The sequence below is a fragment of the Homalodisca vitripennis genome, chromosome 4 (genome assembly GCF_021130785.1).
Source record: "Homalodisca vitripennis isolate AUS2020 chromosome 4, UT_GWSS_2.1, whole genome shotgun sequence".
Taxonomy (NCBI): Eukaryota; Metazoa; Arthropoda; class Insecta; order Hemiptera; family Cicadellidae; genus Homalodisca; species Homalodisca vitripennis.
The window spans coordinates 88615858-88904215 of record NC_060210.1 but is presented as its reverse complement, the minus strand read 5'-3'; the positions used below and the strand labels follow the sequence as shown (position 1 = coordinate 88904215).

The window sequence follows — 288358 nt, the reverse complement described above, 5'->3', positions numbered from 1 at the left end:
AAAGGTAACTCACAAATTACCCACTGTGTATTTGTAGTACAATTTTACTCAAACTTAACCCTTTCCGCTCGGAGCGGTAATGTTAGAATGTCCACAGAGATCGGATGGGCAGCAGTGTTGGCCACCGCCATTTCCTCTAGCGCGCGCGTATATTTTTAGAGTTGCCGTCCTCAGAGATCGGATGGTCAGCTGTGCTGTCCGTTGAATAATCCTACTAGCGCTCGGATGGACAGCAGCGTTGACCACAAGTTATAAACTCTTTTTTTTTATTCTGACGTATTTTTTTATAATACAACACATTAAGATCAATCAGCTGTTTCATTATAAAGCTTGGAAATTGATCATCTGGTCAATATTGCATTCTAGGCTTTCGTTTTAGCGCGCTTTTAACCACATTGTCACTAGTGAGTTAATCTACACGCATTATTAGAACGGATTGTTTATTATTCTTAGTATTGTGCAATTTTATTAAATATTAGTGTAAATGAAGTTTTGTAGATATCAGTGTAAATATAACTACAAATAATGGTGTAAATATATCAGTATTAATACCTGGTTTTACTGGTATTATTATTAATTACTGGTATTAGAGCTTGTTGGCGATGTAAGGAACACAAATAAAAAAGGAAGACCATCCCAATTGCAAGACATTTCCCGACTAAATGGGAAACTTCATCTACCATATCCTCTTGAAGGCAGAAAAGTGAAGAATTTCGTCGTGTGTAGCAGCAGAGCACAAGGCGGCACCAGGAAAAGAGTGAAGTTTTATTGCAAAACTTGTGAAAATGAGCCCGGTCTTCACATTGGTGTTTGTTTTGAAAAGTACCATTCATCTCAGATATTTCAACAAGATGACAACTAGCCTGCAGTTAAATTTGTATTCGGAACAATAATAAGCAGTTAAATTTTATTTTTTATCATGTTATAATTATTTACTGTCACATTATTAATACTCATTGTAACTCATGTTAGTTTATAGAAATATAACATTTCCATTGTAATACTTTTCGACTACATTATTATTTACCTTTGGACCTTTAAATCCATTTAACTTTTTAAAAGGCACAGTATCAATGACGCGGCGAAAATAAATCCGAGCTGGTGGGGACGCAACAATGACGTGGCTGCTGTGTGCACGCAGGCGCCATAGTGGACAGCACCGCTGCCCATCCGATCTGAGTGGACAGTACGCGCTAAAATAATACGAGCCTACGAGAAGCCATATTTGGTCAGCACTGCTGCCCATCCGAGCGGAAAGGGTTAAGGAAACATATCATATTTCATTATATGCATTGCAATACAAAGTTGTATTGTGTTAGATGAAGTAATTAAGGACATTTAATGGAACTGTTTTCTGTGTTGGCAATATTAAAGAATACTACACAGTTGTAATCTGCATTGGTTTCAAACTATAAGAAATGGTCCCTATCCATGTACAAGCCAACTTGTTTTCGTTGTGCATGAATGCTTGGGTAGGTTTAATCTTGAACTTGGGAAGATTAGGAATGATCCCATCTGAACCCTATATATTACGTGAATAATGAATAAACTAGAATGTTTTCTTTATGGTTAAATCCAACATTAAACTGGTTTAGTGATGTTCAGTAATAATCATTAATAAACACATATTGAAGTTATTTTTACAGGGTATTAATTTTAAAATTTGTTTAACTGGATCCTTGCAATAGGTTTAAATGTATGAAATGTAATGTATTATTTAAATAGTAAGATTGTTAAAATATAACATACACTTACATTTGTTATTGAAATATTATAATTTTAGACAAGATGACTGCAATTTTTGTTCAAACTACTTGTTATAATTGTTTTTATGTTTTAGATAATAAATAATTTTGCTTTGAACTGAGTCTCACATTAAAGAGTAGCTTTGTTTATAAAGTAATTATTTTGTATTGAAAATAAAGCCTTGATAATATATTTCTTAGTTTTGTTGTTGTTAACCCTCTCCATGTTAAATTACCGCAATGCAGTACTGCCACTATAGGGGCTGGAATACAGACCGAAAAGTGGAAGTGGTCAACGGTTGCAGGTTAATGGTCAGAATAGAAGCAACAGAATGGAAAACTGTTAAAACAAAGCAAAGGCGGAAAAACGTAGCCATGAATCAGTCTAGAATACATTGTAAAAATAGATATGATATATGTACTAAGCACAGTTGAAACCGATGAAATAATTTTTAAGAATGTATCTGGTACATGGAAACAAAAACCTGTTCACTGTACTAAAAAAATCTCACCATCAAAACGTGTTAATTGTAGGCTTGCTGTAAATAAATCATCTAATTGTGTAAAAATAAAGTGTAAAAATAAGAACAAGATCGTATCTAGTAGTGCCATATTGGAATCAGAGATGTCAAATAATAAGGATACCCTCACTGAAGCTACTGTTGGGTTGACTTTCAGGTGTGCAGGCTCTGGTGTTGCTGGAGGGTTGGAGTCAGGAGGTGTTAGCCCTCTGGGGGGCGTATTGCTGATTGGAGACTCTATGTTGAAGTACTCGGGTCGGGGATGCGCTCTTGCGGGTGCTGAAGTGGATGTGAATCCAGGCGCGAGAATCCATAACATTAAAGAAAAATTGATCCGTACATATGTAAATAATCAGCCAAAAGTGGTTTTTATTCATGTGGGAACTAACGACCTGTGCAAAAATTACAATGGTGGTGAAGGTTATAATGGCGGCTGGGGCAAGCGAGCGGTATTTTACACCATGGCCGATCTGTTTAATGTGGCGAGGCACAGTTTTCCAAATTCATTGATAATGTTAAGTGGGGTCCTTCTTCGTAATGATATCAGTGCACTGGCGATAGCTAACTTTAATGAGCAGCTGGCATTGATGTGCAACAATTTTGGTGTGTTGTTTGTGGATGCTAATCTTTGGTTGTTGAGGCGTCATCTTGCTCGTGATGGCAGACACCTGAACAGGATTGGCAATGGTCACTTTGATGTGTTTATATTGAATAGGGTGCGTGAAGTCCTTGACGTCTGTGAGATGCCTGGAGGCGATGGATTCCACGAGAGTGTTGTTGTTGCTGAGTCTCCGGTGGAGCCTACTGTCTCGCCTTCAAGGTCAGAGGGATCGGCTAAGCGGCCGGAAAACTGGGGCGATGGCGATCGACGCTCACACGGTTAGCACAAGTCAATATCCGTTCTATAAACACAGGCTTTGAAGAGCTGTGTTCAGTTGTCGAGGATTTTGCTTTTGATTTTCTGGGTGTCACTGAGACATGGCTTACACCTGCAGTTTCTTCTGATTGCTTCAGGATTCCAGGGTATGGCTTGTTGCGCAGTGATAGACTGCTGGAGATTGGTGACCGTGGTGGTGGTGTTGCTCTCTATGCAAAAAATGAGTTGAGTTTAAAGCAAATAATTCTTGACAATGTCGATGATAGAGTTGAGTATGTTTGTGGATCGGTTTTGTTGAGAAGTTTCAAGCTTTGTGTATGTGTTGTATATAAACCACCAACTTGTTAGTTATTGTTTGAGGTCGATCTTCCACTCATTGTTTGTAGATGAAATGCCAAGCTTTGACGGTGTGGTTCTATTAGGAGATCTGAATATTAATCTTCTTGAGTCTGATAAATCTGATAGTAAGTTTTTATTGAATATTCTCAGTTCTCTGAACCTTCGGCAGCTCGTAGAAAGTCCTACACGGATAACAACAACTTCTTCAGCCTTAATAGATCACATAATTTTAAATAATGAGATGGATGTCTCAAATATTGGCATTGTTGACACCTTGTCTATAGTAGATCATAGGGGAAAACCTATGACCGATCACAAACTAACTTATTGCGATATCCACAAAAAACGAAGCAAAAAAAAGAAAGATATATTTCTTATAGAAACTTTAAAAAATTTGATACCTCAAGGTTTCTGAAATTGGCGGCTGAAGCCGATTGGGACAGCATTCTCTTGAAGGATGATATTAATGATATTGTCGGCTGCCTGTCCGAAAACGTTATAAGAATATTTGATATATGCGCACCAATGGTCAAAAAGAAAGTAACAAAAAAGAGAGCTCCATGGAGATGTGATGCAATTAGGGAACTGACTAGGCAAAAAAATAAGTGTATCATAGATAATAGCGTGGAAGCAAGAAGACGATACTGCGAGGCAAGAAATAAACTGAATGCATCTATAAGGAAGGCCAAAAAGAAATATTACAATGATAATCTGAACTTAAAAAACTCGAAAGCTTTTTGGGCAACTCTTCGATCCTCGGGTGCATGGGAATCCAAACAGGCAGGTGATGTTTGTGGTTTTTCACCTGATGATTTGAATGACTATTTTTCTCGAATGGGTTGTGAAAAAAGAATCAGTGAGGAACAGCTGGAGTGTTATGAGAACAGTCAGTGTGATAGAATTAAAAACAGTTTTTCATTTAAGACCATTACTGAACAAGACATAAAAAGAGTGATGAACAGCATCTCCTCTACGGCCTGTGGAGCGGACGGTATAAATATTGTGATGGTGAAGAGTCTCAGTCCTTTTTGTGTTGGTGTTATCACTCACCTAGTAAATAGATGCCTGGTGACTGGCTGCTTTCCTGATTCTTGGAAGCGAAGTATTGTCTTGCCTCTGCCAAAGTCTAACAATCCTTCATTACCCTCTCACTTCAGACCTATCTCGATTCTTCCAGTGGTCTCCAAAATATTAGAAAAGATAGTAGTTGAACAAGTTTCATCCTTTATAGAACAAGAACATGTCTTGCCTGAACATCAATCTGGTTTCAGAAAGGATTTCAGCACTTCCTCTGCTCTTGTGGATATTCTTGATGACATGTATTCTGCAGTTGATAGGAATCTCTGCTGTACCTTGGCGTCTTTAGATTATTCACAGGCGTTTGACTCTGTCAATCACCGAATGCTCATCGCAAAACTAAAATTTTATGGGTTTGATGATGCCTCTGTAAGATTCTTTGCATCCTATTTAAGTAGAAGATCTCAAATCACCAAAATTGGTAACGATTCCTCTAACATACTGCACAGATCTGGTGGAGTTCCACAGGGCAGCTGCCTCGGTCCTGTTTTGTTTTCCATCTATACGTCTGATCTTGCCGACACGATAAGGTTTTGTTCCCTGCACTCAAATGCTGACGATTGCCAGCTATTGCTTCCTTACCCATCCTCAGAAGCAAAAACGGCACTAACAAAAATTAACAATGATTTGTCAAAAGTGCTAATGTGGTCGGAAAGAAATGGGTTGGAATTGAACCCAGATAAATGTACAATTTTAAATCTGAGATTTAATAATACCGGCCAGTCTCTTCCCGGTGACGTCATGTTGAACAACTCGCCCCTGTCTCTCAGTGAAACTGTTAAGATTCTGGGTGTTAAAATAGACTCACAACTGAAGTTTACAAGTCATGTAAAATATATATATATATATCAGAAGGTCATTTGTAGATTGAGGATTGTTTGCAGGCTGAGGTCGTTCCTGCCGGTGTCAGCTAAGCTCCAGATTGTCAAGTCATTGATATTACCTTTAATATATTATGTAAGCTCTCCCCGCATTTGGAAATAGCTTGACTAAAGAAAAATTATTAATTCTAACAAAGTTAGAAAACAGAGCCATAAGATTTGTGTATGGTTTGAGGAAATATGAACATATCAGTTCTTATCGTAAATTGGCTCAAATTCCATCAATACAGGACACTTGCAAAATTCAAACTGTGTCTCTTGTCCACAAGGTATTGACAACCAGTAGGCCAACATATCTAAAAAATAAATTAGTTGCCCGGTCAATAATCAGGGAGCGTAAGACGAGACAGGATGCCCTGCTGGCGGCGCCTTGAAAGAGGGAAAAAGGGCTTTTCTCACTTCGGTCCCCAGCGGTACAACGGCCTGCCACCTGAAATGAAATATTTAAGTATGAGGGCATTTAAAGACAAATTAAAAAAAAAATGTTAGCTTAAGGAATATTGTGAAGTTATTTTTATTGTTTGGTTGTATATTGTATGTTTAGTTTATACATGAACTGAGTTATTTTGTAAAACAACATCAATGTTGAAAATCGCTCATGAATAAAGGCCTTTTTATTTATTTATTTAACAGTGTACGTCAGAGATGTGTTACAGTTTAAAATGTTTTATATTTATTGCATTAACAGCTTCACTGGTGATAACTTGGTTCAAATCTTGTATCCACAAAATAAAGTACCCCTGCACTATGGGGCGGTATTACCTCAATGATACGTTCCCCCAAAGGTGGATTGGGAGGAGAGGTGCAATTGAATGGTTCGTTCGTTCCTCCGACCGATCCCCTATGGACTTCTTTTTCTGGAGTTATCTGGTATATAGGGTGTATAGAAGAAAACCACAGGATCTTGGAGAAAGTACTTGTTTGGAATGTGACGGTACAGGACTACATGCTATAGAGGTCTTTTATCACCAATGAGCTCATTGTCTTACAGAAGGTGGAGCATCTGTTATGAAAAAGCTTTCTGTTATTAATAATCTGCTAATCCTTGAATCATTGCCATTTAATTCTTAAATGATGACATTGTAACAGTATGGAGCAATCATCAGTTATTACTCTAGTTTAGTCTGTAAATAAGTTAATCAATTTACCATGAACTTGATTACATTTACTTAATAATAATAAATTCAAGCCATCTTTAAACTGCTGCCATTTCCAGCTTGGTTGTCTGTTTTAGGTTGGGGTTGTGGCATTTTACTCTACTAATAAAGACTTTAATTTGATGTGCATATCAACTTATGCTTACATTTATGATTTTATTCTGATTCCTTGTGAAGCATCCCTCTGAGGAAGTAGCGGGCCACTGAATATGCAAGTTTTGTGGCTCTATCATATATCTTTTCAAAAATATTTATTATGCCCGGGATTTTTTTGGACACTCAGTATATATACATGGTGTTCACAAAACAGAGTCACAAACTTCTTTGGGTGATAGTACTCATCATTTGAAACAAAAATGACACAAACATAGGTCAAGAAATGTCGTGTTTAGCTGCTAGCCGCCATTTTGTATTTTTATAATAATATTATCTTTCATACTAATAAAGCTAAGGAAACCAAGTTTGATTTTAATACAGAAAAGGAAAATTTAAAAAATAATTGGATTATTTTCTATAGTATTAACAAAATGGGACCTGTTGAACATTTTGAAGTCAAATAACAAAAAATCCAGTATAGTTATAAAACATTTACTAGAATCAAACTATTTACACATTAATATTACAATTCCAAAAGTACTTTTTTCAAAGAAATCCATCAATGCATAAGCAAGAAAGACCATTTTATAGGTACACTTGCACAAACCAGCAGCACCAAACATGTCACAGTTGAGAGGTATCAGTAGTTTGTTGCTCCTGGATTGTGCAAGGGTATCTTTAAAGTGGTCGTGTTCCCTTATGCGTTGACGGATTTTGTTGAGGCAATTACCGTTGGAATTGTATTAAAAATGTTAAAATAGTTGGTATCTAGTAAATTTTGAATAACTAGTTTTTTTTTTTTTATCTAAAAACAGATGCCACTCTGTTAATATTAAAGAAAATAACATAATTATTTTATTTTTATTTTCCTCTTATCTATTCAAACCAAACTTGGTTTTTTTAGCCTAACTAGTTTTAAAAATGATATTATTTTTGTACAAAATGGAGGCTAGCAGCTAGTTTTATATGAAATTTTACCTTGGTTCTTTTATTTTATTATTCAATGAAGTCCAATGTAGATTTTCATGAAAATAAAAATTGAAAATGTTTCCCAGAATATTTTTTAATTTTGGAAATTAATGATAATCTAGTTGTTGACACTTTCAGCTGAAATTAACAAAAGAGGCTGAAACATTGCACTTTATCAATGTGTAGTGTTAATAGCAAATAGAGGTACCTATCTAATGTACTGTTGTACATGTAATGTTGTATAGATTACACAAGTGATAAATTTAAACCTTTTAATGCATTTGAAAAACTATTTGAACACTGTTATAAAACCCACCGTAATGAACAAAGCTGTGATTGTTTGCACTAAAGTACTCAAAGTGGTTGGTTGGCTCCTTAACATCGTGATATGGTGTTTTTACAAGTGGCCTATGGGAAAATCAGAGGAATCAACACTAACTTACCTTAATAAGCAATTCGTTCCTATACTATTGTCCGGAATAGAGATTTCTTACAAAACGTATTATAAACAATTATTTTGGAATTGTGCATGAACTTGTAAGGATTTTCCACTCTTCGCCTTATACCACAAGTAGATTACAAGCGTCAGACGTAGATGACTTGACTGAAGTTCTATAACACCATAAATAACTTTGGCTGACATAATATGCATGTATTTTTTTAATCGTGGCAATAAAGCAAACTCAACTGTGGCACTGTAAATACATCAGACCAGAAGTGAATTTAAACGGCCAGAATAGTCCTTTTTAACCGTAGGAGGCTTCTCAGTCCTACAAGTGTATATTGGGTGCCACCTTGTTATGTGCTGTTGGCAAACTAATGTCATTATTAATCTTGTAATTATGTTTTTCGGCTGCCATTTTTAAACAGTAAGAGAAAAAAAAAGTGTAAATAGACCTTTAAACTAATGAGTTACACAACCCATGAAATTGAAAATTTCTCAAAAAGAACCCTTACCCTCCAAATTGGACCCTTTTGGGGCATTTTACAAAGTTTGAAATAATTTCATTGGATTCTGAGGAATAGAATTAGGAGGAAAAGAGAAAAAAGTATTACAGTTAGTTAGTACAACAGCTATACCTCATGGCGATTTGCCTCACTCGCAAAATCTGCAAAATAGAACTGTTTGTGTAAATGTAATATTTGTTTTATACATACTTGAACAATAAACACTTAGACACAAATTTTATCCATAAACAAGTAAACTTTCATGGAAACAAAAAAACACATGTTTTGTTATACAAATATATTTATTAAAAGACTATTTATTTACAAAATATCCGTGATCACAATATTCTCTTTTCACACTCTACATTCGCTTTATTTACAAAATATCATTGATCACAATATTCTTATTCTAGACTAAATCAGCTTAACTTTACTGTGCATAGCTTAAAAGTTCTATAAGAATGTACATTCAAAAAAGTAATCTAATTACTTTTAAAAATTAATATTTTTAAATTTTAAGGTAGAAATGGTTTGTATAAGACTTAGGTACAACTGTTGATGTGATTTAATTAATTACAGGACAATTATCATCATACCTCTGTTACAATCACTTAGTTCAGTAGATTCAACTAGTGTGAAATCAGACATATGTGGCACATATTTTACCATGACACATTTATGATTTGATTATTATCCATCTAAACACATTTTATTACAACAGAGTTCAGTTAATATTTATAACTTGAATTTTTCCATTGCAAAAGTTTCTGATATCAATTTAATTAGGACTGTTAAAATTCGCCTAATTGGTGTGATAAATTTGACAGTGAATTTCATTCATTCTGTTACTGAAATAAACATTCATTTTAGTTCATTTAGTATTTGTTCTTTACTAATAAACATTCCTAAAGAACACAAAATTACCTTTCGTAAACTTCTTGTAACAATTAGTGCAGTTTTCATAAAAGGTACCTTATTAAAAGATTATTTTCGGTTAACACTTCAACTATGCAAATGGTTTTTCTTCTTGAGGCAAAAAAATACATACTTATAAGAAATACATTCTTATCACAAATGTTATGAGGAAATTTTGAATGGTAAAAGCTCAATAAGCCAAATTTATTGGGAAAAGCAATGAATGTTACAAGAAAAAGTCCACATTTGCATTCTGTTTGTGAATGACTTATCTCAATAGCACAAACTTTCCACGTTTAAACTGAGTAACAAGTACCTTTCTTGTCTTAAATTTTAAATAACATACATACTGTATCACAGAATACTTTTTTTAATTAAGCTGATTTCGTAGTTCACTAGTCACATTAAAACTAAACATTAGAAAAATATATTGATTTATCTTACATATATTTTAAAATTTGAAGCACTATATACAATACACGAATACTTTTGATCAAGTTGCCACACGCAATCTTGGATTTATTTTAGTACAATTATTTTGATTTGTGATGCTGATGCTGATAGGCTGCCTCCACACAAAATATTAAAAGAATCCCTAAGTGGATATTCTAAATATGTACAGTCTATTTAAAATCTGTATAAATAATACCTGGCACATTGTTTAGTTATCTGATTAGAAGTGCTTCTTAATCAATTCACAGCCAAAAATAGTATTAGTTGGTCTCAACTGGAAATTAGTCTAACAAAATTTGTTAATGGTTAAATTTTAAATAAACACTTTTTGACTAGAAGGTTTAACTATACAAAGCACAGAAAATAACTTTATTTTGCTTTTGCTAAATTAAAAAAAATAAATGAAGGTTGTACCCAAAAGATGTTTGTTTTACTTTTATTTACATAAGTTTAAATGTTAATATATTTTACATATTAAGTTTATAAACACTTTGAGTACTCACCAATTTGAGTAACATGTAATAAATAATATGCATCTATGACTTAACCAAAGAACAGAGTACTATTAAAATTCCACTCTTATATATAGTAATGGTGGTTATTTTCCACCACTTAGCAGTACCTGAACTTCTTCAACGGTCTTTCCTTTTGTTTCTGGCACAAGGAAATAAACAAAGGCTGTGCCGATCCCGGAAATTATAGTGAACAGCCAGAATGATGCATAGGTTCCGATTGCAGCATTTATATCAGAGAAAAACTTCGTAACGAGGAATACCCCGAGCCAGTTGACCATGCAGCACAATGAGCAAGCGTAGCCAGCTATTTTACGGGGAAACACTTCACTGACGAACATCCACGGTATTGGACCAAATCCTATAGAGAACATGACCAGGTACACGCACACGGATAGGATGGGCAACCAGCTAATGGTGGTGACATCGAAGCTGGTATTCGTCTGCAAGAAGAAGTAGAGGCCGAGGAAGAACGTGCAGATGGCCATGAAGAAATCGGATATGAGAAGCAGTGGACGACGCCCCATGCGGTCTATAATGAGGGTGGAGATATAGGTGACGACAACGGCCACAATACCCACGATGATGGTTTGTATGCTGGGGTTCAATGAAGCACCAGCACTCTGGAAATTGTAAATTCATCATCAATACACTTCTTGGCAAATTGTACAAAGATTAATCTGTCTTATCATACCCAAAATTTGTGTGGAATGAATGAGAAACAGACAAAAAGAGCATAAAGGTTCCTTTTTTTCTTTATCACATGATATTTTCACCTAGGATCACAACGCATTACCTACCCCTCATAGCTCTGAGGATCTTGATCTTGGAAGCCTTTACTCAGAGGTTGTTCAATTTTACATTACATAAATTTAATTACAGTTAACAATCATTGTAATGCTCTCAACAATACATTTTGTTAATAATCTCATTATAAAATATTGGTTGGCTTTTCATCTGGCTAGGTAAAAAATTATTTAAAATTATTTGAGAATCAAATGTGTTAGTGTACGATACCTCTTTCAAAGATAAAATTGAGTTCTTGTTGTATATAACAAAACAACAGACTCCATGCTCTGCCACATTACGCTTCAGAGAATTAGATATTAAAACCAAATATTTTAAAAAACAACAACTGGGTTTATCTATATTTAAATCATAACTTCAAAATTTTGTTCTACTTTCATTTATTAAATATTAAAAAACTCCAGTTGAGTTAACACATAAGTTCTTATTCCATGGTAAAAATTGTGCATGGTTTGATTTAAAATCTGAGCTTACAGCTCTGAAAAACTGGTTTGAGTAGATTCAGATTAGTGTTACTAAATCCAAAGTAGTATGCAAAAATGTGTACTTGCAATCTAAATAAATGTGGTAAATTCAGTGACAACATTTTACGGAATTACATAGATATTTTGTTTGAGGGCAAAAGCTAAGTAAAGTAATTTTGGGGTAATGTTGGAGGTTTATACCACCCCACAATGGTTTTAATAAGGGAAATAATTGAAATACTTTGAATCATTGAACTATTTTCTTAAATATTGTACAATGTATTTATAACTTGGTTCTTAGTAATTATAGCTTAACAAACAAAATTATAACCTACTTCATGAAGTACATTAACCCTTAACAGCATAGTGGTTCCATATGGACACATCTGTACATACAGTATTTACACCCTAACATGGTACACTCACTTTGTTATCTCATCTGATAAAATCACATTTTGTTAGAGCATTACTTAGAACAATTTTCTTTTACTGTAATATGGTTTTTAACCTACAAATGGATACTTATAAGTTTTAAACCAATGCTTCTAAACTCTCCCCAGCTACAATTTAATGCTGAATGGTCGAAACCAATACAGCAGTTTGGTAACTGCTGATACATTTCTGTAAACACATATATGGTGATTATAGACATTTCTGAGAATTCCATTTTTTACCTGAATGGTCAAGGAATCTTTTTACTAAAACTATTTGATTGTTTTCTTTTACCATTATAGCACTTTTCCCTGATGCAAGAAGAAAAAATTTGATGCATTTGTCAAAAATATTAATTAATAATAATTGTATTGTATACTTTTTAAATATGCATCTTAAGTTATATTTAAATTTAACAAGTTTCATATTTATAGTGATGGCTTTAAATCAATAATATTTTTTGTTATAAGTGTTAATTTCTTGATTGTGTGAGTCTTTCTCACCAAGTATTCAATCTATTTTCTATATTTTGAGTACATAATAGAAAATAATAGTAATATAGTTACTATTAATCTATTGTTTTCTAATCCATCATTTTAGTTTAATAAAATTTTGTAACCTCAAGCAAAAAATACTATATTTTTGAAATATGATGTTAAAACTATATGGATTTTAAAACTATCCAGAGACTATTACCTTAAATTTCTTTCAATAATACTTTTTGTACTTTAAAAGTATTTGTATTGCTATTTTTATTCTCATTCTTCATAATAAAGAGTATTATTTTTTTTACCAGCCCATTTTAATACTGTAAGCTTTACAGTATTATGACAATTGAAAAACTTTATTTTTATTCAAATTTTAGTTATAATCTTCAATTTTTGAAATGATTATCAGTTCAAAATATTATTACGAAAATGTTCACATTCTCCCCGAATGACACTCTCTTATTTATACAATGCATTAAAAAATTAGAGAATTTAAAAATATTCCAAAGCAAAGTAACGGAGAATTGCCACATACAAGATCCATTCAAAAAGTATCCAGATTGGTATCATATCTCCGATGGCAAACATCACAGAATCAAACAGTCATTAAGGAATACTATCATGAAGTGTTACATCAGTTACAGAATGCCTCTCTTTGAAGGAGGCCATAAATGCATCAAAGTGTGAATTGGCAACTCCATCAGAATAACGCTCCAGCTCACGAATTGCAACTTGTCAAGCAGATTTAGGCTAAGTATCAAAATACACAGGCTTGATAACTCTCCTACTCAATTCTTATATTGCTCCTTGTAACTTTATTGGCCCCAAAATCGTACATTAGCTGAAAGAACAGTGTTTTCAAGTTTTAGCAGGGGTATGACAAAATGTAATGCAGCAACTTTTTGAGGTTCCACTAAGTGACTCCAACAAGTGTTCTAACCAGTTGAATATAGCTCGTATTCCTACCCTGTCCCAATCTACAACAGTTATATTTCAGCCTTACTTTATTTTATTCTTGCTTTCTTAAACATACTTACAGTAAATATTGATGTTGTGTAGAAGATAACACTATTAATTCCACTCAACTGCTGGAAAACCATCACTCCAATACCGATTACTAGAGCTTTCTTGGCAGCTGTTGTCGAGAAACCCTCCAAGATTGTTACCTTCTCACTCTCCATCTGCAAAGTTGTACAACATTAAGATATTTAAAGAAACAATATCATAAATGACGGACCAGCAACACATCTAAAATATAAACTCGTATTTTAGGAGTTATCTTGATAATGGATTAAAACTTTATCAGTAATTTGATCCTCAGAATAAAGGCTACAAAACGAAATTCCTGTAAATATGATCGCTCATTTTTTATTCAGATCTGAGATAGCAAATTTTGCTCAACCTGATTAATATGTAGCGAGATGTAAGGAGTTTATTTGCCCATAACTTTTGCTAGGGACGTGGTAGAGATATTTTCTTCATATCATTGTGTTTCTATTGAATAGACCTTTAAAACGACAAGATAGGGATTGCAATTTAAAATTTAAAGTTACCCCATTCTATCCACTTTGTAAAGGGGATACAAATTTTGTAATCCTTAAAAAAATCCAAAAAAGTATTTTAATAAGTATGGTGAAGATTGTATATTGATATCTCAATCCATTTGGAATAAATCCAGGCGTATCTGGACTTAATTTACACCCCATATATTTTGTATATTGTATATTCTCATCAGAATTAACCAACTTCAACTTTAAAACCTGTTAATAATCTTGTAATTTTCATTAACATTGTAAGAGTTATCTATATTTTTGAATTAAAAATGTACATTAGCGGGACTGTAGTGCAAATACTCGTATACCATTCAAGACTGATTTGCTAGTCAAAATAATATGCTACTTTTGCAAGTAATGTTTGTTCGAGTTGAGTTTTTCATTATTTTTAACATGCATATGACGTCTCAAAAATAAGATTAATTTTAAATCACATTGATTACTCAATTCTTGGCCTTAATTTATTGTCATCTTGTATGTATTTTTTTTTAATTCAGACAAAATCACAATGTAATATCAAAACTAATCAATAGCAAAACCCTTTAAAATCTTAAAAACTTATAACTCATATTTTAACATGATCATGCATAAATATTAAATATAATCAATTACACAGTGCAAACAGTTTATTAACACTTAGGATGACAATTAATAGTTATCTGCTGATAAAACACAAATTAAGGTTGGCGATTGGTGAATAATCATCAATTTGTCTTGTCGGGACACTGTTTCTTTTTATACAGTACACAAAATCATGTAATCGAGTGATCAAAGCCCTATTTTAAACACAAGTTTCAGTCCTTTCCATAGAAACTCTTCTTTGCAATATGTAAAATGTAAATATGGCTAAATCAGCCATTTATATGGCAGCAATTACTTAAAACTTGATGCCCCAGTCCAATTCAGTTGTATGGTTGCTATCCGTGATTATTTGTTGCACTAAAGAGGACACTTGAAATTTATTTAAAGTATGTGTTTCATTCATTGATATACTATGAGAACTGTTGTGTGTGAAACACACCAGTAAGCAATAAAAATAATTATCTGAACTTCCCAAAATGCTCATTTTTGGATATTGTGTACTTTTTAATGATTTTAAAACATAAATTTAGTTGCTTTTCATACATTTCTACAAACCCCATAAATAAATGAACCCCTATAATAAAATAAATAAATAAATATAAATATATATACCGTATTTAAATTTATTTATTTATTTTATTATAGGGGGGCAGCTTTTGACTGTCTCAGTATTTTACAATTCTAAGAAGAAAATATTTCAAAACTAAAATAAAAATTTTCCTTTATGTAACATGAAATTTTCAATAAATTCAGGTAAGACATAATTTTGCATATAAACAATATTTAGCCAATCTAACTAAAAAAACTATTCTCCTTCCTTTTCCCCAAAAAGTAATGTATAACACATTACAACTGGTGTACTATGTATGATATAATATGTTTAAAATAACTTAAGTTACATCCACAAATAGGCTGTCATTTAAAGTCAAATGACTGCCACTTCAAGGTTAATACGCCAAAGCTAATTAAAACCAAAAACATCTTGTTTAAAATTAGGAAACACTCCTAAATATATATTTATAATTTTCAAATGTTAAAAGAGAATAAGTATGACTTCACCTATATATCTGTCACTAAGAATTGATTAAGAGAAAAATGAATATTTTTGAAGAAAATTTATAAAACTTTCTTTTTATTCATTATATTTTTTATTAATTTTATAGTCAGTAATCAAAATAAAGCAATACAGTACTGATGCAAAGTTCTGTCTATCCGTAGGAAAAAAGGAAGAAATTGAAATGATAACTGTTTTCTTACAATTTCAATGTTCTTCTGCATGATGGCAAGTTCAGGCTCGACATCGTAGCCTCTGCCCCGGAACCATTGTAGGGATTGGCGAGCCTCCTCCACTCGCTTGGTCTTGAGGTAGTAGATGGGTGACTCTGGTAGGAACAACATTGCTGCACCATAGACGATCGGAACAATGGCACATAGAACCGTTAGCCAGAACACGTTCACCTGCAGCACAAAAATAACAAGTGTGAGTAATCTGTTAAGTATTTATAACTTTACCATAGTGTAGCTGCAGCCAATGTCACAGGTTTGATTCCCGAGAGGTTAATAAACATTTGCAAATGTGTTTGGACGGTTTTCTCTTAAAAACATTTAGTACATGTAATAAAAACGTTGCTGACATAAAAAGAATCCATTAAAAAATATTGGTAGTTTCCAGAAAAAACATTTTTTCTTGAAATACTTCTAAAAATAGATAAATCCTGTTAGCTTTAGAGGATTAAAATCATCAAACAATAATTTTGCCTAAGTTCAGATGTTTTAGCTTGACATACTTACAGTGTACCATCAAGACATGTAAATAAAAGTTGAATCAATATCAGCCATTTTAAAGAACAACTACTTAGTTGAAAATGGTGAATTTTTGTTTTTTAGGCTGACATATACTACTAGGCTGTGATATCAATATATATGTAAATATCTGAGGGTGATTTTATAAATGTATCAAGCTAAAAAAAATTAACAAGTAGGATTAACAATTGATTAAAAGTGGAAGAATTAAGAAGCCAAATTTAAAATAAAATAAACATTATATTTAGTCTTGGAATATCCTATAATTACATAGATATTAATGAAGATTTGGAATTATAAATGATTTCAATGATTCAAAATCAACACTGTGATGCATTTTTATTACTGTATTTGTCTTTGTGGTCTTATTTCTGTTCTTACAAGTGCATGTTTTTTCAGGTTTTGCTGTTGAGTTCTTTTGGCTGTTTCCATCTCAGCCTCCTCGTGTTTGGGCTGTACAGCCATGTCAGTGTTTTCAGTTACACAAGCCGTTGATAAATTAATCTCTGTCCAGTGACAAGGTTATATTTCAATACTTATCAGGTTATGGAAACAATACTCATTTATTGCCCCTAGCCAACACAATTTTCTGTATTTAATTAGTTTACTAAATGAAATGTGATATCTCAGCCATCTCACTGCTGTTAAACACTACACCACCTGACAGACAGCAAGAGGAAATGTGTCAAACAGCTGAGAGCAGTAATACACCAGCTGACAGTGCATCTGCTGATAACTGACCCAGACATCTGTTCACTATTCATGGTAGTCATAGAACCACTTTCACTATTTACTACTACAACATAATAAATTGCTTTCACTTATAATAGCCAATTAACTACAAAATGCACATTAACTACCAATGTGGAAACTGTAATATTGTAGTCAGGCATTTCAAGGTATTAGTGTACAGGTTGGTGCCAAGAGTGGTATCATCAGAGGCATTCTAGAAGTAATCAGCATTCTAGAATTTCACACCAGCCTCTGGCATAATGTTAACAATGTGTAACAATGTAATTGTGTAAACAGACTTGTTCGGTCATCCAAATTGGGTCTAATTAGTAAAACTTTTTGTTGCATTTAACAATATTCATGTATATCTATATATATAAAAATGAATGTTTGTATGTTTGTCCTTTATGGAATCGTGAACTATTGGACCGATCATGATGAAAATTTGTACGTATATGTATTTTTCCACGGAGAAGGTTTATAAGCTATGCCCATCCCTTTCCCAATTCAGGATTCCGCCCCACTGGTTACAGAAATACCCATAAGAAATGCATTGCAGCAAACATATGTTAACGTTTTTTCAAATTTTTAATCAGCTGTTCTTTGTAAACATATATTACACTTATAGTTTTAAAGCATAGAGTAAGCTTAAGAGAAACGACAAATTTTGTTTAAACTGTTTTTGCAATCACTGTTAAACATAGACTTTACTATCCAGATAATACAATTCAAATTTGACGTAAAAATTCACCTTTAACTGCAATATTTATTTAATATAAACCATGCTCATGCTTGATCAGAAGAGTAATGCAGATATCATAATTACTATCTTACGTTGGCTACAAATATAAAGAATGTTATAAAATCAACCTTAGTTGTTTTTTTTGACAGAAGTATGGTTCTCAAAACTCCGTGTGTACATATTCTCTCGATCGAGACAACAAAGCAAGCTCAATCGTGGCATCGGAGATATAACTAATTTAATCTAAAATTTATTATAGTAAAAAAAAAAAAATTTACTAAGTAATATAAGGACTTCGGTTCTTAAGATTTGCGTGCGAAGCCGTTGGGTAACAGCTAGATAGAGGCAGGAATATGGTACATACCTTCATAATACGCCCAAGAGGCTCACGATGGAACGACTATCAATTATCTCAGCAATGTTTAGAATGTGATAGAAAAAGAATAAGTGAATATAGTGTACTGTTTTCAACGGGAAATTGCGTGCGAAGCCGCGGGCAACTTTTGCAAAAAATTATTGAAATGCGCAGCAAAGCGCGCCGGGCCCGCTAGTTATGAATAAAATGTATTAATAAGAAGACGCTTATTTTTACTTAAATAGCATGTCAAAATGTGCCAGAAAAGAACCTGAAAAATCGACTCATTAAATTGAAGTGTGGAAATGATACGATGTAGATAAGACAGGTGTCCGTAGGTATCAAACCAAGAAATATCGATTCATCCTATAGCTCTGATACCATTTAAGAACTTACAAAGGCCCAATTGATGATAATTTTCCAGAAAACTTACAGAGTAACAATACAGAAGATAAATTGGAATAGGTACAAAAATATGGTCAGTGTTACTTTGTGTGTTACTAAGCATAGTTTCTAAAACAAATACATAAAAGATGAAAGACTCAAAATAATAACCAAATTAAGCTTTATATGGAAGAAGATACATTTGAATAAATGGAAAACATAGACAAGAGATATACATATAAAATAGAAAACCTGTTGTTCCTAAATGTTTACAGTAATTCATGCTATCAAGTATATACTCACAATGGAGCCAAAGACGTAGGTGAACAGAATGCCCCCATTAAGCATGAGCTGGAAGTAGGTTCCTAGAGTTCCTCTGATTTTGGTCTCTGAGTATTCGTTGGTGTACAAGGGAACGACTATTGTATAGCCGCCTCCTGCCAGCCCAGAGACAAATCTGCCAATGCAGAACATGGACACCTGAAATCACATTACCAATATCATTATAAATTTAATACAGGCATTTTAAACATTAATATGTTCAAGTTTGAATATGCTACACATATAATACCTATTTTTAGAAATCTATGTACCAAGTTTCAAGTCTCTATGACTTTTCTATCAAAAGTTAATACATAGATAGATGGATTGACAGATGAATGAACTTCCCTTTGACCTATGATCCAAAAATCAATAGTGTTCTTCCTGAGACCAAGAGAAATCTACATACCAAGTTTTAAGTTTATGAGACCTTTCTATCTATAGTTATCACACGAACGGACAACAAAAATGTAAGAAGGACTGGTCAGGTTCTTAGTAATTAATTATTTAAATGCAGATATATGCTGCTGTAAATTCAGCATAAAACCAACACTTTTGAGGCTCAAGCATACAAAAATTTCTAGTTTAGCGTACTAAAACTCTTGAGCCTAGATTAATTTCAAATAAAATATTTATTATTTTATTTCAATAGGGTGTTACTCAAATATTCCTAGTTAATTGTAATTTTTAAATCACTAAACATTGCTTAACTCAAATTTGACTGTAGATTATTTGAGACCATGGTGAGTAAAGATAGTTAATGAACATTACCAGGGTATCCTATATAGGTATCAGTAGAGTAATGTGGGTTATTGATTTTTAGGACAGTAACAGTGCAGTAACAGTGATTTTTAGGATAGTGGATGGGGCATGTGAAGAGGATGGGAGATAATAGAATGCCTAGAATAGCACTGGAGAAGGAGGAAGAAGACCAAGAGGAAGACCGAGAGGAAGATGGGAGGACCAAGTGTGGAAACACATAGAGAGAAGGGGACTACAGAAAATACAGGTGGAGGAAGAGGAGACCTGGAATGATAGACAAAAGTGGAGGAGGCTGTGTACGACGACCCGTGATAACGGAAACGTCTGATGATGATGATGATGATGAGGACAGTAACAATCAAATAATACATCACTTTATAATCAAATTTAGAACTAAAATGTTTTTAACTATAAATAATAATATTGAAAACAAATTTTGACATCAGCCATCTTATTTTATGAAGGCTAAATAATAAAATTTAATTAATTTATATTATTTTTTAAACTTTTTTAATAAAAAATTTATATTTTTTTAATATAAAGAGATGTTTTTAACTTATTTCTTGCTAAAATGCATCATAAAAATAGCATTGCTAATGAAAAACACATATATAATTAGATAATCGTATGAAAATATAGCTGATTAGATTGTCAGATTAGCAAAAAATCAAAACCTTCAACTTGCCCATGCCCATGCTATCTGTCCATAAAATTGGTATTAACACTAGAAATGAGATGGTAAGAATAACTATCTCAGAGGTACTCACCGATTCAGCCCATACCATGAAGGCCCATCCTATGACAGCAGGGAATACCAGTATAAGCATGGTATTCTTGCGCCCCACTTTGTCCACGAGCCAACCCACCATAGGGCCCGACACCAGAGCCCCCACCGCCATGATAGAGCTGATCCATGAGAATTCATCATCATTGATTGGGAACCCGTATTCTTTGTCCTTGATCAATGGCCCGTTTGTTGGCGAAGTCCATCCCAGGCAGTTCCCACTGATAAATCCTCCGAGTGTCGCTATAACAATAGTGTTAGTTCAGTGATAGTTTAAATAAATAACTGCTATTAAAAGCCCACACCTGAAGGTAACTAAAAATTTGCAGCTTTATATTAAGTTTGTAAAAACATTTTTTTCCTCAGATCAGTCAATTTGAAGCCAAAGGTTGACGGTAAGTAATCTGTGAGACGTGGAGGAGAAAGGAGCAGTTAACCCTGAATGGGAGAATGGAAAATTATCTCTGTCACTTGCCTTAACTCTCTCTTTTATCATTGACCTAGCAAGGATATTTTCCTCCACATTGGACTAAGAAAAAATGATCATTGTTCAGGTACGAGAAAATGATGTAATTTTGCTAAATGTTTAATTGCATGTGGAACACTACTTGTTATAAATACAAATATACTAATCTTGAAGATAGAGCTTTAATTGGTAATTATTTAATTTGTAATATCATTCAATTTAAAATCACAAAAACCAATATGGTACATAAATTTTTGTTTCGTGAAGCTTTTAATTAAAATATAATATAAATTCCATAAGGTATTTACCAACCATTCAAATTAAAACCATTTTAAATTTATTTCTTACCAACCTCCATCAAAAGTAACATAGTTGACTATCAATTTCATTCTTATAGGAAATTATTACATCAATTTCACGGAATAATTGAATTGTATGTATTTGTACAGTGTAAATTAGTTCACCGTATTTGACTATATTAGAAATTAATAACTATATAAACTCATATGTACCATAAAATTAACGTACTTAATAAGCTTCCTGAATAAGCTTAGATATAAATTTAAGTCAGTTTGGAAAAAAAGCTTAATGAAAAATCTTTTTATTACATTGATGATTGCTTGTTTTTTTATATTAGTTATTTAAGTTTTCAAATTACCGATTACTATATTACTATGGCTCGACTCATATATAGTTACTATTTTATTATAGAGTATCGATTTATTTAGCCAAAAGATGAACATAGAATTGCTTATATAGTATAGGCTACTATATGTTTCAAACGATGCTATAACTTTATCTATTGTATATTGTGTTTAAAGGCTGAACTTTTTTAATTCTTGTTAGAACAATAGACTACATGTAATCTTAACAATTCCAATCTTGCATGGACCGTTATGGAAAATTTGTTTATGTATAAATCAAAAGTTTTCACTGGATTATAATAGTAACACCTCTACTCATATATAGCAGACATGAAAGTAGAGGGGGAAGGGGTGAAACAGAAATTATCAGAATTATGGTATGTGAGATATTACAGAAAAAGTTTTTATGAGCATTTTAATTTTCACTGGTTACTTTTTGGCTACACAAATTGTTAAAGGTTGGTGAGGGTTAAAACCTAACGGAGTTAGGAATAGTTACAGTTTTCAAATATTTTAGTTTGTAAGAGTTATTGTGAAAACCTTAGCTAGGATATTGGAAATTTGTTCAGTTACCCATCTAATAACACCCACCATATATTGCCAGCAAGGTAGAAGTGAAGGGTAAAATTTAAAGTTTCATAATCATGACATACGTGGTACTGTTGGGGAAATCTTAATGGGCTCTACATCTTCATTGAGAAGTTTCTACAATACAAACTCAAGACTGGCACCAGTCTGTTCAGAAGGACTGAATCAAATTTATTAATTTGGTACCTCTAATAGAAAGATAACCTATCAAACACGAATAACAAATCAAAATATACTTCAGGAAGTAGGCAATGCCGTAAAAGGAATTAATGTCTAGTTTCTCTTTTTTGTAACTACTGTATTTTACGATTAGGTCAACTAGAAGAAGGGCTTCTAAAAAATTACACAACAATCCCAGGCAAGTTGGAAATGTAAGTCTATAAAAAATAACTTTTAGTTTACAATATTGGACCTGCACACACTACTCCTTTTTGTTTTTATGAAGTAGAACACAGTTTAATTTCCAGTGTTTAGCTATTTACTTTTAATATTTTTCCTTTAACGCATAATCTGTTCCAAGCATAATCTGTTCCAACACGAATATTTGTTGATTTATGACACATCGTGGTATCAGAGTTTAAAAGGTCCCCTCCTATCATATCAGTATTATCTTGAATTACAGCGACAGTCCAGATGGGCCTGGAGGATTACAAGAAATGTAATGTAGCTGAATGGATCTATTAGATGTTTGGACTTGTTGGCACTTTACAAACAAAATCACTTATGTAACACTGTTTTCAACTAGTTCAGCTTTTGAAACTTTAGTTATTTCATCAAAAACTAAATTGAGAGTGCTTTTTATCTAAACCAAATTCATTTATGCTAACTTCACACCAACATTGAGAGGTAAAGCAAGTTTTAATATAGACAGCATTATTGTTGTGCAGATATTGAATATGGTGGTTGCTGTGTTACGAAAAGTAAAGAAACCTTACAAAATCCAATGAACTATTTAATTTAATTACATTTCACATTAATAGTACACAAATATCAGTATAAAGTTCAACCGAAATTCTTAAAGCCAAATTTGAATGTTTCTTGGGCTATGTACTGTATTGATTAAAATTTTGAAGTATGTTGCATGCTTTCCTTAGTCAATCGAAAAAGGAGAGGGAATTCCATCCTAGACAAGGATGAAATCCCTTTCATTTTATATGAAAGATAGCATTTTGATGAAACTAATTTTATTCATGAATACAAAGTGCCATATTAGACAAATAAAATTTTACCCTATCACACAATCCAAAACTGGAGACGTACCCACAAGAGCAGCGAAATACTGGGGAAACTTAGCAGCTTCGGCAACATTAGAGACCAGCGTCTGATGACTTATCCCTATCTTTGATTCCTCCATTTCACGGAGAAGAGGCTCACGTTCGTCTCCTTTGAATTCCTGGAATAAAACATAGAGAGGATTAGTTTGGAGTTTACATATTTCTGTGTATTTTTGGTGTTTTCTATTTTACAAAATTTTGTTGGAACATGTGTATCAACCTTATTAGCCAAGTGGAAGTCTGCGAAGGGAGTTAACTCTCCTATCTGAGCCTTGACACACTTAAGTGCTGAGCCTTGAGCCTGAGTATCAAACTGCTAACCCTTTGGTTATTGATTCAATATGCTGACCACTAGAAGGCAATTCAGCATGAAATTTTGCACAGATATTCATATTACAGTATCTCAGAGACACAAACTCTTTCGCTATTTGCCTTTAGTGTCCTGCCCCACTAGGCTTTATCTTTTCAATAGGCCTACAAACCATGTAGCCAAATACAATTCAAAACAGTTACTTTCCCCAATTTCAAAGTTTCACCCTTTGCTTAAGTTAGAAACTTATATATTCATAGATAATACTGCAAAAGTTAAATGCCATGATATCTTCCATCTGAACATTCATGTTATCTCATACTTCTCACAAACTGATAAGGTCTGAAACCTTCTGACCTTCAACAATTCTGAAATAGTTCTGGAACAAATATCTTCCAATTACTATTATATGTTACCTCAAAAACGCTTTTAAAAAAGAGGTCGCCTTTAATACACCTGTTAAAGTAGAAAATTTTGCATGAATTTGCAGGTAACATCAGGTATGTTCATGTATAAAATCAATGCAGATCTTATATTTTGACAATGTTGTATACCAATTTGTCAAATTTATAAACATACAGATATATAATCTATTATTCATTTAATACAGATATCCCGATAGCTCTATTTACAATACTGATATAATTTATTGAGAAGCTTGTGGTCAAACACAATTATTCATTCTAATTAGAGAACTCAACTACTTTTTCAAACAAAGTAATAGCTAAAAAAAAACAACATAAAACAGCACATCACCGTCTGTATACTTACAACAGTACAAGACTGGAAACTGTTAATGCATTTTATCAATTGAAATAAAATATCCAACATATTTTTTTGGGGAACCCGTTGGAAGGGGTGAAACGATCATTGAGGTGAGGGAAAGCATGCTTAAACCTCCATATCCAAAACACAGAACTTCTCCAACCCTTATGTTTTGTATCAAACCCAATTGGTGATACCATTAAGCTGTTTTTTTCATTTAATTTGTTCTGCTGTACATAAATTATGATAAATTCTTGTAATAACCCAATATGATTTAATTGTTTCAATTTGTATGAACAATGTAAACTTACAATTATTTTTCTTTGTAAAATAAAATGAAAAACAATTTTTATCTAAATGGAATCAGTTTTTAGAATGTTTTTTTTTACAGTAGAAAAATATTAAAAAACTTATTTGAAGCTGGATTTTACTATACATATGTGTAGTGTGTGTGTGTAGTAGTTTATATATTTTAAAAAAAAACAAACAGGTGCTATTTTTTTAGGGCAAGCATTTATACAGTACATATACAGAGCTGAATGAATGAGTTTTTTTTTTTTTGTTACAGAGGGCCAGGTTTCCCAGGCCTGGTAGTTGCCTCTCAGCCATCCGGCTTATTGTACACCCTCTCCCAGGTTTAAGCTGTATCAAATCCCAGCCTTTACAAAACCATGAGATCTTCTGAACAATGCTTTCCTGTTCCAACCCCTCTTCCGTATGCATAAGAACACCTAGGGATATTGAGCGTTTGCTCTGTAATCCCAGACATTCAAATATGACGTGCTTGGCTGTTTCGTCAGCCTCGCCACATTTCCTGCACAGTGTTTCCTGAACTGGAATGCCTATTCTGTTCAGGTGACTTCGGAATATCTAATGACCTGTTATAAAACCAGTCACCTTTCGGATCTCCGTTCTCTCCAATGAATGAGTTTATTTTAATCACAAAACTTTATATATGCCCAATTTTTTACTAAATAGAGGCTAAACATGCTCTTAACTGGTGAAGGCGACCGTTTCCAACAAAAACAGTAGCCACAAAAAAGTTACATTTTTTTATTATTTCCTGCAGTTTAATTCATTACAATGAACTGTAAAGATAAACTGGAAAGATTTCTTTACATTCAGGTTTTGGTTCTAGATGTGCATTTTCTAGACACAGACCCAAGGTGGCATTTTTTGTACCTAACAAACATTCTTTACTTCAAACTTTTACAGAGATAAAGGACACATTTCTTTACTACATCTTACATTTTCTTCATACACTCTCATTATATTTTTCATGTTTGTTCACGTTAAGACCATGCATTCAGTTACATATTACCCACAAAAGTCTGCTTTACAATCAACTTGAGCTGCTCAATGATCTGATTATAATAGTATAGTACATGGGTTAATTCATCTGCATATGTAAGCAAGAAGGTGAATAGGTATAATAATGCAAAATTCTCTTTGATTGTAGAATACAAACATTAGGCCTATAGGTTTAAAGTTATATATAATAAATAACAAAGACAATTTGTTATTGGTCTGGATTCCAGACATTTCACCAATTACCATTTTCTGAACACATTCTGAAATCTACAATAATTTTTTCATTTAGTTCAATAATAATTTAAATTATTAAACACGACCAACAATAACATTCCCCAGATTCATATCATGATAAACAATCTAAACAGCTGAGCAACATTCACTGATAAGAGCAACGGACTAGTCAAACTGACCACTGAAAACGTAACGGACAAAATATATTTGCGAGATAATTATTTACATAATATATATTCTGCAATGATTTTAGAAGAGTGACTTACTTGGCTTGGGCCTGCACCATAGTTAACAGCCAGTTCATCGTTTTCCACCAAAATATCTCTCTCACTCATTTTACTAGTTAATAGCTGCACAAAAACTTAAAACTTATAGGTTTGTAGATAGGTATTTAATGAGAAATGGTTATATCTATAACGAACCACGCAATAGTAAAACTATCTGTTGGGCTAGTTCACCCAAACCTATTAATAAATAGTGTTACTTTCAGATGACAGTAAAGTTCTAATTCATTCCTACACAAATATACACAGCCTTGCTTGGATTGCAGCAACTTTTGACCAACGGAGTGAATCTGAATCAGTGAAAGCAAAGCGAACAGTGGTGAACACTGCTGCCAACACAACATAAGACACAATAGAACAATTAAATTTACAAATCAAACGAAGAATCTTAAACTATAACGAATACACAAATGGTTGCAGGTCTTCCAAATTTGGTAATTTAAATTTACTGTTAAAAAAACTGCTTAGAAAAAAAAAATCGCCGTTTAGTTTATACATACATTTTTTTATATCTAACGTTTTTTCTTTATTCCAATTTCTAATTTCAGCATCTCCTGCAATATTTTTGCCGCAATATTTTACATTTGCTGTACGACTTGCTGTATTTAAGCAGAACAGAAGGATTTGTAGACATGAAAAACGTAAATAATTGTAAAACTTGAAGATAAGGTAAAAAAACTGTAGCTTGTTTCAAGGAAATAAAAGTGATTATGTTACTAATTAAAAATACTTTAATTCTTCCTTAAATATTATTATTAAATAATATTTCCTTACAAATTCCTCCAAAGATATTTTTACCTTAGTATTATACTTACACAGTATATTACGTTTTCCAATCTACTAAGTTAATGCATATTATTATTTAAAGAATTTTTGTCAAGTTAGACCTTTGATGGGTGGTAAATAGAATCCTCCTAAATATACGAGCAAGTCAAAGTTACGTGCCGCGGTGGTTGGGTCACTCATTGGCCAGACAGTCGACAACGACATTCACCCATACAGTATATCGCAAATGCAATCGATGCAGATCATTTTATTCTCTCAACCGTAAAATAAGACATTCTACAGACTATAAAACATTCCGAGCTTGGAAGTTAAAAAAAATTTTTAAAATATATTACAAAGTTTTATTTACTTTTAATTAATTCCGTAATGCATTACTGATTATGGATAATTTGAAGGGACAACAGTAGGCCTACATATTACTGACATTTTCAGTAGTTAAATGTTACAATAAAAGATACACGACGTTTCGAGGATTGCTATTTTTTTCTTTTTCAGGTGTAAAATGCTATAACACAAGTTTAAGCATACAAACAAGTTAATTAAACCACACATGCCGATAAACAAGTCATCCTGTCTGCTCGGCTATTTAAGCGGCACATCTGTGATGATTTTGGTTTGTGCTCACTAACAAAAGATAAGGTACGTGCTTGATTTAGGTATTTTTTGACGTAACACTTTTTGCTGACTTTAACATTGGTGAAATTATCACCATGTGTCTAATTGATTACTTTTTGCATATTTAAACTGATGTTTTAGTTCTTAACACCTGAAGAAGCAGACAATTAATACCAGTCCTTATATCGTCGTGTTAAGTGCCGTAACTAAGAGGGGATGGGGGGGAATAAAACTCCCCCTCCCCAAAAAAGTCCTAACATTTTTAAATAAATATATAACAGCAATCTAACGTGTAAGAGAGGGGGGAATGCGCCCTCCGCCTGCCAGGGCTCTCTGTCAATCACTTTTCATACATTTCTAAAAACATTGCGCTTGCTAGACCATAAATATTTATGTAAGTTTTTGAATAAAATAACATTATGTATTTAGTTTGAAATTACTATAAATAATTTGACTATATATTTTCTTTAATTAGAAAAAATATGTTCGCATTAATCATATTGTTACGGTCGTTTTTCTCGTTTTATTTTTATCTATTCGATTATTTTCATTCGTTAGCAATGCTAATGTTTGTAATTATTTTAATATTATTGTAGCATTTATTTTTATTATTATTAATTGTATTACTGCTTTTTTAGTAACCAATTTATTTCATACGTTTATACCATATGAATTAAATAATTATTGATTAACACAAATACAAAACAGTTGGCCACCTTGTAATAGTTACCATAAATTAGGAAATTCAGTTGAATAATAAGTATATATTTAAATAGACACTATACATGTTAAAAGTACGGTACTTCCGATTCAAAACGCAATAAATCGTGAAACGACTCCTGCCGAAACGATTCATGCTATTGTAGAAGGACAGCAAGAGCACTCTAGCCACCAAAATAGGAAACTATACGTGTAGTGCATAATTACAGACCGTTGTCAATGCCGCACGGATAATGTGAACATTGACCTGGATGTTGCAAACTAAGGGGCATAGCTAAGGGGAGAAATGAAGGACACAGAACTGCCCCAAAAGCCTTACAGATTTAAAAAAATATACTTATAAAAACAACTCAACTCGTTTGAAATACTCAGTAAAATGTTTTATTTGGAATTAAGCTTATCTGATTGATTTAAATTTGGATTTCTTCAGATGCCTGGTGTGCTCCTCAACAAGATTCACCCTCTACCCTAAATCCAAGCCCTAGTTACGCCACTGGTATTAATGCAAATAGCAATAACATTTTTTTCAAAACTGCATAAAGGTGTTATTTTAAGAGTGTGATAACTTCTCAAAAGAACGTGATCTTATATAAAATTGTGGATTAATATAACTACTCGTATGTTATTATGGTTTTGGTCAAAGTTATAGGGTCAATTATAAGAAAACCAGGGGTTACCAAGTGAAGTGAATAAAGTAGCGGAATCTCTAATAAATATGTCAAGAATGTGGATTTCACTCAAATTTAAATTTATAATAAATAATTTATTAGATAAAGATACAAATTAAAAACAATAAACAAGTTATTTGTGGTTTATAAGAATTGTTTAAAGGGCTGTATTTAACACACGTGGTAATAATACAGCAATTCCTCAAACACTACAATTTACGTGGCAAGTGTAGATTATTTGTGAAATATGATACAGAATTTTGATTGATTGCCACCGTTTTTTGAACGATATCGCTCTTGAAGAAGGCCGCACAAACTTTGCGAAACTGCATCGATAAGAAATCACTTCACAAATGTGATATTGCACACGAAACAGTCAACAATGACTGAAATATAAGATCAAAAATAAGCATCAGATCAAAATAATTATATTCTAAAATTATACCTTACAAATATTTGTTTTACATTAATATTGAAAATCACTCACTAAATTTTCTTTATACATTATGTTAGGGAAAATTTTGAAAACTCTATGGTTTAAAATGGCAATAAATGAATGACTATAGTAGATAACGTAATTAACAAGTTGAACTCTTTTCCGACTCTATTAATGGTGACTGGTAAGTTAAGAAATGGTCATTAAATTTTAACATTGTAGACTCATCGCAATAAGTATATTCAAAGATTTTGTACATGTATTATCTTACTTTTAATTTAATTTTAGAAGTCAACCGGAGAAACGATTATAAATTTGTCATGTACAAAATATGTTGAAATAATTTGTATAACATATGAATTTTGTAAATAATTACTTGAATTTATTAATTACTTAAATAATTACGTGTTTGGGTTTATCATAACAAACAAAGTCGTTTTACAAAATTTTTCCATTTATAGGTTTACAATCTATTCTAATAGTACTTTTTTCAATGGTAAAATTACTTAGCCTAAGGCAATAACGTTGATTAAAACTGTGTAGAACACATACTAAGATACTACTGTAAATACATTTTGTAATTTTTAGGTTACCAAATTAATCAAGTACATCTTAAATATATTTAGGTCTGTTTATATAAATTAATCTTAAGTAATAGAGATAAAAAGTAGGCATTAGAAATGAGAAAAATGGAGAAGTGAAAGAATTTATTATTCACGGAACGAATTTTAATACATATTACAGTATTTTGTTTCTAACCATTAACATTTCTGAAGTAATTGGCCATTCAATTTGGTATCAGCATACTGGAGGAGTAATATATTCCTATTCCAGCGAAATATTGCACATCTGTGTTAGCCTACCTGTAATGTGCAAGTTCTAGGTGCCAAGGCAGCTCTTGTGATAATTGTAACGCTAATTGTAACGTTAATTGTGATAACAGTAATAGTGAATCATTTAAGTAATTGTCCAATGGGCTGCAAACGGTTTACTTCCTGTAATTAACGCTTTAAAACGTATGATTTTAAAATTTCCTGAACCTATTTTACAAATAAAATGTAAAATTAGATTTGACATAATATAAATTTCACATAGAAAATAGTTAATGGGACAAGTCGAATTAGACTTGACAAGAATTAGATCTCATAAATAATAATGAAAATGGGAACGTGCGGGTTAGGCATGAGTTGGTCAAGGGAACATTTGGAATTAGACTTGTGAGAATTATATCTCACACTTCAATCGTGATATGGGAACGTATGGAACTAAGCTTGATAAGAAGTAGGTCTCATAATCTTGCCACGAATCTTGGCTTGAGAAGAAACAAATCACATAACTGATGTAAGGGAACTTGTAGAATTAGACTTTCTCACAGATAAAAGTTTTATGGAAATATGTAGGATCTCATAGATAATCATACTATGGCAATATGTGAACAGTCAACAAGAACTAAATCTCAAAAAGTTGTGGAATGCAACTTAGCATAGACTGATTTAGGTCCCATTCTAAGTAAATTAAATAAAACATTTGAGTGTTGGGACAGAAATAACACCAAAGTATCGCCAATTAACATATGGATCCTGAGCAAGTCCAAACGATCTATGGTCTATTCTAAAACTTAACATACATGAAAATAATATACATGAAGGAAGAAATATGCATGTATGGCGAGAAAGTGATCACTGAGAGAAAACAAGTGACGAAAGAATGTCATTTATCACTTTATTGACATAATCCGAGGAGATATCGAAGCTTCTGAATATTACAGAGACCAATAAAACGATTCATTTGTCTTATCTGCTTATGATGTTTACCAAACGTCTTTCAACGACCCTACTATAACGTTTAATGTTTTGTTATTTTAACTTAGCTGTTGCCAGCGTCTTTGCTTGTCGTTTTCCTTAACAGGGACGTTGTAGGTTATTTTTTAAACTACATTCCAAATATTTCTGAGATGTTATTTTCATCAGAAGATTTGACCTACCCTGGAACTTACTTCTAAATTTGAATGATAATTTAAAATCAGTATGCCAAAACCAAAGTCCTGAAGTCTGACAACAAACTCTTCCTTAATGTGCACTTAACGTAATTCTTCGTAACAAGATAACTATGCAAAATTTCACGGTATTAGTTTTGCGTCCTTGAGATTTCAGTAGTATCTACTGAACGTTTACATTTATAACACTACTCTTTGTTGGAAGTCATGAATATCAGTGCAATTCTTCACGGTATTTGTTTCAGTACATTCCGAAATTGAATTATGTTCTAAAATTATTGCTAGTAAGAGGAGGCTTGAGATTGGAGTGTACTTTCTAGGTTAGTAAGAAATATAAAGTACCGCGAATTACATCAACATTTCAAAGATTTAATTTTATATAACTTTTGTCTTTACTTATGAAAATTAAAAGATTATTATCGAGGAGTTTTGAGAGAGAACCGTTTTCACGGGGAGCAACTATAAGGTAACGTGAATTTCTATGTAGAACTTCGAGATATTTGGTTAAGTAGTTGTATTGACACCTCTGAGAACAGTAGGGCGGAGCCCTGGCTAATCCGTTGAGTACATCTATGAGATAACATTTCATGGAATTAGGTTCAGTAATTTCAATACTTAATGTATTATAGCTCGTAAGTTCATGCACACATTATTCGCGCATTATAGACATTGGTCATGAAAGCGTGTATATCATAATTCTGTAAACCCAGACCGATATGCAATTCCAATTCTAATGTTGTGTGTTGTAAAACACGCAAATGTAATTAAATCTGTGAAGCAGTGTAGGGGGAACTCCCTGTGAGGGTTGGAGTTCCTAGTTGTGGAAAGTCGAACACTGCGTATTCCGGCCACAATCAGAAGCCTACAAGTGGCCGGCCAGGGCCGGAGGTGGGCGACATCATTAAATGAGGCATGATTGTCTCAGAAAAACAAAATGTCATCATATAACGAAAATCCTTACGTCAAGTTTCCTTTTTTACTGTACAATGAATGAAGCTCAAATTAAACTCAATCAATGGCTTAGCGAAGCCTGTCAATCGCGAGTCATCAAATTTCATTCGTGTCTGTCTGTCCGCACATTATCTCGTGAGCAAACTGACCTATTGGTTTGATGAATTTCCAAATTTGTACATTAACAACATCGAGATCAATGATGGTGCTTGTCGCTCATTCAGTTTGATTTGGCTGAGCTTTAGCGAACAGTTTTGCATTGTGTGGGTAACCATAATGGCAACAAGGAAATCGGAGGATGAATACATTTGTGAATAATCGTGTACAATCATAAAATGACCGTTTAACATGTGGAATAGAAACTATATATTTGACATTTTGCAAACAACAAGCGAAGCCTGTTATGCGACACAGGCTATGCGTACTTCTATCATGTAGTGTCGGGATTCGACTACTGCTCGAAATTTTTAACCACAACGCGACCGGAGTTGGCAAAAATATTCACAATGCAGCATAAACGATCCGGTCTGCTCTTCATATGTAATAGTTCTAGGTCCCTGACCCTAAACATTTTAGCGAGTAAAATAACGGAAACTTGTTTTACAAAATAGTTCTAGCTTTCTAATCAGTTATTCTAAGTTTAAGTCTAATACAAGATGGTGATACCAGTAGTATTTTAATTAACATTAATATACTGTCAAGAGAAATAACTCAAGGGGAAAGAATAGAAAGGTGTGAGAAAAAGAAAATGAGTACCTGCTGGTAAATGACGCTTATCCCTTATTTTTTATTTGCCTTCTACTTTGTAAATGAAGCTTATATTTTCTGTAGACATGATTTACTTTTCACGAAACACCTGAATACATGACAATTGAAAAACTTGGTTTACATGTAAATTAATAAGCTGTTCTCTCTACATAACCTACTTGACCTTGGACTTCATATGCCAAATATCGTTTTATATATTGGATTACATAGACTTCAGCTGTTGTACCAGCTAATAACAGCTAAGTCTGCTGTTGTTATTTTTTGGGTAATTATCGAAATCAATAAAGCTTACGTGAGTGGTCTATTCAATTAGGTTAATTATCTCCCTAAACTTGAATTCATTAGTATTTACCAAAGATTGTTTTACATATGTTTACATGTCGGGAAGAAAGGTTCAAAATATGAAATTATTCAGTAATTTCGATAACAAAAATTATAAAATTCTTTTAGATCCCACTAACACTTCCAGAAATATATAAAAGACTTATTAGTTTCAATGTTTTATACACATAAAACTTAACACTTTGCAATTATACACACATGAACATTTTGCACAGAATTATATTTTTGTGTGAACATAGTAGTAAAATACGTACTCGATATCACTCCATAACTGCGTGTGCTTATTGTGCTTATTCGTTAAATTTGATTTGTACAATCCGTATATTACAGTTTGGAACAATTTGAACTGTACAATGAATGAGATTTTAAGATAATAGATTTCGTGACAAGTGTTTCAAGATAAGAGTGAAGAATCTGTTGATAATGTCGATGCTTCTGTAATGGCGCCCTCCCAGAGCTGAGGAGTAGCCATGGATTATATTTTGGTACATTATCGTTCTAATCCCGCTTTAAATTGAACAACACTTCTCCTTGATAAGCTACTTGTGTTCCCGTATTTATCTCGCCCAATGTTTATCAGCAGTTGGTGTCATCAATATAATAAATTTACACACACCGCACGAACATAAACACTTGAGCACGTACTCGTATCATGTTTCAAATAGAGTAATGCATTATTACGTACAAATCTTTAAATATTACCTCTTTGTTTCAGCTGCAGTGGCGCTGAGAATTCCACAACACCACGGCTCCACACTGGTCTCAGTACTGACTCAAGTAATGGAAAACGGACGCGGAAGCAAACCAATAATAGACGTAGTAGTGATAAGGAGTACCGAGATAAAGCTGTGGCCATAAACTACCAGGAAACTACGTGAAACGGTTTAAAAACCGACAAAATATATACTAGCTCTTTTTACAGGCGAGGGCACAGCGAAGTCCACTGCAATCACCAGTTTTACCGCCACTTTATATCTTTTTAAAGGTTACCTGCGCTGTAGCGAACTTACTATTTTCCTGGAATGTTCGACACTTCTTTGCTTGTCTAATGTCACTTGGGTGAACATTGGTTTTAATCAAATGATTTGCTGCATTACATGGTAACTCAGGCACGAGTGAAATTGGACTGCAGTACTTTGCTAGCTGTCTGTTGAATGCTGGTCTCATAATTTGTATCTGCTCATGCGCGTTTCATAATGTTGCAGTGAACTGACTAACTAAATGAGTAGTATTGTGAAATGGGGAATTACAGCATACACATCATAACGTCTGTTTCAGTGGATAGGGAACCATTATGACGTATTCACATACGTGCAAAATGCTATATTTTATAAAACTCACTATAATCGTAAATAACTGTAACATCGTGTATTTATCCCACCTATGTGAACCAGGCAGCATAAAAAAGAATCATTATTATGCTACCTTCATCCTCCATAACATGATTTTTCTATGCTGTTTCTACCGTACTGTCCCTTCCATTTTCAATTTTTTATTTTCAAACTAACAATTTCTGTATAAGTCTTTACATTGCATATACTTGATTAACTTTTAAATTTAATATGAAATGTTTTTTAAGTAAGATACTTGCATCCCATGTTGCATTATTCTTTATCATTGTTCTTTTCATTGAGTACTGTACATAATCGAAAATAAAGACAATAATAACGTAAGAGAACAAATAAAATGACAATAGCTTTGAAAATTGTCATTGTCAAGTCCAAGGTGAAAATGGTATTTTCGGGGTTCACTTGAGCTCTCGCTCGATAAATCAAATGTACTGATTTGCGATATTCATACGCAAATTGTAAGAAACGATATACCGCAACTGGTGAGTTTGTTGGGTTCTCTCCTCAAGATCGCCCGAGACTGACCTGCGCAGTATTGTTACAGTCTACCTGCGCAGTGCCGCTTGTTCCGGCTGACCTGCGCAAAGCTCGACTTCGCGTTCTGCGCTGTGCTAGACCGGTCCTTAGCTTCAGTTACTGCGGAATGTCTTCACGTTTTCTTCGAACAGCAATAAACCAGTTGCTTTCTCGCGCGGTCGGTCGTTCACCTACAGCACGGCCAACATTGTGCCCCCCTCTCTATATTGCTATTTTGGCGATCTACTTTTACAAAAGTGGTAGCTATATATAATAATTATAATATTGCAAAATAAACAAAAGTCTGAGTACCTTGGTGGGAATATATATGTTAATTCTGAATATTATGTATATAGAATACCAAATTTGGAGTTTAAACTGAAATAGTTATTTTCATAGTTTTAATTTTTTTGATTAAACTCAATAAAACCACTTTTTTATTTTAATCATGAACCCAAATTAAAACCGAATTAAATTAGTTTTGTAATGCAGTGAAAATACACCCCTTTCCATTTCAAGATTGTGTGAAATTTAAATTTACTATGGTCAGATCTATTGTTGTATAATTATTCTGACTTTTGAAATCATCTAAGCCATATTATATTTACTAAGAAAAGGACAGTACCCCAATTAAACATTTGTTTTAAGTTTCGATACAAACCAAGGCAAATTATCACAGTACCTAATTATTTCAGGTGAACAGGTATATAACTTTGGTTTAAGATCCTGGATAAACTTTTAGGACATTCGATCGGAACGTAGTGATTGTAAAGTTATTGTTGCGCCTCACTTTAAATCCGTGGGTGAAGACTGAGAAACTAAAATACGTGCACGCAAAACAGAATATTTAAAAATTGAAGGGAGAGTCAACAGCCCCTCCGCAGAGAAAACTTCTAAGTAGCTTTTTCGACCTTCTAGACCACACACACATTTTCGAATTACCATTTTCTGTAAATTTAAATCAAAAGAAGATTTCTGAAGCAGTATCCCAGAATCTGTAGGATATGAACAGTATTAATAAAAGGTTCTCCCGTTCCAGCGAGGATTTGGACCTATACTATCTTGAAGGTAGTTGTGTTTTCGGTTATTTTTTGAATTCATAGCCACAGCCCTTTATATATACCTTCCTTGAATGTAAGATAAACTGATACTTTTTTGTTCGTTTTAGAGTTATAGACATTAGAAATAGTAATAGTAACTAACTGTAATTGAAGCCTACAGAAAAGAGCTGTAGGTATAATCTAGTTTACCCTGTGTATATAATATATGAAATGCCACGCATTTATTTAAAGTTTTTAAGTATTGTATTTAAAAGATGAATTAGAAAAGATTTTGTGGTAAATTCTCCAATTGTAAATGATCTAAGTCTCATAAGTAAAACCATATTGATGTTTACATTAAACCTTCTAAATGCTACTAAATTAACTGCGACTTAAAAACGTTTCCGACATATTGTAAATCAAAGTTAATTTAATACTTAAATAGTGTTTTATAAATAATAATAAACCTGTTTTAACAGGGTATTTAAGTAATACAAGTATTTTTATATTTAACTTTGTCGATAGAAGAGGTATTTTCATGCTTTTTTCAGTATTTATAAAAAATCTTAAAGAAAATAAAAGTACATTTCGATTGTGATGTAATTTTATGCATACCATATAAATACGATAGTCAATACTATTCTGAATTTGTTTATAATGTCACTGTTAACTCAAATAGTTATGGAGTTCATTTAACAATGTAGGCAAAAATGTATAACTGATGATAATTTTGTTTCAATTGCAATAGACACTTTCAAAAGGTGGTGTTATTGCAAACCAAAACATGACATTTATTCAATAATAAAATGTGTAAATTGGTGTAAATCAAGCTTAGAGCTTACTCACACAAAAATGCTATAAAACGCCTTTTTAATTTATCATATAAAAAGCTACAGTAAATTTTAAAAAAGGTCAATTTTTATAGATTTTTTAGAAATGTGTCTTAGCCGTGTGGTGATTAACAGGAGGTTCAGCGCTGGCTGGTTTGTTCCTGTCAGTAGAATCTGTACTGGGAACAGCAACATGCTCTGTCCATGGATCACTTAAATCTGGGCTTCTCAATGGATGTCCACATCATTAACAGCAAATGTCTTGTAAAATAGGCTGGTCGACAAGCCTAGAGCCTAGTTGAATGCGGAGGATGATTATTTACAGGTTTTAAAGTCTTTAAAAGTAGGGGAGTACGGCTGAAACTTTGACTGATACAAGTTGGAACAGAGCAGGCCTCCCACTACTTCACCTACCAAGGTGACTTCACTGAGATAGTGTACGAGTCCTCACCAGATCTCGACAGTGGACTGTCTCTACCTCTAACCTTACCTATCCTGAATATCCCGGCCCACCGGAAGCAGAGCAAAGGTCCTTCTAGAACTAACTATAATGAGGGGTTTCTTGACCTAAGTCAAGAAACCCTAGTGAAGAGAACTATGAGATAAGGTGATTTCTAGACTTTTACTAAAAACCAAGGAACCAACAATGTTGTTTTCTAACCGTGAATGCGACTTTTCCAGCAACATTTCCAAAGCGCTCGTCTATATTTTCTAAATATTCATAAAAATAGTCGAATCCTTGGGGAATACTAATTGTCTGATAGTATTTATTGCTAAACAGATTGAAATTCACGAGGAGACATCCAAAAAAAATTTGGCTGCCCTTCTGTTCAGAACCATAGGCAGAAAAAACTTAGTGATATAGCAAGGAGAATGTTAACTTTGCGTATTTTATACCAAGGAAAATGTAAAATATTCTATATTTGATAGTGGGTTCAAAATAATTGAATTTAACTTTTCTTGTTCAATAATATTTAATGTAGACACACCATTTACGCTAATTCAAACAGTAAATTTGAAGTCTTTTAATATATTTTAAACAATTTGTAGTAAATAGCGAATTATAGTTTAATTTTCAACCCATTCCTATAATTTTGACATACCAACAAACAAGTCGGAATCGCAATTTTTTCAATGTTCTTTTATATTTTACAAAGATACACACACAAAATAAATCTATTAATGCTTTAAAATCTCTTACAAATTATAAAAAAAAGAATTATTGTCGATGAAATATTATCGTATAAAACCTGCACACGTGCAGTTGTGTTATCACTGCAGGAACACGCCTTATAGTGATAAGGTGGCAAGGCCAAGTCAATTGTCCTTTTGTTATCAGTAACTGTGAAAGAGACTACCGCCTTTGATATGCATAACAAGCTGCGACGCCTTGTACAAGCTTTGTAACAAGCTGGTACCACAATAATTGTCAATGTTGTTATTTTCCTGGGCGACGAGAGGATATAACATTCTTAATCTTAATACAAGTGTTTGTATTTTGTGTACCAAGTGTAGTTAATAGTACAATAGATTCTTTCACTTTATATTGGTTCCATTAAAAATGGAATGACGATTCAATGACCAAATGAAGATAATTATCATATATATTTAATATGACTAATGTGGAGAAAATAGTCAATTATATAGTGTGGCTTGTTTATGTATATGGACATGAGTTGCAATTGTCTGTATTTTATGCAAATGTTTGTTTTTAATTAAAATTAGGATAAAATATAAAAATTTCAGTTTAGTATCCTACTGTATGTAAATAGAAGTGTTTATATTACAACAGCTTTCATATAAAACCTCGTTAAAAATGCAACAAGATAACTTCAATTTATTTACTTTACCAGAGGGCTTTTATAATTTCATAAAATTGAAAATTACAACTTTCGTAGTCTACTTTAGTCATAATTTTGCTACAGCAAAAACTTGATACCAATACTATAATAATTATACTAAGCATCCTAAATATCATCCTGAGGAAAAATGTAATCTAGATAAAAGTTCATTGTCTTTTATTTATTAATTGTGCTACATATAAAACATCTGTGTAAAACATGTGTGATAATTTGGAAACAGTATTGCATTATTTGAAATAGTAGTTTAACCTGAAAGAGTAATTATTTTTAAACAATACGTTTTATCACATTGATATAAAAATGTTCTCCAAAATAGACTCTTGCTGAATAAATTGAGATAAAATACCAAATTGGTATGGATCTCAATTTCAAATAAATTTAAATCCAAAACTCACTTTGATGTCAAACTATAACTTTTAGGTAGGACTCTCCTCCAAAGCTGTTCAGTACGACTATTGTTAAATAAATGAACAAAGTTAAAGAAATATTATTTTACACCTGTAAAAATCAGGTTCTGTAAGGGAATGTTGGGGAAGAGATATCAGTTAGAGCTGGAGACGTAGTCCTGTTATTCTGATCCTTAGAGCCCGAGCTTTTGAGACTAGGTAAATTGGAACCGGCCTACCTGTACCAAATTACATCCTTAAGAACCCCTATGATGACATCGAGCCTTGTAAAGGTGTCTACGCATCCGCTGGCTAGGAAAAGGTGGATTTTTACATTGGGACTTGACTCGACAGCCTACTAATATAACCAACTCAGAACTCCTGCGGTTTTGACTCCAGGCAAATTCAGCGTAGAATTAAATCGAATTTTATTGTTTGTGTACGTAATAATACATCAAGTAATTAATGAGATTAGTAAAAATGTATATCTTAGCTACACGAGGTTGGAGTACATCACACAGTTATCGCGTAATAGGCTTCGCTGAAGTTTTAGAAACATTTCGAGTTATCGCTCATTTCATTCTCGAGATGTTCTACATTCGACAGAAAAGACATTTTTACAACCTCCAAGCAGACGAAGATATAGTTTGTCCGCGTACTGAGTAAAAAGCTTCATTGACGCTCAGCCAAATCCCATCTTAGACGGGATCATCGAACTCCATCTCCCTTGTCTTTGTAGTAATTAACGTTCCAAGCAAAATTTTAAGTCTAAAGATAAAATCTTTCTCGAGATATCCTGTGGAAGCTAAGTAAAGACAGTCAAATTCGATAGAGAACATGCTCATAACCAATCAGACACATAATATGAAACTAATTTACCTGTACAATTTGCAGCTAAATTCGTTCCTGAGATATCTATCAAAAACATGCACACAGGCAGATGGACGGAGATACAGAACATGAATTTTACTATAACCATTTAACAATTGCAAAATATACAAAATTTCGTTATGGCTAAATCCATTCATGAGATATCTTCGTGAGTTATAAGTTATTATAAAGCTAATAATATCTCGTAAAGGAACATGAGTAATGGAGCTAACGCTCATTAAAAAAAGTGTACACTCTATTATTACAGAACGCCTATAACTTTGTCTTCTACGTACTAGATATAATACTCAATTTGCATGTCATAAATTGACCTCAATATGGGAATTGTTGATTTAAAGGAAAAGTTCAAATAAAGAACCACTTCGTATTTTTTTTAGAATGACTCAGAAATGTTTTTAACAATTTACTTTGGCGAGTGGAAAGTTTATTTACAATAAAGTATATTCCAGTTCCTGAGGAGGAAACATTGATAATATTAATAATGTAAGTATTTACCTCTACAATTCAGATATATTATGGAATTTGCACATTTTGGCAGTTCAAATGCTATTTATGTTTCACTGAGTGTTTGGTTTGCACGATTGTTCAAATAAACTACGCAGAAAATGAGTCATCCATTGTTTTGTTCAGCTAAATCTGTCACCGCGTTGTTATCAACGCAAACGTATTGTTATAGGATTTCTGCAGCAAACGTGACTGTTGATAATTGCGAGTCCCGTACGTCACATCGGATACAATTGTGCAGCAGTTGAAAAAAGTGTTTGGACAGGGATTTTCCATTTCGTTATTGTCAAACAAGAGATCAAAGAAAAGAAAAGAATGCCATAAACAAGTGTGCCTGTTTAATGCCAATAACTGGCTCAAGACTTTAACTGGTGTGTTTTCCCGGTCGTTTCCAATAACCTGGAACAATAAATTGTGAAATGCTATTACGCGGTAGAAGTAAAACTATTTTGTTATATTTTAATTTTATTTAATTATAAACGTTATACAATTATTTTGTTAGTAAAAATGTCTCTCGTTGACCCACCTTTGCCTGTGTGCCGTGTCATCAGTGCAAGAACGCCATTCACTCGTGTGTGACTCGTAGTGACGATCACATTTCAAAAATAAGTAAAAATTTCACAATAATTTCTAGTACAATCAAATTTAAATTTCTTTAATGTTTGCAAAAAAAATTTATAGAGTTAATTTACGATTGTTGAAACATTACACAGTACAAACAATCAGTAACTAATCTGTTATTATATAGCGTATAAATGTTTCAAAATATACTATATAACATTACATTAACGTTTTTAGCACGAATAGTTTTTAAATGTTATAAGAATATAACAAAATTATTGAAACCACATTTGCCTGCATTAAAAATGAGAACAAATTCTGCTCATTAAGAGGTAAAACTAGATTTAGATCATATTTCAAATAAGCAATAAAAACTTAAACTTTAAGTTATACGTGTAGTAGTGTAATATGTTTCAGTTTAAAAACAATTCCGATTTTCACATTTCTTCGTTTTTCACAAAATAAAGTCAATTATCTAAATTATTTCACTATGGGGACCTGTTGGTAAAGTGGGTTTCAACAGTTTTGAAAAATATGTAAAAATCACGTGGTGTGAGCAAATAAAAAAATGAATGAGCAGGACAAAATTTAGTCAGCATGTGTAATGTTATAGTCCGTTTTCATAAAACAACAAAATCTTTCACAAAATTCATTGCTCTTTGTGAAAAAGTATAAAACTTTCATAACCCATAAATATTGCACTCGTAAAAAAAGAAATTTTGAGCACTGTAAATTTACATGTAATAAATATATTATTAAAATGCCTTAGTGATGAAGAACGGTGACACAGCCTACCTGATGACAATGTCGAGCAACAGATGCGAGTGGACTGAACGGCGCGGCACTCTAGGAGGCACTGACACTACCGACACTGACCACCTGACTGTTGTAACCTACCGCAGGCTGTGCGCCTCAGAACATCGATTGGCATGGGATATTACCACCCCCTTCCACTCTATATCTAATCTCCACTTTCCCTGTCTGGGGTCCCAGTGATAACACCAAGGACGATACTTCTCACAGAACGGTTGTTACGTAATGCAAGATACCAAGGGTTAGGTCATCATTATCTAGCAACATTGATGATATAGGGGTCTTTATAACGATAGGGTGTGCTTTTGTGACAGTATACGTACTATGTTATATTTATACATTTTATAATGTTATAGTAATACACACTAAAAAAAACTAGACTATTCACAGTTACTAAGAAGTTACTAGAAGTGCATTTTTCGTTAAAATCAGTGATGATGATAGATGATTGAATAAATTACACTATTAGTTGATAAGTAGTAATTCAGTATCTCACAAGGATTTTAAATTGACAGATATGTGGAATTTCAAATAACTTTATTTCATTTTAAAATGTGTCTAAACCGTGAATTATTGTTTGTCTCAAACACCAAAATTAAAATAGCAAACGTTGGTGTAATACAGTCTTTATTATTTTTTTGCTAATGTTTGAGAAACGGCAACCACTTAGAAGGGCCACAAGCTAGGGCAGTAATACCGTAATTCAATCTTTTCTTTCCCCAGCACCGGTTGTTTTGTATATTATACTACTAACCATTTTGTACCGAACACACTCACAAAATGCTCTCTCTCAAATAATGTAAATTTCAACGAGGACATGATTTTACACGGGTTTTGTCTTAGTGAAATTAGATTATGGGGTTCGGAAGTGAGCTTCTAAAAGAGAAACCTGCAGGAAGACAGATCACCTGTATTCACCCATTCAAATTATTTAAATTTCGAACACCTATTATGGAAATTGTACTGTTCAAAATTCATAATATTGTTTGATACTAATCTGAAAATTAACATCTGCAGCAATGATAATAGCTTTAAGATATAGAAAGCTGTGTCTGTATCAGATTTCTGAAGCTACATAGTCAAACTCGCTCAAATGATAAAATGTATTTCACCTAAAAAATTAACAATTTTGTGTTGGCTAGTAGCATGGATTTATCAATTGTGTTGTTACGAAATAGGATCCAAATTACAAAATCTGCGGATGTATAATTTGCTTAGAACTCCACATATTGAAAGACGACATTTCTCACTTTCAAAAATACCATAATGTTGAATTAGTGCTCGAAGAAACAAATTTAAATTTGTGCTGCAATGGAATACATCCCAAAATAGATATTCAGTTACTTTGAAGTTGACTTCAGTTAATAATAGAATGTAAATATGAAAATTTATGATAATTAAAAAAATAACAATTTAATCTATGGCTGTATGTTAGCACTTGGTACCCAAAAGTCGTTAACGACAGATTGGTAGATGAACCCTAAAAGTGTGATTCAAAATTATAATAAAGTTTAGCTGGACGGAATTGTTGGCTACACTGGTAACTTGAGTAAAACTGAACATTTTAATTGCTAGGTACGTAGTTGGAGACAAATGTTGACCAGCGACAAGCGTACGTGAGTAAGCCACAGTTTTGCCTTAATTGCCTATTGTTCCGATATCACACACCCACACACGACTTAAGCATTACTTTCAAATTAATATCCAGATTATCTCATGAGTAAGCAATGAAATTATTGTCGTATATGCTGCACGTGGGAGTGAATCATACACCGACTACGTGTGAATCCCAGGATCGCGAATGGCGGAATTCCCTTAGCACACAAGATTCATCTGATACGCATTTGTTTATCTCGGCGTATTTTAATTCAACCTGGAAATACTCTAGGTGAAGAGAATTCTCAACATCTGGACAATAAGAACAAGTCAAAATCACGTCCATTTGTAAGTTTGTGTTATCTTGTGGACTTACTTGTGTCCCCAGATACCTTCAATTACAATAACTCTTGATAGAAAAATCACAGAGACTTGAAACTTGGTACAAAGATTCCTCTTTGTCTAAGTAAGTTTTCTATTGATTTGCGGGGAAGGGGGGTGAGGTGAAATGAGAGCACATTTGCCCTTAAGTTAGTTCGGTAAAGACTTTCGTTATGTTCCTCAGATCCTTCGGTATTAAATTTGGTAGTTTTATTTTTTAGATCAAAATTATGATTTCTTGAGGTTATAGAGTTAATTGATAACGAAATATTAAGAGTTGTAGTATAAATATTTATGTCAAACATAGAGAGGTAAATCATATTTATCCTGAGCAAAACTGTTTGCAGTCTCTACAACTAATTTTTCTCTAGGTTACCTAGCAATAGGTTCAATTTTCTTGTTGCTTGTTCAAGGGTCTAACACCCCACGCTCTAAGCTGACTCCTGGAATCCATTTTATCAGCCAATCTGGGCCACATTGTAGGAGAAAGGGTCCAGACTTTCTCCGCCTCTCCTCTGCTCAACCATGAGAAGTGACTTTGCTCCCGCAGATTCTCGTCTTTGTCCGAGATCTCGTTAATAACGATGTCCTGTGAGAGATGTGGATTGGAAGCTCGTTACGCCTACTGAAGATGCGACCGGCTCGGCAAGAAAGCGGGAAAAGGCGGGAGACTTTCTTGCCACCAGGAGAGAAGTGAAACGGCCGCTAAAGTTGTGCGGTCGTCGTGGATACGGTTTAGCGAGGAAGTAGTTTTTCCTGTATTGATAACTGTAAATAAATATTGTCCTAGAAATCGTACCAAACAGTAATGGCATTAATTATGTAAAGGTAATGCACATAGAGCCGGTTCGTCTCTCTTACAGCCCTAGAAGAACAAAGTTAAACCTCAAACTTTTACGACCTTATTTTTAGCCATAGCAATATGGGAGATGTCTCATTGTAAAGGTATAATTAATATGCATCCTAACGCTTTTTAACTTTTTCGATATTTTTAAAGGTTTCTAGAAAATATCTTTTTGAAAAAAACTTCTTAGTTGGTTATCAGTTAAATAATAAAAACTATACAATTTACAATAAAATAAAATGCATTTCATGACTTTTAATAATATCCTTAAAATGAGCCATCTTCCGGGACAACGTTACATTAACAAATAAGAGCATAAAAGTACGTAAGATGTAACATTCTTCTTATGGTCTAACATTGACTCAAGGTCGTTTCACTACAGGTAATTAATTAACTTAATTGAAATATAATTCTGAACAACGAAGAATCATGATTATTTTAAATAAACAATTTGTGTAATATTTTCATTTCTCCCCTATTCACAGATAGCATAGACAGAAGTGTTTTAGTAGCAATATATTTTTATTTCAGTGAAATAAATCTTTTCGAAGGCCTCGACTTAAAAGGAGGTTTTGATGAACGAAAAATGTTTTGACAATAAAAATCGTTCGTTAGTGAAGTAATTTATGCACAATTGTACATTTAAGCATTGGTCATGCGAATAGGATTTGTTATTAACTCAGACACATTAAAATGCCTTTTTATTAAAGTTTGTTACGCTTAAAAACATACCTAATTTTTCTGGTCGAAAAGATTTATATAAAAATCACAATACCAATTTTTATAAAATTTGTACTATTTATTGTTCATTGAACGCAACAATTTCGTTGGTTCAACAGTACTCGAATTCCTTCAATTGTTTCTATTTACTTCTAACACGAGGTCAAAAAGCAACGTAAATTTTCAAAAAAAATGTAATCTAAATCACCAAGAGTTGCCTGATACGAGTGGCCAGTAGTACTCCAGTATTAGTCATGCATAGCACACCTACTAGACTCATGCGTTTAGCAATTTAAATGAGCTATCATGTGTTTACAACGTAGAGGAGCGCATGGGTCTTGCACCATTACACACGAATTCTACAAAAGGTCCATGAACATGAAAGTAATCGATCAAATTGCTACTCGCAAAATTAAACATGCGTGGTACCTACTGTGATCCTTCCTTTAACATGCGAGGAGTGAGTGTTTTGACTACGTTTTCCGGAAATTTACCAGATGAGTGAATGGCTCGCGTCAGATTGCATCTCACGTGATCTCTGCATGCACGCTCGCACGTCTTGGCACCCCACCTCACGCCAGATTGCACACAATGTCTACGTGAAACTCACAATTGTATCCACAAGTGGTTTGTTGTTATCCGACCACTTCTACACTGAGTTACGGATCATCTGTTCTACCGCTATCGCTCATCTAACTGGCCGGATATTTATTGCGATTGTAAATGTTACAGCATTACGTCAATGTGGGAATTTGATAGTGAGAATAGAAGAACGGAACACGTGTAGAAATATTAGGAAAAATACTCCTAACAGGAAGTATCGAACTGGTAGGAATTTTATATATGACTTGGTGTACATACATTATTAGAAAAATTAGTACAGATGTAAGTTTGTGTCATGATTTATTTTTAAATTTTTTTATACTTGCCTTAAAGTAAATTTTGTATTTAATCAATTGGATTCCTTGTATTTATGTTGTTAAGTATAAAATTAAGGGAGTATCGTAACATATCGTCCAATACTTTACTCAGGTCGAAAGAAACTCATGAATTGAACTATTTTTCAAATAAAGGAAAAAAAGGAATTCCCGATCTTTTGGATTCATTGTATTTATGACCAATACAATGTTTCAAGTTGTTAAGTATAAAATTAAGGGAATGTCGTAACATGACTTATAGTCCAATACTTTACTCAGGTCGAAACTCATGAATTTAATTATTTTCCAAATAAAGGATAAAAAATGAATTCTCGATCTTTTGCATTCCTTGTATTTAAGTTGTTAAGTATAAAATTAAGGGAATGTCGTAACATGACTTATAGTCCAATACTTTACTCAGGTCGAAACTCATGAATTTAATTATTTTCCAAATAAAGGAAAAAAATTCCCGATATTTTGCATTCATTGTATTTAAGTTGTTAAGTATAAAATTAAGGGAATGTCGTAACAGTCACTTTTAATCCAATACCTTACTCAGGTCGAAAGAAACTCATGAATTGAATTATTTTCCAAATAAAGGATAAAAAATGAATTCTCGATCTTTTGGATTCATTGTATTTAAGTTGTTAAGTATAAAATTAAGGGAATGTCGTAACAGTCACTTTTAATCCAATACCTTACTCAGGTCGAAAGAAACTCATGAATTGAATTATTTTCCAAATAAAGGAAAAAAATTCCCGATATTTTGGATTCATTGTATTTAAGTTGTTAAGTATAAAATTAAGGGAATGTCGTAACAGTGACTTTTAATCCAATACCTTACTCAGGTCGAAAGAAACTCATGAATTGAATTATTTTCCAAACGAAGAAGAAATACAAGGAATTCCCGATCTTACTACGTAATTGTTATGGTTTTGTCACTTATAGGTAATAAATAAACCTCCTTAGAAGTCCTGTAAATTTGTAATAGTCATTGTCCTGTATGATAATATAATATAATTATTTTTATAAATTCTTCAAAATAGTTTTTACAAAAACAAAACTAAAGGTCAAATACTACGCAATAGTTATTATTGCCCTTCATAGTTAAACTCCCATAATGCCATTAGGAGTTCGTACAATAACTAATAACAAGTGTGCATGTTCACTTAAGCTCCAATTCACTTTCCTCTTAGTTCAGCGTCTCAAATCAGACGTTAGAGACACTTAGACTACAAAATAGAGTGTAATATAGGTGAAGAGATATTCTAATTTTCTCATCAAATGCACAGTTGTACCTGATGTCCTAACAATATAAATGGTTTATTTTGAGTTTCTTCGTAGCCAACATTTTTTGGATCTCTTCAGATGAACATGACTCCAGATAGTCAAGTCAAATCTGTGACAGCGCCAGATTCCAGACAGTAATAGGAAGGTGAACTAGAGCTAAACTCAACCTTCACACTGAATGAACCCTTCCCACCACAGCTACGATATGTGCACTAACGAGTGTTCACATGAACAGGTCAAAACAACCTTCGAAAACAACATATTTAAGTAAATTATCTGAACATTCTGGGATCTTCCGTCATCAAAGCCTCTTCTCCTACTACGTAACAGTGTTAACGTTTGAAGATTATCTCCAGAGTAGGGCAGTGCTACAACTGTTACGTGACTGAATGGACGTAAACAGTAACACATTGCGTTTGGAAATAACGAAACGCACTTTGTAACAAACTGTTGTCACTTCGGTGGAACTGCTGTTTATCTCGATTTTTTGACATTTTGACTCTGAGGCCTGGTGTAAAATTAACTAACGTGCTGAAGATTGGCCTTCACAGTTATAAATTCCAAGAAAATTGTAACTTTGCTTTATTTTATATTGGTTTTCCAGGAAGATACTTAATAAAAATGTTCTGTATTCCTTCTTATAGCAGTTTATTTTAAACTTCTAGGAAACTGATTAGTTATTCCTTGAAAAGATACGAGATACTTGTGTACGCTCTTGTCGCACTGGGCAGCTTCTACCGGCTCACCCTAGTTTTCTGACGATCTGAAATATTAAGTCAGCAAGTTTGAGGGCAGTTAAGAAGTTATAAAACTTAACATGGAATTATGATGTCAGGAACAAAATAAATAAATAAAAATGTGTGTGTAATTTAAGTAAAACTTACTACGACAGACAATTTGTAATACATTTCTCTTACTTTGTCTGTGTTTTCTCAGCTCATGAACATTAGACTTAGGCGTTAAAAATGGAATAATTACATAAACTATGTTCAAGGAGTAAACCGTCGTAGTAAATATAGAACAAACTAATTACAAAGCAGAATTTAGCGTTGAAAAATGTTTTAATTAAAGTATAATATATTAATGATCGGTATTTATCTAAAAAAAATTCAGAACATTTTTAGAAAATTCTTTTCCACGAAAAGCACTTATGTTAAGGCAGGATTTGTGGATTTGGACTTGTAGTAGTAAATAAATCGGTATTATATCCATTAATTTAATAAATAGCACTTAATAGTCTTTATTTAATATTTACTGCAATAGTAAATTCCAAAATAATTTAAAATTTAATCGACGCTTAAAATAGTAACAATGCTAATAAATGTATAAATATAATATGTTTGTTTGGTAATGTAACAAGTGTCTTTCATGTCGCCAAATGGCAGTGAAATTAATATAGAATATAATAATAATGCAAGATATGCAATATAATTAATTCTGTAATAAAATATATATAATCTGTATGTACAGAATTCTTAGTAAACACCTCCATTGTAACACGAGATATGTACTGACGTTTAGAATTGCCGGATTAGTCAAGACCATCAACCTCATTTAATGTGTTGAACATATATCCTACTCTAGCTACAGGATGTATACGAGTAGTTAACGCCTTCATTGTGACAAGAATTATGTACCGACAGTAGGGCAGTCGAGGTACGCAAAAGGAGTGTGTTAAGGAAATTCAACAAAACTTTATCGAGAAATACCAAAGAATGTGATTTTTGTCCTTATTTAAAGAACATGATCTCAACCTGTACTGATAAGCGTACACACACACACACACACACACACACACACACACCACACACACACACACACACACACACACACACACACACACACACACACCACACACACACACACACACACACACACACACACACACACACACACACCACACACACACACACACACACACACACACACACACACACACCACACACACACACACAACACACACACACACACACACCACACACACACACACACACACACACACACACACACACACACACACACACACACACACCACACACACACACACACACACACACACACCACACACACACACACACACACACACACACACACACACACACACACACACACACACACACACACACACACACACACACACACACACACACACACACACACACACACACACACACACACACACACACACACACACACACACACACACCACACATATATAAGATAAGATAATTAATACTAAACGCTTCTTTCTGTCACTAGCCTATATATATATAGGCTAGTGACAGAAAGAAGCGTTTAGTATTAATTATCTTCATTTAAATACAGATGACTAAAGTTAATTGACTTATTATGCTTACCTTTCGACACAATTCTAACTATAGTGCACAATGTTACAATGTTAACAATTCCACATTCAAGAGGCAATCCTCAGTGATGGGTTGTACAACAGACTCAGTTGTGTATGCTCTAGGAATAAACGTCTTAAAAGGACCTCATTCATGCGAAATCACATCACTTAACCTCTTAAGTCCACTGTTGACAACTTAATTGAAACTGAATTTGACTCTAGACTAAACTAACGATGTAGGATATTCAATTTTTTCTGCTTAATCGAGGACTTATGTGCAACCGAAGATCTGAGTTTAGTCAATAACAATCTCAATGGAATTGTAATACAATAATGGTATCGAGTTATAACAAATTTGCTGAGAATACCCGTACTTTAAATTTGTATCATCGTACCTATATTGACGACTAAGAAAGTGGGATTTTCTATTATGGACATCCTTACATAAATCCGAGATAAATAATATTACCCACCATACTTTTATAATTTTATTAGAAGTACTCGAAACGTAATAAGTAATGGCCAAAATTAAAAAGAAACATGGCGCCGTAATAAAATAATAAATGTACACTTTTTTCTTGGCAATGAGCTTTATCTTGAAATTCTTCACAAAGAAACTTTAAATGTATTTATAATTATATGAACCATTTCTATGCAAACAATTATTACACTCATAGCAATTCAAATTAAAATTTAAATAATTCTTTTTCTAAACGCGAATTTTTCTTTGTTTAAAAAGTGTAAACACACAAGCTTTATCTCCAAAAATATATTAAAAGACTATACTCGAGCTAGGTATTTAGTCAATATTTTACTGACGACAGGAAGTATCTTTCTGTTGAAATTGTTGTTACAATTTCCATATTCGTCTAATACCACCTATAGTAAAACGGCACGTTAAACGGCATTTAAATATACACAACAATAGTTAACGATTTAGAATAAAGAACGAAAGAAGTGACGAAGGAGCGACTTAACTGCTTTCTGTATTCTTAGGTCTAACAAACCTATAATCAAAATAAGTCAGTAGGCTATATCCATGAATTATCTAGCAATAAGTTACTTCGGTTGCGACAAGCGTATACATCAAATCCAGTTAAATATACTAAAATTAAATGAGCCAAGCGACAATGGTCTGAGAATTCGTTTTGATGTTTTGAATGAGGAAAGACGAGACAGCGAGGAATGAGAGATAATGGTGGGAAACTTGATAAATATGGATGTCAGAGACTCGACTGCGACGTTAAACTTGGCCTTGGAAGGTCTGCGGTCAGTGTTCGTAACCTGCACAAGTTCTACAGCACGTGTTTGTGCTGCCAGTTTCAGAGAATTTCAACTTAGTCCTTTTCGAAGGAACTTACTTGGTAAAATGGGATATTATAAAAAATAGCAATTTAACAGTATCTTAATATTCAGGCAATTCATGGAACTTCAAGGTTTAGGGTTATTCTTAGGGGGCCTTATTTTTATTTTTGAAGCCTTTCCTTGTTTTCAAACTCTCCTATATAACATGAAACTTATCTTGATATTAATGATCTGGTAAGGATTATGTTTTGTAATGAAACAATACAGATGTAATTATTAGAAGGATATATGTTACACAGTTGGTTGCATTTATTTATTTTTAATTCAGCTAAATAAAAACCTTTTATTCAAGAGTAACAAGATAAAATTGGTTTACAATGCAGTTTTTTATCCCCTGTAGCTAAATATTTTGGAGAGGAACATCTAAGAAAAACTTATAATTACATATTGCAACTATTATTTAAAAGTACAAACGTGAAGCTGAAATTTTTTTAACATCTTAAATTTAAACTCCAAATAAATTCTATCATTATACATTAATAATTTGCTAAATAATATATATATAATATACTCGTATATCAATAAATACTTTACATGTAAAAAGACAAAATTTAGTTTCTACTATGTGGTATATCATATAAGAAGAAAAACAGAAAAAACGATGCATCAAACATCCAATATTATATTATAGGCCCCTAATTGGGAAGTTGGCTAAATGCTGGGATAAGCGGAAATTCTGAGACAGGTTAAGTCCGAGCATCAGATTAGGGATCTGGAAGTTTTAAATTAGACCTATTTTTATTGATTCTTTCCGGATTCAACCAGACTTTTGTCTTTGAGGGCGTTTTGTAGCCTAACCATTAGAGATACGAGAAAAAGTGACTGAACCTTTCTTGTCGGAAATTTAATTTTATCTTCGATTCTGGCCTCTGATTTTAGCTCTGATTTCTGGTTTTCTCGATATGGAGCTTGGGAGAAAAGTCTGCACTGGGCAGCTAGTGTGAATTGTTGAGTGTAAATATAATAAAAAAACCAACATTAAGTTAGTATTTTTAACTTGTTTAGGGGGTTTAATTTGATCAGGAGTTTATCTAGTCATACCAGGAAATTCCAGGGGGGAGGTTAATGTTACCGGGTGTTAAGAAACATGTAGGCCTCTTTTTGAGTGTGGTGTGTCTGTGAACATAGTTAAAATCGGGGGGGGGGGCGGTGGTAATGTTACCGGGGGTTAAGACACACGTGGGCCTATTTTGGAGGGTTTTATGTTTGTGAGCATAAAATAAAATTCACTCTGTCCCTAATTACTATTGACCTTCGCTAACGCTCAGCCAATTCGCGATGTGCTCTAGTAGACGTATTATAGTCAGTCGTATACGCAGTAATACAAACTCAATCTCAACTGTTATAAATTGCACAATTTTTAGTCGTAAAAATCAAAAAATCCCAAAAATTGCAAATTCACAAAAAAGATTTTGCCATTGAAAGCGTAAACAAGTTTTCGGAAAGATGTACAACAAAAAGCTACCGAACCTATTTTGTTAGATCGTATCAATATCTATTTATAAACGTTTTGAGATTCAAGCTAGTACAATCGGGTCAACCCCTATCGTCTCCAATAACAAAATATTTACGTACAAATTACAAAATATTAAAATTTATTAGCCAAACCGATGGAGATAGGGCAAAAAGTCACTAGACCTTTTTTGTAGATCGCATTATTTAGTACTTACAGATTATTAAGTTGATCAGGGGGTTTAACTTAATCAGGAGTTCATCTACCGAGAGGGGGATGTATGTTGTCGGGGGATTATAAGTACGCGAGGTACTTTGGGGGAAATGTGTGTCTGTGCTACGAGAATATGTGTACAGTAATTTTTATCAAAGTAAAAAGTTGATCAGAGGGTTTAAATTACTTAGGAAAATTATCATTTCCATACCAGAGTGTTGACAATGAATCACTATTTCATTAAATTAATTAAAAAGTATCTGTCCCTATCTATTATTGACGATGTGGGGTTGTTGTAGTCACCTCGTTAACGTAGTGACACAAGTTAAGTCCGGAACTAGAACGCATAGCACAAAAATTATAGTCAAATCATATTTACAACTGATATTGCTAATTCCGACCAAGATTTTCCATTTAAGAGAGATTTTAGGGGATTACGTAAGGATATACGACAAAAGCAAAGCTGACCTTTTTTTAGATCTATAATTGTCTAGTTATTGAAAATGTAGGATTTAGGTTATGAGCAATGGTTTGGCTACTACCGCCTCCAGAAACATAATTCTTACGTAAAAATTATAAAATATTTCCATTTAAACAGGTTTTTTCGGCCAGACCATTTAGGATAGGGCAAAAAGTTATAAGACTTGTTTTTAGAACACGTCATTTACTAAAACTTATCAAATGACGTGTTTTGAGCTACGACCAACCGTTTAGCCGCTATCAAGCCCGGGAATGTAAATTTTTAGGCGAAAACTTTCCAAATATTTTCACTTAATCGCGTTTTTGCGGTCAAAACTAATGGAGATAGAGTAAAAAGTTTACTAGAACTGTTTTGTAGATCACTTCGTTTCCTAAATCCAGCGTTTGTTTTATTTTGACCTCCGACCAATGATTTCACCGCTATCTACCCCAAAAAACAAAATTTTCACGTAAAAATTACACAAAAATTGCACGTAATTACGTTTTTCGGCCAAACCAATGGAGATAGGGCAAAAAGTTACTGAACCTTTTCTGTAGATCGCGCAATTTGCTAATTGGATGGGTCAATCAGATTTGAGCTACGACCTACCGTTCGGCCGTTATCGGGCTCGAAAAATTATTTTAAGCGAAAAAAATATCTGGAATGTCAAACATTCCCGCGTTTTGTCGCTTAACCATGGAAGATAGAGCAAAAAGTTACTGGACCTGGCCTGCAAGAGTAAAAATGGTGCGTTTTTTTTGATAATTTTTTTGAGGGGTTTAAAAGTAAAAAATGTCCGGTTTTCAGACTTTTCCTGTAGGTCATATTGCAAAAGGTACATGCATGCCAAATTTCAAGTTTCTAGCACTTCTACAACTATGTTAGAATTTGTATCTATATATCAGTCAGTGAGTCAGTTACACATGCGGCTGTATAGTATATTAGATATAACTTATATATTATACAAATTATATATATAACTTATATATATATATATATAAATTAAATATATAACTTGGATTTAAAATTAAAACATTTATTTAACCATTCGGCCTTCTTAAATCATATCAAGTATAGATTGAGTATTTATTATAAGTAAGCGCTGGAGTCAGATACTTACTAAATGCGCCGTATCTTTATACATACTTCAACGGTACCCTCAGCTACAATTATACACAATTCTGTATAGTGTATATCTTTTTATTTTATTATTGTAAATAAAACATAAATTTAATAAAGCCAATTAAAACAGAAAAATACTCATTTTTCATAACCATAAGTACCAAATTGAATTAAACAAGATAAATAACTATTTCTTTCTATAAATAAGTGTTTGTACATAAAGATTTTGTTATGCCTGAAAGTTAGATACTTAAATTTAGCGTTAAACAGTATGTGAAGCAAAAATCTTTATTATTGTAATAGAAAATAAATAATTTTTTTTCCGTACTGAAATTTTGATTTGATATATATCAAAAATCAAATATATACAAAATGAAAAACCAGGAAAAACAAGTATAAGTGAAAATTAATGGGATACTAAAAATTTCCCTAAACTGGAATGTCAATATCCCAGATCATTTTAATCTGCAGATTGTTGCGGGAACCTATGAATTTGTGTTTAGGTCTCTAACTTGAATTTATAACAACATTTATACAAAATAAGCAATAAGGAAAGAGTTGAAGTTAGATCCTTAGCCGTTTACATTATTTTACCTCTAAATTACACAATCATGTTGATGAATTACCTAAAACCAATATTAAAGGCGATGATACTATTGTTTAGAGCCACTATAATATTTTTTGTTTTTCTCATCATGCACAAAGTTGTATGACAATCTTTCTTAAAATATATTTCTAATTTCATCTTAGATGTATCAATAATTTATAATTCGGATTTAATTAGCCTCCGAACATAGTTTTTGATAAGATAAACACTTGATCTCATATTTTACTGATGCTACAATAAAAATAAATGTAATATAATAAATTGCGGAGTATTTTTTTTAAATGATTTAGCAATTGACTCAGTAATGTTATTCGTTGTCTACATATTATTTATACTAGTAAATATCAAATAGATGATTTAAAATCGAGGCCGTTGCATAAAGCAAGTTACTGAAACAAGCTCAATGACACAAGAAACGAGATCCAATTTGCATTGTATGACCAGACAACATGGATTTTCTTGAAATTCGTAGAGAAAATACCGCTAAGATATAAATCGATTGTCAGCCGCTCTAGTTGTTGTGGCGGTCTAAATGGGCGGGTATAAAAAGGGTTAACAATATCAAACTATTTATTTTACAATAATGCAAAAAAATCGTTCAGACACAAAAATAAAACAAATAACTAAGCGGAAGGTGAAACAGAGAAGAACTAAACATAAAAATAAAAGTTGAACAGCATCATCCAACCACATGAAGACTGATTAGACTGTTTGGAACTTTCAATATCTTTACCAAGCTGACCGACGCGACGTTGACCTAATTAATATTTACATTTCTGATGATTTGTAAATATTGTCAAGCTTAAAAAATATTAGATGAGAAAAATATATTGTCTGATGTTTTTAACCGTTTAGATTCTTTCCTAGTTCAACCTAAACTTGGAGGGCTGATAATCCAATCTTCTTCAGGAAAAATTTCTTAAATCCAAAAATCAAGGATGCGCGATTTTACAACGCGAATTGACTCTCGGATCCTAGTCTATAATGTACTCTCTGGTATTACAGAAAATGTGCCGCAGTGACAAATGTAGATCTTGAATACAATACAGCAAAATAACGAAAATTGTATTTACCTTCTCAGCAATGTCTCTAAGTTAAAAACAACGCATTATTTGAAACTGTTATTTGGTTATTTTAAAGCAACACAGTAAAAATGTGTAGTATTCTATAGAAACACTTTTATACAATATGTTGGTGCAATGCATCATTTTTATTGTACTGATCATTTATAAAACTTGAAAAAAATCACTTAAACTTGATCGATAATGTTTTATTATATGACCAATTAACTTTGAACCGATATATTGCAAAGCGAAAGCCTTGGTCGGTTGCTGTTCTCTGTAGTGGAACATTTGTAGGCAGATACTCTTCTATTTTAGTGGAATATAGTGCACTCCAGAAAAAGAATTAATGACCAATAAAATTATTCATAATTATTTACTTCTGGATCTACATTGGAATATTACATAAAATTCTGTTTGTCAAGTCCCTGAGGTCGGAGAACACGGCATATTCCATGAGTACCAATAACTAAAGATTTATAAAAAATTCAATACTATATTTGGTTGAGTAGCTAAGACTTGAATAGTTACTTTTAAATTAGTATATTTAAAGTTATATCTATAATCTTACGTTTTAAATGTAAAATAAAATAGAGCAATGTCTTACTTTACCAGGGGAAGGGGGCTAAGAAGCCCTCTGTAACACTTAACTTGGCGACCAACGGCTTAAAGGTGACTTCCGAACCTCCACCAATGGCCGAGCAGGTGATTGCTTGCAAGCAGCAGACACGCTCGACGTTGCTTGTTTTAAATGTAAAGTAAAATAGAGCAATGCCTTACTTTACCAGGGGGGGGGGCGCTAAGAAGCCCTCTCTAACACTTAACTTGGCGACCAACGGCTTGAAGGTGACTTCCAAACCTCCACCAATAGCCGAGCAGGTGGTTGCTTATAAGCAGAAGACACGCTCGACGTTGCTTGATTTGGTTATTTCGCAATAACCGCCGTACCCGCTACACTGTGCCAGGTGCAAAAATACATATTTAACGTATGTTAAAATGGTCATTAGTTCACGCAAAATCCTTATGAATATTTTTGGAGGTAGAAATAAAAACACATCTAACGTTTACATTTAAAATATTTAAGAACAGAACATTTCTCTACCAAAAAGCACCTCTGACCGCTTTGCGAGGATAATATAAGCTATGCTCGCTCTAATTGTTCGTTTAAAAAAGTCTACTTGCATTCTAAAATCCTCTGTAAACGTTATGTATGCAAATTACTTTGATGTACATTTATAATCGTTGTTCTATCCCAATGTAGGGATGTAGGGGACAAAATTCCCTCATGTTTATGATAGCAACAGTGATTAATATTATGAGCGCTCCACCCACTCCAACAGTCATATTACGCGTTTAGTGATGTGCCGCTCCTGGACATCTAATCTATAGGGTTGCCCAGAAGTGGGTGGGACACGAGTCCACTGTGTCCAGTGTACAAGGTGTAGGTCCTTCTGAAAGGTATAAACCAGCCTAAAGTAATATTTCCCGCGTTTTAAACTTTGCTTTAGTTTGCGTTTTAATCTTAGAGAGTTAAAATTTTGAACTTTCATATATATTAAAATGTAAAGTAGGATGGAAACTAATATATTTATTTACTGAATTGAAAGAAATAGTTTTGTATGCAATACGGCATATTACAAATAAATTTGCAAATCCTCGTGTACACTGTACAATCCATTCCTTCTCATTCACAATCATTCCAAGCTGCGTCACCTCTGCTCAATTTATAGTTTCCCTCTTAGTCGTGCCGGAGAAACTCTCCCACAGAGTAAAAGGACTTTGGTAAGATATTGGTATATCCTTGTTCGATCATTTCAAGACATGTTCGCTGGAAACTGAACTTGATATATTACAGACACTAATAGTAATTGAAATTCCACAGCCGTTAGTCAACGATGTACTAATACATTTCACAACACACATTGTCTTCTCAAACATGGTGCAATAGGCCTTAGTGGAGTAAAGCAAACACCATGTACAGGACATTTCAACATTGTATATGCGGTTTATGATTAACTAGAGTGACGTTTTTATTTTGCAGGAAGTAAACAAAAATAATAATTAGCTAACCTAAGCGCGGCTCAACATTATTAGTGTAGTATTATGAGACGAATGCAAATGGAGTGTAAATAAAATGGGTTAGTGAGGAACTTAGAACCTTAGCATCCTTATTAGTAACTAGTTCAATCACCAATGACAACAAAAGGACACTTTCAGTTCCGTTACTGAGTCCGTACCACAGTGATTCTTGTTATTTCTATTTCGATAGACTGCACAATCAAAGCTTCCAGTAATAAATGCAATAAAAAATAACTGTCAGGTCCACAGTTATGTATTATATGAGGAAACAGATGATATCATAGACAAGTGACGGACCGATTCCAAACCATAACTTTCTGTTGTCACCTCCCAGTTCCTTTCTGTTAATTTTGTTTTTTTTCTTTAACTCTTTTCCTGAAATACGAAGATATCACAAATTGCACTGTATCTAACATATTTCCTCCCAGATAGATGGTAATAGCCAAAGTGGCACTGTATCCAATATTCTCTCCAACCCAGGTGTACGACTAGAGCACAAGTTGCACTGTATCCAGTACTCTCTCCAGCCCAGGTATACGACTAGAGCACAAGTTACACTGTATCCAATACTCTCCTCTCTCCGGCCCAGATATACGAATAGTGCACAAGTTGCACTGTACCCAATACTCTCTCTCCTGAGCAGATATACGAATAGTGCACAAGTTGCACTGTACCCAATACTCTCTCCTGCCCAGATATACGAATAGTGCACAAGTTGCACTGTATCCAATACTCTCTCCTGCCCAGATATACGAATAGTGCACAAGTTGCACTGTATCCAATACTCTCTCCTGCCCAGATATACGAATAGTGCACAAGTTGCACTGTACCCAATACTCTCTCCTGCCCAGCAGATATACGAATAGTGCACAAGTTGCACTGTATCCAATACTCTCTCCTGCCCAGATATACGAATAGTGCACAAGTTGCACTGTATCCAATACTCTCTCCTGCCCAGCAGATATACGAATAGTGCACAAGTTGCACTGTATCCAATACTCTCTCCTGCCCAGATATACGAATAGTGCACAAGTTGCACTGTATCCAATACTCTCTCCTGCCCAGCAGATATACGAATAGTGCACAAGTTGCACTGTATCCAATACTCTCTCCTGCCCAGATATACGAATAGTGCACAAGTTGCACTGTACCCAATACTCTCTCCTGCCCAGATATACGAATAGTGCACAAGTTGCACTGTATCCAATACTCTCTCCTGCCCAGCAGATATACGAATAGTGCACAAGTTGCACTGTATCCAATACTCTCTCCTGCCCAGATATACGAATAGTGCACAAGTTGCACTGTACCCAATACTCTCTCCTGCCCAGATATACGAATAGTGCACAAGTTGCACTGTATCCAATACTCTCTCCTGCCCAGATATACGAATAGTGCACAAGTTGCACTGTATCCAATACTCTCTCCTGCCCAGCAGATATACGAATAGTGCACAAGTCGCACTGTATCCAATACTCTCTCCTGCCCAGATATACGAATAGTGCACAAGTTGCACTGTATCCAATACTCTCTCCTGCCCAGCAGATATACGAATAGTGCACAAGTCGCACTGTATCCAATACTCTCTCCTGCCCAGATATACGAATAGTGCACAAGTTGCACTGTACCCAATACTCTCTCCTGCCCAGATATACGAATAGTGCACAAGTTGCACTGTATCCAATACTCTCTCCTGCCCAGCAGATATACGAATAGTGCACAAGTTGCACTGTATCCAATACTCTCTCCTGCCCAGATATATACGAATAGTGCACAAGTTGCACTGTATCCAATACTCTCTCCTGCCCAGCAGATATACGAATAGTGCACAAGTTGCACTGTATCCAATACTCTCTCCTGCCCAGATATACGAATAGTGCACAAGTTGCACTGTACCCAATACTCTCTCCTGCCCAGCAGATATACGAATAGTGCACAAGTTGCACTGTATCCAATACTCTCTCCTGCCCAGATATACGAATAGTGCACAAGTTGCACTGTACCCAATACTCTCTCCTGCCCAGCAGATATACGAATAGTGCACAAGTTGCACTGTATCCAAATACTCTCTCCTGCCCAGATATACGAATAGTGCACAAGTTGCACTGTATCCAATACTCTCTCCTGCCCAGCAGATATACGAATAGTGCACAAGTCGCACTGTATCCAATACTCTCTCCTGCCCAGATATACGAATAGTGCACAAGTTGCACTGTATCCAATACTCTCTCCTGCCCAGATATACGAATAGTGCACAAGTTGCACTGTATCCAATACTCTTTCCTGCCCAGATATACGAATAGTGCACAAGTTGCACTGTACCCAATACTCTCTCCTGCCCAGATATACGAATAGTGCACAAGTTGCACTGTATCTAACACTCTTCTTCCGAAATAGACAGTGATAGCACAAGTTTCACTATCTCCAACGCTCTCTCCAGTCCAGATAGACAGACTATAGACATTGCTATAGACTTGAAATTTTGCATGCAACCAACCCTAGCGAAGCCTGTTACGTAACACGCAGGGTTGTGCACTCCCAACTTGTATCCTTGTATTAAAGTAATAGTTTATCTAATAAATAAATAATATAAAATATAGTTTAAAATATAAAAACCATTAAACTTTTAAATTAAATGTTGTACAAACCCAGATTTTAAGAATTGTTGATATACTAATGATGAATTTTAAAATTCTTATAAAAGTTATTTACTATGGCTCAAAATTTATGTTACAATTATTCTACAAAGATTATTAGGCCTACTAAAAAGAAATTTTCCTTATATTAATTTAAATTAATAATAATGTTTTAATTATGAAAAAATATTACCCCCTGGTGTAATAATTTATTAAATAATTTTTTTACAAAATTAAAATTAGGGCCCCTGGTGGCTTTTGTTGAATATCACGGTAAATGAGACCACAATATTATTACAACGGATCTGATATAAATTAAAATTTAATATTGTAAGTTGACATAGAGAAAGTGGGCAATTTCTTACGAGTATCCTTATACAGTATATAGGTGAGGTTTTTAATTAAATTAATAATAATACAATCTTGTAAAACAAAGAGGTGATTATATTGTATTGAAAAATTTGTAGGTCTATACTTTCTAAAATGTTTATTTCTTACCACTATGTCTTCTGTTCAAACCCAACAAGATCATGGCGAATAGTGAGTATGTATTAGAATTTCACTATTCACCTAAAAATTAAAGTTTTCACTTTAGATAGGATTAGCTAATATTAGTACCCCAAATTTATAATATGAAACTCGATTTTTAACGGTGTTTTACTTTGTATGTGCCAAACGTGGTGCAACTCTAATATAAAACGTGTTTATTCTAAAGACAATTTTCTACGTAGTTTGCCGATTGTGATGCAATTAAATTTCAGATCTTAAAATCGGTGTATATTGAGTCTCGTAAAGTACATCTAAAGTACTGTAAGTAATAGATTATCAAGCTATCGGGACTGGAGCTTTAACACACTTTCCGTAAATCCGTCTTCAATCACTGTCGAGTAGTGTCGACTGTACTCTGTACAGTAGTTGCAACATAAAGTTACACAAACTGTCAACATATTAAATGTACTTTATCACTCTGTATGATTTATATTAAAATATCAGGATCATAAAGTACAGAATACTGAGAAAACAGGTAGTTTCTAAGTATCTCTGTGTTAAGTTTGTACCATTTTTAGCAACGAGTACCGAAAGTATCACGGAATCATGTTTGAAGCAACATACCAAACTGCCCACAGTAAAGTTACCGAAGTTAGTATCATATTTGTGTCTAAGGGGGATATTCCGTTCTAGCGTGGATCAAAGTTAATGTATCAGCAAGACTTAGTGTTTATTATCCATTTCTACCTGACATTCCTTAGGAATTGAACACACCTCACCTTCCGCAGCACTGCCTGCACACTTCTGAACATTGGTACCTTGCAAGACAGGTCGTACATGGAAATGAACGAGTACAAAAAGTTACTTTTTTCGTAATTTTGTCTGCTCTTTTGTTACCAAGTAGTATACTTGTTTAATTTAAATCAAATATATTAGATCCGTTTCAAGTATTCAACTTTTTCCCAAAAAATATTACTTACCCAATGAAAGATACATTTTTCTTCACGACAAAATATGCATGGCAAATGATTTCAGCGAGACACTTTAAAAGATTTTCTTTGCGAAATACAAATACCATAATATATGTTCACTTGTATAAAAACTCCGCATTAAGAGTAGATTTTTGACTGAGGAGCAAGAGAAATTACCCAAAACATGGAAAAGTACAGCACATCTATTAAACTTGTAAAATCTTCCAATTGTTGTAGAATGTATAAAACAACAGAAACTATGACAATAACAACAATAATTACTTAAGTCCCGAGCACTGAATTTTTGTATAACTCTAAACTGACTATTACTTTTTACTTTTACTATCATTGTATAAACACTAGTTTTATACTGTATTGGCATCTTTATAGAATGTATATCTTTAACGCTGTAACAAACAACATTGCACACGTTATGCCACGAGTAATGGTCAATCCAATTTCTAGTGAGCGTGACCGTACCCAATTACCTCACTTCCGGTATGCAGTCCACCCATACAGTCCTACCTGACTCGTGATAACTAGTAGCGTAGTGTTAATATTTGGCACCATATATTCATAACATAAAAACAAACAATATAACAATTCTTCAGCATCACAATAAAACTACGTAACTGTATTTCATTGTTATACAATAAGCCCATATTGCTAGCGCGCCCATATATTTACGAGAGCATGTGTGTGCTATGATTTGGTACTATTATTGATGGATGTTACCATACAACATCCGAATTCTCTATTAAAAAAAAGAATTCAATAACGACAAAGGCTGACTAAAAAAGAGATTCAGAGAGTTGCCAGTTAAATCGAACAAATAACTTTCACATTCATTTAGCATGGGAGCGTAGGATTTAGCTGAGGGTTACAAAACATTTTTATATTGGTCTTATGGGTAACTAAGATAGCAAAGAAATATACAGAATTAACAAATTTGTAAACAATCAGCGTCAAATAATGTACAATTTAAATATCTAACATAGTAACTCATGTAGTCTAAGTGAGGTACAGACTTAAACATTTCTTGTAATCTAAGATAAACCCGTTGCGCGTCGTGTGGCGTACTCCCGCGTAGTATATAAAAATAACTAAATATGAGTGTGTGTTGTCATACTGAGCACGATTGGTCTAGCCCCACTCATTGTAACTGGACATTAACACTCCACAGCCGTACATGATTATAACTACCTACAGGCAGACGAGGTAGTAACAAGACACGGTAGTCTATGTGTATTCTCATACTGAGTACGATTGGTCTAGCCCCACTATTGTAACTGGACATTAACACTCCACAGCCGTACATGATTATAACTACCTACAGGCAGACGAGGTAGTAACAAGACACGGTAGTCTATTTGTATTCTCATACTGAGCACGATTGGTCTAGCCCCACTCATTGTAACTGGACATTAACACTCCACAGCCGTACATGATTATAACTACCTACAGGCAGACGAGGGTAGTAACAAGACACGGTAGTCTATGTGTATTCTCATACTGAGCACGATTGGTCTAGCCCCACTCATTGTAACTGGACATTAACACTCCACAGCCGTACCTGATTATAACTACCTACAGGCAGACGAGGTAGTAACTAGACACGGTAGTTTATGTGTATTCTCATACTGAGCACGATTGGTCTAGCCCCACTCATTGTAACTGGACATTAACACTCCACAGCCGTACCTAACTATAAGGACCTACAGGCAGACGAGGTAGTAACTAGACACGGTAGTTTATGTGTATTCTCATATTGAGCACGATTAGTCTAGCCCCACTTATTGTAACTGGACATTAACACTCCACAGCTGTACCTGACTATAACGACCTACAGGCAGACGAGGTAGTAACTAGACACGGTAGTTTATGTGTATTCTCATACTGAGCACGATTGGTCTAGCCCCACTCATTGTAACTGGACATTGACACTCCACAGCCGTACCTAACTATAAGGATTTACAGGCAGACGAGGTAGTAACTAGACACGGTCGGTAGTTTATGTGTATTCTCATATTGAGCACGATTAGTCTAGCCCCACTTATTGTAACTGGACATTAACACTTCACAGCTGTACCTGATTATAACTACCTACAGGCAGACGAGGTAGTAACTAGACACGGTAGTTTATGTGTATTCTCATACTGAGCACGATTGGTCTAGCCCCACTCATTGTAACTGGACATTGACACTCCACAGCCGTACCTAACTATAAGGATTTACAGGCAGACGAGGTAGTAACTAGACACGGTAGTTTATGTGTATTCTCATATTGAGCACGATTAGTCTAGCCCCACTTATTGTAACTGGACATTAACACTTCACAGCTGTACCTGACTATAACGACCTACAGGCAGACGAGGTAGTAACTAGACACGGTAGTTTATGTGTACTCTCATATTGAGCACGATTGTTCTAACCCCACTTATTGTAACTGGACATTAACACTTCACAGCCGTACCTGATTATAACTACCTACAGGCAGACGAGGTAGTAACAAGACACGATAGTGTGTACATATTAAAATTATGTATGTTAAAGCAATTAACTACATAAATGGTTTATTCTACTATCACTAGTATAAACGATGTACAATGGCACTCAAGCCCAGTAAGTTAAACAGACTAATAATTTGTGAAGTGCCTGTTGATGGATTCTTTGATTCAGAAAGGCCTTGCACAAAATAAAAATTATATTGGAAAATGTTGTATTCGTTTATACTAGTGATAGTACAATAAAACTTTTTTCCAATGCTCCAAGATTCTACATACATAAATGGTGTTTGTAAAAATTATTAGAAATGCGTATGAGTATTTTAAAAGCTAACAAATATTTGTAAAGTATAATTTTTTTCAGCTTTATCTTACGATGAAGAAGAGGTCTCTTCCCTTTAGTATAGATCATTTTTTTACGTTGTTGTGGTTTTTTCTATCAGACAAGCAACTGAGGAAAGATGATACTGTGGGGTATTCAGTTCTTGTTGGGTGCCTAATGATGTAGTAATTCCAGGAGATCATAACCTTTCGTATCATCATTTTCACCGTAGATGGAATGTAATAAATTTTGCAAGTCAACAACGGGTGCAATAAATGCTGATAATAAATCAGGATCTCATTTGGTGAGAAACGTGAGGGGTAAAAGAGTACCTACAAATCCAGAGTAAGGCTTCATCAACCGCACCAGCGATGTTTTTAGCATTCCAAAGAAATGCTGTATACAATTTCAAAAATTAAATAAACACGCGCTCCTTTTATGCAAAGGAAGACTGTAAAGGAGCTGCGACATCGCCTTTGTTAATGCGGTTCCATTGTGGTGGCTTTTTCTCAATAAAAAACCGATTGACTTCTTTGTGGGGCTTCAGGGGCAGGGCAGGATATTTCCGGTTGCTCTGACGTTACGTTGTGAGGAAGTGTTTAGTGTGTGGAAATTGTTTGCGTCTTGTTTTCGTCCTATCAATAACGTGACTGAGTCTAGACAATTATTGTTGGAGATTACGCGCCAAACCTATACGAGGGCGAAACATACGTCAAAAATAAAACACTTCAAAGTAGAACATGAATTGAATATTTTATTTTTACAACCGGATAGAAAATAGCAGAGAAAATATGTTTTTCCTGCACGAATAAACAAATTATGTGTAAATTAAATGCAATGTAGTTACCCAAAAACAGTACAAACTTTATTTTGTATCAGATCCAAACAAATTTAAAATGATATTTTTTTTATCCGTGCAACGTTCTCGGGACATTTGCCATCAAATGGTCACTTTTGCGCAATTTTGAAACAAATAAGTAACAATAATTTATACTTTTCGTACAAAGTTGGGTCAAAATGAGAAATATGCATAATTTCAACATCGAAAAGGGTACTTTTTATTGGTTAGTTTCTTATATAAAATGGCGAGGATACACATGTGGTGAAAGAAGTGATATATGTAATACAGTCTACCTTGTATTTTTTCCAATTAAATTCGTTAAATTACCACAAAACCACGTAGACAACCTCACAGAAGTCAAGGATCAGTTGCATGACTCCCTGAATTATTAATGTATAATAAACTCAAATATAGATTTAGGCGTGGAAACTCAACTTTTATGTACCTAGTTACAAATTTATTAAACAACGTTTCATTGAAGATAATCTCATTTTTTAATGTAAGACATATTCTTACATTATTAATACCTTACACACAAGGATTTATCTTTTAAATGGCTATTTGGTGTTACAAAACCATATTGTAATTGTGTGTTTTTTTTTTTTTTTTTTTTTAATTTGTTACAACTGTTGACTTTATTACGATTGATGGATTAGATTAAGATTGTGTTTGCAAAGTATTTTCAGGAACGTTAGAACTTTCTTACATTAAAACATTTACAAATGGTTTGGTTCTATTGGTCATAAACGTTTGAACAATCGATATAAATGTCATAGTTGTAGATAGATAGAACCTCCATCAAATGAAGCTAAATTAATTTTAAATAGATGGAAATAAAATATATAAAAAAGAAGGATAACAGTTTTATGAAACAACAAAAATTAACTTTACGGCGAATAATAATATTTATAATAAATTAAAAAGTAAATAACAATTATAATATAGAGGAATTATTCGTTAGGCTTATATTAGTTATATATTTTGATCGTTATCATATATACAATTTGTGTTATGAAAGTAATGCACATGATTTTTGTGAAGCGACTATTTATCTCAGCGCGTTCGTACCGATGGGGTGTGTGATTTCGGCTCTGCCCTTCCATACGCGCCCAGTCTCAGCTCCCTCCAAGCTGTAAGAGTGGTAGGACGTGTCTTTGCACAAAGTCTGTTTTTCGACTGTGTCAAAGAGCAATGGAGCGCTCGATGGAACAGCGGTACGCAATCAAATTTTGTGTGGGTCTTGGGAAGAATGCAATGGAAACTTATCAAATGCTTCAAGAAGCGTTTGAGGAGGTATGCATTTTGAGATCTCAATGCGGAAGGTGGCACACACAATCCTCTCCCAAACCCAAAAAAGCGCGAATGAGTAAATCTCGCGTCAAAACAATGCAAATTGTCTTCTAGGGCGTGCTGAGGAATCGTCCATTTTGAGTTTCTACCGCCAGAACAAACTGTCAATGCAGCATTTTACTTGGAGTTATTCAAGAGAATGAATCACCGGGTCGTGTGTATCAGTTCTGAAAAAATGTCTTAAAGCTCCACCACGACAATGCCCCGAACCACTCAGCCTTCGTCACTATCCACTACTCGACCCATCTAAAAAAATTACCATTAAAAAGACTCCTGAGGTTCCCTAGGCTCCTTACAGCCCTGAATTGGCTCCGTGTGAATTGCTTTTCTTCCTCCAACTGAAGAAAAAGTTGCAAGGGATGCACTGGGAGTCAATGGAGAACATACAAGCTCACGTCACAAGGTTCCTGAGAGGCATTCTAGTCGAGGAGTTCCAGGGTACTTTCCAGGCATGGCAGAATCATGTATATAGGTGTAATGATACAGGAGGAAACTATTTTGAAGAAATTATAACATTTTGTAACAATCGAATGAATTAATCTATTTTCCCTAAGAGATGCCCAATGCACCCTTTTATTAATAAGTTTTGTTGAGTTTAAATTATAACTGTGAGCCTTTTGATTTAGAGCCGTATTTATTTTAATCTTATAACCTTCAATAATTTTACAAATTAATGCATTCAGCGCTTCTCTTGCTTTTCACTAATAAGAGTAATTAATTATTACAACACTGTATTTCACTAAAGGAACCACAGTGTTTTTAATACCTTGAACCGAGTGGCTAACCAAGAAAATACAACTTTATCACAGTAAATAATTTTTCCTTAAAATATTATAATTAAATTGTCTATAACAGGATAGAATATTGGTACATTCAATGAAATGCTTAAGTACTGTTTGGAAATAATATAGTTTATAAACACAAATTTTAATTTTAACGTTATTGAACGTGATCATAAAACGAATACGGGACTTTTATTATCACCGTTATAACTAACGTGTACGGTAAATTAAGATAATTTTAACTACGTACGACCTCATGATAGAGTTGGAGTAAAAGAACCCCATTAGAGTTATTTATAAATGGACTATATTGTTAAAACTGATCATCAAGCATTACCGTGTGGAAGGAAACAATTACCAATGGTAAGTTATTATCACCATTGTTCTAGAATATATCACTCATAAATTGTAAGCGTGAAGTAAAAACTAATGAACCTATACTACTTCTGATTATTTTATACATAATAATTTGAAATTTTTACGTAAGGTTTAATTGGTTGTTAGTCGTGCTGTACTTTTGTTATTTACAAATAGCACCACGTTACAATACGTAGCTATGGTGGGGAGGGTTGATACGATATGAATGTTGAGTTTAGCTCCAGTTCACTTTCATCTAGGTGCAGCGTCTGGAATCTGGTTACACTATATTTTGAATTCTGGGTGTCTCTGATGTCTGTACCAAACCACATTGTCGTTTGCTTTTTTTAAACGTGGTTCGAGTATACAAACATACAGCTATACAAGTTTAATCCATTTTATTAAAGAACATATTTTAAGATGTGTTATATTTTGGCGTTGGTTTGAAGTAGGCTCGTGTCTGGGTATTACAATTTATAGTTCATAATAACTCCATGTACTTAAGAAACCATTACATAATTAAAGAGACGGGTAGTTTATACTATTAAGGTGTTAGTAACAGAATTTGCGTTGAAGAGGGTAACAAACATATCTTCTCAATATTTCGTGTTGAAGGGGGGTAGATCGGCCTCACATTTTATACATTTTGTATTTTAAGATGTTTGGAAATTGTAAATGAGAAAATGGTTAAACAAAACACTTTTATCATTGTATATTCCCATCACTAGGCCTACGTAACAACGGTCATGGAATTTGGCCCTATCTATTATGTTGAAACATATAAAATAAACGTACTCGGAAAAAATTAACTAAAGAAATTACTTTCCTTAATTTTATACGAGCAGTGGTCGATTTTGGGAAGTCCTCCAATACGGGTTGTAGGAAGCTTTAACTTATTTTATAATTTTATCTCAACAGATTTTCCTCAACATTTTGTTATTCGTAAAAATGTTTTTAGTAAAAAAATGAGTATATAATAATGAAATATAAGAGTCTATATTTAGGATGCTTTAAAGTATGTATTGCTTCCAAGTAACACATTTCGATGTGCCAGTCCAAAATCAAGAAACATTAATGAAACATGCAATTTTTTTTACTTGCTACTCAGATTGTTTGGAGGACGGTGGCTATGTTACTCTCCCCAACCCCACATATAATTCGTCATTTTTTGCAATTTCAAGAAATATATTGTTTAATCAATGAAATTATATTGTTACCACTCGAATCTGTTTTATTTATTAGTTGGGCAGCAGACCTAACAACATGTAAAGTGTAGAAAGTATTGGCCAACCTGTATATTTGGCAATTTCCACATAAGTTTAATAATTTCACATTCATTCATGATGAATCTTAGGTCGCTTCAAATGCAGCGAAGAGCTAAATTTAATTATTATTGTCTACTTCTTCAGTCCTCGGTAGTATAGTGGTCAGTATCCCCGCCTGTCACGCGGGAGACCGGGGTTCGATTCCCCGCCGGGGAGTATCTTTTTGCCAACATATTTCGATTTGTATAACAATATAAAGAATTTATAATATTATATATTTTTTTCAATTTAGTACCCTAAGAAAAATTTACTTGCAACCAAATTATTTCTGAATCTAGAAAATTGATTCTATATCCGGTGAAAATAGTATAATATTGAAACATACTAAAATAATTGTTTCTGAAAAGTACTAACCAATAATTGTGAATAAAGAAATGTAAAAGGTACTTATATGCTCTCAGACTAAAATACCATGTCTTTCATTAAACTTGTTGTTATGAAATGTCTGTAAATACTGATTTTTAAATTCCGATATAATTACAAATTTGGATGTTCACTGTGGAACCAATGAAATTTTCCTAAGCACTTTCTTAAATTAGTTAAATAACATGTATTGTATTGTATTTTGTGATGTTACAATAAATTTACAAGTTACAAACGAAAATGGCATTTGCAGTTGTAAATAGCTGACTGTTATTCAGCAACAAATCAGTTATTATAACACAAGGGTACATATTATATTAATTTGAGTTTTAAAACTAAATATAAATTATAAAATGTATAAGATAGTTCACAAATATGAATGATCTAGTTAATGCTTGTACGTCGTGCAGCTAAAAAATTGTATAGATTGTTTATAAATGTATTTATTGTGATATGTTCTCGCTGCCATCATGACTAGGTACTCATAAGACCAATTAAAAAATATTTGCTAACACTTAGCCAAATCCCATGGAGTGACATATACCACATTCCTCATATATAAATGCAGACTCATGCTCAATTTCAAGTCTATAGGTAAATTCGTTTTTGTGATATCCTGCGGGTAGTAGACAGAGAGACAGAAGTGGAATTTTCCACACCTACGAAAGATAGACTTCGCTAAAGCTCAGCAACTAGCAACAATTTGTAGTTTTAGAGATGCTACACACGTATTAAATATAGCTAGTTTTTACGGAGGACGATAAAAACAACATTCTACTAGTCGTTTAAGCCAAGCGCTTACTAAAACCATTACGCAACTCGTTCGACCTTACAAATACTGTGGCGAGCACGTGAGAAGGGACAGGGCGGGCGAGCGATGTTTGAGTTTCTAACTAGAAATCTTTACGATAAAACATTAATAAATTAGCCCATTAAAATAAGCGGTGAATCAATCCCGCTCCCAATATCTTCAGCTCGCCACAGTAGTAGTGTATTATTTTATCATACATATTATGTAATTGAGACAATTTTATTTGACAATTGCCAAATCTTTATAACTAAACTCTTTAGACGTATCATTGCTAACAACAAAGAAAAAAGCAGCAAGGAAAAGCGTTAGAAGGGAAAGAGGAAAGGGATTGTGAAAGGATGTACACACCATATTGAAAACGTTTTCTTTACATTCTTAATCTTGAATGTAAGCTTAGTCGTAAAGTTGATTACTTATATTATAGGTTTATTTAAGAGAGAATAAAACGACCAACTGTAAAAATAACGTTAAGAGTCAGTGGCACTAGTCCTCATGAGTATTACATTGTGTAAGGAGACAAGGGTGTGCTCATACGGTGAACGAAACTGTGTCGGCGGCGCGCATGACGTCACTCAGTCCGCAACGACGCGCTGGCTTCCGGCTCTATACCGTGCTCCGCAGTGTTTCTCACAGCTGTCAGTTTAATACAAGATTGTATTCTTTTGTTATATTGAAATTTGTTTTTAATATTAAAGTTTTTGTTGAAGTTTAGTCTTACATAGAAAAGTTAGGACTATAATATAATGAGACAAGCTACAATATAATGTTTAAACAATCCGATTCTTTAAAGGCCCCAAATAGTTCTTTATTTTAAATGTTTTGGTTACTATCCACTTAATTATATAATAATTATGTCCTCAAATTATCGTTATTTATTATTATTTCATAGCACAAATATTCGTATTATTACTAAAAAATAGTTTGCTGCGCAAGTGAAAACGTTAAATACAGCTATGACAAAAAATGTGTAAATAATTTGTGTATAAAATTATTTAACATACTTAAGATTCTTAACATGTCAAGCTTTATTTTCTTTATTCCTAATAAAAATGTTCACAATATCCGTGGTCAAAAGCTGTTACACTTACGCCTATTTTCTATGAACTCAGATATTAAATCTTAAAGTTTCAAATCAATGATGAAAATTTCGCTTTATATTGTTCTGATATCTGACAGGTCTTTGAATGAAACAATCCTTTTTACAGATATATAAATGTAATTGTTTTATTTTTATAAATTACATACTGCATATCAAAATACTTATGAAAAATAAGTGTTTATTGCAATTGAAAAACATATGATACAAAACAGAAATATAACTGTCTAAAATGGTAAAATAGTAAATAATCTTCATGTCAAAAAAGGGATAAGAACACTGTGATAACACAAATTAAACATAGTAAAAATTAATTTAAAAAAAGTAACTTTTTTACTTAAAAAAGTCACACACACACAGTAAAAATTAAGTTTTATACTTTTTAACTTGTTTTGAAAATTTTCTTCTGGACCTCTTCTTTTTTATTAAGAACATATTTGTTTACGTGGCGCAGTCTTATATTAATATGTTCTAACTAAAATCAAACGACTTACAGCTTCATCAGGGATTTTAAGGTAGCTTATGTTTTGCTCAGTAAGATTTTTAACTTTTTGTATTACATTGCATTCCTTACGCAAGTTTTTTTAACCCATGAAACTTATTTAAAATTTTCTTCCACAATTTTTGAACACTCAAAATATTCATTGCTTGGGATATTTAGCCATCGTTTGGACATTGTTTTCTAATCCACGAAAATTCTTCTGTAACTTGACTTCTTCTTTGACACTGACATCAACATTGTTGGATTTTTGAACATCCTTTAGTTGACAGTAGACTTTTCGACTTCAAGCTCCTCGGTTTTTAGTTTTTAATTTTAGAATTTCATCTTTAAGTTTACAGTTTTCTTCTGCAAGGATTTTTAATTTTTTTCAATATCAATACAGTTATGTGTGATCTCAAGGGGGGACTATCAGGATCCACATCGACAGAAGTACTAAACGACTTTTTACTGCTTTCGCATGGAGACTGAGCATTTACATTAGAAAACATTTTCCAAAATTTCTTTGATTATTTGTTTTTTCTCTTTAACCTTGTATCGCTGTTGCCGAGTGGAAGTATCCTGAATTGTGTCAGTACTCTCGGCAGATGTAGTGTTGATATTGCATCACTTCTCAAATTTCTAAAGTTTTTTAGGATAATATGTGCAACAACTTGTGTTGCAATGGTTGAAAAAAACAGTCACCTTTAAAATGAACTGAACAAATTCATTTCGTACCACGTGGAACGGAGTAGGCCGGCGCGTGGCGGCTAGTAAGATCTGCGGACTGGCTGACGTCACCACGTCGCCCGTGACTCCGCCCACATGCACATGAGCACACCCTTGTCTCCTTACACCATGGAGTATTAAACCTCAAACACTTTTAGGATCTTATCTTTGGTCTTTACATTATGGGGATTTCCACGTTTTATAGATATAATCAATACCCATCCAAAAGCTTGATTCGATTTTTTAAATATTTTTATTGATTGTTTATAAAAAATGTAAAAATTACTTAAAATGTACTCAGAAAGTATAAATTTAAAAGATAGACACTGTTACAGAAGCATCAAACAAGCGATACCTTTCTACTGTAACATATTTAGTGGTCGCTTATGCGATTTTTTTGAAAAAAGTACCGTTAGAATTTTTATAAAAAATTAAAAAAATATTGGTATATTGTAAATTTTTTATAACTTATGTAAAACAGCTGATCCATATCAAAAGACAAAGTGCTTGCTGCTTCCAGCTTGTGCAAGCCTAACTTTAAAGCGATCGTGCTCGCTCATTCATTGATGGATTTCGTTGCAACAAGTACCGTTAGAATCGTAATTAAATTATTAAAATAGTGATGACTAATCCATTTTTTATAACTCTACTGGTGTTTTGTTATTTGACTTTAAAATTTTTTAACAGAAGCCGTTTTGTTAATATTCAAGATAATAACACAATTATTATTTTTATTTTCCTCTGATCTATTGAAATCTATATTCTAAATTTGGTTTCTTTAGCCTAACGAGTTAGATAACAGTTTTTTATTAAAATAAATATGATGGCGGCTAGTGGCTAAACGGGACATTTCATGACCAATGTTTATATGACATTAAAAAATGATGATTACTATCAGCCGCAGAAGTATGTAAATTATTTTTTTGAAAACACTGTGTATAAATTATATTTTGTCAAATTGTTTCCTACTATTACTTATCCTTACATTGTTGTATATTGTTATTAATATTTGTATTATTGGTATTGCGTTTTTGGCTTGTTATTACATATTTATTGTAACATAACAATTCTGTTCTATACTCAAATTTTTATTATATAACTATTAGACACATTTGATATAATATGTGCTGGATGTTTATGTTGGCATGCCTTCTTATTTTGTAAGTTTTTGCGTACAGTGAGTTTACAGTTGGAATAAATGAACCATGGTTCTTACTACGACCAGTAAAAATGACGTAAAAGTGTTTCAGATTAACCCATATGACTTATTGGACACAATTCAAGGTCATTTCTCTACAGCCGACTCTTAAGTCAGTCTGTTTTCCCAGACCCACACAGAGGAAGGAAAGAGGAAACTTCTGAACACAAGAAACTACCTTGAGATGGAAAGTGGACACGGCACGCACAAGGAAATACCTCACATATGACGAGCCCCTCGACCTATTAGACGTAGTGCGGGGCTTGGCAAGTTTCAACACGACCGGATCATTGGTACTTCCCAGGAATAAAAATGGGATAGGAGGCAGTAAATTGTGATGTGGTGAAATTCGCAAACATTTGTCACGAAGTGAACAAGAATATCTTAGACATACCGTGATAACTGCGGTTGCCATAGCCATAGTTAATTAACGGTCTCAACGACGGACAGTGTTATAGGGTGATATTCTATAATATAGCCATGGTTAATCGCCTTGGAGAGCGAATTTTTTGGATTGTTTTAGCTACAATATGTTACAGACAAGAGCGTACACCCAATGTTTCCTTTCTTGTTGTATTCTAGTATGAATCATTCGAAAGATTTCATTGTGTTTAACCATTGTGGACCGAAATAAAAGGTATAACTTACAATAATTTGCTTTGATGAACTCTCAGACTACGTTGATGACTTCGACATAGTTTTGTCTTATTTTTTTAGCTCTTTTAAAAAAGTAGTACTTTTTATATTTACATTTATTTTACACAAAATAAGCAAAAAATAGCGTGTTGATTGAGTCAATTCGACATTGTTGTTTTTTTTTTTTTTAATTAATATATTGCTTTTGGTTATGCGTGTAGCAAAATTATTGTTATTCTTGTACATATAGTCCTATACATTAAGTCAATTTTATGATATGAACCATGAAATTGCCTTTATTTACACTTCAAAGTATTCTTAAAGAAAAAAATATCTGTAAACACTTAAGCGTTAAAAACATTCATTAACGGAAAACACAAATAAGGAAATCTTTTTTTATTTTGTCTTGGTGTAGGTGAATCACGTATTCGTTAAATAATACACGGTCATTCGTTCGAAGGTATTCACGGACACTTATTAGTTGAAAATAGTTAAAACTAATCGTTAAAGTTTTCGAATTATTGTTCAGAGTATACGAATGTAGAATGAACCTATTCGAATAAGTTTATACAACTTACACACAACAACATTTACATTCGAATATCGCATTACGAATTTCTTTCCGTGCATTTTCCGTTTAGTTCTTGACGGTGTGAAAACAAAAAACCACCACTCTGATTTTTTTTAAAGTGTAGGACACCTTTGAATTGTAAAGTGGCGAGAATTGGCACTAGACGCTGGGTTTCAATAGCATACTAATTATTTACTCCCGAATATCTTGTATCTCGAATTTCGTGTAGAGCTACACCTTTTTAGAATATTCTTAATTGTCATTTCAATAGTAAACGATGAAATAATCAAACAGTTAAGCTTTCATTGACGGCAGCAAGGTTATGTTTAAATTATTCAGTACCATCGTCAATCTACCATATTTATCGTTTAAATATTATTGAAGCGGAAGTGTTATTTTTTCTAATTGTTTATTTTTGGAAACAAACTGTCACACAGCTGCACCTTTCTGTAAACGCTACGGCGCAATCATTTTTCATAATAGTTTGTTAAAATGCGTATTCAGTTGTTAAAAAAATGCTATTTCGACGATCATATCGTTAATACGATAAATGTTTTCGTATAGTTTGAGACTGTACTTTCCGTTCTAGAAATTCTTGACAGACGATAATGTATTACCGTTAATAGTACAAATACTTACTAGAGTTCATTACATAGAGTGTAATGTTGGAAATTTGTAAATTGTGTGAAATCTTGATACAGGATTTAAATACTTTGATGGGTTAGGGCTTTTTATATTTTGAACCATTTTATATGCATGAATAAAGAGATAGAGTAATTAAATTTGGAAACGATAATTATACTCGTATAATACAAGTAATAGTGTCAGACATTGGGCTTATGAGGCAGGCAACCCTGCAAGTTTTACGAATTTTTCACTTTTGTTCAACTTTTCCCATCATAGCTAAGTTATATGTAGAAAACCCGATTGTTCCACTGTGCTTAGAGATCGTGCCTAAAACATCGTAATGAACTCAACTGAGTATCTGATGAAATGAGAATACCTCTTGACCTAGATTACACTATATAGAATCTCTTCGGAAGAACATGATTCCAGGGATTCCAGGAGTCAAGTCAGTGACCGCGCCAGATTTCAGAGGACGAAGATGAACAGGAGCTAAAACTTAACATTCACAATTACATTGTAGAAACATTCCAAGCTCACTCTCGGCAAGGAAATCTGTTGGAAACTAATTGTGTTATCAAAGTTTCAGTGCGTTGAGAATAGAAAGTTTTAAATGATAGTGGCGATTAAAAATGTTGCATCATTTTTTATTGGCAGGAAAGGTAGCTGAAGACAAAGTTCTAAAAAGAATGTTTAGCGATAACTAATTCTTACGTATTTATTGGTCTAATGCAAATTATTTAAACTGAAAATATATATTAAACACAAATTTAAAAATTAGATATATTAAAGTTACCATTGAAAGAATGTTTAAATTAATTTTTAACATATCCCACTCAGAGAATGTTTTCACTGCCATGTGCCTTTTTTACGGAAACAATTATATTAAAAAGGGTGAACGGTGAAAGGGAGACCTAATCACGGCCCCTGTGATACTGTACTAGCGAACAGTGTTGCCCATGTCCGTTCGCTATTTATTTGGATTCACCTCACTAGAACCCCTCATCGGCAAACAATGGAACACTCAATCGAGAATAGAATAGAGATCGGTTCGCTCTTGTTCGTAACCACGGCAGTGTTTGTGGAATTTACAACCACAGTTCCTAATTCTGTAGTGCGTAATATTGGCACGATCTATCTTCTTCTCTTGTTCCGTATTCCGTCATTCCATTTATCAAAACTGATTTGTTTTAATTTTTCCGCATAACATAACTATCAGTATTGTAACTTTTAAAAGTGCCTGAGCATATTTAAAAGAACTAAATCGTTCTTTAATGACGATCATTAAAGAGACGAAATCGTTCTTTAATGACGTAGTGTACGATTATTGGACGTCATAATGCCACTTCTCGGTCCGATAATACAACCTTAATAGCAGCGCTGTTACTTATCAGTGCAAGATTGTCTACTAAATCAAGGCACAATGCGAGGTTCAGCATAGTAAGTATTGTCAATAGCGTATTAAAATTTATTTCCTTGAGTGAACCAATGGCGTAAAGTATACATGAATCAGTTCGAAGTTGATTACCCATTACCATGAAGAGGTGATACCAGTAAAGTAATGTATTCTGTGTACACCTCATTGTAATATGAGTTTAGACAATGACGTATACTTTCAGCGCATTCTATATGTGTGTTCACTGTGAATATCCTATGTGGTGGGAAAACGTAGGTTACATTACTTATAAAAACTGTTAGTGGCAATGTTATGAGAATTAAATGTACAATTCATGGTACTGGTATATTTTAAAACCGATTAAACAAGCAATGAACTGCTGCCACAAAATAAAAGTTAAAATTTTCTTGTACTTTTGATGTCTAACGGATTGGTGGTGCAATCGATTTTTAAGTGGAAAAATATATTTTCATTTTACGCTCATAGCCCTTTAGGATGACTTCCCTGAAAAATTCTAAATTTTAATTGCTTTACGAATTTTAGCAATTTTTACCTTAGGAAATTTTAATAAAATTCCATCATATAAAATATGAAATTTTAACAGTATATACATGAGTTATAAATTCAGGAAGTAACACGTTTTAATTCATTTATGACTAAGGATGATAAATACTTTTTATATGATCAGGGGTTTCAATCATTTTCCTTTAAGAAAATACACTTTTTTATAAATAAAACACATGCCAGTCCTTGAAATTATAACTCATCTACATACTGCAAAAGCTCAAATTATAAAGATTCGTATTATATATTTCATTCATATTATAATATTTTGCTTCAAATCCCTACCCTCCCTTTTAGCATGGTCAAAATGTTTTTTATTTGCTTTTTTTATTTACAATCCTGTATTATATTGTATCTGAAAGGATTGTTAACAAAAATGTTATTTAAAATTCAACGGAAGACCGATTGGACCCAGTCCTATAAACTGGAAGTTTTAATATATCTCATAGATAAAATTAATTGTCTTAAATCAGAATGTGATTATTTCGTGTAAAAATTTACAAAGATATTAGTGAAGGCTTTTGCGATAAATTTTGGCAACATCAATAAAATGGTTATAAACACCATATTATATTGGCCTGAATTCAAATAAGTTTCATTAATTATTTAATCTATAATAAAGTTACTGAATCATACAGCGCTAAGCTAGGCTTACCTGGAATGACCGACCACACTGACCACTGTCACTCAAGTAGGCAGTAGGCCTCTTGCTGCAACTGTAACTGTCTGCGAACTCAAGTCCTTGTCCCCTCCCCATTCCTCCTCACACAACTTGGAAGTCTTTGACAAATTTTGTACCAGGTATCTCGTATAAATAAGTCTTAATCATGAAGTAAAACTATGAATTAAATTTGTTTTTGCATAAAAAGAATTTCATAATAGTTCATTATTTAAAATTTGATTTGATGATGGATGATTTGAAAGGGTAGTATGATTTCAGAAATTGTTCACCGTCACATGCCATGAAATATATTTCAGAGTAAATATAAAATGATTTAATTTTGATTCATACAAAACCAGTCACTGTTCATTATGGATGAGTACGAGCAGTTCTACTACTATATAGAATACTGACGAATATTGAAAAAGTGAATTTATACGCTTAGTATTAAAATTCATAAATATTAAAATGACAATATTATAATTTTAGCCAAATTATTGACGCAGCGGTTCCGCAAACATTGATTTACGGCGCGGCCAACAGCGTGATTGTAGTAATTACAAAGCACATTTGTGTCATCTCGCGCTTGTTACTGTCAATGCTTATTGTGTAATATGACAATACTCCATACTATGTTTGTATTGCTCTTGAACAATAAAAATGATTTGATTGGGTCACTTCAATTGTTCACTAAATGTGCTGTAATTCATATGATTCATAGTAAAACCATTCCTGTTCGGAAGTAAAACCATTCATATAAAACTGTAAAGTTGGAGCATACAATTATTCCTTTAAAAATAGTTTTCATTTTTTATATTATCTTGTATTTTCTGTATTTTTCAATAAAGTTTTGTTTGTTTACGTTTTTATAGAGATTTTGATTGTTTACATGGGTTTTTCATGGCGACCTTAATGATTTTTACTTGGGTACCTTTTTTCTGGCTTTCTTAACGAGCTTATGCTTTTATACTTGTTTTCCCTAACATATCTATAGAGTATTCGCTTGAATTGCTTTTTTTTCTGACGTCCTTCATGAGTTTTTGTTTGTATACCTAATTTTTCCTGGCATTCTTAACCAGCTTTTGCTTGTGTATTTTGATTTTTCCCGACGTTCTTAATAAGGTTTTGCTTGTATGTCTTGCTTTTTCTTGGTGTTCTCAAAGGCAAGCTTTAATTATATAAACTGCGGAGTAGCTCCAGAATCGGATAGAGAAGGGTCTGCTGAAAGAAAACCAGTCAACGCAATTTAAATTGGTCCAGTTCCTAACGCAAAATAACCGACGGTAGTATAATCCTATCGTGTGATAAATCAAGATGAATTCCTTGGCTTGAGAAAATTCAAAGGATTTAACGGGTTCCTATAAACCGATCTCTGTTGTACCATTTTTTTTTAAATTCTGGCATCCATTACGAATAATCATCTTGGTAAGTACTTTGGAACTTTAAATCTTTTTTCAACATTTTCAATCATATTCTTGCTACTGTTTGAGCAAACCCAGAGGCCTCTACACTCCTTGGCCCGGGTCGGAACAACAGTGATTGAGAGTTTGTTCCCACAGCAACAATTAAGCAGAAACCCAAAACAACGCAAGGACAGGAAGTGAGCAACAGCTACGGTACTCGTATTTGACACTACAGCAGTGACTACGCCAAACTCACTCTCAGCTAGTTATGGTTGGCGGAGAAATATTAACACATCTGCTCTAATGTGTAACCAAACACAAGGAGATAGTTCGTTCCAAGAGGCTGAAGCATAGTTCCCCATCGTTAAAAAAGCCACTATTTACTTCATATGGTGGACAATGTGGGGTCGTTTTTTTCGATATCAATGCTGTTGTGCTGATGTATAAAAAGAAAATGTGTTATTAGGACCATACTGAATCTTCTTGAAATCGTGTTGTTATCCACTCGCTTGTTCATCTGTGACAACTCTTGATAGGCAGTTAATAGAGACTCGAAAATTTGGCAAATAAGTTCCTCTTGTTCCAAAGAGGAACCCTGTTGGTTTAGGGGTCTAACTCTTAAGAAGACGTCACTCCGTCAGTCTGTTTGTCCGTCTAGCCATCCGTCTGTTGTTACATCCTTCAATACTCCGTTGTATCGTTTATGTTTGTACTTCTCATCCCTTAAAATCCAGATACTATCGATTTTTGCTTCATTTGAGCTATTTTTAAAAAGAACTTTTATGTATTTCGAGTGTAAAAATAAATTTTCCCTTACACTTTACAATTTCACTTTGAAGTGCGTAAACTCAATAAACGAAAGCCTTGAAGTCTGCAGAAATATGTCAAAGGCTGGCCAGTTGCTTTGTTAACAGCAAAGGTGAAACGTTTGAAGCGATCAAAAATGAAATTTCATTTATTATTTCTTTTCAGACTACTCTCTGGTGATGTTCACTCAGTGGAAAAACGGGAGGCGGAAATACAAGAGCAATCTCGAACTTGAACGTACTCGAGGTCCTCACTCTGATCGTCACCACGTTTCTCCTACTCTTAAGTGTAAAAGTCCCCAAAGCCCATACTTGTAATTTCTTGTATATCACATTAAACACATTCAGTGAACACAGAATCTGGCCTATAAACGAGCCATGCTTTAAGCCACAAAGCACCAATATGTTGAGTATTATAAGCGTTTATTGTGTTGTGTTTATGAATGTAATATACTTCGGGTTTAATTTTAAATTCGAATGAAACCCAAAAAATTGAATTGTTTTTTTCAATTCTAATTGGAGCCATAGTTGAAAAAACGCAGAAGTTTTATTGAAATATTTAAAACACATATATAGCGAGATGTGATTTAGACTTGAAACCATTAACCAGATATGTAGATTTTATCATACTGTGCTCAGTATCTCAAATTTACTTATAAAATATGTCTTATATCAGCTTATTATATTGAGCATATAGAAACTACAAATAAATTATGTTTGTTCATGTAAACCATGCGCATAAGGTATAGGTAGGATGCATGTTTAGCGATCAATGCAACTGAAAATGATATATAATAAACACACCACAAACAAGAACGACCGTACACATCAGTGACGTATTGATTAAAAAAGAAAATTGCTTGTAGTGGGTTCATCCAGGTTTCACTAGACATCGCTCCAGTTGTAATACGTAATACGATATAGTAGCATACCCTTGTTTGCTTTAAAAATACACATTTGAAAATTGAAAACTTTATATTTATTATAATAAAGTATGTTACAGTATGACCAGTTATATTTCTTAATAGAGATATTATTTTGGCGTTGTGTTGGGAGCCAGAGGCTAAACGTTACCGTAAGGGAATTCTTTGATAAGCCATCTGCGAAATAGCCGGTTTTAAAATTAAGCATATAAATAATTTACTGTAATTTACCTAATCCAAAAGTAAATCACATCTTTAAAAATAAACAAGTAAAAATTGCCATAAAATATTGAATTTCAATTTCGCATTAAGAGTTTATTTCCAATTAATTAATAATAACTTTTTATAGACCATTTTAATGGATTAATAATTAACATAGAGAAAAAATACCGTTGGGAGCACACTTATTTAAAGACAAAATATCTGAACTTGTCTTAGTCATGTAATATCTTTAAAAGCTAAGTGGAATTTGAATGATCTAGTCTTGCCTACGTCAAAAACTGCCTTTTAGGACACACTAATTGTTGGGAATCTCAACTTCTAGGTTCTATTCACAACGGAGTAGGAAGAGTTTAATGGTACAAGAAAATTATTTTTTCGCCTCAGTTATACTGTTGGTGGCCTAGCAATCACTCAGGCCAACGTTTGAAGCTGAAAAAGGAAATACAACAATCACTGGTTTACTCGTTACTATTTTAATTAAACCTATCAAACCGGTGGTGACCTTTTAGGTTTCTGGCCATAAGATTCAGGTAGATTAACATTGTTCATTGTAAAATTATTTTAAACTGGTATATTGAAAGTAATGTACACTTAAGTATTTGATTCTTGAAAGCCTCAAGAATGTAAATTAAACACAGAAACCTTACCAGTTTCCGACAGGTAGCCTGTCTTTGAGACCTTCCGAACGTTAAGAGCTCTCAACGTCCAGGAACCCTTAGCCTCTAGCAAGTATCATGTCTTTGGGAGTTCCCAGACTCTAAGAGCTCTCAACGTCTAGGAACTTTTAGCCTCTAGCAAGTATCCTGTCTTTGGAGTTCCCAGACTCTAAGAGCTCTCAACGTTAGGAACCCCAGCCTCTAGCAACCTGTCTTTGGGAGTTCCCAGACCCTAAAGCTTCTCAACGTCTAGGAACTCTTAGCCTCTAGCAGGTATCATGTCTTTGGGAGATTTCCCACACTCTAATGAGCTCTCAACGTCTAGGAACTCTTAGCCTCTAGCAAGTTATCCTGTCTTTAGGAGTTCCCAGACTCTAAGAGCACCTCATCGTCCCAGGAAACTCTTAGCCTCTAGCAAGGTAATCCTGTCTTTGGGAGTTCCCAGACACTCAAGATCTCAACGTCTAGGAAACTCTTAGCCTCTAGCAAGTTATCCGTATCTTTGGGGAGTTTCCCCAGACTCTAAGATCACTCAACGCCAGGAACTCTTAGCCTCCTAGGCAAGTATCGTATCTTTGGGAGTTTCCCCAGACGCTAAAGATCTCTCAACGTCTAGGAACTCTTAGCCTCTAGCAAGTATCGTATCTTTGGTGGAGTTCCCAGACCTCAAAGATCTCTCAACGTCTATGCAAACTCTTAGCCTCTAGCAAGTATCGTATCTTTGGTAGTTCCCAGACCATTAAGATCACTCTCAACGTCTAGGAACTCTTAGCCTTCTAGCATGTAATCGTATCTTTGTGGAGTTACCAGACTCTAAGGAAACTCACTCAACGTCCAAGGAACTCTTAGCCTCTAGCAAGTATCGTTATCTTTGGGAGTTCCCAGACTCTAAGAGTCTCTCAACGATCCTAGAACTCTTAGCCTCTAGCAAGTATCGTAATCTTTGGGAGTCTCCCACAGACTCTAAGAACTCTCACGTACCAGGAACTCTTAGCCTTCTAGCAAGTATCGTCATCTTTGGGAGTTCCCATACCTTCTAAGATCTCTCAACGTCCAGGAACTCTTAGCCTCTAGCAAGTATCGTATCTTATGGGAGTTCCCAGACTCTAAGATGCTCTAACGTCTAGGGAACTCTTAGCCTCGTAGCAAGTAATCTGTATCTTTGGGAGTTCCCAGATCTCTAAGATCTCTCAACGTCCAGGAATCTTTTAGCCTCTAGCAAGTATCGAATCTTTGGGAGTTCCCAGACTCTACGATCTCTATCAACGGTGCTAGGAACTCTTAGCCTCTACGCAAGTATCGTAAATCTTTGGGAGTTCCCCAGACTCTAAGATCTCTCAAACGTCTAGGGAACTCTTAGGCCCTCTAGCAAGTATCGTATCTTTGGAGTATTCCCAGACTTCTAAAGATCTCTCAACGTCTATGGAACTCTTAGCCCTCTAGCAATATCGTAATCTTTTGGGAGTTCCCAGACTCTAAGAATCTCTCAACCTCTAGGAACTTATCATAAGCCTCTAGCAAGGTATCGATATCTTTATTAAGAGGAGTTCCCAGACTCTAAGAACTCTCAACGTCTAAGGAACTCTATAGCCTCTAGCAAGTATCGTAACTTTGGGAGTTCCCAGACTCTAAGATCTCTCAACGTCTAGGAACTCTTAGCCTCTAGCAAGTATCGTATCTTTCTGGAGTTCCCCAGACTCTAAGAGAACTCTCTCAACGTCTAGGAACTCTTTAGCCTCTAGCAAGTATCGTATCTTTGGGAGTTCCCAGACTCTAAGATCTCTCAACGTCCAGAACTCTTAGCCTCTAGCAAGTATCGTATCTTTGGGGAGTTCCCAGACTCTAAGAACTCACGCAACGTTCCAGAACTCTTAAGCCTCTTATCAAGTATCCGTATCTTTGGGATTCCCAGACTCGATAAGATCTCTCATCGTCTAGGAACTCTTAGCCTCTAGCAAGTATCTCGTATCTTTGGGATTTCCCAGACTCTAAGATCTTCCAAACACACCCCCCCCCCTTTCCCACGTCCAGGAACTCTTAGCCTCTAGCAAGTATCGTATCTTTGGGAGTTTCCCAGACTCTAAGATCTCTCAACGTCTAGGAACTCTTAGCCTCTAGCAAGTATCGTATCTTTGGGAGTTCCCAGACTCTAAGATCTCTCAACGTCTAGAACTCTTAGCCTCTAGCAAGTATCGTATCTTTGGGAGTTCCCAGACTCTAAGATCTCTCACGTCTAGGAACTCTTAGCCTCTAGCAAGTATCGTATCTTTGGGAGTTCCCAGACTCTAAGATCTCTCAACGTCCAGGAACTCTTAGCCTCTAGCAAGTATCGTATCTTTGGAGTTCCCAGACTCTAAGATCTCATCAACGTCCAGGAACTCTTAGCCTCTAGTCAAGTATCGTATCTTTGGGAGTTCCCAGACTCTAAGATACTCTCAACGTCCAGGAACTCTTAGCCTCTAGCAAGTTAATCGTATCTTTGGAGAGTTCCCAGACTCTAAGAGTCTCTCAACGTCCAGGAAACTCTTAGCCTCTAGCAAGTATCGTATCATTTGGGAGTTCCCAGACCTCTAAGATCTCTCAACGTCTTGGAAACTCTTAGCTCTAGCAAGTATCGTATCTTTGGGAGTTCCCAGACTCTAAGATCTCTCAACGTCTAGGAACTCTTAGCCTCTAGCAAGTATCGTATCTTTGGGAGTTCCCAGACTCTAAGATCTCTCAACGTCTAGGAACTCATAGCCTCTAGCAAGTATCGTATCTTTGGGAGTTCCCAGACTCTAAGATCTCTCAACGTCCTAGGAACTCTTAGCCTCTAGCAAGTATCGTATCTTTGGGAGTTCCCAGACTCCTAAGATCTTCTCAACGCTAGGAACTCTTAGGCCTCTAGCAAGTATCGTATCTTTGGGAGATCCCAGACTCTAAGATCTCTCAACGTCCAGGAACTCTTAGCCTCTAGAAGGTATCATGTCTTTGGGAGCTCTTCTTAGTGCTCTTAAATTGAGGGATCTTCCACTCTCTGGTAAGTGTCTAGTTTTGGGAACAGTTCCAAGGACTACATACAAAGTGGAGAGCGAAGAACTTGAAGACTTAATGTGTATTATGAAGATAATGCCATCAAACGGGCGATGACACAGTCCGACCTTAAGGTATTTAGGTGTCCCTGCTTGCTCTCAAGGTAAAATCTAGGTGTGGTGTAACAGTGACGATAAACAAAACGTAAAACAAACTATCAAACAATTTTATGGCCATATTTATTACTACCCGGACCACAAGTTATAGACAACATTTTCCTTGGCCTCTTTAAAGCAACTCAGTCATTTACATTTTCTAGGCTAATAATATTTTCAGCAACACTAGATTGTCAAATTTTTAGGTTTTCTGGGTCACTGAGTCTAGCTACGTAATAAATGTACGTAAAACATTCGATATGAAAGTAAAAGTGTGAATGTCCAATAAAAACTATTTGTGATGCATTAGACAGAAGCAAGATGTATTAGGAGTTAAGAACGTTTTTATAGCAAATATATAATTTTAGGTACCTACCATAGAAAATCGATTTTATTCTTAAAATCTTAGTGAATGTCCAATGTTAAAACACGGGTGGTTCAGGCTGAAAATTGGCAAAGTAAAACCATTAATGAAACTATTACAGTATAAGGGAGACATTTTCGGCAGTCTCAAAATATCAGATTGATTCATGTTCTGATAGAAAAGAAGTCCGACTGGATGGAGATTTGGAAGGTTAAATACTGTTAAGTTAAGGAAAATTGTTACTCATTTATACTAACCGATAACAAAATTCAAAAATGAGCAATGTTTCATTAGTGTATATTGCTGATTGAATCAGAGAAATTTATTTTGCATTTTAATTATTTGTAGCAATTTTTTAACCTTGAGAGAAAATTTAGGTGATTTGCTGTTATACGGAGGCCACTATTTAAGGAAGAGTTTTTCTACCGGAGACCTAAAAAACTGTATTATTTGAAAGAACATATTTTATTTTACTTACTATGAAAATTGCATGTCGTTATAACGATTGGTTGTTGTTTCATGCTTCCCAAAAAGTAACGATGACGGTGAGAAGGAGGCCACTCTGTCCCTATCTATTATTGGTTATTAGGCTATATAGGTAGGTACGTAAGTACGTAGTATTATAAATATAAAAGTTTAAGTGAGCACTCACGTAGTTTGAGCTTGAATTTGGATATCTCCAGGGATGTCTTTTTTTTCTTGTCAGAATTGCGTCAAACGTTTTCATAGGATGATCTGCTACTTGATCGTAGGTCGGGAAAATACCGATCAGAAATGCCCCTGGTCATCAGTGCGGGCTTTGGTGGCGTTCCACCCTGCACTGTCGAAAATCATACCCCGAGGTAGTACTCAAAGTCAAGTTCACATCACGTGAGCACTCGTAAAGGTTATCTTTAACTTTTGTACTACTAGTAATATATTTATTATGACATAATCTAAACCTACTTATATCGCGTAATAAAAGTAGAAAGAGAGCCAGAGTGGCCTTATTCTTGCCGACATCACAGGCAGAAAGCAAGAACTGGCCATCATAATGACATGTAATTTTCACATTAAGTGAAATAAAGCCTGTTTTTTTTTTTTTCAATAATGCTGGTTTTAGGTCCCCGGTTCGAAAAACTCTACCAAACATGTGTAATACCAAAATACCAACATGTGTGTCAATGGTAGCAAGGAAAAACATTATCGATGTGTAGATAGTGAACAACTATTCTCTTATTCAGCTATGTGAGCGGTACTCCAGTAATTGTTGGTATGGAATAATTATACCTCGCCTGTCTTGCGAATCCTCCTCCAGTGTTAATCCCCACGTGCTGTGAAAGAATAAATGCGCATATTTATCTCCCAAGGGCGTTCAAGGGCGAAAATAAGCATTCGACGACACAAAACTGGTTTCTTTACATATAATGAAAGAGAGTTTTTTGGCTCATCAGCAACTCTACTGAAACGTACGTTTTTTAAGGAAAATCGATAAACTTCAGAAAATGCTGTAAATGCTTGCATGTTTTGTACTGCGTTCAATGTAAAATTTCTGTCACTTCAAGGTTAACGCGCAGCACACCTCTTCTCAGTACTTTATCAAGTGAGAAGAATATATGAATAGAATATATACAGATCTAACTTTAGAAACTTTCCAACTACAGTGTGCTTACATTTTCAGCTCTAGTACTGTATAGTACATTATTATTTTTGGACAATTTAATTTCTAGATTAAAGTTTACTAAATTATATTGTGAAAATAGCATTCAATTCTGCTACGAAAGATCCACCTAGTAAAACACTTGCGGATAGGTTACCTATAGAGGCAAGATTTGATTAATTCCAAAAAGAATCTTTAAAGCACACGCAAGAAGATATTATTCACAATTTTAAAATCTCCCACATTAGTCTCTGAATGGTAGTGGTGTGTGGTCATCGACACGTTCACCATATGTTTCCATACAGTCTTCCAATTTAATAATAACTGTCTAAAAAGATTCAGATTCAATCCTTTCTTCCATTATCACTGTCTACCATCAACGCATTGACCACACGTTTTGGTAGTCACCCAATTCAACAATTCCTCATTTACCGTCTAAATTTAATGGGTGTAGACATATTACTTCTCATTATATGGTTCCCACTTGTGCTTCACTTTCCAGGTCAATTCTGTGTAGGCTACGCTTTTGAAGGACTATTCTAAACCATTTGTTGTCAAAAAAACCAAACACTTGCGCGTCAGGTTAGGTGAGGTCTAACTACAACCGGCGACCAACCTTTTTACAAGTCATCCTAGTCAGTATTATCCAGTGAAATAGATGCGTGCAATTAGCCTTTTGGCCTGCTAGCCTCCATATGTATTATTAAATAAACTATATTTACAAAATAGCTTCTATCACATGTTGAAGACCGAGTGTTGGCAAATCATTAAAATGTTATATAAATAACGTGGTTTGTTAAGCATGGTTGAATATAAACTCAATTTTTAAGTATTAAAATTTTCTTTTTATACGGAATTAAAACATGAATTTTTCTCCGATTAAGGAGCCCGTTATTATATTTCTTTCTCCCTCAATTTAATAGTAAATGCAAAACCTTCCCGTTGGCTTTATAAATCCATTTTGAAAAATTAGCTTTTGGTTCTTTATCAGTGCATTTCAAAATTAAATCTTAATGAACACAAAAAAGTTTGCTACATTTAACACAAAATATATAGTTTAAATAGTTGCGTTGTTTTTGGTACAATTAAAAAATTTTTGGACCAATACCTCTGTTAATAATGTATTTATAGACGATATTTACGTGACGAAGATAATTAACATTTGAAGAACTTGTCAAAGGTAATTTTGAAATTAAATCAATGTTGGAACAAGTATTCAAGTTTTGAAAGAAGTTAAGAGCTGCGTTGACCATCAACATGTGTAAGTCATAATCTAAAGTATTCAAGGGACAGTAGTGTATTGATATAGTAACACTTATAACCAATACATTTTGTACTAAATTTAACAGTGCTAAAATTCATGTATCATTAAAAGAAATTGACTCTCAAACATTGAAAAAACCATTAGGTTTATAACCGTGTTGATGACGTGATTCTCGTACTGGTTAAGAATCAGGAGGTCAGAATTTTAGTATAGTTTAGGATGTAGCAATCCTATGTAACTTAAAGCAGAAAACCCACCTGAGTTACAGAAATGAAGACAACACTGTCTCAATGAACCACAGCTCACAGCGCGATCATGTGGCCAGAATATGAACTACCTTTGACTGGACAAGCACAACACTACGTCATTGTTACTTCAGCTGACTTAACCGCTACTGTGTAGTGGAAAATCTGTTTACATATAAAACAATGGATCAGCAAAATAGTAATAGATTTAATATTTTCAAAGCTTTGATTGATAATAGTGATGACATAGATGAAGACAAGAACTATTCACCCTCAGAATGTTCAGAGAGTTCAGACTCAGAAGATCAAAGAAGATTAAAAATCAAGAAAAACAAGAGCCCACATAAAGTTTACATGAATAAAGGACTAATGACTGGTCAAGCATCCACCTCGACTTTTAGGGTTGATTCTTCTGAAAAAGAGGCCCGGATTGCGGCTCCTGCTACCCCAGCGACCTCCCACGGCCTGATGGAGACCTCCGATGGCCCATTGGAGACCATCCACGGCCTGCCGACTACATCTCGACCCAGCAACGCCGTGTCACCCGGGACAGGAGAACAGGGCCCGGGTGAAGTCGGGATTACCCCCGAGAGCTGCCAGGGTGCGGCGACCAAGTGGCAGGGGAACCCACGCCGGTCGGAATCCCAAAAATGCCTTTCCAAAGGCCACCTGACACCACCGAGGACTTCTGCTCCAGTTGCCCAGCTGATGGATCCAGCTACTTCTGAGGCCAACTCTGGAACTTCAGGCCGTCCCGCCGCGGGTCTGCGGAAACGACAAGCGGCTCCAGCTCCGACTCTTCCGCCGAAAAGCCGACGGACGGACACCAACGCAGGCGAAGACATGGACGTCGAGCGAGGGCCACGCATTCCTCCCATCATCCTGGACGTCCCCAAAGGATGGGCCAGCCGTGCTGTTACCATCAAACAGCTGGTTGGGAACGACCTGGAGGCAATCTGCACTGCTCGGACGCTACGGCTGAAGACGAGCACCGTGGCCCACTTTCGGCAACTACAAAGGTACTTACAGGAACAGGGGCTGAAGTTCCACACTTTCGCCATGACCACTGAGCCCCTCCTCAAGGTGGTGATCAAAGGTCTCCCAGCCACCCTATCACCGGAAGAGGTGGTCAAGGCTTTCCAAGGAGATGGCTATGGCATCGTGGAGGCCAAGCTCCTGAAGACAAGACGTGGACAACCGACCAGCCTGTGGCTCATCACCCTCCGTGGAGGAGATGGGCTCCGGCCCCCTACTGATGTCTACACCGCCCGGACTCTGTTCTTCTTCCTGACCGCCGGCTGGAGGTCAGGAAGTACACCGGGCCTAGTGGACCAGTCCAGTGCCACGGATGCCAGGGGTTTGGGCATGGCTCCAGCCACTGCCACCGTGAGCTCCGCTGCGTACAATGCGGTGATAATCATCCGTCCAGCCTCTGCCCGAAGGAAGCTTCAACCCCGGCCAGATGCTGCAATTGTGGAGAGGCCCACTCTGCCAACTACCGTGGGTGTGTCACCTTCAAAAACGAGAAGCAGCTCTCGTATGCTGCCGTTGCCAGGAGGGTTCAGAGGCCTGTACCTTCCAGGATTGAGCCTCCTAAGCCTCGAAAAGCTCCTGCTCCTGCCCCTCCTGCCACCGCAGATGACAACGCGGAGCCCTCCACTGAAAACCGGGAGGAAGACGACTTCGAGATGGTAAGGCGTCGCCGTCATCGCCCAGCTCGGAAGCCGGAAAATCGGGGGGCTCGTTCTCGTTCAACTCCGAAGACCTCAACCTCCGAGACACGTCAACCCCCTGCCTCTCATCAACTAGAGAACCCAACAATCGTGGACACTCCTGTCCCTGCCAGACCAGCACTACCCAGGCCCACACCGAGATCTCGTGCTGAGCCACCTAAGCCTGCTTCCAGCCCTGAACTACAAGCCCAGCCGCCCACACAAAACATTACGCCGACTTCTCACCCAGCTTCCCTCCTGCCTCAGGATCTCAAGGTAAGACTAAATCAGATTCTTTCTCAGCTGACCAACATAGTGGCGTTGATGTCACGCCTCATGGACATGTTGTCCGCCACCGCCCATGGGTAAGCTGAGAGTTGTCAGCTGGAACGCCGACGGGTGGAAAACAAGCGGCTGGAACTCGGTCAGCTACTAACTGAAATGGATGTGGACGTCGCTCTTCTACAGGAGACTCACTTCAGGGCGACAGATCGCTTCAATATCCCCAATTACCAGATATACCGCACCGATAGGCAGCTGCAGAACAACCGACCCGGCGGAGGCTCGGCGATCATGGTGCATCGGCGAGTGACCCATCGTCTCCTGGCAGCAATCCCTGCCCCAGGAGCTGAGATCACCCGGATTGCCATCCACTACAGCGGAGCCGAACTGGAGATTGCCTCCGTCTACAATCCACCTAGAAACACTCTGCAAACTCGCTGCCTTGATGCCCTGCTGCGTTCTGGCTCCCCTGCACTTGTTGCTGGGGACCTCAATGCAAAGCATCTGGACTGGGGATGCTGGAACACCAACTCCGACGGCAGAAGTCTCCACCGTCTCCTGGACAACCGACTCCACATCCAACTACTGACACCTGAGGAGCCCTGAGGAGCCCGCACTACAATCACAATGGATGGCACCTCCCGGACATACTGGACATCGGTCTAGCTGGCTCGCTGGACGGACACATCAAGGTGTTTGCAGTGTCTGATCTCTCGTCAGACCACATGCCAGTTGTCTTCGACCTCTCGGACGACGGAGCGCCATCATATCCTCCTACTCGTCCCACCAAGATCAACTGGCACCACTTTGCAAACCACCTCCCTGACAGACATCGGCCACCACCAACTCCTGCCGAGTCACCGAACCAGCTAGACCGACAAGTATACGACTTGACTTCCATCCTCCAAGAAGCTATGACGGCCTCGTCATCTCCTCTCTCCCGGAATGACGTCACTCCACCTCTACCCGAGGAGTTGAGAGATTCGCCTTCGTCGCAGACTGCGAAGGGAGTGTCAGCATCCCGATGTCCCCACGCCAAGCAGACCTTCAACCGCCAGGCCAGGAAGTGCTCTCGTCTCCTGGCTGAACACAGAGCGGCTGCGTGGGATGACTTTGTGGAACATCAAGCTCATCCGGTGGTGTCGGCGGCATCTGGAAAATCTCCAGGGCACTTCGAGGGGAGAAGAAGACCAATCGACCACTTCATGGACAGCGTGGTATTGTCTACTCCCCTGGAGATCGAGCAGAGGCCTTCGCCGACACCATGGAAGACCAATTCTCCCCACACGCGGATGTCTACGACGAGGACACGTGCGAAATGATTGAAAACTTCCTGGAGGAATACCAACCTGACGAAGACGACCTACTGCCCACTGTGACTACACTTGAAGTGCAAGACCACATTCGCCGCCTTCGCCCGAAGAAGGCCCCTGGCCCGGACTCCTTAGGAACTCCAGCATTGAAGAACCTGCCGGCTTGGGTGATCGTCACAATCACCTGCATCTTCAACTCATGCCTACGCCTGGCTCACTTCCCGACCACCTGGAAGGATGCCAAGGTGATCATGATACCCAAGCCCGGCAAGGACCCTCTCTTCCCGGAGAACCACAGGCCGATCTCCCTCCTGCCTGTGCTCTCCAAGATTCTGGAGAAGATCGTCTTGGCGAGATTCCCTGAGGAGTTCTTCACGTCTATCAGGACACAACAATTCGGCTTCCGCACCGACCACTCCACCACCCTTCAGCTCCGCAGAGTCCTGAACAACATCACCGGAGCTGTAGGAAGGAAGCACCACTCCACTTCGGTCCTGATAGACGTGAGCAAAGCCTTCGACAAGGTGTGGCACGTGGGACTGCTCTTCAAGCTGTCACCGTCTCCATTGCCTGGCAGGATCTCCACCTCCGGACATTCTCCGTCAGCGTTGCCCGATCCACCTACACGAACCGCCCAGTGACATCTGGTGTGCCACAGGGATTAGTCCTCGGCCCGATCCTGTACCTGTGGTACACAAACGACTTTCCGGTCGCTCCGAGAGTGCAGCTCTCCCTGTACGCGGACGATGCGCTCCTCACGGCCACTTCTGCCAACCTGAGGATGGCTGGGTTACATCCAGCGGCAGCTGCACCTACTGGAGCCCTGGTTGACCAAGTGGAGGATCAAGGTCAACGTTGACAAATGTGATGCCATAAACTTCACAAGGACAAGGAGACAAGCGGACGGCCGTCACCTGTCACTCAATGGCGACGACATACCGTGGAAGACTTCAGTCAAGTACCTGGGGGTACTCCTGGACTCCAAGCTGACCTTCACACCCCACGTCAAGAGTATCTGTGGCCAAGCGAGGAAGGGCTTCGGCAGCATCGGCCCCCTGCTCAACTCCACGAAGCTACCGACCAGGACGATGGTCCTGCTCTACACGGCTCTGATACGACCAGTGCTCACATATGCGGCCCCAGCATGGTACCACCTCACCTGCAAGACCGCAAGGAGGCAGTTGCTCGCTGTCCAGAGCGTGTGTCTCCGGCGGGCCACTGGGTCGCCCTGGTTCGTGAGGAACACCGTAGTCAGGGCTTCGTCCAACGTCCCTACCATCAGGAGCTTCGTAGAAGGCCTGACATCGAGCCTTGAGGAAGCTGCAGAGTCCTCACCGTGGGATCACATCCGTGAGCTTCGCGCCCAGGAGGTCCCCCAACTGCGTCTTCCCATGAATGACTGATGATATCGACTACAACTTCGACTGCACCACGACACTTCACCCCACTGACAGGTAGCGAAAGCTACTAGGGCTTTGACCCTCGAGACACAAGGCAAAAGCCTAACCGGCAGAGGCCTTTGAAAGATGTGGGGGATCCACCCCCCCCCCCCACAGTCACAGCGACTTGGACTTGGACTTGGCACAACACTAGCGAAGTCTAATGGCTGTTTCTAGTTATCAATCTAGTGATGCGTCTGGTCTATAGTCTTTGGAATGAATACTTCAACTCGGAGTTGGAAACTTTATTACGGCAACCTATCAATGTTTGGTATTTATAACCAAACCCAAATAATCTCTGGATGAGAATACACATAAAACCTTAGATGACATAAATATTAATTAATAACACTTGCTAAATACTAGTCGACCTTAGCTTTGACTTACTAAAGAATAGGGCTTGCATACTTGAGGATTGTGTGGCAGAAATTTGGTTCGGTAAAGATAGTTCTGTTCGTTAAAGCATAGATAATTTACAAAATTTACTGCTCATAGGTTTAGTCTATATTAATCTGATATAATTACCTAATTTTTATATTTAAATTCAAAACGTTGAGAACTTTCTATTATTGTCAAAGTTTACTCAATATAACTTGTGTGTAATATTTTTCTGCAATATATTTAAATCGCTGCCTCCTTCGTTTATCGTTAGATAGTGTTTCGTTTACCACAACGTTTCAAGTTGTATCAGATTTTACCTAGTCTAGTTACACTGATTTTTAAGTTTTTCCTCTGAACGGTTATTAACAAAAAATACATGAGAAGGGTAGTGTTACAGTGACGCATCGCTTGTTATTTTATTGCTCCTAACGAGTCAGTACGAGCCAGACTACTCACTAATGACGGTAGATGTTTAATAGCCTGTCATCCTTGTTCTTAAAGTAGTAGTAGTTAAGTTAACAAAGCCACTAGTCGGTCGTGTTTTTTCGGGGGTGGGAAGGGGGAGCTCTAACTCTCATGTTTGTTATGGTTACACTATGTGTTTTTAACTCTTTAAAGCTAGAACACAATGAAGCAAGATCAAATGGTTCTTTGTTTGTTTTCGGACGCGATATTTTTTGCATCATTCGTGAACTCATAATAATCATAACACGCATCAAAACAAAGTTCTATAGTGTAGCCTGTAGTAATAACCATAATTTCTGAACAGAATTAGAGTGTTTATAAACACTATTTTCATTTCTTAGTGTATTCAATAATTTTACACGAATTTTAAGGTTTTTAAATTATTCTAACAAGTAGTGTTTAAAATAATGGTTCCTGAATAAATCATTCATTTTACTATGTGTAGCCTATTATTAATATTTATGTTACTGATATTTGTTGAACATCGTTATTGTTATGTTACAAAGAAATGATTGTCATAAAATATGTACGATAAATAGTAATGTAGTTGTATTTATCTTTATTGAAGGATTCTATCGCTGGCTAAACTACGAAAAGCTATTGCTTTTACAGTTTAAACAACATTCGTTCCTATCTCTACAAAACGTATGCTATATAACGTCTTTAGCATGTAATGTGAGTCATCCGATAACCTAGAATTTGATTCAGGGATCTCTATATGAATTTGATATAACAAATCAAGCCTCCCATATAAATACTCTAGAAGGTTAAAATTGATCTTTTTGAAACAATACATGACTTAACCGCTGAATACATCATCACAACATCTACATTGTTTACTAAGTTAGTTGTCAGAAATAAAGCTTAGAACACGTTTACATCAAATTTATAGATAAATTACAGTAAAATAAAAGTTATTGTTGTGTTATATTATAATTACTTCCATTTTTACGTTATTTTGTAAAAAGATTACACATTTGTAAAAATAGTGTAAACAAATTTGTAGAAGGGCATATATATTATTTATGCATGTTTACTAGAATGCATTTCGTAAATTTATAAATTTTAATGAATGCTATTCCTAATTACTTCATTCATTTTGTATTCTTCAAATCGAAGTTAAATCGAATTTTATTTTGCAGCTACAATATATTAAACGGTTCAGTACACGTAATATGAATTTGGATCTCTCAATAAATTCACGTTAGTTACCAGATCATATATCCCTACTTTTACATTTGAATCAATAAGTTATAGCATGGATGTGTCGTGCAGAAGGGGATCCTTGTCCACAGTTACAGGACAAGAATAAATTAAAGGTAATCACGTGATTAACCTTTCCGGAGTGCCATGACGCGATTATTAACTATGATTCTTACGTGTTTCAATTCAAATTCACCATATTGTTTATATATTTTAAATTCACTTCATGTGTATTTGCTGTAATATATTGTGAATATTTTGCAAATGTGAAGAAGAGCAAAAAGTATTTCAAAAAGTACTATTAAGAGATAGCAGCCCTACCTTAGCTGCCTCAAATATTACACAGTTTGGTTTAATCTGAGGCACCACAGACTACAAGGATCTTGAAACTAATACAGTAATTTTCATGAAAATACAAAATTAATATTGCCGACAACTCTGCAAAAAAGGAGGAGGATTCACCATTGTGTAAAAAACTTTTAACTTTTTCCCCTTTTTCATTCATTAAAACTCTCAAAACAGTTTTTAAAGTAGCCAGGATAAAACGCAATTCAAACGAATTAAAAACTATCGACATCGGAATCTACAGGCCTCACTATAAGGCCAATGTATTTTCAAATTTTTAAACTCTATTGACGGATTTAATTAGTCATCAACAGGATTATGTCCTAATTGGTGATTTCAACATCAATGGAATGGACAGTAATAATCCCTTTACCAATCAATTTGTCGACTTGTTAAGGTCATTAATTTGACCTTTATTTGTTAGTCAAACCGGTAACGCGCGTGACAGTCAACCCAGTCGACTATCGAAAACATCATCTTCAACTTCCCAAGTGTCACAGTGTCAGTGGTCAATACAGCCATATCGGACCACTACGGCCACGATACTAGAATTAGTGGAGTATCCTACAATTGAGAGAGAGTAAAAAATCACATAAACAATAAGAGACTTAAGGCCAGGAAACATCGCTATCCTCAACATTCCCTTTCCAAAGAATATTGGAAATTCTAAAAGCCATTTCATTCAGTAGAACAGCATTATAAAATTTTTAGTGATGGACAAAACTTTGATGTCAACATGTGCTGTCCTTGAAAACAGTCAAATTTTGTCCCAAAGAGGCAAACAAAAAATGGATCACTGAAGGAATTTTAGTTTTTCTCAGATATTCAGAAAACATTCCCCAATGAAGAATCCAAGTTGTTTCTTTTTCGAAATTAAAATCAAACGTACAGAAAAGTGATCCAAGTGGCGAAAGCATATGATATTTCATAATGAATTATATGTTTAAAAAATACTTGAAAAACTGGTTGTGCATCATCAACAATAAAAACAAATCATACAACAAAGAAATCAAATTTTAATTGGTTACAATTTGTGGAGGACGCGGTTGAGGTTGCGTAGAAGCTAACGGGTTCTTCGGATATTTGCTTGTGATCAAGGCCTTTCCAATCACAAGGAATCCCAAGACGGAGGCAGTGTCCAGTAGCCTCACTAGCACTTGGCTCCTGTCGCTGAGAAGAGCCTGAAAAAATAATTCAGCAGCTCACAGCCAAAATAAGAAATTACCAGATTTCAAAATAACACGTTTGCTCTAAATTGGTTTTGATGTGGTGAGATCCCTAGACATAATATGGATTATAACATTATTAATGTGTATTTAAAAAATGTGTAGTGAGAACATTTGACATCTACCCAATTCAAAATGGTGCCCATTTATTTAAACTTAAAACACACAAGCATTTTACAATTAGTTTAAAGAAACTTTTTTATGAAATTTATTACATCCAATCCAATGGCACTTCGTTTAAGTTAATGGAGTAAAAAAAATTGAAATGTAGCAACATTAGTGAAGATAGCGCGTGCTTCGTATTTACTCGAGTCAGTTCTCAGCCTAACAATTAAAGTTATTTAGGTGACAGAATATTTATGAGCTAGCAAAATAATAATAAGTAAAGTTTTAGTGCAAACCTTTATTGCACATGTCTAAAGAACATGACTTGATGCAATAAAATTATCCAAAAGTCCACATAAAATCCATCGTTGTTGAGATTAAAGATGCAGTTACAAAACCACACAGAGAACTTTTGGTGTTATTTCTTCATGTTCAATATGAAAGTAACGTTTTTCACTGAAATTATAAAAGAAAATAATTTAAGGGCGATGACAAATCTTGTCAGGGAAACATGGATTTTCCTCATTCCCAGTAACAGTGGTAAATGACGTTAGAGTATAAGCACTTTACACCACACAAGAGACTGGTCGTGCCGCTGTAATTATGGGTTTACTCAAGAGGACACGTGACTCAGTTCCGTATTCACATGAAAGAGAAATTATATAATACTACCAATGAAACCAATACATCCGACTCTTTCATCATCACAATATAGTTGTGTTCTACACATGACCATTACCTTCACTTTAAACGTTAATAATCATATTGGAAATGTATGTACACAACATTTTTCTGGTACGTTAATTTTAAAACTACTAGCACAATATTTTCGTAATTCATGTTTCCACTATTTATCATACACAAGGACATGTGAACTTAAAACAAATAAAAAAAATTAGAATTAACTCATAAAAGGAAATATAAACTTACGATACATATTAATATATATATATATATATATATATATATATTTTACACACTGTGATTTTGATAAGAACCAAAACCTGTTTTAAAAACTAACAAAACTAAATAATCCAAATAATATTATAAAATAGAAAGTGTCTTTGTTTGTTTGTTTTGTTTTCCCGCATAAACTATTCAACCTATTTATTGCACTGAAAGTTTACATGGAGATTCCTAGGATGGAGATATGCCTATTCATATATCTTAAATCCTTCCGGGCTACGCCCCACCGGTCTTTAAAGCAGCAATAAATACAATTTAGGTCTTTAAAGTTGTGTAATGTGAATTCAGAGTCAGTTAAATGTGTTCAAGTGTTATGTGTTAACATTGTATTATGACAGCACGACCATATATTTAATTATTTTGACCAATATTTTCAATTTGTTTACATTTATAGAGTGAAAGCAGAAAAAAGTAACAACACTGCTTATTTGAAAATCGTGGCAACAAGGGAAACCAATTTACTTATTCTGGGTCACAAAACAATACACGAGAGACTAAATGTCACAACAAAGTACACATGGCACGAGAATAATTCAGTAAATTCACTAAAACTATTACACGTTGCTTTATGCATAAGTGCTCCTACCGTCCAAAACCGGAAATAATTTGTCTAGGAGCTAAACTTCGCGATGCTTGTTACGGAAAATTGAGGATGTATGAGAATATGTACTCAACTATGTAATAGATAGTCTCAATATGTCACATTTAAACTTTTTAATGTAAATACAATCGTGAAATCCTTAACAAAACGTTTGTTAGTAAACCCAACGTTTTTACAATTTCGGTGTAGCCAATGTCGGCAGCTTCTATAAAGAATAACTTCTTTGGTTAGTTACAAAATGTTAAGTAGGAGTGTATATTTTACAATAAAAACATGCGATTTGGATTGTGTGGATAAGTGTTTTTATGGCTAACACAGCTTAGTTATTTATATTAAAACAAGGAACAATAAAGATATGTGTGTATTGAGTTATTGGAGTTAACGTACTCACTACATTCATAGCAATCTTATTACATAACGTGTTTTCATCTGATAAGTATATTTTTTTCGTTTTTTGTAATTGATTAATGCAATAGTAGTTGAAGGACCTCTATGTTTGACAATCATTCAAGACATAATTATGTTGTTTTGAAAAAATTAGCGACAATTCTCAACCATTTTAATGATACCTAATGAAATTTCCTACCCACTACTATAAATTATGGACTCTAAAACAGGAATGACCAATACGTTGATAGTTTAGTAGAACCTCGATATATCGAATTTCAAGGACAAACAAAAATTTAATATAGTCAAAGGTTTAATATATCAAAGCTGTTTAGGCAGACTTCGATATATTTGCCTTCGATATAAAAAGGTCTTAAATTAATTGTTACACAGTTATGGCTGGGAAGGGATAATTCAATGTGAATGTTGAATTTAGCTCCGGTTCACCTCCCTCTTATTTGCAGCATCTGAAATCTGATTTCAGATCACTTATTTTGTGCACCTGAAGAGATTTCAGGAGTCAAGTCTGCAACAGTATCAGATTTCAGACAATGTACGTAGGAGGAAGGTGAACTGGAGCTAAACTCAACATTCGCATTCAATTAATTTTTTTTTTTTTTTTTTTTATTAATTATGCCAAGGTTAAATCGGCAGACGTCGGTATCAAGGGGTCCACAACAACTACAGTAGTAATTTAAGCTTGATTATGAATACTTTAACTGGAAATTTATAGTATCAAATTACAAAAAGTGTTGAACATAAATTTAAATTTATTAATTTTAACGAAATATACATTATTAGCATACAAAAATGAAAACGAAGTGATAATTAAAAAAGTTATATAAATGCAATATTTTATCACAGTTTTACTCGAAGTACTGTCACAGTTGAAATTTTAACGCGCACAGTTAACTGAGTTAACTTAAATTTGCTTGAACCAGGCAGAGTACCGTCCTAATCTGACAACTGGCGACAACGGGAAAAATGTTGGTGGGGGTTTCAAGTCTTGCCATGAAAAATACGATACCGTACGCTCGTAGATTAGCTGAAACTTCGATACTAAGAGATTAATAATAGATAAAATTAAGGGTGAAAAAATTCGATATACTGAGGTTATTTACGTTAAGAATTCGATAAATAGACAAACTTTTGCATTAAAGTAAGTACATTCAAGGAGAACAACAAACTTCGTTTTATCAAGGAAGTTGGTTTTTTGACGTTCGATATATGAAGGTTCCACCGTATAAATAATATTTCATTAAATTAGTTAGCCAGTTTAAAATGATGCTACAGTTATTGGAAAAATGGATGAAAACCAGTATTAGGATCTAGTTAAGTGGGTTACGAGAAAAAGGTATATTGTAGACACAAGTACATATCTACATATCTTAAGTAGTTATTTGCCACTAGCTCATCACGTGACTCTATCAATAGATAATTCCTATTTATCTTACAATTGATTACAGGTCAAGGTCACAGGCTGAGGAATTGGCATATTTAATCCATCGTCCCTGGCAGTTGAGTGATTAGCTTCTCAGCCTGTCACTTCAGGGGCCCGGGTTCGAGTTCTGTTTCGGGCACGGCCATTTCACACTCTGAATAAGTCGAAACGAAGCAGAGAGTTCATTTTGAGCTTCTTCGCCACAGAATTATTTATGGATCTTTTCAGACGAACATTCATCCAGATTCCAGGAGTTTTAAACTGAGACCACGTCAGATACCAGCGGTGCACTAAGAGGAAGGTGAACTGGAGCTAAATTCAACATTCACATCTATGCTAGCCTGAAATAATGTGGTAAAAGATTCCGGACTAGAGGTTTATACAAAAAAGTATATTTAGGTTATTCATTTTGGTTATTCCCGCTATTTACATGAACAGTAGACACAAAACATTCTGGCGGGAACTTTCGGGTTTCGATTGCTTATCATCTGTTATTATCTCTTTCTAGAAGGTAACAGTTACAAGAATAATTTAACATATATTGAGTCACTAAACAAAAAAGGTAACTCAATAATTAATTCCAGACATCGACTTTCTTACATGTTGTTAGTAATGTAACGGTAACTGGAGGAAAACTATTGTCTGAGCGTTAGCGAAGCATATCTCTCATAGGGCTGGAAAAGTTTTCCTCTGTCTCTTTTGTCTGTATCGAGGATGAATAAACTTATCAACATGAAATTCTGCATAAAGCATCATTTGATTTTATGATGATGCATGGCCCTCACTGGGATTTGGCTGAGCTAAAATACAAATGATCGTGAACCAGGTAGACAAACCTGATGATTAATTCCTATAGTTGAATAACGTGAGGGTAAGGAGAATGAAAGGAAATGGATGAACGCTGTATTACATTGAATTCCAATTGAATAGATTCCTGTGATTAGAATAGACTGGATTACATGGCAACAAATGACTAGCTATATGGTCTCTGGTATTACAGAGCTTCGTACATCATATAACATTGACCGATATACGAGTGTCTAAAATTCAACAATTGCTTTATGCTTTTTAATAACTTATTTTAAATAAGCATATTTTGTGATATTTTATTTCGTTGTTACTACTTTTTTGTTGATACTTTTCTTTTCCTCACCGTTTCATCCTGAATTAATTCCATATAGCCTAATACCCTTTCTTTTCTCATTTTTATAATTCGTATCCTGTCCCTTAAATTTTGTACTGTACATTTACCATTCCATAAAACTTTCCCTTTAGTGAGTTATTAAAAGTTTTTTTTTCTTTTAGCATAAAATAATTGTTCAATGGACATTATTATGGACAGTACGCAACAACGAGAAGTAGAATTTGGATTAACTTTTGAACATTAAAAGATGAATCCCTTCCAACGACCAATGCTATTGCTTTGTAATACAGAGAACGATTTTATAATAATCAATTATAGTCAATTGTTTTGTTTCGTAATTGTGTAATAGTTTAATTTTTAATAGTTTAAGTTTAATTTTTTCTAATTACGTTTGTCTTATAATTCTCTTGATTACTTTGTTCCATTTGTAACTGGCCTTGGAATACATCCAATGTATAATACTTTAATTTTATTAATACTGCATTTATTGTAATGATGATTATAATGAAACCAAATTTCATAGATACCCACGATTATAATAAACTGACCTTTAAAACTGGGTACATAGGAACAAATTTGTAGCAATGTCTTTTTATAACGAACTCCAATTTAGCGGATTCATGTGATTACTAGAGTTCATTAGAAATAGATGCGTATAACAATTAATTAGTATTAATAATATATTATAATAATAATAGATTCTTGTGTTTAAAATAGACCATTCTAAATCGTACGACTACCCAATTCATCCAGGCCGATGCACCACTGAGAAGTTCCTGAAACATTGCGTATAGTGTTGCCAAAAATAAAGGATTAAAGAAGTGTAATACATGATACCAAACAACATTTTTACTTCTGAAATATACCTTAATATTGAAATAAACAAAGAGCTAGGCCTTGATTTCATTGTCACATTTCGGCTGGATTTATTGTCGAGCTCATTGAGTGTTGTAGATCTACGCAGATAAGTTCAATAGCCTTATTGACAGGACCAGTTCAGTGCGACAAGCACAAGTAGCTGTGGAAGGCCGGGGCCGGCGTAGCTGGGTAGAAAGTTCACTGGGAATTGCCGAAGACCTTTTCCTCCAGTTGGCGGAGAAGCCAGCTGGAGCAGGGACAGTCAACTTTCCTCCAGTTGGGACAGTCCCAGTCGCAGAACTGACAACCGGTCCAGTGGCGGCATCCAGGATAGCCCAACAACCAGTCGTAGTCTATGACTGTACGAAGGTCGAGTGTGGTTTGGATGAGGAAAGGTCTTTGGGTTTAAAAATCACGTGTTATCATGATATTTTAGTTAGTTTTCCTTCGTACTTAGTTGCATCACGTGACCGAACACATGACTAAGGAATCTTGTAATTTGACCCTTTAAAACGTAAAATTGATAACTGTGATAGTCTTAACGCACGGAGTTAATTACGACATGAGCCTTGATGGTTTCTGTAGAAACTCGACGGTGCGCAATAGTATATTCAAAACAACGTATCGTATTTAGTACGTGATTTCATTTTTTTTTTTTTTATTTATTTGCGAATATAATATTCAAAATGACTCAAAGGTACCTGCACATAATTAATAATGGTAGTTACATTAAGTACTTTTACAATTATACTGCAATGTACATGAAACACGGACGTCCTTGTCTTCTGCTTGTTAAACTTTAAATTGTTTTGGTTAGAAACTTGTATACAAATCTGTAAACTTGGGTTTTTAAATATAAATTTTAATTATTACGTTATTATGAATACTTTTATACTTATTTTATTTCAAAAAATATCAGACAGTCAATTTACGATATATTATTCTGTTAAAGGCAACAAAATGACCTGTAAAATAGTCCATGAATATTTACCTAAATAAAGCGTTTCTAAAGACTAAACAAAATGTTCACAAACGAAGGAATATAACTAACTGGAATTTATGAGGTTTAATATAACAGAGTAGGTTTAAATTTACTTACATTTATGAAGCTCCAGGGGCATAGGAAATGTTTTATATTTCATCTTTATTTTCCAGTTTCCTTTTTTCCCTTCTCTGTATCGACCGTTTCAATATTTTTATTGTATGGTTGGCGTCAGGCGATTCTATTAAATTTTGATAATTCACGCCCACCACAATGAGTATCATAATTTTGCAAATACTTCCTAATGAAGAAAGCTTTAATTTGAATTTGTCTTTCACTGCGTAACTTGTAAAAACCTCCTTATTCCTCCTTACTTTTGTTGAAGTATTTTTAAGGTGAAGTTTTTTATTATTTCAGAATTTAAACTAATTAGCTTCCAGCTTGCTACTAACGAGTAAGCAGCTAATAGGTTGGTGGTTGTTTTAATTGGACTACGTTTCTGCTTTTGTTCGTCATGATGGAAGTATGCTTCACTAAACATATATTTTGTGTCTTTACAGTAAAAACGTAGTAGTTGGAAAAGATTGGCAAGTTCGACCCCTATTGGCCTCCGAGACGTCTCCGACTTCATTCGCCGCAGTGGACCTATACTTAGTAAACCGATTATAGTTAATCGGTTAATCGTAACAAGTTGATCCATGCAGATTTCGGCCACTGTGAAGTCGGGCTACATTGAGAACCAGTCATTCTTTCAGAAACCGGTCTTCGATAGCGACTTTGACTAATTTAATGCTGTTTCGACCCTTGAGAATACTTTCGAACCTAGTTCGTGCTATCGGTGACAAAATCTATTATCTCTTCAATAAAAACTGCAATACAAAGGCAATACTTTTTAAAACCGTTAATAATAGTTTTAGAAATCAGCAGACAACCTTGTAATTTTGTTATTGTTACTAATACAAAAAGAAACAATTGCTTGGCTTAGTTAATGTAACTCTCAATGTCTTTGACATACTCGTATTATCAATTCTGCCCAGAAGAGATTTTTCTCATGGTAAGGACATGTATGAAAACAATTCATAATTCATAGCAAAAACACAACGATTTTTATTAATAGCATATTATCCTACCGCAAGATCATGAGAACTGGTTTCTGCACGCTTATGTAGTACAAAATGTGTTTCACGCGTAACTAGTTTTATCGTAGTCAGTGTCGAGCGATCAAATTTATTGGTAGGGAGCACAGAGTCAACAATCCGGTTCACACATTTTATCACTTTTTGTTTGGGCAAGAGGAATAAATCACTGTTGAGAAAATACTGTTTCAAAAATCGGAAATTCTGCTTTTCTCTGTTCGAAGACTTTCCTTACATGCAACTGTTTTCTTTGCAATAAAGAAACTAAAAATAACTTGGCGAATATATCAGTCAATCTAAGTCAATAGATAGATACACGCTGTCAAAAGATTTTGCCGAAGTAAAACATATCGAGTTTAATATGTTCAAACTCTTCGCTTTCGTAACTAATTTCGATGTTTACAAGACCATTTCACATTGAAAGTATATCGAATTTTAGATTTAAATATTTATGAGAACTTTTAAATATTACACCCAGGGTTAATTAATTACACTTTAAAGCCCAGTTAAAATAGGTAAAATCGATTTAAGATCCATTACTTTTGGTGGTAACGCCGTCGTTAAATTGTCAGCAATATTGTGACAGATCTGAACATAAACTGCAACACAAGATTGAAGGCGTAACCTGACTGCAATTTCCTCATTGAGGTACTATATTTATATTTTAGTTCTCCGGATTAAAAGAAAAATGTGGTACCTTATTTACAAAAAATTTTAAATACAAACTGGAGTCCGGGCAAGGGCATGGCAGTATATATCTGTGCAGTGTTCATATCATATGTTCAACAATACTCGTATGTTGCCTGTGTTTTGGATTTGTAAGATTGTAAACGTTGTAATACTAAAATTATTTTAAATCACTACATAAATATAAAATCGACCATAATACAAAACATATCATTGCAAGCCTGGACTGTAGCAAATAAACTGTTGTTTATTGCACTTGGTCCTGAGATGTACTGTTTAAACTTTGCATGAGTATGGAAGATAAGTTTCTTGTGATAACAATAGTATTAAAATTTCAATTAACGCCTCTTTACATTATTAACAAATAATAAAGCCGAGTAACTACACTTGCAATGATATATATATCGTACTATAATATATCATACTTAATTTAGTCTATTTAAAGAAAATTACGTAATATTTGATTCTGAGTGATGGTTAGGTTAATAGTTAAACTTATATTTGACGAAACTCTATATAAGAGCAAATATTATCAAACTACTTAAAAGATAGTCCACTAACAGAAAACGTGTTATAATATTTGCAGGGACCAGGAACAAAAATTTAGTTTTGATCTTGGAATAAATACATATTTTATTTACGTAAATTGAGCTGTCTGTATTAAGAAGGATGATATGTTTTCCTCGGCCAGTTTAGGATGATTGAAACAATTAAGGTAATGTTTAAAAATGTAAAATGTTATGGTAATTTCGTAATGTTAGCCATATTTTATGCATGCTACTATTTTTGTCTGCAATAACCACTGTGGCTTTTAAAACTGTTTTGATTTCACATTATAACTAATGTTTCAATAAGACGTACTAGCGTGCGAAATTTAAAGCCAACTTTTAACAGTTTCTCAATTATGAATTCGTTTCTGCAATTACGTAAATGTTTTCCTAACATTTGTGACACCCCCGCGTGCAGCGTGTGACACGTCATAGGCACTCAATAGGGTACATGGATAGCTATTTGAAGTTTTCAACGCATAGCTGAATAAAATGAAGTAGTTTAGAGGAAAAATAACGTCCCCAGCACAACATTCACAAACATAAAGTCAAAGTCAAGTCTTTTATTGCCGTTGATAATAATACAATTATGTGGCAAAAGTCATACCGAATAAATCTATAATTTTTACATTCGTTCACAATACCACATTCAGACATACAATCGTTACATTCATCCATACCACTTACTCGCCAATTCTCTCCACCGCAAACGCCAGTGTCAGTCTTCTAGATTGTATGGCTATAATTTATTTAGGCTCATACAAATATACATAGCCCCTCAATATTAGTGTTCTATCGGGATCTTTATAAAACGTTAGGCTATGTTATGTTTAAGAAGCTTATTTCTATTGCATTACCTAGCTCTCCCTGTGACACAAATGTAGATATCAGAAAAATGTATTTTTTTTTTAATTTTATGCTAGCAGAAAACTCTTTAAAATATACGCCTGGAAGTTCTTTTAGTCGTCATGCGTTTTATAGCTTTTTAATTTTTTTACTAAAAATGAAATCTTTTAAAATGTATTTTTATACAGATTGGCTGAGCTTTATTTTCATTTCTCTCTGTATGTTTGCTCGATATCTAGAAAACGAATTAAAATATAGATTTGAAATTGAGCATGAAGCTGAATTTATATATGAATTAACTGAATTCGATGATGGTGCCTGTCGCTCCAGAGGATTTGGTTGAAGGTTAGCGAATATTTTTATCAGGACTTATGGGTAACCATGATGGAAAATAGAAACTAGCAGAATGTAAATATTTTTAAACATACTCAATATACCCATAAGAGGTTCAAACGTGATTTGTTACACATGGAGCCTTAACATCCCTACACACAACACACAAATTTATAGTGCCTTAGTGTGTAAACTTTTATTATTTAAACGCTGATATAAAACTCAATGTAATGAAAAAAAATACTTTACAGTTATGTCATTAAATATTTACCATTAAAAATAAAATGTACAATTATCCTCCATGATTTATTGGATCTGTGCAGGATCTTTGTCCTCCATGAAATATACTTGAATAAGACACATTCTACTTTTATTAGACCAGGTATTCTTCTATCACAAAACCAATTGCAATTTATCTTCTTTTTATTTTTAATGAATTTTTAATATTTAGGGCATTTTAATTTCTGCTGAAATTATTATTTGGAAAAATATCAAAATAAAAAAAAAAATAACCAAAATATACGGGTTCGGTGTTGGTGGAAAATATTTACAAACCTGCAAGTGCTCTAGTGCGTGGGCAACGATTCTGTATGACCCATTTTGTACACTGAGGAACCAAAATAAATATTTGATATGAAAGGCAAAATAGATTTGTTGAACTATTATAATACATATTATTCATATACACTGCACGAGAAAGAAAAGCAGAAGAGTGGTATGATTCCACCACATTGAAGTCATTGAAATATTCAGCCAACTGCAACGCAAAACCCTGAAAGACGCGTTTTTTAGTAGAGTTCATAATTTATTTCACGATCTGGCGTTGAGAAAACAGCGTTATCACAACTGTTTATTACTTATTTGTGAGGAGTTGGAAGTTGCCTGCCGTCTCCCAGCGCAGCGCTTCTACGGTAACGTGCTCTTACATTACTTGCCACAACACACTAGATTTTTAAAGTTAAGATTTTATGTTTTATTGAGACTTAAATAGATTAATAGTTTAGAAAACCGATTAAATAAACAGTACTCTAAATAACTGTAAAAGGCATTTTAATACTAACATTGCGTTAGTACAGAAAACATATTACTAGAAGGAATGTGTTTCGTTTAGAAAGTTAATAACTTTTACTTCAGATCAAACAAAATTTTTCACGTCCAAAATAATCCACTATGTTATAAAAGTGATATTAATTAAATTAGACCATCAATATAGACGCATCAAATTTCCAGTTATTGGAAGGCCTAGCCAAAATTTTCAAAATTGAAATGGACGAATGCCTCTGTTACTCTTGAGAAAATACTTAAGGAATTATGTCGTTCAAGGTCAGAAGCAAACTCAAAACAATTAATATAAAAGTATATTATGTATTTTTAAAATACATTGACATCGTATTACTGTATTATGACAGTTAATATAATTCAACAGTAACCTTAGCTTATGAAACACAATTTTTGGATGTTCAGCATTTCACGCTTGTGTTCTAAAACCAACAAAGTATCACCACGAACCCAGGAAACCGTGAACGAAGGGTTTGGTAATGAACGAAATATGGAAGAAGAAACATAATATTTCTGCTGAGTGTTGTACATACCAACAAATATATAGTCTCTAACGAAACACGCTAGAGAATTCATTTTAAATTGTTAAAAACTACATATATTACAAAAAAGTATTTTTGTAGATTATTTAATGACATTTACATGAACTATTTATCCTTTCCTCTGCATAAAAAAAAAACACTTTTACTCGATATAATTTGTTTTCGCTTAAGTGATAAACAAATAAACAGCATACGGTTTTTAAACAGTTGGTCAAACATGCCTTTAAATATTATTTATTGTTAAGATAAGAAATATGGTCGGGTTACACTGGGCATCCCTCGTTACCTACAGTGCGTCATAAAGCATGACTAATATTTCAGGAATTAGTTCTGAATTTAAAATTAATATAAAACGTAGATAGAACATAATTATCTGAGAACGCTTTCTGTATGTGTTCCATAAAAAAAACATTTTGTATTTATAAGATAGTTAAGTTACAATAAAACTTACAGTACAAATGTTATGGATCACCAAAAGTATAACTGTAGGACCAGATTATGCTATTTAGGCTTTTAAAATAGTGACAGTTTTCAACTTCCGATCCATAATTTCCATATATAAAGAATATATACTTTCCGTTGAATTATATCCAAACACTTTATTTCTATAAATTCGTCACAGCATTGTGATCAATTAGTTTAACTTCTGAAAGCTTCAGTACACTTCATTTATTCATGTTTAGCAAAACAATTTACCGTCTTTAATAGTAAGCATTAGAGTTCAACGAGAACAATTTAAAATTTACAAAAATCTTTGTAAAACTAATATTATTCTTTTGCTTCAAAGCAGCCATGATGTTTCCACTGTCGCTGACAGGAGTGTGGTTGGGGGACGTGCTCGTGCTCACAGCTACGCTGCTCTACCTTATCTACAGCTGCTTGACAAGCACCTCGGACTACTTCAAAGTACGAGGTATCCCCTACTTGAAGGCAGCATTTCTCGTGGGACATCATGCTCTCATCACCAAGTCTTCCATGGACTTCTCTCTGTTCCTCTACAAAAGCCATCCCCGAGAGAGGTTCTTCGGCTACTTCCAAGGCAGGGTCTGTAAGTCCTAACTCACAATTGCTTTTAAGGTCAGATATAGGTCCAAAGTCGTTCATCTCAATGATTTATTTAATTTGTTGAAGATACCTACGCTGCTGGTAAAGGATCCAGAACTACAACAGCTGATCAAGACCAAGGACTTTGTCCATTTTCAAGATCAAGGATCGCGTACTATAGGAGGAGACTTGCTGTCGACAAACCTCTTCAACGTGAGAGGCAAAACTTGGAGGGCCCTCCGAATCAAGTTGACACCTTCCATCACCTCTGACAAGCTAAAGCTCATGTTTTCGCAAATAATAGATAGTGGAGATCGCCTTTTGCAGAACATCGAGAAATCCTATTCCGGAGAGCCGATTCAAGTGAATACAATGACCTTTAATTTTGCTATCGAAATGATCGCTAGCTGTGCATTCGGTCTGGATTCAAGCAAGGATTATACTCAAACCGCCGAATTCATCTCTAGAAGTAAATCAGTTTACATTTCTGGATACAGAAAGATCTTTAGAGACCTGATTAATCTCTTTGCTCCTAAGGTAATCAACCTTTTGGGATTAAGCATTCTCCAACCAGGCACTAATAAATACTTTCTGACCTTGATAAAGAAAAACAAAGAATACCGAAAGATAAGTGGTATTAAGAGGAACGATTATTTCCAGCAACTTTTGACCTTGCAGGAAGCCGTGGAGACAGCAGAAATTGTGATTTCATCTAGAGTAATCGATAACAAGGAAGAAGACCACATTATCAATCAAATGCACCATTTCCCACAACATCCTTACGCCAAGAATACAAAACGTAAGTAAAATTTAAATTAATCATGTTTATTTATTTAGACTTTTTCTGTGACCTTATAAATTAGCAATATTATTCTGAATATGATGACAATTAAGCTTTAATAAATATATAAACTTAATGCAAATATGCATTGTATTTCACAGAATGTCGTTATAGTAAAAACAACACTACAAAATACCTACACCGAGGGAATATTTTACATTTTCGACCAGTATCCTTTATTTAGTGGTGGAGCTAAATAATTCAACCAATATTAATCGAAACATGTATTATTCAAAGAAAACGGTTATATAAAGTTTTTGATCTTTTGCAGAAAATAGAATAACAAAAATAATAGATTTGAATCATCAGTGTTTAGTATCTCTTTAAGTACGTTATCAATGTTACAGATTAATTTAACGTTTTTTACAGTATTGACAGATGAATGCATAACCTCACAGGCGTTCGGGTTCCTGTGGGGCAGCTTAGACGCGGTATCGAGCACTTTAACCTTCGCCCTGTTCCACTTGGCTAAAGATCAAGTGATTCAAGAGAAGGCGCGGAAGGAGGTAGAAGACAATTTGGTGCTTCACGAGGGTTGGACTTACCAATCGGTGCGAGAAATGGTTTATCTGGACCAAGTGTTGCAAGGTGAGATGTGATCGAGGAACAATAGTTGACAGGTATGGAGTTATTGATTACATTCGACACCAGAACTAAAATATGTAATAACAATTTCCCCGACTTAATTCTCTTTACACTAGTTTATACATTTACTGGAAACAACTTAAATCGATGTTGCACTTAAAGATGTGCAATCCTTTGTATGTCAAGGAGCGGCCGAATATTGAGATAACAGGGGCTTTTGTATAACTAGTATAATCGAAGGTAAAAGATCGATAGGCCTATTTCATCGCAGGAGTGGCTGTTGGATATCGCTGAGCTCTCATAGTGTAACAGGTTTCTATAAACTTAAACATGAGGAAATTCTGTCCCTTTCCCACTTTGACTGAAAGAGAATGGAAGAGATCCGCTTACCCGGGGACAGGATTACAGTTGGTAACCAGTAGGAAGTAATCGGACGAAGGACGAAGAGAGGTCATTGGACTGCATTCGAGGAATATCGTAGAATAACCAATAGCCACTTATAAAAGAATATTTTATTGCCGTCGAGGTATTAAATGGGTTTCCTAACATATTGAATGCTTTTATATGTTGTATAAATGGTAAAACACAAAAATGACAAATCATAAAGAGTTTGTGTGACTCAAAAGAACAATATAAAGGTCAATGCATGATAGTCGTGTCTGGCAAGGTGAATTTCAGTGAAAGTTGTTAAGATTCAATTTGACCAAAGCAAGTTTCAGTTTGACAAGGAAGAAAGGACAACTAAACATTATTTAAAGACACTAGGTCAACACAAAAGTCAAGAATAATATATTGTAAACAAACGTGAAAATATAATAATTTAAGTTTTACTGGACTGAAATTTTAAAAGGACCACACAATGACAGGAATTTAAATATAATATTTATACTTAGAGCTGACAACCATCTATGTTTCCCTGTTAACAATGTTTTGTTAACAAATGTTATGTTTCCCTGCATGCCACATTTTACCGATTTTACGAAAATCACGCACCATAAAACTCATTCCTGTAGAAATGAAATTCCCTTCAAAATTTAAAATGTACATTACAAAATATTTCTCGGCATATCTTGCCATATGATACGTTCATATTTATTTAATTAAATTGGGTTTCATATCACTGTTTAAATAATAAAACTCTACACAACAAGCAACTGTGAAATGATGTATGTATAGGTATATGGATGGTAAGTATAAAATATGTCTTAGTATGTTATATATTTGAATATTTAATGCGTATATTAGTTTTGCTTACAAATTTGTTTTGCTATTTCCTCTTTGCCATCATGGTTACCCATAAGATCAATATATAAATATCCGCTAACCCTCAGCCAAATTCTATAGAGTAAGATGGCTATCTTTGAACTCAGTGTTCCTCAAATAAAAACTCAGCCGCAAGCACAGGTTCAAGTGTATATGTCAGTTCGTTTTCGAGATATCGTGCGGACAGACAGAGTTTTATGAGTTCAAAAAATGCGTTTTATGAGCATTTCAAATAATCTGATGTTTACAGAGACCCTTAGGATGTATCCCAGCATGCCTTTACACTTCCGAGAATGCACGATGGCATACCGCATCCCCCGCTCAGACGTAGTTGTGGAGAAAGGGACAATCGTGGCCATCCCCGTCCGGGGTATCCATATGGACCCCGAGTTCTACTCTGACCCAGAACGGTTTGACCCCGACAGATTCAAGGGAAACAACTATAAGCCCAGTCAAATCTACATGCCTTTCGGGGATGGTCCCCGTATCTGTATAGGTGAGTATTTTTTAGTTCAACATTTTTATAACTACATTTAATGTTGAAAAGCACATGAATATTGGATGGCAGTAGTAAACCAATATGTAGTATTAAAAGAAATTTCAAAGTATTTAGGTGTAAAGAAGTAAAATCCTTTTATATTAGTCAAATTTTGTTACTAAAATTTAAGTTACATTTATTGAACAACTGCATCGTTCTTTTTTAAAACAATGATTTTTAATCAGATGAAAATACTGTTTTTCAAGATAAATGATACACCCAATTAAAGTTTGGTCAGGTAATAATTAGGAGGCGCAATGGAGATTTAGTAGTGGACTTCATAAGTGGGCGATTGAAAATGTTAGATTTATCACTACAAAATTATTCCTATTGGGTTTTAATTATCGATCAACACGGTGGATTGAATAAAATAATAATGGATTATCCAGTATACTTTTTTTAAGGTGACGGACAACAGCCGCGCTGCTGTTTTCAAAGGATATGACCATAATTTTCATTTTCAATCAACATCTTTATTATACTCATAATTACTAGTAATTCTGGGAGAATTCCAAATGATTTACCAACAACATTTATGATGACAGAACTAACAATTCTCAGGAAAGTAAATGGTCTTTGTCAATTCCAGCCATGAGGTTCGCCACATTAGAGATGAAGGTGTGTTTGGCGAAGATATTGTCAAGGTACACCCTCCAGGTCGACAGCAAGACTCAAGAGCCCTTCAAGTTTGACCCTTCATCGTTCACACCAAAGCCCTTGGGGGGCGTCTGGCTCAATCTAGAAAAACGTCAAGGTTTCGTCGTTTGATGTGCCTTGAGCGCAGTAGTGTCTGTCATATTATTTATTTTTTACTTAGGTTTATTAAAATTGCAATATAGAAATGAATGCACTATATGATTTCTAAAAATAATTTTTGTCTTTTTCAATTCATAAAAAAATCACCAAAACAGAATTAACTCCAAAAAAATTTGGTATAGTTATTTTAAAGTAAAAAAATTAAATACGAAACTATAATTGCAGTAAGTTGCTAATACATTCAAACTTACATGCGCTGATAAAAATACTATTTAAAATATACATTGTTAACTTGAAATGTGTTATTGTTTGAAATTTAAGCATTCCTCAAATTTAAGTGGTAAGTATAAAAAATTACACTTCTAACATTTGTTTTAATACTTGTTGATGGGATTGCAGATGACTCGAAAATAGAAAAACTAAAAACTGAGATCACGTTGCCTGCTGAATATTATTGGCAACTTCTAATACTGACAGTAACAATTTGCAGTTCTACTTATTGAAGGAACAGATGACAATTCTGCCTTCAGAAACTTTAATTATGAAAATAAAAGATAGATTTATCATTATTTCCGTACAATTTAGTAAACGTGAGCTATTTAGGATATATTGAATGATTCAACTTAAATTTTGATAATTAAAACATGATACAAATGTTGGTTATTAAAAGATTTTTTTAATATAAACAAGGGAAGAGTACGCCACACCACGTGTCGAGTAACAGGCTTCGCTGAATTTACTTGCAAAATTTCAAGTATATTGCTCATTTCATTACGCTACATATATTACTATACTACATGTTAAAATGTTATTATTGTACTCAGTTAGTTTACAAAATTTGTTTATTAAACACATTAGTAGAAACGTAACTGTCAATAAATTTAAACTATGTTTAGTAAATATATACTATGTCTTATACCATTTTCAAAATTAATACGTACATTAATTCAGTTCAATTGAGGAGAGTTTCAAAGAACTATTGAAGCACACGAAAGTCTTTAGTTTAAAACTTTTGAGAGACTCGCCATAATAATAAAATATAACAGTGTATTGAATTATGTACTAATAATATACTAATAAACTTAGGTTTATTCTTAAATAATATAAAGCACTTTTTAACAAATATTACCATATATCAAAACATTTATAATATTAAAAATCACAGGTGACTATGACACAAACCTCAGAAGTATAAATATTCTTTAGAGAAAGACATGTCCACTATGATTTTAAAGCCTTTAGATCTTACAGATCTCGTAACCTTCTAGAACAAGGTAACGTGATATTAAGAATACCAAGTGAAGATGTCAGAATTGTTATTTTAATACTGTTGTGTAAAGCAGAATATACAGCTCTTGTCATATGACTACAAACCATTGTTCATCACAGTAAGACCTATATCTTTATTTACATCATATATTTCGAGGTGCATACAACTTTGAGAGAAAGAAAATTTTTTTTTTAAACATAACTTTATTCTAGTTTGATTACATGCAAATAGAAATAATTGTATGAATTAATTTATAGTGTATCCTTACATTAATTTCACATATGTCTGAAACATTCTTCCCATCAAATTAGTTTGGCCCAGTTATTATCAGTCTAAATAATAAAGTGTCATATGACTACTCATGGAGACTGAACATACTAATGTGACCATATGACTGCACTAAGCACGTTATTACGGGTCAAATATTAAACAAAATAATTGATATACTAACTAGTTCAATAAACAAGGTAGAGTTATCATAATATCAAACAACTTTTAGCACTCTTGCCAAAATTTACCATGGAATTTCACAAATGTATGCAACGTGAAAAATGTCTCGTAACTACATTTTAGTCCATTTGGGCCTAAAATGCAATATAGCCTACTGTATATTACTTTCTAAAAAGACATGTGTTTACATGTTGTCTTTTCTTCTTTCCACGAGGTCAAAGTTATCATCTCACGTGCAGAGTTGAAAACGAAATGGAAGACCCAAAACGACCCAATAAAGCAAACAAATTGTTACGTATTGATGCGGGAAACCGTGTAAGCGTTTTGAATAGATGCAATCTACAGTGCACAATGCACTTTTATAGTGGCGGAGTGCAGGAACAGCCAATGAGAGAGGAGAATAAAGCCAGTCCACCAATCACAAGCCGCGGCCACATCTCCCGCCAACAATCGCGAACAGCTACTCTCTTCGCGCCGTGGTGCGAGTGCCAGTCTGCCGTTCCCGGTTTATCTGAGAGCGACGTTGTGTTTCGCTCTGCGGCCTCTGTGTATTCAACAGTGTTTGGTATACCCCTGAATTTTTTTACTTTTAAGTGATAGTTAATTTTACAGTCTTTTTATATTGCATATATTTCATTCAAATTAAAACATTTAAAATATAAGAACTAAGTCTGGATTACCGAACTCGTGTGTCGCAAATGTAGTTTGTTCATTGAAAGAACATCTTATTTTTAAACAGTGCTCGTTTTTATAACTTCTTCAGCGACGTACACGCTATTGCCTCGAGTGTGAAAACCTATTTATGTTAGTTGGAGTCGGATTAAATACATTTTTGACAAGATGGATTATTGTTGTCGAGTTAAATGCCCAACAGGCTGGGAACTTTGAGATTAGTGACGCTTGCATGCTGAACGTAATCAAGGGGGAAAATCAAACACAGACCAGAGGTAAGTAATATAATTGTAGCATGTAAGGATTGGTAAGGTAAACGTTAGAATAAAACTACCAGATCCTCTTACCACACAGATGCAACAATGGTTTTATTTATCTCTGTGTTTTTACTTGTAACTAAGAGTGCTCATAAGGGCGGATGCGTCACTCACTAAACTAGTTATTTGTCTTACTTCACCGTAATCTGTTAACTAAGCAAATATAACAAATGAAATTTTGCAAGTAAGAATATTTACTGGAATAATAATTTTTTATATGTGGCCAAAGTTTTCAATTTGCGTTGCGTAAAGATTAATATTTGTAATATAATTTAAACTACAAGAAGTAAACTTCACAATTTTGTTAAGCTGTTCATCTCCAGCTTCTGTTTATTTAAGTTTCATGAGCATTTTTAAACATTGTTCCTTTCATTTCATTTGTCATTTATTTCATACCATAATTAATGGTAGAACTTGAGGTGTGGTCCGGTAGTAGATTTAAAAAAAGTTGATACGTTCAAATCTCTTTTGTTTAACAATACATTCACATAGTATTACATCAAAATCAGATACTGATACTAAATCTTTATAAAAATCAGAGGATTTTAAAATAAAATAACAATAATATTTTATATTAACTAATGTATAATTAATTATATTTGATTGTTTATAAACTCATGAATACTGTAAAGTATCATGTTAATGAGGTGTTTTAGCTTGTTACGCCTGAAAGAATTCATAGGGCTTCCTTCAAGAAGGTTAGGTGAGGGTTGAATGATTTTATACAACTGTGTATTTTTTACAGAAGAAAGATAAGAGCTTCCTTCTTGTGGGAGCTTTTAAAAGACTCGATAGTGCTAATATTGTGTTCCCTGAATAAATTTCTACGCGACTGGTTTCTCTTTAAAAGAATGTTGATCGGAGTACTGGAAGTCATGGCGATGAAAATGTCATAAACATACAGGGCTTAACCATGAGTTTTGACAATAATTAATTGTGGTGTGTTGGTAAAAATTATAAGATTTTGTAAGAAAAACCAGTATTAAAATAGCTAACGTATTATGTGTTTCTCCTGATATTTTAGTAAATTATACAGCCCGGGTTTCATCAAAATTTAAGTTTTTCATATTTTTAGTTGGATTGCACCCAAACCCAGTCTGTAATCCTTTTCGTAATATTGTGTCAGATACTAAATGGTTATTATTTTTTTACATCGAAATATGTATACCCGTTTTTAAGAAATTTGACATTTTTCGTCTTAAATAATCGAAAATAGAAAGAATTAAGGGTGGAGAGATCCTTAAATATAAGTAAATTGAGGCAACTTAGCGTACTATTAGCTATGTTTGATTACATACGCAAACATAAATAGTTTTCGAAACGGTATTGTTTTGGTTTTATGTAATCCCAAGACAGATTTTCATTTTCTAAAATAAGTTAAAATAAAACTCTTTAAAAAACCTACATTTTCTGAACTTTTTATTTTTTACTGAAATGAATTAAAAGCTAAAATTATTATTTTAAAGAACTCTTGCCATTGTAAGACGTTATAGATCACACAAATACTTGCGTGAAAGCACGTTTGTTACGTTTGTTTAATTTATCTTGTTTGTAATGTTACGTGTTTAGGGTTTTTTATGATTTCTAGATTTTTCTTTAAGATTGCATATCGTGAAATCTCAATTGCACTCAGATCGTATTTTTCTGCCGGGTTCTTACGGTAAATACCCGTTACAATTCAGTAATTTTCCATATTCTCTTATATCATGTATGAGTTCTCATATATCACCCGTATTATTCTATGTTTATACAATACTGTATAAACGATGTATTACATTAATTCAATAAAACTATATAAAATATTTTTTATTTTACTGGTCAGAGTGATCGATTGTTTAAAATAAAAATATAGTTTATATAAATAGAATTTTTCAGTACAGTAACAAAGTAAAATACAATTGCTGGACTTGAAAAGTGCGAAAATAAATAAATAAACTACGTATACATACACTCATTGTCAAGATTACATAGAGTATTTATTATTCTTTCCAGCACATGAGTTGCTGCAATTACCAAATCTAAACAAAAACTGTCCAAAATACTAATTATTATTAATTATTTGTGGAATTTTAAACTTATAACATTCCTCATCATATTATCTTGATAAAAGTCAGTGCGCGTGTATTTGTGTCGACGAAGATGATGTCACGCCTTAACTCATGTTAGCTAGGCGACTCAGATGTAGTTCAGCCCTTGTAGTCTTGCTGTAGGTTAAGGTCGTGTGGGGCAGACAAATAATGAACGTGCAGAGGTTACGCGGTACTACTCGACCACAACATTAAAATTAACTGTAATCATAGTAATTCCAGAAGTTAATAATGTACCACGCGTTTATTCCCAGAAGCAGAAAGAAACTTACTTTCTTTCAATGCCCTTTTGATATGAAGTGGTTCGATAGATTTATGGTTGGTTAGCCTTTTTATTCGTAATTGAAGAGTCGAATCTTTTTACATAACTTTCCTGACGACAGGATAAATATACATAACGTATTATTTACATTACGAGGAAGCATAGATAATTGACGTAGTAATTTTGTCGTCATAAATGAGTTTTTTAATAAATTATAACGAAAAGACATTAAGGTTTTTTTATGGACACGAATTTAAAAATATACGGGTATATATATTACTCAAGGGAAATTAATCTTAATGTGTAAAATAAGTCGTTATATTTTACTCTGATTTTATATGGCATATTCTTAGATTGTAAAAAAGATAAAACATACGGATCAGGTGATGTGCAATGTGTAATGATGTTGGCAATAGTGTACTGAACGACTGAATGGTAAATGTATTTCAGCTGATATAATCTATTTTGACTTGTGTGTGTTCCTGGTATCACTTACGTGTGAAATGTGATTTAGATTATGTTTTGTGAATGTAAAATATATCTAACTACATGGCATAGAGTATAAAAAACAAGCGGCTTCTACTCCACGGGTTTTCAAAGATCCAAAGTTAATATTATGAGAGTATTTTTGTTTAGTTTCAAACAGTTGATTACTAAAACACGCATGAGTATTATTATTTTATACAAAGAGCAAAGAAAACAAACATGAGTCTTATTTAAAGATGGCTCCAAATCACAAAATAGTTTTGGCTATTATATTTAACTCTTTAAATGAACATTTTTAAGTTTTGAAATTAAATATATATATTCTGTGATTATTTTTTGGAATTAAAAAAATGAAACTTTTCTATCCATTTACGTGCATTGGACGGCCCCTTGAAAGGGACTATTTCACTATAAGGGGTTCAGGGTTTGTATTTTTATTAATTTGCTTTTAATTATAAAAATAAGTAAAATATATTTGTTTTGTTATTAAAATATTGTTTCTTTTATAAAATAAGTATTTAAGGTTCAAAAACAGTAAACAAACATTTTTTAATTATGTACATGTGTTTTTTACATTTTTTTACTTTTTCTTTTGTACGTTTTAATGATAAACCATCACATGATAATCTATCACATCTTATAAACAAATTGTTCATTTACAAGATAATCTTCACTGAACACAACGTATTCCTGATGGCTTTTCATAAAAATTGTTCTCCCTTGTAATGCACCGGTACTATGCATTTAGTGCAATAGAAGAAGAATGTCATTGTGCATCTAGTATTTTTGCATCTTGAATTATTTTTATGATTACGTATTAAAAACCATCTGTATTATGTCTCAGCCAAAATATAATTCTGAACATCAGCTGATACAAACAGCTGACCCTTGCTCCCCTTGAGTTGAACAGTCCCTTCACAGGGACAATACTTCAGATATGCTTCAATGAATACAAAATTTCAAACTGGGTTGTTTTTAGTATTATACACCTTTACTTATACGAGAATATTTTTTCAAACAAAACAAATATATATTCACAACAAAGAAAATTTGGCCAACCATGCAGTTAGTAGCAACTCCATGTTTGTCTTCATTTATGAGAATCCCATTTATGTAATCCCTTTTATGAGAAATAACTCCTAGAGAGAATGTAACTATCTAGTGTTATCAAGCTACCGGTCTTTTGGTGACACAACAAACTAAAATTGAAACAATTAAACACAGTTCATTTTTAACCAATATAAATAGATCGTACCTGCAATAGGGTAAATCCACTGTAAGAATAAAATTGACATTAAAGGAAATCTCCTCCAAACAAAATAATTCCACCGTTATTTTATTTATATAATACAATAGACAAAATGGGTTTGAAAATTTTACATGTCAAAGTTAAGAAGACATATACCAAAATTAATAAAATATCTTTAAGACTGTTTATAATAACAAACGAAACAGCGAATTAACTAAACGGAAAAGAAAAGAAAATTAAAGGAGTACATCATGTGTTACTTCGACCAACAAATTAAACTCAGGTGAAACTAACCCAGTGACGTCACTTAGTTTAAGGAAAAACAAAGTATCTACGATTAACTAATAATAAATTAATACGTTGCGACTTTATTTATTACCGGATATACTAAAAATTCTTGTGTGTGCTTATCATACGATTTTAGTTCCTTTACATTTTGTCAGAATCATCCAAATTCTAATTAAGAGCTTTTTTCTGAAAATTGCCTTTTATTCAGTCATTTATGCTTACTATTTGTTTTACAGACATTATGTTTTTTAAATAATCTTTACAAATAGAATAAAAACAGTTAATGGTTATAAACGTCGACAGTTGCTGTGTTATCGTTAATTAGTCCGGAACGTTGACGCCTAGACTTAGCGGGTACCAAATTACCGAAATCATTATTGAATTTTAGCAGTCTTTCTGTGAATAAATTTATCTGATTGTATACTACACTCGAATGTTCTTCATTCAAAGAGTGTTGAAAATGTTATCTTACGGACGTACATTTTCGACCACCAGAGCTAGTAGCTTCGCTAGCGGTCGGTAATGTACATTTTGTATTCAAATGTATCCAATGCCTTCTAGAGCTGTCCTCACCAAACATCCGGTAGTGGCTATGGCGTGTTAATCTCACTCTACACTGTTGCCAGTTTTGCATGTATGAAGAGTTATTACTGATTAATCTCAACATCTGTTGTAATAAACAATCATCATGGTGTTACCATAATATAAGTACGTTTGATGTAATTCATATGTTTGTCAGACATCAACCAAACATTAGTGATCATAGCCACCAGTCCATAGTCAAAGGGGGGGGGGGTAGTAACTGCCCCCCATATCAGGTGATCAGCAGTGATATGGCAACACCGCCTCAAATATCTTGGGTCTTTATTGGTGCGAGCTGCTCTAGCAACCCGTTCTTAGTAATCATAACTGATAGAGAGAGAAATTTTAGAAAATGTGCCTAAAAATTCCAAATTAGATTTTATCAATATAATATTTTTAACGATCTCGATTTATAGCCCATAATCGTTTGCCGAATTATTTCAGGCTGGGTTCCGTTCATTATTTTCCAAATGCAAAAATGGTCTCATGAGATACAACTCTCAGTTACCACGGGCGGCATATGCTGGTCTCTGAAAGTCAGCCACATTCAAACTATTTGGATCGTAAATGAATAATGCACTGTAAACAAAAGTGGTAAAGAATCAAATAAATAAATAGCGGTAAAATTAGACGAGGTAAACACTCTCTCCATTAATACCTTGATGCTCCGCGGTGCGGAATTTGTTTGTTTGTGTGTTGGAATAAGTGTTTGTTTCGATGCGTGACTGTGTTAGTTTTCCTTTGGTCTGTTTAACCTGAGTATTTGCGTGCGATGAGTGGTACAACCTGTTTTCTTACTGTAATGCGTTTGCTTATTATGGCCTAAGATAACCATAACAGCGCTTAAGTGGTTTGAAAGATTTGGGTCAGCTATTGAAAACTGCGTGGGACACATTGTGATTCAATGTAAACTTGGAATAATGTTTTCAGGTGAACTGGGAAAAATAACAGTGATGCCATTAATTTTGCTGAGAGATCATTACGTCGATTAAATACGTTGATGATTTACTCTTGGTATTTTCAAAAGGCTGTCCTTTTTTCAGGTTATTTTCTATATCCAGACAAATAAATTTAGGGTTTAGATCAAGTGTAATTCGCCTAAATTAAAGTAAATAATAATTAAACATGCTGACAAAATTTTGTACAATGAATGCGAACACACAATTAATAGCCTGTAGGTAAAATGTGAAGAACTTTTATTACAGTAAGTAAATCTTATTTAGAACAGTCACATCAGTTAATATTAAAATGTAAAATAATGTTTGGTCTAAACAAAAGATAAATTGTATTTATTTTATGTTCACATTTTGTTTCTAAATTATCTACTCTAAATCTTTATAAATATTCCTCTGTTCGTGATTATCTTGTTTGTATGAATAGGCATTAATTTCTCTCAGCTTTCAATTACATATTCTTAAATTTCTGTTTATTTATATAAATTTAGATAGTTTTTATATGATATTATTATACACGTTAAATCCATTTGTTAGAACGGCAATCACCGAAATAATATTAAAGGACTTAAACCAATGAGAAGTCTACTTCGTGTGTATGTATAGCTTAGGTTGTGTTTACAATAACAAACATTTTGGATTACTTCAGGTTTTGAGACAACAGTTTCGTCACTCATGTTTTCTCGTACATAAAATATGCAGAAACCATATTTCATTTATCAATAGATGTTTTCTGTTTTCGAATCTACTCTATTGACATTATGAAAATTAGTTTCGGAATCCATCTTAAAAGTACCAGTTAACGTTTATCCTAATATTCCTTTTTAACTTAGGAAAACCGAAATGAAAACTTCCATTCCATTAGCAAGTAAACACCTTGAATTTCTACAGAATTGGTTTATAAAATGTTATAAATGTATATATATTTAACTTGAGCTTTCATGTATTTTTAAGATTTTTTCGCAAATCAACCCCATGAAAAACGTCAATCTAAAAGGCTAATATTATACGCACAACATTTATGTAGGCTATAATTAAGTATAAATTAAATGTTCTAGTTTACCACGAACATTAGCTTTTGTTTGATGTTTTACCCTCACAGAATGTAAAGTCAATTTAATGCATTTGATATTGCTGGCTTGGGTAAACTAAATTGCATTGTTTTTATTAGTCTGGCTGGATCCAACGAAATTAGAAACCTTCAACACATATGTGATATCCATAACAGTAAACCAATTCACAACCTAAAAGAATTTCTCAAGTTCCTCTAAATTTAGAAATTTTAAATTGAAGATTCTACCAATATATGATATCTCAACATATTGCGCTAACAAACTGAAAAACATAGCCTACACGATTTAAAATAAAGGCAAGATGACCAACGGTGCCAGTATATACCCAATTTAATCTTTCTGACAGAATATATTACGTTTAAATGCTTGTAAAGTACCATTACTCATTGCTGCAACGTTTCTAAGGTTAATTTTACTGTCTTCTGACGTGGTCTGAAATAATAAATATTAAAAATGTAATATTATTGTCACAAAGAATTAAGTAATTTTTAACAAAATCTCTCATAGTTGATTTAATACGTTTCTTATTTTACCCTAAAGCAAAATCATGTAACAAACAAACGTCAGGCATGATAGCTTACTGAAATATATTATTGAATAGTGTATTTATTTTAATTAAACATATTTTACACACAGTCCATAGTTGAGGTATAACACTTTGGCTCTCGTCTCTCTCTATCTAGAGAGCAGCGTTTGGCAGATAAGTGTTATCTATCGATTCACATGATTGTGGGATACATGACCTAAAATACAGGTAGAGCACGAAATTAGGTCAGATGGCCAGGTGAGTCAGTCAAGCTGAACTGAAAAATCAATAATACAAATCCGAGGTTAGACTGAATCGGAATAAAGTAAACCTGATGTGGTATTTATTAAATGTTTGTCGAAATTTATCTGCTTCTTACGCTTTACTGTTACTACCAATAATGTGGGCTTTATTTTACAATGTAATATAAATTAAGTTTATCAGTTTACAACGAGTATTTGTTTTTGTTTGATGTATCCCATCGCAGCATGTACAATCAATTTAATGCCTTTGATATTGCTGGCTTGAGTAAAATAATTTAAATTGTTTTTATTAGTATTGCTGGATCCAACGAAATTAAAAATCTTCTACATATATGTGATATTTATAACACTAAACAAATTTACAACATAAAAGAATTTCACAGCTTCCTCTAACTTTAAAAATTTAAATATTAAAATAAACATAAAGACTAGAAAAATAAGAGTAAGGAAATAATTAATAACTGCGTATTGTTAATTAGTGCTATTAAATTATAAATTTAACGTAACCGATTTCTTTCCGTCAGCTTAGACTTGCCAAGAAGAAATTAGTATCGCTACTATAATATCGACTGTAGTCGTAATTGATAGTATTGCCAAAATGTACTACCGTACTCACAAGTTTTAGAGTGTAGTTCCGGCCAAAATATCAAATATCAATCTTTATTAATTTTAGGACTTCCCATATTTTGCTTTTTGAATAGATAGATAGGCACTACAGTTTGAAAATCTAATCTTCATTTCACTCATTTATAACTTTATGATCATTATGTAAATGAGAAAGAATACGAAACAAATACATGTTTTATATTGTATTTTATCATGACTATAAAGGACGAGCCCTTTAACAATGACTTCTACCCATTTTTATCCGAAGCACACATTTTTAAAAGTCTGTACCGTTTGCATTCTAAGGTGTTGCCGCCTTCCATAACATAATATCAGATCGAGTTATTAATCGGTATTAATAAGTTATATTGGAGTAGCTGAACGCAATTTCTAATTATTCATCAGTGGAATTTTAACACTTCAAACCCCTGACGTCATCTATTTATCTTTTAATATCCTTAAACGTACCGAAAATACCCTAATGGCAGAACTGCAGTCACCACCCATATTTACCGACAAACTTCATTATCTGTTGATATCTGCTATCTCAGTTTATAGCACAATTATCGTTACCTTATCACTGCTTTCCACGACCTTCTGTGGTGCCGCCAACAGTGTCTTAGTTACAGCCAATATTGGTCGTGTGCTTGAACTGGGTCTCCCTTTATCAATGACATCACTTAGTTCGTGTCTTCCATTGGCATTACAACGTTGACATCGAGTTGGTAAGTAATAGTTATTGTGCCTCATTGTTTTGTACATCATCAAAATAGTATAAAAGCCTTTTGAGCACTTCGTAGAATACTTGATGATGTAACATGTAGAATTATCATGTGGTTGTCTATTTTAAGAAGTGTTGTTCTCAAGTGGCCATATTCACTTTGAGTTTTCGAAAATAATTCAACAAGATTTTATATCAGTGTACAACCATTTTCTATCAAGTGTTATCTAATCCAAAGAAGTAAATCGCGTGACTTTTTAAAAATTTTATAAATCATTGCTTTTAAATATTTATATAGTGTACTTTGTTCTCGTGATGGCTGTCAGTTTATGGAGATTATGTACTCATTTAAGGGATAGTTACTAGGTACTTATCAAAGTAATAAGAATGTCAATATCTTAAAAGTAAGAAGATAGGTTCATATTAATTCACGGGTGGTTTATGGTTGTTACTTTTTAAGTAGGTTACTGACACGAGGATACTACTATCCATAAGAGTATTTCACCACTGTGACCTAACCTCATTTTTTTCACTATGATGGCACAATTTATAGGTGAACATTGATTAAATTCCTTTGACCCAAATCTATTCTTCGGTGCGGTTTAGATGTGTAAAATTCAGAATAGTATCTGTTTACAATCACGTCCACACATATGGCCTCGTCCGAATCGTTAGTGTAAACAACTCTCTCAGACAGATGAGTCATCAGCCAGTCTAATGTGTTTGTTGAGACTTTCCGTCGATTTCTTGTTCTATGTTTTCTTCTTTATGTGTGTTTTAAAGAATAACATAACACATACACATAGTATGTGTGTGTAATAGAGATACATACTTTCTCTTAATCACTGATTTTGCTGTTTATATGTTTTTTCTTCGCTTGACATCTAATTAAGTTAAGGTTCAATCAAAAATAGGAAACGTAACAATAATTTTAAAGAGGAATTTATTGTTATTATTACTCTTTTTAGTATGTATTAGTATATTTTTGAATCATGTTATAAGGAGAGCGAAGTGTTTATGTGATATAACTTAAGTTTGTTTCCTATTATTTCTAAAAATATTACATTTTCAAGAGTAAAATTAAAAATAAATTAAAAATTTTAACTAAAAAGTGTACAATCAAGACAGAGGTAAAAGAGTATAAGGTCAACATAATTAAGCCATCCCCTTTCATTTAAGTATTTTGATTCATAAAAAATGGGAACAGTTTCTTGTTTTGAAAGCGACCGAGCTAATTTTTTGTAGGACGTATCTAGGAACAGTTTTAGCTCAAGCGAGTTGTCATTCATGAGCTAGGAGCATATCCGGTCCGGATGACCAAAAAACGGTAACACGCCCAATATAATCACAAGCCTATATTTGCCGATGACCGATATATCCAATGGTAGACCATATCTTATCACCTCTGATAACAGATATCAGCTACGGTCTAATTATCACAGCAACATCCTGCAGGCGCTGCCATCGTGCGTTATATACCCAAGGTTAATTAATTCCCTACCATGACTAATGCAGCTGTTTGTTGCACGTATAGGTTAATGCAATATAACACTGAGCAAGAACCCCATTATCTCTACCCAATAATGTTGATCTGCCAATTGATGTCACTAGTATATTTAATTGCGAGTCAGTCATTATGTTATCAATCTAATCTCGAATAAACTGTCAACCACAAAGTATTCATCCATGTAAGGGAATTAACAAATCTTGTTGTAAGCGACTTAAGTGTATTTGTGTGCTGATATCTTTAAACTATTTTTGTTATTTATTCACAGTGAATATAAGAAATATTTGTCACAATCTATTAATTAATTAATTTACTGGCAAATGCAATGATTCATCACTAATTCTAAGGTTATGATGAAAACTCACTTCATTTAAATTTCACAATGTCCTGTACACTTTACCAATATTGACAATCCGATTACATAATCTTGACAGGTGAATGCAGTCCGAATGCGTTATTAAGTGGGCATATATGACAATCGTTGTTGGAGACAAAAACAATTATTATTATCCAAATAAAAGCTAATGCCCAAACAATCCAAATTCATACGTCTCAATGAGGAAAATAACTGGGCCCAGCTAACAGAGTTCGCTAGTTAGCACACATCAACAGGGCAGTTCCTAGGTTTGGCCTTCAGATAGCGTTGTGAACAGTCTTTTAGTAAAAATTCTGGATTATATCTTCTCTGAGCTAAAACCTCCTTAAAATTGAATGATGCGCCTAGCAAACCGGTTAACCTATGACATGATAAATTCTAGGATGTATTTCATAGATAATTGTCATATTCATGTAATATTCATATTCATACGTAAATCTGATTTCACCTTACCCAATTTTCGTAATCATAGGATGATTAACTTGCATTTTTATTGCACACAACTTTGGAGAACTGTATGAAGACGTGCAATACTCTTTTAAGCTACAGAACCTTTAAAATTTATTTTTCATTCTCAAAAATACATTATAATACTAAAATGAAATTAAGTATTTTCCATATAATTACGTAACCCAACACCGTTGACATTATGCTTAGTTTATTTTTTGTGATTTGTAACTTCTGTCTGTTAATATGGGTATGTATTCAACAATATCGTGCATTAGCAGACACTGCTCTCAAACGAAATGTAGGGCGCGGAGAATTGGCTTGCAAGACCTATAAGCTACAGTTTTGCTGTTACCACATGACACAGCCCGCAACCGCAACCGCGCCCTGCAATACTATACGACAGCTCGAGTGGGTCTGGGGTGGTTAATACCTCAGCCAAGGTGCTGGTCGGTAGGAATCTGGGCGAAGCCCTGACTTGAGCATGTCTCGAATCCTATTATTACTTCACTCTTTGGGTCGGTCTCTCTGGTGAAATATAAAATCCTTGGCTGGTCCTCATTCAAAATATAGTTTTCTCTTTCGTAAAATTATTTTCCTGAGCTTTTAAAAGGCTTCAATAAAAGTATCTCAGAATAATAGATCAAAATAGATTATTTCAACGTTCGGTGAAATTTTTGAAATTCTAGTTTTTTGAAAATTTGAAGAAGTATCTGTCAGATCTCTCAATTACATCTCGTTTTTAATCATTTATGACACATTTTGGCACTGCTAGTTATTTTCTTTTGCTTGATACGCTGAAGGTCTCCAATGTCAGAACCATGCCACAGTTAACAGCTACAGACGGCAGTGCAAATTGTCTGTACTTGGAGCAGAATTAAATATGATATTCATGTAGCAGCTGCTGGTGTACCCCAAGGTTCAATTCTGAGGTCATTGCTCTTTTTATTGTTCGTCGTTAAACTACCAGCCACGCCTTAAATGTGACCTTTCATTTGGTACAGTATGTTGATGTTAAGAAGTGATGTTTTAAGATCTAGGTCGTTTGATTTTTGGAGTGAATCGTTAACACCTATTCAAATCAACTCAAGAGTGGTTTCGTGCAATTACTTCATTTTGAATGCTGTCAAAAGTAATAACAGGGTTGTTTATATTTAAAACATATCTTAAGAAATAGTAGTACTTTTATTTTAAATGGGCTAAAGGTACTTCACTAGCGTATCTTAAATTCAGTCACATTTTAGGTGGATTAGTCAGATTATCAAGTTTGTTGCAACGTCTACTGCGTTGTTATTGTTGTTCTAACATTGTTATTTCTTCGATAAGATAACTGAGTTAGAGGTCAACGTCATACCTTTCTGATTTGTGTTTTTCAGTCTTGGGTAATCCGAGCCGTTGTCTCTCTGGAAAGAGAAATGGCAGAGGGAGCCATGAGGATATACATATTTTTAGTTCAAAACGTGTTTTTAACATATACATTTACAAACTATGCTACTTAAGAGCAAAATGTACTGGCAGCCAAATGTACTGTTGACCCATAAGAACAACGTTAAACCTCGTAGGCTATGAAGACCTTATTTTCGTCATAGCATTATAGTAGATGTCTATTTTAAAGACATAATTAATGTGTATCTAATCTCTCTTTAGCTGTTTTTAATATATATATATAATATATATATATATATTATATATATATATATATATATATATATATATATATATATATATAAGTTATTCAGAAAATATCTCAAATTTTCTAATTCATCGTTGAAATAATCGAAAAGTTTACAAAATCGTTGCTTACGAAAAAGGGTTTCAAGTGGTCTAATCCAAGATAGTGGTTCTTTGCAGAGCTAAGCAATAGCCTGATACTCAACAGGTGTGGTAATAACATCTCAATATCATCAACACAAATCTGGATGCCGCAGTCAGTATAGGCGAATTGGCATTGATAAATATTAAATAAACAGAGGTCCCAAACTATGAACACTTGAACCTCTTCCGATTCAGCAGGTCTCAGCCTACAATCAACTTAATTTATACTCTATATGTCCTTTCGGTAAATCTTAAGCTCAGCGACTACCGCTCCAATCGCCGTAATTTTTTTTCGCATACTAACACAGGTTAACGTAATTTCACCGAAAAACAATAGTCCCGATTATCGCTAACATATAAAAACGAGTTTTTCGGCAGTAAAATGTTGGCAATACAAAACACATAAATAACGAGATTTTCGACTATCAAACTAAAAACAATGGCCGACCATGGTCGTTTTGATGAGTTGACAGTAGTCACGTGACAAACAGGAAAGTTTCCGATTGGCCGGACGGGTCACGTGACCTATAGGACGGCTTCGATTGACCGCCAGATGTAAACAAACAAACCCACATGGACAAGGAATAATTAGTGAAGTTATTGACATGGCGTGCGATGGTTCTTGTCACACGCTAAAAAGACCCTAGCTTGCGTATTCAAAACTCAGATCACGCGATGCTTGCCCGCTGCGCAGCGCTTTGCGCTGCTTGCTCTTTTAGAAAAAAATTAACTCGAGCTTGCAAAGTCTAAGCCCAGATCACGCCATGACTGCTTACACACACAAAACTCAGACAGAACTAACGCAGGTTTCATTACAGGCAAAAGGTAACCGGCGCGCGTTTATCACTGATAAGATAAGACGAGTTTATACTAGAAGTAGTACCTGGACTACTGCCCTACGAACTAATAAGATCAAAAAACGAATAAATGCAATGTCAGTCAGGTTTTTTAATTTTATTTTTTCCGACATTTTTGGGGGGGGGGGGGAGTAAACGGCTACGGCGATAATCGGGATTACTTTTTTCGGTGAAATTACGTTAACCTGTGTTAGTATGCGAAAAATTACGGCGATCGGAGCGGTAGTCGCTGAGCTTAAGATTTACCCTTTCGGTATAACAGATAGTATATGACTTAAGGGCAGATGAAAGTACAAAATGACAAGACTTCTAATGAAGAAAATGGTAAGGGATGTTCTCAAACATAATTTGGTAGTCAAGGTAATAGCTTACCACCTTGATCACGTCAGTGTACAGCTGTAAAAGCTATTGAAAATTGTCGAAATGTTTGAAAGAATCAAATGGTCTGTTGTAAAGCCGTATTGGAGTGAAATATAACAGCAGATTTGTACAAATACCTGCACATAACCTACTAGAATATCTTTGGTACAACACCATAACAGAAGTCTTTCTAAAATGTGACTGACGGAGTACCGGAATTCTTTTTGGAACTGGTGTGACTACCAGGTCGTTATCTTCCAGATAATAAATACCACTTTTAACAATAAAATCGTCCTGAAAAGCGTGTTCAGTAGCGAGAATATCAGATATACCCTCGGTAATAACGTGTGAAGAGGCGATGATGTCAGATATACTCTTCATAATAACGTGTGCAGATACGACGATATCAGATATACCCTTGGTAATAACGTGTGAAGAAGCGATGATGTCAAAACCCTTGATAATAACGTGTGCAGATACGACGATATCAGATATACCCTTGGTAATAACGTGTGAAGAAGCGATGATGTCAGATGTACCCTTGATAATAACGTGTGCAGATACGACGATATCAGATATACCCTTGGTAATAACGTGTGCAGAAGCGATAATAATCAGATATGCCCTTGGTAATAACGTGTGCAGATACGACGATATCAGATATACCCTTGGTAATAACGTGTGCAGAAGCGACGATATCAGATATACCCTTTTTCATAAATTCAGGGATGCTCTATAACTTGAGAGAATTTTTCAGTTTCTTGACAACCTTAGTTAAAACAGCATATGTTCACCTTATTATAGCAGGATTAGTAACGCTTCTACAAAACTGTTCATTTTGACCCACGTACATTTCAAAAACTTTAGCTAATTTTTTATCTCTTTGGAAAATATTTGTGAATTCGAATACTTTTTATACTCAATATTTCGTTCAAACTTTATACTACCGTTATTTAGTTGCATTATATATTTTTTTCGCAACCCTGTTACTTGTTAGTGGTTAGTATTAATTTTCTCCGATGTTCTTGGAACTGAGTTTTTGGCGGAATAATGACCTAATTGGCATGCGTAGTAATTTTTTCTCCCTTGAACTTTGTAGCTGAAGATCTTGCTGCTGAGCAACTCCTAGCGCGCCTTGTCCGCGACATCAAGTTTTTGGACACTGTTCCACAAAATTTTATGATATAGAATTTAGATCGCTATTAAATACTTCTAGATTGCTGCCTTCGGCAGTAATTCAATTCTAATTTTACCCCTCTTCACAGTTCAGAATACACATTATAGTCAGTCATTTTCAACGTAAAGACAGCTTAAATATCTGGTGAGCAGAACGCTGTTTATTTAATTAAAATGATCAGGTAGCCTAAACCTTACAGGTATGATTTCCTCCTTTTCCCTTGCAGAAGCAATTAAAAGACCTAAGCGGCAAAATTGATATAAAGTTAACGAAGCATATCAGCCCAGTTATAAGATGAATAGCCAAATTGGCATTAGAAATCAAATAATCCCTTGATGATGATATAAGTAGTACTGAAAGGCTTAAGAATTTTTCAGCCAACTGACTGCTTAGATATCTTACATGGATATCTTGCACATTTATTTATCTCATCATGGATGCAACACGTGAATAAGTAAAAACAAAAAAGCTTAAATCCCTGCCTTTCACAATCACTGAAATACCTCACTAGAAGTCTCACCAGTTGAAATTTTAAGGATGGTATTTAGGACAATCTTATTTTGAAGGAGCTGTTTTCTTTTAACTCGTGAGTAAAAAATACATCAATAGGGACAAGAGCGCTCATCCTAGTTACTCGTGTAGCGCCGAAACATGCAAGTAAGCTATAAAATTAATTTTAAATTTTTTCAAATAATTTAAACTCAAGTTCCAGATAAGTTTGTGGATGACATTCGGATGATCTGTAGAGGAAAAGGAATTGTAAGAAAATAACGTTTATGCGTCCAGGTAAACGAGAATCTCAACCCACTTACATAAAAAAAAACATCATCCCTTAGTGCAATTTGTTCTATTTTGTGTCATCCTTATAAACATTAAAATGATCTGAGTTGAATGGCATTAAGAAAGGGCAGATGATAACCATATATCGGATAGAAGATCAATACCAACAGCCAAAGATGCTCTCTCTAGACCATTCTCTGTACGGTTGAAAATTAAAATGATTTATCTCAAAATGCAACTTTTCTCTGGAATAACAACTAATGAAGGTAACGGTTTTTAGTTGGCTGTTACAGTGTAAGATAGACTGTTCCATAAGGTTTATTAATTGTGATCATACATTCACGGTGTTCTTTCTTCGGAACATTGTACAATGTTTATTTTCATCCAGTTTTAGTTCTTTTCATTTGTACAACGAATAAATAGGTTTAAAACAAAAATAATGTAAAACGAAAATTTATCTTTCAGTTGTTGTCACGAATGCGTTAAATCGCTTATAAAATATCCTCTAATCAAGGTTTTTGGCAGAAAAAAATTGAATAAACGTCCTTTTCAGTGGGTAAACAATACGTAAATAGTAAGGACAAGCCCCTTCTTGATCATAATTGTTGAAAAATCTGAATCTTGATATTTTGGAAAATGCAATCAAAATTTCGTTCTCCACACTTAACTACAACTAAAAAAGAAATAGTTTGGAACAAAAAAGTTTACAAATGTTTCATCATAGAATATAGTGTCATTCTGTATTACCTTTTCATTAGTCAACTTTAAAGTTGTTTTGTTGAAGCAACAGGTTATTCTAAAATGTGAGTGATATGCCATCTCAGTTGTGCGACTTCAATTCGGCTTTTACTTCACAACAATAATCTGGAGGATAGAGTTAAGCTAGCTGTGATCGCAGGGAACATACAGATATAAAGATCGGTTCCCAGATTCGAGAGCCAGTGATGGGATAGTATTGTTTACACCAACAAAACTCGACACGCGTGCAAGGCTGGCCCAAGGCCGAGGTCTGATGTGTCACGTCGCGGGTCTGGTTACTGGATACATGACTGGCAGCGTTTGTAAACATGAGCGATAGTACAGGCGTGTTTTGGTGATCTCGACAATACTACATTACATTTGACAGATTAGTGGAGATGTTGACCATAATATTTCCTCTTTGGCTCTGCGTTCGTCTTCGACTAAAAGGTCAAGTCGACTTGAAAGACAGTCAAGTTTTTGAAATCTGCTCTTTTTATACTTCATTAAACTTAATGCTATCAATTATCATCTTGGTTTTGGCCGTCCATACGTGTGTTTGACATTAAAATGTGTTATAGGATACTATTTTGGGATCTTCGGTTATAGTTTTTATTGACTGTTTGACTAAAATGGACTTTATATTTTACTTAAATACACAAATATAATTCTAAGGTTTTTAGAAACAGTTATACAGTAAACTAGGCACTTTATATTACGTTATGTTTGTTTTGATTTAAAGAAAATCCGCTAAAGGTCTACAGTAAATCCGAAAACATCTTGTATACATTAAAAGTCCAATGATGCGAGCCACCGCGTCGACTTAACTGAAGCCCTTCTTCTTCATTATAAAACCTTTCAGATGCATGGACAAAACGCTGAAGATCCAGGCCTGTTGCAGGAGCGTAAAAGACCTCGGGGCGGTGTTACTGCGACGCGCTGTTTCCATGGCTCTCTACTTATCGTTGGATAGAACTTTGCTATTGGTTGGGTAATAGTTTATTGTAAAGATAAACCATTTTTTAAATGTGTCTTTGTTTTTCTACTTGTTCTGTTAGCGTACTAAATTTTGTCTGCTGCATATGTAATGTAATAATATTTTGCCAAAGAACAGAGACTAAACAAAGCCGAAACAATACACATTCCGACTTTCAGGATGTAGGTGTCCTTCTGTTGTTTCGACTTTGTTTAGTCTCTTCAGTCATAGATAGGTCTGAAGATCACTGTGAGACAACGTTAAATGTGAAGGAAAGTGATGTAGTTTCATTTATTCATTCAATGACAATCACAATTCACTGGGCGGTACGAGCGTTCAAACTCACTTTTACATACTCCTTCCGCCTGAGTTCCCTATTTTCAAAATTTCATGAATAGTATACTACCTAAAAATGTATAAATTTCCAAATTTGAATTTCTGAGTGGTAGCTAAGTAGTTGCAGACTTCAGCAACTCTGCTACGCATGTGACAGATTTCAGTCACATAGGAAGGTGGAGAGCAAGGCACATAACTTTGTTAAATGCTGTGTGCGTTAAGCTTTATTTTATTACTTTAAGTCTACAGTACCTGTATATTATTAACTGCAGTACGGTATTAACAGTAACAAAACATACTGACACGGCCTAGCCTCAGTACCAGAGAAGAATAAGATCTTCTGGTTGACCGGGCACAAGATTTAGGAATATTTCCGTTACAAGGTTCCGTAAAAGCTACAAGAATGCACATTACACTAACTCTGACACACTCTAATCTCCCGTCTTTTGACAGCTTCCGCCCTTTGTCTGGTCCCTTTTCAACATACCGAAACCCATCAAGGGTAGCATTTATCATAAGAAACTAACAATTCTGATTAAAATCTACCCGACCACCATGCATCTATATTACTTTTGTATAAAAGGATCCTTGGGTCCGACTACTTTTGTCCGATTGGACCTAACAACGAACATAACCTAGCCATTCACTGTTAGAATATTCATACCTTGTTTCGTAAAGACGCCTTAAGAATTTTGGTCGTAATCGTGATGATACACAAATAGAGAATATTTACCCGTACGCACTGTAATAGTTAGATTAAAATGTAAGTACATACAATAGGTAAGAATAGGCCAATCGAATTCGGGTTAAAAAAATATATTGTTAAACAAAATCAGATCCCACAAAAATAAATCACATGTTCTAAAGATAAGAAAACAAATATTCCACGAGGTTTGAAGCAAAATGTGGGGACATTGGGCTCAAAAGAAAAACCATTGAAGATAAGGATATGAATCTTTTGCAGTATGTGCATGATATATGATTGAAGAGAATGTACATATTCCTTTGTTATGAATAATGTATTATACTAAATAAAATGTAATTTTTTTAACTAATTTTTTTTTTTTTTTTTTTTTAGCTTTCATCAGTTTTCATAATTATATTCTCAAATTAATTTTAGAAGTTTTTATATATTTATTATCTATTTAACATCGGTTCATCAAACTTAAAATAACGAGCGTACGTGCCTAAATCCCTTGCACTTAAACCCGAAATCCTCAATAGCTAAAAATAAAATTCCAAAACTTAGGCTAATTTCCTAGCTTTTTCAGTTCATAAATTATCTTGTACGGTTTCATAATACATCAACCAACACAAAATTGTCCATTAACTTCACCTTTTCAAATGTTTATTACGGTTTTATATCATCTTTTGCTTGAGGATCACTAAAATGGAATGACGTAACTTGCAAATGAAGCGTTTTCACCTATGTTTATGTATTGTTATTTTTAGTAGTATACTGCGCTGTAGAGGTGAGACTCTGATAAAATATTACCTCTGTAATATTGATTCCCCTTCAACAGGTTTGCATGGTAACGGTATATCATTGAAATAATCTATTATAATTAATGATATAAAATAGACATTTACACATTTTATCATCATGAATTATTGTTTGAAAAAATTGCATTGCAAAAAACACGTACTCGTAATACTGGCTGGGTAGGTGGCGCCGGGGGCCACGGCCGACTCACGCGTGGTGATGGGCTACTTGTCACTTCCGACCTCATTTAGCCAAACTACATTGTTTATAAACAATTATAAAGAATAAGATTTTTTTTAAATCCCGGTATTGTCAGAAACCACCAGAACAAATAAAATAAAAATTTCTTAAATAATGACTTTTTAATATTTTATAGTTAATTTGTAAAAACATTTTTTACTATTTTTTACGATTTAGTCCAATAAAATGTAAAAAATATACTTTTCGAAATGCGTGTTATTTCAGAATTTCAGAATGTACTTTTGTATAAAAGGATCCTTGGGTCCGACTACTTTTGTCCGATTGGACCTAACAACGAACATAACCTAGCCATTCACTGTTAGAATATTCATACCTTGTTTCGTAAAGACGCCTTAAGAATTTTGGTCGTAATCGTGATGATACACAAATAGAGAATATTTACCCGTACGCACTGTAATAGTTAGATTAAAATGTAAGTACATACAATAGGTAAGAATAGGCCAATCGAATTCGGGTTAAAAAAATATATTGTTAAACAAAATCAGATCCCACAAAAATAAATCACATGTTCTAAAGATAAGAAAACAAATATTCCACGAGGTTTGAAGCAAAATGTGGGGACATTGGGCTCAAAAGAAAAAACCATTGAAGATAAGGATATGAATCTTTTGCAGTATGTGCATGATATATGATTGAAGAGAATGTACATATTCCTTTGTTATGAATAATGTATTATACTAAATAAAATGTAATTTTTTTTAACTAATTTTTTTTTTTTTTTTTTTTTTTTAGCTTTCATCAGTTTTCATAATTATATTCTCAAATTAATTTTAGAAGTTTTTATATATTTATTATCTATTTAACATCGGTTCATCAAACTTAAAATAACGAGCGTACGTGCCTAAATCCCTTGCACTTAAACCCGAAATCCTCAATAGCTAAAAATAAAATTCCAAAACTTAGGCTAATTTCCTAGCTTTTTCAGTTCATAAATTATCTTGTACGGTTTCATAATACATCAACCAACACAAAATTGTCCATTAACTTCACCTTTTCAAATGTTTATTACGGTTTTATATCATCTTTTGCTTGAGGATCACTAAAATGGAATGACGTAACTTGCAAATGAAGCGTTTTCACCTATGTTTATGTATTGTTATTTTTAGTAGTATACTGCGCTGTAGAGGTGAGACTCTGATAAAATATTACCTCTGTAATATTGATTCCCCTTCAACAGGTTTGCATGGTAACGGTATATCATTGAAATAATCTATTATAATTAATGATATAAAATAGACATTTACACATTTTATCATCATGAATTATTGTTTGAAAAAATTGCATTGCAAAAAACACGTACTCGTAATACTGGCTGGGTAGGTGGCGCCGGGGGCCACGGCCGACTCACGCGTGGTGATGGGCTACTTGTCACTTCCGACCTCATTTAGCCAAACTACATTGTTTATAAACAATTATAAAGAATAAGATTTTTTTAAATCCCGGTATTGTCAGAAACCACCAGAACAAATAAAATAAAAATTTCTTAAATAATGACTTTTTAATATTTTATAGTTAATTTGTAAAAACATTTTTACTATTTTTTACGATTTAGTCCAATAAAATGTAAAAAATATACTTTTCGAAATGCGTGTTATTTCAGAATTTCAGAATGTTATTTTAACCACAACTATGATTTAAGGCAGCTCAATGGTTCCACCAATGAGTGGGCGTGATTCGACGAAGATTACAGCAGAGTAAATTTTTACATTTTAAAAATATTCATCTAACCTTTCACACACGGGCCATCATCATTTCAAGTAATTCTCACATTTACTGAGGAGAAGCTAATAAGAACAACGCACTCAGAACTAATGCTATAGTGGGGTTACTTGAAGCCAGGACCAATCACATCAAAGCATCGTGGTAGACCGCAGTGTAAATATTCATGTAAATGATACCAGTTGATATCGATGTAGACCTCCAAGATGACATTGTGATGCACTTTACCACAACCTGACCACTATGTTCTTACTCTGCTACCCTGATACTCGTACTAGCTAACTTGATCTGTCGGTCGGGCCAAGGTAGGGTATTATCTATTTATCTTATCCATTTGTTTAAACTTACAATCTAAACTTATTTATGTCAGTGTTTCAATATTTATTGTTTGTCAAACTTCATTTTATTTACTAGGAACGCCCTCCGCGCCGATTATCCAAAATTGATGGAAGCAAGTATAATCGGATGTACGGAATTAGATTTTTGGATAGTTGGAAGTCCTAATTTCGGATAATCGGAATTACGGATGAGGTGGACCGCTATTGAAAACTTGCTTCCGGTTGGTATTTATATCTAAAAGCGCGCGCGCGCGCGTACAGGATCATAGGCGTTTGCTATTTTTATAGCTTGAAAATTTAACCGATTCATAGTGCAAAGTAACCTAACAGCACCAAGCATAGTTCCTATAATGTACCTAGGATAACCCGGACTTCGGATAACCTCATTATGGATAATTGCGTCTTAAGTGAGTTTTTGTTAGTTGTATTAGTATCAGGAGCAGTATTGGAATGTCAGTCCATGGTAGTCGACAGAAAAATGTATTTCAGACAGTCATTTTATCAGAAGGTTTTTATATTGTTTTACGTTGAAACTATTCGTAATCTTAATCCCACAGTTTTTGTCTATAGGTGAAATTCTCCTTAGGAAAAAAATCTTTGACACCAACTACAAGAGAGGAACATTGTACAAGCTTCAAAATGTATTGTATAATAATAAGAAAACGTAAATTTCACTGAGAACAAAATATTTACACTACTTGTAATCACGATTTCCCTGATACTCCTTATTCAAATAGCACCACTAAAAGTACTTTTTATTTATGGGCTACACTTAACCAAGATCTCAACTATTTTGAGATATTTAACGAGGTGGTGTGTTTGAAGTGAAGTACAGAAGTACAGCAGAGAGACACGGAGTAGTGTTGTGTGACAGTCCGTCCTAATGGGGCGACCAATGAGAGAGCTGCTAATTGGCTACAGACAGACACGTGCACTTCTTGCTTGGTTATCCTCCACCTTGTCCTCAGTCGATACTGTTGCTTGCTTTTTTTATATTAATTATATGTTAATATCAATCCTGACATCCTGTTCTTTTTGTATTTTGGTGAGCGCTCCATAGATTATTTTTCAGTGAATAAAAAAAATCATATTTCAAACATTGTTGTCAGTAGATAATGTTACAGGAGAAGTAAATAAATTATGACATACCATGTGCAATTTGTAACCAGGGATAAGTAATCGAGTTTTTCTTTCTCTAGCGATGTTTAACGTTAGTGACTGAGCGTTTGCGAAGCTTATCTCACTTGATTGGCTAGAAAATATTTCGGTCTGTATCCGTATCTCTAGAAAGAATTGGCCAGTGTTGTCATTAAAGTGGCAGTAACAGTCGTTTGACAGGTATTTGGTCTACCGATCATATGTTAGTTTGCTTATTTAAACGCATATGTGACAGATACGGCCAAATACAAAATAATTGAATCAGAAAAAGTGAGCGCTCTGTGGTGTAATGGTAGCACATTCACCCGGCAAGTGTAAGATCCGGGTTCGACTCCCGGCGGAGCAAGTACTTTTTGCGATTCAATGTTTATTGAAATTAAATAAGGCAATAGCCATTTATACAATTTAATGTAAATATATATATATATATATATATATATATATATATATATATATATATATATATTGTTTTGTATAGTTAGTTTAGTTTTGCCCGTGTAATATAATTCCTGAATATAAACTACTAGGCCGAAGTCTAACTTTGAACTGCACACAGAGAACTCGCAATTGATGATTGGAAGAGTTGCAGCACACAATGGCGGCTGTCATCATTGTTATCACTGTTCATATTAAGTGTGCCGTCAACCGATGTAGTGAGCATTTCCTGCCTCAAGGTCGCAGCTCAGTGTACATTCAAACTCGCAATTATAGGATTCGTTTCGGCTATTGTTGGCCTCGGAAACCGGCCTCGGGACGTGAGGCTGCGCGCTGCACGACATTGTTTGCACTGCCCCCGGTAACCTCGCCCTCGGTTGTTTCACGAGCCATTTAGGATGTAATTAACAAATTTTCTCATTTCATCACTTTACACTACCGCACTTGGTACACAGAATGTAGTACTGCACATAAATCTTTACCATTCAATGCTTTAAACATTTTAAATTTTGCCAAGCTGTGTACTTATGAAATATTGGCCTGGCCAATATGTTTTACGTAAACTAACTATGCTGACCTAATTCAAGGTTATGAACACTCCTTTACACAATTTACATCCTCCATTTCGGAATACTATGAATTTTCCACTAAAAATATTCTGGGACATTAACATCCCAGATGGATCCTGAGACATGAAACACGGTAAAGATGAAAAATTAAAGTCGACATGTATAGTAATAAACACCAACCTATAACAGACCCCAAATTAGAAAGGCAAGACGTTGATTAATTTCAACATCAACAAAACCGCTTAGGTTTAGTTCATGCGAACTGAGCTAAATAAATTAATGAACACAAAGATGAGTGTAACACAACTTTAAAAATGTTACCAAATAAGAAACGTTTCAAATTAAATGGTTTAAACATTGTTTATAAACTAAAATATTTTTCGCAAAACTTATTCCTTACTAACTTGTTCGCGGATCTTTCTCGATTGACTCATTTAAAGTCCACTAATTTGCCCCATGACCATACTGTAAATTAAGCGATTATCACCTAAAATGCACAAAAATTTAGAATTGTGTAGTTGTAATTAACCATTAGTATAACTGACAAAAGTACAAACAATAAAAAGGTTTCTTGTATATTTTAACTCGAAATAGTGGTGTTGAAGTTTCTGTAGGTACTGAATAAATATATAAGTTGTGGCGTTAAAACCATTGGGGGGGATGGAGGACAAAGGTTGATAAGTACGTTTTATATTTTCTGAGATTCGTTGGCAAAGGTTTTATTTCATTAACACAATATCAGTATATGCAATACTACTTAAACCAGAATACAAATTAAAATATGCCTTTCTTTTGTGATCAATTTACAGTAGTTTTGATTTATACATAAATTAAATTTACATTACGTTAAATATATAATTTAAGTTGCTACTAAACTTATATCAAAACGGTTGCCTTTGAAATAGCTGATATTAGATGTTATCAAAACTGGTTCTGACACCAAAACATAATTGGGAACGAGTAATGTCTAATGTTACATGCCTATGTATTGACACCAATTGCCAAAGATTTGACTTTCAAAAATTAAATTATTTGCTAGAGGAAATTAAATAATATAAGTGTTTGCTATTGAAAATAATTAATGGTTTGTTAAGTATTACATGATATATATATATATATATATATATATATATATATATATATATATATATATAAAACAATATATCACCCACAAAAAAAAAAAAAAAAAAATAAAAAAATTAAAAAAAAAATTGCTGAAACATTGCAAACACTGCTATTAGGTTATTATAAACCAGTTTTGTCTAATTTATCTCGATCGACTTTTATTCATCTACCTGTTTTTCTGGGTACTATAATTATGTTTAAAGGTTTTGACCAATTTTACACGAATATTAAGGTGTAGAATCTCTACGTATGAGAGATTTAATAACTCACACCTTTTTGTAAAATGTAGTTAGGCCAATACAATTGATTTTTTTTCTTTAGAAGTTCTAAACAGTGTACTGCAGTTTATTATTTTTTTTTTATAATGTTCCATTATCTTTAGAAATTTAAATATATATTGTGAGTGAAGTAAAGTTTTAAAATCATTAGGGACAAACTTAACAAGTATGACAAATGGTTTTGTTTCCTTGAAACTAGGATTGTATAAATAATACAAAAAAATAAATACGCGTACTTCAGCGAAAACGGTCAAGCAATTTCACTTTATTTTCTTATTCATGAATCCGCTTAATAGCCGTAATTGATGGCCATCCATTAGGCACGCACGTCATTGCCTTATCGTTAAAAAGACAAAAGCTATTATTGGTATTGACGTGTTTCCACAACCAATCCGCCAATAATTTTCAATAGCTTATCCTTGTGAACACTCATTTGTCTACTGGTCATAACTATAATTTTCGGTACTTAAGTACTCGTACACCAATGCCGATTGCAATGTCATCCTCGGATATGTGCTACAAACGATACCTTCTGTATGATTGCTACGCCTTGAAAGCACCCAGGTGGAGGATAGCAACCGTAACCTAGGACATGCAGACGTGTCTTGCACTCCAATCCGCCACAGAGACGTGTTAATCGTTAATCGTTGAAGAGAGAACCGAGAGAGGAAGTAGTAATGTTTGATGGTCGACGCCCTCTCTGTCCCGGCCCTGGAAGGTGCAAAAATGCCAGACAATAGGCAATCTAGAAGTACAATAGAATGTGCATTTGTTTTAGGATCGTGCTTATTTCTGATTAATCTTTAAAAATATTTCCGGAGTAGTTTGTAATAGTGGGAGTAGATTAAGGGGGTTCGGCCAGGCCTATCTAGCCCATGTTAAATTCCTCTACTTAAGGTACATTTTTTTCAAAAAGTATAAAAGATAGGTACATAGTTTGTGTGTCACTAGAAACTTTGGACATTTTTGCATAGTTTGTATGGATAACTTCAAAAAATATATATATTTTGGATATTAAATATTTTTTTCCAAACTAATTTTTTTGCAGGAATTTTTTGTATAAAATATATTTTTTTAATTTATAGGATTTAAAAATAAGGAATTTGCTTCATAAAAAATGTAAAGGAAGACCTAATAAACAAAATTTTAAAAAATTGTTCAGATATCTTCAATAGTTTTTTAGATAAATGTACCTTTGTGTTAAAAAACTAGATTTTCGGAAAAACGTGTTTAAATCAAAACATATATGATAATTAAAATTAGGCCTACCTCTAGTGCATTCCTGCCCCATAAGTGGGGTTGTCTGGGTCCTCTAACTCTTCATATCTATCCTCTAACCTTTTCTTTGCAATAGAAAGTTGTTTTCTGCACCTTTTCTCTATTTCTTGTTGCGCTTTTTCAGATTTTTGAATTCGGCGTAGATCTTGCTGTTTCATCTCTTGCACACATCTAGAGCCAGGATTAATACCAAACTTTTCCAACACTTGGCACTTCACTATGTTGCCCCTGTTAAAAGTTGCCACAGCCTCATGCACACCTAGTTCCAAGGTACTTTTCATTACAAAAGTTGTTTTTGGTACTCTCGACCATATCACACTATTTAGCGATTCGCTAGAATTCTGTGTCCCACCATGAAGGCATTTCCTAAGGAGTTCTTCATTAGACAAGTCTCTGAAAATGGGTATTATTTCACCCATAACAGACACTGGTAGGTGAGTATGGGCCTTATGGTCATAAGGTTTCCCTTCAGCAATAGATTTCTGGTATTTACACCAAGATTCGCTACCTTTAGGGCACAGGCCATGTGATGGTGACTCATTAGAAGACAACAAATGGAAATAAGTTGCCCACACAGCATCTTTCATTTTCTTAAGACTTTCAGTATTCCTAATTATAGCCAGTCCATAGTAGGTTTGTAATTCATCAATAATAACATTCGTCAGTCGCCCTCGGCCACCAATAGATTTACCATCCGATAATTCTTTTTTACCCATTTTGTCTTTGGGTTTCCTCAATCTAGTCCCCATCCTTTTTCTAACATGAGCAACACATTCTAATTTTTCTGGAATACATTCATCACCATACGGCTTTTCTTTCAATATAGTCGGAAAAGCTGCGCTATCGCCGTCCCCCAAATAATTATACCGCAGGTTTCTTGTATAGTCAGATGAATAAAACATGTCAACTGCTCCGGCCACCTCCATCCCACCACTAACACCACGGTAATTTGCTTCACATTTATTCAAGTCATGGTTATCATCCAACCTTGTCTTACATCTACAGAACTTACTGTAAACTCTAACATCAACCACTTTTCCAGTATTTTCTGCTATAGCAGTCAACGCACCATTCAGCGAAGAGTGTCCGCGGCGCTGCCAAGTACCGTCAAAAATTGTTGTTACTTCCCTATCACCATCATTTTTCTGTACACATTCTTTATCTGCTTCTTTCATTGAGTCTTAAGACACCTTATTGGTAGCATCACATAGCAGTTTGTTGTACCTCTTAAAAGTTACGGGGGTAAGTTCATGACAGCACACTAAGTTCTCGCGGCTTGCTCGCCTTTCCCTATGGATCTAAAAGCATAGACCGTTCGAACATTTAGTTCATACCTACCATTAGCCAATTGCTGACAGTTCTTTGAGGAAACTTCATAGCCACAATTATTACACTTTATACATACTGTTAGTAGTAAGCCTAATCTGTTTTTACTGTGAATTGAAAGAGAGCCATTACATTGTACGCACACTGCGATGTCAGACAACAGTGATTCTAGGTTATGTAAATTTATAATGTCGTTGCAGTTATCATTATCAGTTTCATACTTACTATAATAGTCTAAGTTACCTAGTTTCTTTTTTGAAGCACTAGGTTTACCTATAGTATCAACAATTTCAGGGCTATTTACAGGAGGGTCAATTGATACCAAACTTGTGCTTGGGATAGGTTCATTGTTGGTTTCCAATGTACTAAAACTACCAGACACTTTTCTAATTTTCGATAGGGATCCATTGAAAATACGTTTTCTCAAAAACTTTTGTTGGAGCCCTAGGCATTTTATCTAAGACACAAAACACACCAAAACAAAATCAAAATTACTACACTAGACCACTTTCATAAGGTTAGAATAACATCAAACAATAACAAAATCCACACTAAATCAGCAGAACCTATTACCAGACAGCTGGGAGCAGTGATGCCAATGAGCAAAACAAAATAAACTGGTCAGCCAGTAAGATTTATCAGCATAACAGTACTATAACAAATAAATGAACGCCTCATGCTCTCCTGGGACGAAAAAATGCGATGACATGCGTTTTGAAAAATATTCATAACGTGTTTAATAATTGACAGAAATAAAAAAGTGAAGTATGTTCTTAAAGCTAACAAAATTTTGAATTAAAAAAAAATAACAAAAATTGAATTTTTTAACCCAATTTGGGGCCGACCCCCTTAATGATGCACAACTAAACCTTACCAAACGGAAACCATCAGTTTCGTACTCTTGCTTTAAAAGTTTGATACACGAATATTTTGCACGATTCCAGAACTTCATAAATATAAAAATCCACGTGTAGAGTTATTACATTGTAATCCTTAGATCAATCGATTTAGCTGTTAAATCAAACAGCTATTTCCGTATCCCGTATAAAGAAAGCAACTTTTCGCTACCCTCAGCCTTTAGTGTGATGAATTTGTATGACTACAGTTTTTTAAATTATCATCAACGAGGCCAAAAGAGGAATCCATCTGCAAACTTCAAGCCTGATCTCTTGTAATGTGTCATCTGATCCTCGGTTTTGACTAATACATTTTCATTGTTTAAAGGTCACCATTAGTGATGGAAGGAGTAAAAGAAAAACAGGTTTACATACATTTACCACCATTGTGTTAAAATTACAAAAACGACCTTTCTAGATATGATCCCTGCACATTTCTCCAGGCGTAAAACTTAATAGCATAAGGTTAAGCGTTCACAAATAGGTAATTAAATCAAGTGATAGGGAATGCAATGGTCTGAAAATCATCATATTAAGTGGGGTGGTCACCATAATAAGTCGGAAAGAGAATGTTTAAAATCTTCTTTGGGTCACTTTTGTGGCACACCCTGTAAATGTAGTCTAAGATAATTCACTTTTATTTACCATGTACATTTTACATAACATCTGGTTGAAATTAAAATCTTCTATAAAATCCCCCATCCCTATTCCAACCTTTTGGGCCTTTTTTAAGTTTAAATAGTTTTACTGAAATTCATTACATCCAATTAGGCGGCAAAGAGAAAGAAAAACTTGTTCGTTTCTTTACACGACTACTATAGAAACTGTACGTATAGTCTGCCTTTACCCTTTTATAATAGCAGTAAAAGTTTACCAACTGTACGTGATAATACATCTTTAAATTGCACAGGTTCGTTAACCAGTCTCGTTCAATGAGAAATTCTTTGATTGAGGCCATTTTACAAACATTGTTACACGACCACACAAATCATATAACATGCAACAGCCTAAAACGTATGGTTAAAAATGTTAATAATCGAATCATTGAACACATATATTAAATAATGTTTCAAATAGTTCAAAGGTATGTCACCGTATGTGTCGTAGAGCAGAATTGTCGGATTAAGAATACTTCGGTCGTTCCAAAAAGATTTATTTTTGTTTTTTTGCTGTACCCAGTACATTTCGCCATTGGCAAATTAGGCTACCAAAGTCTTTTCTAGTACCACCATTGTTAGAGAACTTACAATGTTTCCAATACTAATAGTATGTGGTGTATTCAACTTTAGACTGGATTTTAACATTTATGAAAAATAAGTTGAACATTTCCTTTGATGGAAATTTATATAACTTATAGGATCTGACTCAGGCTATTCGATCTTGTTTAAACATATATTTTAATATTTAATAAACAAAATTCTATACCAGCTATTACAATTTATTTTCCGAGGCATTTTATTTCTTCATTAATGAATTAATTACTTTAATTTTTGTGTTAAATGCCTTGAATATCTGATAATCACATCTGCCTTAGATGTTTTCACGGATCAGTAGTCTGATTGTTAGTGGCTGTTGCCCGCGCAGACCGTTGATCCAAGAAGTTGAGCAGAAAGGCATTATTAAGAAAGAGAAAGAAAGGAATTATCTAGAGTTGTAATGGCATTATCTAATGCCAATCTGAGATGTATGTATAAGGTTTTCCTAGCGAATTCGAATTCCATGCATACAAAACTCAGCTTAGATAGTGAGTGCATCCTTACCACTTCCTTTGGTTAACCAGAGTATTGCATTGTTTGTTTCATCGCTTGTATTACATTTCGATAAATAAGTGTTTGTTTATGTGTGTGCATATATACATTTAAAATATTTAAAAATTTAAAAAATACAAAAACTTTGAAAACGCTTGTAAATAGATTTTTTCATATTTTTAAAGTAGGCTAGATATGTTGAACTTTTGATACGAAAATTGAAATTTTGAAACAAAGAAGTTAAATGCGGATGGATGGGAAGGGTATAATAAAGTTCATGGAAGATGATTTATTATTATAATTTTTTAACAATAACAAAATAACCCTGATATGAGAATTGACAAAACATAAAATCAATTAAGTGAATTTCCACAGTACTACGGCATCGCTGAGGCTGGTTGCAAAATGGAAAGTCTATAGCACATTTCATGTATTCATGTATGACAGAGAAGTTGTATCAACCTTCTGAGTGATATTCTTCAATGACGCTCAGTCAAATTCTATGGTTGGCCATTCGCAATAATAGAACTCATTCTTGTCTATGTAGAAATGAAGTTTCATGCGAATATTAATTTCTACAGAATCTCTCTCCTGATGTCTTGCCACATGGTTCATTCTTGTTTTCTTTCGTTAACATGGGTTTTATAGCAGTGTCTCATTTGCGCCCGCTGTATACTTTTGGTTTCGTATCAGTAGTCAAATAATAAAAGTTCCGGTTAGCTAAGTAGGGCATTGCAACGCAACAGTACACCAAAACCAAAACTTGTCACCTGCTTTAAACAGTTTTTCTACGTTATTATGTTTTTTTAACTATGTGAAAGAAAATGGTAATCTTATATGTTTACACTCACTTCGTTTACACATTTATTTATTATGCTATTTTCTCGCTACCATAATGGCTAAGCAAAATACCCATGTAAAAATATTGTATTATGCTCAGCAAAATCCTATGGATTGTCATGCACCATAATGAACTCAGTGTTGCATATATAGAAATAAAGTTTTATTAAAAACTTAATGTTTAGATCTTCACGAACATTCTGTTTTGAGACATCTTGCGGACAGAAAGACAGAAATGTTTACCGTCTCTGAGTGATAAGCTTCGCCAAAGCTCAGCCAATAATAAATTGATAATTATGAGCTATATTAAATCATTGAGTTTTAAACTTTTAAAATGCATACTGTATCAGCATAACTAATACATTTGGCTACTTTTACAGGGTAATTTGCTACACTCTAATTAAATTATTTGCCTCTGACTGTAACCCTTTCAAACCTTTCAGCCGAGACGGGAGATGGGCTATGAGGTACCAAGAACTCCAAACGGCCAGATTTAGTGCCAGGTTCTTATTAATTGAATACGATTACTACTAAAAAAACCTTTACGGGGCAATGTTTGTTCGTGCGTTCCAAGTTACCGATTGTCATAATGAACAATCGCTACGGCAGACTAGTGCAGTGGTGTAATCAAATCATACTAGGATTTTGAGTGGCGTGAACAACGCAGATTTACCTGTCATTTATGAATCTCACAACTTCCATATTTGCCGCTGTGCGATACTAAGGCATTGCAATCTATGACTTTGAAGAGATAAAGAACGCATAAAGAAGGATAATAAAAAAAGATAAAGAAAGAATCATATCTTCACCCCGTAGTGGGCACCACGCTTCAGGGCCAAAGTCACTCCTGGTAGTTTTCCCTAGTGGTGCTGGTGCCTTGGAAGGGAATTATTCAAGAGACCATACTACCAATGATTATTATTTCCAAACATATGGGAGTCGTAGGTTAGTTTCAAACTATTGTTACTTTATTGAATCAATTTGTTTACAATATCACTAGAAGAATATACTTATTACTGTAACTAGTTGGCGATGCTACTTCAACAAAATAATTCAACAAAATCTTAGTGCTTTGGTATTTCGCAGCCGATGTAATGGCCAACATTTTTACTCCAACCATCGAACCTTTGAGTAATCAGTGCCGTTTACTCAGCACATTTGTGAAACATATTAAAATTCTTGAAATGTTTCGGCCTGACAATTATGAGCCAGCTCAGTTTAACATATGATGATAGAAGTAGACTCTTCATAGCCAGGCAGAAATATTTCAAGACTTTACTGTGTGACCAAGGTTTCGACGCGTCGTAAGTCAGAAATAAAATTCAGATCCAAAAAGTTTTTCTATTGATTTCTGTATTACATTTTTTTAAAGATTTACCTGGTCCTTATTATTGATTGTAATAAGAATAAAAAGTTATCGGATTCTCTCCTTAAAAAAAATGAATGTCTAAGAATAATACGAAATTTAGGATAGTGTTATGATGATTAAAATGGCTTCGAGGCAAAATTCACAGCTGAAGTGACGCAACGTTCCAAAACCGTATGACTTGATGCTGTCCGCGGGAGGGTCAAAGTAATCAACACTACGACGCGACGCTGCGGTAGCTTGTGAGTCATCGTCACGCCGACGTCGGGGGCGGAGGTCAGGGGTGCAATCTTCCACTTGGGCAGATCAGAGGTCAGCGACCTTGCCCTACATTCACACGTCTGTATGATCTGCTCTGCTTCCCGTCACCAGCCACTTGACTCTGTGTACAGACTGGCAATCCGTTACCTTGTGAGACCTACCAACAAGGTCACATCCGCGACCTTAGTTCTGCAGATCTTCGAGGAGGTGACTTCATCGAGACGATTAATTAAATAAATAAATGTATCTATTTTCGCATTATGCCACAAAACATACATCAAATAAATGAAAAACTTACATAATCAATTATTATAAACAATATAATTACACTTACCAAGACGGACTAAATGCACTAAATGAAAACTTAAACATACATTTAGATTAAAAAAAATAACGTAATGTAACTTAAAAAGTAACGTAGCATAACTTCTTTCAGTCCCCTCACATATCTAATCCTTATAAAAACTTGTAAATGTACTGAACAGAAGAGAAAATTAATTACCTCCACGGCACTTGGCCTGTTTGGAAGTTCCAATTATTTAACATTAAAATTATTTTACAGCGTTCAGATGGTGAAATAAAGAATTCTTTTATCTAATCTTTTTCGGCTAGTGTTTTTTCTTACTATCAGTGCTTCTTTGCTTTATGCATGAGAAATTATTGAAATGAAAATAATTAATTAATGGAAATTAGTTATGGTATAAATAAGTAATTTGACTGCAGTGTAAATATTTATCAATAAATCCTGGATCTTCAGTATTAGTAATATTTTTAATCAGTCGTATCTTTCATTAAAACACACAACAAACCGTGAATAAAAAAGGGAGTCTAAGTATAGAATTTTGAGTTTGAGTTACAATTCCTGTATGTGACTGGACTTATTTTTAACAACACGATCAGTCTTAAAATTTACATGTTCTCCTCCTGAATCTATTTAATACAATTCTAACATAGGTTTGTAAATATGGTGGGGGGGGAGAGTGTATAAAGTAGACCATTGCCACCTCAAGGAAAAGTAATTCCAATTACTAGCCATGATGGTAGCCAAAATAGTCCAACCATAATCCATAACCATCATGTTGTATATGAAATGCTAAACATGGGAATTTGGCCTTTGCCATATATATAGTCTAGATATTAGTTAGATTCAATTTTATCTGTTCAAAATGTTAAATACAATTTAGCACGATAAAAATAATGGCTAATTTTAAACAATTAGTAATATTTGATCTCCTAGGCTGTCCCAGACTGTTCCATGGAGAGTCCGTAGAACAGTTTACCCTGAGCACAGATAGCGTTACATAGAGTTTAATTTAAACCGGAATAATAACTTAACATTTTTCAATTCGTATAACCTTGAGATTATACTGACCATTTAGAGTTTCTGTATATTTGATACTTAAATTTTGTACAAAATATTTACTAACAAATAAATCAAGAATAGTTAGCGCCAAAAATGATTGATTATAAATTGAGTTTCCTAACATCAGTTCCTTACAACTTAAACACGTCCGAATTGTTTCACATGTATGGTTCTTACTAAAGTGGAAATTTTCATTCACTGTTGTATTTTAAGTAAGTAGTATTTTGATTTATTTAGTAAGGGAATAAATTCAGATCCTTTATACTGTCGCTATTTTCTTCGGAGTAATCGCTGTTTGAAGTTTTCTTATAATTATTCTTACCTTGTCAAAAATATATTTATGCATACTTATTATGCATGCATAAATCTTTTCAAATGTATCTTAATATATTTATGAAGCTTGATCACTACGTAGCTTAATCAACTACACATTAGATTGCGTACCAGCTCTTCAGACATAAAATGTAACTCAGAGTAGTGTTTTATCCTATGCTGTTGTGCAAGTAAAGCGGTTAAAAATTATTCAATTAGTACGGAACTTCTTTGCTTTAAAGTTAGCTAAAGAGTTTCAAATTTTTATCAATTTCTTTAAAAAACTATTCATTTTCTGAAAATATTGGTGTTCATTGATAAGCGTCCAAGTCCAAAAATTTGTCACACCTGTCGTTTGGCAATCTAGAAGGCCTATTCCTACAACGAACAAAACCCCATTGGTCTTTTGCTAACGCACAACCGAGTTTAATTTTACCAGTAAATAATTAAGAAATTATTAAGAAGTTCTTTCCAGCCTAACAGATACGCATACTAGTCAAATATTACAAACTTCAGCTTAAACTACTGATGGCACAAATGGCAGTTTCAGTATGAAAATCTTCAGAGTGTTATTGATGTTCTATTTCTATCATATTTCGTATCCCTGTGTACAGGCCGTATTGTATCAGATTATTTCACTATTTAAAATAGTAATGCGCAGTCTTGCGTTGTCAAGTTTTAATCGAAAGACTTCTTTATATACCGCCATGTTATATAAAGCATTTATTTAAATTGCAATGATTTTAACATGTGAATTATAATGATAATAATGTCAATAAGAAAATATTTTTCTGGGATTAAACTCGTGGATTTATAACGTCAAAATGTAATTTTTTCAAAAGGAGATTTAAAATAAAATATAAATAATACGAATGTAAGCTATTATTAAGAAATAATAAAATTTGATATTAAGTTAGTCACTGGATTAAGAATTAATAACTGCTCGAACAACACGTGTGTTTTATAAATGAGCTTCTTCAAAAAAATCTAAATATAAAAATATACTCGAAATAGGCTATAATCTCATAACATAAATATTGAACCTTGAGTCGGATGTATTTTATATCCATAAAAGGCAAATGCACAGTGTAATAGCGTACGATTGATATTAGATATGTGTTTTAATTAATATTTAAATACCTAAAAGAGCCGTAAAAATCAATAATTTCTTTAAATAACATAGATACTTTAATGTACATTCCTCATATATAACGCCTTCAATTTTATTATGTTCAACGCACTATTGGTAAGTATAGTGAGAGCATGTAAAATAATTCAGGCGCTTCGTATTCCAGTGGAATGCTGACAAAACCAATTATTCATTTAATAATTCTAAATTAAATTAAACAACTTCTACAATACAATATTCATTATTTCATAAATTCGTCTATAAAACAATACGAATGAGACTAAAATGTTAGGTAAGTTTAATTAGCTTTATGTTTTCGGACTGATGGGTTTACACACGTTTCTTTGCTTCCTGGTATTCTGATTCGATATTTTGTAATGTCTATGTGAAAACTACACAGCTCTTTATGCTAGTTGGCCAACGGCCGTGTCGGTCTGGTGGCTGGACGGGAGTTTAATTGAGAGATATTTGTGTCGCTACGTGGTTGAATAGCGAGGCCATATCTCAATATTTTTAATAGGTCTGACGTGTAGACGGTGTAGACGCAAATTTCTGCTACTGACCTTAAATATCTCTCTGATCATCTTCGCTATTCTATTTTATTGCAGCTAGTGATGTTTGCCAGGAATGATCCCAATGGGAGGGAACGTATGAAATATATACATTGTCGGGAATATATCTTTGGCCCGGGAAGATTCCCAAAAATTGTTTTAACACTTACTAACAGGCATAGGACCTTAACATGAGGTCAACTAAGTAAATTTATACATTCTATCCAAGGTTTGTCATTGCGCGCATTAATTTCCTGTGTAAACAGTATCCTGAGAATTTATAGAACTAAATGGATTTCGATTCCTAAACCAAAATTAATGAAAGCGTTTAAAAACCAAGCATTTTTAAGAAGTAATTTCTATTTGGAAATCATCTTTAAACATCTAAGGTCTAAAATATTGAAAAATTACTAATTTTTATAAATGTTACAACAGTTTTTAATGTGTTTTTCAGCTTTACAATTTGTAATTGTTACGCTAATAATTGCCAACATTGGCATACTATTTAGTACATGAATGTTTTAATAAACAATAGGGGAATTAAAGCTTAGTATAGTATTTACTTAATTCTTTGAGCTTTAAACATTGAAAACAAAAATGTGTTTATTTATAACAAGGAGGAGGGTTAAATCCAGATCTAAGAACCTAAACCTATATCCAAATATTTTATTTATAATTTAAAGTACACAATAGAAATTCTCAAATAAAAAAGTATTAAAATAAAAGTAACTAATTTAATTGACCATAACCGTGGTTCGGCTCGGGTAATTAATAAAAAGCGCTTTAGTGGGAAAATGTTTTGCGTAAAAACAAAAGAGGGAATGTTTCTGTTATTTTTATTTCTTCAATAATCATATTTTTCATTCATGTAAGAGCGTTTTTGTTTTATTGTATCGCACAATTATACCAAATTGATTTATTAATTTTAGCAATTTCGCTTTAAAAATTATAACTTCCCAGTAGTTTTGTATTTAACTATAGTTTTATTTTAAATAAATTTCTCTTTTTGAGTTTGATTTAACCATATAATTAAAAGGAAATGTGCGTGACGTTCCCTAACGCAAAAAGAAAGCTTTTTCCCCTTACAAAACATACATCCATAACCCGTCAAAAGAAGTAGTCACTACAACAATTCGGCATTTCATGTAGTACAGCCAGACTATGTGTACATGGTTCAGAATCCACGACATGTCTAGTTACTTAATTTTCCACAGAATACACAGAATTCTGTAGAATGTTACAGTACAGCTAAGTGAATAGGTTACCATAATTTGTTGTACAAATCTATAGTACTTTAAATAAAGATTATTTGTAACGTACAGCAGCTGTAAAATACAAATAAAAAGTTGTATTTGTTTACCAGCATGATTCAGTGTAAAACATGTCATAACTAATATGATTTTGTTTACAGACCCCACAATATAGATTACATTTTGATTGGCTCATATCAACTTAATACCCTAATCGAAGTTTTAGATTCTGTTTTCTTTTGTCATTTGGTTAAGCTCAGCTCTGGACTTAGTTTAAAGTAGTTTTTAATAACACAACTTAGAAGTCCTCAAGCTTCTCTACAATGTTTTAATTAGCACTTAAGCAAAGGACGTAAATTGTGTTCTAATAGTTGTTCAAACTTAACTGTTTACAATGAAATTACAAAACACTAAATTTATTACTATTACTTATAATTTGTGTTCATTCATAAAAGCTAATGGCATAAATACAATCGTAGTATATATAATATTTTTGAGTAGTATTACTGTATTATTAGCATACACTGTCGTATCTTCAACTATAAACAAGAATGTCAAAGTATTTTATTTACGTTGTTCAGTATTTAGTGAAATATTAATCAATGACTTAAATTATAATTCTTTAGTCGGACATACTCCATAGAATGAAAACACTGAAGCTACGAATTTCGAAAGAATTTAACTTTTGTTACTTTCCAAGACAGACCTGATCAAACTTTTTCACTCTAAGTATCTTTTATTTAAATATGATTGTTATTGTTGTTGCATGAAAATAAAATTTACATCTTAGCTACGTTAAACTGAGCTCACTCCGCCACAATTACCACTGAACATATACGTGGTTAAGGTAAATATATGAAGGTAGTAACCACTCAATATTTCGACCACTACTATTTTTTGCTGAGCGTTACCACAGCCAACCACTTGAAAGTCTGGGAAAATTTCGATAAGTTTGTCTGTCTGTCTGTCTTCATGGTATCTCAAGAACTTGAAGCTTTAACATTAAGTTTCAATTCTATAAAGGAGTTTCGATTCTAGCTCGATAATGGAGCATTCAACTCCATGGGATTTAACTGAAAATTAGCACAAATATTTTATTGGTTTTATGAGTTATCACGAGGGCAACGAAAAATTGCGGAATAAATAAGTTTATAAACAGATTAATTATCAAAATTTGTAATTTTAACGTAATATTTAGTTAATTGGTTGATAAGACTTATGTTTCATTCTATCAGGTACTTCGTTACTATATTGTATGAGATTATTTCTATATAGATAAGATAGAGAGATAGAGATAGAGGATGTCCCTCCTTTGGATCTGCCTATAGTGACTCGCCTGGGGTGATTTCTCGAGAATGAATTGACCTATAGCCCAAAATTGTGTGTATTTTGCATAGCTGTCAGAGTCCTGGAAAGATCCCTCTTCTGTATGCCTACCTGCCTGTCTGTATGTTTTTCCCTGAATATCACAAGAACGCAATTTAGGTGTAAATGTCTAAATAGGGAACATCGATATTTAATTACGGTGTATGTTCCTCTATAAGATTTGGTGAGCTTATACGTAACCGAACTTTCCGCAGGATATCTCAAAAACGTATATTTTACGTGAATTCAATGTCTTAACACCAACATCGATGTTCGATAACGGTGTTTGTTCCTCTATAAGATTTGGTGAGCTTATACGTAACCGAACTTTCCGCAGGATATCTCAAAAACGTATATTTTACGGGAATTCCATGTCTTAACACCAACATCGATATTTGATTACGGTGTATGTTCCTCTATAAGATTTGGTGAGCTTATACGTAACCGAACTTTCCGCAGGATATCTCAAAAACGTATATTTTACGTGAATTCCATGTCTTAACACCAACATCGATGTTCGATAACGGTGTATGTTCCTCTATAAGATTTGGTGAGCTTATGCGTAGCCTAACTTTAGCGCAGGATATTTCAAAAACGTATTTACCTGTAAATTAGTGTCTTACTAGGCAACATCAATATTCGATAACAGTGTATGTTCCTCTATGAGATTCGGCAAGCTTATGTATAGCCTAACTTTTGCGCAGGATATTTCAAAAACGTATTTACCTGTAAATTAGTGTCTTACTAGGCAACATCAATATTCGATAACGGTGTATGTTCCTCTATGTGATTTGGTGAGCTTATGCGTAGCCTAACTTTTGCGCAGGATATTTCAAAAACGTATTAACCTGTAAAATAGTGTCTTACTAGGCAACATCAATATTCGATAACGGTGTATGTTCCTCTATGAGATTCGGTGAGCTTATTCGTAGCCTTACTTTTGCGCAGGATATTTCAAAAACGTATTTACCTGTAAATTAGTGTCTTACTAGGCAACATTAATATTCAATAACGGTGTATGTTCCTCTATGAGAATTGGCTGAGCTTATACGTAACGTAAGATCCGCTGGGTACCTTGAGAACGGTTTCTTCTGTAGACTTTTGTAAACAATTTGTATTAAACTTCATTTCTCCAATACAAGAATGAGTTCATTTAAGGTTTATATCTACTCATGGGATGTGACTGATCTGTCTATCAGTCCATCTGTCTATGGGATCTATAGAAGTCTATCACTCAGTAGGTTGTAAGCTTTTTCTCTTCTGTCTGCCCAAGAGCAGTAAACATTTCCTTTCTATCTAACTGTATCTCTGTCCACAGAATATTTCTTTAAAACGTGCTATAAACCTGATATTGTACACAACCCCATCGAATCCTGTGGAGTTGTGTGCAATTGTGATGTTCCATATCTAAATTCTTATATATATATATATATATATATATATATATATATATATATATATATATATACAGGGTGTTTGTAAAGTATGGGTACGGCTTAATATTTTAAAAACCATAGGAGATAACATCTATAAACTTTGCACAGTGTCATATGGCTATGTAAACTATTTTTCCTTGCTATTACCATGACATGCCAACCATGGGGGGACGGCCCACAGAGGAAAACATGGAAATCTTAAATTGAAGCATGGGTCGAGTGATACCTCATAAATTTATAACACAATAAATAAAACTAAAAAACATCGGTAGGTATTTATTGTGTTATAAATTTATGACATAATTTGCTAATTAAAAAAGTCAGTGAAAACACATTGGTTAGTAGAGTGAAACGCCACCAACCGCATCAGAATACGACGATCCAGTCAGAAATGGCAGCGCATAATGTACTTCCCAATATGTACCTAAAACAACCCGCCATTTCTGATTGGATAAACCTTTTGAGATGCGGTTTGCGGCATTCAACTCTACTAAGTGAGCTCTTTCAAATGAGGTATCACTCGACCCATGTATGCTTCAATTTAAGATTTCCATGTTTTCCTCTGTGGGCCGTCCCCCCATGGTTGGCATGTCATGGTAATAGCAAGGAAAAATAGTTTACATAGCCATATGACACTGTGCAAAGTTTATAGATGTTATCTCCTATGGTTTTTAAAATATTAAGCCGTACCCATACTTTTCAAACACCCTGTATATATATATATATATATATATATATATATATATATATATATATATATATATATATTATATATATAAGATATAAGAGGCTAAACTCTGTCTTACATGGTTATGTCTGTCTATATAAATTTAATTTTGTATAACAATCTTTTTATAATCAAAATATATTAATCTTGTTTTTATTGAAATCGATAATAAATGTTGTAAGAAGTTATATAACAGAAAACACAGTGGAATCAATATACATACGTATACAGAAACAACTCAGCTCCGTATTTTCATCAATAGAGAGTTACACTATATCGAGAAGTTAGAAACGCTACAAACTAAAAGTTCCAGGAACATAAGAACTGAAACCTATTTATTCAATTGATTTGTACTGTGTACAACTAACAACTCGCCCGTTCCATAAGTTATTCTTTCTTCTTCTTTTTATCCAATCCAGCATCATGTTTTCAGTTTCAAATGGCGCCGGTACTTCTGGTATTTTATATTAGATTATCGTTTTGCGGGATTTATTCTTCGTTTGCCTCTAATTGTCTGATGTTAATAGTGTGCTTTCCAGTATATAGATTTGCTGTGTTGACTTTAGAGACAAGGTAAGAATTCGCCACAGTACGTGTCACGTGACAGGCGTTGTTGAGGTTGCATGCACAATTTCAAGTCATCCACATTTGTTTCCTCATTTCATCCTTGAGATGTCCTGCTTACAAATTTATTTATTCTGCGATGTAATAGTTACCATGATGGTTACCCATAAGACTAGTATACAAGTGTTCGGTAACATTCAACCAAATACCACGGAGTGACATGCACCATCAGTAATCAAGATGATCCCTATATAGAAATGAAGCTTCATGTAAAATTTCAAGTTTGTATATCAGTTTGTTCTCAAAATATCATGCAGGTAATTAGATAACAATTTGTGCAACCCCTTTTATACCGCTCAGCCAATAAAGGTACTGTCTCCAAAGTTGAATTCAATTGAACAGCACTGCTACCGCAAAAGATTTCTTTTACTTGTTTCTCATAAAAAAGTTTATACACTAACTAGTAGAGCTACACTCAATATGATAGCCCTGGATGTTTTCACAAGAGCCTTCTCAACCAAGGATTTAGTTAGGACGCCAATGTACTCAAAAATAGAGATTTCTAAACATGCTATATGTAAATCACTCTCCAAGTATGTTGATTAGAGGATCAATTTTGGTACCAGTGCCAATTAAATTGTTATTGGTTGAACGTTAGCGAGATCTATCATTAGAGGGCTAGTTAAATGTCTCCTCTACTTATCTGTCGGCACGATATCTTGAGAACAAGTTGGCGTATGGATTTACAACTGTGCAAGAAGCTTCATTTATATATAGGTAATATCGAATTTGAAAATGCTGTATTTCACACTGTGGGATACAGGTGAGCGTTAGCAAAGTGTAACTTTATTTAGCAAACAGGAATAATTGATCTATAGACTTGAAATTTTGTACGTCACTGAGAGGGCTGGCACCATTCCTCTTCTGTCTGTCTGTCTATCTGTCTAGGGTGTTGGTAATAGTACAGAATATTGAACTCGGCACGTGCTCATTAGTTTCCCAGACGAATGTAAAATCAACGATGAAGTAGGGAAGGCGTCACAGAAGTGAAGCGTTAAGTCAATAAAAGGCTCTCGAGAGTCGAGTCTTAGTTGTCGCGAGGTGATGTCTGGAGGACGGCCGGTTTGGTGTTTCCCGCTGTTGTGACCGTCAACTTGTGAGTCAGGTTTCGTTAATAAGTGTGTATTAGTCGTAACAAATAAATAGAACTGACTAGCAATATTCGTATTGGGATCTTTTAAAATTTGACATTTCGCTAAGGTTTAGGGCCTTTTATTTTTATTAAAAGCACGATCTTTTGTAAAAAAAAAGCGAAAAGGACTGCTGAAGGTCGTGCCGTTCTCCCATAATCCGTTTCTCTAGGATCTCGGTATTCAGTCGTGAAGAACAAATGGTTACATGGTTCAGATTCCACTTTGTAAATTCCTAGTACGCCATTTACAAATTCGCCCTCTTTGCTCATTATAACTCGTCACGTATAGCACCTATAAAGTACGCTTTCGGTAGAGAGAACAATTTTAAAAATCATATAACATTTTTCATTCATTAAGGTCCAGTTTAATATTAATATTTCTTAAAATTAATAAACCGAAAAGTTCATTAAAAGTGTTTATTCTATGTTATATGTTATTCTATTTGTAACAACGATGAAAAAGTATAAAATTGCATGAAGGTTTTAACTGTGTTTTAACGCATCCTTGAGAGAGCACTTTCAATGTTAAATATCATTTAAAATCATGTGCGTAATGTGGGTGTAATAAAATAATAATCCGTGTTAACGTGACTAAATAATTTTAAATATAAAGTACTTATATGAACTCAAACAACACTATCTTAATATAAACCAACATTAAATGTTAAAACTGTGTTTGTTAAGATTTTATTGGCTGAGCGCTAGCGAAGTCTATCACTCGTGGGGCTTCAAAGCTTTCCTTCGTTTTTTCTACCGGTCTGTACGATACGACAAAAAAAAGCCAACTGACCAAGCGAACTTAATAATTCGACTTGAAAGTTTGCAACACAGAAATCTATGATGTTTCATGTCCAACTATCGAATTTGGCTGAGCTTCATTGAAGCCTATCACTCAGTAGGCTGGCACATATCTCTTCTACCTGTGAGGAGGTGTAAAAATATTGTTTTTCTTGTATGCTCGTAAGATCCCGAGAATCTGAAATATTGCATGCAATCTCAGTGGACTGTGACGTGACAAGTAGGGTGGCGTACTCCTAATTTTTAAATATTTAACCCCGTTTGTGTTTATAATACTTTCTCAGAAATGCAATATATAATGGGATTTCGGTGGAGCTGGCGGGAGTGTCAGTGCGGTAAGTTTAATAATTGCCTCGCGGCGCGGCGCAGCAGACAGACTATAGAGAAGTAGGACAAACTGAGAACAAAGCCTGTAGTCGGGAATCGGGCAAACTGGTCATTGGCACCAGGTTTAGGTTTAAACTTTCATGTCGGCAGCCTTGTCAATCTGGTCTATTGTTGTATTAACTTTTCATACAAACCCATAGCTTTATTCAGAGTAAAACCGTCTTTCCGACTCAGTCTTAAGAGAAAGATATATTCTGTGACATTTTATTTATTTTACAGAAACATTGTTTATTACAAAAAGCTCATGAAATGACATTAGAAATCCAGTAACACTTTTTACTTTTTCTCGTAATCGTAAAATAACTTAGTTGTGAATTTTAAATAAATTAACTGCCTAGCTGGCAAATGAACGATATTCATAAGATAAAGTTTTTACAAACATGTGTCAGTGTTTCTGAAACCTGTTCTCAGCAATCGAAAGATTCTTACGGGATTTACTTATTGCAATGGATATCTTGAAAACGATTTCAGGTATAAAACTTGCGTAAAGTTTAGGAAGTATTACAAGAATTTCTCTAGTTTTACATTTATAAATAAGGGATTTACTTATTGCAATGGATATCTTGAAAACGATTTCAGGTATAAAACTTGCGTAAAGTTTAGGAAGTATTACAAGAATTTCTCTAGTTTTACATTTATAAATAAGGGATTTACTTATTGCAATGGATATCTTGAAAACGATTTCAGGTATAAAACTTGCGTAAAGTTTAGGAAGTATTACAAGAATTTCTATAGTTTTACATTTATAAATAAGGGATTTACTTATTGCAATGGATATCTTGAAAACGATTTCAGGTATAAAACTTGCATAAAGTTTAGGAAGTATTACAAGAATTTCTCTAGTTTTACATTTATAAATAAGGGATTTACTTATTGCAATGGATATCTTGAAAACAATTTCAGGTATAAAACTTGCATAAAGTTTAGGAAGTATTACAAGAATTTCTCTAGTTTTACATTTATAAATAAGGGATTTACTTATTGCAACGGATATCTTGAAAACGATTTCAGGTATAAAACTTGCGTAAAGTTTAGGAAGTATTACAAGAATTTCTCTAGTTTTACATTTATAAATAAGGGATTTACTTATTGCAATGGATATCTTGAAAACGATTTCAGGTATAAAACTTGCATAAAGTTTAGGAAGTATTACAAGAATTTCTCTAGTTTTACATTTATAAATAAGGGATTTACTTATTGCAATGGATATCTTGAAAACGATTTCAGGTATAAAACTTGCGTAAAGTTTAGGAATTATTACAAGAATTTCTCTAGTTTTACATTTATAAATAAGGGATTTACTTATTGCAATGGATATCTTGAAAACGATTTCAGGTATAAAACTTGCATAAAGTTTAGGAAGTATTACAAGAATTTCTCTAGTTTTACATTTATAAATAAGGGATTTACTTATTGCAATGGATATCTTGAAAACGATTTCAGGTATAAAACTTGCGTAAAGTTTAGGAAGTATTACAAGAATTTCTCTAGTTTTACATTTATAAATAAGGGATTTGTTACACATTTATAATTGAAAAGTAATTGAATTTAAAAAAGTTAAAACAGCTGCCATGTTCGAAGGAAATGGCGTACTAAGCTGGCCTACGAACTTAGACAAGATATTAATAACGGTTATCGCTTTTACAAGCCACGTTGTATAGCGTATGTGTATCAAGTTTGAAACGGGTGGTGGGTTTTTAGTCATGTTCCGTGACTACAATAAAGCCAATTGTAATAGGCTGACTTTTTATACAACATTTGCCAAAAAGGAACGTGTCACTATACAATACATTATGGTATTGTAACCACATTAATGGTTGAAGGATTAAAATTTGTTATGTATTGTTTCCCATTGTTTTTACTATGTGATACTAAATGTTGCTAATACTCGTATAATTTTATCGTAGAGCTGTTTGTTATTTAGTTCATTTTTCTTCGTGGTACATACAGTAAATTGATTTGCAAACTATTTTAAATACCCCATTACACAACGTAGCATACTCGTATAATTGTTATAATTTACGCATATAAATATAGTGTGGCAAAACTTTGACTCACTTAAAAATATTTATTCGTTTTATCATACGCTGTAGATTTAATACATATTATCATAAACTTGTTTACATAAAACATAAAATGCTTCCCTAAGTAAATTTCAAACTTGATTAGTACACAAAACGTAATAGCTTACTATTTGCTGAGATATGGTTAACGAAATAAATCGAAACGTATAAACACTTATGGATTACTAAATTGAACCTAAACATTGTCTTTAAATCGAACTAAGGAATTCTTTCGGGTTAACTCTTGTTCGCTGAGCTCTCATCTCACCACACCGCCTCGAGAAATATATTTACTTTTAAGATCAAAAGATTATTAAAAACTATTAAAAATTCTAAAGATGCATCAGGGTTCAAACATGTACATTTTACAAGCTAATCATGAGACTTACAATTAAGATAGTTATGTTACAGTTTTGCTTATTCATTTCGAAGTATATACATACAAAATAAATAATTTATAATGTAATATCTTTCAGTTTTTATATCGATAGGAAAGAAAAAGGATTCCGGTTTTCACGCATTTCAACCTGCAAATCTAAAAAATTTTAACTCTGAAACTTGAGATCCGATTAAGACCAATTTCTTAAAAATAATAATAATAATATACCGTTTATAAATATGAAAGTTTATAATTGTATGAAAAAATAAGTTATAAAATTATCATCTTTACTTTTATAATTGACAGGGCAGTTCAAAGTATTTAGCATTGCACACGTAATGGATCTCTTAAAGACATTATATTGGTCGTGTAACTTTTAACGCACTATTTTAAACGTTTTACATTTGACACATATTTAAGTGAACAGGTTTAGTTAATTTACCACGGCTGGAGGGCGCGGTGCCTGCTCGTTTGAACACGCAAACCACCAGACAGCCCAGGGGGTGTTGTCTCGGTCAACTCGGTGATTCATGATAAACCCTCTCTTAGTTATCAATCATAAAACACGTATTGAGTTCAAAAACGTTTTTGCACCGTAATATAAGTTAGGCGTGTACCAAGTGTACTGCACTGGGACGACTTTTAGACAAATAATATTGTGAAGTAATTCGAAATATGTCATTCACTAGTTTAAAACTTTTGTTTCGTTTCAGATGCAGAAAAACATTAAAATGGAGGAGAATAGTGTAGAAAGCACTTCAGTTGGCGATGGAAAAGAGCCTGAGAAAGACATCTCACAAATGCAAGAAAAGAGTCGTGTTGCTAGTGGTGGTCATTCGATTGTAAATAATCAAAATAATGAAAATACTAAACGTGAATCCGATGACCACGTGGATGATTTTAAATCAAATCAAGAGGATAAATCTTATATAGAGATGAAAACGGATGATCTCAAAGAATTTGGAGATGTTGCTCGACCGGAAGAGACGTTGAGAAACGTTCCAATCAGGACCGACAACAGAAAAGTAAGTTCTGACAAACACGTGCGTTTTGCAGAGAAGGACAAGAATGGTGTTGAAGTCAAGACTAGGTTTGTTGGGAGCAACTTCAGTTTGCAGTCAGCCGAGAGCGAGGAGACCAAAGTCGTTTGGGAGACGATTTCCGACTCTCAGAGGGAATCAGTTGACTGGTCAAAAAATAGTTTTTCCGAATCGACTGACTCGGTTTTCGAGGACAGAAGGTACGATGGTGAAGGTGATCCTTGGGAGAAAGTGACAGACCTTGACGAAGACGAAAATTTAAATTATGTCTTGAAGGACAAAAGCACTTTCAAAAAGTATTTGGAGGATCGAAGTGTATCTGAAATCATGTGGAAGGACGAGAAGATGTCAGTGTCCGACTTTCTGTCGCACCTGTACGACGGCGAGGAGGGGGGTGGAGGGGCGGCGCCGGCGCCCAGCGCCACACACACGTGCGGCTCTCTGTTTGCCCAGTGCGGCGCGCACCGGCAGGGCAGCCTGGTGACAACGTTCAGCCACGGTCGGTACAAGGACACGTACAGACACGCGGACGACACGTACACGGGCCCTGTCAGCCTCACGGAGATCCTCGCCGAGCGCCAGGCCTCAGAGCGGATGTGTCGGCTGAGGGAGATTGATGACGAGTTAGACCGCCTGGAACACTCCCTCATGGGCCACGGGGCCTCGACCAACAACAAGGAGAGGAACGGCCATGGGCTGTGCAGCACCAACCCGTTCGTGGACTGCAACAAGGGGGTGGAGGCTCCCGCTTCGCTACGGCAGTGGGAGGAGAAGACGGCGGAGCTGGGGGAGGAGTTGACGACTCTCCGACGGGAGGTCAAGCGGAAGGATCACGAAATCCTGAGACTCCAGAGGGAAGTCCACAAATTGAAGGTAAGGACAGCGCCTTTGAAGTAATAAAACTATTATAGGAGTGAAATGTTATCATAATACAAACATGCATATGAATTTAATAATGTATAGAGTATATGTATAAAATTGAGCACATATTACCTCAGATGAATTGAGAAAACCAGTATTTAATATCAAGCAGTATGCTACTTTTTGTGTGGTATAGATATTTTTTAAGCCAAACACAGCTTTCTAAAATTTATCAATAAATCTTTAAATCTTGCTTTTAACTTGGGAACGTGTAAAGAATATGTACATTCGAATGGGTAAAAGTTTTGGTAATGCCTCAATGCTGCAACTGCAAGTAACATTTATACTTACTGAACTGTTGCTAATTTAAGATTTCATGATCAATTAATTATTTATAGCAATGAGCCTTATTTTGATCCCAAGCGATGATGACACTCCTCCCGAAACCACTATTTAATTAAACTACCGTAGCATAAGGGTACGGCTGCGCCCTATAACCGGTTCACAGGTTCGATTCGCGGGGAGGTCAATAAATATTTGTATGTGGATTTGGACCATTTTACCTAAAAGTTATAGTGCTGTCACTGAATGTACTGCTTTAATGCCACTGAGATTAAAATAACCCCCTGAGAGGGGTCACTGGATAAGATTTACAGTTAGAACACTCCACAATCCACGTCTAGACCCGCCGGTGCCTATGCTATGCACGCGATGGGTGGATATATTGTCATCAGTTGCTTACACACCATAACGTTCCGTTTTAACACTGTTTGGCCAACACATTTTGTATTTTATTCTAAAATTGTATTAATTTGTCCTGGCGATAAAATTGGCTATGAAAAATCCAAACAAATCTTTTATAGGTACTGTACATACCTGAGATATAGCCTTTTACCTAACTTAAAGTCAGTTCAATTATTAAAATAAACTTCTACGATTTTAGCAAACGTGTATAGGTTTATTTGTTAATCAATTCTACTTCATTAAAATATTTGTCTCTGTAAACTGACCGCTTTGTTTCAAAACGAATTCGGTTTTGAAAACAACTTTGCCGAACACATTGGCGATTAAGCTTCAAATTTTAATTTGGTGAAGAGCACTCCGAGAGTACTTACACGAATTCTTGGATCAAGCACCGGCCACCAAACACGATGGTGGCCGGTTGAGATATTTCTTAAAACCTTATTTTAAATAGTTGAAACTAGGCAAAGTGATTACAGATTCTAAACTAAAATATTCGTACTTACAATTAAAAATTAAAATAACGGTGGATCAAGAACACATACAATTATTTTATTTTTTATTTATTTAGAATTAACCTCTTTACTTGATGAATACAAAGACTCAAAAAATTATCGAACAAAAAAAAATGATTAAATACATGAGACGGATATTTCACATTAGTGTAAATCAAGGCAACAGCTGGGAACCTAATAACTCAAATGTATCTCAGTTATACAGGATCCATTTTGCATCGCATGTTGATAAGTAATCTCTCTGAAACATCCGCCAAGAAACCAGCACAACTGTTGTAATGTAGCTCAAACAGATCCTCCTATGAATGTGGTTTATATACGTTTCATACTGCCAAATAGTTGTATAAAATAACTAGATCAATGTTTGAAGGATAATATTAGTTAACAAATTTAAATCAACTAATATAGGTATAATATATCTGTAAGTCGAACTAATTTAATCTAGATACGAGCTGTAACAATATTTTTATGATCTGCATGTTTTACGTTTTTCCCAAGCCTGCTTTACTAGGAGGAAATTTTATATTCGGAGCTTAAGGTGGAGTTAAGATTGCTTATCTTCATTATAAGCGCGTCTCATTTCAATATCATGATATTTGAGCTGTATAAAATACTGGAAACTGTTTTCCAGAGAATTATACAACAGCTTTCTTGTAATATTAAACTTAGACATGCCTTGTTAATTTTTAAGATATGTTATAAAAAATAAAATCTTTGATAATATAAAAGCAACCTTTTAAATTTTGTTTGTATTTTAATCTGTAGTAAAAACATATTTATACACCGTGTTAGAAGAGTTTTATGTTTAATTTTCGTCACTACCTGTTAAATTGACATTTTTATGACCGAGATGAAACCTCTTTGTTTACTGATACACTTGAACTTTTATCAATACTTTAAAAAATAATACTAACAATTCCTTAATTTCATTGTTAGTAATCCATTTATAAACACAAAAGAAGTTTAAAATTTAAACGAGGAATATCTTAGAGTTTTTAATAATCTTTACGCCCATTTTAAACTAAACATATGGTGGTTTTAAGTACAAAGTAAAAAGATTAGTTATTTTGTAGATTTGATACTTAATAATTTTCAGACATACTTTTACAATTATGTAGAGTACGTGTGATGTAATTATATGTTAAAAACTTCGATAATTTTTAAATTATTCAAATTTCTTGGTGTAGAGTTGTGTATCAATAAAATCCCGATGTCTGTAAACCTGTCATTATCAGTTTTACAAATCGTATGGTAAATGAGAGCACATACAAAATTGTTATTACAGAGTGTTCAACTTGATTCTCTGAGTGAATTGGGGGGGGCGTGTTTCCCCATATTCATCTACTATCCTCACAAATATTTCAACATTCTTAACACACATGAAAAAACATCACGTAAAACTGTCATTAATGCAATGTTTTGAAATAACAAAATTAATAAAGTCCTCGCGTCTGTGAGGTGATATCATTACCTGCGTCCTTTGAAATTCTATAGAAGAACAGAAGTCAAATATAAACTTCCGCTAAAAGGCCTGACTGTAATTGAAGCCTGCAGGAATAATTGGGTTAGGCGCGATATTGCTACAGTTCAAACATTTATTGTACACGGACTCCTGGCAGAAGTACTTCTTACTCAACTCTATTATTACCGGTGGGTAAAAATTAATTTGGTTGGTTTTAAATTACATCCATACATTACACTAAAATTATTATTTTATGGCCAAATATAAGACGTGTTGCTTTCTCGGATAAAATATATTTTTACCTGTTGGCCTGTATGTTAAAGTAGAAATCAATTCCTTTTTTTGCGTTTTCAATGTTTCTTAATTTAATAATCCCACAACATGCCAAGCTTAAACTTTTTCAGAGCACCGGCATAATAGTATCATAGGGTTTAGTAAGATAACGAGTATACAGCTACATGATTTCCATTGTTAGAGAGATTTTAAATTGAATAAGGTCATTGGGTTGTGCTAGTTATGTTTCTATCCAAACAATTGTTAGGCTTATGCACACACAACTGTGCAGTTTATCAGTCAACAATGAACCCCCTCTGTCAAACAATACGTATTTTAGCTCGAAATATACCATTTGTAACTGTATTCTGTTTATCATTTATACATTTATCATCGAAAGAGTAGTATACTAAATTTACCTCTATGTTACCTCATATGTTATAAATTTTGTTCATCTATAAATAAATATCTAGAAATTTATATGCCAATTTATTTTTCAGTTATTCCGTCCATCGGTCATACAGTTACTAATCACACATTGTCAGCCAGCTCTTTGCCAATGAAATACGAATATGTCCATTATAAACGTACTGTGTTCATGCCAATTTATTTGTAGCAGTTTCATCCCTCTGCCCACAAGTACAATGTGTACAAAAAGATATAGCACGTTTTGAATGAATTTTTATAGTCAAGTTTATTGTGCAAATAAAGTAAATTTAAACAACCCCCAACAGATTTATTGTGAATGCCACGACTCACCCTGTAGAAGTCCAAGCAAAACTCGACCTACTCCCATACTATACAAGGGTGGGATTAAGTAAGAAATACCCACACCACGTGTCGCGTAACAGGCTTCGCTGAGGTTACATGTAACATTTCAAGCATATAACTTACATAATTAAGCTGCATGTGTCATATGATTGTACTCAGTTATTTTACAATTCTGCTTTTTTGTCGTTGTCAATGAAAAATGTTCGCTAACGCTCAGCCAAAATAAATACACGTACCACCATCTAACTCGATGTTGCTTTTATGTAAAATATTGATTCATGCAAAATTTCAAGTCTATAAGTTAGTTCGTTCTTCAAACAGGATAAAACATGTACAGTAACAGTAAGATGTGACAAATAACAGATGGATTTTTGATAACCCAGAAGATAAACAGCTTATAGTCTATTAGGCTGAGAAGTAGTATTTACGGCAATGTTGTAGCATGAATCGTTGCAACCAGTCAATAATTTACGTATCATGGCCATCGAAATCAGTCCAAATACGAATTAATTAATATAAACAACAGGTCACTGAATTTGTCATGTAAACATGCAATCTTTTGTTATTAAACAACAATAAATCTCTCCTAATCTTTATTACATATCATTCAATTTGATAGCATGAATGAATACACGTTATTTATCTATTTATCAGTAATTATTGCCTATAAGTCATAGTCTGACCGTCATTATTCAATATTAAAACGTCGTTTAGTATATTTATTAAATAGTCTGACTAATGTCTAATCATTATATAAACAAATTGTCTCTCGACAACTTATCTCAATCGATAAATCAATCTGGGAATGTAGATAAGTATGTTTACGCTTTATTCTGTATCCACAAGTATGACGATCCTTCTGTTTAGTTTTGTAAATATATGTGGCAATCCTTTCGTTTGAATCTGTAAATATGCTGTGAATCCTTCAGTTTTAGTCTGCATACCAGTGAGTCCATCCTTCAGTCTGGGTCTGTAAATAAGCTGTTAATTCCTCAGTTTCAATCTGTTAATCAGTCTGTCAATCTTTCAGTCTGGGTATGTAAACAAACTGTTAATTCCTCAGTTTCAATCTGTTAATCAGTCTATCAATCGTTCAGTGTGTGTCTGTAAGTAAACCGTTAATCCTTCGGTTTTAATCTGTAAACCAGTCTGTCAATCCTCCAGTCTCGGTCTGTAAATCAGTGTATGAATCCTTCGACTGAGTCTATAACAGCCCAAATTTTTTTATCAATCAATCAAATATCCTTTATTTCCAAACAGACATATAACATGCATTGGATTGCGTCATAAATATTAAAAAAAATACAAGGACAGTTTACATCTATACATACAGACTATTTACCAATAAATTCACTGAGGGTGTAGAAACATTTTTCTATTAAAAAAGCCTTCAGTGTTCTCTTAAAGACCATTTCATCATGTACATTCTTTAGGTCCACAGGAAGAGAATTATAAAAAATTACAGCATTATAAAAACAGTGATGTTTAAAAAAGAGGTCGCATGGGAGGGAATATTTAATTTGTTGCTATTTCTGAGGTAATGTCTGGACTGTGGAATTAGTGACTCGAAAATGCCCTGGTTTTGCTTAAAAAATACCAATATGTGGTGTATATATATATACATACTTGGAAAAGTAAGCAGATTGAACTTCTTAAAATGTGATTTGCAGGATTCTGATTGACGGATGCCAGCAACAGCTCTCACCGCTTTCTTCTGCAAAAGAAAGACATGTTTTGTTCTGCAATTTTCAAAACCCCAAATCTCAACAGCGTATGAAAGGTAGGGATAAACCAATGCAAAATATGACGTCAGAAGAAAATCGGTTCCCGTGAAAGATGAAAGTCTACGAAGAACAAAAATACCAGTACAGACTTTACGTGCGACATGAGTTACGTGAAAGGAGAAGGTAAGATTCCTATCAACAATTAGGCCTACAAATTTGACCATTCGCTCAGAATAAACCTCTGCATCGCCAACCCAAACACTCAAAGAGTCATTGCGTCTTGATGAAATCGAAAAGTCTAGCAATGTAGTTTTATCAGCATTCACGGCCAAACCATTACTCTGAAACCACTGGACTATTGAATTACACTGAACAAACGTATTCATCTCCATATTGAAACGGCAAGACTCATCAATTACAAGTGATGTGTCGTCAGCAAACAAACACAACAAGCCCCTCGAAACACAACTGCTGAGGTCATTCACATACAAAACAAAGAGGAAGGGTCCCAGTATGGAGCCCTGTGGCACATCCGTCTTGACAATCCGCTCGTCAGAAAAGCATCTTTTCCTAGTATTTACGTCAACGTATGGAATTTCCACAACTTGTCTACGTTGACTCAAGAAAGATGACAGCCATTCATTTGCCAAACCACGCACACCCACTCTGTCAAACTTTTGCAAAAGAAGTTCATGCGAAACTATGTCAAATGCTTTTCTCAAATCAAAAAAGATACCAGCAGAAAACTTTCCCTCATCAAGAGCTTTAACAACTTTATCCAAGAGAGCAAACATTGCCTTCACAGTTGAGCCTGCCCTGACAAAACCAAACTGTTTGTCAAACAAAACGTTATTACTCTCCAGGAAAGCCGTTAACCTTATCAAAACTGCCTTCTGAAACATCTTAGAAAATGTCGATCCGATCGAAATAGGCCTGAAATTATCAAGTTACTCAACCAATCCCCTTTTATGCAATGGCTTCACTGTAGACAACTTTAAAATGTCAGGAAACACGCCATTTTCAAACGAAAAATTTATCAAATGGGCAAGTGGCCTAACAAAATACTCCGTACATGATTTAAGAAGCTTCGATGATATATTGTCGAAGCCAGAAGAAGCCTTTGCTTTTATAGATCTGATGATGTCAGATACTTCCACTTCAGAAACAGGTGAAAAGAAAAATGAAGACACACTTGCACTTGATTGTTGTTGAAGAAGAGACAACGATGTGGAAGATGAACTTGCATTCGACACATTAATGAAGAAATCATTGTATAAGTTGGAAACGTCTTTCGGATCCCTAACAATGACTCCATTACTATCTTTGATGGTTCGAGGGATATCTGCTGAAACTCTTGCCTTACCTCTATGCTCGTTCACCATGTCCCACACAGTCTTAACTTTATTTGAGGAAGTCTGCAGTAAATGTTTAACTTTAGATGACTTAGCTTCCCTCACACTAGCCCTAAATTGCCTCTTCAATGAAAGGTAGTGTTTTCTTCTCTCATCAGAAGAACTCAGGTCTTTAGTTTTATAATACCAATGCACAACCAAATCACGTAGCTCAATTTGCTCCTGGGTTAAAGACACTTTGGCATTTGGAGAACGCCCACGAATCCGAACTCTTTTCTCAGGTAATAAAAATGAAATAAAACTCTATAGAGGACATAAACAAACTCATTTTATCATCCATTGCTCTAGCCGCATAAACATCATGCCATGTTTCCCCACCCAGAAGATGTCTAAAAATACGAAGATTTTCCTCTACAAATGATAGCTTAAGTATAAACTTAGGGCAACCAGGACCAGATAAACACCTAACATGTGAGATCGTGCATCGTTGTGCATGGTGATCGGACAAGGCATTTATCACGACAGAGCAACTGAAAATGTCTTCAGAAAGATCAGTATATACATAATCGATTAGGGACCGGGAGTTTTTAAATTCCCTCGTAAATGAAGTAACTTGATTGCTTAAATCGTGAGATCAATTTATTGCTTTAATCAAGATTGATTATTACTCAGTCAGTCGTTATAATGGATTTACAAGAACAAAAATGTTCAGAATATATTCATACATATTTTTTTTTTTTTTTTTCAGAATAATCATTAAGTTGAATATTATTAAGAACTTCATTATTGATCAGTCTCACTTCTGTCACTTCTCACTCAGTTACTTATTCTTTCGGAGAGTGTATTACTAAGCCAAACGTGGCTAAACCAATCCTGCTGTCGGGATCTGATTGTTACTCTGATGTCCTTCAGTATGTAAGTCAGTCAGTCACACAGTAGTAGTCTGTATGTTAATTATTCAGTTAAGTTATGTATTAAGTCTTTGGTTTCTACATCAGTGAATCGCTTCTTCATTCGGAATCTGGCGATTAAATGTGTTGCAATTGGAATCCTCAGATGAAAACTAGTTCTTCAATCAAGAGTTGTGATAATGAACATTGTATAGTTATTAAACTAAGTGTTATTTTATTATTTGCTTTAAATTTCTATAATTTTAAAAATAACCAATGTTTCTTACACTTTATGTATATGCAAAGTTATATATCCATGTAAAACCTCGGCTTTTTCAAAATCATAAGCAGTTTTCAGTTTACATCAATAAATTCTCCAGTTATCAATTGTGCATAATCACTGTCCTTTAGACGATTATATCAGTCAGTCAGTCCTGTCTGTGGATGTATATCACTGACGCAGTGCATCAATCAAGGTTCGTGTATCATTCAGTCAATCCATATAGATTGTTCTAGGTGTTATATATTATTCAATCAGTCCGTCAGCCTGAATCCATATATAATTCAGCCAGTCTTTCAGTATTTATCTGAATATTTTTCACTCGGTCCTGTAGTGAAGATCTGAATACTACTCAGTTAGTCAATCAGTCTGGGCCTTTTAGTGGGGTTCACACATTCGTCAGTAGCTCTTCTGAATCAAATAACGAGTAGTTTGTCGACCGATCTATCTCGCCTAGTTTATGTGATAATAATCTGCCTGCCAATAACTCCGAAATGCCCAACCCCATGTATACTAACCATTTATGCAACCTGTGTATCAGGCATTCCCTCAAGAGTCTTCTAAGTTCAACTTGTGGCTTTAACTATTTTTAAATTATTCTTCTCATATAGAAGGATAACTTACATATAATAACAGTAATCTCAATCAACAAATTATATTAAATAATAACTGTGGTAAATCGACGTAAAAGAAAATTTCCCATTAAATTAATACTACTTTAATTATTTTAAGCTATTCAATTTTAATATAACTTTGATATTATGTAAGGAATACGCCACACCACGTATTCGCGTAACAGTCTTAAGTGAGGTTGCATGCACAGTTTCAAATGTATAATTCATTTCATTCCCGAGATGTCTTCGGTACTTATAGACAGACATACAATCATTCAGAATAAAAAATTACGCTCTGCCAAATTCCATGGTTGAACATAGCTTGTTTATGTAGAAATGAAATGTCATGCACAAAAAAAGGCTACTGATAATTTTTTTCTTGGAATATCGTGCCACAGTATACTTTTGTTCATTAAGTTAGGATTCATAGTAATATACAAATAACAAAAGCTTTTCGCTGAGCTAGAGAAGTTACCACAACGCAAGAGTTCGCTGAAATTAAGTCTAGTCAGCGACTTTTTACAGTAACTTTCCAATCCATTATTTTTCGTTTTACCCTACGAATAAAAAAGTCACATGTTTAAATCTCATACGATTGTGCTCAGTTGCTTACAAATTTATTTAATTATCTATTTTCAAGATGCAATCATTATAACATATTTTACCAAAGTAAAAATATTCCCTAACGCTCTGACTGGACCTAATCGAATGACAACAACCATCATTGAATTCAGAGTTCCTCGTATTTAAATGCAGCTTTAAGCAAAATTTCTACATGTCATTTCGTTTTCGAGATATAATGCGGATAGTCAGACAAATAGGTAGACAGGCAGAAAGTAATTTCCAGCCTCTCGAGTGCACATAATAAACGTATTTCACAACCCCTGTATAATGTTAACCAATGGCTTGGTTACACACGGCTCTATGTGTACAAGACTCATATACAGACGCGTTCAACCGTTCTGAGATACAAGAGGCAGGATTGCTGATAGAGATACTTACTTCATACTTCATATATGCAAGTACTCGATTTATCTTCGCTAAAGCTCATCTAATTAATTGATTAGTGAACCTCAAGTATTCATTTTATTTATTTAATGTGCGAATCTTAAATCTAACAGGTATCGATGGTTCAACCACACCAACCAGTCAGTTTGTAAATGTTCCATGACGCCAAGGAGGAAAAACTGAAAATGAAAACTCCCGAACACTTATAGGTGTTTATGATGAAGTCTTGTAAAGTTCTGAAGTTTCGACGGAGTTTGTCGCCTGAGGAAAACTACAGTTTCCCGGGGGAAAGTTACTCAAACAATATTTCCGTTTTCTTTTTTCTCAACTTGAGGGCCCATAGAATTAATGAAAGGGATTTTACACTACGGTCATATTCGCTGTCTGTTATTTTTATAAATCAATTATTCATATACAATGATCAAACTATGAAGTTTATAATATTCGCATATACATTCTTATTCTATCTGTATTCGAATTGTATGATTTAAATATGCTATAATTGTATCATGATGCCTAGAACTGTGCCAATGTAAGCTGTATACAAGTTGTGTATTTTATGTGACCTTAGAGTAAATAGAGTACCAGCATATATGAAGTAAAACATCTCTATCAGCAATCCTGCCTCTTGTATCTCAGAACGGTTGAACGCCTCCGTATATGAGTCTTGTACACATAGAGCCTTGTGTAACCAAGCCATTGGTTAACATTATACAGGGGTTTTGAAATACGTTTATTCTTAGATTACTTTTTTTATTTCACGATCACAGCCTGATTTCATGTCTTACGTTCCTTTCCTTTAAGCTATATAAAAAATAGAAAACAGTTTTCCTGAATCCATTTCAGAATCTATAGATAGGATAGACAGGATCCATATCTACTATAGATTTCAGACATCTATAGTAGTAGGCTGGATCATTTTGAATGCTTACCAGCGAAAACAGATAGAATATGATACTTATGAATATTTTACAATGTTTATACAATATATGACTAAAGTCAATGACATGGTTTTATATGATGACTTGTGATTAACTCGCATCTGCCTGTAGAGTATTGCTACTATGATGACTGAAGACAGTGAATAAGCAATACCAGGATGTCCCATATAGGTAACAGTAGGATAATGTAGTAGGGTGATTAACTTAGAAATATTTCATCAGAAATATATTCTTTTTCTAAATTACACTTCACTGGAAATACAATTTCCTTAAATTGTATTTAATAAAAAATGTATAATTCCCTTAAGGGGACTCGGATGGGCAGCAAAATTTGTTTTACCGAAAATTGTTTTTTTTGTGATTTTGTATTCCCTATTTCATTCTTTTTCAGAAAATACTTCACTTAAGATTTTCTGATGGTTAGTTCTTTTTTTATAGCTGTTTTTCTAAAGAATTGCAAATAGATTTTGACGTGCAAGTACCAGAGAGCGATGGCCAATAAGGAGGCCTATGATCATAAAGATCATTTGCACCTGCCTAAAGTGGTAATGGACAAAATAAAACCAATATTTTGGGACTTGGCTTCACCAGACCCTCTAAGGAAATATTTACACGGAGGTACACAAAACCCAAATGAATCCGTCAACAACATAATTTGGTCTCGACTTCCTAAAAATACATTTATGCTAAGGTCAACCCTTGAAGTAGGTGTATATGAGACTATTGCTTGCTTCAATCAAGGTAATATTGTGAGATGTTTAGCTTTAACAATTAGGCTACAAGCCTGGCAACAATTTGGTCAGACAAATGGAACAGAAAGATAAGATCCGAATCCGACAAGCAGAAAATGCCATCGAGGAATTAGAAAAGAAGTGCCGGCAGAGGACAAAAATTAACCAAATTAAGACTGGAAGAGTTGCTTGAGGAAGAAGAGGATCCAGATAACCCAGCATATGCCCCTGGACACTATTAACTGTAGCTTATTTTTGTATTTTTATAGAGTTGGTTACAATGAACTTCAAATGCGTTTTCTGTAAAACTATGTTTTTTGTTCGATAGGTACACTTTTCTCAAGGACTATTATAGGTAGCCTGTTGATTCTTTTTTTAATTTGTTCCCTAAGTAATAATCTACATTTTGAATACATATTATTGCCTTATGTTCAGTACTTAATTTTATACATCAGAGTAAATTGTAATTTTTTATGATATTTTTTGCATAAAAAGAAAAAAAATTCCACACGTTTATCTGAAAAGATTTTTTATAACCCTGTATTCCAAATGTTAATAAAAGTACAAGGAACAGAATAAAAAAAATTAACTGGCTACCATTTATAGTTTTTAAGATAATGGTACCTAAAATTCATCAAATTAACATTGCGGGGATAGGCCCATCCGACTCCCCTTAAGTCATGATTCACAAGTATACTGAATAACATTTATGTACACGCCAAACACGTTAATGGAAAACACATGTGTTTCATGTGGGAAAACCCGCTAAAGGTAATAGTGTGTTTTCCATTATTGTTATACAAAACTGCTCAAAATTTCCCATAATTCTTTGTGAGCTGTTAAAAAATGTTATCCCTGTTCTGTAAAATAACCCACCTTTATCTTTTCTGGAATAAAATGGTTTGGTTATTTGTGTGTATGCAATTCAGTATGCCAGCTTGATTTCGTGAATTACGTTTTTGAATAAATACGCCAGATTAAAGTACATAATATATGGGTCAATAATATATGAGATAACAGGAAATATTATCCCAGGATAACTAATTGTAAACGACTTTCAATTTGTCTGCATTTGAGTGGTCGGATTTAAATGTAACAACTGTACCAGTATCATTTGTTATGAGTTTTTAACACAAGTTCTCAAAGTTATTTTCTTAAGTAACTGTTAATGATGTCAGGCAATAACGAGTTTCTATTCTGCCCGCTGAGTTGTACAATGCGAGGCATTGCCGAGGTATTGTGTCGGCGAGTATTGCTCTCGAGAGGACCTCATTCACTGGTTAGCTCCCCGCTGATAAGAGACAGTATTGCACACTCAGCGCCCAAATAATAGGTACACAGTGGGATAACGTCATCTTACAGCTCATTCAAAGACAACATTTTGCGTTAAGTAGGTATAGAAATAGAATTGTTGAGACAAGTATTGAACAATACTTTTTATCATGAAAAATGCACACGGATTCTGACAATTCGTAGTCTAGAAATTATTCTTCTATAAGGAAACATAACACTATGTAATAATGTATGATGGTCAAGAGATATTTACATAGGGAAAGTAATGTTTGGAATAAGGAAATTCAGCTGACTCGACTACGAGAGAACGATGACTTTCGCAGATCTCAGTTGTATTGAAAAGTAGCCCTTTATTATACTGAGAATTTTAATACACTGATGTACGTGTTAATCGACAGAGATAAAAAATTGTACAAAAGTTGCTCTCTATGAAAATGTCCTTGTATTTAAATTTATTAATTAACAGGCTGAGCGTTAATGAAGCCTATCACTCGAGGGGCTGCAAATTTTCATTTCTGCCAGTCTGTCCGGACTTGCTCTTGAACAAACTTGGCTATTCATTTCAAATTTTGAATTAAGGTTCATTTTTATTTGAGGAACATAGTGCATGTCTCGCGATAGGGTTTGACTGAGCTTTACTGAACATTTTTACGTTTGTATTATGGATAACCATGGTGGCACCGAGAAAATATAGAATTAAAAAAATATATGTACAATCATACATTGTAAGACGCGATATTTGGAGGATTGGTTATGACTTTTGTTACATTTCATCGAGTTATTCGGTACTGAGTTGTACCAGTTCATTTGCATTTAGGATGTCCCCTACTAAATACACCACCGTCATGATCTCGGAAATTATAAAACTAAGTGGGGAACTTTTCCATTTACAAAAGGGGAGATGTACGCCTAAATCGTAAAAAAAAATCAAAAATATTTATATATATTATTCTTAAAGTATGGAGTTTTCCAAGTCCAGTGATATATAATACATGCATATTTGGGCGTTGGTTGGTAACAATAAAAATTTTTATAAAATGACTGATCGCTGTCAGCAGGAATAAAATAGCACTGTAATAGTTGCCATGCGAGGTTGAATAATCCAGTTAGTGCAAGTGCACTATTATACATACACACAACTGTACTGCTAATGTTTATCATATTGTTGTGTTGGCTAACCTGTTATTACTTTGTTTATTTGACAGTTTTCATTTGGTTATTTTTGTATTTTGTTTTGTTTACAAACAACTCAGTATTGTGAATTGTGATTAGTAAAGTATGGAAATTGTTTCTTAAAATTTGGAACACTAGATGCTGTGGTAACATTCAATGAGGGAAATAAAGGTAGACTTCAGGTTTTGGAGGGCATTGGTATCAAAGTAGGTAAAAACTGTGCAAAAACTCTCCGCGCTGTTGATATCAACCGAATCAAAAAATCTGAAATAGCAGCTAAAGAAGAGACAAAACAAGCCAGGAAGAGGACTAGAATGATAAGAAAGAAGCTGCTGGATGAGGAAAATGAAAAGGAGCCAGATTATGAAGCCGGAATGTTCTGAGAGTAATTAATTTTTTATAGTAGGCTAATGTTTTTGCGATTTCCCGAAAGTTGACATTTTTCATACAAATGTTTCTTTTTCTCAGGAACCATTTGCCCAGTCTTTATGGAATTTTTTATGTATGATGTATGTACATATACACACAACCCCTAGCAAATTTGAAACTCTAAGTTTGTAAATGGGTAAAAAAAAATTATTTTATAGTAAAAAAAATATATTAAAAAATTTAGAAATGTCATAAAAAATTTATTTTTTTATACAAAAGTTTAAAAGTGGTAGGGGTTGTTTTTAGTAATGTATTGTATAAGTGGTAAAAGTTTCATTGAGATATGTAAAGCAGTTCCTTCAGAAAAGGAATAAAGTTATACAATTTAACATAGGCGGCTTATGGGCGTACATCTCCCCTTTGTTTCAAACTTTTTAAAATTGGCGCCATTCAATAGAAACATTCAAGTGGCGGAAACTTTTCTTATGGAACTGCCGGATATTTATTATTATTTTTAAATGGAAACAATAGTACCTTTTTTATTCTTGATGCTTTTTTTATATTTCTCTTAATAAAAGACATATGAGAACTCAAAGATTTGAGATCCTTTATGGAGTTTTACATAGCCCATGGAGTTTTACTTATGGAGTTTACATAAGTAGGCACCTTTTAAATAAGCGGTTTGAATATTTTAAACTCGGTTATTCTTACGTAACTAATGGATCAATATAATTTCATTAATTCATATATCGTTTCAACGTAATGACAATACTGTTTCAATGTATAAAATTACGATCGAAGAACACCGCGCAGTAAAGTTGAAATAATGAGGAACCATAACAAGAATAATTAATCCTACGTTATGACAACACGTAGATACTCATTGTTCAGAGCATATAACACAAAGACCAACAGTGTATATTTTATTGTCTTCATATCAACAGGTCTTTCATTAATCATTTTATGACACATATGTCAAACATGCTCTCATATACACTAAACATTTAAAGTAAATTTTTAACTTAATACTGTAATTTGTAAAACATGAAATTGATAATAACACTTTCTTTCGAGAAATGGAGTTCATAAACCCCAATTCTATTACAATCTACAAAATTTTAATAGTTCTGAGGAAAAGACTTAAGATAATTTAGAAGGGAACCGTTTATCAGGTCCTTTAAAACACAAGGTATTAAACGTTCGTTAGCTCTTAACGTGAAAAATGAATAGAACTTTTAAATTGATTCTCGACTTTGTCACTGTTTGACACTTCTTGATTGAGGAGAGAGATTTTCTTTTGACAAAATGCTGACGATTAATAAATAAAGTTTCCTGGGCGTTTAAGCAGCGCTAGTTTGCTTTTGAGAAAACATTTCTTTTTATATGCTTGTTTTTCAAACTTGTTATTTAAACTTCATCCCCTGTTCTTCAGAAATAAGAGATTCTTTGGATAAATTTCTGTCTCACTTTTTTACTTTATAGGTTTAAACTTTTGCGAAAATCCAATACCCAAGGCGTTGGCAAAAAGTCTTTTCTGTTTCTCTGCTTGTCCAAAGATACTGCGTAGGTTTAGATTTGAAATGTTGCATGAATTTTCATTTATAAATAATAAAGAACAATGAGTTCGGCATTGATGAAGAATGTTTCCTCATCGGATTTGGCTGAGTGTTAGCGAAGGTATGTTTCTGCTAGATATGTTAAGAACAAATTGAGTTACTCGACCAATGTTCTGGTGTACTCCTACCTTAAGACTATAATACAACCCCAGCAAGAACCCGTGTTCGAGAGTATTATTTCTTTTTAAGAAAAACAGAGGCCCCTTTTAATCCTAATTCTGCAAGTCCTCACGGTCCACTGGCCTGTGCAGGCATAATAACTGGGAGAGTCGATACAGTACAAGGTCGATGTTACTTATAAGAAGTACTACGAGCCCAGAAAGGATCTAAACCTGAGATATCTCTAATTCAGATTCAAAAGTCGTCTTATATCGCTCGGCAATCGGCACTCATTGTTATGTAAAGGATACAATTATTACTGGTTGTCAAAATCTTTAGGTAGTCTATCAAAGATAACGAGGAGTAATTACTTCCATTACTTTGACCTCTTCCATTATATTTCGGAGTCTTCGTATTTTATTGAGATAGGGTTGTAGTCTTGTAGCGCCCATAACACACCCTTTAACCATGTCGCAGAGTATAGAGAACGTTACTGCAGATGAAGTAAGTCATGTGAATATGTCCTGCGATTCGATCAGTACTCAACTGATCGAAATTCCCCTAATGTTTTCGTCTGATTTCCTTGTTATATAATTGTGTGTGTATCATTGTATTAGGCTTTTAAACTTGTCTACGACGTAAATATGTATAGTTGTGTTTCTATTGAATAGACCTTTAATATTACATGTCACAAAATAGGGGTTGCACTTTGAAAATTTAAAGTTACCCCCTTCTACTCCACCCACATTTGAAAATGGGAGTGAATTTTTTATTCCCAAGTATGGTGAAGGTTGTATTTTGATTTATCAATCCGTTTGGAATATAGGCTATCCAGGTGTATCAAGACTTAATTTACACTCTTAGATGGAAAGGGTTGTTTTCCCATAACTTTTGCTACGATCGTCGTAGATATTTGTGTTGTTCATGTCATTGTGTTTCAAATGACATGTCACAAGATAGGGGTTGCAATTCAAAAATTTAAAGTGACCCCCTCTACGAATATTTTTACCCTCCAAAAGGTTCAAAAAGTTAAAAAGGTTCCACAACAATTCTTTGTTATTTATAGTATAGCATTGTATTTAAATCTTCATGAACGTTTTTATTGTTTTCGTTATTATTGGGAGAATATTCATTGTATTTTAACGTTTTTGTGGACAAATAAGGGAATAGCTCAAAATGGTTTCCATGTTATCTTATTTCTTATTATACTGGAGAAAAAATTTCTAAAAACTTAACATTCTTTTAAACGGTCTTGAACCTACAGATTCTATGCTGTTTCCGTAATGTAAATTTAATGTTTGATTAAAAATAACAAACCACCTTAAACTTTAGAAAGTCCTACATCTTTATTGCATTCTTTCCGATACATTTAAAGGTAAGCTAACACCCCGATTCGGAAAAACAAAATGTACCAGAATCAGATTAAAATAACGAATACGTTAATTTTGTATTTAATAATGCATTTATCATTCACGCCGTCTTTGAACCTGTACTAATTTGCTTCAAGGCTAAATATTTTGTCTGTAAATTTATATAAAGGAAGATAACAACGATGAAACTGGGTCGTGGGTGTGACCGGGGAGTCAGAAACTGTGCACTACAATAACCCGAGTCTGTTGAGATATGTTGCGTATGTGTGTATTTTAGACTCCAGTTTCAGCTCTTGTCAGGATGTGTAAACGATGTTAACCGTTGTTCTAAAGATACACCCGTTCAAATTTATGTTGTTAGTTTTCTGTGTTACAAGTAATGTACGGCTGACGAAACAATAGTCTGGGCTTGCGTCATACTGGCAATAGTGTAAAACATCTTCACCGTAGCGTAGCAGTACGGTCGCGACTCTCTACCCGAGAGGTCACGGGTTCGATTCGCGGGGAGGTCATAATAATTTTCATTTTGAAAATGGATTTGGATGGTTCTCCCCTAATACTTGTATTTATTATAAATTAAAATGTCACGGGCGTTGGAAAACCCTCTTAGAAAAGTAAAGTGAATGAATTGTATTATGTCTAAAAACTGGTGAAACGTAGTAAAAGAATCTTGGCTTTGCCGTAATTATTCCAACCCAAATGTAGTGAAAAGATATTACCTTACTGTAGTTGTATTGTACATCCAATTTTGTATTTATGATGTAGATTTTTATTGTACCTAACACGTAATTTAAGATGTGTCATGATTGTATTGATCCCGGTAGATTACCATTGATGTGGATTATGAACTAACCCACACACGGAGTAAATATGTTATTCCAAGGCTATTTTTGATCATATCAAATTTATTGACAACATTCGCCACAAATGTGACAGCGGCAATGGCGGTGAACGGGTCCGGATGAAGAGCCAGTTAGCAGGGTCGGCCAGCGTGACGAGCCCTGTCCCTTGCCAACACTGGGCAATGTGGCAGTGTCGGACTTCTGCAATCTTGACAGGCTACTTCCGGTCAAACATTAAATTCCACATTCGTGCATACATCACTGACTAAATTCTTTATGTTTACTAGAATAATATTGCCTTTACAACAATACCGTATTAATTTTTGAACAAATTCTCGGGCGCAGTCTTCGATTATTGAACTGTCTTTAATAAGATGTTTATTATTCAATGTTGGCATGAAAACCAAAATATTTAGGCACTTGAAACGTGATTTCGCTCTATCTACCCACAAACTAAAGAAGCAGCAATTATAAAAATATTACATAGTTTTATACATTTTATACCGAGTAGTATATGATAATAATAACAATACCCATATTTTCAATCAAACTATTGAAAATAGGCTCATAATTATAAGGTTAAAATGGATTAAAACCCTAAAGAAAAAAAAATAGTACGGTAGTGCTAATTACACTACACCCAACTGAACAAACTTTACCGAACAAATTACCTTTTACACGATTCCTACATGCAAGGTATATATTTTTTTAAGAAGCTCCACAAAGAAAAATATTTTTCAAGATCAGATTTCTCGCAGCTCATAAATGCAAAATAAATATATGAAATGGTTACAGCAAAATATAATTGAGGAAAAGGAAAGGCTTCATAGGAAAGGTGACGGAACGTAAGAAATGTATCATGTTTGACTCACTCAGTTTAAAAAAGGTCTAATTTAAGTTTTTGCGTAAGTGACGTCACGATGATAATTGTAAATATCGCGCGTTTGGAAATAGGTCTCTGCACAGTTCCCCTTTTACGAAAATATTTTATGTTGGTGCGCCACTGTATGAGCTGAATTAATCACTGCTATTTTGACACAACTTCTATTGTTCCTCAAAGATAAATAAAAAAAAAAACAATTACATACATTTCTTTAAAATATTAAAATTTACTTTATACTCTAGCATTCTCATAGTTCCTCTAGCGTTCTCATGTTCCTTCAATCTATCCAAGGATGTACGAAAGGCATAAATTAAATTCTGGCCGAGATCAGAGGAGACGTTCAATAGTAAATGCCAAATATATATGCGAATATTTTAGTTAAAGCTCCAAGTTCTTATCACATTTGTTTTCACAGCTTTCTTAGAATATCAAGCCCACTTGAATAAACCTATTTCCATTATACGGGGTTAAATCCCTCCCCACCCCACCCCCGCTGAGTGGGGGCGGGTTAATTATTCTACGCTATATAGAAGAAGGAAACACCTGATATAACAGTTCCAGCATACTTAACTAAAGCTCTTACTCTTAAACTGCGCAGAAATAGACATCTTAAAATATTCCCATTTAAAATGTTGATACAGTACTAAATTATAAGTAGGTCCTGTATCTCTTAACTAATACGCCTCATATACATATAAAGTTTTTCAGATCGTTACATTTCCCAAATAGTTGTTCATGTTCACAACACTTTTTCTAGCTAAAGTGTAGTGATACCTATTAGACTACCGAGTGATGCAGTTATTATTGTTGATAATAATTTAATCGTTTGATATAAAACTGTGCTATCTATCTCTATAAAAGGATTTTGACCGCATTGACCAAGCCATCAAGCACAGTACAGCATCTGCCTTGAGCTTGGAGAATCTGGTTGCGATAAAGAAAGAGGTCACTTTGAGTGGAACTTCCTTCTCGTGACCGGAGCTTCCTGTGATACGAGAGAGCCGGGAACGGCTAAGGACAAAATATGCTTTCTACAAACAGAAAGGATATTCATTAAAGAAGCACTTTAACGTCTAAGAACTTGAACTCTAATTAAAACAAGCTTCGTTATCCTCTGAGTTACGAAGGAACACATTAATTAATTTTGGCAAACTTTTAAACAATACATAGTACTTGTAAAACCAATAGAATAACTAATTAAATTGTTCTATCATATAACTTTACAACTCTCTGAGTTACGTTTATATGTTTATGTTTTGAACGTTAGCGAAATTTTATTACTCTATCTGTCGGCACGATATCTTGGGAGCAAACTTACCTTTAGATCTGAAATTTTAGATGAAACTTTATTTCCATCCAAGCAACATTGAATTTGATAATGGTGCATGTCTTGCCATGGGATTTGGTTGAGATTTAGCGAACATTTTTCTATTGGGTTTTTCCTTAACGGTAGCCATGATAACATTGAGAAAATCACAGAATAAATAATTGTAAACAAACTGATTACACTCACATGTGGCCTAATTTAATGAGCTATAGACTTTAAATTTTGCATGCAACCTTAGCTAAGACACTTGGATGGTGTATCCCTACCCTGTATGCATTATGTAGATGAATAATATTTACATTTGCACTACGAGTAGAATAAAGCATTTTTATGGACTGTAAAAACGTAACTGATTCTTTAAAGAATAAAAAGATTTATAAAAATATAGATAATGTGGGACAAAGATATTATATCTGACAGTATAATCTTAGGTGTTAATGATACATGTAGATAAGTCGGAGGTAATTGTGACTTGGAGGACTGAACAATTGAGTCTCAAGAGTCCGGTCTCGCTAGGCTACTGGTGACTTAACAGCCTCTTGCCTCCAAGTCTCAAGTAGAGTTCTGTGATTGTGGCAAGGAACTGTTTCAGAGAGATCCTAACTAAAATTCACAGTTTAAAAACTCTAACTCCATATCTACTTTACATAGCCATTACTACTTGCAAAGCGTTTGTATTTAAATAGTTTATTTGTTATAAATTTATATCTACAAATTATTGTTTGTTCGTTCAAACGTTTTCTTGAAATCCCTATGGGGAATGGTTTTAGAGTATATCGCAGACAATCGTTGAATGCGATTTCTAGAGACAAATTTTATTATTGTATGAGGTTTAATTTTTTTTTTAATTTTTATAACTATAAGTTAATCCAGTAATTATATAAACAGTAGTATAAAATTCGGTTAAAATTATTTGTGCAAGGTTTATGAAAAACACTTTTAAAGAGCTAAAATTTAGAGAGTATAAACAAAATGTTGAAACGTCTTAATGATGTGTCCAAAGTACATTAACACAATATATGCCATCAACTATAATAACGAACTATAATTTGTAAATTCACGTCCTACACTTGTAAGGGTCGGTAATTATATTTACTTAATGTGTGTGTGTGTGTGTGTGTGTGTGTGTGTGTGTGTGTGTGTGTGTGTGTGTGTGTGTGTGTGTGTGTGTGTGTGTGTGTGTGTGTGTGTGTGTGTGTGTGTGTGTGTGTGTGTGTGTGTGTGTGTGTGTGTGTGTGTGTGTGTGTGTGTGTGTGTGTGTGTGTGTGTGTGTGTGTGTGTGTGTGTGTGTGTGTGTGTGGTGTGTGTGTGTGTGTGTGTGTGTGTGTGTGTGTGTGTGTGTGTGTGTGTGTGTGTGTGTGTGTGTGTGTGTGTGTGTGTGTGTGGTGTGTGTGTGTGTGTGTGTGTGTGTGTGTGTGTGTGTGTGTGTGTGTGTGTGTGTGTGTGTGTGTGTGTGTGTGTGTGTGTGTGTGTGTGTGTGTGTGTGTGGTGTGTGTGTGTGTGTGTGTGTGTGTGTGTGTGTGTGTGTGTGTGTGTGTGTGTGTGTGTGTGTGTGTGTGTGGTGTGTGTGTGTGTGTGTGTGTGTGTGTGTGTGTGTGTGTGTGTGTGTGTGTGTGTGTGTGTGTGTGTGTGTGTGTGTGTGTGTGTGTGTGTTGTGTGTGTGTGTGTGTGTGTGTGTGTGTGTGTGTGTGTGTGTGTGTGTGTGTGTGTGTGTGTGTGTGTGTGGTGTGTGTGTGTGTGTGTGTGTGTGTGTGTGTGTGTGTGTGTGTGTGTGTGTGTGTGTGTGTGTGTGTGTGTGTGTGTGTGTGTGTGTGTGTGTGTGTGTGTGTGTGTGTGTGTGTGTGTGTGTGTGTGTGTGTGTGTGTGTGTGTGTGTGTGTGTGTGTGTGTGTGTGTGTGTGTGTGTTAGAATAACATTTACTACACACATTTTTTAGGTAGAGTTACACACTTTTCAAACAAAAATATTTGTAATTATGTCTGCAACTATATTTATTTCTCAATAAAAGGTCTGTGTGATGTGTTTTCGTGTTTAATGGTTTTTTCTTTTTTAATATTTATACATCTTTTTAAATGTCGTTTCATCTCTTAATGAGATTAACTACATTAAAAGTAAATAAGATATAAATTTAATCTGTTGGTCCGTTTAGACTACTTGGAATTTTAATATTCTAAATCTTTATTGTTGTTTATTCGCTTATACGGCACTATTGCAGTTTTACTGAAGTTTACTTGTATGATTATAGCCGTATTAGAGTTGATTACGTTACTTAATTAATTAATAACTTGTAAACACACATATACGTTTGTAACGTCATCAAAATATTTATATTACTTAAATTATCATGATGATGTCATATTCTTATTATTAGACTTAATTATATAGAAATTTCCCGAGATCTGTATATTATTGTTGTTTGGAATATTTGATATTAAGGAAGTTCGCTATATTTTACCGTGCTGGAAAGTTTTAACTCTAAATTTAACACGATAATCCATTCCTTCCACATATTTACATTCAATTTTGGAATTTTAAATACGTTCAAGATAGGGGTACCTAATGTTTGCTTGATACATTGTCTTAAATGCAAAATAATTGTAAAAGATTATTTGTGTGAAAGTCATATTATTGTTTTCTGTAAATATTGCTATCAACATTCGATACAAGTTTTGAAATAAATTCGACTCTTAGGGTAATATGAATAAGATCTTTTGAGAAATACACACAGTACCAGTAGTAACGTAAATCTCTAAGTACCATAGCTTCTCCGCTAATAGAATGATGAGTTCCGATTTAGAGATAAAACAGTATCATACTCAAACTAAGCCATAATCAATCCCAACTTTGCACAGGTTCTTGTGCGAAAATGTGTCATATGTATTCACTTACACAACTCTAGTATCTGTACTACCCATGTCTCTGATTTCCTAATCCTCTGCACTATTGCTTCTTGAGATCGTAACTTCACTCAACGAAGCTGCTGATTAGTCAGAAAGTTGACTATCCCTTTTGAGCATTTCTCAAGGGACTTGTATTTTCAAAAACATTTCTTAATCGTTTCTCGTCAGTTATTACGCAAGTGTGCATTATACCACTTACATGTTATCATATGATATTAGGAATCGTTCAAATTCTCGTTCAACTTCTCCAAAAATCGTTTCACCCATTTACTTTTAATTTATTAATTTTAATGTTCTTTACGAAGAACAGACAAATTTAATGCGAAGAAGCTAACAACATTATTATAGTACAAAACATATCATTACAAGCCTAGGTTGGGGCAAATAAACTGTTTGCTAATGCACTTATGCCTAAAATATATTGTTTAGTCTTTGCTTGAGTAAATAAGAGCTTAGTTTCTTGCTATAGCACTTAGACGTTAATTGACACCTCTTTACAGTATTAATAAATCGTACAAGGTTTTAAATTATATACCTCTTACTGGATCAACAATTTTTAAATGTATCTGTATACAGTTAAGATAAATATAACTAATGTGTATCCTGACCTTTCGCCTTTTTATAAAGTGATCAACAATTGAAATAATTTCAAATTAAAAGATGATAATATATTTTATTGATGTCTGTCAATTATAGCAAATGTTAATTCTATTAAGTTTAAAATAAACTAAAATGTATCACTCACTCAAAAATACAAAAGAAGATTCATTCAGCTTCCATTCGCTCTCCAGTTATTTCCCTCTTCGACCAGATTTTTTTCTTTCTCCAAAATCATTGATCTCCCAGTTATATTCCTGAAACCCGCCCATGCTATAAAAAAGCCTCTGAGGACAGATACCTTGGGCATTTCTTGAATTTTGAGTAAGTTGGGCAGACTATTAGACAGTACAAAACCTGCTTGAGAGGGCAAGTCCTGTGCCTAGCAGTTCGGATATTATTCCTGCCTCTGGAGTTGTGACTGTGTATGTCTCGGTCCTGTGTTAATGGGTTCTTAAACAAGCAAATTCACACAGATTCAATGATGTAGAGACGAGGTAAATTCAATATCTGCCACTCTTGAATGATGACTGATTTTTAATACGATATAGCCAATAACATGGTATAGTATAGTATATAACATGTCTAACTATAACAATAACTAATAAAGTTGATTAAAATTAAACACAGGTCTTCACAACTATTCTTTGCAGTTTTGCGATTAGAAGAAAGTTTGCTTTTGGAGTCGAAATAGTCTCATAATATATGCATTTGCACATGCACCTCAGAGCGTTACTCCATATGAAATTTCGGAGTACGTGAGTCCAAATACGCCGTCATCACTACCTGAGTTGGGCAGTATACGGACAGACTTCTCAAGGCAAATATTGCAGAAGATAATTTTGATCAGACTGCTTCCACGTGCGATTCCTGTGTCAGCCCACGACCAAGGGGAACTCCAAGGAACTATGTGTAGCAGACTTCTTCGAGCATGTTGTCTTCAAAAATAACTGCTGGGCCACACATAGTTTCCATCGGTCACAGGCAGAAATGTACGAAATTTGACTTTGTCGAATTAACTTTCATGTTAATTGTATAGATCATATTTATATTACATAATTCATTACAATATAATCGTAGACTATAATCTCGTAGTTATTTTGATATGTGAATAAAAACTATGGCTTTATCTATATAAAATACGTACTGAACAGTCATATGATGAAGCGCTGTTACGGGCCGAGAGAAGGTAGCTAGCTAACCCCATTTCCTGAATAATACCTGTCTCCCAGAGTAACGTATAAAGTGAGGAATTCCTTTAACGCTTAAACATTTATTGCTACCTTGACTAGCAGTTTAACATAAGCATCAGCATGACACTTTTTGGAAAGGGGGTAGTTTTATTATACTCTTGGCTAAATACCTGTCTCCCAGAGTAACGTATAAAGTGAGGAATTCCTTTAACGCTTAAACATTTATTGCTACCTTGACTCGCAGTTTAACATAAGCATCAGCACGACACTTTTTGGAAAGGGGGTAGTTTTATTATACTCTTGGCTAAATACCTGTCTCCCAGAGTAACGTATAAAGTGAGGAATTCCTTTAACGCTTAAACATTTATTGCTACCTTGACTCGCAGTTTAACATAAGCATCAGCATGACACTTTTTGGAAAGGGGGTAGTTTTATTATACTCTTGGCTAAATACCTGTCTCCCAGAGTAACGTATAAAGTGAGGAATTCCTTTAACGCTTAAACATTTATTGCTACCTTGACTCGCAGTTTAACATAAGCATCAGCATGACACTTTTTGGAAAGGGGGTAGTTTTATTATACTCTTGGCTAAATACCTGTCTCCCAGAGTAACGTATAAAGTGAGGAATTCCTTTAACGCTTAAACATTTATTGCTACCTTGACTCGCAGTTTAACATAAGCATCAGCACGACACTTTTTGGAAAGGGGGTAGTTTTATTATACTCTTGGCTAAATACCTGTCTCCCAGAGTAACGTATAAAGTGAGGAATTCCTTGAACGCTTAAACATTTATTGCTACCTTGACTCGCAGTTTAACATAAGCATCAGCACGACACTTTTTGGAAAGGTGTAGTTTTTATTATACTCTTGGCTAAATACCTGTCTCCCAGAGTAACGTATAAAGTGAGGAATTCCTTGAACGCTTAAACATGTATTGCTACTTTGTCTTACATTTCAACATAAACATGAGGATGACACTATTTGGGAAAGGTGTAGTTTTATATTCTTGGTCGAAATGTGTAGAAGCTTGATTTTGATGGGTTTGTTAAATGTTAAATTATGTGTTTGTAATAATTGCTGTAATATTAAACTTAAGTACTTGTAAAATACTACTGAACTGTCTTCATTAACGGGTCATTTGTAGTCGGTTAATAATATATTATAATCCTGTAGGGAAAGATATTTTGGTAACAAAATACCGACTCAATTATCTTTTATTTTTATTTCGAGAACATGTAATACATTCCTTCTGTAAAATATTTCGAGACATCGTAAGTTATGGATACATTAAGACTTTGGTAATAATCATTTTTGGTCATATAGAATTTATTAACTGAATTAAATCATTTTTAAATTAACGTCTTAGATAGTGGTATTAAACAAGATTACTAAGTAAGAATTTCTTAATACGTATTTTATGTATTTGAATCAATAATACAGTCAATAAATACAAATTATTATAAAGAAAGGTTAGTCAAAAGTTTGTTAGGGAACCTGAGATATTATTCTTATCTTTAGGTTTTGGATGATGGAAGGGATACATACAGTTTAATAGGTTTAATAGTTTAATAAGGTGGTTTAATAAGCTAACATTATTAAACCACCCTATTACTTTCTACGTTATACATAGTTTTATATTTTTCAATATTAATGATAAAATATCGTATTTAGTGAGATCAAGTTGTCGAGGATCTAAAGGATGTTGTTAAGGATTGAGTGTGGAAATAGGAAAAGAAAAAGACATGGTTGTACCTAACCGTAATATTTTAATTAATTTGGAAGAATTTGCGTTTAAAACGGCTGAGAAGGATTCATCCCTCTAGCCGGTTATTATTTGTCCAAATTAGCTGCTTCCTTTTCATACGGAAAATCGACGATAGAATAAAAAGAAACGTTCTAGTAGTACGCACCTATTACCAGCGTTGTCTAGAAGTCATGTTATCAAAGTGTTGTATATTTACGTAGTCATCTCAAAACAATTTTAGGTTTCAAGTAAAGTTTTTCAGGAAATGTTCACCATTAGAACACAGTGTATATACCAGTGTATATTTAAAGTTAAGTATGAAAAAACTTTCACTTGCTATTAGAAAAGGTGATACATTAAAACATATCATATTACTTAAAACAGATGTGTTAGTCGGTTTGGAGTAACCCCTAAGCAACTTACAAACCGCGTAACCTCAAAGAAACACATTACAGCTTCTGTATTGTGTAGGTCAAGCGTTACAAACTTTGCACAAGGCGGCTTCAAAATTCTACCTATACGCATTTGCTAACAGTTCTGAACTGTACATTTTGAACCACGGACATGCCTTGACGGAAGCTTCTATTGTATGTATGACTACAATAGTCCGCGGAGTTTGTGGCGGACTACTCCTTTAAGAACATTAAGAATTGTTCATTATATTTTGTTTTTAAATTAGTGAATTAGATGTAAAACGAATTTTTTAATTTCAAGAAAAATTTTTTTATAGTTGTTCAATTTTAAATTTGTATTGCTCCATTGTACAGACTTTGGTGAACAACTTTTGAAAATTTATTTTAGTTTAAAATCATTGTCCAGGTAACCGCCTTATCACTAAGTAGTCACAAATGGATACGTAGGAACAATTTTCTTAGTATTTTTATTGTTAATTTACAGCATCATATGGACAAGTAAGTATATTTTTATGAAGGAAATTAAAAAAATACGTAGTGACTAAACACTAAATAGTCTTGAAGGCCCCTAAGCACTCCTGGAATAAATAGGACCAATAAAAATATTATCGTCGGAAAAATATAGAAAATGTATTTCTCAAAATAGAAACCTTAGGTATACATTTACAATTAATCTTTCTGCAACTCAAATAGAATAGGAAGAGGTGAAAATGAAATAAAATAGAAAAAGGCTATAATTACAGATAGAGTTATGCATATGGGCAAAGAGTGGGAACATCAAGTACAGGAGGAGTCGGTTCTGTATTGTAGGTCAAGCGTTACAAGCTTTGCTCAAGCCGGCTTCTAAGTTCTACCGATACGCAGCCTTTCTCATCGATCCTCTAATTTCTCCCGTAAGTTTAATCTATGTTATATTAATTATTAAAGTTATCAGAGTAATGAATACAGTCACAGAGGGGGGACGTCAAGTACAGGGGGAGTCGGTTCTGTATTGTAGGTCAAGCGTTACAAGCTTTGCTCAAGCCGGCTTCTAAGTTCTACCGATACGCAGCCTTTCTCATCGATCCTCTAATTTCTCCCGTAAGTTTAATCTATGTTATATTAATTATTAAAGTTATCAGAGTAATGAATACAGTCACAGAGGGGGGACGTCAAGTACAGGGGGAGTCGGTTCTGTATTGTAGGTCAAGCGTTACAAGCTTTGCTCAAGCCGGCTTCTAAGTTCTACCGATACGCAGCCTCTCTCACACCTCCTCTAATTTCTCTAGCAAATGTAAGTCTATGCTATGGTATTAATCATTATGGTTTCATGATACGCAAACCTTAACACAGTCTATATTAATTTATTAACCTAAACATGGGTTTTACAATCGTGTTATAGAATAGAAACAATTAATTATATTCAAACACTTTTTATTAATTTTTTCATTCATTACTTTTCATAATAATTAGTATAATAATTATACTAATTATTGTGGTTGATAATAATAAGGGTTTCTTAATCAGCCCCTTGATTATAGTTGTGTTTTCAAAATATGGACTCTATGTACTATGATGTAATGTGCTGCTTCCATTTCACATGGAAAATGTGATTTGTGCAACGTTTTTTTTTCATTTGGAGCGGTTTGTCGAATTCTCTTCTTACGTTGAAATTATAGTAATTTAAATAGTAAATATTAGTATTGTAGTGAGCAGGACTTTTTAAATTTAAATTTTTTAGTTTCGTGTCTTGATTATGAAATGTTATTCCGGTGCCCTATATAATACATCGGTTTTGGGTTTGTAAGAAATCAGAATCACAATTTTACACAATCTTTGTCATTATATGCATCAAAATCGTTTCACAGTCACCTTGAACCCAATAGCTGTGAGGAAATTGGTGTTAAAAGAATCCTCTTTATGGATAATATTTTGTTGACAGATTTTCTAAATTATGTTCTTCCTAAAAAAATGTCCTGTTTATACATTTTTTAATTTAAGTTTTCTCTTAAAATTATAATTTCTCAGGATAGCATCAATCGTGTATCAAGCGTTTTAAAGAAAAGAAGATTAACTTCCGCCAGCTCTTTGAAGTAGTAGAAAGGAAAGAAACTTTTAAATTGAATCTTGACGGCTGACTCATTCCCTACTCTTGTGACGAAAGCTTTCTTCAAAATAGATTGGTGGTTAATAAACAATCTTAAAAAGTTTATTAGTCTTTCATCAACAGCTTTGACTACCAATCCACTCTCGTGTCTCTTGTTGTTAAATAATTAAGAAAGGTGTAAAACAAGAAAGAGACTAGTTACACTTTAGTTAATTGTTTCATAAAAACATTTAATAACTCCAGCTCCAGCAACCCTTCTTCAGTTTTGCCGATCAAATATGTCTGATCCAAGACTGCAAGTTAAAAAATAGAAGAGTAATAATAACAGCAATGTGACACAATCTGGAATACTTTAATCTGAAAACGGCATTAAATTAAATAATTTACCATATGAATTAATGGTTGCGTCTTGAATTTACTCGTCAACGAAGACGATTAAAAGTTTTGAACAATTTCCACATTTCACTTATTCATATTCTTCGACCAACTTTAAAACTTGTTATGGGACACCATATTATACATATATTATACACAGTTTTTAATGCAAAATAAAAAGTTAACAATTGTCTACTCTTGAAAAAAACTTTCTTAGCTTAATCCTCAAAGAGTAACAGCATATTTTCCATAGAATAATTTCTGCAATTTATAAGTACCATTCTGTAACCAAACGCTTAATGCAAATACGAATTGGTATCATTTCATCAATATTAGTAATATAACCTTAGTTTAATTAATTAATTTAACATTATCGTAACACCAACATTACTATAACAAATGAAATAGGAGTATTATTTGTTAACACATATTTTTACAGATGTTTTGATTTATCGTATTAACTGGTGACGTCTCTCCACATCGAGGCAGAAATATTTAATTGTCGTTGTAAGCCGGAAAACTGTAATGTCAGTTACGACTCCATCCGCATAATCTTAAGAACTGCATTGAGAAATTAGGGAGAGAGTTTCCATAAATATTTTAGCCAATGTCACTACAGATTGCTTAAATGATTAGTTAAAGTTATTCAATTTATTGGCCATGTCTAGGTATTGAAATCACCCATAAAACGACACGTTATGGACTTTTGCACAGTCAGTCAAATTACCTTATCATTATGAATACTACTATTGTAGTATAGAATTTGGGAATTTTCTCTCTGCTCTCTGATGTCAGGATTCAGTTCCTTCAGTGCATAGAATTATAAACTAAAGTTCTATTAATACTGAAATAAATAACATAATATATTATACAGATATTTATGATAACTCAGGAGATTCGCACTACTGTAACCCGCACGAAAATAGTCCAATTACATTTGAAGCGGTGTTGCCATATCGAGTCACCAGCTGTTCCCGCTATGACGTGGCTATGATCATATACTCTTTGTTTGATGAACAAGTTGCCTGGAAAGCAAATTAAAAATATCAAACTTACGTATATTTATTTACAGAAATAACTGTTATGTTTGCTTATTGCAACAGATTTATAATTTTTCATACACGTAAAACTGGCAACGGTGTAGAAGGGGATTCAGAATCCTTAGCAGGAACAATCCGACAGATTTCGTATGCGATTTTCTAGGAACTGAATGTTGTAGGAACTAAATGATTCAGTACGCAGATAACACAACTCTCTGTTTTTAGAGTAAATACAGGGCCTCATTGGAAGTGGAATGTTTTGTTAGTGCAAATTCTTGTCTGCAGTTCTTATCTAAGGTCAATCTGCAGACAAATTATTCAAAATCCAATTTCATCTATTTCTCAGGGCGGAGAGTGTCCCATGATTGTGGTCCATCAGTTGTGCTAAATGACACAGTCATTGAAGAACTAAACAGCATTAAATTCTTAGGAATCCACATTGACAAAAGTCTAACGTGGGACAATCATGTAGACGCAGTCTGCGCCAAAATGTCCTCGGGCATCTTTGCTCTGAGAAAGTTAGCAGAATTTTGTGCAATTCCCATTCTAAAAATGGCCTATTATGGCCTTGTGTACCCACACATGTCTTATGGCATACCGTTGTGGGGAGGATGCGCAAACACCCACTTCCAAAGTTGCTTTGTCCTGCAGAAGAAAGCAATCTGAATCATCTCGAAAATAGGAATGAGAGAATCCTGCAGGGAGCACTTCAAAAATCTCGATTTGTTAACGCTCCCATCCCTCTACATGTACGAGACTGTCCTGTACTGTCGTTACAAATGTGAAGTAACGCGGGGCAGAGACGTCCATGACTACAACACTAGAGGGAGGGATGCATTAAGACCAGCGCAGCACAGGCTCCGGGCTTTCGAAGCCCTGCCATCTGAGGTCGGGGCCAAACTTATCAACAAGTTGCCTCTTGACCTACAGGCTGAAAATGGGCAACCACTGTTTAAGAGGAAGCTAAGGAACCTATTGGTGCAAGGGGCCTTTTACTCCGTCGACGAGTTCGTGGACCGGGGAGGTTAGTTGGTACAACCGTTGAGTGGGGGATGCCAGGCTTTAGGCCTACATGATAAGCCATAATGTTCTCTCTATTTAAGTTTTGTTTTATTTGAGAATTAAAATTTTAAGTGCTTTCTTTTATTTGTTTAGTTTTACATATAACTTTGTAAAACATTACAATATTATTTTATTTAAATACCTACATGACTTGACGCGTGCCATGCAATGTTGTAAAAATTGTTATTACGGCAATAAAGAAATTTATTATTATTATTTATTTATTATTACTGTTATAGTAACTTCAGGGCTCTGGCCTTCTGACCTTTAAACAATTCAAAGACCTTGAATTAGTTTTGGGGATGGGAATATCTCCTAGTAACTCAGTATTGATTGGAATTTAATTTTAAATTTAAATTTAGTTTTAAGTTGTGACCTCTAACCGAGAGGTCTAGATTCAGTTCCAAGAAAGGTCAAGAAACGTTTGCAAATATATTTGAATCATTTTCTCTTAAACGTTCGGTGTATTCAACTAAAGTACATTGGTATAGATTGACGACTTAAAAGGAATTGTTTTATAACGCATATGTTATGATGCAAGCGAGTCAATACGTGCAAAACCTGGGTAGGGTACGATAAGCGGACCCGGTTTTTTATATCGAATAATGTAATCATCGATAGCTAATATTCGCATCTCAAATCCTAGACTATCAATCGATATAAAGTATCTATAGTTCTCAATAACAATCATATGTTTTAAATTAAAATGTGAATCTAATATTTACTGTGATCAAACAAATTATTATAACCAAAATCAGGAAAACTGAAGACGACCATATTTGCTCCTCTTACAGTTACAGTTGTTTCTTACCCACAAATTTCACATAATGGGTTTTTCCGCACGAATCCAACATTTTGAAGTCATGAAAAACATGTCATATTATCTTTCCAAACAATGGCGGACTTGTAACTCTGTAGAACACTGTAGTTTTAGAGTTCAATTTTAGTTAAATTTTAGAACACTGTAGTTTTCTAAAATTGACTGCCATTTTAGTAATCAAATGTTACTTATATAAAATTGAAATATTACATTACGAGTATTATTTTTAAGTGTTTACAGCTTTTGATATGGATTATTTAAGTTAATTGTTCAAAATAATTAATCGGTATCGATTGATTATATCGATGGTTACGATTAAGTAATATCGTTTGCCAATTACGATATAAAAAACCGGGTCCGCTTATTGTACCCTACCCCAAAGCCGTTGATAATCAGTTAATAATTCTTGGACATTTGCTCTTCGTCGTAACCGAACTGAAAATATTTCATAATTATTACACCAATTTCGGAACTTGGTATATTTAAAATTGTATAACGATGTTTTCACCTAGTTCTATAATAGATAACCATAAATTTCTTTTCTTCGAAAATCTCTAACACATCGATCGTGTAACTTGAGTTTTATAACTATTTGTTGCGGTAACTGAACGTGTAGATGTTTCAAACAAAATGCCGCCTGACAGTTCAGGTGTCGTGACTAACAACTTCGGCAAGACGACAAAAACATAAAGAAGAATTTTGACATGTTTAGATTTGATGCTGTTGATCTCATAATGAAATCATGAATTGTCATCAATAACAAACATCTACAGACTTATCAGCTTTCAGTGTGTCAGGAGGTCAACTTGACATATCAGCAACAGGCAGTGAATGATAGGTGACATCTATTATAGTTGTTACACTTTCATTCAGCAGTTTGAGCTCTAAAATACGGATATCCACGGTCTAATACGACTCTAGATGGACAGTACAGGGTGGTTTTAAAACAGACCAAACACACGTCAGGAAATACTAAAAAAGACGAAAATGCTTCTATTAATGGATATCCGAAACTTTTCTGTCCATGTTTGATGAGTTTTTCTAATTATTAAACGAATGATATATTTCATGTACCACTGAATGAATTGATTTTATTGGAATTTCTATAATAACGTACTGGTTATAATATAGTATGAAAGTTATAAACAATAATAGAAAAAAGGATCACTCTGTAAAAACAGCAATAATTTTTTCTCGACTTCTTGCTAAGAACAAAGGTATGTCATTTATTAAATTAGCACAAATTATGAAAAGTAACATCTGGAATTAGTACATATAAAAAAGTTAATAATTTTCTAAAATATCCATCCAAGCTTTGACAGATTGATAAAAGATTAAATTTAAGAAATTAGGAATAAAATTTCACACGTTATAGTAAACGTTCAAATTTTTTATGAAATTCTATAAACGTCAACAATCCTGCTTGTTTTGGCCTTTGTACAATAAATTGTCAGCGTATTTTTTGGATTTTTTCTAATACTTGTAACTGGCCTTAAGTATGCTTAATATTACAGTAATTTACATTGCAGTGAACCTTTCGTATGAATCAGCTTCTTTGACCTACGCATGTTTTGTTTTTTGCGATAGTTGCCATTTTCCTTGATTCGATAATTATTAAGCATACATAACCTGTTTTACTAATTTCCTCCTGAAAAAGGTGAAGACAGTAAAACGTTCTAGCATGCGTTTTATTTATACTTTCAGCACCAAACAGTGCTGTGGTTTACCAAATATATGGTTTACCTTTTGGTATACCGAAATTCCTATAGCATACCAATATTGTTATATTTGGTATAGAACATATTTGGTATATTTGGTTTACAAAATCACCTTCCATTTGATATCAGGTTAATAACAAATACGTAAACTTAAAATCTAGTGATAAATGTGGCTAATAGTTATAATTATCAATTTGATGCTGTATATTATTTGCTTGCAATTTTCTTTTCTAAAAAATACAACCTCTTTTGCCAGGAAATTCTTATATAGCATCGAACCGTAACCGTTCATCAGCGAATTAGACGATCCACCCGCCCACATGACAAGAAGTATCAATGAAATGAATCCACATAAAAGAAGCTTACGTTGAGAAATTTGGCCCTATCTCTCCTCGATGCAACCTCAATTTCATAACGCCCACTGAAGTCTTTACTGAATTTACACAAATTTTAACGTCTCCTCCTTTTTATTATCCTGGGAAAATAAGCATTTACTGATTTATCGTAATTGTACCATATTTTAGGTTCCTAATAAAATTAGTTTGGAATCAATTGAATCTCACCCACTAGGAAAAAAAACACAAAACCGATCGAACATCGATATCGTGGTGAAATTATGTGAGAGAAACTGAATCTTAATAATGTTCTAATGATAGAATTGGAAAGAATGAAATGGTTGGACTCTTCACTTCACTAGTTTGAACAACAAATCAGGTCTCAGGATTTTAATTTCCGTCCCGAGCTTCAATCCACTTGAAATCGGATCGGAATGTGATTCGTGTTGTTCTAATAAAGTTTTATTACACTGTTAAACTACTTAACGGTTTTTTCGTGTTTATGGGTTATCGTAATAGCAGTATAAGTATAAAGTTTTACTAACGTAATACATTTACTTATGGATTTTCCTTATTTTTTTACATTTCATTATATTTTACTAAATTTGCACTGGTTTGTGATTCAATATTAACATCCTATATTCAATTAGGCACTTAAATTTTTATGACCAATGCTTATTTTATTTGATCGAAATGCATAAAACTGTTGCCGTTGTTTAAACTATTTAAAATTAATAGATTTCTTCTAGTGGTCAATACTTTGATACTAATTTTTAACTCTGCATCTCAAGCATATCTTATTGGGTAGACAAATAGAAGCTTCGAAATATTCAGGTCAGGAGGGTAGAATCATTTAGAAACGTTTGATCTTAACTTTAGAAGTTTTCCGGGTAGCTTTTGTTGTGCAGCAGTCACTAAATAGATTTCAATTTTTTGTCAAGATATCTTTATTTCCTCCTACTAAAACCGACTTTATTGTTCAAATCAAATATTAAAAATTAAACATTTTTTGTTTTTATAAGTAACTTAATATTGACTTTTGATGGCTAGCTTGAAGATGGTTTCAACTATTTGTCAAAGTTCCAGAAAATTGCCTTGCGGTATAAGGCAATTTTCTGGAACATAAAATTTAACATATAATTTAATAACAGACCTACTCACTGTGGTCACTCACTATAGCCTGGATTGTGCAAATTTCTAGCCGTGTACCTTTTAAGTTTTTTTATTTTTTTTTTTTTTTTAATTTTTGGACACTGTAAACAAAACTTTATATATCAATACAATTGGTTCAATAAAAAAATTTAAATAAAATATTTTGTATTATTAAGTTTTGAATATTTATTTGTTCTCTTATCATAAGCTTCCAAACATGTTCAACAAATTTCACTGAAATAGTTGAAACATTTCTTGAGCTTGATATTTAAAAGTTTACACAAAATCAACAATACCCTGCAAATGGTAGCTTTCATCACTAAGAAAAAAGTCTGTGCTTCATGAATGAGGCGAAGCCGAGATCGTATTTCAATCTATAGACATCTCTCTCTGTAAGGTAAAAAAAAACAAAGTTAAACGGTTAATCTAATTTTATTACTTGGTCATACTTTAAAAAATGTATAATACAACGTTTCGAGAATTGAAATGCGGGAAGATAAAATAATACACAACAAAAGAAAGAAGAAAAGTAGAGAAAGAAAAAAGGTAAAGCATACCCAAAAAGGTGCTTGAATATTAAACATTTTACAGTTTTTGTTCTATAACTAACTTGTATAAGTAAATGTTCACTTTTTATTACTAGCTTTAAGAATATTTTCAACTATTCAAGTAAACTTTTCAGAAAATTGTTTTGCAGTATATGCATAGACCACCTCAATCTCCTGCCTCAATCAGCCTTCCGGTGTGTTTGACCTATTATTTTCTCTTCTTTTCTGCATTCTTTTCTTTCTTTTGTTATATATTATTAACATACAAAATATATATTTTTCCCAACTAATGAAGAGGATAGATTTCAATCCTGGAAACGTTGTAAAATTATATAAATTTTGTAACATATACAGATGCCAAATGTCCTAAATCCTAATTAACTTTTCAATCTTAAATCTGAAATAACAATTTTTAAACAAAGAATGGTTATATTGTCAATTTTACGTATAAAAACTGCCGTGATATGTGCATTTAAGTCTACTGAAACAATAACAAAGTTTGAAATTTTTGCACTGTAAAACCTGAATTGTTCGCCAAATGATGTTTAAGATATCTGCTATAATGTAATGAAAAACAACCACATTAGGGACCTAAAACAAAAATATGTTTTAGTGACAAAACCCCTTTCAAATACTCTTCTGCTAGAGATTTTAAAATAAGTTTAAAATAACACTTCTGGAGTTGTAGATGCCCAGAGTTGGTGAGAAGTAACCAGCTGACAGCTCACTCAGCCCATATAACACCAACATTGTTTATTGATCCTGTAAGGTGGAGTCTGGAGGCAAGTTGTACCTTCTTGTTGTTCCTGTCAAACAGAAGTTCCTGGCAGCAGCAGTACTCGCTCCTTGTAATTTTCCCTGACAGAACCCATCCAAAACATTTGGAGCTTCTCTCACGGTTTTCATTGTCATCTAGTTTTGTACTGTCAATAAGAGCTTTTACACACTCCGATTGTTTTAAACAGTTTAAATTAATTTTATGCATTTTTGTACTGGTTTATATTGCTTGATAAAAGTCTTTAATTCCAGAAAAATTTGAAATTGAGAATTTGGCGTAATGGTGTTCTTTTGTACGAATTCCTAAAAATAAGAAAGTTAGAAATTCAACGAGTGGAGGAGAGACAAGTGGCTTTTATTATTCACCAGCTGCTGGAAGCATTTTAACAGACAAAAAAGAAAAACTTAAAAACTTTAGCATTTTATTTCTCATGGTTTATGCGAATTTTCCTGCAACTCGCTTCAGGAAATCAGTTCCTTATGTCTCACTCGCCGTATAATCAATGCTGCCGATTTTAAAATACTGTGTGCTAATAATTTTGCAATATCAACTCTCAACATTATAGTACAAAAGTGTCCTTATATGTAATAATAACCTAATGTGACGACTGATTCCCTAGTTAGCTAAAACTATTTCCAAGAGAAATTTTTTATACGATTTCTATACTTTAACCATAACGAGCAAACTTTCTTTATAAGATCTCGATTATTGAAAAGATCAGAATTTGAGCTGAGGAACGGATTTAGCAAACCTTAGTGCTTACTAAGATTTTGTTTAGAAACGGAAAAGTGAAAATGTGCAAATCCATTACGATTTCTTCGTTATCTGAGGATTTCCCTTACATTTCAATAAGTGTTCTCGATGGTGCTGTTACTGGGTGTATACACTATTGAAAAATGGATGTTTTTTGTGCATGACAATGGCTATCCCCAAAACGCATATAAGATCCCATTGCATTATTTGGCTAGGAACAATTCGATCATTGTTCATACAGCTCCACTCTGGCACCCTATCATAACTATTTGATTTGCAAACTAATGGATCTCATCTTGGAAATCACCGCTACAATGAAAACGACAAAGGTACAACTATAGTGTTGCAACGGCTGCAAAAACATTCTCCAATGACGATATTATACGAGTGTTGTTTTGTATAACAAGAACCTTAATATTGATGGCAATTATGTAGAAAATATATAAAAGTGTACGCTTTCATGTAAAAATAAAATTGTTACAAAACGTTAACTCGTTTTTTATACACCAAAACTGTACTTGTCTAAAAAAACGTCACGTGCATATAGACATAATGTAATTATATAATTTAAAAGCACTTTAATTTGTGAAGTGTAGCCGATGGATAGGTTGTACTCAGTTTTATTTTTATCTCTGAAGGGGGCAGTTGAATTAAGAAATGGGAGAGCAGACAGGACAAAGCGTCGAGTGGAGGGAACGTCGAGCTCCGTGAAATATTCACTGGTGGAGTTGCTTCTTAACAAGCTTCACCTGCATTCTGCTGATGTGATGTCTTAGGGTTATATGCTGGAGATTGGTTTCTTTTTATAGTTATTCATTAATGTCATACCTTTTGTAGTTTTTACTTTATGATGTATGAGGTGTATAGGTAAGTAATAGTTTTTTGTATATATTGTTTTAAATTGCAACTAGTCCTTCTAGATTTTAGTGTAGGAGTTCAGAGCCATTTTAAAATTATAAGGCACAACCTAGTTTTTGTGATATTGATAAAAGAATTTCTCCTAAAAAAAGTTTGATCATCATCCACCCCATTCCTATGTGAATATAAAAAGGGTATTAATTATTAAACGATAACTTGTGTATCATATTTTTATGTCTTAAAACAATAAAATAAGACCAAAAACACGTAAATATTGGTTATATCTCAGTTGGCGAAGAAGATTAAGTCATAAAGTAGTGTATTTCAACCAAATAACTGATATTCAATGACTAGCTAAAGATGATTTGACTTTGACCTACGTATATATCGGGTTTTTAATGTGCTAATCTAAGTAAAATATGACCGAGAAAACATATTAGCATTAATAAATTGTATCGTTTGAATTAAATCGTTTATTAAATTAAGATACCAAAGCAAAAGGTGTTGGCCATTTTTTCTCTTTTTGGTTCTCATTGTAAAAGTTGAGTTTATTTTGAGTATAAGTTGTAGGTGTTGTGCTTTAAACGAGGAGGCTGATAGTCCACAAGATATAGATACTTTTAGACTAATAGTACTTTTCAAAAAAAGGATGGTAGTCACTTGCCTTGGCCACAAGAAAAATGATAGTCAACAATGCAATATAAATGTTGTTTACACATAATAGATATCGTTTACCCTTTGTGCACATCCATCCCAACCCCCACCAACATTAGTACGACTGCCGATCGATTACTTTCCTAATAGATAACTATCTATCGATTTCACAAAACATAAGTCGTGTGTTTAAACAACGCAATTGAGATATCATCTATTAGACTATTTCTGAAATAACATGAAATTGAAATTAACAATTTGATTAAGTTTATAATATGTGTAAAAAAATTACTTTTTATTGATCACGGTTACCTTATTTAGAACGTTCGTTGTTGTTTTGTAGTTAAACTGATTTTCCTTTAATTGTATATGAAAGTTCCTTCATGGCGTAGCTAAATAATGAGTTATATTTTCCTCATGTATAGCTAGCGATCGAGTTTCTGAATGAAACAGTTGTGTTTCATTCTTATAACAATTATAACAATTGCTATATAACAACTATCTAGTTGTAAACATGCGGTACAGTAAAACAGAAAAGAGTTATACTATGTCATTTCGGTATGTTTGCTGCACATTCCTAATATTGCTGTTTGATAATCAATCAAAATAACGTAATTTACTATAATCATAGGAGGTTCCTAACAGCTGTCGAACTTAGCATCGGTAAAACTTCTGACGTAAGGAAAGTATTTTAATAATATCTATATGAAATCAAGTTTTATTATTCTTAAGAAAATTCATGCAACAACTATAATAACATTATTTTTTTCATTATATCTACAGGAAATGTTACACAGATTTACGTTCTCCTAAGGCAATTCTTTTTAATACTTGACAACAGAAGACGAAAATGACAAAAAGGTAAAGCCCAGATTGCCCGTCATGACATATTTAAGGATCTGAAGGAATAAGGGTATGCTGACTCCGCAGCACGTGCCATGTACGTCAGAGTGACGGCGTCAAACGTACGTACGATAACCGTAATATCTAAGGTGTTGTGTTCCATAGAGGTTTGTAGATACAGCTGACTTTGTACCCTCTTTACAACTTATCTGCTTTTAACATTTTTAACTTAAGAGTATTTTCATCTATTTTTACGCGAAGAATAAATTATTTATTGAGATTGGCTGATCTAACTAAATAATTCATTAAATTCCAAAACTATTTCAAACACATTATCTTTAAGCTATGAAGTCATTCAAGTTTTAAAGTATGTTGTGACTTTGGTATTTTTACGCGAAGGATGAATTATTTTATTTAGATTGGCTGATCTAATATTTAATTAAATCAAAAAACAATTTCATACACATTATTTTTTAAGCTATGAAGTCATTCAACTTTTAAAGTATGTTGTGACTTTTGGTATGTACTAAACTATAAATATGGCTGTATATACTAGGGGACACCCGTAACCCTTTCACACTCCAATGCTAAGAGTTGTCTCACTCGTTACCCACACCGCTTTGGTAATGCACAGTTCACCACAATAAAAATCTTATACAATCCTAATAATATTAGGAAAGTTTTGTTTGCTTTTTCTTTCACCCATAAACTACTCAAGCGATTGTACTGAAATTTTATATAGACATTCTTAGGGATTCTGGGATGAGTATAGACATATTTTTATTCCGAAAATCCCTCCGGGCTACGCCCCGCAGGTCACTGAAGCAGCAAATATTCCCATCTCTATAATCTGTAATATGAATTGAAAGAACCTTATAAACGTAATCAACTGTTCCGTGTAAAAATTGTATAACGACAGCTCCATCATATTTTAAAACAATTTAACTAATATTTTTACTTTGTTTACATTTATAGCATCAATTCTTTGTTTCAAGTTTATTATTGACGATGGAAGGATTGCGAAGGAAACAGGATATTTCCGGACATTTGCCATCGTTCAGTGAAACAAAAAATCAGTAACACTACGTTTCGACATCTGCAATCTGATCTCTTCTCCAGGTAATAACACTAACCTAGTTTGTAGTTATGTGTTGGGTTAGTTACTTACCTAGTTTGTAATTATGTGTTAGGTTAGTTATTTACCTGAAGAAGAGATCAGATTGCAGATCTGGAAACGTAGTGATTTTTGTTTCACTGACGATGGTAAATGTCTGGAAAATCCTATTTCCTACAGCATCAAGGCAAACCAATTAATTTATTCTGGATTTTTAGTTAATAAACTAACATTGGGAATGTGTACGTGTAATGTATTAAATTTGGTTTTCTTAGGCATTGTGGGGCAGCATATTTACAGTAGCTGAAGGACAAAAACCGGAGGGTCTGGACGTTAACAAACCATTTGATCCGTGAATGTAAAAACCGACGTTAACAAACCATTTGATCCGTAATCACGGATCAAATGGTTTGTTAACGTCGGTTTTTACATTCTTGTTGGTTTTTTACAAACCAAGCAAGCGCAGTGAAACCACAAAACAACACACTAGACGTTACATCCAGTTTTTACGACAGAAAATCGTCGAGGCGATGTCACCTCATCAGTAAAAATGGCATCTATTCTTTACTGATGAGGTACACGATATAGATTAGGAATAGACGTAAATACTGATATAATCCCTAGACTGGGCCGAGGAATTATATCAGTTAATGGAAATACATAATCGTATTTCCAAATTCGGCACCGAAAACAACCACTTTTGCTCCTAATAAGGAAAGCTGCAATTCGATGTTTCTGTGAGTTGATAAAAAAAGTACACCAGTGAATAAGAATCTAAATGTAAGTATTTACTGAATGGGATCAAGATTGTGAGTGTCACTCCAAATGTGTGTGCTCTCTCTTGTCTGTGGACCTTTCAAGGAGGCCCAAATTAGGGTTTTGAGCGGGTCAATTGTCTTTTTGGGGTTGTTCTTCGCTCAAAACGATGGTTACAATATTCCTTGTGTGAAATTTTCTGCACTCAAGTGTGTAAATTCTCTAAAGCAGAATACCAGATTGGCCACATGCATGAGCACCAAAACGTTCAAAATAAGTTTATTATAGTCGTGGGAGTTTTCCGAGGCCTATTGAGACGTTTCCATCATTGGATAACATTACTTAGGTTGACGCTTCAGAGCCAGGAGATTTGGTTTAGGTTGCATTGTAGCTCTTCAAATTGCAAACTGGGCGCATACATCGGATATCGAATGATGCGGATTTTCTTAGCTCGGAGCATCCACCCTCAACTTTGGTCAAGCTTCTGAGTGAAGGTTTCCAATAAAGTGTTGTGTTCAGTGTTGTGTGGTGTCATTCTGCTTCCGAGACACACTTCAGTGCTTTTAAGATAACAGTGTATAGCTTCGGTTGAGCTGATTTCCAAATGCCCACAAAATGCTGATTTCATCTAGGAACTGTGGCTTCCGCTAATTTACCGTTAACTACGAAATTACAACCTTTATTGTGTCTCGTCCATTGTTGTTTTGTTCACAATAGTACTCGCTCTGTTGCTTGATTAGATGTATCCCATATAGTTGACTTTTGTTCTATTTCTGATATTGTTGTTATGATTGTTCTATTGTTTATATCATCCATCCAATCTTGTTTATACAAATAATTTAAATAAATACTGACTTACAAACAGTACTTGCTCCGCCGGGACTCGAACCCGGATCTCTCACTTGCCGGGTGAATGTGCTACCATTACACCACAGAGCCCTCACTTTTTACGATTAAATTAATTTGTATTTGGCCGTTTCTGTCACATATGTGTTTCAATAACAAAACTAACATATTAACGAAAGACCAAATTCCTGTCAAACGGATTTTATGTACACTCAATAAACGGCAATAACCTAATTTAAACGGCCAAGTGCAAATAAAATATTTACAATACATTTTATAAACAAAACGAGTAAGAGATTTTAACATGTGAATGTTTTATTCGTATTATGTATAACCATGGGACTGAAGCCTATTTCTAAGTAGGCTGACAATTTCTCTTTTGTCTGCCGTGGGATATAAACGTTTCTTTAAACGACTGTCCATCCGTCTATCTGACCGCAGGACATCACGACAATGAAATTATCTATTTCCTAGCCAACCATAGCAAAGCTTGTTATACTACACATGGCGTAGCGTACTCCTACTTTGTTATTTAAAAATGTATGTTGTTTTCTGTATACACTTTGAGTTTCTTAAAATGTCTAAATTAACAAATTTTACATTACAATTAACATACTGTTACTGTAATATCGTGTTAGCCAGATAGCCATCTTATCTACCTTTTTGTGCGATCACGCACCTACATTGGGACCGTCCAGAGGGGAGTGTCACGGAAATTTTAAATGCAAGACTATGCCAATATGCACAACGCGTTTATTATTAGAATATAATGTTACAAACCGCATTCATAAAATTTATTAATTACAAAATGGCGGGATTTGAAAAACGATTGATTTTGAACCTTTAAACGATCGCCATTTTGTGCAGGATAAAGGTTTTAGGAATCATTCTATTAGAAAATAGTGCATTTTGGATACGAATTCAAAGTGTTCCGTGAAAATATATCACGTTTAATGCCGTAATAATGTTATTTACTTTCTCTTGGATAAATGTCTATTTTTGTTTTTTATTTTGTTCAAAAGCTTTTTATATTATATTATAATTGCATTGTAGAAAGTGCAAAACCATTGGAATGAATAAATAAGACCTTATATTCGCGTAAGGCCATATATAGATAATACACTTACTTTACTTAATTCCATGGATTCTACTATAATTTTGCACATTCGCCTCATAGTTTTAAGGATTCGCCAACTAATGTTTAGCACACTAATAAAGGGAGAATAATTGAGTTTATATGTGCAGAGGGTGCAGTAAAATTCTCGCTCTCCTCCCGCCCACACGTCATACTCCGCGTAAGGACCATTATCTGGGTTAACAGTGTGCAATTAACACTGCATTCTTAAACCTCGTGCTTCAGACCACGGATTTTTATCTTAATATAACGCCGTAAATGGCTTAAACAAAATCGTAGGCAAGCAAATTAAGTTACCTAAAAATAAAGATCGATAAGTAACCTAAAAATAAACATTATCAATACCCAAACAATAAATTGTTTTATATATATATATATATATATATATATATATATATATATATATATATATATTAAATTGTATAAATGGCAATAGTCTTATTTAATTTCAATAAACATTGAACCACAAAAAGTACTTGCTCTGCCGGGAGTTGAACCCGGATCCATTACACCACAGAGCGCTTACTTTTTCCGATTCAATTATTTTGTATTTGGCAGTATCTGTCACATATGCGTTTGATATATATTCTGTGTAACATATGAACATTTTAAGTCGGCGTTGATTCTATACCAATGACCCTTTGACTTCGTAGAAACCAGTTGTAACTAAAGTATTATCACAATTTTGCTCGTAACAGAATAAAAATTTAACTTTGTCTATAAATAGATGGAAAGCTCAAGTTCTTTGTCTAGGCCAAAACTGTTTTCTACCCAATACTATCTTATATGTCTTGTTTCTACATGATTTTTAATCAATATCAGTGATGTCCGACTTCCGCCATCGTTGGATGTCGTATACGTAAACCACCTAGTTATGAAGCACGTTTCGGAATAGCTATTGCACCAACACAGAATGCAGCTCCTCAATACTTACTCTATAAATCGGCTACCTTGTCAGCACGCTTGGCTGAATCGAACGTTTCACTAATTATATGTGTGTACATGATTATTTTACATCAACTATGCGCAGTCCGTGACGCTACTTTAAATATCCAATGAAATGCCGTAGAGTTCGCCATCTTGATGTGATGAATTAATTCATTCTAACAGACGGCGGCGCAGCTAATCCATGGGAAAGGAAAATCATCACGGTGTGTTACAACATTATGCTCCCTGACCGATTTGATGATACACCGACTATGATTTACATGAGGGACATTCATGATTGACTCGACTGATGACTTAATAATTCAGATCATCAGGTTCATTATTCATGTATTCTCTTAATTCTTTCAATTTTACACATTTTTAGGATGATAGCGTATTAAACACATGCACAATAGTTCTGAGTTGCCCACATTAGGCAATTTCTTCTTGGCTTTGCGACTTGTACTCTTGTATAAAAGAGTTCACTGTCAACTATGTCGCCAAAATACAACGTTCTTACTGCTGTTGATTGATATGATTTAAATACCGGCGGTTTACAAAGGCTTCAGAGCTATGGAGCTAGAGAGCGGAAAATTGTTTCACTCAGAGGATGATTGAATACAGACTGAAAGGTCTCTCAAAAGCCAGGTTACAAATGACTAAGATTTCTAACTCTTTTGTGAACTCAGGAGCAAGATGGATAATCTCAGGAGGCAGATAACTTTAACAGATCACCCAGAGAGTTTTTACACTCGGACATCAGTGATTAGGAAATGAACGCTTCTAAAGACAGGGTTTTCCTGCGACCGAACGCTTTAAAATGACATAAATGAATCGGTGAAGTGCTGATACGGGGACAAGTTCAAGTTTCCCCAGAGGTGTTGTGTTTGTGTACCAGTGTGTATGTTATTTGTGTATGTTATTTCATACACTTCTGTGTATGTATCAAAATACTCTTTCAGAGACCAGATTGGTCACCAACTGGTTTATTTTACCCAAGTCTTGAATAAATGAACTGCGGTGGAAATCAACCCTAATCTTGTGGCTCAAGAGGCAAAAGTTTCGTTAACAAGTGATGTTAGTTGGATTCTCATGCCGTATCCTATCCTTATTAATATTGCTCAATAGTCTGTGTTCTTTTTTAAGAAGCTAGTATTGTTTCTCCAAATTACTTTGGAGAAAGTTGAAATCTACTGGAAGTGTCAGGTGTGAGAAAGCATTATCCAAGAAGCGCAATTCCAGTCCGGTAATCAGTAAACCACTCCGGGTTGTTACCCATTTCCACAGCAACAGTGTTGTACGGTTATGTGCACAGTTTACAACCTAGCTGTAAGTGGCGCACTCTCTTTTATCGCATCTTGTCTGGCTTTAGATCTCATTCTCTAGAAGTATATCTGCAGCACTGCTTTATTAATCTATTACCAATAGATGCTTTTGTTTCCAAAAGTTTGCACCGATCAAAGAAGAAAAGTATACATTGCAATACGAGGTCCTCTTTAGCGTGTTTAATATTGTATTTACATGGTACTCAGATGTCTTTTTATTTTATTGAAGAAGAAAACTCAAATTCATAATGCATTTATAAGGTATAAAAATGCACTTTTTATGCATGGCTTTGGAGAAGTCTCTTTTGTGCACATGCCCAAAAGTCATACATTTTTAGGCCAACTCAAAATTTGAAAATGCAAACCTGTATCATGTGACATTTTTTTATCTTTCAAAGAATTCTTCCAAAAATTATTGGCAAATTCCAAAACCCAACTTAGTTAATAAATACTTTCATGCTTACTTAAGGTTTTTTAGAATAGAAATTAATTTAAACATTTTTCAAGTTGCTTTGAGTTTAGTAATGTTTTTTTTTTTTTCTTGAAATAATGTCTGAAAAAGTGGGTAGAGAGTTTTGGGACTCTGTGTGTCATTTATCACAGGTATCGTAAAAAACATTTGGAATTTTATTATATAGACTATATTATCCGGAGTTGTTATCTTTCTTGAAGCAGCTTAATATGATGGAGTAATGGAGTATGTTTTTTTACCAACGTGAGTAAATTACTCCCGGGAGGGTAGGGAATAAACTGTTTATGTTTTTCTGTTAGCCCCATAAAAACAATGTTACACTTTAAACACATTTTTACGTTTTGTTTTTCGATTGAAGAATTTTAAAAAATGTTAATGCACATTCAAATGGTTTTTTAGTTTTTCAATACTTTTACTGGCTAGAAATAGATAAAAACACAAAATGTTTTACACTTGGTAATTTAAAATGTAAATAAACAAAATGTTTACACTTTACATATAACCTTATTGATAACTCGTACTGTGTATGTTTAACACATTCACTATTAACTCTTCCACCTTCAGATATGCGAGCATGTCCCGACGGTTTGTATCTTGAATACGTTTAGCAGTGGACGCAAGTTGACCCAGTTTCATAAACTTGTAGTGATAACAAGAGGCCGTATAATAGTATCGGCTTTTCCGGTCCCTGACTTGGCAGTTCCGGTGATAACCTCAACTTCCTCACCTACCAGTGAATAGTCATCATTCTATTTTGCATTTATATTGTTACTACCTTAAAGGAAATTAAGAAGGATAATCGATTACAGTCTTAAAATTAATAAAAAATCTGTTCCACGTCATTTAGTAACAACATTTTAACTAATCGTTTGAAATAGAACTAATAAAATAGCACATATTCTCTTATAGTTAACTCACATATTTTATTATATTGTTAGGATTATGATTGTTGTAACTAAGATGGTTCTGATGTCTCATAAAGTAACAGAAGAATACATGTGTATTATAACTTCATATTTATAAGGGCATACGTATATGAAATTTTAACGGAATTTCCAAAAGAAAATGACATAAGAAACAACCACTATAAATTATAAAAAAAACTTAATAAATTATTTCTCTTTATACTAGTTGGATTTTTTATTTGAACATTAGTTGAAAATCTTAGAAAATTTTTATTTCTTGAACAAGACCTCTTAACATAAGTTAGCAGAGGCGTATTAAAATTATTTGAAATTGATTTTGTGTAAAAATGTATATTTTTATTTCTCATAAACTCTTAGTAATTGATATTTGTATCCAAAATTTCTTCATTTTCTTCTTTATGATGTGTTTATGAGGTTAGCTGTACATTCCCTTAAGATTACAGATATATTTGCACGTTACACATATATTTGCTTGTCAATAGTTAGTAGAGGCAATAGGACACGACTGGTACAGAATATGTTCAAGAGGATCATAGTTGGAGAACCTGAGGCATAAAATTGCATCTATAAAAAATGTCCTTCAAGCTATGAAGGACACTATGGTAATATGAAATAAAAAAAGATAACTAAAGTGAAAATGTTACGTCTTTGGTTACTTCTAGAAAATGTTATTTTTTACAAATTGCATAAGTTTTATATAACAAACGAATAGAGATCAGTAATAGCTTATCAGGTCATGCACGAAAGGTAGGTATTCAATTAGTATTTACATAAATGCAGCGGTTTTCAGATCAACCATACAAGGAGTATCATCCCTGTCGACGACTGAATATTAATAGGAAGCTACAAAATAATAGGACTTTTTTATTTTTAACATCTACTTTGAAGTTTTAAAAATGGAAGATTTTGAAAATACTGTGGTACTCTAATTTTGAACCGTTTTGAAAATTTAAAACGGCATTTCCAGTACAACAGCAAAAACTTTTAATTTATGTTCACTTGTTTAGCATATTTAGGTTAATACGGTTAAAAACCCCCGTTCTAAGAAAGAAAACATAGACGAAGTGGAGACAACGAGAAAAACATTTTAAACAACATTGCAGCTTTTTAGGTGATAATCCTGCTTAGTTAAGCCGCTTCTCTCAATTTCACTATCCTCTTACAAAGTGATAGTTAAGAAACATCTGCTAGTATGGGTTTACTGAGTGTAACAATAAACCGCTTAAGAAGCAGACAAGGATTTATGTTATATTTAGGGGGTTTGAAAATATATCTGCCTGTATTCCGCTTAATACTATAGCTAAGTAATTTGACAATAATCGAAGAGTATAAGGGCCATCAAGGATTTACAATCAGATTTAAGCTGGAATAATATAGTTTATATGTTTAAACAAAATTCTGATCACACAGCCTGATCATATTCCCCTCTGATCTGATTTATTCTGATTTTTTCACCTTTTAATGCGATATCGTTTCTGAAAAATATGATTCACGGTTTTTGGCCATTCCATGTTTTACGAGTACTCCGAATTTAGAGGTAACCGTGCCTAAAGAAAATGACGTGTGTGGTATTTATAACAAAAAAATTCCTTAGCGAATTTCACAAAATATCATGCCATTTTTCTTAAGTTTTATGTCATTAAAAATATAATTAAATAAAACATAAATGTATAAAGAACGAGTCACTCCCTTAAAAGTGTTATCACATACAGTTTTTTGTATTTACCAGAGAGAATTCACATATTCATTTTCTCCCGTTTTTATTTGGGCCTTATTAGAAAATTGCCTAAATTTCCCACTTTAAATACCAACCTGTATCAGCATTATTTTTATCTTCAAGGAAAGGTTACATTTTTAAAAATTTAGTATGTATTCCAAATAGAAATCGATTGCACCACCTTAATTTTTTTCATTTCTGGCGGTTGTAGAGGTATCGCCGAAAATTCACAATTTAGGGAAGGCGTTTAGGTTATCATTGAACGTGTTACTTCTGAACCACGATTATAATGCACCTACAACGATGATTACACTGTTATGAGTACTTTAGATCTCTCTCTGTGACGTCACATGATTCACCGGTGACGTGTATTGTGTAACATATTAACTGTCCATATTATTTAATAGTAGATCCTGAGTTAGATTGTGTGTTGCTGGGAGAATTGTCCTCAATGTGAAATTTGAAGATAAACTTGCAGAACACTTGTTCAAGAGCTGCTCATCTTGAGTGCTTCTTCAGTGTATTAAAATCTTTCGTTGTATAACGTTTAGGAAAGCGCTCTTAATACTTCCATTGCATAATAATAATTATAATATGTGTCTAGTACATTTTAAAGTCATTAAAGTCATTGTAATTACATTTCATTTTTGCAAGGCTGGACGAAACCCAGATATTCTTAAAATAGTAAATAAATGGCAAGATCTCATATTTTAAATAACAGAATTTACACGTCCCCTGCCTATTACAACACCCAGCATGTTAATGACTGTGACTGTTGTAGAACAAAGTTTTAACAAGACGGTAAACGTAAACAGCATATCTTACCGTGTCGTTTAGAGTCATTCGTAAAATGCTATTAAAATTTAAGTTTGAAACAAAGAATTATTAGTATATTAGTATCAAAAAAATACATTTTTGTTTACATGTTTGTTTATTATTATTATGTTTTTATATTAAGTTGTTACCTACGTCAAATCCAAACATTTGTATCATATTATATCCCATTTTACTTTTACAAATTTGCAATGTGTTACTTATTTTTGCTTTACTTTGTTGTTTTAAGCAAAATTTTCAGAGTGACATACATACAAGATATTTGAAAATTTATATATATATATATATTAGATTATTAACTCCACTTACAGGGTTATCTATATTTATTAACGTAATGAAAGTAACTAAAACCCTTTTAAAAATCTTTTTATTGACATACACGTGTTTCGGTTTTTAACCATCTTCAGTGTACATTAACCTCTAAATAAATTTAAAAAAATAATTTATATATATATATATATAAAAATTGGGTCCTTAACATTGATATGATATAGTCCTTAACACCTGAACTATGATAAATTCAAAATTTGCGTTATAAACTCAAATAATCATATCTTATTTTCACTCAAAATATAGTGACACCAATAAATTTTCTGACATTTAATCGAAATATTTACAACAAGTTTAAGGAACGTGTAGTGACGACTGAGACTGAAATGAAAACTCGAATGTACATATTGAGAGAACTCTTGTGGAGTTGGAGGAGGAAAGTACGTATTTGACAGAATAGAGTCTATAAATGGAAGCTCTTATTGTCGCTCAGGACATTCGTCCTTTGATCCTTGCTTTGTCCTCACAAGGCTACGAGAGCGAGGCAGAAGTGCATTCGCATGTGATCGCTCGGTTCAAATTCACGCGAACATTTGAATAATTCTGTTACATTTATAATAAAAATATATTTACAGATTTATTACAAATTGTTATATATACAGCGTCTATCTATTGATGATGAAACATTCATACTTCTTCAGGGATTCGTAAATACAATTGTGCGTTAAAGCTGATAATTATTTATTACTCATATCCCTAAACTACTTTTTTTGCTATACATTTTATGTAATATAAAGTTTTCACTGAGGGAAATCTCGACAATAGAATCAAGCTATGAGCAAAGGCTCAGAAAACAAGAAATTTCCGAGAAATCAGATTATTGAGCCGTAAAAATAACACCCGGAACCGTTCACCGTATTTTTACAAGTTCTCTCAGTTTTAAATATTTATAAATAATCAGATTTGTTCTTACTATTCACTCCTACAGTTGACTGTCTAAAACAAAACTTGGAAGTATAAAACAATATACTTGCATGAACATGAAGATTTAAAACAACTCTTTAACTAAAAACTAAATCACAATTTGTATAATTAATTTATTATTCACAATATATATATATATTATATATATATATATATATATATATATATATAAAATGTGTGTGTGTGTGTGTGTGTGTGTGTGTGTGTGTGTGTGTGTGTGTGTGTTAGTTTGGTTATTTAAACGCATATAAGACAGATACGGCCAAATACAAAATAATTGAATCGTAAGGGCTCTGTGGTGTAAATGGTAGTACGAGTACATTCACCCGGCAAAGTAAGAGAGCCGGGTTCGAGTCCCGGCGGAGCAAGTACTTTTTGTGATTCAATGTTTATTTAAATTATATATATATATATATATTATATATATATATATATATCTCGTACATATTATATATTATTATAGACCATATCACTTGAGAATTAGCCTAAACTTTTACATTTAAATTATGGCATAATCAAAATTAAGCAGATATAGTTTTTTTTTTCTGTAAGTAATCCAAATATTCTGCTGTCAAAAATATTATATTTAAGGTAGAGGAATCCATGTCAGAAGAAATACTAAAACTAACTACTATAGTAATCACTTTAATTCATCTTCGTACTGCTATACTCTGTTCCACTCTAGAAACTTCTACTCTGTGCGTTTGTTAAATGGTTGAAGTGAAGTAGTTAAATAGATTTTACAGTTTTAACTCCACAAGTAAGGATAGTTTTACGTTAATTTTGTTAAGTGGCTCTTTATGGAATTAAAAATTTCACATATCAAATCTACAGAAAAATATAAGATTCTTTAACTGTTAAATATTGAGCAAATAGAAAATTCGCAAAGAGTTTTATGAAACACATCAGACATTGAAGCTACAAGAGTTTAAAGAATATTACAGTACTTAGGCACTACAAAAGCAATAGCTGAATAATATCCGTGGTTTGGAGAATAAGAATGATTCAGTTCCTGACCTTAGTTAGGAGTTCCTTTGTATTGTTATTGAAATGACTTTGTAACTTGTCGCAGGAAAGGTTCATGAAAGTGAGTTGCCTTAAATTGATGGATTTAAATTTCGATATAATCAATACATTGATGTAAGCTATTGACATTTATTTAATGCAACACTTTAAAAAAATGAAAGTAGATCTACTACGGTTTGTGTTACCCTTTACTTAGTGAAAGTAAGTAGTAGTATGAGTACCCTACTTCGTGAAATGAAATAAATAATACTTTATATGATACCATTTGGAACTGATGTCCACACACTAATAATAAATGTTAATGATAAAAATAAATGAATAATAAATGTTAAATGATATGGTTAGGTGTAAGAGAGGAACTTACTAACCTCGCCAATTTAATACTTTTTCTTTGTGTTTAATAAAGATATCTTTCTTTTCATTTCATTTTCATTCTTAAATAAATCAATACAATACAATAGTTTTAAAAAATCAATACATCTGTTAAAAACAGCTGTTCTGCTTGAAGCAATGAAGTTATTATTGCTGTGCATTTGCCGATTAAAATGTGTGAAGTAGCATACTGACTCTACTCATATTACTTACGTTACTAACTTCTCTTTTTACTGGAGAATATCGCGCCACGACTGTGTTAAGTTTGTCAAATACAGATATAACTATATATTAATAGGCTAAACTACAATGGCTACGTTATGTCTAGAAAATTCGGTTGCTCCACCGTACTTAGAGATCGTGTCTAAAAACCCGTAGTACACTCAGTTGTGCACCTGATGAGGTAAAACTTTTTGACCTAGATTACACTATATTTATATACATTATATTTTGTAGTGTAGGCGTCTCTGATGTCGAAACGATGTAAGGAGATCATTTTGAGCCTCTCGTCGCCGATTCTTTTTGTACCTCTTCAGACGGACATGCCACAGATTCTAGGAGTCAAGTCTGTGACAATACATAATACTTTTCTAACGTAAAAATACATCGATGCTACGGAATATCGACGGACCTGACAGAACTTAACAAAGTTTGAGCTTAAAACGAACGTAGCTTGAAACCAATTAATCCAACAAAATAAGTTTATCACATGTTTAGGTAACTGATTTTTATAACCAAATTTGTAAAAATCTGATTATATAGCCACTAATTTGTTAATTTGTTTATGGTGTGTTTTATCCGTTTCCATCCAACGTAAAGATTTATAGTTTTATTTTTATCGTTATTTTAACCTTTTAACTAAAATCAACAGAGTTCTTCCTTCAACCGAGATATACTTGAGTACCATGTTTCTAGCATGTTCTTACAACCGTGTTATTAAGAGTTATCACTAGGAAAGCGGGGGAAAAGAACAGGCAAACAGACAGGCAACGACACAATGTTTACACGTTTACAACGATGTACACCCCATAGGGTACCCGTGATCTGTCACAACTGCCGTAGTGTACCCGATCCCGATCGGGTACATACATGTACACACAGATACACACTGTATCCCCGTATATACCGGGCTTTCGTAAAGCGCGACGACACCCGATGAACACGTTGCTATGCATTTCCTTATTGCGTTCTTATAGTTTGCTTGTCTTGGTAGTTAGTTCAATTTGATCCCGTGCTTAAATAAATACCTCAGACTATCGTGTACCCCGTCAGGATTCCGTAATTCTTAAGGTAAATTAATTTTAAAGGTACTTGGGGTACACGGAGAAACACTTACGTATTGAAATATTTATTTTTGTACAAAATTCTGGAGCCACACACATACTTTTCTCGTTATAATTAGACCTTTAACGGAAAAACGATTACGTTTTTCCATTATTACTGAATTAAAAAATAAAACAGTCGAAGATAAACCGTCGCCGTTTAAAAAAGACCAGTCGGGTTCTTAATAAACATAACATGTTTGCTCGTTAGTTTGGTTTGAAAAGCTATGTTTAAGATATAATATCCTGATTTTCCCCTTTATAATTTAATACCGTGTGTCAAAAGGAACGGCATGCCCGTACGGCTTACATTAGTGATCAGAAAAGCATTTACTTTATCGCTTTTCAAATTTTTTTTAAACCCTTTCATTCTTGAAGGTTTCTCTGCATACATTAATAGTAGTGTTTATTGCGATTGAAGTTTAAAATTAAATAGTGATAATAGATTAATTAAAATATATGATATTAGTCAATGAATGTTTTGTATAATAATTACTTGACAATTTGAAAAGCTTCCGTGTGATCTGTTAAAAACTATCACAGATCTGTTTGAAGCAGTGAAATTGTTGCTGTACATTTGACAATCAAAATTACAGAAATAGTCTAGCCTACTAGTTCACTTACGTACGTACTAAAATTTCTAATTACTGGTTAACATCATTTACTGGTCAAATACAGATAGTTTTGTAACGTTAAAACCCATCAATACAACGGGAATTGATACAATTCTCTTGGATAAAACTGTGTATCTGTATAACTCTCTATGTGATGCTTACCCATAGGCATGGTAAATATCAACTGAACAATTGAATTAACCGATAATTGTGTTGGCTTCCAGACCAACCAAGAATTTGGCGACATTCGTCCTTAGCTTCTCTAAAATGAGAAAAGATTCACTATTATTATACCAAAATTCAATAAATAGTTTGTCAGTCTAGTATTTTAGGACGTTATTATTATTTATGACGTAATTTCACTTATAAAACTCTCCAATGACAATATGATGTATGTAAAAGGTATTCAAAACCAATATAATTACATGCGATATATAAACGATCAGAAACTGACATACAGAAAACCAACGGTAAAAGCTACCAATAAATTTTAAAACGTTTAAAATATGCATTTGTTATTAGAGATTAAATAAAAAATATTTTAAAAGTATTAAAATAGCAAAATTTCAAAATTGTATTAATAAAATATTATTAAACAAATTGACTAATTTGTTATCCATCCGCTGATAATGAAATCACGCAACTTAATCGATACTGTAATCTCATTAATAACTTGTACTAATCAATTCACATTGTAATCTTTGGAAGAAAGAGCTTCATGTGGCCAAGCCTTTGAGCTCTGTGCTACTTTATCGCAGATTACGCTGATTGCTTTGTACACAAAGTAAACAAACTTGAGTGGTTACGCGTTTAAGTTAGTAACAGCAGTTTTAGGATCAAAAAGATTAACTGAAACTCCAGGTGCGTAATTGTCGGCTGAGCATTAGCAAACGTTAAAGTTTCATTTCCGTCTGTATGTATGTTTGTCCGTACGATATCTCAATAACGTTACGATATGACAAATAAACGTGAAATACTGTATGAAACCTCTTGTCTGTATCACTGAGTCCGATGATGGTACTGATGTGTCACTGCTTTTGATTTGATTGAATGTTATTGCCTATTTTTACATTAGTCTAATGTGTACCATGATGGCAACGAGAAAATTTCAGAACAAATACATTTTTAAACAAACCGAATATAAGCATATGAGATTTTAAAATATATCATAACTACCCCAAACTCATACAACATAATCTTTTGGTGACTTGGTGTGTAGCATAGAGTAAAAATATGTAAACAAACTGAGTATAATCATATGATAATTCTCACGTGTCATAGTAGTATATGTAGCCTGCTACCTACATAAACAGCAATAGTGTGTATACATATGTAAAAATATATAAACACGTGTCACTGTTAGTCATCGTGATTCACGTGTCATAGTCCTGTGTCTAGTAGTAAGTAGTACATGCAAGTATGTGATCTCACGTGTCATAGCATAGTAAGCATAGTATATAATACATAGTAGTATTGTGTCATAGTAGTCCTAATAAGTTACATGGGTATAGTCGTAAAAACTGAGTATAATCAACTCACGTGTCATAGTAGTATATGTAGCCTAATATGCAAGTTAGTGTAGCATATAGTAAAAATATATAAACAAACTGAGTATAATCATATGATATTTCTCACGTGTCATAGTAGTATATGTAGCCTAATTACCTTAAAACATGCAAGTTAGTGTGTAGCATATAGTAAAAATATACAAACAAACTGAGTATAATCATATGATATTTCTCACGTGTCATAGTAGTATATGTAGCCTAATTACCTTAAAACATGCAAGTTAGTGTGTAGCATATAGTAAAAATATATAAACAAACTGAGTATAATCATATGATATTTCTCACGTGTCATAGTAGTATATGTAGCCTAATTACCTTAAAACATGCAAGTTAGTGTGTAGCATATAGTAAAAATATATAAACAAACTGAGTATAATCATATGATATTTCTCACGTGTCATAGTAGTATATGTAGCCTAATTACCTTAAAACATGCAAGTTAGTGTGTAGCATATAGTAAAAATATATAAACAACTGAGTATAATCATATGATATTTCTCACGTGTCATAGTAGTATATGTAGCCTAATTACCTTAAAACATGCAAGCTAGTGTGTAGCATATAGTAAAAATATATAAACAAACTGAGTATAATCATATGATATTTCTCACGTGTCATAGTAGTATATGTAGCCTAATTACCTTAAAACATGCAAGTTAGTGTGTAGCATAGAGTAAAAATATATAAACAAACTGAGTATAATCATATGATATTTCTCACGTGTCATAGTAGTATATGTAGCCTAATTACCTTAAAACATGCAAGTTAGTGTGTAGCATAGAGTAAAGATATATAAACGACTGAGTATAATTATATGACATTTAACACGTGTCATAGTAGTATGTGTAGCCTAATTTACCTGAAAACATGCAAGTTAGTGTGTAGCATAGAGTAAAGATATATAAACAAACTGAGTATAATTATATGACATTTAACACGTGTCATAGTAGTATGTGTAGCCTAGTTTACCTGAAAACATGCAAGTTAGTGTGTAGCATAGAGTAAAGATATATAAACAAACTGAGTATAATCATTTGAAATTTAAACACTTGACAAATCGTTTTAAAATGTATCCTAACTATCCCAACACATGCAACATAATCTTTAGTAACTTGTTGTCTAGCATATAGTAAAAATGTATAAACAAAGAACAAAAATGTGAATAAACTTAAAATTTTGCATAAAACTTTATTTTTACATGCTCAAGATGAATTCTACTTTGGCGCATGTCCAACAATGGGATTTGGCTGAGCGTCGTTGAGGCCCATCAATCAGTAGGCTGACACATTTTATCTTTTGTCTACCATTTCCTTTCTGTATGCATCAAATCGATAAGACTCTCTGCATCAGATCAAACACTAAACAAGATCTTGAGATTAAAGCCTTTACCGAGCACTTTTCAAAGAGAAATCTGAAAACTAACTGTTCTAAAACTAACGTAATCAAATTTTGACTTCGTCAACAAGAAGAAGATTACCGACTGAATTGTGATAGCGGATGAAGCTGTCCTAGATGGAGACGAATCCACCAAGGTTCTGGGAATGTACCTGGGCCGGGGACTGACCTGGAGCAATCACATCAACAGTTTGCTCAAAGGTTGCCTCAGGCATTTATGTCTTACGCAATCTGTCTGTTAAATTTCTGTTCGTTGGAAGTACTTAAAACGGTCTGCTTTAGCCTAGTACATCCACATTTGGTTTAGGGTTTGAAACTATGAGGCAGCTGTTCTAAATACAAATTATCATATATTTAGAACACAAAGAAAGCTGTCAAAATAATCTTGAAATAAAATCCAAAGAGTCGTGTAAAGTTTCCTTCGGGGGGCTTAGATTTCTGACCTTATCCGTCCTCTATATTCTCGATGCCACCCTGTACTGCCGGTTGAAATGTGAACTGGTTCAGAGTAGGGATGTCCACCAGTACGACATTAGAGGCAATCCTCAGAACTGAACAGCATAGAACAACTATATTCGAACACTTGTGTCTCAAGTTGGTACCAAGATAATCAATAAGCTTCTTGCAAATCTGATATATCTAATGTAATCATATGACGAATGTATGAACCCAAACAATTCAAATCTCGATTAAGACACTTTTTGTGAAAGGCATTTTACTCAGTTGATGTGTTGAAGTTGATGATTATTATTTTATTTCACCTTTTCCAATATCCACGAAAAACATAAAACATACAGATATGTTAGGTTCACACATTAATATTTGGAATTGACTGTGCCTATGATAACATAAGTTAGGTTTAGTTTATATTTTTGTTTAATTAATACTATGAAATGATGCTTGTAGTACATTTTTTTCAATTATTTACAGCAATATAAAATTATTATTATTATTATAGTATAATTTATTGTCCGTCTATCTGTCCTCAGGACATTTCCTGTTTGAAATAAGTGATAGACTTGAAATTTTACATGCAACCTCAGCGAAACCTGATAGGCGGCATTTCGTGTGGCATTCGTTTACCTTGCTATACCTATGCTATGTGTTACTACAAGGAAACAGATTCCTCGTGTCAGAAATCAGTTAGGAATCACCAACATATCTTGCAATGGCGTCTTTCCAGTGCAAACGTAGTGACTTAATTTTGTTGTTTTATTTCAAGAACTATCAACATTGAGACAAATTTTAACTGAGTTATCTGAGAAAGTCCTCAATTTGTACAAACATTTACTATAAGCTCAAATGAGATATTGTCTCCAATTTTGTTTCTGGACAAAAATATTGACGGACATTTAATTCGTTAATCGAGCGAGTCTAGAATATTGGTATGTTTACTGCATTAAATATTATTACACATATTCTAACTGTATTTTAAATGTGTTTAATGTGTGGATTCAAACATCTATAAGTGAACTTGACTGAACATATCGAATTGTATAAACAAATTCCACACAATGATGAAGAGAAGGGCGACGCAAGGTGAGACAATACAAGATATCGTGTTACACTTTTAAAGTAATGAGCTCTCGTTGCGTAATTATACGTCCCCTCAATCAGCCATATTGTGTGTCATTGACTGCTGCTACTAATATACTCGTGTGTCACGATCTCATGTCAGGGGAGAGGTTTTAAAACCAAAACTTCATGTTCATAAGGGGGGAGGAGGTTTTAACCTTTTGTATAGTACACTTTTTCACACAAATGATCCAAAGGCGTAAGCCTACTTTTAAAAGTCAGCATTGAATCACGACTTACACATTCTTTAAGTTTAAAATTTCGTTTCTTACTTCAAGTTGACACAATAAAACTAAGCATGAAAGGATTTTAAGAAATCTACCTAGAAAGTTACATACCAGGAATGCACCAAAAAGTTGTAATTTTTAATATTACAAAATATGTCATTTTAAGCTTCGTAAATTGAAGTCCTAAACGATGTTTATGTTCTAGATGTCACACTTTGATATGTTTGATTTTATTCATTCTTGGGTGCCTATAATAACGTTATCAATTATCTTACATGAATTATTTATGCAAAGTAAAAATATTTTACTGTCAAATGTATAATAACAACACTAAAATTAGAAAAAATTACCTATGCATATTTTAACTCTTGTAATACACAATAACTTTGGTTTACAATAACAGAAAATACTGTAAGGTTATTCAAGTGATGTAGCTCTGCAGATGTAGAAAGGCTTGGTTCAAGTATGTCTTGAGGACTTGGGTGGGACTCGCCTAAACAAGACCTCCAGTCCAGGAGAGGCAACGTTACGTTTTTACTTTTATATTTAAACTTAATATTTTATATACAATCAACGATATCGTTTTAAATCTAAAGTCATATGCGACAGTATATTGTTCTCAAATTTGTTTTTTCAAACATAATAGTACTTGTTTAGAGTGTTTACAAAATAGTGAATGAAACAAAACGCAGAGTTGATTTAATAAACGTTATCTTTAGAAGAATATTTGAAAGGAATCTTATTAACATGTTCGTATCTTATCTTATGTGTTCTTATCAAGAATGACATTTATGTCAGGATTAATTTTGAACCGGTGATTGAATTTTAGTCACGGTAGGAAATGTTACAAATTAAAGTAATAAAAATAATTCAGATAAGTTATTTAAAAGAGTATATTGTTTTATTAGAGGCTACTGTCATATGTGGTAATTGTATACAGAGAGAGCACAACTGTTATTACTGTGGGAGAGATGATCATTGCGTAACTGATGATCGATTGTACCTGTTCCTGTATGTTATCGGTTATCAGAGCATTACATACAACAGAACTAACGTTAGTTGGATTAGTTTTTGTAATTTCCAAGAGAAATTATATAAGATAATTTCTTTGAAGATTGAATAAATAAAAGCAACCCTTTTGACCACTGTCTAGAGATTTATTGTAGGCACGTAAAGTTTTTATTCGGTAATTGTAACAATATCCGGTTAAAAAAAAAATATTGAAGATTAATATGTGAACTTTTTACGATATATAGATAGGTTTTATTTTGAAACTGTATCATTTTATTTATGTATGTTTTAAAGCATTCTATTCAATAAAATAAATGTTAAGAAAATATACAATGTGCAAATTAAATCCTAATTCAGCTGTGATAATAAAGTGGAGTACAGAAAAAGAATAATAAGCAGAAGTAGTGGTGTTGGCTGAGGGGAGTGGCCATATTACTCACTTTACAAAGTGTAAAAAAGTCATATTTAAGGGATGTGATGAAGATTTAACTTTAAACTGCTCCATTTGCATAGTAACTTTGGATATTAAATGTTATTTTTTAACGATTTGAAGGGGTTATTTGCCCATGATACGACGGAAATCGTAGACATGTTTTTTTAAGTGGCATTGTGTTTCTGCATAATCCTTTCTTCCCCCTCCCCCATAACATTATTTTGACAAACTTACACTTACTTGAGGAGAAGATAATTGTAAAGAAGATTTAAAATCGATATTACATCTGTTTATATTACATCCTGCTGTATCACAACTTAATTTCCTACACAATTATGTTCTGTAAAAAATATCTTGTAACAAGAGTTGTTATAAAATGATAATTAACTTGTTATAATTAAAAACACGTCATTCCCTCCAGTAATGCGGTGTTTCAAACGATGTGTGGAAGTCGTGAGGGTGTGCATCTATCCATATATCTCGTTATTATATGATTTCAAAATTAACATGACGTTCGTTGAACTTATATTAAGAGGGCAACACAGTTATTATTCCTATACTGTCTGAGAATGGTAACATTAATTGTACTGACAAGCAAACAATTTTACTGCTTTATGGAATTTTTACTTACACAGTTCACAGATATTTTTAAATTGTATAGAATATTTAATATAACGTCTTATTGTTTGTATAAATATAATGTATATATATATATATATATATATATATAATATATATATAACATATATATAATACCTAGATTGCACTACTTTCTGTAGTCTAGGTCTCTGATAACAAAACGACGCAAAGAGTTTGTTTTGAGCCTCTTCGTTCTTGGTCGCCGACTTTTTTGGGTCCCTTCAGACAAACATAACTCCAGATTTCAGGAGTCAAGTCTGCGACATCAGATTTCAGATACTGCACGTAGGAGGAGTGTGAACTGGAGCTAAACTCAACATTCCCACTGAATAAACTTTTCTCACTACAGCTGTGTTATGTTTAGTGATTATTCGGGTTTTTTATTCGGTCGTTAATCGATTATTTCTAATTTATACTTTATTTTCAATCCCCAAAATTCGTCAAACCAATTAAACTCAAACATTACACAAAATATGAAACTGATGCAAACTATTACAGTGGCTGAAGGCAGAGAAATGTGATTGTAAGCAATAGGGAGTAATAATAGAAACGAGGTTGGCACGCAATACTGCTCGTACACGACACTGCATTAGAAGAGTGACATACACTTTGACATATTATAAAATGACAAGCAGTAGTGCAGCATGACCGGGGTGGCACGCAAACAACATCTATGACATTGCGCAGATGACATATTTTGTTTGTTTACATTTCCAGCAACTTAAACCAAAAACCCTTGGAAAATTATATTAACAGGGAAAAGTAGGAAGGAGGCTAGTGTTTCAATACTGACTACTTTTCGCTAAAACAACTCTGAAATATGGAATGCGAGGACGGATTACTTGAGCGTCTGCTGCTCTGCTGACCACCATAAAGCTGTCTTTGATCCGCATTGGTGATTGCATTAAACAGATCCTTGATAAGTCGCCTCAAAGCTACTTAAAAGCATTACAGTACAGTCGGTATTCGGTTTTAATATTCTTTTCAACCTCATTTTGTCAAAGCTCTTTAATCTAACTTTTTCATTTCACGAGGAGTTGTAGACATTTGAAGCATAATTTCGGGGCCTCTTATAATCAGCGCTAAAGAGAAATGTAAAAAATCTAGTCTATGCACGTAAAACATTACAATTTTACAACCGTTTTTATTTGGGACTGTTGTAAAGTTGCTTAAACTTCCAAATGTAAATTCTTCGTGTGGTTATCAAATACGTTATGTCCTTATTGTCTTCGTGTAGAGTAATCTTAATGGGCTTCGACTTCTCGGTACAAAAATACTCTATGCGCTCAAAGACCACTATATTCCACGGTAAGAGGCCGTTCAAAACGATAAGACGATTTTATAGAGTACATTTAGTACTTCCGGAATGAGCCAGCTTCATAAACTGGATGTCCCAATACTATTTGAGAATTAGTCGATAACAAACGGTCTATACAGCACCTCGTTTGCAAATACCTATTTGACGGCATCCCTTCTGGATGCTATACTTCAGGCAGTTGCTGTATTAAACCGTCGGCACCATGTAGAAAATCACGCTTTCCGTAGGACATTTGAATTATAAATATAAGCGCAACAGTCTCAGATTCACGAATACTGGTATATAACTAGTCCTCTAAATGGTCAGTCGTTCTTTTTTACTTATAGGGAGCAATCTGGTTCGAATGTGGACGAATTGACATGGCGCGATACATAAAATTCTATCCAAGGAAAAAACAAAGGGGAGTACCTCAGGGTTCTGTGTTGAGACCACTGTTTTTATTTTTATTTACCAATAGCATGCCAGTAAGCAGTAAGTATTGGCTGCTTAGAGGAATCTCCAACACGGTTCTCTGTGAGCATAACCTGACTGTTGATCTGGATTTTGACCTAATGCTATTTGGACTCTCCTTCAGTTCAAAAGTATTTATACAACTGTAAAGTGTCTGACATTATTTTTTATACCATTACTTGGTAAATAATAGTTCTCCGCCGTAAGAACTCAGTGGATTGAAAGAGCACAACCGATTTTCCTTCTTACAACCCTCTCAGTGGCGTAACTAGGACTTAGCATTGGGGAAATGAATCACACCACACAGAGGAGGGGTATATGGAAACAATCTGAATAAATGTAAAGTTGAATAATTTATATAGGCCTATTAAAAAATTAAACTATTAACTAACGTATTTAAAATAAATTGGTTTGTTATTATACGTATATGTTAAATTTTTACACTCCCACCTCCACCCCACACAGTTACCCCACTGAATCCACATGATGGGAAACTTATGTAACGAGCAAGAATGTTGACTGATGAAAGCTTTGCAAACATCAAACATCATATGGGTAATATGAAACCCGCAGGCACGATGGTTTCATCCCAATATGATGGTATGATGATGAATTACACCTTGAACTCATCAACTCTGTATTTATTTTGAACAGCCATTATTTTGAACCATTGAACAGCCATCAACTCTCCCGTTAAGGCTGTAAAAAGAGTTTCCTTACTGTGATTTTTATATTAAGGAGCATACCCAAATTGGGGCATGCCACCCTAAAGCATAAAATTAAATTTTTATAAAGTGATAAAAGAGGAAGTGTGACATCGTATAATTAGTTGCGTACCACACCGAATAAGTGTCAAAATCGAGATGTATTTAGTCAACGACTGGTACAGGAATCTATTAGAACCACGGCTTGCCCCCTTGTTTTGATTAGCTTAAGCCTATGCTTTTACTCATTATAATGTCAAGGGATGTATCAAAAAATCAAATATAACAACTGTTTGGAGGAATGCCACTCCTAATTATTTACAAGGATTTAGAATATGCGGAATGTTTGAAGAGGGATTAAAGTTTTAATATCAACCAAGTTTCTCTCCCCTGAAATAAGGCAGGGGAATTAGACCGAAGAGCAGACTTAATCATCTTTCTCTTTATAATCTTAAACTGTGCTATACACATTGAAATTGTTATAATTAGTTTTAAATTAAAAGTATTCCTAAATAACCAGCTGACTTTAAAATATTTCATAAAAATTGAGTCATTAACGTTGAATGTGATGTCAAGGAGAAAATCACACAGTAAATAAATTTGTAAGGAAACTTAGTAGAACTAGGTGTTATTTTAACATGTGACATAGTGAAATAAAATGTAGTCTCTCAGAATGAAATGATTTATAGACATAAATCTATGCATGCAACCTCAGTGAAGCCTGGAAGCATACTACCTTGTGTACAGTGTGTTACCTATAAAACGTGTTAAGTACAACTCAAAAGCTTATATTTCTATTTTTTATTCAGGAAAATAACACTTAACAGTTACGTAATTTTGAATAGTTTGTAGTAACTTATGTAATATATTTTTTAGAATTGTTGCTATTTGATTAATATATATTATTAGTTATTAATTTAACTGATAGGAATGAATCATTAACGTAGATTGTAGTTGTATAATTTTACTTTACTTGAATGTAAAGTAAACAATTAATTATTCTCCAGTCAGTTGTTGGATGGCTCCCATTCTGTCTGTTTTTACGCATGATAACTGTCGAGCGAGTTGACCTAGAGAATCGAAATGTGGTGCGAAATTCTAGCTCTACGTTAGTATTGAAAATACAACAATCACCTGTCTGAAATACAACGAATCTCCGATATCTGTCTAGCAAAGAAGTGACCTTGGTTCTAGGAAGTCCTCATACTGTCAGTATTTGAGGTTATACATAACTTTGATAATTGCAATATAAAGTTTATTATAACAAATATTGTAATAACACACAAATTATCTAGTGGCTAAAGTTTTTCTAAACTGGATTTTTCACAATTGCATATCTGTGTCAAACTTTATGTATCTTTGATCATATTTGAAATTTGTTGGATTTGAACTATCTGAGATAAATCAGTTACAACATTATATTTGTCTTGTGAATTCAAAGTACGTCTTTCACTAAATTGTTATGGAATGTAATAAATAGTTTACAGTGCATTACCGACTATGGATAATTTGAAAGTTTAGCAGGTTTAAAATTAATTATATAAGTATAGCAGAAATAAAACATAGTTTATGTCACAAAAATTTACCTCTTTTGACACCTGGAGAGGAGAATTTAGATTCCAATCCTAGAAACATGGTGTTCTATTTTAATGACATTAACTGCGGAAAATTTGCGAAAATTACTTATCCTTTTACAATAAATAAGATGAGACAAAAGAACAAAACGCGTTCAGATTTTTTCGAATTTAATATAACAACAGTAAGACAGAGAGAAAGGTCCAGAGACAGAACCTGGGCGTCCCAACGTCACATCACTGCTCTCAGGTTTATTGCACGTCGTTCTGACCTCGCATCACCTGCATGCAGTATGGTACATGGAGAAAACACTCTACATATTATGTTCTGACCTTTTCACTCAAGTTGATCGTAAAAGAATATTACACGATTTCAATAGAGTAATGTACCTACCTTGTATTATTTTGTTTAACGGAAACTTACTTGCATACTAGTCGCTAAGAACTGTACAGTTGATTTTCCAATTTTGTTCTTAAATAGATTTAGAGTTATGAAGTTGAAGATTGGTAGTAAATCAAGCTTCTGATCTGATGGATTTCATCACAATCATTTTGACATTTTAGATGTTACTCACGGATTCGCACGTAACCTGCAATATAATATGGCCATCATAGTCATATTTATTGGCATAGTAAGCTCCCCAGTGAAAGACATTCTCATCGAATTAAGTTCTGTATAATTAAATTTTAATTGACATAGGGATGTTAATTATATTATTTTAGCTGTTGATGTTTCTTATTGTAGTTCTACGACACTGACGCAGTGAGGAGACAACATTTAACACTCAAATAACGTTTTTTCTTGTAGTGAAGACGCAATGCAGGGTAAGAGTGAACCCGATAGACCAGATTAATTCCCAGTTTAAGTTATTTTAGCCAATCTATCCCAGCGATCCTTTACACCCCTCCACACTCCCCTCGCAATCGATTTAGTTAGATTGTTCTTGAATTGTTTTGGAACCACTCGGTGCCTCCTTCATTGAACAAGTAAATTAACGTTCTGCGTTTAGACTCCCGCGGTACGTTCACACTTGAACAGCACATCATCGCGATGTGATATAATATACCAACTTTGCATCATCGCGATGTGGTATAATATACAAACTTTGCATCATCGCGATGTGGTATAATATACAAACTTTGTATCATCGCGATGTGGTATAATATACAAACTTTGTATCATCGCGATGTGGTATAATATACCAACTTTGCATCATCGCGATGTGGTATAATATACAAACTTTGTATCATCGCGATGTGGTATAATATACCAACTTTGCATCATCGCGATGTGGTATAATATACAAACTTTGTATCATCGCGATGTGGTATAATATACCAACTTTGCATCATCGCGATGTGGTATAATATACCAACTTTGCATCATCGCGATGTGGTATAATATACAAACTTTGCATCATCGCGATGTGGTATAATATACCAACTTTGCATCATCGCGATGTGGTTATAATATACCAACTTTGGAAATAGTTAGTACTCTGCAACTCGTAAAAATATTATTCACGTTCATATTTGCGCATTTATATACTGAAAGTTTGTTAGTTATAAACGAGGTTCTGTTTAGCTATTGCTAACGGTTCATAGCAACAACCATGTAAAAAAAGGAAATATATTATATACTAAAGCCAAAGAATGTTTTATTTTACCAGGCGAAGTTAGGGCTGATAAGACGTTTCTACACTGGAGACTAAGGGCTTAAAGGTGACTTCCAAAGTACCATAAATGGCTGGTCAAGCTACTTTCAAGGACAGGATCGATCAGCGGTCTTTACGCTCGACGTTGCTTGATCCGGTTATCTTGCAATAACCGCCGTACCCGCCACATTACACCATTAGAATAATACCATTATGTATCTTTAGTTATAAGAATTAAACTGGCTATAAAGAGTGTTTTTAAATCTAAGAGAAAAATGGACTACATTACTTTCTTCAGAAATGTAATATTTGCAACATATTATTTTTTGTCGTCAAAGTAGAGATTTACTGTTTTATTAGTGATGTTCACGGATAACTCATGTTCAATGTATGTGTATGTGCGTGCGTATGTGCGCGTGAGGTATACACCCTGATATCTGAATAACTTTGGATGAGCACGTACTTGTTTATGTACATGTGTATTTTCGTCTAATGCCACATTTTCTTTTAATGTAGTATACATCTATTTATCTGAATCATTTTGGAAAACGTATACAGATTATCTTCAAAAGTAGCGTCATATGATTATATGAATAACAGAGTAATATCATATAAGAGCTGAATAGGAAACGAGAAAGGGTATGTGAAGATTTGTTTACAACAATTGCTATCTTGGGACATTGTTTACTTTTAAATGATTTCTTCTTTTAAATATCCCAGATTCCCGTGTTATTGTGTATAGAAAGGACTATTTAACTCTCTCAGCTCTACACTATGATTCATAAGTAAGCATATAAGATTTGTTATTGAGTAGCAAAACACAAATGACTGGGACTGGATGTGTTAATAAGATTTGAGTTACAAGAATCCATAAACCCTTAGCCAGTGACGTTTACCGGAGAGAACTCGTCTCGTAGTTAATATTCGATTGGCCTACAATTTTGATCGCATCAGTAAAATTCGACGGCAGCTGGCCGCAAAGCTTAACAGACTGATAGACGCTATATAACTCGATTTACAATTCATAAGGATGAGTTGAATATTAATGAACTGCAGAGACAGAGGGTGGACACTGATTAAACCGTGATTGGTCAGTAAACTGCTTGGTGTACAGGTAAAACGTTAAAAACTCTTCTTTTTTATCACGGCCAGTTTAATTAATGTTCGGAGCGAAAAAATCACAGTTAATATCTTCAAGCAAGCGTATCGCAGTCATCGTATTTAATCCAGAAAAATGTTTAATTTGTCTGAATATTTACCAATAATATGTTGATAGGAACCCATTTCTTCCTGCTAAAATCTGCTTTAAAATCTTAGATTCCATAACACAGCTTTTAAGGAAACTTTTTTTGCATGGCAAATTGAGAATTATGTCGGATGCCGGAAAGATTTTGAATACTTGCACAAAATGTACTGAACCGTTCCACTCCCAGCACTAAAGATTTACAACAGTTTTTTGCTCGACCAAACCACTTAATTCCTACAGGCGAAACTGACCCAGTGACACGAGTTTGACACTGTACAGCCCGCATCGGACAAGTCGATCACGCAACTCTCGACGTGAGGGAACAATCGATAATGCCCGTATCGAAACCCGTCACCGGCATCGCTCCAAGGCCGTGTGGGGTGTCGATTGAATCACGTACTGGGGGATCTGGCCTACCGAGGTGGTTTAATCTTCAGGCGCTGATTGGTTCGGTGGTTCTGACCCTATCCGGTACAATGTCATAGAGCATAAATTGTATCAATAACCCATTTGGGATAGTCTAGGTGCTGAGGGCCAATTTGGACTGTGTAAGCCGGGTTGTTCTTGAAATCGATAAAGGAATTGTTTTAAAGAAAGAAATCGATCATCAGCCACACTAGTTTTGGTGGATGTTGAAAGGGAGAAGGTACTGAAAAGTTAAAAATATGAAACGAAATTTGTTCTTAGATTAATTTTTTTCTGGCTTGATACACAACCTTGACCGTCAGACACATTAATAATAATTAATTAGGCTACATCACAACTACAGAGACGGAAAATCTCGACTTTTTGGTTCTGTAATACGGTTAGCTGACTCGTATTTAACTACTATTTACATGATTCACGGTTGTTTTTCATGTAGTCAAGCTGAAAACATGTGATCTAAGAAAAAAATTTAATTTCATATTCTAAACCCTTTTTGTATTCTCCCATTTGGAACTTCACCAAAACTAGTATAGCTGACGATCAATTTCTGTAATAGGGGAAACTCCTCTGCCTATTTAAAGAAAAGCTATATTGTGTCATTATGGCATTCAAATTGGCTCTGAGCTCCTTAGCATTAGTTAACAAGGCGTAACACTTTGTTTGAACATGAAAGGCTCCGCAGAAAGAGACGGGTGTTAAAATTCCAACATATCGATACAATTTTTATTGTCATTATATATTTTTTAAATGATTTGGTTTCAATAATCTGGTGTTCCCTAATTCGGTACAAATCTCCTATTAGGTTTTATAAAAAAGAAAAGTTGTTGAACCATTGTGTTTTTACGTCTCGACTCTTTTTAACAAAATGAGTTCAACTAGTCTTCTATAGTGCTAGATGAACTAATACTTGGAAATTTGGTGTTTTCCCGACCTTTCTCACTAATCACAACGCCCTAACGATCTACCCAGAAAGTGAAAGGCGCCGTGGTGCGACGCGCCAGACGAGCTTGCCAAAACCCGAACTACTGCGTGTAACAGTCCCCTGACAGCCTGGGGATTTATGGTGATTACATTTAACTTTTGTAGCGTTCCGCTTTGCGGATAACTTGTACGCTTTTTAGGTTAGTGTCATCACTGATTAAATCTATGTGCTGCATGTGGGAGTTTTGGACCCGACATTTTGTTCCATTTGTTAACGACACGTGTCTTCATTTTAAAGTTGATGGCACATCCATCAATAATATTTAATGGTAAACTTACTGTTATTATCAATAATAGCTGATTGTTATTATTTATAGAGAGGTTAATTAGTACTTTTTAATCAGTTAGAGAATCCTTATTTGTGAATGTTTTTATACTGTACAATATAAGAAAAGATATTAAAACGTGTTTTCCTGTTGTTAGTTACCTACTAAGATGCACTTAGTTAATTTTGCAAATAATTATGGTAAATATCTCCAAAGTTTCTCTGTTTATTTCGTTTCTTTTGTGCATTGTGTTACATTAGAATATGTACTATTCTAACTATAAATATGCTTTAGTATAAACTTACCAAATCCAATTTTTATTCAAAGTGGAGCACCCCACACCATGTGCCACTTAACAGTCTTCGTAATTTTTTATGCAAAATTTCAACTCTATAGCTTAATTCATTATCTAGATGTCCTACCGGCAAATAGCCAGACATACAAAAAAATCTTTACATTACCTACAGACAAAAGAGAAATTGTGTCAGCCTACTGTGTGATATCCATAAATGACGCTCAGCCAAATTCCATTGTTAGACATGCACTATCTTAGAACTCATTCTGGTCTTGTACTCGTTTGTAGAAACGATGTTTTTATACCATATTTAAATTGTACAGATGAAATATTTCTTGAGATATATTCCCACATGATATCATTCTCACTTTAGCTCAGTAAGTTTCTTTTAAGATTTCACAGCAGTGTTTAAATAAGAGTTCCGGTAAGCTAGCGAGGTTACTACAACGTAACAGCACGCCGAAATCAAACATTGCTACCGAATTTTAACATTGACACCAGTCATATTTCTTTTACTCCATGAATTAAACTGTTTCTGTTGGAATCGCATATGCTTTACTTTATAAACACAGTTGTTTATACATTTATTAATTCAGCTATGATCTCGTATCCATAATGGTTACCAGTAAGACTAATCTCTTGGAGCGACATACGCCATCATCGAACTCAGTGATACTCATATAAAGCAACCCTCAGCTTCATGTAAATGTCTAGTGTATAGGTCAGTTCGCTTTTGAGATATCGTGAAAACAGTCAAACGGAAATGAAATTTTTCAACCCCCCCTACGAGTGATACGCCTCCCTAAAGCTCAGCCAATTATAATGAAATGGCGTTGTTCCATAAAGTAATCTAAAATACAAAAAAAAACATTTTAAATACGGAATATTGCAAATTTACTTGGACTCTGTGTGTGTCTATTGTCGGTCTTAACCAATTCTCGGAGGGAAACTGATTTTGAAAGTTTGTAGTTCCGACGGGAGGGTGGGGGAGTTAAAGGCCTCTCGGGAAGCTAATAAATTGTTTTGAAAAGGTTGTCGCGTGATGTCACGTACCCAGTTCCCTGCCCCCATTCTGTCAGTTGTCCTGGCCATGAGGGTAAATTGTCCAATGAGTCACATAGCGATTGTTACTCAACTATAGTTATGCTTTTTTGCTCCTACTTTATTCTCCTCGCTATGATCTTAAAGGAACAACTTCTGTTGTGCTGGTATAACTCAGGTTTTTGGTGCATTTTCAGACTAATATCCCACAATTGAAACTCACAAGCGTCCAGTGTTGAATATATAGCTTCTAAAGCTTCGCGGTTAGTGGTAATTTGACAACTCTAGACATTTTCCTTCCATAAAACATATGCAAGGTGCGGTTGGTTGGAATTTTGGTATTAGGTAATTATTTTATAAATGTCGAACTTCCACAGCAATGAAGACGTGTACTCTTGTAACTGTGGTAGGGGCTTTGGTAGACCACCGGCCACGCCTAGAGGAGTTAATGCTGACAACTGTTTGATGTAATTGACAGCCATCTGTCGCTTCCACTAGTAAGAGTTTAATCTGATCATTGTAGCAACGACTTCGCTTATAATAGAAAGGATAAAATCTGATAACTGTAGCAACAACTTCGCTTCTAATATCAAGATTATAATCTGATAACTGTAGCAACGACTTCGCTTCTAATAGCAAGGATATAATCTGATAACTGTAGTAACAACTTCGTTTCTAATAGAGAAATTATAATCTGATTAATTCTAGCAAAAACTTCGCTTTTAATAGTGAGAGTATAACCTGATAGCTCAAGCAACAACTATACTTCTAATAGAAAGGATATAATCTGATAAATGTAGTAACAACATTGCTTCTTGTAACAAGAATATAATCTGATAACTCTAGTAACAACTTCGTTTCTAATAGGGAGAATATAATCTGATAACTATAGCAGCAACTACGCTTCTAATATCAAGATTATAATATGATAAAAGTAGTAACAACTTTGCTTCTTGTAGCAAGAATATAATCTGATAACTCTAGTAACAACTTCGTTTCTAATAGAAAGGATATAATCTGATAACTGTAGCAATGACTTCGCTTCTAATAGTGAGAGTATAATCTGATAGCTCGAGCAACAACTATGCTTCCACCAGCAAGAACATAATCTAAGATGTCTAAGCAACAAAATAAATATTTGAAACTAACCCTCTCCTTTGTTTCCCACATTCACCTATGAAATGAAAACCAATGAACAACCAATAATTACATTACTGAGTCAATATCCACGGCGCGAGACGGCGATATGGCGACATAAGTAAAGCAATACTGTGGTAATAAGACGAGAACGATAAAATAAAGCCGCTGCCTCGATCACTAGATTGCCTTTCTTGCCGAAGCCTTCCGAGCATTCGAGTATTGTTCCCAGTCTAACAAATGTTCTTATCACTTCAGTTTGCTAATTTCATAACTTTATTCAGACTATGGCTTTACCGTCATTAGATACAAATGATCAGTTCATTATAGTACACTCCAACTTACAAATGCCGACTTTGGTTTTCGGAGACTGTATTTTTATTATTTTGAACGTAGTATATGTTAAACTTTCTGGATTGTTACGGTAATGTTATCAATATGTTGGTGTAAAAAATTGTTACATATTTAATTTTTCTTTTAATTAAAAATTCTTTAAGATAACTTTCATAAAGACAAAAAAATAAAGTTTTAAGTTTTGATGACTTGACAGTCAATTGCAGGTATCTAAAGAAGAAAATTTAGGCAATGTTTGTAATTAGAGCCGAATATAAATGATTGAACATAAAACTGTAAAATTTTGCACTAGCTTCAGGGCAAGTTTTTTTATTCAGTTATGTGTTATCTAGGTTATAGTTTTAAACTAAATATAATTTAAGAAAATTTCATGTTTAAAAATGATTATTCTTTCATAAAGAAGTTTAATTTTTATAAATAAAAACATCTCGCTTCCTCTAGTTATCTTTCATGTATACGCTGTAAACAGGTTATAATTTATCGTCAATTGAATTTGTTAGGGTCTAATTATGAGATATCCCAAAATTGTGCTTCAAATCCTTACTGGGAGTACCCTTGTAGAATAATAAAAAGTGTTATATTTTCCTATCTTTAAAAATGGTTCCTTAAATGGCTGAGGCTAGAGTTTTATTTGAAGGTTAAAGAACATTATTTTAATCACAAACTAATTGCACCGCCTTAAAATTCAACCTTTTCATGTACAGAGTGTTCTCAAACTAAAATTGCACTTCTGAGCGTATTCTTCATTTTAAAAGAAGGCTTTCTTTCAGCAGATATATATCCTGGTCCAGAAACGCCTTCTTATGGATATACTGACATTCTAAATCATATCAAAATTCGATATGATTTACTTTTCCGAAAAGTTAATCCAACTTAAATTCTCGGTATTACATTTAAAGCCTTTTTTGTGGAAATATAAACAAACTAAATTCGTCATGAACTAATATTTTTTTTTCTTTTTTTCATTTATCAATAAAGCTTTCAACAATATTGATCATTAACATGCCAAATGGAATATGTGAACAAACTCTTTTGTAACATTGGCAGGAATATCCTCTTGAGGTTGTCTTAGTCTCGTGTCTACATGAAGTAAATTGTACAAAAAGGCCACTTAGTAGGATATCAAATGAAGTGTTCGTGCCGGGAGGATATAATCAGTGGCCTCCTGACCTACCCGGCCGCACCCTTCCTAGCGCTAACCTAATGTTCCTACTTCTCCCAGAACGGGATAAGTGAGCTAACCGTGTCTCTAACTTTACTGGCGAGTCATTTATTTATCGTGTTCCGTTGTGCAGAAATTAAAATTAAATTAAGGATCATCATCGTATTAAAATGTTTAGTTTTTTTATTTAGTTATAATTATAATGATTCCTCAAGTGTTGCGGAAGTGATTTGAACACTTTGCCAAACAAACGGTTGTTTTCTTATCATTTTCAATTTTAAATATTTACGCGTTCAGAAAAAAATATCTTACGTTCAAAAGCTACGTAATCCTTGCAAAGATCTTTAATCAGGTTATTACACTATTAATGGTGGGGCTGGAAAAATTTCATTTCTGTCTGTCTATTTGTCCGTACGATATCTGTAAAGCGAACTGACCTATAGACTTTTGCATGAATCTTCATTTATATGTGTACCGAATGGACGAAACACATAGGGTTGGATACTGCTGAGGTGGTAGTACTGAATACTCGATTTTCAAAGTTAACTCAATCTTTATTTGTGGCAAGTAAACATAAAAGCACCACTTTTAGATGTTAAACATAAAATAATATATTGCCACGTTGCTGCCAAATAGAGTGATAATGATATCACAGGGGTGGGCCTAATGGTTCAAATGTTCTATGGGAATTTTTCCTACGAACTCAATAATTGTACAACTTTAAAATTGACTTCCCTTCACGTTGATGTCGACTCACAAGCACGGGCGTCAGCATCTTGGCTCGACATTGCAGCTGTAGTCGGAAAAAGGTGAAGATTAGTAGATTAGAAGTCTAAAAGCACTCGAAGTTGTAATCAGAGACTCGAAGTTAAAATCAGAAACTCGGTTGAAGTTGAACTCGCGGATATGGCGCGCGAGATGTTTCTCGGCAGCAAGATGGTCAGCTACAAAGTTCCCGAGAGAAAAAAATAATACGCGTGCCAATTAGGTTATTAATCCGCCAAGAATTTAGTTCAAAGAACATCTGATGTAACTTCTATTAACCAGTAACGAGAAACAGGGTTGCGAAAATATGTATTATATAAAATACAACTAAATACTCTTCAATTTTACTATCTCACCGAAACGTTTACTATTCAAACAATGCTATGAAACCTAACTCAATCGATAAAAATGTGAGTGTATCATGTGGCAAGATATATTTTAATAAAGAGCGCCTGCAAACTTTACGTTTTTGAAACTTAAATTTTTATATAATGAGAATAAGTTCTATGTATGTTTAACTATGGACTTTGGCTGCGCATCATTGAAGCGTATCACTCAGTAAGCTGATTCTATTCTGCCAGGATAACATAAAAATATCTTTTCTGTCTTACTATCTGGCCGAAAAAAACGAGAATAAAATGATGAGCTAAGCCTTGAAGTTTCTCATGCAAACTTAGCGTAGCCTATTACGTAACATGAGGTATGGCGTACTTAAGCTTTGCAAATTCATACGATCAAATGCTGAGGAACGGTATTTCATTCACATTTCCTTCAAAAATATCTACTCGGGGTCTGTAGAGTCTACATCTCCAGATGGATATTTATGAATTGTTAATTTATGAATTGTTTCCTCTTCTTCCTGGAAAAGGGGAAACGAAGTTTTTATCTAATGTCTGATGGAACACTTATCCGTTACAGTCAGAATATGAAGCTCCATAAAGTAAAATCATAAGTTTCTAATCAAACAAATGTGGGAAAGAATCTAACGTAAGAAAATGACATAGGCCTTTATACATAAAACATTGTCTATTTTCGGTTCTTATACACTGAAAAAGTGGGCGTATTTCACAATTTGACCTTCCTTAATCTAATATCCATTTAGTGTCCAAACTGGATATGTTAATTAATAGTTATACATACCACTGGATAACCCAAATGAATATTCAACAACATACAGGAGATAATAGAGTAACAATGGCTGGTCTACAGGTCTAGTTTACTGCGGAGGATGACTGTTGGAGTTGGTAGGACACCCTCAAAAATTGTTAAACTCTAAACACGAGGGAGTATATCTTCCCCTGACCATTGACTGAAAGAGGCTGACACGAGTTAGTCTCCCCTTATGCCAAGGTGATATGACTGAGATAGTGTCCGTTATCTTTCCTCATGGGATCTCGAGAGGGGTCGAGACCCTACCCCAACCTTCCTGAAAAACTCAGGAACTAGCGCAAAGGTCTTTTCAGTTGTATCCTCATCTTCTTATCCTAAGTGAAAAAATACTTCTAACAACAAGCACTAACACTATAACATTAAGAAAGTTCTAAATTCCTTCTTTAAAATCTAATCCGGCAAGATTTCTGGACTGAGATATTCTTTTGTATTGTAGAGCGTACTACAACAAGCTGCCAGTTTCCGCCCAGACAGTGACTTGCTGTCGTCCCTGCATGGCCACGGCCTCAGCCAGTCCTCAGGCACCGCCCACAAGAAGCAGGGGGTGTCCGCCGAGAGTTCCCAGCCCAGCCAAACCGCTACGGACATCCAGATACAACGATACGACAAGGACTTCAGGTTTGTGCAACCTGATCTTGTTGTTTTTCTTGAATACACGGTTCAAGAGTGAATTTATTATGATTTGGTCATAATTTTACTATCTTTCATCCACGTAACATCCATACAAAACTGTTTCAGATCAAAACAAATGATCAAAGAGGCGATTATGGACAATGACTTCCTTAAGAATCTGGACCTGAGTCAGGTACGGGAGCTCGTGGAATCCATGTATCCCAAAGAGTTCACCAAGGGCAGCTACCTTATCCGAGAGGGAGAAGTCGGTAAGTTCTAGGCACTACAAGGTCACACAAATCCATATTTATTTGCAAAAACAGTGGACCCAAACTATCCGATTGTCAGTTTTTCGGTTATTGCATTATATGTATGTGACAGTTGGAATGTTTTATTTTATTTTAGTTCAGCTAACATACTCGTATATTTAACTAACCATTAGAAAGTGATATCAATTTTATTTCACAGAGCGATTAAAACTGCAACCCAAATCGTAATTATATAGATATTTACCTGAACAAAGTGCAATAAGTGAATTATAAATTCACCTGAAACTCGATAACCTTTTGGATTATTTGAATTGGATATAAAAAATCCTGGTTGGAAAAAGATTAATTTATGAAAAAGAAACTGTATCTTACACACGACGTATTTTGATTTATTTCTGATCATAGAACGGTTTAGAGTTTAAATGTTTGCATCTATGAGTAATAATTTATGTACGTATTTTATAAAATGGATTATAAAAATAAAAGGTAAAAATTGCATTAATTTATAATTTAAAGTTATAATGATTCTTATATATACTCGTATTTTATACTGATAATGAGATACCTAACGAAGTTTAGAAATATCTTGAAATTTATTATTTATATCTTGATTTATTAAAGTTTATTATTTATTTATTATAAATAAATAATAAACTTTTAAAGTTTATATAGTATTAATAAGTAATATAGTATTTAAAGTGTACAAAATGTAATGGAAGTCTATTAAGTGCATGGGAATTCTATAAACCTTTGAGAGAAGCTTGAGATGATGGTATATGTAAGTATTTCTAATACTTATTTTCAACAGAGTCATTTTTAATACAAAAACATTTCATGCATTTCGTTCTGAAAACTGAACCTTTTTGCATTTACGTTATTTGCACCTAAGGAGGCAAGTGGACATTAAAAGAAAATTGCATTTCCGTAAAATTACGTGTATAAAATCTGTTGGTCTTAACACCACTTTGAAACACATAGTTAGGCTACTTACCTAACCCAAAATTGATTTCAGTTATTCACGTGAAGCTTTAGCAGAAAAAAATTTGCATACACAAGTTTGCATTTTCACATCCAAACTATCATCACAATTTTATTTTATTATCTATAAGCGTATTCGAACTTCAGTAGGTATGAAAAAAATAGTTCCCTCCATTTTATTTTATGCGACACTATTTTATCGCAGTAAAAAAGTTACATAATGTAAAATTGATGTAATTATGTTTATAAATGGCAATTTAAGCGTAAAACTCAAACACTGAAAGTTACTAGAAATAATTGAGGGTTTTTAAATTTTAACCGGTGTCAACCCTTGGTGACAGCTTCACTGTGTAGTGAGTTAAATACAGACTGGCAATGGCAGATATACTGCAAGTACCGAAATTGCTGTGTATAACGCTGTTAATAACTCACTTCGATCATTGTTATTTACAGGTGCCCACTTGTACGTGTCTGCGGAGGGTGAGTTTGAGGTGATAAAGGAGAACAAGGTCCTGGGCCGCATGGGTCCTGGCAAGGCCTTCGGAGAACTGGCCATCCTCTACAACTGTACCAGGACTGCTTCTATCAGAGGTCAGTGGATTTTTCTGCGAACATCTAGCCACAACGTTGGTGTACAAATTGTTAAACATCGTCCTTATGATATGAAAATACTCATATACGATTGGGTAGATCGAGACTTACGATTCTCATCAACGCCAACGATAATTTAAATTATGTATACCAACGCAGTATGATCAGAATTATTTATTTTAATCCAACTAAGAAACATCTCGTCTACATTACCATCCATTTCTTCTGTATATTCAAAATTGTTGTGATTAATTTGGCTCATTAAGATTTTTAATTAATATTAGGCCTAATCATATCACTATAATACTTTGGTTTTATGCTTGCATTAAAGATTTTGGACCGATTTCTTATGCTTTGAATTTGAATTTGCTTTGAAGTTGCACAAAAATTGGTTTATTAGGTCATACATTGATACCTAATTGTACATAGAGTTCAAATTTTTCTATTGAACCGGTAACAAAAGTATAAAACACTTTTTAACAATCATTTATTAAACAATTTACTCTGGATTCAACGTTTTATTTCTTAACAAAATATACTAAATACACAAAATAAATATTCTTTTAGATTAGGCCGTATGTATATTGAAGTTTGGTAAGTCACAGTATAGGAATTATCATAATCAATATATTAGTTTTAGTATTCTATTGTCATTTTGTGTTAATCATTTAGCAAGTTGTGCCATTACAGTCAAATTAAAACGTTAGATACAATAAACTATAAACAAATAAAAATTATAACAACTCATTTGATTATGATATGGAATAAAGCAAAAAGCTTTTTTGGTAATAAAGACCGACGGAGTACTTTCTTAATTTCAAAATCTCTTTTAATATTGGACTTTCTGTGTTTTGCATTACTTTTAAAGTTATAATTGAATCTCTTTTATACTTTCGCTAAATTAGTAGTTCTCCTTTGGAATATAATTTTCACTCTTTTTCTTGAAACCAACATGTTTCACGATTTTTTCAATCTCTATACATAAAAAGGTCGGGATAGTTATAACTTAAGAATAGCTATATCAATTATTTCTGATTTTTTTAATTCGTCTTTCCCAAATTACTAAATAACTGTTATTTTATTGTAACATTTCACGAGAAAAATCAGGCAAACACAAAAAGATGTGTATATAACTGTATAGATTGAAAGACCCTGTTAAATGTAATTAACTTTTCTGTATAGGCCTTGTTTCGTGACAGTGCAACCACATGTTTAATTAATTTAACCGCCATTTTAATTTTGTTTATATAGTCATGAAAGCATAGAGTGAGCTTGATAATAAGAACACACTGTATTTCAACCTTTTCGGCAACCACTGTTAAACAGAGAGTAAGAAAATGTTCAGATAAGATAATTAGTTAATGGAATAAATTACCACTGCCATATGTACACTTTTTGATATATTTTCTTGATCGTGGCAAAAAGGCAAACTCAACACGGGAGTCTGAAATATAACTCACTCGAACCAGAAGTGCTCATATACGTGCTAAGCCGCGGGTATTTTTGTAAATGTGACATTCTAAACAAATTTCCCAGCCCTAAAAAAATAAACTTCATGCGGGTTGTGTGTGTTTTTTTTTTAATTTTAAGGATGTGTGTGTTCCTTAAACGGTAACTTGAAACTTCGGCTTGTTTACCAGTGCCACATTTGTTATAGTCACCGTATCAAGTTCTCGTATGTTTTATGATTGGTTTAATGCTGTATTATTCAGATCAAAATAGTTATTATCTTTTAACTCGTGTTGAATACAGACTTTCAAATGTTTTTCATTTTGCTTGATTATGTTTAAGAGATTCGTTTTGCAGAGGAGTGGTATTAAAATGTAAAAAACATAACCTTTTTTTCATTAATATCTAATTTTTTATTGAATTTAGTCTAAATTGTTGCTAAATTCTCTTTCAGTTGAATGCTGCAATTTTATGTTTCCAAGTATGATTAGAAACTTTTTGAATAAGAAAGGCCATAATTCTGCTAAATACTAGTCAGATAATACAACATTATTAAAGAGTATAATAAATGTACCTTTATTCAAGCTTAAAAGTTGGTATGTTGAACCATTACTTATAAACAGAGCAACACAATTATACTAAAACACAGATGGTAAACCAGAAACGAAAACATAAACTCGGATATTCAGTTATCGTCAATGTAGTTGGGGGATATTAAGGACATTTACTACCAGCCTGTAACATGTCAGCTTGCATATCTCAACAGCTATTGCGTTATAGCTGGCCCAGATTGCATGCAGGTCACGTGGATTGCGTTGGGGCGGATTTACTGTACGTCGCAAGTAAATTTGATTGCTTCATGTACAGTAATACTTTTTATCGCGGGAGATTGTATAAGCTACAACGGTACTTGTTGTAATCAGTACTTTAAATTTAGGGCAGGGCAAGAAGTGATAATATATTTGGGTGAGATAAAAATAAAAAGCAATTTAACTTATAAGCGGTCGTGTATCAAGAAAGTCTTTAAGTCACTAAATTTACTCGCAATAAAATGAAAGATACTTCACATCAGCTGTACGGTCCAAAGAGATAATACGCTTAAAATGTGTCACTATATGTGTGTAAAGTAATTATTGATGTAAAAACATTTGTTTTTCACACGCCAGAGTAATACGCTGAAAACAGGGGGCGTGCCCAGGAATTTATTTTGAAGGGGAGATAATAGCGGAAGATGAAAGTATATCAAATTTAAATTTTGATTGCAGTAGACATTATATAATTAATGGCATCGTCAGAATTAGTTGATTAAAATCTTTTACAAACGCACAACCTTAAAACACTATTCAAACATACATTATATGCTCTCATACCCCACTCACTCCTGCCAATATTCCCACTTTCAGCGCCGGCTGTCAGTCTACTGATTGAGTGGTCACCCAGCCGTATGCAATAAACTCGTCAGCACTATAAAATGTTGGAACGCTAAAACACGTGTCAAACAAGTTTTTAACGCCATAAGCGCTGGGACTCTTTATTGAATTTGGTAACTTGTTGATAAAACGAATCCCTGCCAGTGAGGGTAAGTGTTCTTAAACCCCGTCCTGTGTCTCCTATTTCGGTAGGCGTCTGTGCCTTTTGTCTCATATCCATGTATGTCTCGGTCCCATATTAGGTCACTTTTCGACATATAAAATAAGATTGTCTCTAAAATGTAAACACTTTGTCGAGTCAATAATTGTAAACTTTTTGAAAGCTTCCTAGCAAGATTCTGTAAACTTCATTTGCGCTACTATCCGAACTACTTGCTTTAGCATTTAAAAAACCCTTTTAAACTCTTTGAGCTGATAATTTGAGCTGTCCTCACCCACAACACCTTAACGTCCACAAAAGATTGTTGTTCCAAGATTGTGTTTTATTTGTTGCTGAAAAAGAGTGTCATGTCATCATCGTGCTGTACAAGACCTCCCTGCAGTAATGATGACCAATGTCATTGACATAGATTAGAAAAAGAATAGGACTGAGTATTGATCCCTGAGGGTCTCTGAATCGGGGAAAGTGAATCGGTTCAGAGAATGTATTTGACATAATTATGGACAATTTACTTCTATGGCTTAGGAATGAGGTAATCGGAGTCTGTTTGTGCGTAGGGTTGCAAGGAGGTAGTGGATAAGGACCTTGCTCACTAGCAACGGATGCAAAAAATATATTAAATTCACTCGCAAGCTCAGTCGCATCCTCCATCAGTCCACCCCCAATTTTGACTCTAGTTTGTTTCTGTACATTATTTTTGTTACAATGTAAGAATTTTCAATAAATTTAATTGTATCTGAACGAAAATATTCACAAGATAAAACAAAAACTCGAACGGGTGATTGATTATATTGCATATTTCCTCCTAGTTGAGCCCCAACAATGGCAATTTTATCCTGACTAAATAATTGTACAAGTAAAGACATACAAATTTAGGAAACCATATTTGAGACACAGTTCTTTCACCTTTTACGAAACTTAATTCAATAGGTTTCAGAATTTCATAATCATTATCTTAAAGGTCTGTGTAAAAAATTAACTATCGGTCGTTTCGTGAATAATTACTTACCTATGGATGATACTACCATACAGATGCGCAGAGAATTATGACGCAGCTAACGCGCATGCGCCGTCGAGGTAACTGCTATCCGATACCGTCAACTCTGATATTTGCAGATTACAATTCTCAGTCATAACCTGGAAAAGTTCTAGGCTGGTTGATATGACCCTGTAAAATGTTAATAATACCTTGCAATGTGACATATGAGGTTAGATCTTAGCAGTATCACATACGATCACATTGCAGTGTATGCATAGTGACGTCACTATCTCTATGTGTATAATCTCTGATTAGTTCCATGTGAGACGTTGTGATTCTGACCACTGTTACCCATACTCGTAGTTTCCCTGGATCTGAAGAGGTTATACAGGTTAATAGCATCTCTGCTCAACTTGATTGTTTTTACAGGGCTGATTGCTCTTTGGCAAAATGCCGAGAGGTTGGTTCTCTTCCTCCACCAATGTTATTCTCCCCTCACGCACATTTTCAGTGTCTCAATTCACGACAACAAAACTCAAATTCAACAACATGTAACAACCATCGCAAAGTTAGACTATCAGAGCCTTGCAACTTGTTACAATTATTTCCTATTTTGCATGCGTGGGATCGATCACTTCTGGTTCGAATTAATTTATATTCCTAGTACAATATTAGAGTGTGCCCTTCTGGCCCGATCAAGAAAATATATACTTACATACGTTTATGTCTGAGAATGCTACTTCGATCAAAAGAGTCTACTATTGGCCCTTGGGATCTACTTCCGGTCTAAGGAGTCTACTAAAAAATCCACACTTCAAGCCGTACCTTGCTAATCAATAAATAGTCCAACACTTTGGTGCTAAATGTACCCTTCAAGCAGTTCCCGAGATGATGTGCAGACTAACCCTCGCGGGTATGCGTCCACACACACTCAGCCAATAATATTTATATTATCTCAATCAATACAGTCCGTATCAGTCATGTCGTATTAAGTAATAGCAGACATCCTCTGATCCTCACTCTGATGATTAAGCCAAATATAGATTACATGGATGTAACATGACGTAATGATGTAGCTTCAAGTGCATGTAATTATCTTGAGTGAGTGCGAGAGTGTCAAGCTATCAATGGTATAATCGGTCCAGAAGTGAAGTGAACATCCCGTCTGTCGCATTATACACCGTATTGTATTCTACTCCGTGTTGTACCACTGTAGAACATGCCTTTGTTTTATCTTAAAGTAGAGGGTAGAACTGAATTTACTAGGAAGAGAGACAAAATTCAGTGTGGATGTAGAACTTCTGGTAAGAAACTTTAATTTTGTTTAAAAACATATATAAGAAATTTTCCGAGTCAAACGTGGTAACTAGGTATATTAAATATGGAAAACTACAATTTTAAAATAATATAACAACCCCTATTATTTTGGGAAAGAGCCGAAATAATTGTAAATAAAATAGTTTAATTTTCAAACAACTAATTACCATTTTTAAAATTTATTACTTGTTTTACTTGAAATATTTGGTTTTGTATTCTACCCCAAATGAAGGAAAAGTATCATTTGTGATTAAAAGGGAGGAAGGAATAACATTTTTCAATGATAGCTTAGCTTCCATAACAAACACAACAAAATTCATGAGCGTCTTTAATTGACTTCATTTTCATTTATTTGGATTATACATAAATAAATTGATGTTGGTAATTTTGTGGTGATATATTATATATATATACATATTTATATATATATATATATATATATATATATATATATATATATATATATGAAATTTGTAACGAAGTAGTCCTTCATATTGTGTTTTATCCTGAAGATATACAATTATTTTATTTTAAGTAATACATTTTTGATTTCCTTATTTATTATTTCTAATACATGAAAAATGAAATTTAATTTAATTATGCACTTGTTTGTTAGGTATCTATATTATTTGATTTTCTTATTAAGACTTACCAGTCTAGTGGACAGCAACTTCAGCATAAATGTAACAATTATTGTGGTTTGCTCAATTTTATAACATCCATTCCTGTTCTATACAGGTGGATGGTTTCAATCCTCTTATATTCTAGGATTATTTTTCTATAGATATTAAAAACATTTTTAAAGATATTTTATTGTACTTTTTTAATCCTTGTCTTAGTGCTAAATGTAAAACTGTTAATAATCGTGACTTAAATTGTTATATAATAACAGTGTTTAATAGACCTGCATTTAATTTTGGATCCGTAAATCATCGTAAAAAACGATTCAGCCAGCTACCTAACTGACAATAATTAGCAACACGTGATATAAATAAATACTGCTGGTTATGCTGAACTTCCTGCTGTCCCATATATTGGATTTATGACCAAATCTTCAAGGAACTGCTGAAGAGCATGAGCGTATATGTATGTATACATTGTGAATTCCTGCTGCTGTTGACATATTTCATTTCTTAATATGTGAAAAAGGCTCACTCTGCATGCATTCTAGTTATTGTACATGAAACTAGGAACATTTGTTGGTGTATTCGAATTGTGGTGCTGCTTCCATACAATATTAATACAGTTCTGATGTTTTGTGTAAGCCTTACCGTTAAAATTTGTACTTTTTTTATATTTCAAAAACAAAATTGATTTTAACAGTTTTATAAAAGCTGTGTATATAAATTTGTATTTGACTGTTCCTGAGTACTGGATGAAAGCGATGGCCAGAATACCCAGAGATTTGGAATGTGGTTTGCAGGTGTTTATCTACAGAGGCATACGGTTGATACGGTTTATATAAACCTTAATGTGCGTTTACACGATATCGTTTGATAATTGCAGTTGTGAAGGACTCCAAGGTATGGGTGCTGGACCGAAGGGTGTTTCAGAGGATCATGATGAGAACCGGTCTGCAAAGGCTTGAGGATAATGTGAACTTCCTGCGCAGCGTTCCCCTCCTTCACAATCTGTCTTCCGACGTCCTCGGCAAAATATCCGATGTCTTGGAAGTGGTATGTAAAATCCTGATATCCTGAGTATCATCATGTGTCACTTAAGTATTATAACTATATAAAATGTGAAAATAAAGTTATCCCGTTTCTATTCCAGTCTTTCTGCAATCATTACAATAAAATAAATGTTTTGGATAGTGATTTTGGCTTCATTTTGGCGTGTATTACGAAGTGTATATTTATGTTTCAAAAATTATGGGGAAGCTAAAAACTTTAAAATAACATCCAATTTTTATGACCCATGAAATGAAACAATATAACAAAACAATTTTCGTACAGTGTCACCTTACCTCTTTAAATATTACAAGTTTTCTTAAATTAATTAGAGTTCTATTCTTACATTCCTTCTTAATTTTAACTGTTTTACTAATGAAAACCCGTTAAATCCTTAAATAATATTCATTACAACAGTTTGAAGTTTTGACGCTGGTTCTGTCCCGTTTCCCAAAATAAAGGTATAAATAAATTAAATATTTTTAATTGTAATTTGTATCTAGTGATCCGGTAAATAAAAGATTTAAAAATAAAAATGCAGAGCCACTTAAAAACCTTTTATCTTGTATAATCATAAACAGAATGTAATTAAAACTATAATATTCACTTCATTTTGATTGAGAATATAAACATAATTCATTTGAGAATTGCGTGTATATTAAATGTTTTTACGTAAGATCTAGTGGTATTATAATTACTTGAAACAAAGTACAGTGGTGAACTTATATTATTAATGATTTGTTATAGATATATTAATTTTATAAAACAGATGTATACAGTTTAAAGCAACCGATATTTCGATGGCTAAATTTAATGTTTTTCGTTAACGTTACTAGATTTCGTATTTGGATCTCCTTTTCTGAAGCGCTACAATATTTAAACATATATTGAGAAGTTGTACACCACGTCTCGTCCAGTTTCGGAAGATTAGTAAAACAAAAAAGTAATAATTTCTCCCAAATCTTTTTTTTTATCCTCAGAGAAAAATTAAAGCTCATTTCTTTAAAACAAGATCTACAGTTGAAATGCTTAAAAATTATACCACACATTCTTTAACATAAAAATTAAAAGCTGACATGTTTTAAGGATCAGGCGGCTTTATTGTAATAAGGAACGGCTTTTAGCAAAATAAAGCGTACCAAGTTTAAACTTCAGATTTTCTTAACTGATCCAAAATTTGCACCTGCAAAACTATTGAAACTGATTACACCATCATCAGGCCAGATATAAAGTTCTGAGTGTATTGTCACTAATGATTCGAATATCTGAAGAGGACTTTTGTATTGCTCGAAGAGGCTGAAAGTCTTTACAGATTTGAATGGTTTACAGGACCTAATCTGAAATTTACAGATTATAAAGATCTTTAAGATTCTCTCTACAAGTAATTGCGCTTGAATTGTATCTGTAATATTTCTTCCGTTCGAGATATCCTGTACACCCGTTATTGTCTGAAGCACAAAACAGTGACTTATACCTTCATTTCCTAATTTAAAAAAATAACAATCTCAAGTGGTTTTTTTTTTCAATAATTAACAACAAAATTTTACTTAAATACAATTTTGGTGAGGTTATTGGTCGATATACCACACGTACCGGTCAATCCAATCTCCCGCTCCCAGGTGACTATAATCAATCCTGGGGGATTTTAACCACAACCCCCCGAGATCTCCATCTTGATTGCCAATCTGCAGTGTACTATACTGATTTGATTAGATTGCTTATTACTAATGTATATTAGTCACCGTACTTTAATGTATCCCATAGAGAAGTAGATTGGAATATAGTGTGATTATTATAAAAGTATTATGCTCCACTTTTACTGATCAATTGAGAAAGCTTCCCAGACTGAAAATCAGTTTTTTACAAAGGAGTTTATTAAATAGTCAGTGTTTGTGGTGATTCATTAATTTAATTTGTTACTATTATTTGAGTAAGCAGCTTACATTATGTTTTATAACTATTTACAACAGTATTGTATAAAGGTATCAGTTTGTGAAATGGATTTTTCATTGAAAAAATAATTATAGAAATTAATTCAATTTTCAAAACCGTTTTCTTTTACCATGTTGTTATAGAGTTAAGTATAAATTAATGTACACTATCAAAAATTAATCTAAAATATTACAGTAAATATGATTACGTAATTTGTTTTAGCTGGTTTATGAAGGGAAAGGTGAAGAATTGTTTATTTCACCAGGCAAAGTTAGGGCTAAGAAGCCCTCTTGACACTATACTTAGATAATATAAAATACAACCCATCCCTGGGGTAGTAATCGACAGATGTTTCAATTCAAAAACTTTGATGAATGTTAAGAAACTAAAAATAATCATGCATGAAGATTTCTGGTGTAAACGAAGTTGGAAATTACCATTTACAATTTTTTCGTAAAGATTGTGTACTCTTATCTCTCTATATATAAAATGCACGATTACAACTTTAACTATGTATTATACCTGGACAGTTATTACGCAGTAGTTGACCACATTAACTGAGGTAAACGATGTAATGCAAAACGCTCGTTACGTCTAGTCAAAATTATTCAACAGAGAACAGTAATAAAGATTTTAATCGCATAGTACAGTAACACCATCGAAACAGACGATTGTCATTCGATGGCTGAACTGTAACGTTATCCTTATTCTCTTCCCTACATCCCTTTGAAATTATATCATCTCTCAACAATTTTGATTTTTATCACGTATAACTTTCTTGGAATTGAAACAACAATAATAATTTTCTTGTTTGTACAAAGAGTATTTTTTGATACTGTTGCTTTTCATCAACAAAACATCAGATTGGTAATTATGTTTTTTTTTTTTACATCAGATGATCCAAATACATTTGTAATTTATTCTTGAATTTGTACAGGAATTCTACCCCACAGGACATCACATAGTGCGTCAAGGAGCAAGTGGTGACACATTCTTTATCCTCAGTCAAGGAAGTGTCAAGGTCACCCAGAGACAGCCAGGTACGTTGACAAGATATTCTTGAAGAAGGCTTAGAAAAATCTATCTTTTTCACTTTTAAAATAAAATTGTGTTATTCTTTTTATGAAAGTAATTCACTCCCCTTACCACCATAAAGTTGATATACTTACATCCCTGCTTGTCATCTGTAGTACTTTTGCATTACTTTAGACGAAATTTAAATTATGTAATACATAATACCACACCACTCAATTTCGTAACTTTTTACTTCACAGTATACCGCAAGACAGAGAGGAGGGGAGCCGGGGGGGGGGAAGGATGATGTATCTAAATGGATAGAATGCTATTTAAAAGGCTAAAAAGACGTATTTTAATTTTATACGGTGTGTGTGTGTGTGTGTGTGTGTGTGTGTGTGTGTGTGTGTGTGTGTGTGTGTGTGTGCGCGCGCGCGCGCGCTCCCAAAACATTTTACATCTTTACATCAAGACAAGGAAATTGCAATGAGTTATTCTTTATTGCTCATTGTCCCAATACCTATATGAAGTAATTTGAGAAAGAATTCCTAATAAATTATATATTTTATTTAGAGACATTATATCAATTTGGGACTGCATGATCGCATAAAAACCAAATTCCAAGCATTCGATAACTACAACAGCTTGCGGTTACAGGATCTCCAGAGTGCATGTGAGACTAATGTAAGCAGTAAGACAGTGTCTCTTTGAAGGAAAGAAAAATCCATATTATACTCCCTATATAAATAATATAAATATTACAATATTTAATATTGCATGATAATTATTGTTTACTTCCATATAGAAACTGAAATGAACTAACGCTTCAGTAATATTTATGTTGCACATTGAGTTATAAAACATTTTATAACTTTGAAAACACCATAAAGAGTATCTCTTACTTTCTGTTGATTTTTTTATTTCGAAGTCCTTTACGATAACTTCAAAAGAACGGAGGAAATCTTTTTCTGTCACTCACCAAGAAATAGCATGTTTTGATAATGTATGACTTATAATAATATTTAATTCAATGTAATTTCATATCTAGCAATATTAAAAAAAAAATAACAATAGCCATGTCATTCAGTACTTTTATTTGCATAGTATAAAAATTACATACACATCTTTCCTCAATCGTTTTTCTTTGGATCTGATTATAATATCCCCCTAAGTCCTAGTTTAAATGCTTTCAACTCTTGGAATTATGAAAACATTTTCTAGTTTGATGTCTTCTTTTTATTGTATCTTAAAGGGTTGTGATTATAATTTTTTTTAACTAACCGCACCGAAAATCGAGTATACAATCTTAAACAATGTAGAAAGTTAAGAAATTGATAGGTGTAATTTGTATTATTTAGTGTGGTGTATTCGTTCCTTGTTTTACCTATCTATATTATTTGGATAGATAAAAAACCAGGAATGAAATTAAAACTGTGATCCTTTTAGATGTTGCTATACCGAAGACATTCATAGAGTGAACCATGATACGTCTCCTAGTGATTCAGTAAATAGATGCAGATGCAATGTTAAATGTTTGGAAGTCACTGTATTTAACTGTTGGAATCAGGGTCCTCGGAAGACCAAGACTTGCGAGTGCTGCACCGAGGTGACTATTTCGGCGAGCAGGCCTTGTTGAAGGAGGATTGCAGAACTGCGACTGTCATCGCTCTAGCGCCTGGTGTCGAGTGTCTAACGCTAGACAGAGAGTAAGTAATACAATGTATCAATGAAATATCGCTTGCATTGTACAAAAGTTTACAATACACAATTGTAATGAGAAGAATATTATATCAGGGACATAGTCAGCGAGGGGGTCCAAGAGGTCCGGCCCCCAAATTTAAAATTTTTTAGTAAACGATTATTATTATTTAAATAATTCAGTATTTTTGACATGTACTGCTGAAAGATCGTTCTCAACAAAGAAACGGGTCAAGAACCGCTCAAGGAACAAAATGGGGCCTTACTCTTTGTCTACTACGGAAACATATCAGTTGTCAGGACCCCCCCCCCTTCCAAAAAAAAACTTTTTCCTGGCTACGTTCTTGTCTTACATTGTTATTCGTACCGTATTTTGTTTTTTTTATACGGTGTAATGAGTAAATAATTCCATCCCCTTTGTTTACAGTACAATTTATAATCCCCCTCCTTATAGATAAATAAATAAGATTCAAAACACAAATATAAGTTATAAAAATAATTTAACAATTTATGATATGCAGTAACAATTTTGATTATTTTTTGTAACGCAATAAAAGATATCCATATATCCAGAAATATCCATCCCTGCATAATCTTTGTACTCTTTGCACCAGGTTGTACAAGAAAGTTGTACCATTGAATCAGTTTTCAGCACATGTGGCAACTAGGGTTAATTTATCAAACATCTGGATAGGTTTTTAAAATAATAGGTTGCAAATAATACAAATTTGCACAATATATTTTTTTAGCTTGTACTATTCACACCCATTATATACTTAACAACATTGTGCAACGTCTTTACATAAAAATTGTCATTCTGAACTTATAAGAGGTCAGAGAAAAGTGTTTATTTTTTGTGAAAAACTATTGAAACCGTTCTACAAATTATGCGTAAGGCCTAATTTAGATTAAATTTCCCATTTAATTCTTAGGTTTGCATTACTCTAAGCAAAAATTTATTGTTTTTTAATTTTAAAAGCTTTTATACTAAATAAACCAGTTTTTAGGGTAATGCGTTGTAACAAGCGAAACAAATGGTTGAGTGGTATTTATTACATTTTTACCGTTTATATCCCAGTAAATTGTTATAAATAGAATCTTGTTTTTTATAATAATGCGTGGATAAAAATACTTAATTGTGGTTTTTTCCAAAATGCAATAATTTTGACCGTTAGGATCAAACAATTACTCAATATAAACTTTGTAGAACTGTCTAGTAACAAAGAAATGATTGCGAGATGAAGCGCCTAGTTCAACAGTTTATAACATAAAAAAATATAAAACACAGAAGAGTCAATTTATCAAGAGCCCTATTCGGCGGACAAACCTATCACTAATACTAAACCAGCAGAACCAGTAAACTCTGTTGACAGGCTGAGCTACTAGCCTGGTAACTTAGCCAGACGTCTTGGATAGTTAGATGTATGGATTGTCTATGGTTTATATATTTGTATTCTGTTGTTAACAAAAATGTATTTTTCTCTAGATCATTTATTCAGCTTATCGGGGACCTAAGTGAACTCCATGAAAAGGAATACAGCGATTTATCAAGAACAGAACGACCGCCTAGCAGAAGCAACAGTGTGCCTTCAGAGGTCGATCAAGGTACACTTGTAGAAATCAGTTCCTAATTTATACAACATAAGAGCAGTCCATACCAAAACCGTGTCAATTGCCCGAAATATTTCAAAGTATGTAAAAGCTTTGAAGACTAACAATAAATTTTTGGATTTTTTCCAGACTTACAAAACGTCCAACTGGAAGACCTAGACATTGTGGCAACCCTGGGAGTGGGTGGGTTCGGAAGAGTGGAACTAGTCCAATGCCTCCACGAGAAAAGCAAAACGTACGCCCTCAAATGTCTCAAGAAACAGCACATTGTGGAGACGCACCAACAAGAACACGTGTATAGTGAGAAAGAGATCATGATGAGCTGCAGACACCCTTTCATCTGCCGGTGAGTTTAGACGTGGATCCAAAAGGAATGGAAATATTTGGCATATTTAATCTGATTTCAAATTCTCCCTTATTTTTTCACTATTGGACACCCTCTCTTACCAACTTTGTGTTCCGTTCAGGTTGTACAAGACATTCAAGGACTCCAAGTACGTGTACATGATGCTGGAGGCCTGCCTGGGCGGTGAGGTTTGGACAATTCTGCGAGATCGGGGCTGCTTTGACGATTTATCAGCGTGCTTCATCACAGCCTGCGTGATCGAGGCGTTGGACTACCTGCACTCCAAGAACATCGTCTATCGAGATCTCAAGCCAGAAAACCTACTTCTAGACTCCAGAGGTTATGTGAAACTTGTAAGTCATCAATGTGAGAAGCCATCGTAAAAATAGTCAGCGGAGTCTCTTCTTGTTTAGTTTTGATGTAATTTGCAATATCGTATTCGAGTTTTCTTACACCATTTTTAATCTTTATCTTAGGTAGACTTTGGGTTTGCCAAGCGGCTGGGTCTCAACAGCAGCAAGACCTGGACGTTCTGTGGGACTCCCGAGTACGTAGCTCCTGAGATCATTCTCAACAAAGGTCACGATCGCGCAGTTGACTGCTGGGCGCTCGGCATCCTCATGCATGAACTGCTCACTGGCGCGTAAGTCTCAATGGCCTTGATGTACTTGCCGTACAAGTCCTTTTTAAAGTGCATCCACTGCAATTCACCCATCGATCGAAATAAACAAACATTTTTTTTCCATTATAAATTAGTTGGTTTTTCAATACCGCAAATATATTTATCAAGAACGTAGCCGGGAAAACATTTTGGGGGCTGGGGTCCAGACAACTGATAATTTCCCGTAGTCAAGAGAGAGTAAGGCTCATTTTTTTTTTTTTTTCAAAAGTTATAGGCCCGTTTTATTGTTGAGAACGATCTTTCAGCAGTACATGTCAGTAATACTGAATTATTTAAGTAATAATAAACGTTTACTAAAAAAGTAATTAAAAAGGAAATTGAAGATTTTCGGGTGTACGGACCCCTTGTACCCCCTCGTTGGCTACGTCTTTGTTACGATCTTTCAGCAATACATGTCAGTAATACTGAATTATTTAAGTAATAATAAACGTTTACTAAAAAAGTAATTAAAAAGAAAATTGAAGATTTTCGGGTGTACGGACCCCTTGTACCCCCTCGTTGGCTACGTCTTTGTTACGATCTTTCAGCAGTACATGTCAGTAATACTGAATTATTTAAGTAATAATAAACGTTTACTAAAAAAGTAATTAAAAAGAAAATTGAAGATTTTCGGGTGTACGGACCCCTTGTACCCCCTCGTTGGCTACGTCTTTGTTACGATCTTTCAGCAGTACATGTCAGTAATACTGAATTGTTTAAATAATAATAATCCTTTACTAAAAAAGTAATTAAAAATTAAAAATTTGGAGATGTCCGGACCTCCTGTTACTTATGTATGTTGAATATAAAATTAAAGTTATTCTAAATGTCATCTACAAAACAAAACTCTGCATAATATTTCAAATGTTTTAGTTAAAAGTTAGTTTTATTTCGGTGACAATTTTATTTGTTGAGTACTAGTACAGTAGATTTATTAACAATGATATACGAGTAACTCATTAATTCCAAGCCAAATCCATCCTTACTTGTCTAGAATAAGAATAACGTTATATTTTTCATTCAATGTTGCAGCTTGTTGTATTGTTACATTTCACCAACACTATCAAACACAAATGTTAAACATGAAAAACGTTTATAAAAACAAAGTAGGACATGAAAATACTGGAGAACAATTACAGATTGTACACAAATAAGTTCATAACAAGGTTAAACATACGCAAGATTTTGGGTCAGTGTGGGAGCTCATCACTCCACTCTTGCCCTGCAGAGCGGCTCCCAATAGGTCGATGTTAACCAATTTAAACTTTCAAATGGAGGTAGTAGAGGTGGAGTTTGAAACCAAATTGCATCCTTCCAAGTTAATTAATGTGGAATGGTATCGTGTAAACAGGTCAGACACAGAGTCAGAAATTTGCTTTCGTCATCAACTTATAGAATAGTCTCCACTAAACGCTCAACCAATTAAACTTTAAAATAAATCAATATGTTTTAAGGGCTGTAGAGTAGGTCGTAAGAAATATGTCGATTTTATAATGTAGTATATTTATACTTAATATATCCTTGAACATTTCTGTGTGTTAGTAGACATAAAAAGAGTTCAATTGCCTCTGCAAAACCATACAAATAAACAAAACCGCATTACCAAGTGACAAACATCTGCTGATTTCCATATGGCATGAAGTGATTCCTTTCATGAAGGCCACTATCGTAGGAACATGCAAACAATCGTATAAGTATATGTGAAGCATAAAATTACATATTATTGTACTGTTATCCAGCGCTTACCTGAGTTCCAAATTTTTACTCTAGGTATGTGCATGATTTAAAAAAATAAATAAAGAGACAAGGTAAAGGAAGTTAACAGGAGGTTTTAAATATCATGCGTAATATCTATGCTCCGTCCATTCTATTAGTAATCTGAGTCAATACAAGACAGTGAAAAAGCCTTTTGCCGTTTAGCTTAAGAGAATGACATTGCAAGTTAAGCTGTTCAAGCTTTACATAAAACCATCGAATTCAACAAAGTAACTTCATCATATGTGCTGATAAGGAAAAATTTCATAATATCACTAATCTGTTTGTACACATGTGTCCTTGCCAACATGGACCTTAAGATCAATATAGACAGGGCCACTTTCTGATAACAAGAAGTCAAGACTCCCCATTATTCAATAGCAATGTAGGGGTGGTAGAGGTAGAGATTCGAACTAAATATCAACTCTCTAGGTCAAATCACTCCACACTTGTCGTGCATACAGACAGAGAGGAATGGGATTTCGTTTGTCAGACTCGTGGGAGAGACTTCGTAAAAAATTGCAAATAATTTAATGTTTATCAACATAGATATTAATAAAATAAATCCAAAACATTTCATAGTATCTAATATGAGTTCCACTGGTGTCTTTTACTGACGAACCAGTATGTGCAAAAGCTTCTCAATAATATTTTGGTCAAACCATTATTTTCATAAGTTAAATTCTTAATACCTGTTAAAGATATAAACTGTTTAAAAGTTATATTACGGTGTATTGCGCTTTTGGTGTAAATTAATTCTTCATTTACAAGATATATTATATGCAGGTCCCTTATTTAACTGTACAAAACATACATAATTGCAGTGAATATATAGCTCAATTTTATATATTTCTAAAAGATACTCAAAAATTTTTGAATTTTTTTATCAGGCTGAATGATGAAGGCCACTGATAAATTTCTGTAACGTCCAAAAAAAGTATGAATTGAGAACTTACTAAGTCCTCTAATGAAGTATATGTGTGTGTAGACCACCATTCAGTGGATCGGACCCGATGAAGATCTACAACATGATCTTAAAGGGTATCGACATGGTAGACTTCCCTCGTCACGTGACCCGCACAGCTCAAGCCCTCATCAAGAAGTTGTGTCGGGACATGCCCGCCGAGCGGCTGGGCTGCCAGAAGGGCGGTCTCGCCGATATCAAGAAAAACAGGTCAGTGTTTCGATATATCTGATGTGTTAATATTCTGTGGTTAGACTATCCGGACTCTAATTCTCTAAATTCTTACGTAGGCTAATACTCTCGTAGGATAAATATATAATCATCAAAAGAGGAGCATGCATTCTTACAACACTAGAAATGCTGTGGGATTCCATCTTCCCATTCATTGCATGGAAGCTAAATAAGGGAATGACTTGCCATTAGATCTCCAGATGTGTGACATAAGAATTTTGTTTTTAAGTGAAGAAGTGGTTATTGCTTAATCTCTTTTATACAATAGAAGAATACTTAACAATAAATTGCGAGGTAGTGAACGGAAACAAATGTAGAGAATTGATAATGTTTCCTACATTTACTGATTTCATTTATTTATTTTCTCTTATATTACTCTTATTTGACCTGGCGTTAACACAGCTCTAAACCAATCTGCAACTAAAGAATATTGTCTATTTTCTATTGCCTATTGAAATAAATTAACTTGACTGGACAAAGTGTTTGGCTATAAGGTGATTATTAACATAGAATAGAATAGATCACTGGAACTTTTATTTCCATTTAGGAACGTCGCTTATAATATGTTTGTACTGTATTTGTGTGTGAAGAAACTCAATTAAATTTAACTTAATTCATGTCTGCAGTATTCCTACACAAATAAATATACTATTATTACTTTTCCTACGTATTATTTCTATGTTCTACAAATCCAACAAAATGTCGTATTCTATCTTGATAAAATCTTATACTCGTATATAAATGACAAAGATGAAATGTTAAAAAATTGGCGTACTAATCAATCTACTGAATTGTAATACATCAAGCATGTTTTTGTTTCAAAGTTGGTAATATTGCCACATGTTCCAGGTGGTTCCAGGGGTTTGACTGGGACGGCCTTCGACACCAGACATTGGTGCCACCAATAGTGCCTCAGGTCAGTCATGGCGTTCAACAATAACATGGGTATCGAGCTAGCTAATTTTTATTATTTTGATATTTGTTATTATAGTAGTTGTATTATTTGTACTTATAATGCGGGTTTCAGCAATATCTCAAAACATGCAGAACCATTAATCCGTATGTGGCAAATCCCGGTAATATGTACAACCATCAATGACCAGACAACCATTCGAATAAACCAGACACCTACAAGCAACCAAAAAATTTAAATCTTGTTGTTTTCATTGCTTTTCCAACGTCTGTATTGTGCATTAATTTATACTGTTGTATAACTAGCTGTTACCCACGGTTTCGCCCGCAATGTTCAAACTGTAAGTACCTAGCCTACTTAGTAAACTCAATTATGATGTAACTAGCAGTTACCCACGGTTTCGCACGCAATGTTCAAACTGTAAGTACCTAGCCTACTTAGTAAACTCAATTATGATGTAACTAGCAGTTACCCACGGTTTCGCACGCAATGTTCAAACTGTAAGTACCTAGCCTACTTAGTAAACTCAATTATGATGTAACTAGCAGTTACCCACGGTTTCGCCCGCAATGTTCAAACTGTAAGTACCTAGCCTACTTAGTAAACTCAATTATGATGTAACTAGCAGTTACCCACGGTTTCGCACGCAATGTTCAAACTGTAAGTACCTAGCCTACTTAGTAAACTCAATTAAGATGTAACTAGCAGTTACCCACGGTTTCGCCCGCAATGTTCAAACTGTAAGTACCTAGCCTACTTAGTAAACTCAATTATGATGTAACTAGCAGTTACCCACGGCTTCGCCCGCAATGTTCAAACTGTAAGTACCTAGCCTACTTAGTAAACTCAATTATGATGTAACTAGCAGTTACCCATGGTTTGGCACGCAATTTCGTAGGTTTTGCACCTGTACTAGCACATCTGGATCGATTATATTTGAATTATATTTCCGACGCCAATGTTTAGTTTGCCTTCTTGCCACGATCAATAAAATACGTTAAAAAGTAAATAATTATAATCATTTTAATTTATTCCGTCATTTTGTTTGTTTGTTCTATAATTTATTTTGCTTTTTCCCAATCAAGAAAATATACATTATAGATAAGTGAAGCCAACTTCTGTTAAAAGACAGCTAAGATTGATTTTATAACAGTCTTTAAATTTATAATAAAGATTATATAGGATTTTTTTTCTTTTACATCTAATACTTAATATTTGCTAGAAATGTACAGTTAACAGTGCATTAAAAATGACGCTATTTATATGTTTATTTCTTTATAAACTAAAAATTTTTTTAATATTTAGAACATTTAAAGCTGGAATTGGTACATTAGTCAAAAGCACAGGCCAGCGAACTTCCATCTAGCATAGTTCATGCCTACTGCTTCATAGGGAGTTTTCGGACATTTACTAACATAGATACGATGTACATCATTCTACAGCGTAATGTAAGATGTACATCAAGTAAAGTCCAAAGGCCAAACTAAAAATGAGAACTTTCTATTGTAATAACGTAAATTCAAAAACTATTTATTTAGTCCAGTATTCATTTACTAAGTTTAACTTTCACAACTTGAGCCAAGACAAGAATATTAAACCACCTATAACAGGGCCTAAATTGTAAAGGTTTCAAAATTTAAACAAGCGTAATTTTTTAAAGAGTGTACCTTTTCAAGTCAAATTTGCGGCATTGTACTCTACTAATAGAGACATTTAACACTACTCGACCTATGCTCTAATTTAAGATTTCCTTTTGACTCTTTGCGAGCCATCCCCCTGACATCACAAAAAATGGCAGTTACTTCAAAAAGTATATTTATAGGTGCAGTAATGAAGTACTAAGTTTAATTGCTTTATCTGTAATCGTTCGGGAATTATCAAGCCCATGCGGGACTTTTTACATCCTGTATGTGCGTGCCTGATGGTTGGTTGTTTGTGTGTCAAGCTAAGAAAAATATGACCTGAAAAAAGTACCATTCATATTTTTAACCTTTTTGATACCCTGTCACTTCGGTCTCTAGCAAAACTAGCACGACTGGCGCTTAACTTCTTTCTTACATAAGTTCTCTATCGATTTAAAAACAAATCAGATTGTGTGCTTTATACAATGCAAAACTAGCACGACTGGCGCTTAACTTCTTTCTTACATAAGTTTCTCTATCGATTTAAAAACAAATCAGATTGTGTGCTTATACAATGCAAAACTAGCACGACTGGCGCTTAAACTTCTTTCTTACATAAGTTTCTCTATCGATTTAAAAACAAATCAGATTGTGTGCTTATACAATGCAAAACTAGCACGACTGGCGCTTAACTTCTTTCTTACATAAGTTTCTCTATCGATTTACAAACAAATCAGATTGTGTGCTTATACAATGCAAAACTAGCACGACTGGCGCTTAACTTCTTTCTTACATAAGTTTCTCTATCGATTTACAAAACAAATCAGATTGTGTGCTTATACAATGCAAAACTAGCACGACTGGCGCTTAACTTCTTTCTTACATAAGTTTCTCTATCGATTTACAAACAAATCAGATTGTGTGCTTATACAATGCAAAAACTAGCACGACTGGCGCTTAACTTCTTTCTTACATAAGTTTCTCTATCGATTTACAAACAAATCAGATTGTGTGCTTATACAATGCAAAACTAGCACGACTGGCGCTTAACTTTCTTTCTTACATAAGTTTCTCTATCGATTTACAATAACAAATCAGATTGTGTGCTTATACAATGCAAAACTAGCACGACTGGCGCTTAACTTCTTTCTTACATAAGTTTCTCTATCGATTTACAAACAAATCAGATTGTGTGCTTATACAATGCAAAACTAGCACGACTGGCGCTTAACTTCTTTCTTACATAAGTTTCTCTATCGATTTACAAACAAATCAGATTGTGTGCTTATACAATGCAAAAACTTGCACGACTGGCGCTTAACTTCTTTCTTACATAAGTTTCTCTATCGATTTAAAAACAAATCAGATTGTGTGCTTATACAATGCAAAACTAGCACGACTGGCGCTTAACTTCTTTCTTACATAAGTTTCTCTATCGATTTACAAACAAATCAGATTGTGTGCTTATACAATGCAAAACTAGCACGACTGGCGCTTAACTTCTTTCTTACATAAGTTTCTCCATCGATTTTACAAACAAATCAGATTGTGTGCTTATACAATGCAAAACTAGCACGACTGGCGCTTAAACTTCTTTCTTACATAAGTTTCTCTATCGATTTACAAACAAATCAGATTGTGTGCTTATACAATGCAAAACTAGCACGACTGGCGCTTAACTTCTTTCTTACATAAGTTTCTCTATCGATTTAAAAACAAATCAGATTGTGTGCTTATACAATGCAAAAACTAGCACGACTGGCGCTTAACTTCTTTCTTAGCATAAGTTTCTCTATCGATTTACAAACAAATCAGATTGTGTGCTTATACAATGCAAAACTAGCACGACTGGCGCTTAACTTCTTTCTTACATAAGTTTCTCTATCGATTTACAAACAAATCAGATTGTGTGCTTATACAATGCAAAACTAGCACGACTGGCGCTTAACTTCTTCTTACATAAGTTTTCTCTATCGATTTACAAAACAAATTCAGATTGTGTGCTTATACAATGCAAAACTAGCACGACTGGCGCTTAACTTCTTTCTTACATAAGTTTCTCTATCGATTTACAAACAAATCAGATTGTGTGCTTATTACAATGCAAAACTAGCACGACTGGCGCTTAACTTCTTTCTTACATAAGTTTCTCTATCGATTTACAAACAAATCAGATTGTGTGCTTATACAATGCAAAACTAGCCACGACTGGCGCTTAAACTTCTTTCTTACATAAGTTTCTCTATCGATTTACAAACAAATCAGATTGTGTGCTTATACAATGCAAAACTAGCACGACTGGCGCTTAACTTCTTTCTTACATAAGTTTCTCTATCGATTTACAAACAAATCAAGATTGTGTGCTTATACAATGCAAAACTAGCACGACTGGCGCTTAACTTCTTTCTTACATAAGTTTTCTCTATCGATTTAAAAACAAATCAGATTGTGTGCTTATACAATGCAAAACTAGCACGACTGGCGCTTAAACTTCTTTCTTACATAAGTTTCTCTATCGATTTACAAAACAAATCAGATTGTGTGCTTATACAATGCAAAACTAGCACGACTGGCGCTTAACTTCTTTCTTACATAAGTTTCTCCATCGATTTACAAACAAATCAGATTGTGTGCTTATACAATGCAAAACTAGCACGACTGGCGCTTAACTTCTTTCTTACATAAGTTTCTCTATCGATTTACAAACAAATCAGATTGTGTGCTTATACAATGCAAAACTAGCACGACTGGCGCTTAACTTCTTTTCTTACATAAGTTTCTCTATCGATTTACAAACAAATCAGATTGTGTGCTTATACAATGCAAAACTAGCACGACTGGCGCTTAACTTCTTTCTTACATAAGTTTCTCTATCGATTTACAAACAAATCAGATTGTGTGCTTATACAATGCAAAACTAGCACGACTGGCGCTTAACTTCTTTTCTTACATAAGTTTTCTCTATCGATTTACAAACAAATCAGATTGTGTGCTTATACAATGCAAAACTAGCACGACTGGCGCTTAACTTCTTTCTTACATAAGTTTCTCTATCGATTTACAAACAAATCAGATTGTGTGCTTATACAATGCAAAACTAGCACGACTGGCGCTTAAACTTCTTTCTTACATAAGTTTCTCTATCGATTTACAAACAAAATCAGATTGTGTGCTTATACAATGCAAAACTAGCACGACTGGCGCTTAACTTCTTTCTTACATAAGTTTCTCTATCGATTTAAAAACAAATCAGATTGTGTGCTTATACAATGCAAAACTAGCACGACTGGCGCTTAACTTCTTTCCTTACATAAGTTTCTCTATCGATTTACAAACAAATCAGATTGTGTGCTTATACAATGCAAAACTAGCACGACTGGCGCTTAACTTCTTTCTTACATAAGTTTCTCCATCGATTTACAAACAAATCAGATTGTGTGCTTATACAATGCAAAACTAGCACGACTGGCGCTTAACTTCTTTCTTACATAAGTTTTCTCTATCGATTTAAAAACAAATCAGATTGTGTGCTTATACAATGCAAAAACTAGCACGACTGGCCTTAACTTCTTTCTTACATAAGTTTTCTCTATCGATTTAAAAAACAAATCAGATTGTGTGCTTATACAATGCAAAACTAGCACGACTGGCGCTTAACTTCTTTCTTACATAAGTTTCTCTATCGATTTAAAAACAAATCAGATTGTGTGCTTATACAATGCAAAATTGGCTCTCGGCTCTTGGACTGTAGAGGATGTTATAAGCCATCAGCAACAATAGGGAGTTGCTACTGCCCCAATATTGGGAACATATGCATGTTTAGAGTGTTTGACAGGTTCATATGTTAGTTTAGTTATTTTTTTTTAAACGTGTGACAACAAAGGCCAAATACACAATAATTGATTCTCGAAAGGAGAACTTCATTGATGTTTCAGTTCCCTCAGAGCGAGTAGTTTTTGTGAATCAATTTTTATATAAATTAAATTATATGTATTTAACAAATCAAGTTTTCAGGGAATAAAGCTCAATTGAGCTCAATAAAGGTCAATAATTACTTGCTCCAACTTCTAATGTACTCTTCTGATGAATCTTGTTTTGTTATTTTTATCCTCTAAACAATATTGAAGTGTTAGGGTGATGTTTTTGACCATCGTCGTAACAACTGTGGCTATCTAACCGAAAGGGCTCGGGTTAGATTCTCAAAAAGTCCATAAAAATGTGCTAATGGATTTGGACCGTGTTTTCAGTTTTTAAAACGTTTGTTTGGCCAGATAAATATAATTCAATGGGCGTACATAGAACTCAAATAAAAAAATTTAAGAAGTTTAAAATGTATCATTATAAAAATTGAGAAACATTTTCATTTTTCATTTTCTTCAACATTTTGGAGATAAGAATCTACATGTTATTTATCTCTCTATAAACAGGTTTTGTTACCAGATTGGTAAGAGACGATAAAAAACCTTTTAATAGTTCATTTTAAATTTTTTGCAGGTTCGAAGTCCAGTAGACACGTCCAATTTCGACCACTATGCCAAAGATCCGCAAGTTCCTTACGACGAAGACTCCAACTGGGATGCAGACTTTTAGCGCTCCATGTGCTGTCTACGGACAATATACACTTAAAACAGTATTTTGAATATTAATAATTGTGACCAACACTCACTATGATCACGCCATATTTTAGATATTTTATAAAGTATGTTGATTTTTATACTCACAGTAGATTCAAGAGGTTACCGAGATTTAAGCTGTGACTAACATAGACTAGCATAATATTTTCTTAGATTTTTCGATAAACTTGACCATAAATAAATGATTATACAAATTGAATACATTCTGTAAATATCTATCGTTTATGTTTACACTAATATTATGCATTTGTAAATACTGTTTTCCATGCCCGCGCTCTTTAAAAAATGCTATAAATTAAGCCATTGTTTTTTTATAGTGTTGGTTACAAGTTAATATTGAGCATTTATAAGTTATGATAACAAACATTGAATCGTGATATGACAGTTTTAGCACTGAATATTTATAATTTTGACATAAAAATATTTTTAGATCAACCTTTATCTATACAATAAACTCTATCAAGTTGAATTATGAGTATTATTTGGTATGTTACCTCTGTTCTCGAATATTTTTAACTGAAAAAGTAGCAAATCTTAAAATTATTAGAAAGTTACGAGGTAATAGAGGAATCTGAGTCCATATATTGTAACACAGAACAATAATGTAAAACCGGCAATTCTAGGAATACTATGACTGCGGTATATGCATGTCATGTAAAAAGAAGAGGATGCTATTGAACTCTTGATTATTGAACTTAAAATCCCCCATTGAAAAATTCCATTTAAAAATGCTAAATATTATCTTAAAATTTTGAAAATTACGTTCAAATGCTTTCAAAACTTCTACATTTCAAATGATAATTTTTGCAAACTAACATCTAGAATTAGGGAAATTTTCAATCACTGATAAGTCTAAATAACACGATTTTACAACAACATATATTCCAAATGTAATGAGGCATCAGGAGTTTAATGGCTAAATGTAGTTATTGAAATATGTGGGTAAGTATAGCGCGTAACAATGAGAGGAAGTTAAAAGATATGAACCTGACCTCACTTTAACTCCGGTTTTTTTAGCCGAACTTAGTCTCCAAGGACCAAAGTTATGTGTTAGATGGTAACAGGTTAAATAACAAAAATTAATTTCTAATATGTCATAAATAAGAATAGTTGTTTTTTATTTAGAACTGATTTGGATTTAACTGTTGTCTAATAAATATTTTTGATACTGAGAACTACAAGCATATAGCTCAAGAGAATATCTTGAAAGCTATTTGAGTTATAGATTTTTAATTTTCCTTTTTTATTACTTAGGAGGGTGATAAACTTTTTCTTCTGCATATATTTCTTCTACCTATCTGTTGGCCTATTTTACCCAGAATGTCTCCAAAACGGATGAAAATGAAATATTGAATGCAATCTTATTTCCACGTATTCAACATCATTTTTTAGGATGGTGCATGTCCATCCATGAGGTTTGACTAAGCGTTACTAAAGCTTCAATGGGGTAGAAAATTTTATTTTCTGGCTGACTGTATGTCTGCAGGATATTTAGAGAATAAAATGAACTACAGACTTGAAATTGTGCATGCAACTTCAGCGAAGCCTGTTAACTGGCGTATTTCTACCTTATAACCCTGCTGGTTTATTCTGTAGTACATGACAACTATTCAATAACTTTTAACTTATAGTTATAAGCTAGTTAAATTTATTTGATCAAGATTGCTGGCAAAAAATAAACTGCATATAAAGTTACAGACTAATTTACATAAAAAATACAACGTATTTAATTTGAACATTTTATGTTTGTTGTTTCTTATTTGTGGTAAACGTAAATAATGTGTTTTCTATTAAACGCTTGTTATCACAATTTATTCAAGAAGACAATTTTTAAGTAAAGTACACGTCTGAACAAAAACAATTTTATGATTTTCCATCACCACTTTTTAAACCTCCCGCATATTTGATAACCCCCCCCCCCCCAAATGTTTTCTTGATACACCACTGCTCGCCTTTAACTTTAACTATGACCTCATATACATCTTTGCCGATTGCCCATCCCCCCAGAGTAAAGAATGAAAATTACAGAGTAGGAAGTCCATATTAAAAGTCCATATTAAAAGTCCATATTAAAAGTCCAAATATCACGCAATCTCGTTTTATGATGCCCTCCTTAGGTCGTCAGATACGTGTGGCCCTACAGTAGTTTACTTCACCCACCACATGGCGCCCAAAACTTTGGTTTCTAGACATTTCTCTCAAAATAGCCAATTTTTCGATTATTGGCATTAAATATAAATTATGTCACTAAGACAAGATGAAAAATCAAACAATTTATCCAACTTTAAAATTTGGTTTACAATACAAAAAGTATATATAATTAGCAGTTACCAATGCATGGCTTCCCACACAACTTTCTGCTGAATAAAATATTTTTAAATCGAACACCAAACACGCATGAGATTGTCACTGGAAGATATGTCAATTTTACAATGATTAGACTTGAACAGTGTTTCGGACCCAGAAGTCGAAAAGTACAACAGTTTTGTGAACTCGAATGTATAATGTAAAATGATAGAACTCGAATTTCGGTTAATCGATGATATATGATTGAATAGTTCCCGCAAAATTTTCAGTCAAACGTGACCAATATTTCAGGCCAGTGTGGTGAAATCCAAGTCGGAGTTAATAGATATTTTAGAGAAGACACTTATGGTGTAATATTATTGAGCTTTATATATAGGCAATCATAGGTATTCATTCTTGCAGAGCATGTATATCCTGTAAACCTGATACAATAAAAGAGTGTGGCCCTTCCAATTTCTGTTCGCTAAATCATTCTATTTTTGTGGTTCGGTCATAGATTACATCAATTCGTATCATATCCCTAATCAGTAAAAAAGTACCTGCCGACTCCCCCTTTGGCTTTTACCATTGCTTTTAAGTTCCTTTTGAAATGGTCACGGGCTCGCTTAATTAAATCAAGACTACATTTCCAAGTGATGCTGGTCTTATCGTGACGCCACAGCCAGATTCTGCCGCGCCACCACTCAACCTATTATAGTAGTATATTGTACTCCCGGTCCCACTCCTGCTTTCCATTTTAAAAACAGGCTAATACTTTTATATTGACCACTTATTTCATACTAATACTGATGTTATACTTCAAGAATGATGTTAGATTGTAAAAATTATTAAGTTTTTAATAAGAATTAAAATACAAAATCTCTCTTAAAATGCCAATGCACTCTAATTAGGCCTATAACACCAAAATGTTATTTACAGAAATCATATTTCCGAAGTGCGGTGCTTTTAATAATACAGGGTAGAAGTACGCCACACTAAATGTTGCGTTACAGGTTTCGCTGAGGTTACATGCAATATTTAACATTTTTAGTTTAATAAATCTCAAGATGTCTTACAAACATATCTATAGGCTCAGAAAAGACATTTTGTACATCCGTCGAGCAGACAAAAGGAAATTGTGTCAGCCTACTCATGGTTGGACATGCACTATCATAGAACTCATTCTTGTCTATGTAGAAATAAAGTATCATACAAAGTTTAACGTCTACAAATTAAATCTTTCTCGAGATACGCGTATTTTATCACATGATACACTCACATTTTTGTCCATAAGGTTAGCTTTCATAGCGGTGTGTTTAAGTAATATAATAAATTATGCACAATTTTATGTTTACTCTATTCTACACACTAAGTCGCCAGAAGATTGTGTTGCATGTGTTGGGGCAGATAGGCTACAGTTTAAAATCTCGTATGCTTAAATTCGGTTTGTTTAAAAATGTATTTATTCTGCTATTCTAATGGTGTTATCATGGTTCCCCGTAAGACCAATGTAAAAATGTTTTATCATAAAACTTTGTGTTGCTTGTATAAAAATGAACTTGAAGCAAAATTTGTAGTCTTTAGGACAGTTTGTTTTAGATATATCGTGCAAATAGGTGGATAGACACACAGGAATAAAATTTTTCAGTCTCTCAAGTGATAGGCTTTTCTAACGCTCAGCCAACTAGTCTATATAAACATTCTGGCCGCTGCGAGTGATTCTTGGTTGAGTTTTCAATTTTTTTGCTGTAATACTAATACCTGCATGTCTGGCGGTTTGCTGTTCCTCTCACAGAGGGAAATTGTAATTTTACGGTATCGATTACTTCGTTTTTCGACTAACGTTGAAACACCAGTGTTTGTGTCAATACGATAAAATGGTTAAAACGTGAGACATGTCTAATTATGCTGTCAATCGACAGCAACACAGACAATATGGATGTTGACAGAGAAACCTTTCTCACAAATGTTTGCCTCGATTTGAAAAAGCTAGAAGTTCTTCGTCAGACATTTAGCTAATAACTACGGCTTACTTCAGCGTTTGGACGACTCCTTAGCTTCCGAAAAGAATTATGGGGCAGTTATTAAGGGCCTTTAGTACAACATATTGACTCTCGAATCCCACTGGAACGAAAAAACAATAGCGGCAATCTGATCTCAACGCTACATTTAATGAACTGGATATCACCCATGAAGAAAGCCGTTGCTTAAAAAATAGTGGTATGTTAAGTAGACTTACTGATGTTAAAACTAAGTTACGAAATAAATCTGATGAATGCATATCCTTGCAGTCTTTAATTGGCGAGAAGGATTCAATTATTGCTGGACTTAAGTCAGACCTTGGGGCTAGTAATAATAAAAAACTAGAATTGACTGAATCTGTAACTGACTTAAAATCTTTAGTTAAAAAAAGCTAAGGAAAAGTCATGTCTTAAAAGTATGTGGGTAGAGGACACCATTCTGGATACTTTCTTTTATGTTTTTAACTAATTACCTCTCAACTTTGGGTTGCAGCAAGACATGGAACTTAGAAAAATTGAGATTCTGTAACTCTCTTGCTCTTGCTGTAGTACTCTTAGAAACTAATGTAAAAAAGTTGATGAGCAGTATCACAAGTACTGCATTTGGTATGAATGGATTATACATAACAATGGTGAAAGGATTGAGTTCCTTTTGTATTGGAGTGGCTAATAACTTTTAACCCTTTTCCACAACAACTTGTTCTCTGTTGTGTTTGTTATAGTTATTTAAAAGTATATTTCAAAACGTATATACAAATGTTCTATAAAAAATAACTCAGAATTTTTTATTTTCTGTCTGACATAATGTACTCTCCAACATTAGCATTAATAATACTTTTCGTTGTCAGAGACCGTGAAAAAAACACTCTTACTTGATACTAATAACAACTGTTAATAACTTATTTACTTAGATGTTTATTATCTTGAAGCTGGAATAGTTGGTTCTTCCCATATTTTTACTCACAATGGTAGCCAGATCATTGATTTCAAACTGATTTATCGTGATTTGCCATGCAAAAAAATCCAAATAAAAAGAAAAGTTTATTTCATGTAGAAATTTCAGAGATCTTTACGGTGATAAGTTTATGGGCGTTGTTTCTGATATACAATGGGATTATATAATTACTCAGCAAAATATGAATGATATCACTAAGGCATTAACATAAATATAATCTAAGTGTTTGATGAATGTGCCCCCATTGTGAGAAAAAGAATAACAAGAAAGAAACCTCCTTGGAGAGATCCAAATATAAAATACCTTACAAAAAACAAAAATGTATATCTGTGTCGGAAAACAGGTTTATAGGAATGCATACTGCAAACTTTAAATTTCCTCTGTCTGCTTATATGATATATCTTGTTGTATATATTATTTTTGAAAACATTGTCTTTAAATGGTACCAGATATTTAACGCAACTAAAGCATGTGTCGTTTTCAACAGTTTTAAACAAATATAATCACCAGTACAAGTTTAACTTACTTCATTCTGTGAAATGTCAACATTTCTTACTTTAAATTCATCATCAAATTCTAATCCACAAATACGCCTGGACAGTCCGAGGAAACAAAGGCAACAAGAGTCAGATAGGGCAAGTAGAAGCCACAAGGGCTTACCAGGGGAAAATACTGGGTGAAACCATTTTTTAATGATATCAAAAATTAATATTTAAATAAAGTAAAAACGACCAAAAACAACAAAGAATGTACAAAATAACAAGTTTTTAACTTTGTCTATTAGAACAATATAGTATCAGTGGTGTGTATCGAAGAAGACTGATCCAAGTTTGGTTCTGGATGAAGAGTGAAACTAAAGAGAGAAATAATTAGCACTGTTGCAAGTTATAAGGGAAGAAAAAGAATTACAGAAAGCTAAAAGGTTTACGTATTTGGAGTAATGAAATAAAACAAGCAGTTAAAGAGAAACAAATACCATATAAAAAGCACAATAATCATATAAAGAATTCTACAAACTAAAAAAAATGAAATGTACAAACTAAAAATAAATAATACTAAACAAATTACCAGTCAAGCACTTAAAGGATCTTGAAATCGTTACATTAGTAGAACAGAGACTGATACTCATGTTAGGCAATCACTCGTTTATAAACCCGTAAGATCTTGAAACAGGTAGGAACGGGACAGTGTTCAAATCAATATTATTAAGGAACTGGCTGGATTGAACATTACAAAGAGTATGGTATAAATAAGAAGCTAGAGAATTCCCAATGCCTGCAGTGGACGTAATAGAGCAAGAGATGTAGGAATGGGCGAATTGATAGAGGCACTAAAACGAAAAAAACCGAAAAGCTTTAGAATGGATAACATCAACACCGAGTTATGGAAATATGGAGATCTTCTGATCCATTTAAGACTTCTCCACCAGTCTATGTTCTATTCAGTGTATATTAGAATAGAAAAATGATACCTGAAAGCTCGAAGAAAACAAAAGTTATATCTTTATTTTAAAAATGAGACAGGAATATTATGTAAAAACTATAGAGAAATAAGTATAATGAATTCAGCCTACAAAATATATACCGAAATACTGAAAAACAGACTGTAGATAATAATGGTTAACACAGTAAATGAACAACAAATAGATTTTAGATTGATCAATCATTGATTAAACAGCATGAACATAATAAAGGAACACACATACTATTTATATACCCCGAAAAAGCATTTCATAATGTAAATTGGGAACAGTTATGGTCCATCAGGTTACCAACAGTAATGAATACTTTAATACTGCATCTTTGACCAAACTAGCTGGATAGATTGCTGAAAACTGAAAAGAACGTAAAGAACTATTGCCATTAGCCAATAAAACAACGAGGTATATTTGACTGCCACTTCATTCTGTATAGTACTTTGATTTATTTGTTACACAATAGTACACATATCTAGCGCAGTAACTGAAGAAAACATAAGCTATATCCCACACATGTACGTTATTGGAGCCTGCCATGCTGCCACCATATGAATGTCAAGATCTCTGTTGTCTGCTACTAGTAGGATGTAAACAAATAGATCTATCCTTCAAGATATTTTGATGAGGGAATTTCGTTTTCGAGTAATACGTCTTTAGTGTTAGTTTTGTACTAAAGACCTTTCTACTAATTCCGCTCACTGCATCAATTGGATCATATTCTTCAAAATATAGATTCATAATGATATATTGTTCAGTTAATGGATGCTACAGCAATGACCAATTTGGAAAGAAGAGAAAGTTTTATAAATTTCCAGTTACATACGAGAGGTTAGTATCAATTATTTTCAACAAATCAAAATTATTTCATTTATATAACTAGGTTATACCCACTAGATTTTGTTTGTTAAAATATCTGCATTTTTGGTTATATTTAGTTTACCCATGGACCATGTTAGGTTAACTAAAACGGCTAAAACAATTGCTAACAATTTCCTATAACAGTATAGGCCTAGTCTATTTGTCTTCTAAAGACGTTGAGGTGATCACAAACTTTGTTTGGATAGTCAATTGTTTGCTGAGCTATTTTCTAGACCATAGTATGGCCCTCCACAAATCTGTGAAGGACTGTATGGACAGTTCCGCTACCATCTCTATAGCGATGTTATTTCACTGTCATGTACTGCAGTCTTGTCACAAATCTCTGAAAAACTATTCATACTTGTTCCATATAAAGTATACAGTATTTACTTTGTTACCTCATTTCAGCTTGCAAATGCAGGAGTACTGTCCAGACAATGTCAGTGTAACAGATACACTTACGGACCCCTAGAAAAGGTCCTTTGTAAGTGAATGTGTATTAATTTTCATATTGAAAGTATTCAAACAATTTTTCTCTGGAATATTTGTTTGGAATAAACAAGTCACAGCGTTATGCCTCACTGCACTGTTATATACTAACTAGTTAGCCTATGTGCGGGACTATTCTCCAGATGATCAAGTTGTTTCAGAACACTCTCGTATGAAATTCAAGGTCACCTGGAGCATTTCTGATCCTTTTGGATATCACTCATCACAACCATATGTTATTATGACTTTATATCTACTTAAACAGCCTTTGGCAAAAATGCAGGTTACTGTCCGAACAGTCTGACCAATTAATTACTCATAAGAATGTAATATCATCTAATATTGTGATTTATGTAGCATAATGAACCAAAATGGACCAACTGACAAAAATCATCACTTTGTATTTTGCCATATATCGAGTTCATAATGGGTTCCTTTTGCCACAGTGAACTTATGAAAATAACAGATTCAAAATTTTGAATACCGGTATCTTACCTAGGATATTATAGTTACTTAGTTAAGTTTAGTCAAAAATTTCAAAAGGCTGAATTTTTAAAAGGTGAGTATTTAACTACTGATACTTAGTATAGAGTAAAGATGGGTTTACACTTAGTAGAAAAATGCATTATATAGCATTTACTAAATGTAGTAAATGATATATAACATTTTAATTCAGTACTTTTTAATCATGCTATACATCACATATAGCAAATGTTATGTCATTGACTTTTAATGCTACATATAGCAATGGTACTTCCAATACCAGAAATGTTGTGGAGAAGAAATTTAGCACATGCTGCTGTGAGAACTTTATTACTGGCCTGTCAGAAGGGGAACGAAGGTTTTGGGTTCAGCCGTCGCTTGATGCAAGAGTGAGGTATAGTGAGACTGACTTTCTGAATGATCTCAATGCTGATGATGATGCGAATCAACCTTCATTGATATCTGACATTAGGTGTGACAACAGATTCAAAAATTTCATACGAATTACCAGTGAAGATTTTAAGTGTCATTTCTATTATTAGTCATTACATTGGGAAAAAAGACACTAAATTCAGAGATGCCATTCCTGTACATGACAAGCTGCTGTAAATAAAGTTTTTTTAGCAATTGGGGATTTCTACAAAAAAGGCAAATACATTAATAATAATGTCTCTTTCCCACACACCATCAGAACCTTCCATTTCAAAACTATCCACAACAGAGAGCACACAAAGTATGCATGTGTTCACGCTTACCTGGCTTTCGCTTAACTGAAAATGCTACATGTAGCAGATACTAGATGATAATGCTGCGTAATGCAAAGGCTAGATGTAGGACGGGTTTCTTTGATCTTTATCAATTCTGATTGGATAGCAGGAGTTTTGCTAAATGTAGCAGAATCTGCTAGATAAGCATGTTCTGATATAAGTAATATTTTTAAGTTGTAGCAACTGTTATATGACTAGCACTAGATGTAACATTTAATAGGTTTGCATAGTGTAAACCCACCTTAACACATACAATGTGGTAAGAACATAAAAAAGATGAAGGCTGAGAGATTGTTCCTTCATACAAAAATTATTATTCTATGAAATTTGAATGTTGTTAATGTTTGTTCAATAACTTATCTGTTAATATCTGTAATTAATAATATTATGTAATTGGGTACTTTATGTTTTTAATTTGTAAATTGTACAATTTAAATTGTAAATATAGTGTCCTTAACTCAATGCAATTTATTTGAAATGTCTAGGAACAATCCATTGCTGAATGGTTTTAAAACCCATAGATGCTTGCCAAAGCAAAACATATCATGCATATTAACATGAAGGGCCTCCATTTATGAGCAGTGAAGATTAAAAAATGTTGGCTTACTAAACCTAAGGAAATCTATACTTTTGTATATGTTCTAGCAACAAATTGATTTTTTCTGGACTGGATTGGTATGGATTGGACTATCAACAAATACTGAACAATTTATAGGCTTGGGTATGATTCAGAGTAAACATATGCCATTTGATTAGGCTCAAATAAACAGTGTTTTAACTCTTTGGCTGTCATTGCCATTTCCCAAAGTCATGCATAGGTGACTCCAAGGCTCTGCGGCATCCCATACAGCATGTCCTACATTATATCCTCCAACTCCTCTCTTTGGGGACCTATACCACACAACCAATTTTTAGAAGTTTTCAAAGTTTGGTAAAATTAGTTCTAAAACATGTGTTTCAATATCTCTAGATATTAATTTACCGAAATGGAAATTTGGTCATTAAGGCTCATATTTATAAATTGAATTATGGACAATTTAAACTTTTTTGTAGAGTGAGGTGTTCTGTGAACCATAACAAAATTATAAAAAGACGCAATATACATGTACTTTATTATAAAATGGTCTAATACTTGAGCATTAAGTTCAACCATAAATTTATTTTAAAGACAAATATACATCATAAATATATTGTCTTTAAATAGTGTTTGACTAATATATTTAATATTCTTAACTTTCTTGTAATTGCAGTTAACGATGTGCAGGCACTTAGAAACCTTTTGTCTTCTAAATGTAATTTGTAACTGTTTAAATTTATTACATCTAAACCATTCTCAAAGACACACACAACATTGCATTTAAATCAGTCCAGCCGTTTAGAAGTCTAGTGACAAACACGCACACAAGAAATATATATATAAAGATGGAAATGAAATAAATTTTATAGTGAGATGCATTCAACTTTGATGAAAACATCAATAGATAAAAATATTTGTCACAAAACCAGAAAGATGACGAGGTTGTAATGCAAAACCAAATATATTGAAAATAAAAATGCATTTTTTCCAAATATTGGGCATAAAGAGCTGAAGCTTTAAATTATGTGTCTTATTGTATATGAGCCTGTAAGAGTAAAGATATTTTTATGCTAGACCAAATAATGAATTTTTTTGTTTATTTTTTATTTGGTGAAAATTACAGATGTATCTATCTGATTTTTAAATTATAAAAGTCAATTATTTTGCAATAAAATATATGTAAAACGTCCTCGTCAGGATATATCTTTTGCATACATTCCACAAAAATTTTATCCTTATCGTCTATCTGATTTTTAAATTATAAAAGTAAATTATTTTGCAATAAAATACATGTAAAACGTCCTCGTCAGGATATATCTTTTGCATACATTCCACAAAAATTTTATCCTTATCGTCAACAGTTTTACTTTGGCTTAATTATAAGTTAATCCTCAAATGCGTATCCTCATCAATTGGTCAATTTCCTTCGATTATTTCTATATTTCCTTTCTTTACATTTATATATAGGTCATCTATTAAGAAGACAATTAGACTATTTATTCCAACCTGGCACCTATTGCACCAATTTAAATCATTATTAGGGTAGTGTGTTGTTATTATTCTTTTCTGTTTTAAAAGAAGAATAAAACATTTTAAAGCATATCCAGGTCCCGTAAATCGCGCTTGTTGTCAAACACTGGAGTTAATGCAATTCATTGTAATTTTCACATCTAAATAATTAATATTTTTATATAGTTAACAAATTCACTGTAGTAGTTTTTATTTATGTGTTTCTTTTTCAGATCTAAAGTGTGGCATAAATTTTGTTGTGATCCTACTCAAGATCGACGGAACAGGAGATACATTTGTGACTTACATTTTCTAGATTCGGATTATGATCCTAATAATCTGCACCGTTTGAGAAGGAATGCAGTTCCATCAATCAACGGTCCTGAAAGGAAATCTAAGTATCCATCAAGTACTCTACCTAAAGGCAAATTTGTTCTTGACACTTCTCTTGATTGTGCACTTATACTAAATGGTGTCAATACTAATAAATTGAGTGAAAAGGCAGGTGATAAAAATGAATGTACTAGTACAGGTTCAAACTTAGGTGATCAGTTACATGATGTTCCACGATATTTTGTTGAACATAACTATTCTTTGGATTTTTCTCACTCAATGGAAATCCCCCAAGAACATATTCAACCTGATTCTTCAAATGAAACCTCCATTCAGAGTTTTCAAAAACATATACACCCAATTAATAAATGTTTTCTGGCTAATCAGAAACATCATCAACCAGTAATATCAACTCTTAATTCAAATAATCAGGAAAATAAGAAATGTGAAGGGAAAGAAAAGCATAGCGAAATTTTTAAAACACCTTCTACGGTTTTTAATAAACTTGTATCCAATGGGCAATTATCAGAAAATTCTTCACAGACTGATGATGAAGATTTAGTTGCAATTACTATAGAGATACCTTCATGTGGTGAGTATGTAGCTACATCAAATTTACAATTTGGAATAGCTAATGTCAAATCTCTTAACGAAAATAGTTCTGCAGAGAGTTTCCATCACCTCTCTTCTAATATTTCCAGTGTTACAGAATCAAGGCTCCCTTTACAGGAAGAGAATGAAATACAATCTTCTGGTTCTCTTGAAATACCTCCTGTTTGTTCCTCTAACACTCTGAAAAATGGCACAATCAATTACAAAAAAAGAAAATTAGTAAAAAAATATAAAAACATTAAAAAAAGATATTTAGGTTTTTCTCTTAATCCTGATAATCCTAAATATTCTATTGCTGCAACTGCACAATCCTTGGGTAAAAACAGTTCTTCATTCCTCCATCCCATAGATCACGTTGATTTAAATAAAGGAGAGTGGTATAAACTATATACACCAAGTGGAGTAAGCTTTCCAAAAATGACTGAGTCTCATATTGGTCCAATGGTGAACCAATTGAGGGCTAAGCTTCCAGTACTCAATGATAGGGATAAACTTGAAGTTTCATTTATACTCTCAATGATGTCTATATATCCAGATGTACCAAAACCTATTAAGGAGCAGATGTTCCAAAGACTTAGTTTGGTTTTTATTGCCACTATGTTTAAATGGGATACAGCAATAGCATTAGCTATGAAGGATGAAAATTATCCACCTTTCATTCCTACTGGGTCATCACATAACACAGCTTCTACTCTAGAAGATGTGGTTTCCAATGTTCCTACTGTGTTAGATAATTCATCGACTGAATTCAGAAAAGAACTATCAAATACAATTTCAAAGTGTGATTCAACAAAATCACCTAAGGAAAAAAAACCACAAAACCGTACTATCCCTATAAAAACACCTCCTCACTTTCCTTTTGAAATTATTGTTCAAGGAAAAGGATCAAAAACTAAGAAATACGTAAACGTTTAAATACCATCACACCATAACTGTTTGAAAATTATGGTCGAATTTTACCAATAATGTTAAATGTATATAATTAATGTTAAGATAATAAACTTGTTCATTTGAAATTGAACTGATTAATCCCTTATCCTGATTGAAAAAGCAAATTACCTCAAGTTTTAAGTCCATAAATAACATTATCTATCAGTTTTGAGGTGTACAGTCTAAACCAAGTGTGTTATACAGGGTGTTTCAGACCACCCGTGCAGTCAAACAAACCAAGGTGCATAATTCATTTCAACAGATATCCTCATTTTTTACCCAAGGAATTAAATAAAATTATTTTTAATCAGTAAACATTGCCCAAAAGGGGTTGTTTTTTTAGAAAATTTTCAAATGGGAACATAGTTTGTGTGGTACCTCATTTTAAAGGTCTGTGTACCCTGAGTATATTGGTGCCAAAATCTCAATATTAACCTTATTTGTATATACAGACTGTGACAAAATGTCTTTAATTAAGGTTTTAACAGTAAATTCTGCTGTCAGCCCCCCTTAAGACCTAGGTGCACCAATTTTTTGTATGATGTTTATTACATACCCTATTAGGAAATATGGAGGGGTGTAACTTTAATGACAAAACAATCAACTCCTTTTGGATTGTTCACCGAAAACAGAACTTTTTCATGAGAACTTTTTCATGTGAACTGTTGATTCATTCAGTACTTCATTACACCCTAGACTAGCGTAAAGTCGCCTGACAGTGGCCACATAACTCTCCCCCCTCTGGTAAAATGATTTGATGACGATTAACTCTCTTTTCACACAAGTAAACTTCTCCATGGTTAGATATGGAATGCTAGAACGAAAGCTATAACAGCTGTGTCAACAATCAGAATGTTTTCAGTAATAGAAACTAGGTCAAACATTGTTGCCTGATAAACGAAATTTTACCAGCTGTTTCAAAACTGGTGCTCTTTTTGAATAACCTTTTATATATACAGGGTGTTTCCATAAGTCAACAATAATGTTTTTAGGGGTGACAGGTCAGTAAATGACTAATCCAAATAAAAAAAAAAACAAAAAAATCTGTTTAGTTTCCAAATATATCAATTTTTTAATCATCAAAGCTGCTACTCTATATTAACATTCCATATACTAGTGCTAAAAAAACTAGGAGTACCATTAAAGTCTTTTCTTTGAATGAATTAAAGTCAGTAATGAGAAATATGAGCAAATGAAAAACAGGTGAAAGCCATCACTGTTTTCTAATTAAAGTGAAAATTATTTCATACTCATCTTCTAATTCAAACATTTGTGCTTTAAAGAGAAATTTCATAGTAAAGTGTAATTTTGTTGAAAAAATACTATGTATATTTTGTGGAAATTCCAAAATTGTATTGTAATAGGATTTCTTAGATTATTTTATTTTCCTCAAATTGAAATCATAATTGGTTTACAATGTTTCAATGACAGAGAATCGAACATAACTCTTAATAGTTTTTTTTTATAATTAAAATGTACAACTCCTTAAAATATTAAGCCATGTGCAAAAAAAATTGCTTGGAAATAAGCAGTCTTCCCTTAAGTTTCAGGAACAATATCTTTAAGATGACATAAAATGTCAATAGTTGTAGGGAGCTTCTTACTTATATGTTCTTTGTGTAGGTTACAAACTGGTTGTCTGCCTGGATTCCCAAAATTGTCGCATCGTTGAAAACATTATTGTCATGAGATGCAGAATAAGTTGTCAGACTAAATATTATACTTTGTATCTTTTCTTTGTTTAAACTAAGAAGGATACATTATATCTGAACTAATGGGAGTTACCTTTTATAACTTCTCTGGACTATTTTGAAGTTCTCCAACATTATGTTTAATGTTAATAAAAGGTATGTAATCACCACAAAGTATTTAATGTTCTAGCTGTCACAGTAAGCTTACTGTCTGTTGGTCACCATGTAGATAGGAAATGATTTAGTGAATGACATGAAAAACCATTATAATTTAGCTTTGTGATGAGATTACAATGATCAACATGAACAAAAGCCCTTGCTCAGGTCGCAGAAGGTGAACCAAGCAAAAGACCTTATTTTCAAATACTTAATAATTAATGGGCTAATTTAATGGTTGCTGTTCATTTTTCATTAGGTAATGGTGATTACTTAAATGTAATAAACGATTGGAATTCATCGCTGACACCACCTATAATAAAAGTTACATAACACTATTGCTATTTTCAGTAAACCACTGGCTGATAATGTATACAGTGGTAGCACACTCATCCGGCAAGTGAGAGATCCGGGTTCAAGTTCCAGCTGAGTAAGTACTTTTTGTGATTGGTTCATTTGAATTAAATGAGGCTATTGCTATTGATACAAATTACACACGCACGCGCGCGCGCGCACACACACACACACACACACACACACACACACACATATCTTCAAAATAAGAAATAGGAAGATATTAATAAACTATTTCTAAATTATGTAGTGGATCTTCCCTCTCTAAATCCAAAGTGCAATTCAGAAATCAGATTGTTTTATTAAAAATAAAGAGACAGCTGCCTGTGGATAAGAGCTTCAAAGACTTTAGATAAGATTGGTACAATAGAAACTGGCCGATAATTTTGTGGTAAATGTTTGTCACCTTTCTTATATACAGGAATTACTTTGGAAACCTTGAGTGAGTCCAGAAAGCAACCAAACTCAAGACACCTGCTAAAGATGAACGCAAGTGGCTATTGAATATATTCGATAGTCCCTTTGATTATCTTATTTGACAAACTAAAATAATCCATGCTTTTAGAATTTGACAGCTTATTTACAACACCAAAACATCAGATGGTTCAATATCTTGCCAGTGAAAAAAATAAGGTGGGACAATACTATTGCCCAATAAGTCAGAAATAGAAGAATCTGCAGCCGGAATACTTTTGGTAATTTCATTAACTGACTCAAAGAAATAATTATTGAAGTTCAGGGTCCAATGCCACTATCTGAGACACACTACTGGAATTTTCTTGCTTAATTATCTCTCATGCTGCCTTGCACCTGTTGGTTGTTGTATTAATGTAGTGTTCGCAAGCCTGTATTTTGGCATGTATTAAATGAGACCTATATGCCCTTCTAGAAGCCGAGTAAGCATTATAGGCTAGTGGAGTTTGTTGAGGATTAATTTGCCTCAGATGCTTATATACATTAAACAAATTTAACATGGTTTCTCTTTCTTTTGCTAGACTGTTATCAAACCAGTGAATTTCACCCCTACTTTTCAATGACCTACCCTGAGAATTCTTCGGTTTACTAATTAAAGGAGAACAAAAGTGCCATAGGTTAACATATTTTACATTTACTAAAAAAACTTTGAAAGAGTTGATCTACACTGAGATTGCCTATGATATATTCATCCGTCATTTCCCATTGTTTGCCCTGCAAACATTCAATGAATTTACTTATCTCCTTTTCAGTTTGTTTCCTGAAAGGACTATATGAAGAGGCTTTACTTTTATTGTTGTTGGTTTTAACATTTGACTTACACAGAAAAATAGAAATAACACTTGACAAAACAAATCATGTTTGTCTGAGATGTAAAGAATTTGTTTTGAGCTTCGTTGTCACTGACTTAGATATCTTCAGATGTACATGACTCTAGATTCCAGGAGCCAAGTCTGTGACAGTGTCAGGTTCCAGATGCTGCACTAAAAGTAAACTGAAGTGTAGCTAAACTCAACATTCTTAAAATATCTATATTCAAACTTTTATTATCAAATACACTCTATGAAAAAATCCAAACAATGAAAAATAAAACAAACATTATGCGATTTTTGACATTGTTTGTTTCCCTTATTACAGTCAACAATTGGATTTAATCTTGACAGTAAGTAACTTTCTATGTTTAGTCTGTTCCTGTATTTATTTTTAAAAAGTACTAAAATTGACAAAAAATGCTTCACAGTAATTGGTACATATCCCCATCAAATGTATCAATGCAAGTTTGGCAGCTACTACACAGTGGTGTCAAACAGGTATCTGTAATGGTATCAATGACATTCTTTCGAAGACGAATTTAATAGTCTGGTTACAACATCTTCAATCAGCTAATCTACGTGCACAGCGAACATTTCGTCGAAAGGGTTTCTAATCTACTAAATTACTTCTACAATTTTTGCAAAGAAACACTTAAAATGAACATAAAAATTAATACTAATTGTTAGTGCGTAATCAATCACGTGAATAGTGACGATTTATAACTGTCCCGCTAGTAATAATAATTCAATCGTAGTACATTTTGTTTGTTCCATTTGAATTTTTTGCTGTAATAATAGGCCTAAAAAATAATTTTTAAAATGTGTGATCTAAATTATCTTAAATGTGATGCTGAATAATAAAGGTGATCTATTATAACTGTTGCTAAGGTCAATCATTGAAAATTATCTTTATTTGGCTGATATCTAGAAAGGAGAGGAAATTATTCAAAGCAGTTTTGTTCCACCTTTTAGGACCTGTCTTTGAAGTTTCATGAAGTATTACTCCTTCTATCTTGTCTTGTACAAAGTACTGTGAACATCTTTTCCCTGCAGGTTAGGTTCAGAGCACTAAAAAATTCTTCCAGGTATGCCAACATTTTCAACCATTTTTATCAATCACATAGTCTAAGTAGACACTTGAAAGTTTTCATCCCAATCTTAATCCATAAGGAAAACCCAGAGTTTATCTCGCAAAGCTTAATAGTGAAGTAGGTTGTTTGTGGTCACTGCCTATTTCATCGCATAAAGTATCAAAATATCTGAAATTTTGAACCTTTATAAAGTTGTCAACTTTCAGTGCAACATCAAGAGTATTTTTCAGAGACTGATACAAACCTTTAACTGCAAGAGCTACAAAGAGTCCATTGAACCAGTAGTACAACTGACTTCGCTTTGGTGACTAAAC

At 33.8% G+C, this 288358-nt stretch overlaps 4 protein-coding genes and 1 non-coding gene across 15 annotated transcripts; 4 read left to right on the top strand and 1 right to left on the bottom strand.

Annotated features, from left to right (window-relative positions):
* Positions 1 to 8893: 8893 nt before the first annotated feature.
* On the bottom strand, positions 8894 to 79846 carry LOC124359730 (facilitated trehalose transporter Tret1). 5 transcript variants are annotated; one of them, XM_046812717.1, is made up of 7 exons: positions 79763 to 79846; positions 23658 to 23790; positions 20683 to 20942; positions 19136 to 19312; positions 16074 to 16274; positions 13719 to 13862; positions 8894 to 11113 (listed from the first exon to the last, which is right to left on the bottom strand). In XM_046812717.1, exons 2-7 carry the CDS (start codon positions 23749 to 23751, stop codon positions 10577 to 10579), a joined length of 1413 nt encoding a protein of 470 aa, XP_046668673.1. In that variant the 5' UTR covers positions 23752 to 23790; positions 79763 to 79846; the 3' UTR covers positions 8894 to 10576. The 5 variants fall into 5 exon arrangements, with proteins under 5 accessions (XP_046668673.1, XP_046668671.1, XP_046668670.1 ...); XM_046812715.1 differs by lacking the exon at positions 79763 to 79846 and adding an exon at positions 42592 to 42730; XM_046812714.1 differs by lacking the exon at positions 79763 to 79846 and adding an exon at positions 34868 to 34939.
* Positions 70726 to 70797, top strand: Trnad-guc. The gene has a single exon. It is a non-coding gene; the product is annotated as a tRNA-Asp (tRNA).
* Positions 79847 to 109701: 29855 nt separating the features above from the next.
* On the top strand, positions 109702 to 115600 carry LOC124359729 (probable cytochrome P450 6a14). 3 transcript variants are annotated; one of them, XM_046812709.1, is made up of 6 exons: positions 109702 to 109768; positions 111249 to 111502; positions 111590 to 112301; positions 112713 to 112931; positions 114442 to 114687; positions 115319 to 115600. In XM_046812709.1, the coding sequence occupies exons 2-6, from the start codon at positions 111251 to 111253 to the stop codon at positions 115495 to 115497; spliced, it is 1608 nt and encodes a 535-aa protein (XP_046668665.1). In that variant the 5' UTR covers positions 109702 to 109768; positions 111249 to 111250; the 3' UTR covers positions 115498 to 115600. The 3 variants fall into 3 exon arrangements, with proteins under 3 accessions (XP_046668665.1, XP_046668666.1, XP_046668668.1); XM_046812710.1 differs by having other exon boundaries at positions 109707 to 109768; positions 111246 to 111502; XM_046812712.1 differs by lacking the exon at positions 109702 to 109768 and having other exon boundaries at positions 111270 to 111506.
* A 2093-nt stretch (positions 115601 to 117693) lies between these two features.
* LOC124359728 (cGMP-dependent protein kinase, isozyme 1-like) lies at positions 117694 to 270638 on the top strand. 4 transcript variants are annotated; one of them, XM_046812707.1, is made up of 15 exons: positions 117694 to 118152; positions 165970 to 167169; positions 243770 to 243951; positions 244072 to 244214; positions 245646 to 245783; positions 252625 to 252794; positions 255658 to 255760; positions 257302 to 257440; positions 258919 to 259037; positions 259173 to 259389; positions 259511 to 259742; positions 259866 to 260032; positions 262794 to 262979; positions 263850 to 263916; positions 270030 to 270638. In XM_046812707.1, exons 2-15 carry the CDS (start codon positions 165970 to 165972, stop codon positions 270123 to 270125), a joined length of 3159 nt encoding a protein of 1052 aa, XP_046668663.1. In that variant the 5' UTR covers positions 117694 to 118152; the 3' UTR covers positions 270126 to 270638. The 4 variants fall into 4 exon arrangements, with proteins under 4 accessions (XP_046668663.1, XP_046668662.1, XP_046668661.1 ...); XM_046812706.1 differs by lacking the exon at positions 117694 to 118152 and adding an exon at positions 127175 to 127294; XM_046812705.1 differs by lacking the exon at positions 117694 to 118152 and adding an exon at positions 145508 to 145573.
* Positions 270639 to 277449: 6811 nt separating this feature from the next.
* Positions 277450 to 285744, top strand: LOC124359727. Of its 2 annotated transcripts, XM_046812704.1 has the most exons (3): positions 277450 to 277736; positions 281825 to 282516; positions 285665 to 285744. In XM_046812704.1, exons 1-3 carry the CDS (start codon positions 277648 to 277650, stop codon positions 285715 to 285717), a joined length of 834 nt encoding a protein of 277 aa, XP_046668660.1. In that variant the 5' UTR covers positions 277450 to 277647; the 3' UTR covers positions 285718 to 285744. The 2 variants fall into 2 exon arrangements, with proteins under 2 accessions (XP_046668660.1, XP_046668659.1); XM_046812703.1 differs by lacking the exon at positions 285665 to 285744 and having other exon boundaries at positions 281825 to 283552.
* The last annotated feature ends 2614 nt before the right edge of the window (positions 285745 to 288358 follow it).

Coding starts and splice junctions, on each gene's coding strand:
- LOC124359730 (XM_046812713.1), bottom strand. CDS start 26,626: ATGAGTGAGAGAGATATTTTGGTGGAAAACGATGAACTGGCTGTTAAC. Junction 19,313..20,682: donor TCATGGTATGGGCTGAATCG/GTGAGTACCTCT, acceptor ATGTGATTTCAG/GTGTCCATGTTCTGCATTGG. Junction 13,863..16,073: donor TGCAGAAGAACATTGAAATT/GTAAGAAAACAG, acceptor ACAACTTTGCAG/ATGGAGAGTGAGAAGGTAAC.
- LOC124359729 (XM_046812709.1), top strand. CDS start 111,251: ATGATGTTTCCACTGTCGCTGACAGGAGTGTGGTTGGGGGACGTGCTC. Junction 111,503..111,589: donor TCGGCTACTTCCAAGGCAGG/GTCTGTAAGTCC, acceptor AATTTGTTGAAG/ATACCTACGCTGCTGGTAAA. Junction 112,302..112,712: donor TTACGCCAAGAATACAAAAC/GTAAGTAAAATT, acceptor CGTTTTTTACAG/TATTGACAGATGAATGCATA.
- LOC124359728 (XM_046812705.1), top strand. CDS start 145,523: ATGTTGCCCCTGTTAAAAGTTGCCACAGCCTCATGCACACCTAGTTCC. Junction 252,795..255,657: donor TATCCGATGTCTTGGAAGTG/GTATGTAAAATC, acceptor GAATTTGTACAG/GAATTCTACCCCACAGGACA. Junction 260,033..262,793: donor CATGAACTGCTCACTGGCGC/GTAAGTCTCAAT, acceptor ATGTGTGTGTAG/ACCACCATTCAGTGGATCGG.
- LOC124359727 (XM_046812703.1), top strand. CDS start 277,648: ATGATATATTGTTCAGTTAATGGATGCTACAGCAATGACCAATTTGGA. Junction 277,737..281,824: donor TTTCCAGTTACATACGAGAG/GTTAGTATCAAT, acceptor TTTCTTTTTCAG/ATCTAAAGTGTGGCATAAAT.